Source organism: Schistocerca nitens, chromosome 4, assembly GCF_023898315.1.
Source record: "Schistocerca nitens isolate TAMUIC-IGC-003100 chromosome 4, iqSchNite1.1, whole genome shotgun sequence".
Taxonomy (NCBI): domain Eukaryota; kingdom Metazoa; phylum Arthropoda; class Insecta; order Orthoptera; family Acrididae; genus Schistocerca; species Schistocerca nitens.
Genome location: NC_064617.1, coordinates 243,991,355 through 244,279,712, shown reverse-complemented (window position 1 = coordinate 244,279,712; position 288,358 = coordinate 243,991,355).

Sequence of the window (288,358 nt, the reverse complement as noted above, 5' to 3'; positions counted from 1 at the left end):
AAACAAAGACAGATGTTCCCTGTGACATGCAGCGTTCTGGCTGTGGCCTCTGAGGCAAACACAGATTTAACGGTGTCAGGAGACTGGCGACGCTCAGCAGTTCTCACAAGGGAACCTCCCCATCGCACCCCCCTCAGATTTAGTTATAAGTTGGCACAGTGGATAGGCCTTGAAAAACTGAACACAGATCAATCGAGAAAACAGGAAGAAGTTGTGTGGAACTATGAAAAAAATTAATAAAATATACAAACTGAGTAGTCCATGCGCAAGATAAGCAACAGCAAGGTGAATGTTAGCTTAAGAGCGCCGTGGTCCCGTGGTAAGCGTGAGCAGCTGTAGAACGAGAGGTCCTTGGTTCAAGTCTTCCCTCTAGTGAAAATTTTACTTTCTTTATTTTCGCAAAGTTATGATCTGTTCGTTCGTTCATTGACGTCTCTGTTCACTGTAATAAGTTTAGTGTCTGTGTTTTGCGACCGCACCGCAAAACCGTGCGATTAGTAGACGAAAGGACGTGTCTCTCCAATGGGAACCGAAAACATTTGATCGCAAGGTCATAGGTCAACCGATTCCTCCGCAGGAAAACACGTCTGATATATTCTATACGACACTGGTGACGGCATGTGCGTCACATGACAGGAATATGTTGTCGACTCACCTAACTTGTACACTTAGCGAATGGGTAAAACGATTCTTCTACATTGCCCGATTTAGGTTTTCTTGTGGATGTGATAATCACTCCCAAAAAAGTGATGAAAACATAAGAGTTTGTCACATAAACTGAAAATAAAAAATTAAACTTTTTCAGTCGAGGGAAGACTTGAACCTAGGACCTCTCGTTTCGTAGCTGCTCTCGCTAACCACGGGACCACGGCGCTCCTAAACTTGCGTTCTCCTTGAGGATGCATATCTTCGCATGGACTACTCAGTTTGTATATTTTCCTAATTTTTTTCATAGTTCCACACAACTTCTTCTTGTTTTCTCGATTGATCTATGTTCAGTTTTTCAAGGCCTATCCACTGTGCCAACTTATAACTAAATCTGAGGGGGGTGCGATGGGGAGGTTCCCTTGTCAGCTCAAGATCACTGGCTGCTTGACATTTGGCACGATGCTGGAGGAATGTGTGGCTTACAGAATGCTACAGATGCGTCGGACATTATACCTCCCTGGTTCATTCAGTCGGGTGGCGATACCAGAAAGGCGCTATGCATCGAGGCGTGCATTATTCACCAAAACCCGAGAGCCCACTTTTCAGTTCAATAACATGTCCCTGCTATGTTGCTATTACGAACAGCTAAAAACAATGGAGAAGTACAGTTGTTATTTAGGATGATTTTGTTAAATGGGGACTAACTGCAGGAAATGATCCCCGACATGATAAGGTGCAAAAAATGTGATATGGACATATGGCTGCATTGTGTTTCAATTATTGAAAGCACACATAAAAACACACCAGATAGGTGGGAATGTTCTGTCTGTACTAGTATTTTAGCTCAACACTCATGATGACAGTGAGCTGGACCACCACCACGCAGTAGCCGCGTTATTCTCCGTACCACCAGAGGTATATCTTCCAGCAAGGGAGGCCGGATCATCGGAATGGAATGCAGGTGTGTCTCGCCCTTGAACCGTTGTGGAGGGATAAGTGGTCCTTTGACACCGTCGCCTATAATCTCGATTCACGTATTGAAGTTCAACCGCTGCTGCTGATTCCCTGCCATCATAGAATGGGGATTCTCCGTAGCCCACAGGTGGCTGTTGTGAAGGTTGACAATATCGCCCCACGTAAGCAGTCTCATCTATGAGTCGGATGAGTGACAGAGACCTCAGCAACGTGGTGGCCTGCGGGACGAAGCACTGGATAATTACGAAGCGGCGACAAAACAGTCGCTGATGAGCAAGTCCGTATGTAACAAGGCTTGCACCAGTGATACGGATAGCGTTACGGACAGTGATGGTTGTCATAGGGAATGTTTCACACCGTCGCGTCGGTTATCTCATGTCGGCGGTTGATTTGTCCGGTACAGGAGCCACTGTCAAAGGTCGACGGGGTTTACGTCCGTTGGATCGCATTTCCAGCCATATGTCTCACTGGGTGAATCATAGTTAATGGCGTAAACGTATATAGCTGAAAACAGAACAGTCTGAGTAAACACGGCACCAAAAATTAGTCGTTTGCGAGATAATTGCGACTTTTTGGTTACCTGCCACCACTGACTTGATTCTGTGCATACATCACCCCATTTAATCTTCGTATATCCACAACTGAAACGGATGACTTGGGACGTCAGCTGGTATAATATATGTTAAAAAAATGAAGAAATTCCTCCAGCTGTATTAAGGTGTTGGTTTTATTGGCAACTAGTTTCGATGTCTGAGTAAACTGGAGGAATTTCGTCATTTTTTAACATCATCCCATTTAGGAAAGGTAACAACAATGTCCAACATGAAGAAAAGTTATTAGAGATACTTTGGTAGAAGTGCAGGTGTTCTGAATGAACACGAAAACAGTTAGGTGACTACACTAGCAGTTAAAGGTGTTCAGAGTGTTGTCCTTGTAACCGAATGCTGGCCCGTCGCCACAATGAATTTCGAATTTTTTCAAACATTCCTGGATCATTTCGAAATTGAAGCATTGACAACTCTCTGCTCCAGTTATTCAACCGTGTTAATCTGAGTTGAATACCTGCACCTTTAAGGTGGCTCCAAACACAAAAACCCAGGGGGTTCAGACCACATGATCTTGGAGGGTACAGTACGGGTCCTTCGCACCTAATCGATCTTTGAACATAATGGTGCATTAGACGTCGTCTCATACCAACAGATGCTGCCGGTGCCCCATCATGCATCTACTATACGCTCTGGTGCTGTTCTATGGGAACATCCTAAAGCAATACTGCAAGAAGGTAATTCTGGTCACTTTGTTTGATAACATGTACAATCCAGTAAGGTGGTCACCTAGCACCCCTAACCACACATTCAATGAGATCGCTGATGTGGAGACTTATGCAAAATACGTAGGTTGGGATCTAGATGACAACAAACCTGAGAAGAGTGATAATTGAACACACAATAACTACAGAACCTTAATTCATATCTAAGAAAAATGATGTTGTCGAACGCAGGGTTGCCTACTGTTTGTTGTTGCATACACTGACAGAATGTTAGGATAGGACCAAAGTCCGCCTCACTAAGTCAATGAACTTGTCACATGTGGTACGCGTATATTGCATTGCGATATATTATTCTTCAAACACTACTGTGGCTCATTCCAGGTACTTGTGTGGCCAGTCATCTTCAAGAATACGTGTAATTCTTGCAGTCCTACCCCTCCAGCAGCGTTGCATTAGCTCTGCCACACATGAAATGCATATCCGCGTTCTCCTCGTTACGTCATGTTCCATATTACCACCAATAATATACAACACAACTGACGCCCAGCGAATAACTGACATGACTAGCGCTCTCTGTATTGAACTGACGTATCCATTCTGCTCACAGCTCCACGTCTCTAAAACGTAAACGAAGACCACTTCACGAACTGGTATGCAGTTTGATACACCCTGTGGATGGCCTTTTGTCACCGCCAGACACCACACTTGCTAGGTGGTAGCCTTTAAATCGGCCGCGGTCCGTTAGTATACGTCGGACCCGCGTGTCGCCACTATCAGTGATTGCAGACCGAGCGCCGCCTCACGGCAGGTCTAGAGAGACTTCTTAGCAGTCACCCCAGTTGTACAACCGACTTTGGCTAGCGATAGTTCACTGATAAAATACGCTCTCATTTGCCGAGACGATAGTTTAACATAGCCTTCAGCTACGTCATTTGCTACGACCTAGCAAGGCGCCATTATCCGTTACTATTGATATTGATTCATGTACCGTCAAGACCGACTTTCTTCATTAATGGATTAAAGTTAACTATTCCACCAGCTACGTCCGTTTTTTCTAAATTCTAATTTCCTTGTCCTGTTCCAGACCTCACGCCAGCCTGCGTGAGCTAAAACGCGTGCCTTTCGGCCTCCTCTAGTAACACGGTGTTGGCTCTCCTGCCAACCAAAACACTTTTCTTCTCACTTCTTTATTTATTTGTTGCTAATTTAGCCTGACCTGGTTAGGATCATAATGCCCTCTCTTATCTCTGACAGGCAACAACGCATACCAAAGGTATTTCTAAAACAGTCACAGGAGTAATAATAATAATAATAATAACAATAAAGGGCATTAAGAATTATATACATTAGTTTACCACAGTTGAAAATATGTTTAGTATTACAGAAGCGGGGGGATGAAGAAAGAGGAGAAGGCTGAAATGATGCTGGCAGTGTCTGATAGGAAAGAATAGAAATTAAATAAAGAACTCTGTCAGTATCGGAGAGGGAAAAGGTTTGGAGGCAGGGACATTGATGAGAGTGAGCTGCAGACTACTATGGGGAGAGATGGCTATTGTGACAGGTGGGTCATTAACTGTCTTTTGAAGTTTGGAAAGAATTTAATTTCTCTGCTTTTTTTTATGGAAATTGTTCCAAAATGGGATTCCTGATATAGAAAACGATTTAGGGAATATGGAAATGTTATGTGACAGTACAGGGAGGGTTTTACTTTGTTGAGAACAAGTGTTTCTGCTATGCTGTTCACATAGTAGGGTAAATGTTGAAGATAAATAAAAGGGAGTGCAATAAAGTACGATGGTCTCAACGCTTATTGGCACGCAGTCGTGGTAATTGGTTGTAGGCAGGAGTGATATATGGTCGATACAGCGTACGTCACGAATGTATCACACCCAAGCGTTCATCGCCAGTTCTGGCCAGCCTGACCTTACGTACGAAAGGCCATGGAGAATAGCATCACCATAGTCAAGAATGGGGAGTATTAGTGACTATGCGCTTCTGTGATCCAAAGGGAATACTTTCTTTTATGTTCCTGCAGTGAATGAAGTGCCTCTGACGTCTTTTGACCGGCTATAGCTGTGCGTTCCGTCCAGTCCACGTGATTGTCCGGAATTAACCCCAAGTTTTTACTGAAGAGAAAAAGAGTTATTTTTGTGCCATATAGGATTAAGGGTGGAAAAGATTGTATGAACTGCCTAGTAATAAATGTTTTGTGAGCGAATAAGATAGCTATCGTCTTAGATGGGTTAAGTTTCAAACGTTTGTTCCGCGCCTTCTCAGAGAAGGCAAGTAAATATACATTTACATACTGGATTTCTGTGCACAAGTCTGTTGGACTTGCACTTACACATAACTAAATGTCGTCAGCTTATAGGTGAAGTGGGAGAGAATAGCTGACACGTTATTAACATGTAACGATAAAAGTAATGGGCCCAATGCTGATCCTTTTAGGGCCCTGAGTCTACGTTCCACTATTGTAATCCTTTAGTTCCAATCATTCCCAGTAATTGGCGGGATGTAAGGTATTAACGGAACCACTGTACAGCATTTTAAGAAAAATTTTCAGTTCTGAGTTTATCAAGTAGAATGTCAAAGTCGACAGTGTCAAAATCTTTGATGAAATCCCAAAAGCACCAGTAGTCACCTGCTGTTTGTCCATAGCGCATTTCAGTTCGTCAGTGTCGCGATTTTGCCGGAAACCCGACTGATCCTCATCCAAACCATTATTTGATGTTAAATAGTTGGTAAGCTTTTTGCGGACTGTGTATTCTGAAGCCCTGGATAATGCTAGTCTCGGATATCGTTTACAGCGATCTGTCTTGGTCCAGCAAAATCACACTATATTAACGAGGGAGTACATCATTGTTGTAGAGAGAACTGCACCACACCTGTCTTCGGACTTCAGCGCGTAGCAACTACATCTACATGATTATTGTGCAGTAAACAATTAAGTGCATGGCAGAGGGTTCATCGAACTACCTTCAAGCTATTTTTCTACCATTCTACTCTCGAACGACGTGCGTGAAAAACGAGCACTTCAATCTTTCCGTGCGATCTCCGATTTCTCTTATTTTATCATGATGATCATTTCTCCTTATATAGGTGGGCGAAAACAGACTATTGTCGCAATCAGAGAAGAAAGTTGGTGAGTGCAATTTCACGAGAAGATAGAGCCTGCCAGAACGAAAAACACCTTTGTTTTAATGATTGCCACCCCAATTCACTTATCATGTCCATGACATTCTCTCCCCTGTTTCGTGATAATACATAATGAGCGGTGCCTCTCTGAACTTTTTCGATATCCTCAGTCAGTCCCCTCAGATGCTGTTCCCATACCACACAGCAGTAGTCCAGAAAAGGGCGAATAAGTGTGTTGAAAGCAGCCTCTTTAACAGACCTATTGCATTTTGTAAGTGTTCTGGTAATAAACCACAGTCTTTGGTATGCTTTATCGGCAAAATTATCTACGTGATAGTTCCAGTTTTAGTTATTCATAACAGTAATCCCTAAGTATTTACTTGAATTTACAGCCTTCAGATTTGTGTAACTTATGGTATAATCTATAGCCGATTGGCACTTTTCACATCAAACAGATATCTTGTGTAAATTATTTTGCAACTGGTTTTGATCATCTGATTGCTTTAAAAGACTGTAAGTGACTGTGTCATCTGCAACAGTCTAAAAGACGGCACAGATTTTCTCCTATACCGTTTATGTAGATCAGGAGCAGTATAGGGCCTGTGACACTTCCTTGGGGAACGCTAGATGTGACTTCCGTTTAACTCGATGACTTAGTAAATTTAACCTCTCTGACAGGAAATGGTTGGTTCAAATGGCTCTGAGCACTATGGGACTCAACTGCTGAGGTCATTAGTCCCCTAGAACTTAGAACTAGTTAAACCTACCTAACCTAAGGACATCACACACATCCATGCCCGAGGCAGGATTCGAACCTGCGACCGTAGCGGTCTCGCGGTTCCAGACTGCAGCGCCTCTGACAGGAAATTCCGAAGCTAACCTCTCAGACAGGAAATTCCGAAGCCAGTCACACAAATGACGTGATACTCCATAGGCACGCAGTTTGATTAGAAGTCGCTTGTGAGGAATCGTGTCGAAGGCTTCTGAAAATCTAAAAATATAGAATGAATTTAACATCCTCTGTCGACAGCACTCATTTCTTCGCGAGAAGAACTAGTTGTGTTTTATAAGAACGAAATTTTCTGAATCCGTGTTGCCTATTTAACAATAAATCGTCTCCTTCGAGGTGATTCGTAATGTTCGAGAATACTGGACTGAAGAGCCAAAGAAATGGGTACACTCGCGTAATACCTTGTATAGCCCATGCGCCCACTCAAAAGGGCCGCAACACGACGTTGCATGGACTCGGCTAACGTTTGAAGCAGTGCAGGAGGGAACTGACACAATGAATCCTGCAAGGCTGTCCATAATATCTTAAGAGTACGAGGGGGTGGAGTTCACTTTCGAACAGCACGTTGCAGATATGTTCAATAATCTTCATGCATGGGTAGTTTGATGGCCAGCGGAAGTGTGTAAACTCAGAAGAGTGTTCCTGAAGCCACTTTGTAGCAATGTTGGACGTGTGGGGTGTCGCATTGTCCTGCTGGAATTGCCGAAGTCCGTCGGAATGCACAATGGACATGAATGGGTGCAGGTGATCGGACAGGATGTTTACGTACGTGTCACCTGTCACAGTCGTATCTAGACGTATCAGGGGTCCCATATCACTCCAACTGCACACGCCCCACACCATTACAGAGCCTGCACCAGCTTCAACAGTCCTCTGCCGACATGCAGGATCCGTGGATTCATGAGGTTGTCTCCATACCCCTACACATATATCCGCTCGATACAATTTGAAACGAGACTCGTCCGACCAGGCAATATGTTTCCAGTCTTCAACAGTCCAATGTCAGTGTTGACGGGTACACGCGAGAAATAAAGCTTTGTGTCGTGCAGTCATTAAGGGTACACCAGTGATCCTTCGGTTCCGAAAGCCCATATCGATAAATTTTCGTTGAATGGTTCGCACGCTGGCACTTGTTGATGGCCTAGAATTGAAATCTGCGCAGTTTGCGGAAAGGTTGCACTTACGTCACATTGAAAGATTCTTCTCATTCGTTGTTGGTCCCGATCTTACACGATCTTTTTCCGGCCGCAACGATGTCGGAGATTTGATGTTTTACCGGATTCCTGATATTCACGGTACACGCGTGAAATAGTCGTACGGGAAAATCCCCACTTCATCGTTAGATCGGAGATGCTGTGTCTCATCGCTCGTCCGCCGAATATGACACTACGTTCAGAGTTACTTAAATGTTGATAACCTGCCATTGTAACAGTATTAATCGATATAACAACTGCGCCAGTCACTTGTCTTATAAAGACGTTGCCTACTGCAGCGGCGTGTTCTGCTTTAGATATCTCTCTATTTGAATACGAATGCCTATATAAGTATCTTTGGTGCTTCAGTGCATATGTTCCAGAATTCTATTGCAGATCGGTGTTAGCGATACGGATTTTTAATTCAGCGGATTTCTCTTACTTCCTTTCTTGGGTACTGGTTGTAACTTGTGCAAGTTTCCAGTATTTACGTACGGATATTTCGAAGCGGGTGCTGTTGTATGTGATTGCTGAGTGTGGAGCTATTGTATCAGCTTACCCTGACAGGAAGCTTACTGGTATACGATCTGAACCGGAGACCTAGTCTTTATAAAGAGACTTAAGCTGCTTCGCTACACCGAGGGTACTTCGAAGCAACTGATGTTGTCAGGTATTCTAGTTTCGAACTACAGCATATGGTTTTCACTATACACCGTAGGCTGGTCTGTGGAGTGCAGACGCAGCTGGGGGCTCTGGGGAACTTTTTGACGCTGAAGCGCCGCAGTGCAGGGGACGGTGTGGGCGTGGCGGAGAATGGGTGCCTGGCCGGCCCCTCCAGAGCGTCTTTAGAGCGGCGAGGGCGCATCAATGATGCAGGCCGTCTGCTCCCCGGAAGGCGGCGGAAGAACCGCCGGCGGCTCCAGGCTAGAAGGCGCTGCGTCCTGTTTGCTCGCGCACGTCCTCCTCCGTCCCCGTCTGGAGGGTCAGCACGAAGGTCCAGCGCTGGCAGCTCCCACCCTCCTCACACGAGACACGTCAAAGACGCGGGGAGCGCTCCTGCCTCTCTGAGCCGCACTGCTGTCGATGGTAGCACCCCGTTCCACTTTTACGCCCGGCAGAACTCAAATCGCCAAAACTGGAGTGAGAGTGCGGATGACTAAAGATAGATAGAAGGCAATTTAATACTGAAGTCAAACGACAGTATGGCATTTTGGCCGGGAAATACCGCCTGCGGTTGTTCGGCCACCAGGTGCAAGTGTTGCTTTTTAACGCCACTTTGGCTATTTGTGCGTCGGATCAAGACGAACTGAAATGACTAGGAGACAACAAACAATCAGAAAATCACCGATCCCGGCAGGAATGGATTTCAGGGCCACGAGATCTAGAGAAAGCGACGACATCTACTAGAGTCCGATTAAAATTAGTCGACAGCTGGCGTCTGTCAAGTGGCTTTACAGTGTCGCAACATCCGCAGCCGGCTACCGCTCGGTTATAAAAAAAAAATGGCTCGGAGCACTATGGGACTTAACTTCTGAGGTCATCAGTCCCCCAGAACTTAGAACTAATTAAACCTAACTAACCTAAGGACGTCACACACATCCATGCCCGAGGCAGGATTCGAACCTGCGACCGTACCGGTCGCGCGGTTCCAGACTGTAGCGGCTAGAACCGCTAGGCCGCTCCGGCCGGCCGCTCGGTTATAGGCGACACATCAACATGGCGGGTCACTTCACAGATGATGTTAATGTTTAACTCAAGCATTGTTGAATGCGGCCGCCTAGAAGTAGCACGGAAATAGGGAAACTTAGTCGACAGCTGATTTTAAGCGATCAATGACTGAACTGCGGCAGACGACGCGTTTTGCAGCCCAAAGCTTAACTCGTGACCTAAGCTAACCACAACCTCGCGATGTGCAATGTATCCGAGGAAACGGCAGTCTACAGTCTGCGACAGATCAAAAATAACGATCGTTGTGTTCACGCCGTTAAAGGCTAACCTCTACGAGCAAATTCAAGACAGAAAAAAATCAGCTTCAGCGGTGAAAACAAACAGTAATTTCTCGCTGTCATTGGTTATCCGAAAAAGTTCTCAAACTGGCTACAAAGGCTGCTGCGTTAACAACCGATGAACAGTCCTAGTTGGCATATGGTAGAAGATTATAGACGACACAAGCAGATTCCAAACTAAAATATAATAACACGAAGAAAAGTAAGAGGAAATGAAGATAGTCAATACTATGCTAGAAATAATACGGCCAAGTATTAGAAACAAAAAAATACGTTTCAAACAATTAATTGAATAACGGTAATAATCAAAGTCTTTTTATGAGGTTTAGAAAAATAAGAAATTACTGCTCTTGACGAGATTCGAACTTACGACTTTCCACACAGTAGCTTTGCACGCTTTCCATCGCGCTTTGCCATTCATTACCCGGCAGGAGACTGTTGTGTATATTAACTCTAGTGCCCCATTCATAACGACTGACTGCAGCCTTCAAAAATTCCGTTTCACACAATGTCATGTGAAGTCCGTCTAATGTAAGTCGATCGTTGTGATTATAAAAACTGTGTGTGTGACACTGAATCACGCCTTGTGCGGAAGGATCCAGTAGTGTTTAGTTAATGTGTATGCGGTTAGCGTCGTTGTATGTGTGTGCCCTTTTTGGTGTCGTTATCATGTGTGACGGAATACGATATAAAAGTGTCAAACCCATCATTCGGGCTAAAAACAGATCAAGGAAGAAAGTTGGACAAGAAAATGTAAGTGAATTAATTTTTGTGGCTGTTTGACAACGGCGAAAGGTTCGGACGTGACGTTGAGCGTTCTGATTGGAGGAAATCAGCTACAACACGTGAAGTGTCAACTACAAAGTAATTTTAATCGCACTGTAGACCCAGGCCCGGATATAGGTGGAAGGGGGGGGGGGGGGTCCGTCCGGGGCGGTGATTTCAGGGGGCACCAAATTTATGTGCTTGAAGAAGAAAACCTTGTTTTACAAAGCGCCTAGGATCCACCGACGTTGGTCTATCGATTATTCGTATGATTTTAAAAAGAATCCTTGTTGGTTTTTGAACATTTTTGAACGCATTCTAAGTCGATTTCTGAATGAATCATAAGTTGATTTTTCAATGCTTCCATAGGGTACGTGAGATGATGTCTGTGCCAGGGGAATACCCGTCGCATCTAGAAACAGAGTCCCGCAAACAAAAGGGGACGGGGCTATACGAGCCGAACCGAGTAAACGTGAACGGATGAATTTATGTGGTTGATTGGATGTGTGAATGATAAGCGTTATTACAATTATCAGCGAAATCCATAGATTCACACTACTAGAGTGGTAAGAAACGACTTAACGGGAATAACAGGTAAGAAAGATTACATACCTTATCGGAGTATCCAAGAAAATGAAATTCTGAGACAACATTTTTGGCATGTCACTACACTACTAAGGGTCAGTTGTGCAGTCCCTGGATAGCAGCCGCTGAAGTCCTGTTCTCGGAACATCACGGAAAACGTGCTGTACGAACACGTAATAACGCCTAAACGGAGAATAAAAGCGGGATGACGAAACCGGCGATTCTGGCAGGGTTAGTGTAGTTACACGGAGAATACGTTTTCACAATGGCAGGAATAGATACAGAATTAGTGATGACAAGATTGTTTATTAGAACGAATAAGGAGAAGAAACGGGGATGCCACACAAATTATAAGAGATGTATTCTGCCTTGCTTGTCTCTTGCCTGTACTGGTTTTATGTTTATTGTATGTAATTTAACAGAAGGTTATTAACTAATAGGCAAAAAAAGAGTGCAAATTTTGTGAAGAGTTCTTATTTTCCCGGTCACAAATAATCCCACCCAGTATTAATTGTGAGTTTTTTTTAAGGGGGCTAGGACGCCGAACCAGCCGATTGGCAGTAGGACAGGCACCACAGGACGTTTTAATTTTCACTGTCCTAAGTCTAGATTTGATGGCTTCCATTACAAAATATACACGCTTGAATTCCACAGAGAGAAACATAGTGCCGTACAATAGAAGAATGATGTGTGAAGAAGCACGGCCCTGTAATTTGGCACACTTAAGGGCAAATAAAATGTCTTAAATTTCCTCCAACATGTATGTTTTGCATATCAAGCTCTTCAGAAATATGTGCGCTATAAAATGAACATATTTTTGGAAAATAGTTTTTTGTTAGATATTTGACGTCCTATCTGAAACGTTCGAGGGGAAGGAGGGTGTCGCCTCTAGAAAGTTTTTGCCCTGGTGGAACCAGGGTTGTGTAAATCATCAGCTGCTTGCTAGATTTGAGGCAGTCAGATACGACGAGGAAGTTAACGCAAAGCGGGCAGTAACCAGTAATCGTCTCTATTACATCATATCAGTGACTGAAAGAAATAATCCAGTATTAATGATTCTGACGAAAAACCGTTACAAAACTTCAGCTCATACGCAATTATCTTCTCGTTTACTCTAACAAAGGAAGTGTGTAGCTACAAATGCTCAGAACTGCACGAAAATGTGGTTAGAAAATAAACCGGCCACCCCAAAAACAGTGGTATTAGCCATTCGCATACAAAACTGTTCGTCTTACCATGGCAGACATCTGAACGATCACCTATTCACGGTCTAGAAGACAAACTTTGGTAACTTGAAGAAACAAAATATCGATATGATAGTACCAAAAAATGGTTCAAATGGTTCTGAGCACTATGCGACTTACCTTCTGATGTCATCAGTCGCCTAGAACTTAGAACTAATTAAACCTAACTAACCTAAGGACATCACACACACCCATGCCCGAGGCAGGATTCGAACCTGCGACCGTAGCGGTCGCTCGGCTCTAGACTGTAGCGCCTAGAACCGCACGGCCACTCCGGCCGGCAGCACGTGAAAAAACCACAAGTAAATTTACTTGATCGTCATTTCTTCATCAGACTTCACTGTGTACCGTACAGTGAATTTTCTGCGCCGAAGTGCAAGCTTATGTTACAATCGTCGTCGTCTGCAGGCGAATGAGCTGGAGAAGCATTGTCATCAGCATACTGCAGCTGATACTCGTAACCGAGTTTTCATTTCTCTCCTGAGATTTCCTTTGTCACGGTTCAGGCGTGGAAGTGTCGCTGATGGCTTAGCAATCCAATCCTAGCGTGGAACAGGCGGCCACAGACATTACAGGTGGAGGACGTGGCTAAGCCCGGAGGAGTTTACGTCTCCGGCATTTGTCATTCTCCATTCTTCGACGTTCCAGTTCAAAGTTTTGAAGAGCGTTTGAGGTAACTGAGCGCCAGCGACTTCGATCTTCTGCTATTGTGGACCAGTTACTAGGATCGATATTCAAGTTTTTCAGATTTTTCTTGTACTGATCCTTATCACGTTTGAGAGGGGTACCTCGTGGCCTTTTACCTGTGCTCACTTCGCTGTACAGCATTTGGCGTGGAAGTCTGTCATTTTTCATCTGCTGGACATGTCCGACCCATCTGAGTTGATGCCCAATGATAAGAGCTTCCGTGCTGTACATTTTGTTTTCTCAAGAACAGACGTGTTGGATATGAAGGCATCCCCTTTTAGGTTCATGATATATCTTTGCTTCTGTTGGTTGAAACGTTCTAGTTTCTTCAGATCACAGCAATATAACGTCCAGGTTTCGCAACCATAACGCAGGGTGGAAATGACTACAGCTTTGTACACCATCAGTTTGGTGTACAGTGTTAAATCTTTATTCAGGAAGACACGCTTTGTAAGACTTCCAAATGCTACATGGGCAGCACGTAATCCATTCTCCACATCTTTTCCAGATGAGCAGTTAGATGACAGTATGCTTCCCAGGTAGAGGAAATGGTCCACTTGTTCCAAGGGTGTATCATAAACAGATATGCTGAAATCAGGAACGGAGGAGCCAGGTGTTAGCTGCGCCATCACCTTTGTCTTTGGAATATTGATGGAGAGACCAAATCGTTCGTATGCCCTGAATGAGCTGGAGAAGCATTGTCATCAGCATACTGCAGCTCTGTCACACGAGTGGTACTCGTGAATCTTTTTGAATGCAGTCTGGACTGGTTGAATAATCCCCCGTCGAACCTGTACTTTAGTTCTATTCCTGCACTGTTTACGGATGTCTCGTAAAGCACAGCTCCCAGATACAATGCAAATAATGTTGGTGCAAGAACGCATCCTTGTTTAAGCCCACATGTTATTCGGAATTCACCAGTTGTTTCATTCTGGCAGAGGACCTGTCCAGTCATATCATCGTGGAGAGCTCCAATCAAGTCAATAAAATGTTCAGGGCAGCCGAAGCGCTTTAAGACCATCCACATGGCTTCTCTGGGAAGTGTATCAAAGGCCTTTTCTAGATCGTAGAAAACAAGTAGTAAAGGCTTTTGCGGTTCTCTGCACTTCTCCTGTAGTTGTCGTGCACAGCAAATCATGCCAATTGTCCCTCTTGAAGGTCGAAACCCGCACTGAGACTCAGGTAGTATAGTCTCTGAAAGTGTCTGGAGGCGATTTAAAAGGATCCTTACAAAAATTTTGCCAGTGACAGAGAGTAGAGATATTTCCGGTAGTTACCACAGACGCTTCTGCCGCCCTTCTTGAAGATGGTGACAATTGTGGAGTTCAAGTCAGCTGGTACCTAGCAAGTTTCCCACATTAATAGAATGAGTGAGAAGAGTCTAGCTTTTAGAGGCAAGCCGCCACCCTCAATAAGCTCCAGCGGGATGCTGTCAGGTCCAGGAGCCTTCCCTGGTTCCACACTCTTGAGTGCCTTGCAAAATTCTTGAATTGTTGGAGGATCAGCCATCCAGGGTTGTGGAGGGTGCTGTGGGACATTTTTGAGAAAATCTCCAGCGGGAGTAGAAGGGCGATTTAACAGTGAACTGAAGTGCTCTTCCCAACGATTTAAGATGTCCTCACTTTCAGTAAGAATGGTGGAGTTGTCAGCAGCTTTCAGTGTTCCTGATGAGGAGCGGATAGGTCCATACAGCTTTTTAATACCAGCGTAGAAGCCACGCAGGTTCCTTGCATCGGAAAGATTTTGGAGTTCTGGGGCTTTCTGTTGCCACCATTTGTTCTTGATTGCTCGTATTTCACTTTGACATTTCTGCTTGAATTCTTAAAAGTGTGCTTTCTTTTCTGCGCAGGACAGATCTTGAGCAAGGGATAGGCAAGCATCCCGCTTTGCATTGATGATGGCTTGGATTTCTCCATGGTTGTCATCAAACCAGTCACTTCTTTTCCGTGCACTAAAACCAACAACATTCTCAGCAGTTTCTTTGATGATGTTCTTTACTGTGGTCCATTCTTGTTCGACATCATCTGTGGTTGCTGGAGCTTTGTTAAGTTGTTCAGACAGTATGTCTTGGAAGTGTCAGCGAACGATTTTGTTGTTGAGGCTGCCTATGTTGAATTTTCTGCGTGGTGGGTTTGAAAAGTGGGATCGTGGCTTGCGATACTTTGGTACTCTCAAACGGCTGACTTTAAAGTCTATGGTCAGTCCAACAGTCATCGATGTTTCGTGCTGCTTTTGTCATGAGAATGTCTTTCATGTCACGCTGTCGAGTAATAACGTAGTCTATAAGATGCCAAGATGTTACAACACTGCTCAGAAAAAGGCAGTTTATGACACTGACATACCAAGAACATTGCTTGAAAAAGTAATTAGCGTGGCGTTTGATACTGGACTGCCTGAATGCAAATTGGTGTTAAATCTGAGGAAGCGATTTTAATTACAGGCACGTACTGTTTTGTTCTACTTTGCTTTGACCACTTCTTTGAATCCTACGCCTACACTTTTAAGACTGAGTAGCTGTGCAACGCTACCAGAACCGTAGACAAAATTGTTGTTCAGATAGCTCAGTTATTTTAAGCAGTCGGAAATGTAGCTGTAAGCCATAATATTTAAACATACTTGTGTGGTCCTATTATGTCGATACTGTATTTTGTTTCATCGCATTACCAACGCTCCTCTCTTAGACCGCGAACAGGTGACCATTCAAATATCTCTCATGGTAAGATGCACAGTTTTTCATGCGAATCGTTCACACCACTATTTTGGACGAGTGATTTATATCCTAAGCACATTTAAGGTTAAGCATAGTGAAGTCAGTTTTGTGCTGCACCAGTATCATGCCTTATTAATGCGGTTATTTAAACAAAATATAATTCTCATTGTTTTCAGCTTATCTTATGGAAACTTGAAGTTCGTATCTATCTAATGTACAGCTTCCGTGCCTGTACTTCTACATGTTTACCTTGACCTACTTGACAGCTTACTTGTTTTATCTTGTGCGTATATTTTTAGTTTCGTTTTACTGCTATAGTCTTCCTGCAAAGGTGGTCGCTACAACCGTAATCAGTAGAAAATAAAGAATAAATTGTGTAGCTGATGTCATACAAGCAATTCTTCAACATTTATTTTACTTTAAGCTCGTCACGCACGAATTCCAAGTGATGATTCATATCTACTGCAAACGTTGAGGTACTTGGGAGAACTTTCCTGCATACAACACGCTGAGGATTAGCATTCTGTTTACGAATTCTATTAATATATAACTTTCATCACACTTCTTGACTTCTTTTAGTAACTGTTCTGGGTTGATACTTGTGCAAACACTAAATGGTCAAACATCATCTGAGACAGTATCATTGGTATAAGTTAGCAAAAGAAATAGTTGTTAAATTCGAAGCAGAAGAGTCACGCTTCAGGATGCCATTAATCCAGCACGCCATACTCAAAGAAAATATCAAAAACGAGTTTAAAACAAAAAGTACAGTGGAATCGACGTTTGACTATTTAGTAGTGTTTAAATGTTTACTTAGGTCGACAGTATTATTAACAGTGGAATATAAAACTCAAACTAATTTTCTGCTGATAGACAACAGAGTTTCACGGCCTGCTTAGTATGCTAGTTCAGTATGAAACGGGCGGCGGTGACGATTTGAATGGCGGTCTTCAGTCACAGCTTGTGCAGTAATTCCCTCGTTGTTAAATTGGCTGTCTGGAAGGTTGCTGTCTGGCCTTTGGTAAAAGAGCCTTATTCGCTATCAGTGCCGCAGTAATACTCACTATCCAAATTAGTAAATGGATGAAAGGGTCAGTTGTTATTTCCCCTTTTTAATTTCGCAGAGGCGTTAATTTTTATTGTAGTTTTAGTAAGTTACGTTCTTGAATACCGTGAATAAAAGGCGCGCAAGGTTTCACGTAACCGTTGAACTACCTCCAGCGAACCACAGGATTCCACTTAACACAGTTTAAGAAACACTGACGTAAAAATATGTGACAGTCACTCTTAACACAAGCTTCATGGCCAGTGTGTGGGCACACTATGTGTGATATACTCGGCACGCGAGTTTCTGAATCATCAGTCAGCTAGGACCCTGTCAGGGCAACTGTTATCCATCTGAAGAGTGTCGGCAGATTTACGAAAACTTCCACAAAGTCCAGGAAAAATTGAAACTTTATCGTGTGTCTCCTGGAGGAGTTTTTAACCGTCTCATGATTGGGCATGACGTGTACCATGAGGATCTCCGCTGGACCCAACAAGAGAGAATCTTACATTGTTGTGACATGGATATGATTACCTTCCGGCATTTAATCGAGACTCCACTAGTAGAAGCCCATATCCACGAATTACTTATCTCAAATGTCGTTTCTTCAAGGATTATAAGTCTACAACTTAATTTGGAGTTAGACCAACAAACTGTCTTTTTATGCCAACTTGTTTGTCATCTGCATTCGTCACAAGTAAAAACGTGTTCCAAAATATTTCTGGGGTTAGATGTTTCAACTAACCTTGTTGCACCTGGCCAGAGTATTATGCAGACTATACGCCCAAGAGCTTTAAGATGCCCACAGCAGATGCTTGTAGTTGTTCAAATGCATCAGAATTTCAGGTCAAATTATTTTATCTACGTTCTCCAGAATTTGAGTTTCTGTTCTTCCTACAGAAGAAGGAATTCTACAGATTTTCAGAGGAAGTGACCGACAATAATGCTTTACTGTTTGCAGCGGAGAATGTTGAACATGAAATTCAAACGGTAAATGGGAATAATACACTGAGATGACAGAAGACCTGGGATATCTTCTTACAGAATGTCGGAGCTCATTTTCTCCGACGTAGTCCAGCAACTCGAGATGGCATGGACTCAACAAGTCGCTGGAGTTTCCTTGCAGAAATATTGAGGGATGCTGTCTCTACAGCCGTCCATAATTGACGAAATATGTTCGCGGTGCAGGATTTTCTGCACGAAGTGGCGTTACTATCATGCCCCTTAAATGTTCAGTTGGATTCATCTCGGGCAATCTGGATGGCCTAACCATTCGCTCGAATTGCTCAGAATATTCTTCAAACCAATCGCGAAAAATTGTGGCCCGGAAATATGGGGTATGGACATCCATAAAAATTCCATCGTTGTTTGCGTAGATGTCCATGAATGGCTACAAATGGTCTTCACGTAGCCGAAAATAACAATTTCCAGTCAGTGATCGGTTAAGTTGGACCAGAGGACCCAGTCCATTCCATTCCTTGTAAACACAGCCCACATCACTATCCATTGTTGTCGACTTGGGGCTATTGCTTCATAGGGTTTGCACCACACTCCAACCCTGCCATTAGCTTTTACCAACTGAAATCGGAACTCATCTGACTAGGCTACGGGTTTTCAGTTGTCAAGGGTCCAACCGATTTGGTCACGAGCCCAGGACAGCAGCTGAAGGCGATATCGTGCTTTTAGCAAAGACACTCTTGTCGGCCGCCTGTAGCTATAGCTCGTTAACTTTAAATTTGGTCGCACTGTCCTGACGGACACGTTCGTCGTACGGCCCACATTGATTTCTGAAGTTATTTCACGCAGTGTTGCTTGTCTGTTAGCACTGACAACTCCATGCAAATGCCGCTGCTCTTGGTCGTTAAGTGAAGGGCCGTGGGCCACTGCGCTGTTCGCGATGAGAAGTAATGCCTGAAATGTGGTATCCTCGGCACACTCTTGACCCTATGGATCTCGGAGTATTCGATTCTTGTGGGCTCGACTGGGACATTAATTAAGAGCTCAGTTTTATATGAAGTGTTACAATAGATATATGCGACGAGGATGCAACCAGAATTGGCTGTCTTGTTCAGCATCTTGTGGGGTGTGCCTGATTAGTGAATGTACAACAACACTGTAATTCAAAATAATGATAGTGATTCAGACGCCTTATTTTTCCAACTTCGCTTATTTAATTCATAAGAAATATGTTCATATCTATCTATAACCAAAAAAATGTTTAACGTCAAAAATTTAAAATTATTTCTATGTTATTTAAATAAAATGTATTGTTTGAATATAATTTCTGTGTTACTTAAATATTTACGTTGATACACTCATGCTCATAAATTAAAGAGAATTGCAGAATATGGTGCCACACAATGTGGCACTACACAAAACTGAAGGTAATAGTATAGCCATATAGGGAACACACACGAGACAGATCTGTAAGTCCATGGTATTGGTGATAAGATGAGAAAACCGTCCTGAAGCACGTGTGCTACAAAACGCCACAGTTTCCTGCGGATGTACCCCATCATTAATACGGGATATGATCACCATGCACACTACACAGGCCGCACAACGGGTTGGCATACTCTGGATCAGGCGGTCGAGCAGCTGCTGGGGTATAGCATCCCATTCTTGCACCAGTGCCTGTTGGAGCTCCTAAAGTGTCCTAAGTGTGTGAAGACGTTCAGCAATACGTCAACCGTGAGCATACCAGATGTGCTCGGTGGGTTTAGGTCTGGCGAACAGGCAGGTCACTCCATTCGCCTGATATCTTCTGTTTCCAGGTACTCCTCCACGATGGCAGCTCGGTGGGGCCGTGCATTATTATCCATCAGGAGGAAGGTGGGACCCACTGCACCCCTGAAAGGGCGGACATACTGGTGCAAAATGACGGCCTGATACACCTGACCTGTTCCTCTGTCAAAGACATGCAGGGGTATACGTGCACCAATCATAATCCCACCCCACACCATCAAACCACGACCTCCATACATTTCCCTTTCAAGGTCATTAAGGGGTTGGTATCTGGTTCCTGGTTATAGATGAAAACCCGGCGAGAATCACTGTTCAGGCTATACCTGGACTTGTCTGTGAACACAACCTGGAATCACTGTTCCAATGACCATGTATTGTGTTCTTGACACCAGGCTTTACGGGCTCTCCTGTGACCAGGGGTCAGTGGAATGCACCTTGCAGGTCTGCGGACGTATAAACCAGTCTGTTCAGTCCTCTGTAGACTGTGTGTCAGGAGACAAGCGTTCCAATGACTGCGGTAAGGTCCTGAGCAAGGTTACCTGCTGTACTCCGTGGCAGTCTGCGGGTACTGATGGCAAGGTATCGGTCTTCTTGCGGTGTTGTACACTGTGGACGTCCCGTACTGTAGCGCTTGGACACGTTTCCTGTCTCCTGGAATCGTTGCCATAATCTTGAGATCACACTTTGTGTCACACAGATGGCCCATGCTATGACGTGCTGTGTTTGACCAGCCTCCAGTCGCTCTAGTATTCTACCCCTGTAACGTCATCAATATTTCTTTGACCCATTTTCAACACACAGTCACCATTAGCACGTCTGAAAACGTTTGCACACTTACTCGCTGCACCGTACTCCGACATGCACCAACACACCTCTGCGTATGTGGACTTCTGCCAGCGCCACCGTGCGACGATCGCAGGTCAAATGCACCGCATGGTCATACCCCGAGATGATTTAAATCAGCAAACCACCCACCACAGCATTGTTTCACCATGTATCAGCATTATCCTTAATTTAAGAGCATGATTATATTTAAAGTCTCACTTTTATTAAACTAAATATTACAAAACACTTCAACCTAAGTGATCAACAGTTAGAAAAATAGACGAAATTTTTAATTTTCTTTTTCGGTACATTCGAATGGTTCTATTTTGTCAAAATTTTTAATATGTTAAAAAGCAAATTTTGTTTAGTTTAGTACCATTAGAATCGCGTGTAGAGCAGTTTTGCCCAGGTTTATGTCTTATTTTCCCTAATTTGTCTGGATTAGCATGTTTCTAAAATGATTGAAACAGGCACATCAACGATTTCAAGTTAACTATTTTGTGTATTTAAAAACGAGAAAATGGACGATCGATTTTATAAAAACGGAGTGCTTCGCTTTACTTACGCTACAGAAAATGAGCAGTAGTTGAGGTGGTTTTGTTGGAAGGAGAGTAGTTTCGAAAGGGATTGAAGGGTTCAGGAGGACCCGAACCAAACACTTGGAAGGGGAAAGTATACTGGAGCGGGCGAGGACACGCAAATCGATGAACAGGTCTTACATATTTCGTCCGTATGATACTTGTAGGAAACTACGTGTTTTAAGTCTACAAAAGAAATTACGAGGTACATGATTTTAGAATAAAATTTGCCGTTTCGTCTGTTCACGTGACATTCTAAGAAAGACCTCTTCGTCTATTTTCTTGTAATACGACGTGGTTATTCTCCAGGCCGAGACATTAGCGGCGCCGTCAGGAGCCGGACTACGGGAGCCACAAGCCAGGGACCGCTGCGGCCGTTTCACGCGGCAGCTAACAAGATGGTTGGCTCAGCACTCGTTCCTGCCGCATATTCTCCGCTCCTCTGTTCCTCAGGGGAGACACTTACTGCAGTCCGCGGCCAGGGGCGCGCAAACAATAATGCGGGAATCATCTAGCGAAGCTGAAGGGATTCAAAAAGCGCAGAAAACGAGGAAAGAGAGGAAGGGAGAGGGAGTTCTTGACAGCACTTCCACTGGCTGCTGGAACAATAAGAATGAAATATGCAGAAAGACGTCTTCTTAGCCGCCAAGGGAAAAGAAAAAAAGACTCTGAGAACGTGAGTGCCACAATGTTTTCTTTCACGAACAGCCTTTCTTTGCCCCTCCTATGCGCCGTTTTCGTTTTATCTTTGGGACATTATAAAGGCGTTACCATCTATCTTCCGCGGAGACCGCTTCTATTTTTCTTGTGTACTTGGTGACAAGCAACTGAGCCGTAGCGTTGGCGCCCCTGACGGCACTTGATGTACGGTCGCATCATAGCTGAGGACCGAGAACTGAGGAACGGAGAGCGGTATTCGCTGTCAATGTACCACGATGCGCTGCTTTATGCAAGGTGAAATCGGTTATCGTGGCAAAACGTGTGACACAGCAACTTGTCACTTGAAGGTACCAGGCCTCAGTGATGGAATAAGTAATACCCGAAAAGGTGAGCCGCAGTCGTAGGGACGGAAGGAGTACTGTCGTGTTTACGCTTTGCCAGGGGAACTGTACTTGTAATGAATGAGAGTACAGTACCCTAACCACTATAATACCTGCCTCTAAACCCCGTAGGGGCAACCTTCGTTTGTGTTTCGTATAATCTAAAATTCCCAAAAGGCACCATTCTGCTTAAAGCAGAGCATAATTTGTGTGCAACTGTCATTTACCCCTAGTCGTGAATTGTGCGTGCGAAGAACACTTGTTGGTAACTGTCTGCGGAAACTGTAATGTCTCTAATTTTACCTTCACGGTCTTTTCGTATGATCGCAGGAGCATACTATATGCTGACAGTAACAGCCAGCAAAGTACTTTCGTGGAATTTTGTTAACAAACCACACCGTATTCATTACCACTCTTGTTGTATCTACCACTGGGTTTGAATGGGCATCTCGGCGACACTTTCGTTCTTACAAAACAAACTTGTGAAAAAATGCGATGATATTCTTCAGATTTCTAGTGTGCTAAGAATCCCAGACTGCCAGCCGGTGTGGCCGTGCGGTTCTAAGCGCGTCATTTTGGAACCGCGTGACCGCTACGGTCGCAGGTTCGAATCCTGCCTCGGGCATGGTTGTGTGTGATGTCCTTAGGTTAGTTAGGTTTAAGTAGTTCTAAGTTCTAGGGGACTGATGACCTCAGTAGTTAAGTCCCATAGTGCTCAGAGCCATTTGAACCATTTTTTTGAATCCCAGACTGATGAGCAATATTCAACTATCCGTCGAACGAGTGTTACGTGAGTTACCTACGGCTTCAAGATTCTTTCGATGAATATGAGTCTGCCTCATCTGCGGTTAGTTTTATGTGGTCGTTTCACTTTAAATCGCTAGGTACGCACGTCAGATGTATTTAACGTGTGTCACTGCCTCCAGTGATTGTACATTAACTGGTATTTTCGCATATTAATTCGGTTACTTTGAAGGTTGACAACCAATCCTCTTACCAAGTGTCGATCTTCTATAGGTCTGGCTGCATTTTTCTCGCGATGCGACTGCATTTCGTGACGTCTGCGAAGAGTGTCAAGCAGCTTCTGACGTTCTCCAGTAAATCACTTATACTGTGAACATTAGAGGTTCTTTAACAGTTCTTTCGGTTTCCCCAAAGTTAGTTTTACGTCTGAATATTTCTGCGTGTTATGAATGACATGCTGCGTTCTGTGTTTCAGGGACTCTTCAACCTAGTCACAAAACTGGTCTTATATTCCACATGCTCGTCTTTTATTCATTAGCCGGCAGTGCGAAAATGTATCGAACATCTTTATGAAATCAACGAACATGTAATTAGCCTGCGTGTCGGCATCTACCGCTTTCTGTGCCCCATGGAGGAGAAGAGCGATCTAGATTATTCTTATTGAGAAAATTTTTGATCCTGAGAAATATCATTATAAGCGAACGAGGAACTTATTCCAAAATTCCATACTGGGTGTTGTGTGATGTCCTTAGGTTAGTTAGGTTTAATTAGTTCTAAGTTCTAGGGGACTGATGACCATAGCTGTTAAGTCACATAGTGCTCAGAGCCATTTGAACCATTTTTGAAAATTCCATAATAGACGGACGTCAGCAACGTAGGCCTACAGCCGCGTTTATCTGTTAGAATACTTGTTACGGAAGTGACCTGTGCAATTGTCGTCTCAAAAAAAATGGTTCAAATGGCTCTGAGCACTATGGGACTCAACTTCTGACGTCATTAGTCCCCTAGAACTTAGAACTAGTTAAACCTAACTAACCTAAGGACATCACAAACATCCATGCCCGAGGCAGGATTCGAACCTGCGACCGTAGCGGTCTTGCGGTTCCAGACTGCAGCGCCTTTAACCGCACGGCCACTTCGGCCGGCAATTGTTATCTCATCGAAAGCTTCAATTTACCAGCGACCCACGACAGACTGATGCTAAAAGAAGTGCAAATTTATTCACCTTTTATGTAGAGTCGCACAGGTCGGCTTACCTCTGTTGAGCGATTTCAGCTGATGTTTCTATCTCACAGTCTCTTATTAAGATATCTGTCAAATTGATGTTCGTGTGACGATTGAGAGGAGGAAGTGCAGTGCCACCTTCCTCAGTGAATCAGTTTTAGTGAAAGGGAACATAAGCAAGCTGTCTTAGTAGCTTAGTTCGGGACGTAGTAGCCACAAAATGTTTTGAAAGTTCCCCTGTGAAACATAACAGTGCCTTAACACTATTCTCTCGCACTATAGATTACACAATCGTCTTGAGAGGTTCAGCAACTGTACAGATATTTAAGAAAATTGTCATTTATTGTCCCGTGTAATCTGCACATATTTTAATTAGATTGCATGTTTCGATCACTCTGTATCATCTTCTGATCTAAGTAGTTGTCAGCAACCCGTCTTGTCTACTCAGAACTACATTACTGAGAACCACATATCAGAGTAGTCCGATATGTGGTTCTGAATTGACAAGACGGGCTGCTGACGCAACTACTTGGATCTGGAGATGATCCATACTAATCGAAACATGTAATTTTATTTTTTAAAAATGCCCAACTGAGACGGAACAGTGAGAAATAATTACCTTACAATTATTCCTTCTTTTCAAGAACTTCAATATTGTACTGAAAAGGTACACAGTTATGTTTGCAAAATCCCATTATTCAAAGCTTACTTCCACTCTTGTGTTCATTGTTGGTGGAAAGAAGGAAAATGCATGACATTGTTGGCTATGACATCATGTGGGGTCGTTCAGTTGAGCCGCCTAATCGAAAACTGTTTTCTTTCACTCTTTTCCACGTGCGCGTGTGAGAGTTGTCTTAAGCGCAACTGCTCAACGTAGGTGACTAGTGACTGTGTGTATATTGAGGTCTCATGTTTGTGTTGTATGATGACGATAGAAGAGAGAGGGAGAAACCTCGGTGCCAGCAACAACTTGTTCCTTTTCGAATCGCACAGAAGGGACAGCTGGCTTTAACGTCCACATCCAAAGGATGGGCCACCATCAATAGTGTAATCTGCTCTCACTTCAAAAGACACTTCAGACAGGTTTGTAATTTAATCTAGAACATCGGTGTCAAGTCTGGTATTCAGAACTTGACGCCACTAATTCTCCTCCCCTTGCCGGCCAAAACTTGCCAGTGAAAGTTTCATCCATCACAGGAGCAGTGGCAAGGGAAAGGCTATGGGGGCTACAGCCCCCCCCCCCCCCAATGGAGTATCATATTACACTGGATAAAATGACTTTAGAAATAAGCTACTATACTACTCCAACAGATTCAATCACATTTTTATAATAATGTAGCAATATATGTTGCAATGGATTTCAAACACATTTTAAAAAAGGAATAAGAGTGGCAAATAGCTTACTATCTAAACCAATAAATATAATTTAACTTAAAATGAGCGTCTTATTATTTATTAATATACATTTTATACCCTGAACTCCAAAAGAGTTACCAAAACCTACTTTCAGCAAAACCAAATTGTACCAGTTTGTCGGTGGATGACCATAACTCTCCTTTTGTTAAGCGATATTCCACTTTCCCAGACCCCCTCCCTCCTCCCATTAGCCTCCCCCCCCCCTTTCACCGACTTCTAGAATCACCCCAGATCCATTACAAGGATTCGAATCGTCTGTTTCAAAGTCGACTGTTGCAGCATAGACGTATGGTCCCGACATTATCAATGGAGGCGGATTTTTTGGTAAAACTGTCTTTTTATCTTCAAATATTTGTTAAATATGATGGCTGATGTTCAATTACTTGTCTGAGTAGAGTATTTATTGCTATGATGGTAGGATACACGTTAAAACGCCTTAGCGATGCACTAATCGAACCAGGGTCGGTATCTATTCACGGGCACGTACACTGAACCGCCAAAGAAACTGATGCAGGTATGCGTATTCAAATACAGATATATGTAAACATGCAGAATACGGAACTTCAGTCGGCAACACATATATAAAACAACAAATATCTGGTTCATTTTTAGATCGGTTACTGCTGCTACAGTGGTAGGTTATCAAGATTAAAGTGAGTTTGAACTTGGTGTTATAGTCGGCGTACGAGCGATGGAACACCGCATCACCGAGGTAACAATGAAGTGGGGATTTTTCCGTACGAACATTTCTCGAGTGTACAGTGAATATCAGAAATTCGATAAAACATCAAATCTCCGACATCGCTGCGGCCGGAAAAAGATCCTGCAAGAACAGAATCAACGACGACTGAAGAGAATCGTTCAACCTGACTAAAGTCTGTAAACTGCAGGATATTTACATGTCGGGTCATCATCAAATGTCAGTGTGCGAACCATCTAACTAAACATCATCGATATGCGCTTTGGGAACCGAAGGCCAACTCGTGTACCCTTGAAGAGTGCCCCACACGAAGCTTGACGACTCGCCTGGGTCCGTCAACACCAACATTGGACTGACTTGAAAGATGTTGCCTGATTTGATGAGTCTCGTTTGAAATTGTATCGAGTGGATGGACGTGTACGGGTATGGAGACAACCTCATCGATCCATGGACCCTGCATGTCAGCAGCGCACTGCTTATGCTGGTGGGGGCTCTGTAATGTTGTGGGATAATGGTGTGAGGTATATCCAGTTGGAGTGATAGGAAGCTCCTAATACGTCTAGATACGACTCTAACAGATGGCAAGTATGTAAGCATCCATCCATGTCCATTGTGTATTCCGAAGGACTTGAGGAACCCCACACATCCAGAATAGTTACAGAGTGGCTGCAGGAACACACTTACGAGTTTAATCACTTCCGATGGCCGCCATACTCCCCAGACATGAACATTATTTAGCATATCTGGGATGCTTTTGGAAATTGGAAGTTTGTGGTAACAGCCTATGGGACCAAACTGCTAAGGCCATCGGTCCCTAAGCTTACTTAATTTAACTTAAACTAACTTACGCTAAGGACAATACACACACCCATGCCCGAGGAAGGACTAGAATCTCCGACGGGGGAAGCCGCGCGAACCTTGAAGAGGCGCCTCAGGCCGCACGGCTACCCCGCGCGTTGCTTTGCAACGTACTTTTCAGAAGAGATTTCTACCCCCTCGCTCTGTTTTCAGACATTAGTTGAGTTCACGCCACATCGTGTTGCGGCACTTCTGCGTTTCCACTGGGGCCCCACATGGTATTAGGCAGGTGTACCAGTTTCTTTGGCTCTCCAGTGTACATTTCCATATAGTAATATACGCTACCTGCAGATAGTGAAACGGTGCGGTACGATGTCAATGTAAGTTTGTTCGCCTATACATTATCGGTAAATGATTAGACTTGCAATCCTCTGGAATTTGTGGAGTTGTCACCAGAATGTGTTAATATTGTTCGCGTTCAGTGTTGTTACCGGGCCTGATGGGATATGTAAGAGGCGTGAACGGCGTCACATATTGAGTAATCACTTTGGAGGACACGGAGATGCGGTGTACTCATGCGAGACAGTGTTATCAACAACCGACATAGCTTCAAAGGGGTCTTGTTGTGGGTCTTCAATCTGGCTCGATTTGTGGGGCATTCGGATGTTACCGTGTCCCGATGTTAGGCTACACGGGAAACTAAGAGCTAATGTACTCATCACCAAGGTTCTGGTCGACAAAGTCTGAGTTCCAGAAGTGAAGATCGCTGTATTGTGCATCAAGCACATTATAATCCCTTCACATCTGCGCCTGCTATCTGAGAACAAGGACTGGACTTCCTGCAACATTCTGTGCCATCCCCCACCATTGGTCGGAGATTAGTAGTAGCTGGACTTGGGAATTATCTTCCAATGCTGTAGGTTGTTGTTAATACAATAGAAATACCTGTGTTTGGAGTGGTATCGTTAGCAGGAAGCAAGGACTGCTGTTGAACGACGTCGCATACTGTTAGGGATGAAGCAGGTTCTGTACTGCCCCTGATGACCATCGTCGACGAGTATGGTGGCGAAGTGAGAGGCGTCCTATCTTCTATTCAAATGGCACTGAGCACTATGGGACTCAACCTCTGTGGTCATCAGTCCCCTAGAACTTAGAACTACTTAAACCTAACTAACCTAAGGACATCACACACATCCATGCCCGAGGCAGGATTCGAACCTGCGACCGTAGCGGTCGCGCAGTTCCAGACTGACGCGCCTAGAACCGGCTCAGCCATATTCTTCTATTATTTTAGACTTTTATTCCTTGTATCATAGTGTGGAGCGCCATCGGATATGACTTGAAGTCAAGACTACTAGTGACAGAGAGAACTCCGGCAGCTGAACGATACGTAATCGAGATATTGCGTCCTCACGTGTTACATCTCATTCGGCAGTATCATGTTGACGTCTTTTACAGGACAATGCTCGTGCATACATGGCACTTGTTTTTATGAACTGTATGCACAATGTTGAGGCGCTCCCATGGTCAGCAAGATACCTAGATACGTCCCATATAGAAAATGCACGGAACGAGTTCGAATGTCAACTCCGTCCCGGTGCCACAATCGAGGATATCAAGTGCTATTTACCACACTGTGGGCCGTGTAACTTCAGGAGAGTATGCAACGAATTCACGCTGAAGAGCCAAGTACACCTGAATAATATCGCGTAGGGCTCCAGCAAGCGTGCGTAAATGCCGCAACAAGACGTGGCATGAACTCGATTAAAGTCTGAAGTTGTGCTGCAGGGAACTAGCGCCATCAATCCTGCAGGGCTGTCCATAAATCCGTAAGAGTACGATGGGATGGAGATCTCTTCTGAAGAGCACGTTGCGAAGAGTCCCAGATATGCTCAATAATATTCATCTCTGGGGAGTGTGGTGGACAGGGGAAGTGTTTAAACTCGGAAGAGTGTTCCTGGATCCACTCTGTAGCAATTGTCCTGATGGAATTGCCCAAGTTCGTTGGAATGCACAATGGGCGCGAATGGATGTACGTGATCAGACAGGATGCTTGCGTACGTGTCACCTGTCAAGTGTCGTATCTAGACGTATCAGGGGTCTCATATCACTCCAACTGCACACGTCCCACACCATTAGGCAGCCTCCACCATCTTGGACAGACCCCTGCTGGAATGCAGGGTCCATGGATTCATGAGGTTGTCACCATACCCGTACACGTCCATCCGCTCGATACAATTTGAAACGATACTCGTCCGACCAGGCAATGCCTTTCCAGCCATCAACAGTCCAATGTCGGTATTGACGGGCCCAGGTGAGGCGTAAAGCTTTGTGTTGTGCAGTCATCAAGAGCACACGAGTGAGCGACTCCGAAAGCCCATATCGATGATGTTCCGTTAAATGGTTCGCACGCTGACACTTGTTGATGGCCCTACATTGAAATCTGCAGCAATTTTCGGAAGGGTTGCACTTCTGTCACGTTGAACGATTCTCTTCTGTCGTCGTTGGTCCCGTTCTTGCCGGATGTTTTTCAGGTTGCAGTGATGTCGGTGATTTTATGTTTTACCGGATTTCTGATATTCACGGTACATTAGTGAAATGTTCGTACGGGAAAATCCCCACTTCATCGCTGCCTCGGAAATGCGGTATTCCATCGCTCGTACGCCGACTATAACACCTCTTTCAAACTCACTTAAATCTCACTGTAGCAGCAGTAACAGACCTAACAACTGCGCCAGATATTTGTTGTTTTATATATGCGTTGCCGACCGTAGCGCCGTATTCTGCATGTTTACATATCTCTGTATTTCAATACGCATGCCTATCCCAGCTTGTTTTCGGCTTCAGTGTATGACAACCTTCCCAATCGATTAGGTGCTCGCATCCGTTCCAAACGGGATGGTTCAAATGGTTCAAATGGCTCTGAGCGCTATGCGACTTAACTTCTGAGGTCATCAGTCGCCTGGAACTCAGAACAAATTAAACCTAACTAACCTAAGGACATCACACACATCCATGCCAGAAGCAGGATTCGAACCTGCGACACTAGCGGTCGCTCGGCTCCAGACTGTAGCGCCCAGAACAGCACGGCGACTCCGGCCGGCAAACGGGATGCAAAGTCATAATTTCAAGTAGGCTAATACAACCAACCCATTTTAAAATTTTGACTCGAGTCTGTAATCCTTGAAGTAACATCACATACCCTCAGGATCGGCGACGTTTCATTTCGTTTCCACCTCTCCTCCTTGGTGCTTCATTTTTGTTGTTGTGAGGCAGTGCATTACAAATGTCCAAGTTTTATTCAGGAATGCTGGAGGTAAAAGTATGCTCTTATTACTCATAATACTGAACGGCAAAGACAAGCTACATGATGATGACAGGCCATACTTTTGTTTGAACGTGTTTTTGTGGAAACCGCTCCGGTACGTAGCCAGAATTGTGTACGAGTATTGCCGGCCGGGGTGGCCGAGCGGTTCTAGGCGCTACAGTCTGGTACCGCGCGACCACTACGGTCGCAGGTTCGAATCCTGCCTCGGGCATGGATGTGTGTGTTGTCCGTAGGTTAGTTAGGTTTAAGTAGTTCTAAGTTCTAGGGGACTGTTGACCTCGGAAGTTAAGTCCCATAGTGCTCAGAGCCATTTGAACCATTTTTTTGTACGAGTATTATTCCCGCGAGAGGGCTTCTAGTACTTGCGAGAAGTATCATCGGTAGAATAACAAACTGATCCAATGTACAGATTGATTGCAACCATGAATTGTACCACTGTGTTTCTTCTGAAGAGAGAGAGCCACGGCTCGGTCGGAAATGCCAGGGCTTCGGCGCTAACGGAAAGTTCTGGACAGGAATTACGTGCGGCTACACGGTGGCTCGCGCTGTGTCGTATAACGCATCGTTTGGCGGACGGGCTAGTTAAGCCGTTTACACGCGGTGCATGTAGCGCTTGTAACCAGTTGTTTATAGTTCACAATAACACTGCGCCGTCGCTACTTGATGGCGCGTTGCAACTACACTCCACCACACCGGTAAATGCTACGCTCCATGTAGGACGGGGTTTCGAAGCTGCCGTCTGTAAAACGGACTGAGCTAGGTGATATGGAATGTGTCGGAGTAACCGGAATGACCTAAATTTACATCTGCACATATATATCTGTGTCACTTAAGCTACCTGACGGAATATGGCGAAGGGTACCTCTGAAATCATATCATTTCCTCCTTTGCACCTGCTGACGTGTGAGAGCAACGGCTGTCTAAGGCTCTATACGACCTCTTATTTCCTGTTTATCATCTTGGCCTTTATGCGAGTCGTATGTGGAATGAATTAATATGTTGCCAAACTCTTTTTGGAATATTTCCTTTCGAAATTTTCTACACTTAACTTCTCAGTGATGGCCAGTGCCCCACTTGGAGCCTGTGCCACAGGATTTTGCTAAGCATCTGCTAAATATTCTCGTGCTGAGTAGATGATCCAATGAAGAAGCACTCGTTTTCGTCAAGTCTTGTCTTTCTCCTCTATGAAGCCAATATGATTAGGATTCCAGAGTGAGGAGCAGAGAATCGCTAGAACAAGTGTATTGTAGTCCACGCTCATGTAAATTAGTCCTTGCACAGGACGGTGCTGTAAGAATATCTGGTGTCCATCATCGAACTTCATGTAGGGCAAATAGACATACTAACGACAGCTTCACAATACATTTGCTCTCATAGGAGCACTACTGTTTCTGAAAATAGGTTCAAATGGTTCAAATGGCTCTGAACACTATGAGACTTAACACCTGAGGTCATCAGTCCCCTAGAACTCAGAACTACTTAAACCTAACTAACCTAAGGACATCACACACATCCATGCCAGAAGCAGGATTCGAACCTGCGACACTAGCGGTCGCGCGGTTCCAGACTGAAGCGCCTAGGACCGCTCGGCCACATTGGCCGGCGTGAAAATAGGAAACACCAAGAAGGAGCACTGTGAATAAAATGAAATTTATTCCACAGGTTCGGAACACGGCAGTTTAAGAATAATTAGAATTACGTAACTGTACATGCTCTTTGATCTTGAGAATTCAGTACGGTGTGAATCCACCATGCGCCGTGATCAAAGTCTCTAGCACTCGTTGCATGGAATCAAAGAAGGCCTGGGTATACGTCTGGGGAACACAGAGTCATGCAGTTTATGTGCTCGTCCATAAAACACCCACATGATTGCAGAAGAACCAGAACGAACAAATTTCCGATCGACCGTATACCAGACGTGTTAGATGAGTGACATGACAGGTGAACATGCAGGTCAGAAGATCACTGGTACCTCTCGATCTTCGAATAAAGTTCGCAAAGTCCTCGCCGCATATTACCGGGCATTGTCCTGCTGAAGTATAGCATGCAGAGCTGCCTGTAGGAGGGGTAGTGTCTGGCTCTAAAACTTCCGTGAAGTAGCGGTTGCTGTTCAGACAGTCCTCAGTAATCAGGGGACAAGACTGTACGTCATAGCCAATGGCACCGCAAACGATGCCACTCAACAATATTTACCCAATTACTTTCAGCACGGTAACGTCTAACACGTTCTGATCAAAAATGCTTCAAATGGCTCTGAGCACTATGGGACTTAACATCTGTGGCCATCAGTCCCCTAGAACTTAGAACTACTTAAACCTAACTAACCTGAGGACATCACACACATCCATGCCCGAGGCAGGATTCGAACCTGCGACCGTAGCGGTCACGCGGTTCCAGACTGAAACGCCTAGAGGCGCACGGCCACACCGGCCGGCGCGGCCATCTGTGTAGGGCAAGTTGGCGTGCTGGTGACGGCGTGCATGTGTCCATTGCAGTCTCAAGCGTTGGCGGTTTCTGTCCAGTGAAAGCCGGCAGAATAGCATGCGGGCCACCAGTCCGATCCATAGCGCGTCGAACTATCGACACAGACCAGTTCACATCCCTTGTAGCGTTCTGACTTCGAGCTAACACTTTGGAAGAAGCTCTTCTGTCTATTATGACCGTGCGGACAAGATGGCGGTCATCTCGCGTTGTGGCGGCATAGTGTGTCCCAGCTGCGTACTACTCTTTTGTATCAACTGGTTCCATACACGGATCGCTGTCATAACGGCGTGCCCTGTACGAGTGAACATGTCACCGTACTACAAACCCGTTTCCTGGAGACCCGTTATTCTGCCATTTCGAACTCATTTGTTGATATTATTCCCTTTGATGTCAACGACGCATGCCGGCACTTAGCTGCACATTTCCACTCAGTTTCACGGCTCTACACTGACTGGCGTAACATTGACCAGTCCGGTCACACGCAAGAGAGCGCTGTTGTGCCTACGTGTACGCCATCTCTCTGCAGTCTGGTTCAAATGGTTCAAATGGCTCTGAGCACTATGGGACTCAACTGCTGTGGTCATCAGTCCCCTAGAACTTAGATTTAATTAAACCTAACTAACCTAAGGACATCACACACATCCATGCCCGAGGCAGGATTCGAACCTGCGACCGTAGCAGCAGCGCGGCTCCGGACTGCAGCGCCTAGAACCGCACGACCACCGTGGCCGGCCTCTGCAGTCTGAATCACTTACTATGGTTCTACTGTTCCTCATGTACTCCGATGTTGGAGTGCTTCTGAGCATTCCTTCTGAACGCTGCAATTTTCACAAAAAGTAGTGTAATAGAACACACAGAAATATTTATTCACACAGGGAAAATCGAAGAAATTCGGGCTCACAGCGACGCCTAACGACAGTCGTTCAACTGGCCTTCCTAATAACCATCCTTCTGCATACACATTCTTCCACAATTTGGTTTGTAGTCCATCTCTAATAACTTCGTTGATGACGGACCTTCAAACACAAGTCATCTTTACTTCTTTTGTTGCCATACGTCAAGCTTTCGAAGCTACAGTTCCCCCGTCGTCCCGATTGCCGCCAACAATCCTCTATCGACAGCTCCCGTGCAGAGTGACTATTCCACAGTCGCCCCAGAGCCGCAAAGCTAAGCAAGTTGAAGTAGTTCATCGTAGAGAATATTACCAGACTACCAGACTTCCATTGTGCTGAAGGAAGCAGTCACCTTCACATATCAAGAGATACAGGGTATTTTTAAAATTACTTTTTTTAAATAGCTCGAAATCTTCAAGTCTTATCAACCAGTTTGGGACAGCGTTGTTTGTGGAGGATAGTGCACCTAGGAACACATGATGTTTCCTAGTCCTTGTTTCATTGTAGTGAAGGAATATCCACTAGAAACCACCGTAGGTAGTTTTCGGCATTTTCAAATGTTTTTGTTGTTGTGAGACATGTAGTTGTGTTTTGTGCAGTTTTTGTAAATATTACGAGTTCTACATGATTATGTGCTGTGTAATATACACTGAGGTGACAAAAATCGTAAGGTAGCCGTATGTACATATATAGATTGTGGTAGTATCGCGTACAAAAGGTATAAAAAGGCAGTGCATTGGCGGAGCAGTCATTTGGACTCCGGTGATTCATGTGAAAAGGTTTTCCACGTGCTTGTGTATGCACCACGAAATTAACAGACTTTGTGAGGGCGGAATGGTAGTTGGAGCCAGACGCATGGGACATTCTGTTTCGGAAATCGTTATGGAATTCAGTATTCCGAGATCCACAGTGCCAAGAGTGTGCGGAGAGTAGCAAATTTCAGGCATTACTTCTCACCACGGGCTACACGTCGGCTGAAGGTCTTTACTTAACAACTGAGAACGGCAGCGTATTCGTAGAGTTTTCAGTGCTAATAGACAAGCAACTATGCATGAAGTAACCACAGAAATTAATCTGGGGCGTACGACGAACAAATCCGTTAGGACAGTACGGCGAAATTTGGTTAACGGACTATGGCAGCAGACGACCGACGTGAGTACCTTTGCTAAGAGCACGACGCCTCTCCGCGGCTCGTGACCATATCGGTTGGACCCTAGAGGACTGGAAACTCGTGACCTGGTCAGATGACTCCCGCTTTCAGTTGGTCAGAAGAGCTGACGGTAGGCTTCCTATGTCACGGAGACCCCACAAAGCCATGGATCCAAGTTGTCTACAAGATGCTGTGCAAGCTGGTCGTGCCTCCATAATGGTAGGGCTGTATTTGCATGGAACGGACTGGGACCTCTCGTCCAAGTGAACCGATCACTGACTGAAAACGTTCATGTTCGGCTACCTGGAGACCATTTGCAGCCATTCACTGACTTTATAAGTTCCAAAACAACAATGGAATTTCTATGGGTCACAATGCGCCATGTCTCTGGGCCACAATTTTCCGTGACTGGTTTGAAGAACATTCGGGACAATTCGAGCGAATGATTTATCCACCCAGATCGACCGACATGAGAACCACCGATTATATGTGGGATATAGTCGAGAGATCAGTTCGTGCACAAACTCCTGCACCGGTAACACTTCAGCAATTCTGGAGCGCTGTAGAGGGAGTATGGTTCAATGTACCTGCAAGGATCTTCCAGCGACTTGAGTCCATGCCACGTCGAGTTGCTGCTCTATGCCGGGCGAAAAGAGGTCAGACACGATTTTGGGAGGTATCTCAAGATTTTTGTCGCTTCAGTGTATTGAATTATTTGAAGGATACTGTTAATTCTTCAACAGCAGAGCTCTATGGTGAGCAAAATGCTGTATATTTTTAAAACTAAGTACATAACTTTTGGACTTCGTCGTTCGTGCATGATGTTGTACCTTGAAATGGAAAAATATCTCCTGTCATGGAAAACGTGATATTTGTAAATTAGTTGAGTCCCTTCAATGTCTTAAGAATTTTCCCTCTCTAGTTACCAATAGCTTATATTTCAAAATGTTTTTATCTTCTTCTTAATTTGATTTCACTTATTAATAATGTAACACATAGACTATTCAATACCTTTAAAATTCGAATATAATACTTGTTCCTAGGTGCATGAACATAATGTACCTTGGAACAGTTTTTCCACATTTGGAAATACCTTATATTTTCAGACTAATTTTTGTATTTTCAGCAAAAGACTGCAGTACACATAAGATGAAGGCCGTAATTTCAAAACAGAATAAGCAAATATATTAAACTTTTATTTCAGGGCTCCTCAGAAGCGAAAGTCTCTAAGTGTTCTAAGGTATAACACTGTCCGCATTATATTTTAGTGTTTTTTAAACACACTCCGAGCAGTTACTGTACTTTTCCCTGACGACTCCAAGAAAGGGGACTAACTTGGCTGTTATGTTTGCCTCTCCAAGCTACACAATGGGAAACGCGTCGAAAATAAACTAGTATGATTTCATATTTCACACAATAGAAACATCTTAGAAATTAAACTGAAAGCCATCTGCTATACAAACTTTTCATACTACGTATTCGTCACTGTACCGATAAGCATGTCTCAATATAGTCACTTTCCGTCAGCTGGAGTATCATTATCTTTGGTTGGCCATGAAAACGCTCTGATTTCATAATTGCTACCACATGGACGTGCAGAAGTATTAATTAGAGGTGGTTGCTGGCTTGTGCTGCCTCTTGTTATTATACGCTATGTTGTTTCCAGATTTATTCACGCGAAGTGACTCGCAGCTGTATTTTGTGTGGACAACGCTAGTTCTTTGTACGGATTCACAACTTCTTTGTAACATGTGGAAATCAACATCCATTCACTGGTCAGTTATCCATGGTCCTGTGAAGTCATAAATCCCGTTGAAGGGCACTTCTATGGAAGACTTGAGACTTTGTGTTCATTTTCTGCACACTAAATATATACTTATTCACTACTCATATAACTTGTGACTCTTACAAAGTTATTTTTCTATCTACTGATTTCTATTCAAATCCTCACATGTACTCATATAACTTGTGACTCTTACAAAGTTATTTTTCTATCTACTGATTTCTATTCAAATCCTCACATGTACCACTTAAGAACATCTTTCATGACAGAGTTACGTTCGGTTTCTCCGTTTTTTTAAACAGGAGAGACAATACACTGCTTTTTACGCAGATGATACTTTCTTCTTTTCAAAATGAATTTTCCATCTAAGAAGGTAAGCGCAAATTGCAGCCGTCGATATGTAGCTATCATAAGAGCTCATTTCTCTTTGTTAGGCGTTGTAACATGTAGTGCTTAAGTTTATCTGCGTTGCACCAATCACTTCTGCAAGGAGTGATTCATTAACACAGATAGGGAATAACTACATGAGATCGGCTGTAAAGGTTGCGGTTTCAATTTATTGTGATTTATATTAAATCTCACTTTCATTATGCCGTTACGCTATGACAATGTTCCTGGTCACTACAGACGATGAGGTAAAGTTAGTAGATTGCGTTTTTCTTTTCACACATGGGTAAGATTTTATGTAAACGGATATGTTTTCAGGGATTATAAAGAGACACACACTGATGGAAAAAAATTGCAACATAAAAAAGAAATTCATGTAGGGTGATGAAATCTTGGGAATACATCTGTCTAGGTAGCTTAATTAGGTAACCAACATTACAAGACGAAATTTTGACGTAAGAGCGAGATAAGCCATTGCACGAGTGAAATTATGGTACAGTAATAACCAGTATAACCGCCAGTATGTTGACTGTAAGCATGCAGACGTGGATGCATTGCGTTGTACAAGTGTCGGAAGTAATTATGTGGCATGGGGTTTGTAAGAGGTATGCGCTGCCTGCGATATGCAAGGTATAAGAGAATCGCTGACCAGAGAGCAGTGTTGATTGAGTAGGAACTGTGTAGCTGTAGCAGTTAGTTGTTGCTAGTCGCTAGTCTGAGGTTGTCTGCGGTAGTCGCTAGTATAAGGTAAAAAGCAGCCTCGCGCATATCTAGTAATGTATATGAACTGTCATCCAAATATTTTAAAAATGTCCAAATAATAATTTTTGTAATATAAAGTAATTTTTTTAAAAAAGCATTCATTTCAAAAAAATCAGTTGCTTCCTTTCACAAATCACAAATGTATAGGCCAGCATTGCACGGAGCTGTGCCGGAAAAATGTTAAGTAAGAGCAGATATATTCGCCGTTTTTATTGAGGTAAGAATTTTTGCTTTTTAATTCAGAATGATCTTACAGGGCCATGACGCAGCACTACTGTCGTCCAAAATTTACCAGGTTACTGAATTTATTTTTTTTATTATTACGAGGTTTAGGAATTTTTCTGTTTCGAGCTTATATTCAATGAGAAAATAATTTTGTGGGTACATTAAATGTAAATGCATTTCTGCACGGAGATTATAAATGGGAACCAATTTTGTTCTGAGGTCACACAAAAATTAGAATCATTAACCAAATAAATATTTATTTAAATAAAAAAAATTGTGGGGAGGTTACACTAAATTAGAATCACATTCATTATTCATATTTAAAATTTATTTAATAATTTCGTGTGGGGAGGTTACACTTGCCGACATCCGGCCAGGATCGTATTTCTTTGTGAATCTCTGAGAAGTAGTCATATATCTGCTCTTATTTACTTAAACGTAGTTTGCATCTGTCGCAACGCATTTACTAATTTGTCACTTTTTATTTCACAGATCATCGGCAATTTATTGCTCTTTGTTGTAATTGTGTTCGTTCCATATTTTGCTTTGTCTTTGTTTCATTCGTGCTTAATTTTGATTTGTGAAAAATGCCGCGTAAAACTGTTAACAGTACATCGCGATGTGCAATGAGTGAAATAGCGGATTCGAATAATTTGATCGATAATACTAGCGACACTCAGTGTCTTAATGATAATCCTCCATTTACATACAATCAGTACGTACCGACCACTAGTAATGATTCTAATGCTAATGAGGAGCAAACAAATTCAATTGTGTCCTCTGTTAATTTCACGACAATTGATGACGCGGCACGTTCTGTTACAATGAACGCTGTCCAGTTTAACACACCTGATTTGCAAAATTTACACAGTGAACAGATAATTATTTCTAACGAAGGTCAACAGTGTACTCAAAATATGTCAGTTTTGTTTGATTCCGATTTAGTGACCAATAGCGCACACCTGATTAGCAAACCTTTTCAAGAATCACAGAATGACCAAATGGTTACACAAAACGTGACACATACACATACATCATCACACAGCACAGAGAATACAGCAACTAATTTTGGCATGGATCGAGTTATAGCATTAATGCTACAAATTAATGAAAATGTCAAACAACAAATTAATGAAAGTGTTAAACAGTCGAATGATAAGCAAGACAACAATCAAAACAACTTAGTGAAAATCTCAAACAACAAATTAATGAAATGAATGAAAAACAAAACAGGTCGATCGAACAAATTAATGAGAACTTTAAACAGATTAATGAAGAGATTGCAGCCGTTGCCGTGCAATGTCATGATACTAAAGAACAATTACGTGAGGAAATTAATACTTGTGCTAGGAACAGTAGTGAAGAAATTAGATCTGTGGCACAAGAATTAAATAATACACATGCAGCCACAACTAAGTTACTTAGTGCAGTCGCTAAACAATGCTCTGATAACGCAACACAGTTACGCGACGAGTTTAAATTAATGTCAGCAGAACTTTCACGTACACTGGACGCGAAAGTAGATACGAAATTTGACCAACAGAACAGTCAAATTGACGAACGTTTTAATCAACACCTACAAAACAGTGAAACGCGTTACCGTAAATTTATACAGGAACAGAATAAAGTAAAGCGACAAGTCATGGAAACAATTACTGCACAGAGACAGGAAGATAAGCGTAAATTGTTTACGAGAGCAAAAACATACGTAGACAACAATATTGCTACAGTATCAGACGAAATTAATACTATCAAACAGTTGAACACCGAATTACATGATGAAATCTCTGATCTTAAAACAAAAACAGACACACACATAGTAGACTTTCAGACAGTGACCGACAGACATGAACAATTAGAACTAATACATGATCCCGATGCCATCAAAGCAGACGTTAAGAAATTAAACAAAACCACATGTAAAATACAAGAACAAATTAATGCTTGCGATAGTAAAAACGATGATCAGGTAAAAGCACTGACTGAAAAATATGATGAATTGGCCAGTCGTGTTGACGTTATCGAAAGTAATAATGACACCAAATCAGACGATACGTCACCAGTTTCGTTTAATCAAACACCCGAATTCCAAAATTTACAGCAGACAATCAGTGAGAGAGGTTCGTCCAATAATACATTACGTAGAAAATTGTCAACTTTACAACAAGAAGTAACAGAGATGAAAAATGTTTCAGCCTTTAAACATCTCAGCATACGCCAGTTTGCGAACATTTGTCAGACTTACACAGCCAGTATAATTTAGGTAATTTACAAAGAGTATGTGAGCTAGATTCCGAACAGTCACAGACAAATAGATTCTCATACAATCCTGAACCTGTTCAGACATACAGAGACGATAATTTTGATTACAAGCATTTTCTATCCGTGAGAAAGTTTAAAGTATTTAAAAATGACAGAACACAGATTCACCCATTGGATTGGATACAACAATTTAGCTTTGCCTTTCCACCGACTTGGCCGGTAACACACAAACTTGAATTTATTTGCAGTTTTTTGGAAGGCGAACCGGCAACTCGTATGAGACCGATTGCAAGACAATGCTACTCGGTAGAAGAATTTCAGATTGCTTTTCTGTCAGCGTATTGGTCGAAGACGACACAGCGCGGAATCAAGGATCAATTAATTAGTTTACCGAATTATGAGAACTCAAATTTTCCCACTGTCACGCAATTTTTTAAACACATGGTCCAACAAAACCAGCACTTAAGTGAACCATACATTGAATCTGCACTTATTCAATTATGTATTTCTAAATTACCACGATCGCTAAGAGTATCACTTTTAACAGGACAGCAGAAAGAAAATATTTCGGCATTTAGAGATCTGTTACAGCTTTTGGAAGTTCAGCAATCAGATTATTCCTTCATAAACAAGATTTTTTCATATAATAACCAAGTTCAACAAGCATACAGCAATTACGATCAGCCACGCTATTTCAATAGCAAAGGTAATAGACGCTTCAGGAACGACAACCATCAGAATTTTAATAACAAACAAAATTTTAATCATCAGTATGTACAAAATAATCAACAACAGGCACCACATTTTGGTAACAATAGACGCTTTTCACCGCAACAGCATCAAAGCCAGCCGGTTAGCATACCTAACCAACAATGTAATGTACAAGGTCAACCAAGCTTTAATGTTTCGCCGCCTACACGTATAGCGTCAGCTCCAACAAATAGTAACGCACAGCAACAAGGAAATCAGTACGTACAGAAAACACACTATTTCAGCTTATATCGCAATGCACCGTATAGAAATGACTATTATGACAGACGAAAAAGTAATGAGCACAATTTTCAGCGTACGTTTAATAACAGTCGGTCTTACCAACAACAAAATCTACGCAACAACAAATTATCATGAATGAATCAGACAGTAGATATCATCCCGAACGTAATACATCAGGACGAAATAACAGAACAGTACAAATAGAGGAAATGCCACAGCATCCTCCCGAAAATAATAGCACGTCAGATAGAACTTGACTAGATACAGTACAGGTTGCTTCTTCCAGTAACACAAGCAATGGTTTTGACACACAGAATCTTGTTCACGAAAATGTTATTACTTTTGACGACATCCGAGACGCTTTTTGCATCAAAGACCAGTTATTCAAAAAACCATTTCACACTCTGTCATTGAAGTAAAGATTGGATCATCCAAATTTTCAGCAGTAATCGATTCTGGATCACCTATGTCAGTTATAAATGAGGAAACTTTCAACGAATGTAATAAAGAGAATACCTATCCTACGTTACTATTAGGTAAAACTAAAGTAAAAGGAGCAGTATCTGGTAAAGGAGTAGATGTAAAATTACAGACACATTTACCATTTTGTATTGCAGGTCATACATTTCACTCAAATTTGTGGATTGTTCCCTTATTGACAACAGACGTTATTTTAGGTACGAATTTTCTGGTACAGCACGACGCAATTATTGACTTTCAAAACTGCTATTTAATGTTAAGGGATGACAATGTACAATTGGCTTTAGAATTTGAGCACTGTTTATCTGCAGAAGAACAAACAATTAATCGTACAGAGGTCATTTCCGCATCACGTGACATAGACTGTCATGCCACATTGTTCACAGATACGCACGTACACAACTATAATACTCCAGACGAAGCCGACTATGACGTTATACAGATGATTTCTGATAAAGTTAAACAGAGCAGTGCAAATACAGACGACGAACGCACGCAACTACGCAAAATTCTTTTACAGCAAGCTCCAGTTTTTGACAACGTTCCTGGTACTATGTCCGGTTTTATGTATGAATTTCAAGTTAAACAGCACGACACATTTAAAGCCAAACATTATCCCATTCCGTATATTCACAGAGAACAAGTTAAGAAAGAATTGCAAGTTATGCTTGACCAATGGATTATTGAACCGGCAGTTAGTCGGTACGTAAACCCGCTCCATATTGTTAAGAAAAAGGATGGTTCACTTCGTCTCGTCCTTGATTCGCGTCACATCAACGACATTATTATTAATGAAACAGATCGCCCACAGACACTAGAAGAACTTCTACAGAAATTTCATGGTACTGTTATTTATTCCACATTAGATTTGAAATCGGGATTTTGGCAAATTCAGCTCCATCCGAACTGCAGAAAGTACACGGCTTTTCTCTGTTTTGGTGACTGTTATCAATTTTGTAAATTACCGTTCGGTTTAACTATTTCTTCAGCAGCATTTATTCGCGGTTTGAATACTATACTTCCGACAGAACTTAAAGACAGAATCACAACGCATGTAGACGACATTCTTATTGCAGAAGCTAATTGGTCTGAACACAATCTGATTCTTAAACAACTGTTACGAACTTTACGTGCACAAGGACTCACAGTTAATCTTAGCAAATCGCACTTTGGCAAAACTTCTATAAAATTTCTTGGACATGTAATTTCAGCAGAAGGCATTGCGACTGACCCGGGAAAACTTCAATCTTTACGTGACATTACTGTTCGTACGACGAAGAAACAACTACGCAGCTTTTTGGGCTTAATTAACTTTTTTCGTAAATTTATTCATTACTCTGTTTTAGACACCCCTAGATTATGTCAATTGACAGGTAAAAACACTATTTGGTCCTGGGATAGGCAAGCACATTCTGAATTCGTGATCCTGAAACAAGCTTTGTTGAATGCACTCACCACTTTTATCACATCCAGATCTTACTAGAAATTTTTCCATTGCCACCGACAGTTCTAACACCGCTTTAGGCGTACACAGTTTTCAGGAAATTGAGGAAGATGGCACTACAGTGATTAAAAACATCGCCTTTGCGAGTCGCATTCTGTCACCTGCTGAACGCAATTATTCTGTTACAGAACTTGAAACATTATGTGTTGTATGGGCATTTACGAGATTTCTGCATTTTCTTTATGGAAGACATACGACCGTTTACACAGATCATAGAGCGATACAGTTTTTACTTTCCGCTAAATTTACACACGACAGATTAACCAGATGGAAACTTTATTTACAGGAATTTAATATTACAATTGTTCACATTCGCGGTACACAAAATGTTGTAGCAGACGCACTATCCCGTTCTCTCAGCAACAATCAGCAAGACATCGCAACCAACTTCTGCCAAGCAAATTTCAGCGTCATGTACATTCAACAAGTTGCATTTGAAAATTTCATTTCGTCGTCATTACGAGACATAGCACAAGAGCAGAGTAAAGACAACGTATGGAAAGAAATTAAACACCTTTGGCAAGATAGGAATAATGTTACCATTAGAAACCATTACACTGTACGGAATAATATTCTGTTTCGCCGCTCTCACCCTGACAGCAACAATTGGTTATTATGTATTCCTGACGAGCTTGTTAACAAATTAATTTGGTATACTCATTTAAGTTACGCACATTATGGAGCCAGAAAATGTTTTCTTATACTGAGACAGAACTGTTATTTTGCCAACGTGGAGAAACGTATTCGACGAGTTTTAGCGTCATGTAAAATTTGCCAGAAAGCTAAGTCAGATACGACTTCACATTTCCTTCGTTACATCCCATTGTACCTGTTAAATTGAGACACATGGCTGCTGTAGACATTTTTGGTCCGATTCCCAGAACTAACAGAGGATTTTGCTACATCTTTGTCGCTGTTGAACTCACTTCGAAATTTGTTACCTTCACTCCGTTACGCAAAACTACTGCTAAAACTGTTTCGAAAGCATTTGTAAAACATTTTCTATTCCATGTAGGGCATGTATTGAAAGTAATTTCCGACAATGGATCACAGTTTCGATCAGCTATATGGACACGTATGTTACGAGCTAGAAACATTTCTCCGATCTATATATCCAGATTCCATGCTTCTTCGAACCCTTGTGAACGACTAATGAAAGAAATTGGTAAACTATGTAGAATATACTGCCATAAAAAACATATTGATTGGGACACACACATACTTTCATTCCAGGATGTAATGAATTCCATACCATGTGAATCTACTATGCTATCTCCGACTGTTGTACTGAAAAATGTTGAACCACCTAACAAAATTAAAGAATTAGTATCCTTTCCTACATCTCGTCGACTACGACACCATAAAATAATTGACATTGCGCTGAACAACATCAAGCGTGTCGCAGAGCGCCGGAGAAGACAGCAAAAACAGGTTTGTACACGCCGTGACTTTCACATTGTACAGAAGATATTAGTACGCACACATTGTTTATGTAACAGAAGAAAGAGTAGATGTAGTAAATTTGAGCTTCTATATGCAGGTCCATAACGAATTCGCAGCATTCCTCACCCCAATGTAGTACACGTCGAAACTCCGAGAACCAGAAAAAGGAAAGGCAATCACCATACCTCCAATATTAAAGCCTTTATTGAATGAACATACTTTATGATTTATCGCACTGTAATGCTATTTTCTGATTTTTATATAACCACTTATGCAATTATATTTATATGACTACTTACTGATGATTATCATATTTTTTCTTGGCAAGTGCCCGGCAAGGTAAGGTTAGCAGGTCGCTTTTCTTGTCGTTACACATCAGACCGTGCACATTTTTCCAGATAAACTTACACATGTTATGACCACTTATGCAATTACTGTATATGTATGTGATTACTTACTTATGAATATCATATTTTTTCTTGGGAAGTGCCCGGCAAGGTAAGATTAGCAGGTCGCTTTTCTTGTCGTTACACATCACACCGTGCACATTTTCCATTCTTCATGTATGTATGATTGTTTTCCTGTTATGTTTGTATGCACTATGAAATGTTAAGATGTAACAAACACCAGTTGACTTTGACATTTTTTCTTATAATATCTCAACATCGTGACTATTTTACAATTTTTTTTTGCTACTACATTATGATACTCTGTCTACATTTTTGCACCCGAACACTGTCAATGTTTTTGACATAGTACGTTTTCTGTCATGGTATGCTGTATGCTTAATTATATCACTAGAAACCAGTTTTTATTTAATGGGTATATGATTTAAATGCAAGACATTAATCGTTATTCATCATTTCCAGAAAGCAATGACGTGTAAAAGAAATAAATTAAACAAACCTTAGTGGATTACTATGAAATGGGAATTTCACCTTCGGAATGAACGAAAGAAGATGCAATACCTCGTCACGAAGAGTAAATGGATCAGAATTGACAAGCATTAACAAGAATATACTATACACATCGTATGATAGCAGTCTTAACTAATTATTTTTCTCTCAGAATACGAGGCGATTGATGCAGGCTGTCAATCAGAACTACACATCTTAGTTTTAGTGATGAATTATGCTAGAAATAAGAAACTCTATACTATGAATAGTTGTATGAAGTAAATGGTAACTTGAATAATGAATAATGAAGTGTCCTTTTTTCAGATGATAATGAATGATGATGAATAGTGATGAAGAATATGATACTATGAATAATGAAGTTTTTCTTTGTAGGTGATGATAGTAATGAGGTTATGCTAATATGAATAATGAAGTTTTTCTTTGCAGGTGATGATAGTGATGAATTTTATATGGCCACTTAACGCACTACTTTTAAGTTTTCCTTTGCAGATGAGAATAATGATGAAGTTTATATATTTACTGTTAGTTAAGAAATGCTATGTAGTTATTTAAGTATTTGTTGCAGTTCGTTTTGACAGTATGTCTTATGTCGCATGGTATAATGACTGAATGTTTTGGAAAGGACAGCTAGAGTACATACATGTTGAGTACACGTTTCATTACCTGTTAATTCGAAGTTCACTACTTTTCAGCATAATATGCGTTTCTTCTCTCAGCTTAATAATCCATTTTGCATTTCTTCCAGGAGAAGCTATTCATGAAATTAATGTGCTATAAGCAGTTGGTCATTAAACCTGTTCTAGTACTTGCATTTTTTACCCATTTGTGTGAGTCATTGATGAATCTGATCACATATACTCTACTTGTTTCATAACCTTGCTACAGCTGACTCATGACGAATGACGTTACCTATCCTCATTTGCAGCAATAAGTGAAAACCGAATATTGTTATGCCCCAGCAATTAATTATCGATCCCAACGCAATGCATTGCTAACACAAAAAATGTATTACCAGTCCTAAATAATGCTACCAGTTTAAGAGAGTTCTGAGTAATACTGAATGATGTTTTCTGATCACAGACTTTGAGGAAAAGTTAGAGTGTTACATTTTAAATATGTCATATGTCATATGTCACTTGAATGATGGGTTCTGAGTAATAGTGTAAGATATTTTGTAATAATGCATACATGCTATGCCAATAATTTCTGTAAATAATATTTTTTGTTATACTCTATAAATGCTACGCTAATAATTAACTCTCATTTTGAATGATGACTTCTGATGATTTGTAACTGGCCAATGAGTGCTAATAATTAATTTAAATATGTCGTATGTCACTTGAATGATGAAAAATGTTTTGTAATATTCAGTACTTGCTATATGTTTAGTAACTGGCCAATGAATGCCACTGTTTCCTCTATTTGTATTATGTCACTTACATGCTGTATATATGAATACTAGTAGCTTGATGCTACACTCATTAGCTCCTGTTTTGAAGGATGACTTCTGATGGTTTGTAACTGGCCAATGATTGCCAATGATTACTATAACTAGCTGAATTATGTAAATAGTATGCCATTAATTAACTCTTGTTTTGAATGATCACTTTTGAATAATGCATAAAAATGGTTTGTAACTTGCCGATGAGTGCCAATGTTCACTATAATCAGATGACTTACGAACATTATTCTGTAATACTTCATACATAGTACAGAAATGTTCAGTAACTAGGCGATGAGTCCCACCAATTACTCAAATCAGTTGATAGACTAGTGTAATTCTCAATGATGACTGGCATAATACTTAATGTCCTTCACCTTCTGACCTAATTACCAGAAATTACGGCAATATCCGTTTGTCCTGTCTATCCACATGATCATGGAGCACTATATTTGGTTTTTGCACTAATTCTACGTTGGTGTACCTTACAAGAACGTGGTGTTGACATGACATGCTGTCCTTCACCTTGAACGATGGAGATGTAATTATGGTTCCACTGTTTGGTGTACCTAATGTACTACCAAAATGATAACATTGAATATTCATTCGACATTTCAGTGTCTTGGCTACACTGATTAATACTTCAGGGAAGAGAACTTCAGATTGTCTCACTTGATGTTGTGCTTCTGTAGAAAGATATGGACTTTCAGTGCAGCTACGTATATATATATATATATATATATATATATATATATATATATATATATATATATATATATATATATATTCTGTGATTGTAAACTTAGTTAATTAAGAAAAATTTGTTGCTCATGGCAAGTCCAATCGACTCACCATCGCTGCCAAATTTATGCCCCCCAGTGGAGGGTTATGTAAGAGGTATCCGCTGCCTGACCAGAGAGCAGTGTTGACTGAGTAGGATCTGTGTAGCTGTAGCAGCTAGTGGTTGCTAGTCGCTAGTCTCAGGTTGTCTGCACTTGTCTGGAGTCTGCTCTGGTGGTGAGCCCGAAGCCTGAGTATTATTGTATAAGGTAAAAAGCAGCCTCGCGCATATCTAGTAATGTATCTGAACTGTCATCCAAATGTTTTAAAAATGTCCTAATAATAATTTTTGTAATATAAAGTAATTTTTTTAAAAAAGCATTCATTTCAAAAAAATCAGTTGCTTCCTTTCACAAATCACAAATGTATAGGCCAGCATTGCACGGAGCTGTGCCGGAAAAATGTTAAGTAAGAGCAGATATATTCGCAGTTTTTATTAAGGTAAGAATATTTGCTTTTTTATTCAGAATGATCTTACAGGGCCATGACGCAGCACTGCTGTCGTCCAAAATTTACCAGGTTACTGAATTTTTTTTTATTATTATGATGAGGTTTAGGAATTTTTCTGTTTCGAGCTTACATTAAATGAGAAAAGAATTTTGTGGGTACATTTAATGGGAACCAGTTTTGTTCTCAGGTTACACAAAAATTGGAATCATTAACCAAAATAATATTATTAAATAAATTTTGTGGGGAGGTTATAAGTTTTATGACAGTTGCACTTGATCAGTCTCGGTCAGCACAGATGTAAGATCCAGTAAACTCACGATTATTCTTCTGATTATTTTGCAAATGAGTTTGTGTGTTAAATAATTGGCTTTAAGAATGTACACGAGAAAAGTTTAGGAAAGGTTTGAAATTATGCTTAAAGTTTATTGGTAGTCGCTTAGTCCCTAAGTGTCCCCATTATGAAACACTGGATGTATATAGTGATGATCATTTGCGTTCAGTTTTCAGCAATAGATAGCTTTTCATTTGCGTTGATATTTATGGCGTCATACCTTCTCAGCTATATTTCTTACATCCCGAACAGTGTTAGTAGCAAAGAACAAATAAATTAAAATGTCATGCCTGATACTCATGTTTTATTTCGCTCCATTTTAAGCAAAGGTTTGTCATTCATCTCAAGGTTTACGATATCACAACTCCCCGAACTGTTAGTCGTACGATGATATAATTTTGTAGGTACATTCAGTGGTATATATATGCTGTTGTAAGTAGGCTGTTTATGTGTTTGTATGTTGGCAGCGCTATGTAGCGCTCTGCATTAGTAACTCTCACAGTGCTGTGTGCACTCTGTAAGAAACTCTGTAGATGGTCGGACTAGCAGTTGGAGGTGAACAGTCAGCAGTGATGAAAGTTGGGAGTGAGAGACGTTAGAGGTTAATAATTAGTAGTGTTGGAGGTTTGCAGTATTAGCACGAGCGGTTGGTCTGAATGTGTATCCATCATGGAGATTTATTACTGATGATTATAAGAAGAAATCATAACAATAACCCTTGACCTATCATAAGCCACTCACAGAGAATCTTCATGACATGAAGTACAGCGATACAAGCGCCAATACTGCCAGCTAAATAAGAGATCCTAACTACTGAAGGCTCTAACTACTAATAGGCATGCGTTAGCAAAGGAAACATTTTGTTGCAGAGCAAACAATGTATTTACCAGATTTTACCTTAGTCAAGTGACAACCAGTTCAAAACAATTATATAATCATCAGTAATAAATCTCCATGGCGGAAACACATTCAGACCGTCCGCTCACGCTAATACTGCAAACCTCTAACACTGATAATTATTAACCTCTAACCACCATCACTGCTGACTACTCACTCCCAACTTCCATCACTGCTGGCTCTTCACCTCCAAGTGTGAGTCCAACCAGCCACAGAGTCTCTTACAGAGTGTAAACATCACTGTCAGAGTTATTAATGCAGAGCGCTACATAGCGCTGCCAACATGCAAACACATAAACAGCCTACTTACATACCTCCACTGCTCCTCTCAAAAAAATTTATAAAATAGTTTGGGCAGTGGCCAAGACTAATTTGTTTAAAATGTCAGGCATAATTGTGCACGTCAGAAATGAAATGATAAATACCAGCAAAGTGATGGTGCATTCGGTTTCACTTAGCAGCTTTGGATGGTTCAGTTGCATTAAGCAGTTTCACTCTGCAGTTATAGAAGGTTCAGTTGCATTATGCAATTTAAGTAAAAATATAGAAATTTCACCTCCCCAGTTATTTCAGTTCAAGTGAAAATATAATTAAGAAGTTTCACTGTTTGTAGGTGATGTGGGAGTTATCGTCCAACGATGACTAATATGTGCTTGATTGGGGGACAAATCTGGTGATAGAACAGTCCAAGGTAACATATCGACACCCTGTAGAGAATGTTGGGTTAGGACATAGATATGTGGGCGAGCGTTATCTCGTTGAAAAACACCCCCTGAAATGCTGTCCATGAGTGACGACAGGATAGGGTAGTTCATAATACTGACGTACAAATTTGCAGTCAGGGTGCGTGGGCGAACCTTGAGAGCTCCCCTGCTGCCATACGAAATCGCACACCAGACCATAACTGCAGTCCTAGGCCCAGTGTGTCTAATACGCAGACCGGTCGATTGCATGCCATCAACTTGTCTCCTTCTAACCAACATCGAGGCAGAACCAGCTTTCATCAGGAAACACAACTGACCTTCACCTGCCCTCCAGTGAGTTCTCGATTGACTCCCTTGAAGTCGCAAATGGCGGTAGTTTGGGGTCAGTGAAATGCACTTCACAGGGCCTCTGTCTCGGAGCTGTCCTTGAAGTAAACGTTTTGCAGAAGTTCGTGATGCCACTACGGTACCAACTGCTGGTCAGATGCTTCTGTAGATTCAGTACGATGCGCCAGAACCACACGCCGAGCACGATGGTCTGTCCTCTCGGTAATACACTCCTGGAAATTGAAATAAGAACACTGTGAATTCATTGTCCCAGGAAGGGGTCAGATACATCACATGATCATACTGACAGAACCACAGGCACATAGACACAGGCTACAGAGCATGCACAATGTCGGCACTAGTACAGTGTATATCCACCTTTCGCAGCAATGCAGGCTGCTATTCTCCCATGGAGACGATCGTAGAGATGCTGGATGTAGTCCTGTGGAACGGCTTGCCATGCCATTTTCACCTGGCGCCTCAGTTGGACCAGCGTTCGTGCTGGACGTGCAGACCGCGTGAGACGACGCTTCATCCAGTCCCAAACATGCTCAATGGGGGACATATCCGGAGATCTTGCTGGCCAGGGTGGTTGACTTACACCTTCTAGAGCACGTTGGGTGGCACGGGATCCATGCGGCCCACGCCCGGGTTCCCGGGTTCGATTCCCGGCGGGGTCAGGGATTTTCTCTGCCTCGTGATGGCTGGGTGTTGTGTGCTGTCCTTAGGTTAGTTAGGTTTAAGTAGTTCTAAGTTCTAGGGGACTTATGACCACAGCAGTTGAGTCCCATAGTGCTCAGAGCCATTTGAACCATTTTTTTTTGATACATGCGGACGTGCATTGTCCTGTTGGAACAGCAAGTTCCCTTGCCGGTCTAGGAATGGTAGAACGATGGGTTCGATGACGGTTTGGATGTACCGTGCACTATTCAGTGTCCCCTTGACGATCACCAGTGGTATACGGCCAGTGTAGGAGATCGCTCCCCACACCATGATGCCGGGTGTTGGCCCTGTGTGCCTCGGTCGTATGCAGTCCTGATTGTGGCGCTCACCTGCACGGCGCCAAACACGCATACGACCATCATTGGCACCAAGGCAGAAGCGACTCTCATCGCTGAAGACGACACGTCTCCATTCGTCCCTCCATTCACGCCTGTCGCGACACCACTGGAGGCGGGCTGCACGATGTTGGGGCGTGAGCGGAAGACGGCCTAACGGTGTGCGGGACCTTAGCCCAGCTTCATGGAGACGGTTGCGAATGGTCCTCGCCGATACCCCAGGAGCAACAGTGTCCCTAATTTGCTGGGAAGTGGCGGTGCGGTCCCCTACGGCACTGCGTAGGATCCTACGGTCTTGGCGTGCATCCGTGCGTCGCTGCGGTCCGGTCCCAGGTCGACGGGCACGTGCACCTTCCGCCGACCACTGGCGACAACATCGATGTACTGTGGAGACCTCACGCCCCACGTGTTGAGCAATTCGGCGGTACGTCCACCCGGCCTCCCGCATGCCCACTATATGCCCTCGCTCAAAGTTCGTCAATTGCACATACGGTTCACGTCCACGCTGTCGCGGCATGCTACCAGTGTTAAAGACTGCGATGGAGCTCCGTATGCCACGGCAAACTGGCTGACACTGCCGGCGGCGGTGCACAAATGCTGCGCAGCTAGCGCCATTCGACGGCCAACACCGCGGTTCCTGGTGTGTCCGCTGTGCCGTGCGTGTGATCATTGCTTGTACGGCCCTCTCGCAGTGTCCGGAGCAAGTATGGTGGGTCTGACACACCGGTGTCAATGTGTTCTTTTTTCCATTTCCAGGAGTGTACAACGTGGCCATAGGGAACCTGGTCTTCTTCCGATGGTATGTTCTCGTGATCACGGCTGCCAGCAATCATGCACAGTGGCCAACGCAGAAGGAACCTCCAAATCTCGTAGCCCTATTACACGACCTCCTTCAAACTCTATGACTATTGATAATGATGTCTTTGTCACCTTAGAGGCATTCCTGTCTAACATCAACTCATCACGTCCAGTACGAAAGTAGCTAACGCTTACGATCGTTACGGCCTTTATTTAAGGAGAGTTGGAACGCCCTATCCCGACAATGTCAAATTTAGTTACTTGGCTTCCCTGTATTTCAGGAACCACTGAAGCAATTGACATGAAACTCTTACAGGACATTAAACTGTATGTTCTGAGTCTACTGAACTACAATAATTGCATTTTAGCCATTGCTTTCGGAAATACAATTTTTTAATTACACGGTGAAAATTTTGTGTACTTGTTTGTAAACATGTAAATTTTTATGAACGGTTTCTAAATTTTCGAAAGACTGTATATATATGCTTGATTTTTTTTGTTTTTAGTCACTCAGAAGCGCCCTGAACTATACTGCATATCATCCTCTTGATATTTTCCAAGTCTTTTTCTTCTTTTCTTCTGTCTGGACTCCTTAGTGGACAGCTGTGCTGCATACTGTGCTGTATCAATGCGAACCTCGTCCATCCATTCAAGTTCCCTGAAGCAATTTGCTCCAAGATTAATTCCCATATACTGTGGCACTTTCACCCTAGCAATGTTGCCATCATCAAAAGCAATAATAGCATCACTGACCCCACTTTAGTGTCTTCATTCCAACAAAAACATTTTTTGGTAAGCGAGTCCATATAAGGTTATAGAACGACTCATTGGGATTTTGAATCTCAACATGCAGACACTTCTTCAGTAATTCAGGATTTAAGAGGTCTCTGTAAACAGGTTTTATGATATCCATGACTGCTGCTGGGATGGAATGGTTATGGCTGTATGAATTGTTTGGGTACTGGGCATTGCGGTAATTGCACCATGAATCAGATTCAGGAGGGCAAAGGTGGTGGACTGGTTTTTCACCAGTTGACAGTCTGTGGAAGAAGGTAGCCCATACTGTCTGCTTCATTTTCAGCAAATCCTCAGTATTATTTCTAATGCCCATCCCATAATACTGCTGTAGTTCTTCAATCATTATGTCTGTCAGCCTGGCTCTCATGGCTTTACCATCAGAAAGTTTCTTGTCTCACGAACTTCGTTTCAACTTCCTCAACCTGGTATCCATCCTCTTCTGGACATGACTAACACATTCCACCTTCTTCTCGCCATAAGGCGAGCGGCTACTACACTGTTATATGCTTTTGCCTCTCCATCACCTAAGAACTTAGTGTAACACACTCCCCTTTCGTTCATAGATCGAGTAGAAATTTCAATAGCTGCAGAGGCCTCCATACCACCACTTGATCCTTCATAATTCTTGTCTCAGATATGCCCTTCTTCATTCCCTGATTTACACTTATAACAATTCTCGGTTAAAATCTGGAAATCTATTACCTTTCCAGTATCCACACTGGTCACTGTAGCAACAGAATTCTTAGAAATGTAGCCACGTTTCCGCCAAGTGCCATCAAAAGCTACTGGTATGTCAGTCGTACCATCATTTATTTCAACAGCTTCGTTTGCAGAACCCATCATTGGCTCACATGCAACAGATTCCACAGCAGCTCCAATAAATCCTGGATACTTGTCGATTTTACAAGCTGGGCGTGGCATATTCATTACGGCACACATTGTTTCTGCTGCAGTGGGTCCTTTGCCAATTGCTCTCAATCCATAAAACCACCTAAAATTTACTTCAAAATAATTATCTTTACACTTACCAGAATTCCAGAATGAATGAGTATATTTACAACTGGCACAATTAATGATAAGTTCCCTGGAGAGTTCATTTGATAACTCACTGTCTTCATGCAAACTAATTGGCCCTCCACATATTTCACGACACACACACATTCAACTAAGCCCTTGTCAGGATGTGTAAATCTATCAGCATATAACCTAACATACCATTTACATCATTTGCGTTCTGAGAAAACTTTGTATCACAACGTTTTATTGTAATCTTCGAAGCACTAACGCTTGTATCTCTAGATATTGACGAGTCTGCCTGTATTTCATTGTCTGTAGCTTCACACGTCACATATTGAATACACTGTTTCCCTTTATTCGAAAATCTATTCCTATGAAACCCACGTTTCTTAAAAACACTTCGTTTTGGCGTCATACTTTACTTTTTGGGAGATTTACCAATCCATTCAACACTTTTCCTCGGAAAAACGATAGCACTTCGACAAACAACGCGTGTTTATACCATGAGACGATACGATACTGTTCTTGACAGCGCCACCAATACAAACATGTAATTTAACGTTTCTAACAGCAATCCACAGCTTTCTATATAAAAATTACCGATTTTATTAGATCTTGAAGTAATGCACTTACAAATTTTAACATTTTCAACCGGTGTAGATTATATGTGAGTTTATAAATGATATATGAATGATTTTATTCGGAAAATTGCAAATTATATAATGAGATAAAAATCCGAAATTGTGAAATTTTTTTTCTGTTCTAACTCCCCTTACAGCAAACCGATTTGCATCATCATAGATGCTCAGGTAGCACCTCTGTTATGCGACTGGCTTGAAATCTGAATAGGCATCATCTTCCAGATGTAAAAGCACACCTACCAACTTTCGTTTATGTCGCACATCTCCTTGGCGTTGCAATTTTTTTGTCGTTGATACATATTATAAATTCAGAAGTTAAAATTAAATGCAGAGGCCGGCTTTCAGAATGGAAGAAACTAGTGTGAAGTAAAGAGTTATTGACAACAGTAGGAAGAGAAAGTAATTTCTTTAGAATTTTGTCAATCAGAAAAGATTGGATGATTAAATTTGCTATGTCGTAATAAGGACCAATTAATTTCGCAGTGGAAATAGCAGTAGCAGGGAAGATTCAAAGATGTTCAAATGTGTGTGAAATCTTATGGGACTGAACCGATAAGGTCATCAGACCCTAAGCTTACACACTACTTAACCTAAATTATCCTAAGGACAAACACACACACCCTTGCCTGAGGGAGGACTCGAACCTCCGCCGGGACCAGCCGCACAGTCCATGACTGCAGCGCCCAAGACCGCTCGACTAATCCCGCGCGGCAGCTGGGAAGATTATGAAGACAAACTAAGGTGAGAGTAACGTAAACAAAATGCTTTCATTGTCGTGTAAACTAACTTTACAGTAATGAAAGATTAACAGGAAATTATGACGGCATCAAATCAGTCTACTAGATCACGACTTCTTCATTTAAAAATACCGTTTTTATGGTTAGTGGGAGGAAGCTGCTGTGATCTTGTTGAATGTACCTTCTAGCCCTAACTTAGAACAATTATTTCATCCGTTGTAAGAGGTACGCGCTGCCTGCGATATGCAAGGTATAAGAGAATCGCTGACCAGAGAGCAGTGTTGACTGAGTAGGAACTGTGTAGCTGTAGCAGTAAGTTGTTGCTAGTCGCTAGTCTGAGGTTGTCTGCGGTAGTCGTTAGTCTGCGCTTGTCTGGAGTCTGCTCTGGTCGGGAGTCCGGAGCCTGAGTATTATTGTATAAGGTAAAAAGCAGCCTCGCGCATATCTAGTAATGTATCTGAACTGTCATCCAAATGTTTAAAAAAAAGTCCTAATAATAATTTTTGTAATATAAAGTAATTTTTTTTAAAGCATCCATTTCAATTTAAAGAATTTATGCAATCCATGATCATTCCTTTCACGAATCACAAATGTATAGGCCAGCATTGCACGGAGCTGTGTCGAAAATTTTTTAGGTAAGAGCAGATATATTCGCCGTTTTTATTGAGGTAAGAATTTTTTTGCTTTTTTATTCAGAATGATATTACAGGGCCATGACGCAGCACTGCTGTCGTCCTAAAATTTACCAGGATACTGAATTTTTTTTTGTTGTAATTTCGGGGTTTAGGAATTTTTCAGTTTCGAGCTTACATTAAATGAGAAAAGAATTTTGTGGATACATTAAATGTGAATACATTTCTGCACGGAGATTATAAATGGGAACCAATTTTGTTCTGAGGTCACACAAAAATTAGAATCATTAACCCAAGTAATAGTAATATTTAAATTGTATTTTGTGGTGAGGTTACACTAAATTAGAATCACATTCATTATTCATATTTAATTTATTTAATAATTTCGTGTAGGGAGGTTACACTTGGCAACAACCGGCCAGGATCGTATTTCTTTGTGAATCTCTGAGAAGTAGTCATATATCTGCTCTTATTTACTTAAATGTAGTTTGCATCTGGCGCAACGCATTTACTAATTTGTCACTTTTTCTTTCACAGATCATCGGCAATTTATTGCTCTTTGTTGTAATTGTGTTTGTTCCATTTTTTTTGCTTTGTCGTTGTTTTATTTTTGTGCTTGATTTTGATTTGTGGAAAATTCCGCGAAAAACTGTTAACAGTACATTGCGATGTGTAATGAGTGAAATAGCCGACTCGAATAATTTGACCGATAATATTTGCGACACTCTGTGTAATAATAATGATAATCCTCCATTTACAGACAATCAGTGCGTACCGACCACTAATAATGATTTTAATGCTAATGAGGAGCAAACGAATTCAATTGTGTCCTCTGTTAATTTAACGACAATTGATGAAGCGACACGTTCTGTTGCAATGAACGCTGCCCGGTTTAACACACCTGATTTGCAAAATTTACACAGCGAACAGATAATTGTTTCTAACGAAGGAGAACAATGTACTCAAAATATGTCTGATTTGTTTAATTCCGGTTTAGTGACCAACAGTGCACATCCGATTGGCAAACCTTTTCGAGAATCACAGAATGACCAAATGATTACACAAAACGTGACAATTGCACGTACGCCATCAAACAGCACAGAGAATAGAGTAGGTAATATTGGCTGGGATCAAGTTATGGCATTATTACTACAAATCAATGAAAATCTCGAACAGTAGAATGAAAAACTAGACAATAATTATAAACAACTTAATGAATCGTCAAACAATTTAATGAAAGTTTCAAACAGTCGAACGAAAAACACCACAACCTTAATGAACAGAAGAAACAACTTAGAGAACAGATTACAGCCGTTTCCGTGCAACGTTATGACACTAAAGAACAATTACGTGACGAAATTGAGGCTTGTGCTAGGAACAGTAGTGAAGTAATTGGATCTGTTGTACAAGAATTAAGTAGTACACGTATAGCCACAACGAAATTACTTAGAGATGAAAGTAGTGCAGTCACTGAACAATGTTCAGATAACGCAACACAGATACGCAACGAGTTTAATTTAATGTCAGCAGAACTTTCACACACTCTGGATGCGGAAGTCGATAAGAAATTTGAACAACAGATCAGCAAAATTGACGAACGTATTAAAGTGACAGAAATGAAAAATGTTTCAGTCACTAACACGTCACAGCATAAGCCACGTTCCGAACATTTGTTATACTCACACAGCCAGTATAACTTAAGTAATTTACAGAGACCACGCGACTTAGAATCCGAAGAGACACAGACAAACAGATTCTCATTCAATCCTGAACGTGTTCACACATTCAGAGACGATAACGTTGATTATAAGCAATTTTTATCCGTAAAAAAATCTAAGGAATTTAAAAATGACAGAGCACAGGTACACGCTTTGAACTGGATACGACAATTTATTTTTGTACTTTCACCAGCTTGGCCTGTAACGCAGAAACTAAAATTTATTTGCAGCGCGTAATTGACCTCAGGGGATTCATTACGCTTCGATGAATATGTGCCATAGCGTGCACAGGGCCCTGAGCCGTAGTTGTGCTATTTCGTCTTTAGTTTTCTGCACTGCTGCCTTCTCTTCTACTATCCTTTATATCTATCAAACCAGCTCTTTAACTATTGCTCTACCTAGGATTAAGAAATGAGTAAAGAAAACGCGATATGACAAATTTTACCGAAAGTGACAATTTTCATTAGACACTCCAGATTTATTACCGTAATTTTAATAACAAACAAAATTTTAATCATCAGTATGTAAAAAATGTTTAGCAGTCGCAAACACATTTTGGTAACAATACAGGTTTTTCTCCGCAACAGCAACAAAACCAGCCGGTTAGCATACCTAACCAACAATGTAATGTGCAAGGTCAACCAAGCTTTAATGTTTCGTCGCCTACACATATAGCGTCAGCTCCAACAAATAGTAACGCACAGCAACAAGGAAATCAGTACGTACAGAAAACACACCATTTCAATTCCTATCGCAATGCACCGTATAGAAATGACTATTATGACAGACGTAAAAGTAATGAGCACAATTTTCAACGTACGTTTAATAACAGTCGGTCTTACCAACAACAAAATCTACGCAACAACAAATTATCATTAATGAACCAGACAGTAGATATCATCCCGAACGTAATACGTCAGGACGAAATAAGAGAACAGTTCAAATAGTGGAAATGCCACAGCATCCTCCCGAAAATAATAGCACGTCAGATAGAATTTGACTAGATACAGTACAGGTTGCTTCTTCCAGTAACGCAAGCAATGCTTTTGACACACAGAATCTTGTTCACGAAAATGTTATTACTTTTGACGATATCTGAGACACTCTTTTGCAGGAAAGACCAGTTATTCAAAAAACCATTTCACACCCTGTCATTGAAGTAAAGATTGGATCATCCAAATTTTCAGCAGTAATCGATTCTGGATCACCTATGTCAGTTATAAATAAGGAAACTTTCAACGAATGTAATAAAGAGAATACCTATCCTACGTTACCATTAGGCAAAACTAAAGTAAAAGGAGCAGTATCTGGTAAACGAGTAGATGTTAAATTACGGACACATTTATCATTTTGTATTGCAGGTCATACATTTCACTCAAATTTTTGGATTGTTCCCTTATTGGCGACAGACGTTATTTTAGGTACGAATTTTCTGGTACAACACGACGCAATTATTGACTTTCAGAACTCCTATTTAATGTTAAAGGATGAAAATGTACAACTGGCATTAGAAACTGAGCACTGTTTATCTGCAGAAGAACAAACAATTAATCGTACAGAGGTCATTTCCGCATCACGTGACATAGACTGTCATTCCACATTGTTCACAGATACATACGTACACAACTATAATACTACAGACGAAGCCGACTATGACGTTATACAGATGATTTCTGATAAAGTTAAACAGAGCAGTGCAAATACAGACGACGAACGCACGCAACTACGCAAAATTCTTTTACAGCAAGCTCCAGTTTTTGACAACGTTCCTGGTACTATGTCCGGTTTTATGTATGAATTTCAAGTTAAACAGCACGGCACATTTAAAGCCAAACATTATCCCATTCCGTATATTCACAGAGAACAAGTTAAGAAAGAATTGCAGGCTATGCTTGACCAAGGAATTATTGAAACGGCAGTTAGTCCGTACATAAACCCGCTCCATATTGTTAAGAAAAAGGATGGTTCACTTCGCCTAGTACTTGGTTCGCGTCACATCAACGACATTATTATTAATGAAACAGATCGCCCACAGACACTAGAAGAACTTCTACAGAAATTTCATGGTACTGCTATTTATTCCACATTAGATTTGAAATCGGGATTTTGGCAAATTCAACTCCATCCGGACTGCAGAAAGTACACGGCTTTTCTCTGTTATGGTGACTGTTATCAATTTTGTAAATTACCGTTCGGTTTAACTATTTCTTCAGCAGCATTTATTCGCAGTTTGAATACTATACTTCCGACGGAACTTAAAGACAGAATCATAACGTATCTAGACGACATTCTTATTGCAGAAGCTCACTGGTCTGAGCACAATCTGTTTCTTGAACAACTGTTACGAACTTTTCGTGCACAAGGACTCACAGTTAATCTTAGTAAATCGCACTTTGGCAAAACTTCTATAAAATTTCTTGGACATGTAATTTCAGCAGAAGGCATTGCGACTGACCCGGAAAAACTTCAATCTTTACGTGACATTACTGTTCGTACGACGAAGAAACAACTACGCAGCTTTTTGGGCTTAATTAACTTTTGCGTAAATTTATTCATTACTCTGCTTTAGACACCCCTAGATTATGTCAATTGACAGGTAAAAACACTATTTGGTCCTGGGATAGGCAAGCACATTCTGAATTTGTGATCCTGAAACAAGCTTTGTTGAATGCACTCACCACTTTTATCACATCCAGATCTTACTAGAAATTTTTCCATTGCCACCGACAGTTCTAACACCGTTTTAGGCGTACACATTTTTCAGGAAATTGAAGAAGTTGTCACTACAGTAATTGAAAACATCGCCTTGCGAGTCGCATTCTGTCACCTGCTGAATGCAGTTATTCTGTTACAGAACTTGAAACATTATGTGTTGTTTGGGCATTTACGAGATTTCTGCATTTTCTTTATGGAAGACACACTACAGTTTACACAGATCATAGAGCTATACAGTTTTTACTTTCCGCTCAATTTACACACGGCAGATTAACCAGATGGAAACTTTATTTACAGGAATTTAATATTACAATTGTTCACATTCGCGGTATACAAAATGTTGTAGCAGACGCACTATCCCGTTCTCTCAGCAACAATCAGCAAGACATTGCAACCAACTTCTGCAAAGCAAATTTCAGCGTCATGTACATTCAACAAATTGCATTTGAAAATTTCATTTCGTCGTCATTACGAGACATAGCACAAGAGCAGAGTAAAGACAACGTATGGAAAGAAATTAAACACCTTTGGCAAGACAGGAATAATGTTACCATTAGAAACCATTACACTGTACGGAATAATATTCTGTTTCGCCGCTCTCACCCTGACAGCAACAATTGGTTATTATGTATTCCTGACGAGCTTGTTAACAAATTAATTTGGTATACTCATTTAAGTTACGCACATTATGGAGCCAGAAAATGTTTTCTTATACTGAGACAGAACTGTTATTTTGCCAACATGGAGAAACGTATTCGACGAGTTTTAGCGTCATGTATAATGTGCCAGAATGCTAAGTCAGACATGACTTCACATATTCCTCTGTTACATCCCATTGTACCTGTTAAATTGGGACACATGGCTGCTGTAGACATTTTTGGTCCGATTCCCAGAACTAATAGAGGTTTTTGCTACATCTTTGTCGCTGTTGAACTCACTTCGAAATTTGTTACCTTCACTCCGTTACGCAAAACTACTGCTAAAACTGTTTCGAAAGCATTTGTAAAACATTTTCTGTTTCATGTAGGGCATGTGTTGAAAGTAATTTCCGACAATGGATCACAGTTTCGATCTGCTATATGGACACGTATGTTACGAGCTAGAAACATTTCTCCGATCTGTATATCCAGATACCATGCTTCTTCGAACCCTTGTGAACGACTAATGAAAGAGATTGGTAAACTATGTAGAATATACTGCCATAAATACATATTGATTGGGCCACACCCGTACTCTCATTCCAGGATGTAATTAATTCCATACCATGTGAATCTACTATGCTATCTCCGACTGTTATACTGAAAAATGTTGAAACACCTAACAAAATTAAAGAATTAGTATCCTTTCCTACATCTCGTCGACTACGACACCATGAAATAATTGACATTGCGCTGAACAACATCAAGCGTGCCGCAGAGCGCCGGAGAAGACAGCAAAATCAGGTTTGTACACGCCGTGACTTTCACATTGTACAGAAGATATTAGTACGCACATATTGTTTATATAACAGAAGAAAGAGTAGATGTAGTAAATTTGTGCTTCTATATGCAGGTCCATAACGAATTCGCAGCATTACTCACCCCAATGTAGTACACGTCGAAACTCCGAGAACCAGAAAAAGGAAAGGCAATCACCATGCCTCCAATATTAAAGCCTTTATTGAATGAACATACTTTATGATTTATCACACTGTAATGCTATTTTCTGATTTTATACGACCACTTATGCAATTGTATTTATATGACTACTTACTGATGATTATCATATTTTTTCTTGGCAAGGTAAGGTTAGTAGGTCGCTTTTCTTGTCGTTACACATCAGACCGTGCTCATTTTCCATTCTTCATGTATGTATGATTGTTTTCCTGTAATGTTTATATGCACTATGAAATGTTTAAGATGTAACAAACACCAGTTGTCTTTGACATTTTGCCTTATGATACCTCAATATCGTGACTATTTTACAATTTTTTTTTTGCTACTACATTATGATATTCTGTGTACATTTTTGCACCTGAACACTGTCTATGTTTTTGACATAATATGTTTTCTGTCATGCTATGCTGTATGCTTAATTATATCACTAGAAACCAGTTTTTATTTAATGGGTATATGATTTAAATGCAAGACATTAATCGTTATTCATCATTTCCAGCAAGCAATGACGTGTAAAAGAAATAAATTAAACAAAACTCATTGGATTACTATGAAATGGGAATTTCACCTTCGGAATGAACGAAAGAAGATGCAATACCTCGTCACGAAGAGTAAATGGATCAGAATTGACAAGCATTAACAAGAATATACTATAGACATCGTATGATAGCAGTCTTAACTAATTATTTTTCTTTCAGAATACGAGGCGATTGATGCAGGCTGTCAAACAGAACTACACATTTTAGTTTTAGTGATGAATTATGCTAGAAATAAGAAACTCTATACTATGAATAGTTGTATGAAGTAAATGGTAACTTGAATAATGAAGTGTCCTTTTTTCAGATGATAATGAATGATGATGAACAGTGATGAAGAATATGGTACTATGAATAATGAAGTTTTTCTTTGCGGGTGATGATAGTAATGAAGTTATGCTAATATGAATAATGAAGTTTTTCTTTGCAGGTGATAATAGTGATGAATTTTATATGGCCACTTAACGCAACACTTTTAAGTTTTCCTTTGCAGATGAGAATAATGATGAAATTTATATATTTACTGTTAGTTAAGAAATGCTATGTAGTTATTTAAGTATTTGTTGCAGTTCGTTTTGACAGTATGTCTTATGTCGCATGGTATAATGACTGAAGGTTTTGGAAAGGACAGATAGAGTACATACATGTTGAGTACACGTTTCATTACCTGTTAATTCGAAGTTCACTACTTTTCAGCATAATATGCGTTTCTTCTCTCAGCTTAATAATCCATTTTGTATTTCTTCCAGGAGAAGCTATTCATGAAATTAATGTGCTATAAGCAGTTGGTCATTAAACCTGTTCTAGTACTTGCATTTTTTACCCATTTGTGTGTGTCATTCATGAATGTGATCACATATACTCTACTTGTTTCATAACCTTGCTACAGCTGACTCATAACGAATGACGTTACCTATCCTCATTTGCAGCAATAAGTCAAAACCAAATATTGTTATGCCCCAGCAATTAATTATCGATCCCAACGCAATGCATTGCTAACACAAAAAAATGTATTACCAGTCCTAAATAATGCTACCATTTTAAGAGAGTTCTGAGTAATACTGAAAGATGTTTTCTAATCACAGACTTTGAGGAAAAGTTACAGTATTACATTTTAAATATGTCATATGTCATATGTCACTTGAATGATGGGTTCTGAGTAATAGTGAATGATATTTTGTAATAATGCATACATGCTATGCCAATAATTCTGTAAATAATATTTTTTGTTATACTCTATAAATGCTACGCAAATAATTAACTCTCATTTTGAATGATGACTTCTGATGATTTGTAACTGGCCAGTGAGTGCTAATAATTAATTTAAATATGTCGTATGTCACTTGAATGATGAAAAATGTTTTGTAATATTCAATACCTGCTATGTGTTTAATAACTGGCCAATGAATGCCACTGTTTCTTATATTTTAAATTTGTATTATGTCACTTACATGCTATATATATGAATACTTGTAGCTTGATGCTACACTCATTAGCTCCTGTTTTGAAGGATGACTTCTGATGGTTTGTAACTAGCCAATGAGTGCCAATGATTACTGTAACTAGCTGAATTATGTAAATAATATGCCATTAATTAATTCTTCTTTTTGAATGATCACTTTTGAATAATGCATAAAAATGGTTTGTAACTGGCCAATGAGTGCCAATGTTCACTATAATCAGATGACTTATGAATATTATTCTGTAATACTTCATACATAGTACAGAAATGTTCAGTAACTAGGCGATGAGTGCCACCAATTACTCAAATCAGTTGATAGACTAGTGTAATTCTTAATGATGACTGACATAAGACTTAATGTCCTTCACCTTCTGACCTAATTACCAGAAATTACGGCAATATCCGTTTGTCCTGTCTATCCTCATGATCATGCAGCACTATATTCGTTTTTTTTTGCACTAATTCTACTTTGGTGTACCTTACAAGAGCGTGGTGTTGACACGACATGCTGTCCTTCACCTTGAACGATGGAGATGTTATTATGGCCCCACTGTTTGGTGTACCTAATTTACTACCAACATGACAACATTGAATATTAATACGATATTTCAGTGCTTGGCTACACTGATTAATACTTCAGGGAAGAGAACTTCAGATTGTCTCACTTGGTGTTGTGCTTATGTAGAAAGATATGGACTTTCAGTGCAGCTACGTGCAACCTACTGTGCTACAACCATGATGCAATCCTTCCCTTTCCTATCCTAGTTCTTGTAAAATGGTAAAAAAAAACAGTGTGTGTGCACTTTATGTCATTTGTTAATATGTTTTGTACTCATTGCGTATATATTTTGTCATTGCTTGATATGTTCTGTACTACAGTGCGTGTGCACTTTATGTCATTTGTTAATATGTTTTGTACTCATTGCGTATACATTTTGTCATTGCTTGATATGGTCTGTACTACAGTGTGTGTGCACTTTAAGTTATTTGTTAATGTTTTATACTCATTGCGTATACATTTTGTCATTGCTTGATACGTTCTGTACTCAGTGCATGTGCACTATATTTCATTTCATGTTCTGCACTTATATTTATGTATATATTCTGTGACTGTAAACTTAGTTAATTAAGAAAATTTGTTGCTCATGGCAAGTCCAATTGACTCATCATCGCTGCCAAATTTTTGCCCCCCCTGTGGAGGGTTATGTAAGAGGTATGCGCTGCCTGCGATATGCAAGGTATAAGAGAATCGCTGACCAGAGAGCAGTGTTGACTGAGTAGGAACTGTGTAGCTGTAGCAGTAAGTTGTTGCTAGTCTCTAGTCTGAGGTTGTCTGCGGTAGTCGCTAGTCTGCGCTTGTCTGGAGTCTGCTCTGGTCAGGAGTCCGGAGCCTGAGTATTATTGTATAAGGTAAAAAGCAGCCTCGCGCATATCTAGTAATGCATCTGAACTGTCATCCAAATGTTTAAAAAATGTCCTAATTATAATTTTTGTAATATAAAGTAATTTTTTTTAAAGCATCCATTTCAATTTAAAGAATTTATGCAATCCATGATCATTCCTCTCACGAATCACAAATGTATAGGCCAGCATTGCACGGAGCTGTGTCGAAAATTTTTTAGGTAAGAGCAGATATATTCGCCGTTTTTATTGAGGTAAAAATTTTTTTGCTTTTTTATTCAGAATGATATTACAGGGCCATGACGCAGCACTGCTGTCGTCCTAAAATTTACCAGGTTACTGAATTTTTTTTTTTTGTAATTTCGGGGTTTAGGAATTTTTCTGTTTCGAGCTTACATTAAATGAGAAAAGAATTTTGTGGGTACATTAAATGTGAATGCATTTCTGCACGGAGATTATAAATGGGAACCAATTTTGTTCTGAGGTCACACAAAAATTAGAATCATTAACCCAAATAATAATAATATTTAAATTATATTTTGTGGGGAGGTTACACTAAATTAGAATCACATTCATTATTCATAAATAAAATTATTTAAATAATTTCGTGTGGGGAGGTTACACCATGGATCACTTTTATGCAGATAGTGAGGATGCTAATCACTTAAAATATCGATCAACATTCGCCCCTAGAATATTGTGTTTGTTACGCGATCTATGGTGGTGTCACCTACATTTATCACAAGGGCCATTTTCCTTCTTCAAACTTAATTTCATGTCATTTTTTTGTTCAAGTTTAATGTAACTTGACTGCATATTGACCACTTGTTAGTTTCCTTGGGGGTTTCATTTGATTTCCTTGCGCAAGGTGTTCTATTTCTTCTTTCAATCAGAAAAAAAAAGTTCCCAGTGGTTAACAATATTGGAAGAAATCACTTTTATCAGGAAGTCTATTTGTCATAATGAGTGGACCTTAGGATAACTGATATGAAGAATGTCGACACTTGGCTTATTTTGGAGACGTTTCAAGCGTTGCATTGTTTTGTGATTTGTTCGAACACTGAACTGTCTGAAAAGAATGTAAATACATATTAAAAATTAAATACCTAGTGTTGTTAACCCAGGTTTCGGTGTAGATAACTACACCTTCTTCAGAACGACAATAAAACCCACATGTGCCTAAAAAGACCTTTGTCAATGATTAAAAGAACACCATAGCTATACATTTATAAACGAAAATGAAAAGGAAACACAAACAGTACATATGTACCAAGTCAAAACCACTACTTAACTTAATGGTGTACGCTCCACTTCACACCGGCCTATGTTCGATTGGCCATGCCCCGCCATAAACTGCAGCTACAAACGGTCGCTCACTTACAAACCTGACCCGCTATCTAAGCACATGCGCAAGACAGGGGAAGTTACTTGAATGCGCATGCACATACGAATACGGGAAAGTTTATAGATGGGTCGGGTCTAAATAGCCCATATATTCCCAACCGTGGATCAATGTGTATCAGAAAATGAAATTGGTAGAACAAGAGACGAGCTAAATAGGAGATGAAACATAAAAATAACCGCACACGTTTGCTTATGCTAGTAAAGAAACTGAAGGGACGTAATCTAAAGACATCGTGGTAAGAAAGATGTAGCGATAAAACGTGAGTTGTTCAACGGGCTAAAATCACCTTCATCGTAAAAGGAAAATGAGGATAAAGAGAAAGAAGATGAACAGCTTGACCAACCGCGCTCGCCAATCAGCGCGCGTATGTGATAATCCCCAGATCATCAGATTTACAAGTATGAAGAACAAAGTAAAGGCGCGAAACCTTCAAAAAGTTTTCTATTTTTTAGTAGGTGTTGGTCATTGAGGATATTGTCTTTAAAATGTTTCAGATGCTTGAAGATCTGCATTTCTTCCAAAACGTCCAGTTTCAAGCCCTTAACCTAGGCATGAAGTAACTCGATATTACCTGGAGGGCCCGGCGCATGAGCCTTTTACACAAGGTGTTCCGCATAAGTAGAGCCCTTAGTACCGTCACCGCTTCTAGTAGGAGTATGCTTTTTATACCTGAGACCCACAGCTCGCCCCGTTTGCCCGATGTGAAATTTTGGACAATCCGCGCATGTAAATTTATATACTCCTGATTGGGAAAATTTATCGCTCTTACTGTGCAAGGAGTGAATTAAATTCCTATGTAAACTATTGTTAGTATGTATGTCTGACTCTGAAATTATGGGCTCTGAGTAAACGCCCCAATTTTTAACTTATATTGCCTACGTAAGGGATAGATATCGTTGCCACCTGTTAGTCATCTAACGCATCCCCTAGGGTGGAAGACGTAATATTATTTTTATTTATTTTGTTGTTATACATCTGTCTTACCAACTGAGGCCTATAGCCATTATTTATAGCAATATTCTCAAGTGTGACCAGTTTAGTTTCTACCGCATCTGGTGCAAGAGGGATAGCTGTAACTCGATGAATATTAGAATGAAAAAAGGCCATCTTATGGGCGTACGGATGGGCCGAGTCTGCTGGTATAATATCGTCGGAAAACGTGTTTTTCCGAAAAATATTACTTCAGTGCGGTTGTCAACCACAGTTAAAGTGAGGTCCAAAAAATTTAAGGACCTAGTATCGGATTCTCGTTCAATTGAAAATCTGATATTATGGTGAAGTGACAGAGACAGAGAGGTTCTTAGGAGAATAAAATTTTACAGAAGATATGTTGACGACATTCTATTAATCATTGATGGTTCTCAAAATGATATAGACCATATTTTTTCGATTTTTAATGAGCTTCACCATAATATCAGATTTACAATTGAGCGAGAGTTAAGTAGTGGTTTTCCTTTTCTTTTTCGTTTATAAATGTATAGCTATGGTGTTCTTTTAATCATTGACTAAGGTCTTTTTAGGCACTTGTGGGTTTTATTGTTGTTCTGAAGAAGGTGTAGTTATCTACGCCGAAACCTGGGTTAACACTTAACACTAGGTGCTTTTTTCGCAACCGAGGCGGGTTTTTAGTTTTTTAATATATTAACCAACGATTGCTGACGCGCTGCGATGTTGAAGGTTCTTAATGTACATATACATGGATAACAGGTACTTACACTTAATTCTCTGCCGGGAACTGTCATATGAGAATTTGAAGACCACTACTTTCTCTGTGTCAAACTAGATTTAAATTAGCATGATTATTGATTTAGCAAATGTAGTTACATGAATCTGTTTAATCCATTTTAGTTGTTCCCGATGTATTTAACAAGTATAATAAATACGGTGTAGCGAAAGCAGCAAATATTCAGTGGCGGGGAAATGAAATCTGTTGACGTAATCAGAGCCAGTGTGAAAAAGTACCGTTGCGTAAATATCTAATTTATTACGGGCGGTTATGATGAATTGACAGCGGGAATAAATCTGAGAATATTTCTGCAAACTTAATTACATTTTGTATGGTTAAATAACGGTATGCGTCATCGGATTACGTACCAATAAGCGGATGTAATTCACAGCTTGTCATATTCCTGTGTCATCGCACGTGCCGCAACCCGTCGGTCCAACAGAATTTTGCTTTGCTCGTCAGTCTTCACTCCATCTTATAGAAGGGAAATCTGTGGATACGCAACGCATGTCGGCGCGAATAAACAATATCAGTAATCCAAAAGCACCTTGTGACCTGTGGTCGAAGAAATGAAGATAGTATGCAAGTGAGAGAAACACGTTATTTTTGTCAGTGTTGTTGACCTAAATTTTTGCTACAGGCAAACTGAGGCTCCTTAAATGAGCGATTGTCGTACGTGTAAGGCGGAGTACGCGGATTCGATCCTGCGAAACGCCTGAGATGTTAGCTCGGTGGGAGGACAAGAACAGGGTCTGCTGTGGCTCGTGAGCACAACAGACGAGCTACTCGCAAGAGAAGTGGCGGCTCCAATCTCGGTACTCGGTGCTATGGACTGGGTGAGTAGAGTGCTGATTAAATGTCCTTCCAATACTGCCATCATAGATGTCTCGTCAGAGAGCTGATAGAGTAGTTCCTTAAGTTCCCTCTGGTGAATAAGGAAAAACAGGAAGATCGAATAGGACAATCCTTTGTTAACGCTATTAAATCATAAATTTCACTTGAATTTATGCCTGCCGAAGAGAAAGAAACTATAGCGGAACTAACAAAAACCTTCAAAATATATCGTTGGATAAAATCCTGTAGACTACGAAGAAATAACTCTGAAAGTTGTTGACAGGTGAGTCAGAGGTCACATGCCAGTTTTAGTTAGAAATTTTTTCTAAATTATTGATTTATCAAATTTTTCATAAGTTGACCCGTTGATGCCGATGCTGACTAAAATCACAGATAAAATATCGGCATCATAAATATACCGGGTTTTAAATAAACCAAGAAATACTTATTTTCTCAAAATTTGTTGCCTGCCGTTGGTAAACCGGATAAAAGATTCGACTTCAACGTTTCGGCTTTTGAATTTCTTAACACCGACTGCAGATTTGGTGTTGGTGTAGAATCAGTATCTTATGAGGGCATACAGGCGGTAACTACTGTACATTTCAGACATCCGCTATATTTGATTGACTGTACTTAATTTATGCTTTATATCCAAAATTTTCTTGTAATTCGTTAAGCTTCATGTGGGACTTCATGGTTGAAGTTAAATGTCGTGTGTTGTGATAAGACTCAAAGATTACTCACATAAGTAGTGATAATCAAGTCATGAAACCTTCACGCTAAGCATATGGTATGATTCTAATTCTCCAGGAAAACAATTTGGAAACCCTATCTGACTGTAAAAATGAACAGAAATAGCAACACATACACATGCTTCACAATTTAGCTCATCAGAAAAGAAATATGCTTGCAGAGGTTATACTTCAATATTGCATATTGAGTACTGATTTGGAAAGGACATTGAATTAAATAAAGTAATTGTTAGCTTTCTGCTTATAGCGTCCAGCGTTGCGGTGAGAATGTTTCTTCAGTTTTGTGATTGGTGCCTAATAATATAACGACTGTAAACTATGTGACTCACAAAAGCAATTCGCGAATGTCACTCTCACGCAGCATCAAAATAATGTGCGAAAACTATTCGCGTGATGCAAAACGAACAAAACAGCAAAAGTCAGCGAAGCAGATCCCGCTCGATTTCCTTCATTGGACTTGAAATTTAATAGCATTTAAAGGAAAGTCACTTGCTATCAATCTCTTGCGTGATCGGAATTCAGTAACTGAGTTCCATTATACTTTGGTTGTGAATTGTAAAACGGTGCCACACCATTCAGCAAGCTGACCCATGCAAACAGCGCGTTCTAGTAGCTTAATACATACATACATACATACAAGATTCACATTCACGACAACCATACAGGGTGACAATTATTGAACTATATGAAAAAACCTAAATTAATTGCAAACTCCGGCGTGCACACACTTTATTCAACATGTAAACGTCACTACAGATTTCACATTTAGGTTATGACATGTTCGATAAGCCTGCCATCATTGGCGATAGTGTGGTGCAGACTAATAGCGAAATTCTGCATGACCCGCTGAAGTGTCGGAACATCGATGTGGTAGATGACATCCTGAATGGCTGTTTTCAGCTAGTCAATGGTTTTGGGGTTATTGCTGTACACCTTGTCTTTAACATAGCCCCACAAAAAAGAGTGCCATGTGTTCAGATCCGGAGAACATGGCGGGAAATCGAAGTCCGTGCCAGTGGCCTCTAGGTACCCCAGAGTCAGTATGCGGTCCCCCAAAGTGCTCCTCCAGGACACCAAACACTCTCCTGCTTCGATGGAGTCGAGCTCCGTCTTGCATGAACCACATCTTGTCGAAATCAGGGTCACATTGGGTAATGAGGACGAAATCATTTTCCAAAACCTTCACTTACCGTTCGGTAGTCACCGTGCCGTCAAGGAATATCCGTGACTGAAGGAATATCCGTGACTGGACATTGAACACCACACAGTCGCCCGTCGAGGGTGCTTAGGCTCCTCTTATCGCGAAATGCGGGTTTTCAGTTCCCCAAACTGTACCAGCTTTGCTTATTCACTAACACATCCAAATCAAAGTCTGCTTCGTCGCTAACCCAAACCATGCTAATTCCCATCGTGGCGCGTGGTCAACCATGCATTTAGAACGTCTTAACGCAAACAGTCCATAAGTCATGAAGATGTTATTTCATATTGTTCGATAATTGTCGCCCTCTAAAATTATCATTTCCCATTTATTGAATAAGAAGAAAAACTATTTTCTACTTAAGGGGAATAATGTAAGAAGTTATAGTCATCTTCCAGTCAACTAAGTACGAGCATTTTACTACGCACAAACACACTGCCCGATTACTTCTCGCGAAGTGATCGCAACTAAGCAATGCCTAACTAACCTCGCGGCAATAGCTAATCTTTACCACGGTAAGTAAACTGAAATGGTCTCACCTAATTCTTAATTCATGTAAAATCTCCACGACATCATTGAATTCAAACAGGAAAAGCCATCTCTCCAAACGCGGCTCACCGGCTAGCATTCAGCTGAACCCGTAATGTAATTGTGGATTTTCTTTAAAAAGGACAATGACCTCATGGACTACAACCTGCGAACTAATAGCATTGGTCGAAAGCACACCGACTCCTGAAAGATGTAAAATCGCTTCAGTGGTGAAGATAGAAGGTTGCTACAGTGAGTGTAACGATTAATCAACAAGGATTACGGCAGATAAATATCGCATGCTACTACAAGGGGCGTTCAGCAAGTAATGAAACACATTTGTTTTTCGGCCAATTTTGGTTGAAAAAGTTCCGAATTTGTTGTGTAACTTCGTGGAATATCGCTGCTACAGCACATACAGTTTCAAGAAGTTTCGATATGTGACGGCGCTTTACGTAGCCTTCAACATGTCTTCTGTGACGGAGGTGCGTTCCAAGTAGAGAGCTGTCACTGAGTTTCTGCTGGCGGGAAACCAGAGCATAGCAGATATTCATAGGCGCTTCCAGAATGTCTGCGGATACCTGGCAATGAACAAAAGCACGGTGAGTCGTTGGGCGAGGCGTCTGGCGTCGTCGCAACAAGGACGTGTAAATCTGTCAGATTTCCCGCGTGCCGTCCGGCCGCACACATGTGTGGCTCTTGCAGTGTTGGAACGTGCGGTCACTCTCTTTCGAGGTGATCGACGGATCACGATCAAACACCCCGCTACACAACTGAACATCTCTGTTGGTAGTGCTGACACACTTGCCCACCAGTTGGGGTACTCAAAGGTGTACTGAGCCGGTTCGGTTTATCTAAGTTTATCTTTCCTATTTACGGCTAGTGATCTTTGTCAGATAGGTCAGTGAGCGCAGTGGCAGAGTCTTTTTTTTTTTCTTTTTGGGGGGGGGGGGGTGTCTGGAGTAAAGAGAGTCGCACCTTGGCTGTCAATGCGAACGGTCATGCAGTGAGTTCTGCATTGGCTTGCCACGTGACAGCACGTGAGTTGCACGGTGTGTGCTTTTAGCGGAAACTAGTGGCCTGTAAGAGGAAGTAAACACGCCCGGCCTTGCTGGGAAGGAACGAGCACGCTGTACGCCGGTGCTTGTGGAGGTTTCAGTACGGCCTACTGGCATGGTGCACCGTGCTAGCTGCAACCCTTAAGGAATTATGGACTGACGGCCTCGGTGTTTGTGTGCGACGCACAGGCGGGATTCGTTAGAGGCTATCCATTCCGGTTTTACTAGATCATCATTAAAATCAGCAGCCTGCTGTTACGGTGAGCATAGTTATTATTTGCTTCGGCAGTCTACTACAAAGGTGTGTGCCACCTCCTCTAGATTCTTCCGCTGTTGCCAGCCGTTCTAGTTAACGGTTTGAATTGCCTGACTGTACTTGTCGATTTGATCTGTGTCGGCTCAATCTGCCCCTCCCTACATTAAGATATTTTATTCTCTGTTTCTTTAACGACTTCACCGATAGAGTGTTTGCTGTGTACGATTTGACTGGTGTGTTGGCATCTCACATGTGTTCAGTTGGCGGCTGGGGCTGCGAACTTGTATTCAGTTATAAAATGTTTCCTTGCGGCGCAAACGTATTAACGTGGGACGAGTATAATTCAGTTTAGGTTCTCATTTCTGTTATTATTGTATTTAATTGTCAGTACCGGCTGGTAATTGAAAGTTTTAGTCTGTTGTAGACTTGTGTACATTCCCGCACTAGACTGGTGGTTTGCGAGCCGGCTGTAGTGTACCGGCCAGGAATTGTATGAGTGAAATGTGAAGCAGTTAGCACTAATTTGGAGTTGAGAACCAAGTCTTCAGTTATTTTTTTGCCGATTGTTATTATCACCCGTGGAATCTTTGAAGCCTACCTATTACTGTGATTCTTTTGTTAAACCTTTTGTTTCTGTTTAATGTCTTGTTAATTATTCACTCAAATACCTCGTTGTCAAATAGCGTGTGTATAAGGTCTGTTTCAAAATTAACTTTTCAAGTATCACTGAATTATTGAGTTTTTAACTGCATTTCTTTAATTAGCCCTTCAGACTACATTGTTCGTAGTTCTGTTTCTTAAAATCAGCCCTTCAGGCGTTAAGGGTTGCAGTTTTCTGTTTGTTGTTGGAATCAGTCTGGTTGTAACCAGTGTTGTTAAAATAACTCACAGATTGTTAAAGATCATTAGGTTTTACTGTCTAGGCTAATTTAACGTTAAAATCTGTGTTACCTACCCAGCAACTATGTGAAAATGTACAAAAACCGACACAATCCCTCATTTGGTTATTCGGACGCGTGGCACTGATTTGAATACCCTATCGCGTCTGTCATTTATACCAACTGGGTTCAGTGCCACCTCGGCTGCTTGAGCGCTACGAGGCTGATAGTAATAATTTTTTGTCACAGGCGATGAACCGGAATGAAACTTCGAACCGGAATCAATACTCCAATCCATGGAGTGACACCACATCACCCCTCCACTGAAGAAAAAGTTTAATGACGCAGTCTGAGCCGGTAAAGTAATGGAGAAGGTCTTCTAGGACTCTGAAGGAGTTATTCTGTTTGATGTTCTCCCTCATGGTGCAGCGACTATTTCTGAAGTGTATTGTGCTATCCTCAGGAAATAGGGAGAAACGCCTTTCTGTGTTCGTTGTCACAAAAATACAAATGGACATCTCCGTCTCGATGACAACGAAAGGCCTAACACATGCCTACGCACGAGAGAAGAGCTTACAAAACGTTATTGGACTGTTCTTCCTCTTCTGCCCTGCAGCCCGGATCTCGCTCCTTTCGACTACTATGTGTTACGCCCAGTGAGGGATGGAGTCCCCGGGAAGGAGTATGTCGACGATGGGGAGCTAATTGATGGACAAGGCGTTGGCTCCGGCGTCGACCAGTAGAGAGGATCCATGCGGGGGATACAGGCCATCCCAGTAAGGTGGCTTAAGGGCATCGCATTAGATGGAGATTGCGTTGAAAAATGGTTACAGCCAAAAGAGAGGGGAATAATACTGTTTATTTTAATTTTGAATAAAACCAACCTGCTTTCAGAAAAAAGGTGTTGCTTTACTTGTCGAAAGCCCCGGTTAGAAATTAAATACAACGATAATTCACACCAGTTTTAGAAATTTTACAAGAGTTACAGTTCAGATCAGTTATAACGTTTTCTTTCTTTTATAAAGTGTCTGCTCACATCACTTTTAGGAGCCATGCCTCGCCCTAAATCTCATTATCTTACGTCGCACGAAAAGACAAGAAAATATAGAATGTCACTTTACCAACTACATGCCAACACTTGACGCTGATCACTCCACATGGACTTGATTGAACAGCTGAACTGAGCAGATGAAGATACAAGACTGGATTCTATCATTTAGGAGAGTTATCAACTTGATGGATGAAGACAGATAGTAGATTCACCGACGGTTCGTTTCAAATACATCGGGAACACTGAAATTGTTCAGCCTTTACTGAGTGAGAACGCAGTGAGAACTGATTGAGACACACAAATACGTGTGATATATGTGAAGTGTATACAAGAGTTATTTTCTCAGTGTGCACTTTGTTCTTTGAGTTGGTATGATTTTGACGGAGCCCTAGTTGGCATTATTTTGACGGAGCCCTCGCAGAAGTCTTGCGGGATCTCAGTATTCTGCGGAGCATACTTTGAGTAGCGCTGATCTATACTGTCACGAAGCCAAAATGAATTAATTAGACGTAATTAGCTACTCGCCACATGGATGAACTGAGAGTTGACGTACAATATGAATATGATAGCAGAAATAACTGTTGCATCTTCGTTTCTCCAGAAGATCGCTTTCAGATGTACTGGACATGGTTGGTACCTTAAAGTAGTGACAGACTGTTTCTCGAGGAAACTGATGACTACAATGATCTTGGATGTTGTTTTTTTTAATGTAAAAGTCCCTATCATGTTTCTGAAGAATGATATGTATGTGGAAGTTCCCTTTGGTAACAGTTTGTGATGATGATTGCCAGCTTTTGGAACAATACCAGTTATCGAAGAAAATCTATGGTTATCAAGAATGTAGCCCGTTGCATCCCAGTCAATGAACGCTGTTGCTGATATGAGAACGAGTATAGTTTTCACTTATACGATCAAGGGTCGCTGACCTCATGGGCACGTTTACCTTCTTGGAGCGACGTTTGGTCACGCTTACGAAAAGGACAGTCAGCGTGTCTGATTGTCATGATGAGATCCCGACTTCAGTTCTTAGCAGTAGTCATACAATAAGGGCTGGAAGATCGATGTGCTGACCTCCATACTCTACTGCAGCGCATCGAAATCACGCCATATGTCCGAGAATGTCTCGTCCGCCTGTCGGCATCGCGTGGTGATCCCAGCCTGATTGCAGAGATACTTCTTTCTTATGGACACACCGTGTGACAGTCAGCTCTACATACAACGCTGTTTACATTACCACTCTTCCTGGATCAGCCACTGTACACTATAGACTATCACGTTGTTCGGGGACGTCGACCGGATTTCTTTCTGGATGTGACTCTGCACTCGCCATTCATAATCAGACTACGACATTCTATTTGTTTTAGAACTTGGAAAGTTTATTCTGTGTTATCTGGAACGCCCCAGTTATATATTGCTCTTTCTATGTGTAATTTCCTTACATTTGTTAAATGACGTTTGATAAAAGTGGGTACATCTACCAGCTTACCTAAAGTATTGTACTCTTCTATACGCTAATGAGTCAGAACATTATTATGTCCTGCTTAATATGCTCAATAGTGTGTTGGTCCACCTCCGGAACACAGTACAGCAATTATTCTACGTGGCAGGGATTAGACAAGTCCTTGGTAGGTTTATGGATCCATGTGGCGCCATATACACGATGTGATCAAAAGAATCGAGACACCTGGCTGAAAATGACTATAAAGTTCGTGGCGCCCTCCATCGGTAATGCTAGAATTCAATATGGTGTTGGTCCACCCTTAGCCTTGATGACAGCTTCCACTCTCGCAGGTATGCGTTCAATCGGGTGCTGGAAGGTTTCTTGGGGAATGGTAGTCCTTTCTTCACGGATTGCTGCACTGAGGAGAGGTATCGATGTCGCTCGGTGAAGCGTGGCATGAAGTCGGCGTTCCAAAACATCCCAGAGGTGTTCTATAGGATTCAGGTCAGGACTCTGCGCAGGCCAGACCATTAAAAGGATATTATTGTCGTGTAAGCACTCCGCCACAGGCCGTGCACTATGAACAGGTGCTCGATCGTGTTGAAAGATGCAGTCGCCATCCCCGAATCGGTCTTCAACAGTGGGAACCAAGAAGGTAGCTTAAAGCATCAGTGTAGGCCTGTGCTGTGATAGTGACACTCAATAAGGGGTGCAAGCACTCTCCATGAAAAACACTACCACACCATAACACCATCGCCTCCGAATTTTACTGTTGGCACTACACACGCTGGCAGATGACATTCGCCAAGAATTCGCCATACCCACAACCTGCCATCGAATCGCCACATTGTGTACCGTGATTTGTCACTCCACACAACGCTATTCCACTTTTCAATAGTCCAATGTTTCCATCTCATACACCACGCGAGGCGTCGTTTGGCATTTACCGGCGTGATGTGTGGCTATGAGCTGCCCCTCGACCATGAAATCCAAGTTTTCTCACCTCCCGCCTAAGTGTCATTGTACTTGCAATGTATCATGATGTAGTTTGGAATTCCTGTGTGATGGTCTGGATAGATGTCTGCCTATTACCCATTACGACCCTCTTCAACAGTCGGCGGTCTCTGTCAGTCAACAGACGAGGTCGACCTGTACGCTTTTGTGCTGTACGTGTCCCTTCACGTTTTCACTACACTGTCACATTGGAAACAGTGAACCTAGGCATGTTTAGGAGTTAGGAAATCTTGCGTACAGACGTATGACACAAGTTCGTGAATTTCGCTGAGCGCCCCTTCTGCTCTCTCACGATGTCTAATAACTACTGAGGTCGCTGATATGGAGTACCTGACAGTAGGTGGCAGCACAATGCACCTAATATGAAAAACGTATGTATTGGAACTGTCCGGATACTTTTGGTCACATAGTGTAGCTACGCACAAGTCACGTAATTCCCGTAAATTACGAGCCAGCGATTCATGGTTGCGCGCTGACGCCTCATATCGTCACAGATGTGTACAATCGCGTTGAGATTAGGGGTGTTTTGTGGGCAAGTCCTCAGCGTGAGTTCTCTCTCTCACGGTCCTCATCTGGCCCTGAGAAACGTACAGTTTGCTTGCTAGAAGATGCCACAGCTGCCGAGGAAGATATGAAGGATAACTGGAAACAGGTGGTCCGCAGTAATCTTCACGTGGTCCTGGTGCCTTCGATTTCTACTACAGGACCCGCGAAGGCTCTGCTTACTGTCCTCCACAGCATAATACTGCCCTACCCACCTGAGACTATGGCTCGGTGCATATTTAGCCTGGTTGATGGCGTATCTCTCGACTTGGTGTAAAAAGAAACATAATTCAGCCGACCATGTGGAACTCTTCCATATTCCGACGATACAGTGCCAACTAAAGTGGTGAGTGGTTTAGTCCAGATGAATTTTGTTGTGTACTAATTTGTACACAACAGAAATGAGAGATGAGTTACAGACTGGTGCAGCAGCTGTCGTCGTATGGGAGCTGGACAGTGACATAAATGAGTAGCGAAGACATAAATACAGTAAACAGGAGTTCTACCTAGCTTGTAGCTTTCTCCAAATTCTTCGAAGGAACTTTACAAAAGACCAAACAGCAATAAAGTCCAACTAATACTAGAAGCAAAGTAAAGAGCACCGTGAAATTTGAGGCCTTGCTGCTGACGTACGAGCGAACTGTCGAAGACTGACTGAGACTGACGATTGTCGAAGACTGCAACTGAGACTGGAGCGTGTAGCTGCCGCCGGTCATCCTATATCGTGGCAGCAAAGAGCGGTCGTAGGCGGAGCCATTGAACGCGTTACTCAGTGGGCACGGATCACTGGATCCATTGGATCTCTGTGCGACCACTATTGTCGTCAGTCGGAACCCTGCGTTTCTGTTGCAACTGTGAAACGCCGGTGATAGTGGTATCAATCTGTCATACCCCAATTTTACACTGCTGGCCATTAAAATTGTAAGTAGTCTGTTTATGTTTTCTTATTGGCAACGTTACGTAGCGCTCTATATCAATCCCGCCAGTTCTGATGCAATTCGGCTCTGTCGTTACGATCATATCGTCTGTCGTCATGTCGGTAGATTCCGTAATTTCTTTCTTGTCGGTCACGTGGTGGAGAATTTCTCCCTGAATCGTAACTGCGCGCTGGACCGTTGCGTCTAAAGTTATTCTGTCTCCCTTGATAATAATTATTTTGGTTCCCATATTGTCTGTTTCTCTGATTGTCTCTGTGATAGTCACTACCGCGGAGAGGTGATCTTTCCCTGTAATTATTACTACTCTGCCAACGGTTGTCATACGGGTGGTGTCTGTTTTGGTCACGATTTGTGTTGTGAGAATAGCCTTGTCGTGTCCAGTTATTATTTCTTTCATCGCGGAATTGCGACGGATGTGACCTGTAATTGTTGTGTTCCTGTTTTCGCGTTCCGCGATTGTCAGTGTCAATTTCTAATTTTTGTAAGAGTCCCTGAAAAGCTTCAATGTCGTCTTTGCAACGTCCTGCCAAAATAATATGTCGTAAATGTTCAGGTAATTTGATTAAGCAAATGCGGATGAGTTCTGAGGGGCTGTATGGGTTTGACAGGTACTGATACTTGTGCAACATGTCTTCAAAGTACTTCACAACACTGGAAAATTCAGATTGTTCGAAATGTTTCATCATTATGATGCTATGTTTTACTCGGTCTTGTATAGTTTGAGACCAATTTGCTGAGAGGAAGGCATGGTAAAATTCTCCTTCACTGTGACAATCGTGAATGACCGATCGCATTCTTACAGCTGGTTCATTCTCTAAATAGCCACACACAAATTCTAATCTGTGCTCTAATGACCAGTTGGGAGGAAAACAATGAGAGAATTGATGGAGCCACGCTTGTGGATGAATGTCGTTGCCAGAATTCTTAAATTTTTTAAATTTACGTGTAGTAATGAACAGCTTATAGTCAAAATCATCATGTCGGCGAGTCGCATATCGGTCATTGTTACGTCGTTTCGGCGGTTCCATTTCAAAATTCGTTGCACCTTGCCAATTTCTTTCATAATTTCCGAAATGCGCTGTGTTATTATTTTGTGGCTGTTCCGTATTTCTATGTCCCTCTTCCCGTATTGGAGTGCGAGTGTCCTCTGAAATACGTTATTCTTGTATTACCTGTGTCAGCTGATCTTGTACTTCCCGGATTTCTCTTTGGTGTTGCGTATTAATTTGATTCTGATTTTGTTTGAATTTCCTAATTTGTTCGCCCTCTCGTGTGTCATTAAACACTACCGGTTTTGTGTCATTCAGATTATCATCTACCTTCGTAGATAAATTATTTAGCTGATCCGAAAGTTCAACTACTTTCTCTGATAATGAACTAATTTCCTCCATGTGTCTTTCTGAACCAATTTTCAGAGTATCTACTGTGTCCTTTAAGTTTTCCTGAGTTTTTGCAAGTTGCGTAACCGAATCGGTAGATGCAACTGGGTCAATTTTAGCTTGCAAGGTCTCATGATTTTCAGGAACAATAGTTTGCAGTTCTTTTATGGCTGCTTCGTGATTCTGTAATGCATTTTCATGACGCGAAAAAATAGGTTGGAAATGCTCCCAAATTTGTGTTTTTACGTCATTACAGACTTTTTGACATTTCGATTCAATGTTATGTAACTCAGTAGTTAATCTTCACGTGTTTGTTCAAGTGTGGTGTCTAACTTCCGAAGATTTTGTTCCATTGTGTCTAACTTTGGAAGATTTGGTCCCATTTGTTTCTGATTTTGTTCAAGCGTTGTGTCTAACTTTTGTAGCCTTTGTCCCATTTGTTGCCTTAACTGTAATAACAGTGCACTGGTGTCTGAAACATGTTCCTTAGTGCTATTCGGCAGTGCATTTGAACCGGCAATATTCGCATTTTGAAAAGCAGAAAATGTGTCTTGATTTATTTGAGAAAACGGTGAGGACGCAAAACCTGAATCTACAGTATTTGCAAGATTATGTCCTGTCATTTCAGAATCCTGAGGCGAGCTGTTGCCGACCGATCGATCGATAATGCTTCCCTGTTCAATAATTGTTTCACTGCCTACACCATTATTTGCAGCCCACTCCATTTCCCTATGCACAATTACCAAATTATTATGTTGAATATTAGTTAATTCATTACACGGTAGCACTAACACACTGCTTTCGTCTTCGCTGTCATTTCTCAGTTTACTTTGGAGCCTAGTATTACGTTTTTCACACGCCATAATTGTCACAATATTTCACACGATAACACAGAAAAGCACAATTTGAAGAGCAACAATAAGAAAACACATTAACATAGCACTGAAAATAATGTCTAGTTAATTGCAAGCGCAGCTGCGAAATACTTGGTGCAAATCTACATGCATGTCACAATTGTTTTACTGTACAACAATGAAAAACTACAATTACAAAGGAAATTCTCTCTATGATTACGCGATAGCAATAAACAAAGGCTACACTAATTACACAAACTACAAGAAAAAAATCAGAAGATTCCAGTGAGGTATCCTCGGGTAAGGGTCGCCATATGAAACGTCCCCTTTTGAAAAATTGTACATGACTGTGCTTAAACTGACACACAATATTTTTAGCGCAACGCAATCTGACTCAAAGATCCCTACAAAAGAATGGCCCTGACTAACATTAACCTATACGTTTCACAAATCACTTACCTCACAAAAATCTTCGTTACTCGAATTACTGCAATACAGCGAGCGCCACTACTGCCAGCTAACTAAAAGATTCAAACTACTGAAGGCACCAACTACTGATAGGCATAGTTAGCAAATGAAAGATTTTAATAGAGAACAAACAATGTATTTACCTTAATAGTCATAATATATATAGCAGTTCATGACGTCCAGTCTTACAAATTTCAAAACTCCGCCATCTCTCTCCCCACATCCACCACTGCTTGCGGCTCACCTGCAACTGCGCAACGCTACGCGCTGTTCACATCCAGCTGCCCAACTCTACAATGGCAGACAACAATGCAAACTAGCCACAGACTGCACACCGCACAGCCAGTGATTTTCATACTGAGCGCTACGTATCGTTGCCAATAAGAAAACATAAACAACCTGCTTGCAAAATTTCTACACCAAGAGGAAAAGCAGATGATAAACGGGTATTTAATGGACAAATATATTATACTAGAACTGACATGTGATTACATTTTCACGCAATTTGGGTGCATAGATCCTGAGAAATCAGTACCCAGAACAACCACCTCTGGCCGTAATAACGGCCTTGATACGCCTGGGCATTGAGTCAAATAGAGCTTGGATGGCGTGTACAGGCACAGCTGCCCATGCAGATTCAACACGATACCACAGTTCATCAAGAGTAGTGACTGGCGTATTGTGACGAGCCAGTTGCTCGGCCACCATTGACCAGATGTTATCAATTGGTGAGAGATCTGGAGAATGTGCTGGCCAGGGCAGCAGTCGAACATTTTCTGTATCCAGAATGGCCCTTACAGGACCTGCAAAATGCGGTCGTGCATTATCCTGCTGAAATGTAGGGTTTCGCAGGGATCGAATGAAGGGTAGAGCCACGGGTCGTAACACATCTGAAATGTAGCGTCCACTGTTTAACGTGCAGTTAGTGCCAACAAGAGGTGACAGAGACGTGTAACCAATAGCACCCCATACCATGACGCCGGGTGATACGCCAGTATGGCGATAACGAATACACGCTTCCAATGTGCGTTCACCGCTATGTCGCTAAACACGGATGCGACCATCATGGTGCTGTAAACAGAACCTGACTTCATTCGAAAACGTTACGTTTAGTCATTCGTGCACCCAGGTTCGTTGTTGAGTACACCATCGCAGGCATCTTTGATGCAGCGTCAAGGGTAACCGCAGCCATGGTTTCCGAGATGATAGTCCATGCTGCTGCAAACGTCGTCGAACTGTTCGTGCAGATGGTTGTTCTCTTGCAAACATCCCCATCTGTTGACTCAGGGATCGAGACGTGGCTGCACGATCCGTTACAGCCATGCGGATAAGATGCCTGTCATCTCGACTGCTAGTGATACGAAGCCGTTGGAATCCAGTACGGCGTTCCGTATTATCCTCCTGAACCCACCGATTCCATATTCTGCTAACAGTGAATCTCGACCAACGCGAGCAGCAATGTCGCGATACGATAAACCGCAATCGCGATAGGCTACAATCCGACCTTGATCAAAGTCGGAAACGTGATGGTACGCATTTCTGTACCTTACCCGAGGCATCACAACCACGTTTCACCAGGCAACGCCGGTCAACTGCTGTTTGTGTATGAGAAATCGGTTGGAAACTTTCCTCGTGTCAGCATGTTGTAGGTGTCGCCACCGGCGCCAACCTTGTGTGAATGCTCTGAAAAGCTAATCATTTACATATCACAGCATCTTCTTCCTGTTGGTTAAATTTCGCGTCTGTAGCAAGTCACCTTCGTGGTATAGCAATTTTAATGGCCAGTAGTGTAAATGTTACATTACCTACTCAAAATTTTAATCATTTATCAATTAATGAAACATGATACAATAGCGGAGGTTTCCCGAGGATTGGTCACACTCCATGCTTTTACTTAGTCCGCAACTGTCATGGAGCGTACGATTACTGCCACTGGTCCCATTAAAGCTCAGGCGAATATCTGCCATAGCATTTCCCCCATCGGTCTCCGGCCGTTGCAAGGTGAAGGCTTCTAGCAGCCGTTCGCCTGGTTGTCAGTGTATCCGGAGATGACAAACGAACTGGTGTACCAGGAAACTTGACTCATTCTATCAGGAGACACGTTTCCACTAATCCATTGTCTAATGTATAAGATCCCGTGAGCACTGCCATCACAAATGACGTTGTCGTTTGTCGGCATAGGAACACATAGGGGTCGTCTGATTCGGAGCCGTATGTTCATCAATGTGCGTTGAACAATGTGCTGCGAAATGCTTACACCTGCACCAGCATTACACTCTGTTGTCATATCTGTCACAGAGCGCAGCATATCCTACTTTACGGAGCGGGTAGGCCTCTGACCTCTTACTTCTGTGATGAGGCGTAAACTGTCAACACCTTGCCATAGTCCTTTTAACCATGTTGCATAGATACCCACGAAAGTAGCACGCGTATAGCCGACCAGCTTCGTCGTTGCCGAGATGCTCGTTCGAAGGGCCATAACAATGTGCCCTTTCTGAAAGGCCATTTGCACTGTCCCCGCCCCACTGATGAGTTTTATTATTTGCTTAGTTCGGCTCTGTCTTAATGTTCACTAAATTCGTCGAGTAAAAGAGGGGACGGCGCAGATGATGAAGAAAATGTCGCATGTGGCGATCATTCACCAGTAGCTGACGCTGTCTGACTGCTTCTCGTAATAACTCTTATTCAGAACTCCTTTTTTACAATGGTTACAGTAATTTATTTCTGATACCTATGTACAGTGTGCTCTTCAGGTACCGACTACTGCGTTACCGGCCGTCAAATTGCTTCCTCCTACTTTCGCTGTTATACACCAAGTTCCTAATGATAAATTCATCGTTTTTTTTTTTCCTCCGAAGTCCAACAACCACCTCGGAGTATCCCGCCTCCGCGACTCTGGACCTCCATGGAGCGACGTCATCAGCCTCACTGTGTTTGCTCCATGCCGGCCAGCTGCTTGCCGCGTCAGCGAAAGTCCGCGCCGGTTGCTGGCTCGGTGTTTGAATTACCTGCACATATAAAAACCAAATACTTCTGCAGTATTTATGCACATAACTAACAAATCCTAACCCGCAACTCAATTTTATCATTTAATTAGAATTTGTGCTCGGCCAGGGGCGATAGATGGCGGATGCAACAGACCATTTGCTGTCTGTTACACCACACATTGAGTTAGTAGAGGTTCTCATTTACAGCCCATATTTTTGATAGAATAATTTCCCCGTGGTCTCTGCTCTGGTTATGTACTTTCCTTGCCATGTCACGTGGCTGCAACGCCACAGCATGGCGATGAATCTCGCGGCGGGTAGTCTTACAATGTTTTGGTTCATCAATGTGTAATACTGTGAATAGTTTTTTTGACAGAGTTATTATTCTGTATTCCAGTTTTAAATCTGAAGATGACTTAATTGTCCCTGCCATAACAGTTACAAAAAACCAGATCTAGACTGTTCTCTTCATGAAAAATGAAACACGATCAATAATTTCCGCTGCTCCACAATGCCGCTTTTTTGTCAAATTTTTCGCTTTTTAATTACATCCGGAAGTCTTACACACATCGCAGACATACGTTCGAGTTTTGGAAATACACTGAAGCACCGCAGAAAGAGATATGTAAACAGACAGAATGCGGCGCTGCAGTCGAAAACGCCTCTATCAGACAACAAGTGTCTGGCGCATTTTCTAGATCGGTCACTGTTGCTACAATGGCCAATTATCAAAATGTAAGTGAGTTTGAAATTGGCGTTGCAGTCGGCGCTCGAGCGATGGGACACAGCACCTTAGAGGTAGCGATGAAGTGCGAATTTTCCCGTGCGACTGTTTCACGAGTATACCATGAATATCAGGAATCCGATACAACACCAAATCTCCGACACCGCTGAGGCCGGAAAAATATCCTGCAGGTAAGGGACCAACGACGACTGAAGAGAATCGTTCAGCGTGACAGAGGTGCAACCCTTCCGCAGATTGCTGCAGATTTCAGTGCTGGGTCATCAACAATGGTCAGCGTGGGTCCCATTCAGCTAAACATCATCGATATGGGCTTTCGGAGCCGATGACCCATTCGTGTATCTTTATGACTGCACGACACAAAGCTATACGCCTCACCTGAGCCCGTCAACACCGGCATTGAATTATTGATGACTGGGAACATGTTGCGTGGTCGGACGAGTCTCGTTTCAAATTATATCGAGAGGGTGGACGTGTACCGATATTGAGACAACCTCATGAATCCATGGACCTTGCATAACAGCAGAGGTCTGTTCAAGTTGGTGGAAGCACTGTAGTGGTGTGGGGCGTGTGCAGTTGGAGTGATATGGGACACCTGACCCGTCTAGACACGACTCAGACAGGGCACAGGTACGAAAGCATCCTGCCTGACCACCTGCATCCAGTCACGTCTATTGTGCATTCTGATGGGCAATTCCAGTAGGACAACCCGGCACCCCACACGTCCAGAATTGCTACAGAGTGGCTCCAGGAACATTCTTCGAAGTTTCAACACTTCCACTTGCTACCAAACTCCCCAGTCTTGAACATTATTGAGCGTATTTGGAATGCCTTGCGACGTGCTTTTCGCAAGAGATCTCCACCCCCTCGTACTCTTACGGACTTTTGGACTTTCCTGGAGAATTCATGGTGTCAGTTCCCTCCAACACTACTTCAGGCATTACTGGAGTCCACGCCACGTCTTGTTGCGCCACTTCTGTGTGCTCGTGGGGGCCCTACATGATATTAGGCAGGTGTACCAGTTTCTTTGGCTCTTCAGTGTACAAGAGACACATATAGTAATAACTAGAGTCGCAGTCTACCACAACTGCTGTTCGGTAGTTTTGGTATGCTACATAAATGACATTGTAAATGGTAGGATTGCTGGTAGTATTGGTAGCATTGCTACGGATATAAAGATGAAGGAGTATGTGAGAGAGGAACTGGGAACTGACGTCTCCTCTTTGTTTTTGTTTCCACATACTGAGGACCGCACATCGTTCAGTGTATGTCCATTGTGAATTATATATCCTTTAAATTCATAAATTGCGTTTCATAAGTAATAATAGTTAACTGACGGTGTAACTTCTGCTTTTTTTACATAGTCAAAGCAATTACATTTGATGCAAGTATAGTTTGCATACACAAAGATGAAAAATATGAAATTATTTTTGTTACTTTGTACTCAATAGAAAGTTCTCTTTCATTCTGCCACATACGCCATGTTGTTGGTCACATATCCTCTGCTTCTGGTCGTCCTCTGTCTAGGAATCAATTCCGGCGTCGATGCATCCTATTCGATATTCACTGCACTCACAGTATTCACTTCAACGTTGTTATGCACAATAAGGTTGTCTCTTACAGAGCCTAAATTTTCTATTTTCTCTAACAGTCACTTTATTTCCCACTTCGATCAGCAGTTACCATTTGTATTTGTTTCTAACAGTGTTCCTTAATGTACCGATACTTATTATTTGTGGCCGCAAATCTTATATAAGCGGGGCACTGAAATACGATGTGATCTGTTGTGGCAGTGTCGCCACAAGCACTCACATTTGTTGGACGCTTCTTTATTCTCTACAGGGTGTGCCAGAAGTATGGCGACAAACTTCGAGGAGTTGTAGAGGGTGTCCTGAGGAAGAAATCGACGATAGGAACCAGTGTCCCGAAACGTCACCCAACGACGCAACAGAGTGTCAAAGGTAATGACCTTGATTCGTATGATTGCGATACTCTGTTGCCTTGGTCAATGAAGTATTCGGTCGTGGTTTTCCATCTGCACTTTATTATTATCCTGTATACCTAAAAAAAAGCATTGTACGTTTAGAGGGTGCCAGTGAAAAAATAAAGAGCAGATTGAAATCCATGTCCGTTGTTAATCGAGGCAACAGAACATCGCATTCACGGTCTTTCAACGAAGAAGTTAGCTCCATCTTCTCCACTGACGATCACGGCAATCAGTCTCAGTCGCTGAGTAACAGACGACAAGTTAAGCGTACGGTTCGTCAGCGTACAAAGTCACGTTTGCTGCCGAGCGGGTAACCTAGTGGTAAGGACCAGCACCTATATACAGTGGTCGTCAAACTTCGGCCCGCGGGCTGCATGCGGTCCGAATCAAGTATTCATGCGGCCTGCGGTATTCAGCCACATTTTATCATAATACGTGTCTAGCAATTAACAGCTATATCCAAAAATGTTTTGTGATATTACCAGTCTCTTATGAGTGTACTTTTCCTGCTCAGTAGCAAACAAAAATGCTTAAAGAGATAGAAATATCCTACGACGTGCCAAATTTTAATTGACGTTGGTGAATTTGGCGGTGAGCTCTGTCAAGCTGGCCGCTTACCCCAGGGGCAGAGGTGTAAGTAGTGCGGCTACTGAGGGCTTGGGTGTTTTATTGGCAGGGAGAACGTTTTATTGTTTGTGTTTCAGTATTGACAACTCACGATCGCGCGTGAGTCATACCGGTCAGCTGCTATGGTATAAATTTTAACACGGAAGTAACATGCATTCGTGAAATACAGTCGGTCCTAATTTATAGTTAGGAGCATTAAATTAACTACAGCTGTTGCAACACAACGCAGTGAGTAGAAGATTTAAATCATTTATCAACCTGCTCTAGTTATGTCTCGAATTCAATAGCGCGGTTGAACGCAAGTACAAATACCATAGTTAATCAAATAATTATCCCTTCACACCGACAACGCAACAACACTTCGTCGGGCAGTTATATTGTTACAACTTAAGGGTTGCTAACGCAGGCAGAAATCTGAAGTAGAGGACAGTCGACTCGATGTGTCCCAGAAAGATGCCGACTTTTAATGATCATCACTAGGGGCCCAGGTGTCAACTATTCGCGCCCTTATTACAGCTGTTGTGTTGGGAACTAAGACATACTAAATTATGTAGTTTACCAACTAATAATAAGATCGGTACACATGCGGCCCGAGATGATACCCAATAATGTCAGTATCGGCTCTAGAGCAAAAACATTTGGCGACCACTGACCTATAACTTAAACCCTCTGTAGCGCCGTTAGATGACGTACCCGGACACGGGTTCCTACTGTCTATTTGTTCCTCAAGACACCCTCTAACAGCGTCTCGAAGTGTGTCGCAGCATTTCTGGGACACAGTGTATAAATGCTCCATAGCCTGTCAGGCAGCGAATCATGCATTTGTATGGATTTACATAGCTCATAACCTTCGTCTCCTTTATGTTTGGAAATCAGTCATATACTCTGTGACCTCTTGCGACATTGTCCCAGTCTCTTTGCCATAATTTTAGCTATAGTTAGGTTGCTATTTCCCGACCCGTAATTTCTCTCACTTTTGGGAGATTCCCCTTTGTGAAGCCAGTAAAGAAAACTTCTGTATCTGTAAATAATATCTATTGGGCACACGCCTAGGGTTACTAATATTGCGTCCACCAGAATTTTCACAAACGGTCCTGTAAGCCTCAGAAGCACACTGTTCCGTGTACACCTTAGGATTGCTTTATATCGAATGTATCGCATGTAATTCGTGCTATAGCAGTGAGGATTGCAACATGACAGAGTTTAAGTAGTTGCAAAGAGATCTTAATGTCAAGGGATCCCAGTTTTGTCAGTAGTTGCATAACTTTGACAAATTTATGACTTATCCGGTAAATATGTGTGACAGTTACCTACTCACCACATATTTCACTGGGCTGCGCCGGAGCTCATCCAGTTCTGAGATTAGGATTCCGCGAGCGGAAGAGCCTGGTTTTGGCCAGCAGGTAGGTAGCCTTATTTTCTGCGATTTTTAATTTATTACCTGAGCACTTCTGCGTCAAAGCACACGCATCACACCGCTTCTCTTTCCAGTCTGACCCTTGAGACCTATGCTATTGCACTTGAGCGTTTGCATTTGGAGTTGTTAGCAAAACGCATATAGTTCAACAAGAGTACTTACTCGTCGCTGTGCCGTGGTTGTATCCAAGAATGAATGTTACAAACGCTGTGCACTTCTAAGCCCAGCAGAGTTACTGCCTGCAGAGTCAAAACAGAGGGTGCGCAGACAGGCTTACTGAGGGCTATCTGATTGCCAATGTCCGTGACACTACAGCACCTCAGCATGTACATATTATACCCTGGTGCCACTGGACAAAGTCATTAAGGGTGTTGGACATTTTTCCGGCAGTGCATACACTGAAACTGCTACACATAAGAGCCAAAGAAACTAGTACACCTGCCTAATATCGTGTAGGGTCCCCGCGAGCACGCAGAGTTAAGCAACACGACGTGGCATGGGCTAATGTCTGAAGTAGTGCTGGAGGGAACTGACACTAAGGGTCCGACAGGTTGGAGATCTCATCGTAACAGCACGTTGCATGGCATCCCAGATATGCTCAATAATTTTCATGTCTGGGGAGTTTGGTGGCCAGCGAAACTTCTTAAAGTCAGAGGAGTATTCCTGGGGCCACTCTGTAGCAATTCTGGACATGTGGGGTGACGCACTGTCCTGCTGAAATTGACCAAGTCCGACGGAACCCACAATGGATGTGAATGGATGCAGGTGATAGGGCAGGATGCTTACGAATGTGTCACCTGTCAGAGTTGTATTTAGAAGTATTATGAAACGTCCCCTTAGAACAATTATACATGACTGTGCTTAAACTGACACACAATATTTTTTAGCGCAACGCAATCTGACTTTCAAAAATCCCTACAAAAGAATGGCCCTGACTAACATTAACCTATACCTTTCACAAATCACTTACCTCACCAAAAATCTTCGTTACTCGAACTACTGCAATACAGCGAGCGCCACTACTGCCAGCTAAATAAAAGATTCAAACTACTGAAGGCACTAACTACTGATAGGCATAGTTAGCAAATGAAAGATTTTTATAGAGAACAAACAATGTATTTACCATAATAGTCATAATATATATAGCAGTTCATGACATCCAGTCTTACAAATTTTAAAACTCCGCCATCTCTCTCCCCACATCCACCACTACTGGCGGCTCACCTCCAACTGCGCAACGCTATGCGCTGTTAACATCCAGCTGCCGCTGCCCAACACTACAATGGCAGACAACAATGGAAACTAGCCACAGACTGCACACAGCACAGCCAGTGATTTTCATACAGAGCGCTACGTGGTGTTACCAATATAAGAACCTAAACAGCCTACTTACATAGCCCCCATGCTCCCCAAAAAAAATTTTACAAATTGTTTTGGGCAGTGGCCAAAAATGATTTGAAGAAATTTTTCTTAATTTCAATAACAAAGATATCAAATGCACACACTTATTGATACAGTGTAGGTCAAAAGCTAAAATTTTCTCACAGTCCATAAAGACTGTCCTGATCATTCATTACAGTAAAACTGCCGTTTCTTTTCTCAAAGTCTGAGCAGTAAAAGAAAATGCACATGGAAGTAGTGGATTTCCATGCAGTCTTGAAGAAGTAGTGTTGTCCTTCCAACGGCAAGACAGTGCTGAGTCTTGACATGCAGACAGGTAATGGGCCACAACAGAGGAAACCCACAGCAGAGTCATTCGACGTTTTGAAGAATATTGGTAGGTAGGTCATCACAGAGCAGACCCACTATAGTCTTGGTAGAGAGTATGGGGTTGGTGGGCCATCAAACGTGCAGACCCACTGTAGTCCTTGTAGAAATAATGGTACTGGTGGGCCATCAAAGATGCAGACCCACTGTAGTCCTTGTTGAAATAATGGTACTGGTGGGCCATCAAAGATGCAGACCCACTGTAGTCCTTGTAGAGACGGCCAGCAGCCATCTGTTGCGACTGTGCAGGTGCACAATCACCATCAAAGAGTCTTGCGGAGAATATAGCAAGTCCATAAACCACCACATGTCCACTCACAAAAAATTTGTTTGGAATGTCCTTAGAACCAGCAATGCTGTTATCCAGTCCCTTGCTGAATTATTAACACACGTGCAAACACTATCAGTCCCTACTTCTCACATATTGTCCATATACTATGACCAACAGAAACGTGTACAGTGAAATGTAACTTACAAGTTACTTAATTTGATGAACTGGTGTCAATTACAATTTTATAACATAAGAATACAATAACAATGGTACAAAATACATCATTAAAGAACATAACAATACAGATAACATTTGTAGTAACACAGACTTTACAAAAGAATAGAAATAAACATATACATCAGTGTTACAGGAATTATGACATAAGTAAATACATAAAATATCAGAATAACTTTTGAAAGATCAACTTCACACATGAGCATTAAAACAAAACAGAATAAATAATGTCTAAACATCTTTACAAGGAAAATAATATATTATTAGAAAAATTCCACAACATAACTCATATCAGCTAAACACATAAAGACAGGAAAAACACAAATATACAAGAGTACACAAATACATAGCAGAATAACACAAGAGGAAAGGGCAGGGTTTGTTTTCAGTGTAACATTTGGTACTGCAGTCCAACCTAAAAACTTCATTCCATAGATCTTTCGTCTTATTTCAACATTTGTTTCCACCAAAAAAATCCTATCCAAACATGCTTTCTGTATTTATATGTTCACATATTTCTTACCTCATTATTTATTTTCCATTATCTTACCTCATCATTTATTTCAAAGAAAATCCTACCTAAACCTGTTGTCCCTAAACCCTACTTTTTTGCTCATATCCTCTTTCAAAATACTTTTTTGGCCAAACCATTTTCTTATAGCTTCTCAATGCATTTCTTCCAATTCATCACAACTCGTTCTCTCATATAGCCTACCCCATCTTAAGGTAACTTAAATCTACTGAGCTCAGATGCTAAACTAAGGAACGAGGCAATGCAGCAACACAAAACAATTAACACAAACAGCAATGATAAAAAATACAAATGGCAAAGCAAGCAGCATAAATTAGCAAAGCAAATGCAATATTACAACTAATATAAGGCAATGCGCAGCAAACAAGAAAAATAAATTCGTAGTAAAACTGGCTTAACAGAGTAATGTAAAGTGAAATTTAGTAGCACTATGCCTGGCAAACAGCAGCAGCAAATGCAATAACTTATATCTAAACATGACAAAGCTCAAGCAGAAAAAATAGTACACTAAAATGGCCATGTTTAATACCTACGTCACATCTTAGTGTCTATGTAATTAAAGTGGTGCACCACAACAACTTATTGTATGAAATAAATTACCAAGTACTTGAAAAGAAAATTATGTATGCAGTTCCTTTGAAGGGAAATGTCTTTGTGCTCCCTCATTTTTTTGGGAAGTGTATTACAAAATTAGTATTTACTGGATCTGTAGACAGAAAATATTTATATTAGTACATCTATAAAATTCTATTTTAACCAATGCTGCAGTGCAGCTAGAAACTAGATATTAAACAAAATGAGCAAATCTCTCAACTAGAAAGACAATAGATGTAAAATGTTTCTCATCATTTCATTAGGCATTTTAGTAAATATAAATTAAGAGCTCCACAGTGTAATCATATGTTTTCAAGTTTGAGCGTGTCGTATTTGCGATGCTTTCAACAAAGAAATGTCAATAGCGAGGATAATGGCTTCCCCTTTTTTTTTTTCGACCTGTGCCTCTGAAAAGGCACACACTAATGGCTTTTTCTCCAGGCGTCTGACACAGCTGGCCGCTCAAGACGCATTACGTCAAGGTCACTTGACTTTCTTACCGAAATGTTTACGACACCAGTTTACACTACAGTAACAGTCTCATATACAAAATTTCACGGGTCGAGAATTTGCGTTGTAAATGTGTAGAAACAAAATCTTATGAATATAACAGTGTCCAAAAAATTTTCGCCGGCATTGTGATACATTCACGCATTTAGACACATTTCATAACTCTTAAAGTACGATTCTTGGTTTCAAACATCCTTTTTCACAAGTCAGAGTCCCTAACCACTACTCATTAGTCCTTACCTTATTACACATATACATATTCGTCGACACTTCTACAATATTTCATCATAACCGATACGTAGCATAATCAAATTCCTCATATAGCATCAGCTTATTGATCATAAACATACCTCAACAGCATAATACACATCGTCGTCGGAAAAATAACGTCATAACACCTCAGTCAAATCTCAAAAACGTCGTAGCTTTCTGCAATAATGTCAAAACCTAAAAAAAATTCTCTGCTCATTTCAATAGTGTCATCTACCTCAAACGTACTTTAAAAATCATGATCCCATACCAAATACATCATTCAAAGCTCTCATAGTATCACAGTGGTTCCGAAAAAATATGAACAGTTCACAAAGTACCAACAAAATACAATTTCATAAGTGTGAACTTATCCAACTGTGTAATTGCGTAAACATGTGTCACTGACATAAAAAATTTTTTGTTTCTCTGTTAAATAATCAGATAGCTGTGTAATTCTGTGTTGGAGAAGTATGGTACCGATGTGTAAAGTTGTATAAACAAATACCATATTAGCTAGGGCTCCTTGTGCTTGCCACACACATGGTACACAAAGTAACTGTGTACCCCCCTGAGGATTAATGTAATTATACCCTCAGGTGTTACAGATTACAGCAGTGGAATGAAATGTATCATGGAATACCTTTGTATCATTGTACTTCAAAAATCTTTAAAAATAAATGTTTTAAGTATAAAATTAATCACTCAAATACGTGTACTGTAGCGCTAAACTATGTCTTGTTGCAACATAATCTCTGTGGAAGTGTCGCAGTTATCGTTCTCCGAAAGCTAAGTTCTGCAGAAGTCAATGTACTTACCTCATGATAAACAAAAGTGAAATGCTTTGCTTATAGATATCGTAGATATTATGCTTATTGGCGTGATGTAGAAAGTACTGTAGAGTAACGTATTGTTGTGCCACGAAAAAGGCTGTCTCATTGTTGCTTTACCACAAAAGTTACTACTAAAACATGTTTTACTTTCCAGAATAATGCAGAAAACTGTGCAGATATAAAACAGAAACACCGCAAAAGCAACATTGTGAATTGTCACTCATTAGTAGCGTCGTGATAAAACCGTGTAGTTGTCACATAAATTAACCACTGTGTCGTCTGGTATCTCACAGAAAGTACTTTAAATCCAGAATGTATTTTCAAGTAAACCAAAATGTTGCATTAAAATCTTATTAGCAGTACCAATATATGTTCTAAGTATTTAAGCCTTATAGTCGTTACGTAATCGTGCAACTAACAAGCAAGAATGTACACACACAATAGCACTGTGACGTCTGTTCACTATAACAATGCATTGGTAATTTCTGTTTCAATAAGTTCTCTTGGTTCTTGACTGGATATTTAACTTCAAACATTGTTGCATGTTAACAGATTCTAAGTCTGACAAAGCATACTAGTAATGTAAAGTGAAAAGTTATATGGCAAAGACAAAGTTAAAAAGCAGATTATCTTTCAATAAACAGTTTTACATGTGAAATGTGGTGCAATCCTTTACTCTTCCTAGTACGCAGAATGTCAACTTCAACGCAATTATCATGTGGTATACGTCGGATTCTGTAAGGTCCATTGTAAACTAGAAAGAATTTGTGACTCAAGTGTTTCTTCTTATGTGATAATGAATGAGCTTTAATGAGAACTTTCTGACCAATGTATAATTTCTTTGCATTTGCTTTACCATGTAGTTTTCTCCTTTTGTCTGCTGCAGATTTTATATTTTTAATAGCCAAATCAATTATGTCCTTGTGTCGAAGTTTACGTGTATTCGGGAAAGGTACAAGCTCTCTGATTCTGTTCGGTGGTTCTTCATTCTTCAGTACAAGAGTAGGTGGTAAAGTAGTGGAATCATGAGGCATTTCATTCAGCACATTTTGAAATAAGTGTAAATATCTGTCCCAATGCTGATGCTTTCTGTGACAATAAAGTCTGCAAAGCTTACTGATTTCTTTCATAATCCTTTCAGACGGGTTACAATGTGGTGAGTACAATGAAATAAAAACAGGTTTGATTTTATGATTCTGAAGCGACATATGAAACGTCCCCTTAGAACAATTATACATGACTGTGCTTAAACTGACACACAGTATTTTTTAGCGCAACGCAATCTGACTTTCAAAAATCCCTACAAAAGAATGCCCTTACTAATATTAACCTATACTTTTCACAAATCACTTACCTCACCAAAAATCTTCGTTACTCGAACTACTACAATACAGCGAGCGCCACTACTACCAGCTAAATAGAAGATTCAAACTACAGAAGGCACTAACTACTGATAGGCATAGTTAGCAAATGAAAGATTTTTATAGAGAACAAACAATGTATTTACCTTAATAGTCATAATATATATAGCAGTTCATGACATCCAGTCTTACAAATTTTAAAACTCCGCCATCTCTCTCCCCACATCCACCACTACTGGCGGCTCACCTCCAACTGCGCAACGCTATGCGCTGTTAACATCCAGCTGCCGCTGCCCAACACTACAATGGCAGACAACAACGCAAACCAGCCACAGACTGCACACAGCACAGCCAGTGATTTTCATACAGAGCGCTACGTGGTGTTACCAATATAAGAACCTAAACAGCCTACTTACAGTATCAGGGGTCCCATATCTCTCCAGCTGCACACGTCCCACACCATTACAAAGCCTCCAAGAGCTTGAAAAGTTCCCTGCCATGCAGGGTCCATGGATTCATGTGGTTGTCTCCATATCCTTACACATCGATCTACTCGATACAATTTGAAGCGAGACTCGTCCGACAAGATAACATGTTTTCAGTCATCAAGAGTCCAATGTCAGTGTTGACGTGCCCAGGTGAGGCGTATAGCTTTGTGTCATGCAGTCATCAGAAGTCACGAGTGGGCCTTCGGCTCCGAAAGCCCATATCGATGATGTTTCGTTGAATGATTAGCACGCTGACACATGTTGATGGCCCAGCCCTGAAATCTGCTGCAATTTGCGCAAGGGTTGCACTTCTGTCACGTTGAACGATTCTCTTCAGTCGTCGTTGGTCCCGTTCTTGCAGGATGTTTTTCCGGCAGCAGCGATGTCATCGATTTGATGTTTTACCGGATTTCTGATATTCACAGTACACTCGTGGAATGGTCGTAGGGGAAAATCCCCACTTCATCGCTACCTCGGAGATGTTGTATCCCATCACTCGTGCGCCAACTATAACACCACATTGAAACTCACTTGGTAACGTGCCACTGCAGCAGCAGCAGCTCATCTAACAACTGCGCCAGACACTTGTTGTCTTAGCCGGCCGGAGTCGCCGAGCGGTTCTAGGCGCTTCAGTCTGGAATCGCGCGACCGATACGGTCGCAGGTTCGAATCCTGCCTCGGGCATGGATGTGTGTGATTTTTAGGTTAGTTAGGTTTAAGTAGTTCTAAGTTCTAGGGAACTGATGACCTCATCTACATCTACATGATTACTCTGCAATTCACATTTAAGTGCTTGGCAGAGGGTTCATCGAACCACAATCATACTATCTCTCTACCATTCCACTCCCGACAGCGCGCGGGAAAAACGAACACCAAAACCTTTCTGTTCGAGCTCTGATTTCTCTTATTTTATATTGATGATCATTCCTACCTATGTAGGTTGGGCTCAACAAAATATTTTCGCATTCGGAAGAGAAAGTTGGTGACTGAAATTTTAAAATTCACACTTTCTTTTCTTCTTGTGTTTACTGGCACCACTACGTTTGCTAGCGTGTCTGTCCGCGAGTGGCAGCAGCAGCCTTTATTGATATCTAGTACCGTGGTACTATCTTTGGAAGGACATTAAGTGTTTTCCGGGTCGGGTGTGTCGGTAGTTCGGTTGGGACGGAGCAGCATTGAGGTCCGGCAGCGCGAGGATACGCTGGGACCACTGGCGGCACGCAGGCACTGCCGGATCGAGGGGCTGTAGCTGTGAGGGTCACAACCCCGTTGTCCACCGGACCCAGGACGTTTGAGTTGAGTGAACATTAACCGAGTAGTGAAACCTCCACTATTTTGAGATAACGCCGTTTGTTTGCGCGTTGCTCCTCGCAGGGTCTACATCTACATCTACATGACTACTCTGCAATTCACATTTAAGTGATTGGCAGAGGGTTCGTCGAACCACAATCATACTATCTCTCCACCATTCCACTCCCGACAGCGCGCGGGAAAAACGAACACCTAAACCTTTCTGTCCGAGCTCTGATTTCTCTTATTTTATATTGATGATCATTCCTACCTATGTAGGTTGGGCTCAACAAAATATTTTCGCATTCGGAAGAGGAAGTTGGTGACTGAAATTTCGTAAATAGATCTCGCCGCGACGATAAACGTCTTTGCTGTAATGACTTCCATTCCAATTCGCGTATCATATCTGCCACACTCTCTCCCCTACTACGTGATAATACAAAACGAGCTGCCCTTTTCTGCACCCTTTCGATGTCCTCCGTCAATCCCACCTGGTAAGGATCCCACACCGCGCAGCAATATTCTAACAGAGGACGAACGAGTGTAGTGTAAGCTGTCTCTTTAGTGGACTTGTTGCATCTTCTAAGTGTCCTGCCAATGAAACGCAACCTTTGGCTCACCTTCCCCACAATATTATCTATGTGGTCTTTCCAACTGAAGTTGTTCGTAATTTTAAAACCCACGTACTTAGTTGAATTGACAGCCTTGATAATTGTACTATTTATCGAGTAATCGATTTCCAACGGATCTCTTTTGGAACTCATGTGGATCACCTCACACTTTTCGTTATTTAGCGTCAACTGCTACCTGCCACACCATACAGCAATCTTTTCTAAATCGCTTTGCAACTGATGCTGGTCTTCGGATGACCTTACTAAACGGTAAATTACAGCATCATCTGCGAACAACCTAAGAGAACTGCTCAGATTGTCACCCAGGTCATTTATATATATGTTAAGTCCCATAGTGCTCAGAACCTTTTGAACCATTTGTACTTGTTGTCTTACATAGGCGTTGCCGGCCCCAGCGCCTGCCTGTTTACATGTTTCTGTATTTGAATACGCATGCCTATACCAGGCAGAGAGGAATTTGTCGAAGAGGGTCCACCAGGGACGGCCAGGGTAAATCGTCCACTGTTTCGGCATCACATATCGTGAGTTTTCAGTCTGATGATTCACACGTATAACGCAGAGTTTGTGATACGTCGTCTGTCTCCTCAAGGTGCGACATTAAACGTGCTCAGTGAAGCTTGAGGACATCTGTTGTGTCGCCGGTATGTGGAATGGTGTGGCTGCCGGCACCAGGCGCTCCACAGCTGACGAGTGTCGGTGAATGGCTGCTCACGGGCCGATGGCGCCGAGTCGGGCCGCTCGCAGCTCGCACCTCGTAGCGGAGACTCGTCGCCGTGGTATCGAGCGCGCGCCCGACCCCTGACATTTCGTGTCGCGTGCCTGCGGTTGGGGCTAGGTCCGGGCATTGTTGGACTCGCGCTGGGCTAGATAAAGGCGGGCCGCGGCAGCTCTGCCCGGGCCGCCTTTTGTAATCAACCGCCTCGCATCTGTGCTAGCGCCGGAGGGCGGGCTGCGGTCAGCTGGAGGAAATAAACGAGCTGTTGCTAGGTCCAATGCCCGAGGGAAACTCGGGCGCTTTGAGCTTCTGTCTGCAAGGATACAGGCTAGTTTCCTCACCGACTGACCATTTTGGCTTGTTTACATTGCTCTCTTCCAACTCAGCGCGGTACAGCGAATGTCACTGTTTGCTTCCCAGATGAAGTAATTTCCTGCAAAGTCGATGTAGCACTGGGATATCACGACGAGGCCTAACCAGGCTGTAATGTTTGAAAGATTGTCATTAGTCATAATGTTTTATTACTTCCAAAAAGTAATGTTACGCGATTGATTTTGTTACGGCACTGAATAGTATAGGATAGAAAATTAGAAATTTTCGCTAAAAGTAATTAATATTGCTACAGGCTAAATCAAGTCAAGCCATAGACAGAAGCAGAAGCAGGAAACGAGCCGGTAAGTCATTTATCGGTCAGACCCTCGACGCATTACGACACAGTCCGCCGATTGAAAATACCCATTCAGCAAAAAGAAGACCGTGATAGGAAACCAAAGGAAGTGAGACAAGCATATTCGTTAGCTTGTAACATATGGTGCAAGAAGTTCTATCTCCTACACAAGAGCATATGGCAAGGAACTGTCACAGCTGTTAACAGCCTGTTAAGTGAATATAGCACAATACAGATGCCACATGCAGTTATTACAAATCGAAACTCCCTCATGCTAGCCACCTTTAAATACTCCACCATTCAAGCACTCGTCATGAGCTATAAATGGTTCAAATGGCTCTAAGCACTACGGGACTTAACATCTGAGGTCATCAGTCCCCTAGAACTTAGAACTACTTAAACCTAACTAACCTAAGGACATCACACACATCCATGCCCGAGGCAGGGTTCGAACCTGCGACCGTAGCAGCAGTGCGGTTGCCGACTGAAGCGCCTAGAACCGCTCGGCCACACTGGCCGGCTCAGGAGTTATATATTGTGGCTGATGGCATTCACTGTAATACCACTTGACTCCATGATTAGCATACTGTAGTAAATCTGTGGCCTATATGCCCCAGCACGGTCTTTGAACTAACTGACGATCTACTTGAGGTGGTGGTCTTCACCTGACGACCGTCGTGGTGCTCATCACCTCCAATTTCCTGATGGACAAACTGGCTGTGTTCCAAAAACACCACACTGCAGGGTGCTGCAAGCACTGAAATTCAGTGCTGAAGCCAACAACAGGGCGCCTTGGGCTCCATGTTCCTGTTAAACACTCAGTCGCCTCCAGTGACTGAAAGCTACCGGATAGGAGGGAAGAGATCAACCGACCACACGACTATCAAGACAGGTATATTGCAAATGGGTCATCAAGGGTCATCATAGAATTCATAGTGGGACTGAGTACACTCCGGCAGGCAGTGAGAGATCACTTTACGCTGGGCAACGGCCAACCTTTCTAGCCGACAACCTGTCGCAGCATCAGGATCAGTTACATGTTATCCTTGGTGTGCAACCACTGAGCCGACTGGACAGACGCCAGCTAAAGTTCAACGCGCAGCTGAGTGACCAACAGCCGAGACTTGTGCCGAAGAACGACTACTTGTAAACATTGTGAATAAATGATTGAAATCTAATAATATTCTACTAGCGTCAAAGAAGTTGTGAGCGTGTGGGTGCTATTCTGTCATTCTGCGCGACGGATTAATCTGAGATGTACCCTTTACCCTGTGGCTCCTGCAAGATGCAATTTCCACCCCCACACTACTACAGAAGTCAGACAGACGGTCCTAACGTTCTAAAGAGAAATGCCTGAAAAACTTTCAGCAATAAATATCTTCTGGAGTTGTCCGCTGTAAGGAAATGACACAAAAATTCACAAAATTTCTTACATAACTAGTGGGATACTTGGGTACTGGAGTAGAGCTATTTAGTGTAAGAAAAATATGAAACTCACGGGAATTATTATTTATTTTGCAAAAATTCTGAGAAATCACGATGGCACTTTTAGTTATGTACTTAACAATTTATTTCCGGGTTCTTTTCGGAATGTGAAGTTACCTCTTAAGGATAGGATTCGCTAATGAAATTTCTATACAAAGTTTAAGATTGTTATTGACTTGGCAGAATGGCTGAGAGCCGCGCCTACTAAACTTGAATAATTATCTTTTAGAATGTTGCTAGGTACGGTCGAGGCTGTCGCGTATGAAATGCAGTGAAGTGTACTGTTGTGGAGGAAATATGGAGCTCGCAAGTGCTGTAACGCACAGTACCGTAAGCTGCGATGTCTGCTGTCTGCGCCGCTCGCTGCTCACAAATAATATAACTCTCGTTCTATCTGGATTGACCTTCGCCAATCAAACTCTCCCTACGCCTTGATGAAGTCGAGGACTCCTATTCGCCCCTAGTCTAACTACTGGCGTGGTACACCAGTCAGATAACCAGTCCACCGCGATGCCACTCAAAATTCGTTCGCAGGCGTTTAACTATAACTCTGTCTGTTCACACCGCGCAATAAGTGTGGTGGCCAACACAGTGAACAACGCTTAATCACAAGGACTCAGTATAGAGTCGCACTTCGATTCCCTCTCGACAGAGGTGCTCTCCCAGTGTAGTACAGAGGAGAGTCTTGTTTCTCGCTCTTAGAGTATACGTACGAGTGCACACGCTCTCGTTAAGTGTCCTCGCTCCAAGAGCGACAACGGAACGGCCCCTCTCCATGCCAGACGTGAAGGGGTATATCTTTCGGTCTCTTCCATTACTCCTTTAGCTCAAGGCGTCAGAAATATAGTCTGCCAATCAGCATTGCTCTTCTAAAACGGGACAATGACGTTTCGTTTAAGGCGACCAATCCGGAAATCTGTAGCATCGGCGTTTGGCGTTTACTATCTCCCTGTGAAAATCTCTGAAACTGCGTGCTATATTTGTAAAAAAAGCGTAGGTTGGGCGCTCCCACACAATGTAGCGGAATTTGCTTTTAAGCCGAACACGGGGTCGTTCCCCCTTTCACTCGGGCACACGCTGTCTGCTCTACGGGCGGCCGCCGGCCGACGTAGATAGCTCCCTGTGAAAACCTCTGAAGGGACCGGCATCCTGGCGTGCGGTGTTTGCTACTCCTGAACTAAAAGCTTTTGTGACCATCGTGTCTTGAATGGATGTGTGTATGCCAGCCTCGAGTATTTCAATCACGGTGTGCACTTGCGATTTATTAGTTATTTGCATATCTTTTACATGAATTCATGCAACATTGACTTTATCTTATCGAGTTTGGGTTCGAATGAAGCGTCTTGATGTGCGGAATATGATTGTGAGGGCGGAATATGTAAGCAATGAAGGTCAGGAGACCACGACGTCTTACAACGTTTCACAGGCTCCCAACAGCTATTCTGACTTCACTCAGAAGTGTCTGTGCTTGGCTATTCTGTAACTCTATGTTTGTTTGCAAATGCATACTTACAGACCTGACACACACTGAAATCCCCGCGATACAATACCTTAGGACACTAGTAGGGAAGCCAAAACCAAATGGCATAGCCCATTGATAAAGAGCAGTACCATGCGGTAATTAATTTTCTGTGTTTGATGGAGAACTACGATACCACAATTGGCGCAAAGTTGGTGGAACTGTACGGTAAAAATGAACCAACATATGAAACAGGTGTTGGCGGCGCACACGCTTCTACTCCGCTCAGCAAAGTGTGAATGATGAAGAACAATGTGGTATACCCTCTGTCTGTGAAGAACAGGAAATCGCAGGAGTGGTGGAAGCCCTGGTGCTCTAATATCAGCATGTTGCTATCAAAGCGGTCCTGAAGAAGTTAGTATCAGTCATAAGAAGGTTTTCAACGTACTGGGTTCTGCGATTCATCACACTCATTTCAAACTCTGCCGAACCGAGGCAGCAGAGCAAATATGGCAATGGTTTCAGGCAAATCCAGACGACTTCAGCAGTCGCCTAATCACCATGGCTGAACGATGCACCACTACAGCCCAGAAACAAAGGAGCAAAGCAGGCACTGAAAACCTGTGGATTAGCAGCGTCTGAAAAAGGCGAAGACCCAACCATAATAGGGCAAAATGCTAATGAGTGGTTTTTGGGGTGTGACATCGTCTAGTGCTAACAGATTATGGTGGAAAGGAGCAAACCATCAGAGGTACATACTACTCAATTCTCCCATGACTTCAAAAGACGCTGTGAAGATCGAGTGTCACGGAAAGCAGTCCGCGGGGATATGTTTCCTCCACGACAATGTGCGAGCTCATTGTACACAGGACACAGTCACACACGATGTTTCTTTTGGTTGTGAAATTATGGAATAAGGAAACATTTGTGAGCCCCAAGAAACAGCATATATAACTGTGTCCTGTGCAGAACGAGTAGAGGCCTTGCCGTGCACCAGAAACACTCCCTAGTACAGCTTTCCGCGGCGCTTCGTCTTGACAGCCTCCTGTGAACTCGTCAGAACGTTTCGGCAGTATGCTCCTGTTTCAGATCGCCACTTAAGAGCATAACCAGATAGCATCATGGCAACCCGAAAATAATGTCTTTCCACTTCCTGCTCCGTCATTCAGACCTGTCTGACCACAATGGGGATGTCAGTGCTATCTACCCACTCTGTCAAACGATGCTGCACAGTTGCCGCACAGTTCTGCCAACTCAGCAAGGTCTGCTGCGATGTTCCCCTTCAGGTGTACGACGCTCCACTGTATCACTGGGCTGCGTCATTTCCTTTTAGGTTCCTCCAACGCGCGCTACCGTATGGTGATATGGTGACTGTCCAGGACTGGAGACACGAACCTGAAGAAACACTGAAAAATAATAATTTAATTGTTTTCGAGGTAACAAATAATATTACACGATGGCCCCACGTAACCAGGCCTTGTCCTGACTAAATTAGAAAGCTTTTCGTTTCGTATACAGATTCAGCATATCGATACAGTGATTCAACCGTTATATAATTAGATAATCACATAAATGTTATCAGAAAACGCCTCTGGCATGTGCTATGAAACCCATGTATGTAAAAGATGCGGTGATGATCGATATGTGTGGTCAATACTAGTCTAGCAACAAACAAGGCAAAGTGACATGTTTTGGGCAGCTGGCATCACCTTATACACTGACAGGAAATAAAGAAAACCATCACAATACCAAAAATAATTAACGGGGAGTAATGACATTCCCAGAATGCATTTCTCTAGATAACATATTTAAGTGATTAACACTGCAAGATCACAGGTTAATGCAAGCGTGAAATGAACCATTGCAAAATTAATGTGAAAATGTCTGTACATAGATAAGCGGTGTAACCCAAGAATGTTGGATGCTAGCATGCAAACATTCACACATTGTCCTCTCCAGGTGTCGGGTGTCAGTTTTAGGACATAGTTACATGCCTGTTGCAGTTGGTTTGTCAATAGGGGGACGCTTAAAGCTGTTTGTAGGCGACGTTGAAGTTGCCGTCCGACGATGTCCCCTATGTTTTCGATTTGAGACAGATCTGGTGATCGGTCAGGATGAAGCAGCATATCGACACTCTATACACCACATTGCGCTACGACAGCAGTATGAAGACAAACGTTATCCTTTGCCGGCCGCGGTGGTCTCGCGGTTCTAGGCGCGCAGTCCGGAACCGTGCGACTGCTACGGTCGCAGGTTCGAATCCTGCCTCGGGCATGGATGTGTGTGATGTCCTTAGGTTAGTTAGGTTTAAGTAGTTCTAAGTTCTAGGGGACTAATGACCACAGCAGTTGAGTCCCATAGTGCTCAGAGCCATTTGAACCATTTGAACCAAAGGTTATCCTTTTGAAAAACATCCCCTGAAATGCCGTTTACAAATGGCGACATTGCAGGTCAAATCACCGGACCGACGTATAGACTACCAGAGTATGTGAGATAACTATGAGTGTGCTCTTGCTGTCATACGAAATCTCACTCAGGACCATAACTCCAGATCTAAGTCCAATGTGTCACACAAGCAGACAAATTGGTTGCAGGCCCTCAATTGACCTCCTCCTCCTTATCAACTCTTGCATCGGATCCAGTTTGGATCAGAAAATACAACAGACCTCCACCGTGCTCTCCAATGTCCTCTCGCCTAGTACTAGTGAAGTCAGAAATGTCGTTGGTTTGGGATCAGTGGAATGCAAGCTACGAGGCGTCTGGCTAGGAGCTGTTCATGAAGTAACCGATTTTTAACAGTTCGTTGTGACAGTGCGGCGACAACTGCTGCTCAAATTCTGCTGCAGGTGCACGATGCGCCAGAGCTATACGCTGAACACGATGGTCTTTCCTCTCGGTAGTCGCACGTGACCTTCGAGCGCCCCGTCTTCTTACGACTTTATACTCTAGTGAGCACCGCTACCAGCAGTGTCTAAAGTCTTTCTGCAACATTGCGGGCGGAACATCCAGCTTCTAGTAGCCCTATTACACGACCTCATTCAAACTTAGTCAGGAGTTGATAATGGCCTCTTTGTCTCCTTAAAGGATAAACATGAGATCACCACGTCCAGTTTCAAAGATAAATAATGCTCAAGACCGTTACAATGTGTATTTGAAGTAAACCTGATTTGCAACCGTCTTATGTGACGGGTGCAATATCTGAGTACACATCATCTTTCAGATGTAGTAACAGGCCTATCAGCTTTCGTTTATGTCAAGCAACTCGTTAGTGTTGCGATTCTTCCCCGGCAGGGTATACGCCCTAAGACTGATAAAACGACGCACCATGATGGAATTATACGAACGGGACAGAGATCGATTTGATATGATGTACGTGTACAGACAAAGAAACGATTACAGTTTAAAAAGAATTGGATGGTATATTCGAGAGGAAAAACCTCACAAATTGAGCAATTTAATAACGCGATTGTCCACCTCAAGCAGTTATTCGGCTTTTCACGGATTAATAGAATTGTAGGATGTCCTCTTCAGGGATATCGTGCCAAATCTGTCCAATTGGCCCGTTAGATCGTCAAAATACCTAGCTTATTGCCCGGCACTACTCCAGACGTTGTCAACTGTGGAAAGAGATACGTTGAGATCATCGACCAAAGTAGGGGTTGGCACGAAGCCAAGCAGCAGTAATTCTCTCCGCCCATGGTCGGCCAATATCTTGCTGGAAAGTAACCCAGGATGGCTTGTCACGAAGGGCAACAAAACGGAGGGTTGAATATCGTTCCCGTACCACTGTGCTGAAGGGTGCCACAGACGTCAACCACAGGATCCTGCTATGAAATGAACTGGCCCCAGATCATCATTCCTGGTTTTCGAGCCGCATGGCGGGCGACAGTCAGCGCGCTATCCTCTGTGCCTTCGGTGGCTCAGATGGATAGGGCGTCTGCCATGTAAGCAGGAGATCCCGGGTTCGAGTCCCGGTCGGGCACACATTTTCAGCTGTCCCCATTGAGGTATATGAAAAACAACTGTTGGCAGCTGAGGGTTTCGATTAATTACCATTTTTTACAAAATTTAATTGTTTTGCTAGAAAATACGAGTAGTTCACATGTTTGCGCGTTTAGAACGAGTCGCTCTCTTCCGCGTTGAACTTCACAGTTCAGCTTTGAGTGTAATGGCATTGACTACGGTTTGAGGAACAAAATTAAAAAAAAAAACTAATTTCTTTCTTTCTTCCTACGTAACAAAAATTCATGGTACTTACTATAATGCGTAATAATTCCATAATAATATTAAAATATGGGCATTTATGCAATAAAGTGTGAAATATGTATTATTCCTCAATATATGTAATTTGAAACTATGTAGTGAGGGCCCTTTCTGTGTAATTCGTCGACATTTTAGTTTCTCTTGTAATGACATATAAATGAACAGAATGTGTGATTACATGAAATTCAGTCCGTATTCATTTGCAAAGTAAACATTCATTGCTCAAAGATACACAGTTGTCTTCATTCTCAGGTCTCCTGCAGAGGTGGGGCAGGAAAGGTGTGCATCACGCTAGGAATGTGCTGACGACAGTGTGGGGTGTACAGCTGCACTGGGGACACTACATGGTGTAGTATCGTCTGCTCCAGCCATGGCTGCTAGCAGTTCCAGAGAGTGGGTGACCAGCTGACACTTGAGTGTACCGTAGTCTGCGTACGAAACACTAGCAGCTCTGAGCAAAGTGAATGAAGTCGTATGGACTCACACATTCTGATCAGATGACGGGATAGCGGCAGGCAGCATTGAACTCTGGCGACAGGAGCAGAGCCTGGCGCCAGCAGCTCATGCTCCGGTGATGGCGGATGATGGTCTGCTCCTCAGGTCCACTGGCTTGCCTACCAGAAAACCAACCGGATGATGGTGCCTAGTGCTCCCAATGAGTGCTCACACAGGTGGCAGTGCTGCAACTTGAAGAGGCCATGCCCTCAGATGGGACTCGACGCTACATCAATCACTGAGGTGGCTAGACGAGTAGGGGACATATCGACATAACTCCAACCTTCAGGGTAGGTGGCTGCAATCTGATTCAATCTCTTTGCCAGAACAATTTGGAAATTTGGGGTAAGGTCTTATGGGACAAAACTGCTGAGGTCATCGGTCCCGAAGCTTACACTCTACTTAATCTATCTTAAACTGACTTACGCTAAAGACGACACACACACTAATGCCCGAGGGAGGACTCGAACCTCCGACGGTGGGGGCGGTGGGGGGGGGGGGGCGAACGTTGGTAAGGCGCCCTAGACCGTGCGGCATTGCCAGAACAGGAGTAGTGTTTATACAAGACTGGCCGGTGAGCTATGCTACTGCTAGATGACAATGGCATCACTCTGACTGCTTCCCTTGTTCAGTCAGATCCGCTGGTCGCCTTGGTTGCCGCTAAAAGATGTCTCAAATTCATCTTTTACGAGCAGTGGCGGATAATTTTGCAGAGACAGGGTACTAAATAGCTACTCGGAGTATTTATTCCCTAGCAACTTCTTCAGTGGGATGTTTGTGTGAATTCGATGTACACGACCCCTTCAACGGAACACGGTTAACATAAAGACCGGTGTACACTTACCTTGTGTTTTTCATTTTTTTACAGTCAACTCCAGCATATGGACGCGTTAGGTTACCTCGGTTATATGCACTGTGTGCTAGAGCAGGAGTCAATTTTTTATTACATTTACAACGTCGTTTTTCTAATTGATATTGGAGGTAGGGCATACCTCTAGTCCGTATTTAATTACGTATATAGGTATTTTGTTTAAACTGGTACTGTAAAACGCAGATATCCCAAGAACGATAGCTGAGATCTGTATTTGAAACAAAAACCCTCTGGACATTCAGAGACATGCGGTATTCGTTCGCAAATCAACAACAAAATGTAATTGCACCTCCGTTATTTTTTAAGCGCTTGCTCACTTCTGAATTGTCTTCCGTCTTCTGTGCTACAGAATTGAGTTATGTCGTAAGTATCTGCTCGTGTACATATTTTTTTCCGCTGGCTTTAAACAAGATTAAACTTGTGTGTGTGATCTGTTCTACTGTTATCATTTAGAGAATGCTTTTCTTTATTCTAACTTTGAAATGCATATGTAATCATTCACTACTTTTCGAAATATTTAACGGATGGAGCAGCGAAATTGGTAGCCAATGCGTAATGGCCGAACACATACCGTGCTCAGTCCGTAATTTGTCTCGGAGCAAAACACAAAGCGGCTCTGTGATATATTACCGGTCATTTAAAGTACCTTGTCGTAATTTTTGTACGAGATATTCTAAGAATGATTCACTTATTGGTCTCCAACCAATGAAATTGCCCATCTTCAGTGCCAGTCAGACACAGGCCCGCCTGTACTATTTTTAATCGATGATGGTAAAAATGTCTAGTATTCTGATACAACACTTTGTACTAAACATCTGCAATTACTTTTCGAAGCGCGAACACAGTGCCATAGCAGAATCGGTTACCACCATCAAATGAAGTGTTCTCCTTTAGTGGCGACTATTGTCTGCATCTCTTACACGCATGCCACTTAATTAAATCAATTAAATTGAATCGTCTCTCTGAAGGCTTCTATTATTCCAGAGAAAGCGAAGGGAGGCAAAACAAGAATGGTATACCGTCCTGCCGTTTTGAAGAGCTCTTGAGGAGAGGAAGTAGATAATCGAATAAAAAAAGTCAGAAAATCATCGACAATTTAAAGCATTGCACTCCCATATACGAAAGTTTCAAATGTATGATTACTTCACAAAAGGGCTAACGTATTAATTTTTTGACTTTAAGCATGTAATGGAGGAAAAATTTTGGAGAGATGTGATATATTTTAAGTTCATTGGAAATCGCCTTGTGCTCTCATTATGAAAAACTGGATTCAAATAAAGTTGGCAGATTTCCTCTACACATTAAACAAAAGCAGTTTTTCATGCGTTTCCATGTTTATGACGTCATATCTGCTTAGCTACATGCCATAGAGTGATATAATTTTGCAGATACGTCCGGTGATATTTGTCGATATTGAGTGCAAAGTCTGTAGCGAATGTATTTATTACTAAGAAGTAATAAATAAAAACATCATGCCTGATGTTGAAGACTTACTGCGTTTCATTTTAAGCAAAAGCTAGTTTCTCACCATCTAAATATTTATGACGACATCTTGCTGAACTATGAATCGTACAATGATATATTTTTGAAGGTACAGTTATCGATGTATAGTTACTGTCTGCAAACTGAGTTGCCGATAGAGTTGGTAGTAAAGAAGTAATCGATTAAAACGTCATGCCGATGCTCATGTGTAGATGAGCGAAAATATAATGAGCGATAAGCTATTTTTCTTTCATCTTGAGTTTCGTAAATGTTTGAAACTGGGTGTAAAGTTTGTTGGAAGTCGCCAAGTGCTCTCATTCTCTACCAGAGTTGCTCCACTGAGAATGCCGTTTACATATTCAGTAACTTATTTTTAGAAGCATTAAATAATATAATAGTGTAGTTTTGTGTTTTCTGCGACCTATCTACAGGATTTGCCTGTGTGAATCACAGCAGTCTCCTAGATAAATTAAAGTCTTATGAGACTGATTGTATAACCAACCAATGGATAATATATCCAACCAAAAGAATGCAAAAAGTTGTACTTAGTAATTCAAACGATATCGCCAAGGAACTGACTGGGAACAAATCACGTAGGGGGCTTCCCAAGTCACAGTCTTAGGTCCACTGTTGTGCCTCAAATATATAAAGGATGTGCAATCTAGTATACAACAAGGAAAATTAGTTAGTTTTGCAGATGCAACTAGTATTCTAATCAATCCAAGCATATATACAGAAACAGAGGAAATGGTAAACAATGTTCTTAAAAGTATCATCGACTGATATTTTTTGAAATTTTAAGAGAACACATCATATTCAGTTCTGCACATCTAGGACCCTACGCAAGTATTAAGTGTAAAACATAGTGAGTAAATAATAAATTGGGTGGAAACAACAAAAATTTTAGGTGTTCATATTGATGTGATTTTAACCCGGAAAAAGTACATTTTGGAACTCCTAAAACAACTCAGTTCAGTTACATTTAAGATTACAATTGTTACAAATCTTAGAGAGACAAATCAGTAAGTTGACATATTTTGCATATTTTTAATGTCACACGCAATAATGTTCGGGGGTAACTCATCTTGAAGAAACATGTCTTCTTAGCTGAATAACGTTCTGTAAGAATAATACGTGGAGCTCACCCACTATAATCTTGTAGAAATCTGTTTAAAAAGTTGGGAATTCTGACTACTGCTCCACAGTATCTTCACAGACTCATGAAGTTTGTTGTAAATAATCCGCTACAGTTGAAGAGGAGCAGTGATGTACATAGTTACAACACTAAAATAAAAAATGACAGTCAGTACTGCCCATTAAGGTTGTTTTTAATACAAAAAGGGGTGCACAACGCAGCAACTAAAATTTTTTGTTCACTTAGCTGGCGATACAAAATGCTTGACAGACAAAAAAGTAAAATTTGAAAACAAACTGAAGACGTTTCTCCTTGACAACTCCTTCTATAACGTAGAAGGAATTCAATTATTGCAATGTGTAAAAGGTGGTGGGTAGGAATTACTAACGTTTATCTGTATATTCATAAAGTTAATAAATAAAATAAAAGGTCTTATAAATGCTCAGCACGTAGCCATATTAACAAATCAATTTGCGAATTGAATGCAAAATGACTCGTTTCCCATTATTACAATTTATAGTGCAAAATGATCCATAGAACATGAAACTAACTAATTAACTGACCAACTAACTAAAGCCTGATATTTGCGCGCCATCAGTTACGCTACCTCAGCACAAACACACATTTTCCAACTGGAAGAATTGTATTATTGCGTTAAACTTTTGACATAAGTTAACCCTCTTAAAGAGTAGATTACTATAAGATTTTAATTTCTTAAATTAGTTTAAAAACAATGCGAACCGTTGAAAATCAAATTTTTGTTGGGCCTGAAGGCCGTTAGATAGGAACTTGCAACTGGTTCCATGACAGTTGTTTAGTAATATAGATAGGATGCTACTTAGATAGGACGTACTACTGTTCATGTCTTTGTAACGAATAATATTACAGGAAAGGCAACCATGCTCGTTTATATCCCCCAGGCAGATAAAAACATTTTCTCGATACTTTTTTCTATTGCTTCTGAACAAAATGTTATGAGGGGTGTGTAACATGAAATGAGACACCATTTATATTATTTATGTTGCTACACGAGACAACATAGCGTCGAGGCTACTAACGTGTTGATACTGAAATATATCAGGTGAATCTGGATGTCGACGAAGGATCTACACGCACTCCTTCCGGTCATTTTTGGTTCTTTGTATAAAATTTCATTTTATTTCTGCCACACGAAAGGGTGGAACATCCGTTAAAAAACCGAACGTAACCTCTCTCCCGTAGAAGTATGCTTACCACCAACAGCGGTACTTTTTTCTTAAGCTTGCGCCAACTGTAAGACCTGACACTCCAGTAATGCAGTCCACTCGTACCGTCTGAGCGTTCCGAGTTCGTTTCATCTCCTTAACAAAGGTGTTAAACGCTTCAGCTGCACATATTTTTCTGCTCTCATTGTTTTAAATGGAAATACCACAAAGCAGCGCTGGCGTAAAGTGCGCTTTGTTATCTTTGTGGCGTCGCGAAGTGCCCCTGTAGTAATCGCGTTAAAGTCCTCTGGAAAGAACAAAGGACGCCGCCATTGCATGCTCTGGCGCCCACACCAGCTCGACGGGCGAGTTGCGCTCAGCTTTCAACGGGATTTTCTATTACCGCGTTGTAGCTAGTGCTTTGACATCGACGAAAAAAATATACATCAACAGGACTTACATCTCTTGCAGATTTTAACTAGCACAGATGTTAAAGCGGTTACGGAAATTTCCAGTAAATCGGCTCCTTTATTTAAATTTCCCTAAAATCATAAAGATGCTCGTAGATGTAAAAAAATATTAAACTGGCAAATAAAAAGGCACCGAATGCAGCCAATAATACTATTTATTAGCTCTACGGCACGTTTCCAGGGTTTCTGCAAGTGGGCATTCGTTATTCAAATCACAGAAATGCAGACCATATGGATTTCATGAATGTTTTCGAATTGTTGTGTCTGTGCACCGTACTTTCACCATAAAATATAAATAGACGATAGTTGCTAGCGTTGACAACCGAGGCAGTAGACTGTGTATGACGTACCTCGTTTATGTATAAGCAAATTCAGGAAAAGATATCATCAGGAAATTGTACTCGTTTCACAAGTCGCATTACTGTAATGGTGCTCAAAAATTTAAAACACGATATTTTTAGAATGCACTACTAGTGATCCTAAGTGAAAAGGTCCACGTAGATGTGTGAAAAGTAAAGAAGTCTGAAACATTTTCGTTTAGGAGGTGATAAGTAACTTATCACAAAACATTTACAATGTGCATCTCATAATACTTAGTCTGCTGTAACCACGCGTCATCAAAGGCAAATTCAGTTCGGAACACTTGTTTACATTATGTATCCACTCCTTGGGTCGATAAGAAATCCTAATTTATCGATCTAAATAATTATTATGTATATTAAATAAAATTATTATCAATATTAAAGAAATTAACGTTAATACTAAAAAATATCAAATTTACTAAGAACTTGTAGGTGCAAGGAATGTTTACTTATAACAAGCGGATTGTTTTTTTTTCAGCATATATACTAATGTAAGGCATTGTTTCGTTTATTATTACTATCACCGATGCTGCTACTATTGCTACTACTGCTCTTCTTTCTCCTCATACGACTTTGAATTCAGTCTGATGTTACATTGATTGTATGTGCTGTGAGAGAAAAATATACGAGTCTGAAGATAAAGCTTGTAAGTAGGCTGTTGTGTCTAGACAAGACAGCCTAGACACAATGAGAGGAATCCGAAAGGCACGCGCTTAAACTCACGCAGGCTGGCGTGAGGTCTGAAACAGGATACGTAATGAATGCTATAAAGAAAAGTACGTAGCTTCTGGAATACTTAACTTTAATCCACATTTGTAGAACATCGCTCTTGATGATACATTAATAGAATCTCAACATCAATTGAATACGGCGCCTTGCTAGGTCGTAGCAAATGTAGCTGAAGGCTATGCTAACTATCGTCTCGGCAAATGAGAGCGTAGTTGTCAGTGAACCATTGCTATGAACGTCGGCTGTACAACTGGGGCGAGTGCCAGGACGTCTCTCTAGACCTGCAGTGTGGTGGCGCTCGGTCTGCTATCACTGACAGTGGCGACACGCGGGTCCGACGTATACTAACGGACCGCGGCCGATTTAAAGGCTACCACCTAGCAAGTGTGGTGTCTGGCGGTGAAACCACATAGGCTGTCTAGGATTTTATGTCGGTAACGCCACGTAGCGCTCTGTATGAAAATATGATGACTTTGGAACACTATTAAGGTAAATAAATTGTTTGTTCTCTATCAAAATCTTTCATTTGCTAACTATGCCTATCAGTAGTTAGTGTCTTAAGTAGTTACAATCTTTTATTTAGATGGCAGTAATGGCGCTCGCTGTATTGCGGTAGTTCGAGTTACGAAGATTTTTGTGAGGTAAGTGATTCATGAAAGGTATAGGTTATTGTTAGTCAGGGCCATTCTTTTGTAGGGATTATTGAAAGTGAGACTGCGTTGCGTTAAAAATATTGTGTGTCAGTTTAGTGATGATCAGAATAAGTGAAGAGAAAACTGTTTGAGTACGTTCAGTTTTACTCTGCTGTCGACGTTTCAAGCTATTTTCTTTAAAGGAGCGGAAGTGATACTTTAAAGTGACCACCTTATCTGAAAGTGATTTCAAATGTTATCAAACATTTGCGGGTGTAGGAATTTTAATAGACAATGTTCCAAACATTTACAGTCTGAAAATTAAGTGACTATATTCAAAAGAGACTTTTTCTCGTAATAGTAAACTACATGAAATTTACGCAACCAAGTTGAACGTTCTTCAGTTGTCAGTTGAGTTGCTTCCTCAATAAATAATGAATATCGTTGGATCTCACTCTTGTGCGCTAGTCGGATTTACTTAACTGAAAGTGTAGAAATATATTGCTGGCCCAGCAGGGAAAATGTATTTAATTCAAATCAGAAAACTTTCCAGAGAAAAGCTGCAAATAGAATGTTTTACGTGTTGTAGAGTTTCCGTCTGTAGAACTGTCATTTGTATAAACTCAATAGCAAAAAATTCTAATGGACTACGACATTCTGTCTTCCCTCCCTACAATATTAAATAAAAAAAGGCCTTTGTGGAAGATCGTACATCATTGCACTGTTATCCTGTGCATATAACCAGAATACAGCGTCCCTGAGACAAATAATCGAAAAATGTAATGCTATGTAACAACTTAGCACTCGCTCACGAGAGGAGACAGTACAACCGATCACATTACTGCACTGATCAGGTGCGGATGTCAGAGTCTATACAGGTCTCACGTTACGTTTATTTTTTTTTTTCAGTCAGCACCTTCTGACTGGTCTCATACGGGCCGCCACGAATTCCTCTTCTGTGCCAACCTCTTCATCTCAGAGCAGCACTCGCAACCATGTCCTCAGTTATCTGCTGGACGTATTCCAATCTCTTTTTTCCTCTTCAGTTTTTATCCTCTACAGCTCCCTCTAGTACCATGGAAGTTTTTACGTGATATCTTAGCAGATGCCCTGTCATCCTGTCCCTCCCTCTTGTCAGTGTTTCCCACATATTCCTTTCCTCTCCGATTCTGCGCAAAGCGCCCTCATTCGTTACCTTATGTCCACCTAATTTTCAGCATTCGTCTGTCGCACCACATCTAAAATCCATCAACTCTCTTTTGTACCAGTTTCCTCGCAGTCCATGTTTCACTAACATGCAATGATATGCTCCAAAAGCACATTCTCGGAAATATCTTCCTCAATCTAATACCTATATTTGACTCTAGTAGACTTTTCTTGGCCAGGAATGCTCTTTTTTCCAGTGTTAGTCTGCATTTAATGTCCCCTTGCTCCATCCGTTAAGGGGTTCTTTGCTGCCTATGTACCAGAATTCCTACTTCATCTACTTTTTGACCATCTATCCTGGTTCTAAGTTTCTCACCCTTCACATTTCTGCTTCTTATCATTACTTTCGTCTTCCTTCGATTTACTCTCAATCCTTATGTGGTGTCACCGCCAGACACCACACTTGCTAGGTGGTAGCCTTTAAATCGGCCGCGGTCCGTTAGTATACGTCGGACCCGCGTGTCGCCACTATCAGTGATTGCAGACCGAGCGCCGCCACACGGCAGGTCTAGAGAGACTTCCTAGCACTCGCCCCAGTTGTACAACCGACTTTGCTAGCGATGGTTCACTGACAAAATACGCTCTCAGTTGCCGAGGCGATAGTTTAGCATAGCCTTCAGCTACGCCATTTGCTACGACCTAGCAAGGCGCCATTATCAGTTACTATTGATATTGATTCATGTACCGTCAAGACCGACGTTCTTCATTAATGGATTAAAGTTAAGTATTCCACCAGCTACGTCCGTTTTTCTAAATTCTAATTTCCTTGTCCTGTTCCAGACCTCACGCCAGCCTGCGTGAGCTAAAACGCGTGCCTTTCGGCCTCCTCTAGTAACACGGTGTTGGCTCTCCTGCCAACCAAAACACCTTATTTTGTGCTCATTGGACTGTTCGTTCCAGTCAGCAGATCCTGTAATTCTTCTTCACTTTCAATGAGGATAACAATGTCATCTGAAAGCCTTATCATTGATATCCTTTAACGTAGAATTTTAAATCTACTCTTGAACATTCATTTTATTTTCAGTTTTGCTTCTTCCGTATATAAACTGAACAGTAGGGGCCGAAAGACTACAGCCCTGTCTTACACCCTTTTTATCTGGGGACTTTGTTCTTGGTCTTCCACTCTTATTATATCTTCTTGGCTCTTGTACATCATGTATATTGCATTTCTCTCCCTATAATTTACCCCTATTTTCCTCAGAATTTGGAGCAGCTTGCTTCATTTGACATTGTCGAATGCTTTTTCGGGGTCGACACATCCTATGAACGTGTTTTGATTTTTCTTTAGTCATGTTTCATTTATCAACCACTGCATCAGAACTGTCTCTCTGGTGCTTTTACCTTTTCCTAAAGCCACACTGATCGTCGTCCGACACATCCTAAATTTTCTTTTCTATTCTGTGTATTATTCTTGTCAGCAATTTGGACGCATGAGCTGTTAAGCTGGCTGTGCGATAATTCTTGTACTTGTCAGTTCCTGCAGTCTTCGGATCTTTGATGATATTTTTCTGAAAATCAGATGATGTGTTTCCAGACTCATATATCCTACACACCAACATAAATAGTCGTCTTCTTGCCCATAATGATTTTAGACATTCTGATGGAATCTAATGTATCCCTCCTGCCTTATTTCTTCCTAAGACACCCAAATCTCTTTTAATTTATGATTACAATACTGGATCACCTATCTCTTTTAAATCGACTCTTGTCCCTTCTACCACATCAGACAACTCTTCCCCCTCATAGAGGCCTTCAGTGAAATGTCTCCACCTATGTGCTCTCTCTTCTGCATTCTACAGTGGAATCCCAATTGCAATCATAATGTTACCACCCTTCCTTTTAATTTCACCGAAGATTGTTTTGGCTTTTCTATATGCTGAGCCGGACCTTCCGACTATCATTTCTTTTTCGATTTCTTCACACTTTTCATGCAGCCATTTCGCTCTAGCTTCCCTGCACTTCCTATTTTTTTCATTCCTGAGCAACTTGTATTTCTGTATTCCTGAATTTCCCTGAACATTTTTGTACTTCCTTCTTTCGTCGATCAGCTGAAATATTTCTTGTCAAACATCGTTTCTTCAGCGTTACCTTCTTTGTACCTATGTTTTTCTTTCCAACTTCTATGATTGCCCTGTTTAGAGACGTCCGTTCCTCTTCAGCTGAACTGCCTCTTGAGCCTTTCCTTATCGCAGTACCTATTGCCTAAGTAAACTTCAAGTATATCTTCATTCCTTAGTACTTCCGCGTCCCACTTCTTTACTTATTAATTCTCTCTGGCTATTATCTTAAACTTCTACCTACTCATCATCACTACTAACCTGCGATCTGTGTCTTTATCTGTTTCTGTGTATGCTTCGCAATTTGATATTATCATAAATACATACACGTCAATCGATTTCTCTAAGAAATTCGTCAATGAAGTAAGAGACGGTCACCTCATATTGAATTTAATTAGTAGTTAAACCTTCATAGTTGCTGCCAATTATTGAAAATTTATGTTCCTGAATAATGTGCACCTCTTCGCGGCAAAGAGCATGACTTAAAATTTTTGTGAAGATTACTCTTATTTCCAGTATTGATTAAGTAAACTGAGACGTTGGTTTGTAAAAGAGATATACTATTTGTCTCAAATTTCATTATGAAAATAGTGGCGGGAGGCAGTAGTTCGTATCCCCAGTTCCTTGGACAGGACTTTGCTGGACGTTATTGAGTTCGCACCGTGAGTAATCCGTATTGTATGTTTTTGAACTCGATGAGTTTAGCTTGTTTAGATGATTTATCCCAAGAAATGACCACGTGTGACATTATGGAATGAAAGAAAGCGACGTATACCTCTTTAGGATTTCGCGGCTCAACCTATTAAAGCTGGCCGCTGTGGCAGAGTGGGTCTAGGCGCTTCAGTCCGGAACCGCGCTGCTGCTACGGTCACCGGTTCGAATCCTGCCTCGGGCATGGATGTGTGTGATGTCCTTAGGTTAGTTAGGTTTGAGTAGCTCTAAGTTCTAGGGGACTGATTTTAACCTCCCCGCAGAAATAAAAGAAAATATTTAAATGAGAATGGTCATCGTGCTAAGTGTAACCTCCCCGCAGAAATAAAAGAAAAGTCTATGATAATGAAAACGAGCCAAATGTTAGCTTTCCACAGTAACAAAACTCAATGATAATAAAAATGTGCAAAAATGTTAAGTTCCCACAAAATTAACGTTAAGATCAACCTGATAAATTTTATAAGGGCAGCTGCGCTGACCTTAGGCCCTTTGCAATAATTAACCTGATAAATTGATTCTGGAAGGAAAAGCATAGGAAATATCGTTTCAATTGGAATGATTCTTTTCTTAAAAACAATTGCTTTGAAAACAAAATTATTATTGGGGCATTTCTTGAACAAATTAATTACAATTAACATACATTACATTATCAGATGTGCGCAATGCTGCTTCATTACCTTATTTAACAATATACCTGGTCCCGAACCTTGACCAGAGACCCATGTCGACGCCCGCCGACTCCTCACACACTACTCCGACTGAGTACAACTCGCAACTGTTCCTCGCGACTCCCTACACGCAACTGCACTGTTCCTGCCGACTCGCTACACGCAACTGCAGACAGAGTGCAACTCGCAACTGAACTCTCGCGCAGTCAAGCGCAGACTAGCAACGATAAATAACTCTCTGGTCAGAGATTCTGTCATGCCTCGCCATCGCTGTTAATGAAAACATATGAAACGTACGCGTTTCATGACGACCTCAGAAAGTCCCATAGTGCTCAGAGCCATTTGAACCATTTGTTAGCCTACTCAGAGTTTCCACTTTGAAACTGCTTCTCAAAAGTTTGTCTTCATCAGTGTCTTCTGCATTCCGTAAGAAGTGTCTCTGCACCTTCTAGTGTTGACAATAATTCCTGCATTTCCATCTGATGTCTCAGGTTGTACTGTTAGACGCCTTAGCCAATCATCATCATCATCATCATCATCATCATCATCATCATCATCATTATTACCATTATTAAAATACTATGCATCCGGAACTAACTGCTGTGCAAACAGTGCCCGAACTCCGCTCCCAACCCCAACATAGTGAAGCACTGGATCTGTGCATCGTTGTACCATACCATCCGCATCACTAAACAGATAAAGTGGTCACCAAGAATCAGTTGCAGGTTGTCTGCTAACGAATTCCAGGAGAAACATTAATTTAATTTTCTGTATTTCATATCTTCTCCTTTGGTTTGGCCATCTGATGACCACGTTAATTCATCCGCGTTTCTTAAGGTCTTCCTTCTTGTCCAGTAGCCTTTCATTCTCATATTTCCCAATCTTCTTCGTTCTCCTGTCTATGATGACTTCGTTGTGGCTCTAGTTCTATCCTCTAAGGTGAGAAAGCATGAATTCTTTATTCAGAAATAATTTTGTTGTATATCGCTCGTTCCTGTATTCACTTGTATTGTAGATTCCTTTCTACCTCTTAAATCCAGAGTACTTTGGTTCTCCTGTTCACTAGAAACTGTATTACTTCTGTATTAACCGCCACTGGTCCATTCTATGGATGTCCGCGAAGAACACGCTCCTCCTTTTCCTCATAATGTCCTAAATTCTCTCTGACTTGTTGTTCAGTTCTTTGCTGGCTCGTATTCTAAATTTACCATTTTCTTTTCTTTGAGGTCCCAATATCCTCCTGATAATCTTTCGTTCGGAGACTTCTACTCTCTTAATAACTCCTGTCCTTACTAGGATAATACTTCCTGCTGTGTAGAAGGCTTAAAGATGGGTCACTGTCTGGTACTGTCTCAGTTTTGCATTAATCTAAACATTATTCTTATTGTAGATAGTTATAATTAGATTGTATGCTTGATTCATTTAGTTTATTCGTGCTCCCTATACTTTCTTTTCTGGCAGCCCAGTTCCTATCCATTCTCTCTCGTGCTTAAATCTCTCTACCTTCGGAATTTTCCCACCTTCTATTTTCATCGATCTACGAGCTAACTGGACGTTCGTCATGTACTACGTCTTCCCAATAGTGATCTGTAGGCCTGCTTTAGCCACTTGTCTGTATAGTTACGTGTTTTTTTTTTTACCGCCTGTTCTAATTATTCCGACAATATCACTATATCATTCACGAATGCTAGACGGACTACGCGTATTCCTTTTTTCTTGCACCCGAGTTGTATTCCAACCATTCCTTCCATTTCTCGTCGCCACTCCCTGATCACCTACACAGTTAAAGAGCAAATGGGAGAGTCCGTCTCCCTGTTTCACTTTGGTTTTAATCTGGTATACCTCTGAAAGCTTTCCTCCGAACTTGACCTTATACATTGTGTTACTTCAAGTCTGTTTAGTCAGTTCACTGGATATTTCACCGAAACTCACCTATTCTGCTATTTGGGACATGTTTCGTCTATCCACTCAGTCGTAAGCATAATTGAAAGTCTACAAATGTGAGCACAATTTTTTTTCTCTCTGTTTTTGATACGCGGTTACCAGTTTCAGATCCAAAATTTGTTTTGCGCGTGATGTCCTCTTTCTGAAACCACCTTGGAATTCACAAGCTTGTGTATTTAGTTGTTTTCTCCACTTTGTTCAGCAATGCTTTTTAGAATGCCTTTAGTACGGTATTAGCAACATTCCTCTGTAATTCACAGGCTCCGACGTATCTCCTTTTATTGTGTATAGGAAGTATTAGCGCCGACGTCCATCCTTCTGGAAGCTGCTCTTCTTCCCAAATAGTACTGACAATAGGTGTCAGTTCGCTGATCGTATCCTCGTTCGCATACTACAAAAATTCTACAAATCACATAGTGACTGACGAAATTTTGCCGTATTCAACTCATTAAGAAGTATAATTTCACATTAATGGGTTTAACACGGTAAGTCAAGTATTAAACACAGAAACTGTGTATATCCCCGACATAGCGCAAATCACTGCACGCAAATTACCCGGAGTATATTCATCAACTATTTGAGAACGGAAGCTACTACAACAAACTTGAGACACTACTAAAACTTTTCCGAAATCTTTCTCTCTGTCTTCCCCATGAAATGACGAAAGGAATAAAGGTATATAGTTTTCTGCATTTTCGCTGTTCATGCCGTAAAACTTCAGCGTGGCACATAACAATATAATTTATTATTTCTTTAGTACTAACTCTATTCGAAAGGCGTTTTTCCGATAGTATCCACATACACAGACGATGGACAAAAATATGGACACGCGAAAGCACAACACACTGTCTTAACTAATACGATGTAGGAAAACAGTTAGCATTCAAATCAGCTTCCAGTCGTCTCGGTTTGGATAAATACGGGTCCTTCACGATTTTCAAGGGAATATCATGCCATAATGTATATGAAATTGTGACAAGTTCAGTTGACGACGGTGAAGGTGGGTGATGATCATGCACTCTTCACCCCAAAGTAGATCACAAAAGCACAATAATATTGAGATCTGTTGACTTTGGTAGACAGGGAAGATGCGGAAGTTCATCCTCGTGCTGGTGATACTAATCCTGGACGTTGGGCGTTGTGTGAACAGGCGCCCTGTTTCCTTGGAACACAGCACCGCCAATGACCAACAAACATTGTTCCATGTGATGGAACTGATCGTCCAAACTGGTCACATAATCCTTGACAATAATGCTACGTTGCAGAGCACCTACGGGGCCCATGGAATACCATGATATGGCTGTTCAAATCATCACCGGACCCCCACCATGTTTCACTCTTGGGTCTTAAACTCGGTCAGAAGATGGAAACAGTGTGCAACAAGACTCATAAGACTGAATCGCTTTGTGCATTGCTCCATAGGCCAGGTTTCATGCAGTAGGCACCACATTTTCCTGTTACGGGAATTTGTATCAATGAGTAGTGGTTCTGGAACTCCGTCCCTATCTGCAGTTCCCTGCTTCTTGTTCTCTCTTCGTGATGGTTTGGTGTTGACAGGGTTCGCTAGCACAGCATTCAGTTCTGCATTGACTTCTGCATTTGTCATCGCCTTATATCTTGTCAGTGTCCTCTTCAATGACTGTCTGTCACGATCACTCAGTACATAATTTCTTCCGCATTCTGAATTAGCAGATTACACTACTGGCCATCCTGTGATATGCAAATGATTAGCTTTTCAGAGCACTCACACAAAGTTGGCGCCAGTGGCGACACCTACAACGTGCTGACATGAGGAAAGTTTCCAGCCGATTTCTCATACACAAACAGCAGATGACCGGCGTTACCTGGTGAAACGTTGTTGTGATGCCTCGTGTAAGGAGGAGAAATGCGTACTATCACGTTTCCGACTTTGATAAAGATCGGATTGTAGCCTATTGCGATTGCGGTTTATCGTATCGCGACATTGTTGCTCGCGTTGGTCGAGATCCAATGACTGTTAACAGAATATGGAAGCGGTGGGTTCAGGGGGGTAAGACGGAACGCCGTGCTGGATCCTAACGGCCTCGTATCACCAGCAGTCGAGATGGCAGGCATCTTATCCGCATGGCTGTAACGGATCGTGCAACCACGTATCGATCCCTGAGTCAACAGATGGGGATGTTTGCAAGACAACAACCATCTGCACGAACAGTTCGACGACGTTTGCAGCAGCATCGACTATCATCTCGGATACCATGGCTGCGGTTACCCTTGACGTTGCATCACAGACAGGAGCGCCTGCGATGGTGTACTCAACGACGAACCTGGGTGCACGAATGGCAAAACGTCATTTTTTCGGATGAATCCAGGTTCTGTTTACAGCATCATGATGGTCGCATCTGTGTTTGGCGACATCGCGGTGAACGCACATTGGAAGCGTGTATTCATCATCGCCATACTGGCGTATCACCTTGCGTGATGGTATGTGGTGCCATTGGTTACACGTCTCGGTCACCTCTTGTTCGCATTGACGGCACTTTGAACAGTGGACGTTTCATTTCAGATGTGTTACGACCCGTGGCCTTACCGTTCATTCGATCCCTGCGAAACCCTACATTTCAGCAGGATAATGCACGACCGCATGTTGCAGGTCCTGTACGGGCCTTTCTGGATACAGAAAATGTTCGACTGCTGCCCTGGCCAGCAAATTCTCCAGATCTCTCACCAACTGAAAACGTCTGGTCAATGGTGGCCGAGCAACTGGCTCGTCACAATACGCCAGTCACTACTCTTGATGAACTGTGGTATCGTGTTGAATCTGCATGGGCAGCTGTACCTGCACACGCCATCCAAGCTCTGTTTGACTCAATGCCCAGGCGTATCAAGGCAGTTATTACGGCCAGAGGTGGTTTTTCTGGGTACTGATTTCTCAGGATCTATGCATCCAAATTGCGTGAAAATGTAATCACATGTCAGTTCTAGTATAATATATTTGTGCAATGAATATCCGTTTATCATCTGGATTTCTTCTTGGTGTAGCAATTTTAATGGCCAGCAGTGTACTTTCGTCCGCATTCTGAATTAGCGGATTATGTTTTTCCGCTTTCCCTGTGTGGCATAACAATCTTTGATATGGTGCCTATTGAAACACCAAACAATCGGCTATATTGACTACGGAAGCACCCATCATACAAGGACCAACAATCTGTCCTTGTCCGAAGTCAGGTGGTTGCTGCCTAATGCACTAACAACTACAGAGAGCACTGTTGTGACAACGATTGACACTTGCAACATATTTAGGTCATTGCACAGGTGGCGTTCGTGTTCAAATATAACAGTGAAACGAGCAGGCTTGTCTAACATCTGCATCTACGCTAAAGCACGCATTTCTCATGTCGTTTCCATATTTTTGTCTAACTCCCGTACCCGCCAAATTATATCGCTTTATAGCATATACAGTAGATCAGCAGACATAACGTCATAAGCGTTGAGATGCATGGAAAACTAACTTTCCTTAACACTAAGGGCATATTACGCACACTACAGTGCATCCATAGCCTCATGGTGCAGTTATGAATGCTTGTTGTGGCGAACAGAAGCGAAATGAAAGGTTGAAGCTTGTTCTACGTTGGACAGTATCGCAAAGGGTTCCTGTATAATGATGTTGAATGATGTGCCAGCACAGTCGATGATGTAACACAAAGAACGGTATAGCAGCAATGGATCATGCCACGTCAGTCGAGTTGTGGACTGGTGGAAAGGGAAGTTCTGTGTGTTCCGTTGCTTGGTAAATTCGAACCCGCGACCAATGTTCAACGTGGATATCGTCGCATGTACAGAAAAGAGCGACGACATAGAAATAACATTAATTTTTGGGATAGACAGGATACTAGTTTGTTGGACAAAACCGTTTCTGACAGGTTTTTTCTGTGCGAGGAATCTGTAGAAGTTAAATTGGATAGCTACGTAAGAAACCACAAGCAATCGGTGTGCTTGTGTTGTCGAGAATTAAGCCTAAAATGGACGCAGTTTGTAAGATTTTAAAGAAACATCTCCGTTTTTTGGGTTACAAATTGGAGACGTTTTATGCTATCAAACCGACTGATAGACCCAAGCGATTCGAGTTTGTTACAAATATGCTAAATGAGATCGACTAAGATGAACGATTTATGACGAAGATTGTGTTTGGCGATGAGGTGACATTTCATGTCTGCGTAGTCATGTTCATCAGCCTAGCGTCAGAATATGGGCCTCTGACAATTCTCCTTCCTACAATGAGTACGAAAGTAACAGGCCTAAGGTGAACGTGTGGCCTGCCCTGATGGATGATAAAGTTATAGATCCAGTCTTCTTTGTGGAGCAGACTGGATGTCCAATAACTACCTTGACATATTGCAATAGTATGCAGTGTCAGAAATTGGCCGGCTGCTATGGACTAGCGGTTCTAGGCGCTTCAGTCCGGAACCGCGGTGCTACTACGGTCGCTGGTTCGAATGCTGCCTCGGGCATCGATGTGTGTGATGTCCTTAGGTTAGTTAGATTTAAGTCGTTCTAAGTTCTAGGAGACTGATGACCTCAGATGTTAAGTCCCATAGTGCTTAGAGCCATTTGAACCATTCTGCCAGAAAGTGTCATCTATCAACACGACGGTGCTTCCAACACTACACCAGCAATGTTAGCGAGGTCCAGGATACAAAATTTCCCAAGAGGTGGATAGGAAGGGCTGGTTTAAAGTCATGGCCACCAGATTTCCCGGCCCTAACGCCATTAGACTTTTACTTGTGGGGTTATTGGTAGCAACGTGTATATAGTGAACGTATCAACTACATCAATCATTTAAAGCAGAGAATTACAGATGTTATTCACTCTGGTACATCAGATATCCTTACATATTCTTGGGAGGAACTAAAATATCTCTCAGATGTGTGTAGGGCAACAAGTGGAAGCCACTCTGAACAGTGCTGAACAGATATCCACACTTGGAGAATTTCTCTTTCATTTTCATCTTGTTTTACATTTCTATCTTGTTTCAATACTTTTATGGAGCCGATTAATACAGCACCATGACTATATGGACGCACTGTGTATTCATCCAGTGTTTGAGACTGAAAACTGTTTTTTACTGAACATGGGAGTTCTTAACTGCTTTTGCTGGTTCTAAGCCACGTGACACCATTCGAGGAATAGTTTAAGCTCTGAAAGCACATCTGATAGTAAAGTCTAATTTATGAAACTTCATACGCTATAGACACAGAGAACTCTATTGTTCGTTTACCGTGTGAGTTAAAAGCGAAATTACGAGTAAAAGCGGAGACTTTACAGGTAGCACTCCACAGTTAATGGCATCGACAAAGGGTACACCACTTACCGTGTCCATGTTTAACGCCGCCCACAGCCAACAGTATTTCTGAAATATCCAGCCAGAGGATGAAGCGGGGTGGGGGCAGACGTTTTTCATAAACAGCCGCCAGGCGTCCGGGCTGCTTTATCGCAGGCGGAAATTAAAGTCCTCGCCGGGGCTCTAAATGCAAATCAAGTTATTTCCGATATTCCGGCCGGCACCGACCCATGAAAGCGAATTGCTCCCTGCGATGTACCTCTCTGACCGCGTCTTCTACGGTTTTTTGGTGCTCTGCCACAAGCGGCATCGAAGCAATTAGGCTATTATCCCAGTTTCAGTGGTTAAATCTGCTCTGAAACATAAATCATTTCTTCCTGTTTTATGGTATATTTATTCGTTTAAATGTTTGGTTATTCGCAGCTAGTACGCCTCATAGGAAACATAGTGTAATTTTCGATCTATCTATCTTATTTTTATTCTTTGCAGTGCTGATTTCGGAGTGATATGTACTCTGAAACAACTGTATGTATGTGTGACTGAGTGGCTCAATAATTAATAGAAAGTAGAGTCTAACGAGAAGAAGTCCGCTCCCGGTAGCTGCGTGGTCAGCGCGACAGACTGTCAATCCAAAGGGCCTGGGTTCGATTCCCGGCTGGGTCGGAGATTTTCTCCGCTCAGGGACTGGGTGTTGTGTTGTCCTAATCATCATCATTTCATCCCCATCGACGCGCAAGTCGCCCAAGTGGCGTCAAATCGAAAGACTTGCACCAGGCGAGCGGTCTACCCGACGGGAGGCCCTCGTCACACGCCATTTCCAACGAGAAGAACACGGCAAGTGTCGTAATACGATTTCACAGAAAGTTTGCTCAGTGGAAGAGGGGTCGAAATAGGCGAACACGTATCACGGCTAATCCGTAGATACTCGATCGTTTTCAACGTAGTTTGGACGCCTTTTAGCGGGCGGTAGGCTCAGCCCATCTGGTGGCATAGTGGCTAAAGTCGGGCACCCTACTGCTGCGCCCTGTCTTATTTTTTCTATTTTATTTTATTTTTTGATTTATCTACCCAAGTTCATAGAAGAGCAGCAGCGTTTGTTATTAAGTTAGGGGATACAAGTACGTTATATTAATTGTAAAGTTGCAACATGGTTTCACAGTAAGTGTCGTACGTTTATTATACATTATCAACCTCTAAAACTCAGCGAGATGGAGCTCACACCACTCAGATTAAGCATGAGCTCACAATATTAAAATCTCTCTGCGATGACCAAACGGAATTTTCCTGTCCGTTCTCGGAAGAAGACATAATGAGCGCTCTCAAAGACTTAAAATCGGGAAAAGCACCTGGATTTGATGGAATCCATCCGCAGTTTCTTCTGAAGTGCATAAAATAACTGAAAAGATGGTTAGCAGAATTCTTTACAGATAATATAACACACGGCATAGTCGCTCAGCAAATGAAAGGATCAAAAATCGTAGCTCTCCTAAAGCCAGGAAAGCCGAATAACGAACCAAAGAGCTTCCGCCCAGTCGCATTATTGAGCTCTGTCTATAAACTCCTGGAAAGACTTCTCTATAACCGCATTACCATCAAAATTCCGGACTCCGTTCCCTTGGAGCAAGCCGGGTTCCACCCTGCGCGTAGCTGTACGGGTCAGGATATGTCACTAACTACGTACATAGAGGCTGGGTACCAAACGAAATCAAAAACATGAGCCGTTTTCATAGATCTTGTTGCTGCCTACGACACTGCCTGGAGACATGGCCTATTGTACAAATGTATGCAAACAATCTCTTGCCCGAGAACTACCAGACGTATAGATGCCATCCTTGCTGGCAGAGCATTCCAAGTAGTAACAGGAGAACAGATAAGCGTCCAAAGAACCCTGAAAAATGGCCTACCACAGGACTCAGTGTTGTCTACACTACTGTTCCGCTTGTATATTGCCGCTATGCCATCCATATCTTCCAGGAAGTTTGGGTAAGCAGACGATTTGGTCTTGGCAACAAAAGAACTTTGAGGGCATGGAAACAACCTTGACATCTGACTTGGACTCATTAAGTACATACTTTCGTAAATGGAGATAGCACCCAAATCCTACAAAAACCGAAACTACATGTTACCATCTCAATAATAAATTTAGAAGCAAAGAACTTGACGTTCGTCTTGAGGGAAATCGGCTCCGATCTAATGAGCATCCAAAGTATCTTGGAGTCACTTTGGACAGAGCGCTCACTTATAAACACATATGGAAAATACTGCAACCAAACTAAAGACGAGGAATAATACTCTCCAGAAGCTGTGCGGCACTTCTCGGCCGAGGAATAGTGCGCTCCGGTCTGGATGAAGTGTCCACAAAAAAAAAAAAAAAAAAAAAAAAAAAAAAAAAAAAAAAAAAAATGTTGCCAATTCTGAGCCACATACCACCTGGGGCTTACGTCGGAAGAATGCGCTTAGCCGGGAATAGAGGAAGATAATCGACAACGCTCAGCTCCCTATACACTGCGACATCCCTGACCTGGAAAGAAACAGACTACGGTCTAGACATCCAACAATGATAACAGCCAAGGAATTGCAACGTATAAACTTTAATGCAACAAAAGACCTGGAGGAACAATGGCGAGGGGTGTGCCCTGAGCATTGTCAAGCTCTCCCCTGCATCACTGAGAGACTGCCCAGATGTAAACTACTGCGTGAAATATGGTCATCCCTTAACAGAATACGCACAAAACACGGAAGATGTGCAGATACTCTTTAGAAATGGGGAAAAACACCAACTCCGAACAGCGACAGCAGAGACAACAGACAGACCATCCGCCACATCGTCCAAGAGCGCGACAGAGGAGCATACAGTGGCAAGTTCAGTGATTCTCTGATGGCAACAGACGCCGCAAAAGACTTTATACATAACCTTGATGTTTGTATTTAATTGTATTGAGCAAATATAATCTTAATGTTTGTATTTAATTGTATTGCCCATTAGCTGTATGTTTTATACTCCTTTTATAGCGTATTTTATTGTGCGTTTTATGCATATCCTCGTTTAAACATTTGCATGAAGCATAAAATGATGTGCATTGCCATACGCTGAATAAATATACATGTATATGGTATTTTCTGCGGTTGCAAAAATTCTCATATTCTTATATTCCATTCTTATGTCAGTTCTTACTTCTTATCTTTCATTCTTACGTTTATTCTTCAAGGAGATCGTAGAAATATTCGAAACATAGAAATTCCGAACACCACGAGCATCGTGTGAAGGCAGGCTTGCCACACTGACATTTCGTCGTATGAATCTCACTCAGCAAAGACACTTCGTTAATATTGCTGAAGGTTCCACGCACTGGCAATGACTTCACTGCAAACCCCGCATAACGGATCACTTTTCCGAAATTTGCACCTTGCAGTTGATTATGAATACAGACACAATACAACGACAATTTCAAATAATCTCAAATAATTTTTCCTTTCATTTATTGTCTTCATTTCTTTGTTTCAATTCATTTACCAGTCATACAATTAAACAATTTTATTTCAATATACGCTGGAAATCATTCGTTTAATAATTTTCTATGGACATCGGTACGTAAATGAAAAACAAAAATAAAAATAATTATAATAATCGGGATTCGAACATGGGGCGCAAAAACGTGAAACTGCAACTCTAGCCACTATGCCACCTTTTCGGCAGAACTATTTATTCGCTAAAAGACTCATAAATTAGCTCGAAAACTTCGACTATTTTTTTCTCAGTAACAGTCGAGTATCTAAGAATAACCCGTGACACATGTTTGCCTATTTTGACCTCTCTTTCACGAAGCGAAGTTTCTGGGAAACGAAGTTATAGCATTTGTCGTGTTGTCCTTTGACCTTCAGGCAAATTACTAGTGTTTTCTTTTCTGCAGAGAATCAACTAAACTATTTTCATTTCAAACGCACCGATATTAAGAACTTACAAGGGCATCAATTTCATTCCCGAAATTATCTGCATAACAATGTTACTCAGTTGCTTATCAGTGCGTCGCATTTCATCCCACACAAAACTATTTCAACTGCAGTTGCTACGCTTTACAGACGTAAATTTTTTCGTAATAATTTCCTATGGGACCAAACTGCTGAGGTCATCTGTCCTTAGGCTTACAGACGACTTAATCTAACGTAAATTAACTTACGCTAAGGACAACACACATACCCATATCCGAGAGAGGACTCGAACGTCGGACGGGCGCCGCGCGAACCGTGGCAAGGCGCATACACATCGCGGCTACCCCGCGCGGCTTTTTCAGCGGTAAAAAGACAACTAGTTTTTTACGTCTCTGTTATTATTCTTCCTTCTTCGATTTCGGACATTTATGGGCCATGCGAAATAACTCCATTACGATTTTATTTTCTTCCATGATTTTCGGTCTTTCCAGTGTTTCTTCACTTATTTTACTGTGTTCTTTTCTCCTTTCAGCTGCCCGTATAGTGATGCGCTTTTCGATCTTTTCCTGAAAACCCACGAAATAATCTTGTTTCGGAAAACTGGTCTGCGTAGAATTTCTGTTTCTGTAACGCTAATTTATGTTAAGTCCTTTAACGTTAATTTCTGTTAAGCCCTTTCTCACTTCTCTGGACCAATTGACGTATGTTTTGTCGGAAATCCCATTTTTTTCAGTCTTTCCAGGTTCATTCGACTTAACTGACCGCAAACGAAATTCTCCTTTTCATGAGAGCAGCAGATGGTTTGCCGATTCTTCAGTTTCTCCGTTTCTGTTGAGGACTAAACATTCCGCTGCATAAGGGCATTCCGATTTTATGAAGAATTCTAGTGTTGGAATTTGATTTACTGAGAGCCCTTCTGTTTGGTAAGTATTCTTCATTAACAGATAAGTTGGCAGTTGGCAGCGGCTGCAGTAGGGTGAAGCCAGACGCACCTGGAAGTAGCCAACAGAAGTGGCGTAGCGTTACGAGTTGTATTGAATACAGTGTAGTGTTCACCATAATTTTGGCATTGTGCCTTGTTATAGAGTGTTGTTATAAATATCGTGCTTTCTAGAGTTTTCATTCGATTTTGTTTGTCCCTAATTTAAAACCTACGTCAACTGAAAATCGCTGGTGTGTTTGTAAACTATTGTTAACTTCTGCTCGCTGTATAACAGTTACGTATTTTCTTGGATCCATTACATTGCTGTAAATTGTTTCCTGACAGTGTCGCTTTACGAGTGTTGCTATAAAATGAAGTGTTTTTCTGGTTTTCATTTACTTCGTATCTGGCACTGCCTACATTCAAAGAACTTCAGCCGTGTTATTTTACGGCTGCCTGACGCCTGGAAGTAAGCTGCATAATGCACTGAAAGGTACGTTCCACAGATTATTACAGTTTAAGTGAGTGATAGTGCTTTCGGATTCACTATGAGGCTAAAGTCATGACTGAAAAATACGAATATTGTCCTAGGCTAACGTGTTGGAAAAACATGCTAGGACTATGGTTTGGTGTTTCACTAGGGCGAATGCAGCAGCGAAGTTGAAGAAAGTATATGATGAAGCTCTTCGATGAAGTTGTGGATTATGAAGTCGAGATAAAAAGAATCGTGGAACAGGAAAAAGACATTTGAAATAGATAGGTTGAAAGGGGAGAGAGACAATAGGAGTTGTAAGAATGTGTAAGTAGGCTGTTTAGGTTTTTATATAGGTAACGCCACAAAATCACTGGCTGTGCTGTGTGCAGTCTGTGGCTTGTTGGCATTGTTGAAATATTCATTATTATAGTGTTGGGCAGTTGGATGTGAACAGTGCATAGCGTTGCGCAGTTGGAGGTGAGCCGCCAGCAGTGGTGGATGTGGGGAGAGAGATGGCGGAGTTTTGAGAGCGGATGATCTGGCCGTGTGCCCGCCAGAAAGAGTAAATTTGCAAGACTGGATGTCATGAACTGATATATATATATATATATATATATATATATATATATATATATATATATATATATATATATATATATATATAATGACTTTTGAACACTATTAAGGTAAATACATTGTTTGTTCACTGTCAAAATCTTTCATTTGCTAACTATGCCTATCAGTAGTTAATGCCTTCAGTAGTTAGAATCTTTTATTTAGCTGGCAATAGTGGCGCTCGCTGTATTGCAGTAGTTCGAGTAACGAAGATTGTTGTGAGGTAAGTGATTCGTGAAAGGTATAGGTTATTGTTAGTCAGGGCCATTCTTTTGTAGCGATTATTGAAAGTCAGATTGCGTTGCGCTAAAAATATTGTGTGTCAGTTTAGTGTTGATCAGAATAAGTAAAGAGGGTAATGTCTGAGTACGTTCAGTTTTGCTCAGGTGTTTGAAAATCAAATAACGTAGAGGTTTATCAGCACAGTAATTCACTAACGTTTCTAAGGGGACGTTTCAAATGTGACAAGTAATAGGCAAAAGGAGAAAACCTCAGAAGTCCTATACCAGATTCTGGTTATCAGTCAGTTTGACTTGTTACCTGAAATACGGGAAGAGACCCAACCAGTGCTTTAGCTTCATAGGATGCAGAAGTCTCGCAGGAAATACTTTAAAGCTAGGTAGGCAGAAAAGTTACGTAGAGGGACTGGAGTCTTGGTTACTAGTGAGCAGTCACGGGAGAAGTATATGCCAGTTGCTGCAGAAAAGGTAGGCGTAAAATATCAGGTCACAAACATTGTGAAACTTAGCGCTATGCTTAGCCAGCTGACAGAGAACATAGGGAGCTTGTGTTGACGTTTTGATGGCGAAGATAAGGTGCTTATTCCAGGAGAAACGCGAAACAGCCTGACTAACAACTTGTAATATAGCATTAATGGTGACCTGGACAAAATACGACCAACTACATTACACAGTCGTGTGGAGTTTGTCAAAGTTTTGTTGCGACATGACCAACCTTGGGTTAACACCGCTGTTAGCCTTGTGAACAAAGAGCTGAATGAGTTGCTTTTGACTGAAACAAAGATTCATATCTTAGCTGTGCGTGTTACTGCGACTGCACTTAAACAGGAAGGGGAAGAAAATATTAGATGAGCACCTTGCAGAAAGTACAAGGGGGGCCATAAGCACACAAGATAAAATCCCTCTCATTACGGGAATAAAAACAGTACATTTTTTTAGGTTAGAGTCAAATTACAGATAGAGAGTACTGAAAGAAATTAGAACAGTACACGACCATAACACGTTTATCAGTTTCCAGAAAAATAAAATTAATTTGTTTCATCAGAACATTACAGTATTGAGAAACAAGATATATCAGCTTCTTGTATGCGTAGAAGACGTGGGAAACTCTGAAAGGATAGATCTTCTGTGCCTCTCTGAACACCATTTAACCACAGGGATGGAGAAATTAAATATCACGTATTATACACTTGCATCGCTTTTGTGTAGAGTTAACTTAAAAAAGGAGGAGTTGCAACGTGTTTAAATTTTAGACACAAAATGAAAAATATTTAAACAAATTGTTCTTTTGCTGATTAGAACCTAGAGGCATGTACTTGTAAGTTGTTACTGCAGAATACTTCACTGAGAACTAAACAGCCGCCCGGAACAAGGTTGTAACGCTCATTTCTATAAAAGTTGACTTTTACGTGGAAAAAGGTTGTTAACAGTACTTGGCACAAGATATGGATATTGGAACTGCTCTACACAATATTTTGTTGACGTCAGATTGGCAAAAAGTTTGCGTTACACAGAACGAGGTTGTATTTGTAAGTAACATAGCGGACGCATCAAGTATAGCTTTTACAGTAATTGTTCAAAAACGCATGAGTAGAGGCTAAAAGCGTAAACATCGCGTAAGTGAGTGGTGTGACGTGAAACCGAAACGACTCAGTGATGCTGGAAAACAATATATATCAAAGAGCGGGAAGTTCATAGTGGCAAAGTGTCCATCAGATGAGATACGTGGAACAAAGGTTGTAGCCCAACTTTATACATGGCTATTTTTCATTGTAATATTATGATCCCATAACCTTAAATAAGTAGCCTAGTTTATAACCAGCGAAGAAAATCTTTGTCTTGCCTTTATTGTGAATTATCATCAAGCAGTGCAAACCACATCGCAACATAATGAATTGCTGTACAACGGAAAGGCTATGTAACATAGTGCGTAATAGCATGACAGCTCTTGACTTACAAATTGAGACAGCATTATTCTTTAATCATAGTCTTCGACTTGATAAATAATGAGTCACAGTGAGTTTATGAAAATATTAAATATTTATTCAGATACTGCTTCAAAACGTGATAATCGTTTTTTTTGTGATTTCAGGCATTCGGCTGCATGTGTGCCTATCAATATTAACAAATTACACTGGATACAAAGCACACATTGTTTAAAGACTTCTGTACTTTGAATTACGATCAGCAGTCAGCATTGTTAGAGCAAAATTGTGTAAACCTTGATCACAGTAAGACAAGAGCGATCGAAGAAGATGTTTTCGTAGACATCGAAGTTTCTCTTATTTATGAACAGTACCGTCAGGTGACACCGGGTTTGTCAAAAGATGTTATGTTTGTCATAACTCCTCGTAGAATACAGTAAGTGCAAGAGAAAGCCGGCCGAAGTGGCCGTGCGGTTAAAGGCGCTGCAGTCTGGAACCGCAAGACCGCTACGGTCGCAGGTTCGAATCCTGCCTCGGGCATGGATGTTTGTGATGTCCTTAGGTTAGTTAGGTTTAACTAGTTCTAAGTTCTAGGGGACTAATGACCACAGCAGTTGAGTCCCATAGTGCTCAGAGCCATTTCAACCATTTTTTGCAAGAGAAAATAAAAAATTCGGAGCCCTTCTGTGACAAGAGAGGGAAACATTAATGTCGATCTTATGCTAGACTTGATCATGTAAGGGAAGCTATGCGAAATCATATACGATAATTGCCAAAACAGGAGACTAGTTATAGCTGCCACAAATGCGAAAAGACTTGCTTGTCCGCTGATCAATATTTAAAAAGATGTTTGTTATGTTTAGAGAACAACATCCTGAATACAAATGCAATGAACACACATACAGAGAGATTTTCTACTCAGATTTCAATCTGCAATTTGGCCTCCCTAGAGCAGATACCTGCTCATGCTGTGTCAGGCTGTATTTGAGTATTATACTAGCAGAGACTGATAAAGAGAGACAAGCTACTGAAGTTCAAAGTAGATTACATCATTCCAAAGCTGAAGTAGCTTATCAAGCAATGACAGAAGATGAAAATAAAGACAAAAATGTCCTAAATACATTGTACTTTAGATTGATTTACAGCAAGAGTATTTCTGTGCTGTACTGTCCTATTCCTCAGTATTCTATAAACGGCAGTATTCATACTATAATCAAACCATACATAATACTGGAAATATAAATGCAACAATGTGCTTTTGGCATGAAAGTTTGGGCAGGCGAGGATCAACCAAAATTTCTTCGTGTATATTGAAGTAAATCACCTCTCCCTTGCTCAGGGAGAAGAAAAGACTTCAGTTATTAAGTCTGACAGATCAATAGGGAACAACAATAATTGGTGCATATTTTCACTTTGGCAATACTTAATAACTCTGGATTATTTTATGACTGTCAATCAAAGGTTCTTGGTATTAGGTCATAATTCTCTGCAGTGTGACCGAGACTTTGCCCCGATAGAATTTCAAAGGAGCTATCTTACTGTGAATGTTCCTAAACACTGGATAGCGGTTATCGCCTCAGCAACGCCGATGAAACTTTTCATTGCATATGATATGCAGCCTGTGGGCTTGACAGATATGAGTGATCTGAAACATTTGACGAGAAGGGATCTGACCTTCAAAATAGCATTATCACTTTGGATGCAGATGTTAGCAAATGATCCAGGAACAGTTCGCATGAGAACCAGTCACAATCTATTACAACACTGCCATTCATAATCTATCTGAAAGAAATCACGAGGGGTTCAAAATACATATTGTAGGCCCTATAGTGTGCCACTAACTGAAATTCCTCTTCTCTCTTCTCAGCTGTTGCCAATAAAAGCTGAAAATTTGAAAGATTTAATGGGTATGTGAAAGTGTACTTTTATGAAGAACTGAAGGCTGAGTAACATTTTAGTGTACTAATTTCCTTGTAACGTAAGTCAGCATAATGCATTCTACAAGAAATAACTTCAGTAACATTATTTCCCCTGCACTACACGTAAAACATTGGCAGATCTATAGAAATTTGGTATTAACAGTGTTTCATATGAACATTTTGTTGAATACTGTGGTTAAATACAATCACTTATATACAGTTGTTGGTTACAACCTTGTACTTTGTTACAACTTTGTTCTGTGAAAAGACATTATTTTTTTTCATTATTGCTTTTTTAATTTAGTGTGATCCTTACAAGTGCTTGTTAGTCAAATAATGAAGTTTGTACACTTGTTTCATTGTAGTTTTGGCTTTCAAAGTATAAAACTTTCTGCAATATAATATTTTCCTTCTTCCTGAAAAAAATACTTTTGTCAGTTACAAACTTGTTCTGGGCAGCTGTTCAGTTATAACGGTCTAAAGATCCCCTCTAAGAAACTTTCAGCTAATTATGATAAGTCTAGATGAGCTAACTGTCAGAGAAGAAGGCACAGTTAGTAGCTTGTGTGTATTTAAATTTAGATTTCTTAAAATACATGGACAGGAATAGTGAACTGGAATTATTATTTGGGTCTTTCAATGAAATTTCAATAGTGACTTTTCTAACTCATGTGAACCAAAATAGTGAGATACTAATTGATAACATTTTATAGTCAGTCAGGCTGAAACAATTCATATGCTAATGGACGACGTGATCAAAATGCACAATTAATGGAAGTAAACAATATGGCATCTTATAGCCTATAGGCAGGTCCATGAAAAGCAGTGAGGCTTATTATTGGGAACATGATAGAATGTTGCAAGAGTAAGCTAAGAGGGGTGGTACAGGATGAGGTATATGTAGAAGGAGATGCTGATGTCATAATAAATTTATTCCATAGTAAATTTGTGCCAATTAAAATCTCATGTAAGAGGAGGTGGGAAAGTAATGTAAAGCCCAATGTAAGTCAAGATCCGACGTTACATGCTACAAAAAAATACTGTAGTATTTTTTAAGGAAAGTCATTAAAATGTCGAGAAGTATTCACATACTAACGGAAATGAGTAAAGCCGATAGTATTGAAGCTATAGGGGATGTTGTCTAATGGGAGACATGACAGCTAGTCAGCGTAGAAGATTCCATAACAATCAGACTAAATGACAATGTTATGATTGATAATTACAATTTGGAAGTATTTTTAAAAAAGCACTACGTTCACTTCTGTATAGCAAATATTCATACCAACAAGTGATGTAACACATGATCAGGAGTCAGTAAGAAGGTCTCGCGTCCGTCGGCCGTCGTAATTTAATATATTATTATTGTTATTATTATTTTTTGATTGTTGCCGACTTACGCGATGGGCCTTAATAAAAATGATATTTCATTTAATTTTGATTTTACGATTAAATGCTTTCCTGAAGTTCTCCTTTTTAACAATATTAATCTTAAATTATTTGTTACGTTAATGAATGTTAGACTCGCTGACTCTTAAAACATGAGCATATAAGTTGTACAATGTAATAAACTTTTCATATTAATTTCCTCAGCTAGTCAGTTCACTTTAAAGCAAAAGATCTTTAGTTATTAATTACCATTGCGGCCCACACACGCGCGAGAGTATTTTTCTTACCTCCGTTAACCATTGTATTGTAGTCAGAGTCCTGGCTCTGGGTCTCGGCTATGGTACTGAAAATAAGAGTCTTAAAGCTACGTATTTCTGCAACTTCGTGCGGCTGTGGAGAAAAATTAATATTATGTTAATAGCGGGCGAGTTTTCCGCTTCCGCTAATTTTTCATCAGTTAATATCGCCACGTAATGGCGTCGTTGGCTGCATCGGCCGCTGCGTTTGTTGAGCTGTAAATTACTTGAATGCAGGTTAATTCAAGGAAGGCGGACATGAAATCGGGATCACCTCTTACAAATTAAAAGTGCACAATAATTTTAAATCATTATATTATATGCTTAACTCATACAAATATGCTTACATTTGCCAGCACTCGAAAGATGTCCGTCGATACACAATAAAGACAAGAGAAGAAGTGAAAACGACTAAAAAAATAACAAAAGAGCGTATCTTGCCGTCTCTTTAGATCACTTTGTTATATTTCTTTACATTGCATTTCTTTGCATTTCTCGACAGAGAAATTATTGTTTTACGGCTACATGAAAAAAAAATCTCTTACAAATTATGAATGTCTCTTCTTTATAAATATTGTTTTTTAAGTCTTTTCGTAATATGGCACTGGGGACGCTATAAAGGGTAGAATGTTACAAGTTTTTGGGTGTACATATTGATGCAAATTTCAACTGGAAGAAGCGTTTCATTGAGCTTCTCAAACAGTTAAGTTCAGCTACTTTTGCTCTTCATGTAATTGCTAATCTTGGAAAGAAACGTATCAACCTGCAGACATGTTTTGCATATTTCCACTTATTGACGCCATACAGAATAATTTTGTGGAGTAGCTCATCACATAGAAAGTAAGTACTGACTGCACAAATGTGGTGTTCACTTATGGACGTCCTGTAGATACCTCTTCAAGGAGCTAGGCATTTTAACTGTCCATTTTTTTGTTAGTGAAATTCATCAGAAATAATCCATCACAATTTCAGAAGAACAGTGCTGTTGATATCTACCACACTAGAGGAAAAATGATCTTTCTTATCCATTGTAAAAGCTGTCAGTGGCTCGAAGAGTAGTTCAATACACAGCAATGAAATTTTTTGTTCATTTGCTCAATAACATAAAATGTGTAACAGGTAGCGAAGCTATTTTTAAATCTAATTTAAAATCATTTCACCTGAACAACTTCTTCTATTCCTTTGACGAATTTCTCTTGAAAACTGGAAGCCACTAAAAAAAATAAAAGAACTTTGTTTGTAAGTATAGTTACAACAGTGGGAATAAAACGATAACATGTTCGCAAATGTTAATAGTGACCTTGTATACGTATCCTGTAAACTGAATCGTTCCAATAGAAATAAATAATATTACCATGTTTTTAGTGTAATTACAGGAGTAGGAATAAAAAATTAATATATTCATTAATGTTAACAGTAATCATATACACATATCCTGTAAACTGTCTTGTTCAACTAAAAAAAATAAAAAGGCTTGGTTTTCAGTGTAGTTGCATGAGCAGGAATAAAACGATAATATATTCACTAATATTAACAGTAATTATGTGTACATATTCTGTAACCTGACTCGTTTCACATCATTTACATAAGAAGAATCATTTAAATGATCTATGTAACATGTAACTAAACTTCCATTTTCTCAGCTTTCGTTGTCAAAACATAGCTATTAAGATACAAAATATACACAGTTTTTTGAATAAGATCTTTCTCTAGAACCTATTCTAATGACGTGTGTATCAGTCTGTTGAAAAGGGTTGTGCCGAGACGGAACTGCTTAATTTAACGTTGCAGTGCAAGGCCAACTATTCAGCACGTCGATAGCTGCTCATCTCAGAGGCCGCTTGTTTATCTTGGTGCTTGGACAGACGCATCAGTCATTTATCTCAACGTGTGGTTTAAGTCAAAGAAAGCCTCTTATTTTCTACACTTCTGTAGTTATTTTAATTCTGTATGGACAGAATTAAGAAGCAATAAAGAAAAAAATTCTAAATGGTATATTTGTGTTTCTTTAGGGTCACAATAGACATATATTGACCAAAATATGTTAAGTCATTTTTATATGATATACCATATTTTGTAACGTTGCATATTTGTTACGTAAGGCATCTAAGGATACAGATGAATAAAATTTTTGCTTCTGAATAATCACATATATACTTTTCTGAAATATGAAAATATTTAAGAATTTGAAACTTTTGACCTCCATACTTCTTGTTCTTTATGAAAGCCCAGAAAGTAATTTCATTGCTTCTTGATGCAAAATTAACAATACACTTCCCACAGATAACTGATGGACTTCTTTTGCAGTTGGGCGCCTTGCATCTACCTCTCTTCTTACACACAGCTGACCAGTGTCCAACATTGTCCTGATGAAGGACCTTTTGGTGACTTGGCTTTGATGCATATTCACTATCTGCACTTGAAAAAGGTCTTCTCTTCTTTCTCCCACTTTCGTCCTAGTTCATTTTTTGCACTGGGCATTAGTTCTTTCACCTTTGAACTGACAAAGTGGCCTCATCTTATTTTTAGGTACACCAAGAGAGTCACACTCCCTCCTGTGCAATTGCCATCAATTTTCTAGCATCATATCAACGAAGTGAAAAAATAGCCAATGTACTCCTTTGATGTGATGTTGATTCTGTATAGTTCAGTTAGTGTCTGTAAATATCCACTGTCTCCACAAACTCGATGCACAGAAGAATAATTGATGGATAGTCAACTTCAAGTCATTCTTTGGTCTTCTCATTCTGTCGGTTCACCTTTCTTAACGGTATCACTAATGAGTCGTCGCACTCTATCAACCTTACGAGCGACAACATTCCTCTTATTTCTATAATACATGGCAGGATTCATTAACTACAAACGAGCTGTTTGCTTGAGAATTCCTAACTTGACAAATTTGTAATGTTTGAAAAGCAGGCTTACTAATTCCTGGATTAATGTCTAAAATAATAATTTCTTATCTATATTTACCTCAAAATTAGCTCCATCACGTAATTTTTATTTAAATTTGATACCTTACGTTTTTCAAGATTAATAATAATAAATATCAACAGCTGAAAGAAATGCGTCCATGCTACACAGACCGCCAAAGATTCAAATTTTGAAACAGACGAAGAAATTCCAACAGTGGAGTGTAACTTCCTATACTTTCAGTCTGAAGCGTTACGAATCTGCTGCACACGTCAGTTCGGAGAAAATGCTTCTCACTATGCAGATGGAGCAATGTGTTGTAAGCGATACAAATTTGTCGAACTCGTCCATAGGTGGTTAAGCAATTCTTGTGGTGCCATTATGAGCCATTGTGCTATGTACTTGTCTGTGGTGTCCTTGCCTTGTCCTACATGGGCAAGGTGAGGCGATATGATTGTTTACACTGACTATCTCAAATAAAGTTTTGTGCAGAAACGAAATAAAAAATGAATTAAGGTAATGTTTATCTACCAAAGGGGTATTAATCAGTATGAGTGTCTCTCTCGTAGCTTTGTTCCTTACAAAGATATGTACAGGAGTAATTCTTTTTATTCGTTATTCGTTAATCCAATTTCTCTCCTCAAGAGATGTTCAAAAACGTAACACAGTCTACCATTCACGTAAACGTGACGTTATAAAAAACGTTAACATAAAACTGAATTTGACTCTACTGTACTAGCACAAAGTACGGGTACCAGAGGCAACGTTTCTCGTCCACTTGCTGGAATTGACAGTAAACAAAAGGAAATGCGTGAAACAGGCAAACTGGCCATTCAGTCAACGACTTCCATTTGAGAGTTAGTGTGAGTACAACGTACATTGTACTGAGACAAATCTTCAGTTTATTTTCGGTGACTGAATTTCTAGTGAGGGGACGAGACTGGTCGACCTAATTTTGACTGGGGTGATGACTGTACAATCAAGTCATGACCCAATCTAGTTATATTACACTCACAGAACTTACGTGTATTAGTCAACAATGATTAATTCCACGCATGAGAGTCTGAGCCACGAGAATCAAATTGAATTGGCTGTCCAGCGCTAAATCAATAGAGCTCCATGCATACACTTGTCATGTAGCTTTACTTTCATGCAAGAATCAGTATCAGGAAAATCAGAGCAATGTTATTCTCTGACATTAAATACACTCATACTCATACATTAAGGATAATGCTGATACATGGTGAAACAACGCTCTAGTGGGCTGTTTACGGGTTTAAATTACCTCGGGATATGACCATGCGGTGTATTTGACCTGCAGTCGTCGCACGGTGGCGCTGGCAGCAGTCCACACACGCAGAGGTGCACAGGTGCATGTCAGAGTACGGCGTAACGAGTAAGTGCGCAGACGTTTTCAGACGTGCTAATGGTGACTGTGTGTTGAAAATGGCTCAAAGAACACATATTGATGACGTTACGAGGGGTGGAACACTAGGGAGCCTGGAGGCTGTTCAAACACAGCAGATCGTAGCACGGGCCCTCCGTGTGCCACAAAGCGTTATCTCATGATTATTGCAACGATTCCAGCAGACGTGAAACGTGTCCAGGCGCTACAGTACGGGACGTCCACAGTGGAACACCACAAGAAGATCGATGTCTCACCACCAGTGTCCGCAGACGGACAGGGAGTAATGCAGGCAGCCTTGCTCGTTATCTTACCGCAGCCACTGGAACAGTTGTCTCCAGACACACAGTCTACAGACGACCGAACAGACTGGTTTATTCGCCCGGAGACCTGCGAGGTGCATTCCACTGATCCGTGGTCACAGGAGAGCCCGTAAAGCCTGGTGTCAAGAACACAATACATGGTCATTGGAACAGTGGTCCCAGGTTACGTTCACGGACCAGTCCAGGTATAGTCTTAACAGTGATTCTCGCCGGGTTTTCATCTGGCGTGAACCAGGAACCAGATACCAACCCCTTAATGTCCTTGAAAGGTGTATCGGGACGTCATTTTGCACCAGTATGTCCGCATTTTCAGGGGTACAGTGGATCCCACCTTCTTCCTGATGGATGATAACGCACGGTCCCACCGAGCTGCCATCGTAGAGGAGTACCTTGAAACAGAAGATATCAGGCGAAGGAGTGGCCTGCCTGTTCTCCAGACCTAAACCCCATTGAGGACGTCTGGGATGCTCTCGGTCGACGTATCGCTGCACGTCTTCAAACCCCTACGACACTTCAGGAGCTCCGACAGGCACTGGTGCAAGAATGGGAGACTATACCCCAGCAGCTGCTCGACCACCTAATCCATAGTATGCCAACCTTTTGTGTGATCATGGTGTGAGCATGGTGATCATATCCCATATTGATGTCGGTGTTCATACGCAGGAAACAGTGGTGCTTTGTAGCACATGTATTTTGGGACGGTTTTCTCAACATATCACCGATACCGTGGACTTACAGATGTGTGACATGTGTGTTTCCTATGCCTATGCTATTAGCACCAGTTTTGTGTAGTGCCACGTTGTGTGGCACCACATTCTGCAACTATCCTTAATTTATGAGCATGAGTGTACATTTCCCACAAGTAAATATTAACTCTGTTGTTGAATAATGAGTATGTATGAACCCAGAAAGGCATTAAACTACTGGAAATACTCTGACGCCCCGAACCCATGGTACTCGAGTAGTATTATAAAGAAACCAATCTCAGATACATGAGCATCAGCTGTCAATTTATAATCCCACGCGGGCAGCAGTTCTAGGAAAGAAATGTACATTTATGATAGGTTCTCATCCACGCCGTATTATGGTGATCTTCAAATACGTTCCCTTGAGAAAAATATTTATTTATTGGGTGAGATTTCAGAAACTGCAAAACATACTTATTCACTGAATAAATGTGTGTACGTCTCGAGTATTCTATTACATATGACCAGAAAAGTTGTAGGGAGGGGTATGGAGCAAATACATTTGTATGTTGCTACTGTTGTAGCGACAAAGTTGTCGTAGACCGCCAGTTTACAATTATGCGATTGGAACAACATATTTTAAAGAGAAAATACATGCTACATATGTGACGTAGCTTACAAAACGCTTGTTCGTCCGATTCTTGAGTATTGCTCATCAGTATGGGACCCTTACCAGGTTGGATTAATAGAAGAGATAGACATGATCCAGCGAAAAGCAGCGCGATTCGTCATGGGGACATTTAGTCAGCGCGAGAGCGTTACGGAGATGCTGAACAAGCTCCAGTGGCGGACACTTCAAGAAAGGCGTTACGCAATACGGAGAGGTTTATTATCGAAATTACGAGAGAGCACATTCCGGGAAGAGATGGGCAACATATTACTACCGCCCACATATATCTCGCGTAATGATCACAACGAAAAGATCCGAGAAATTAGAGCAAATACGGAGACTTACAAGCAGTCGTTCTTCCCACGCACAATTCGTGAATGGAACAGGGAAGGGGGGATCAGATAGTGGTACAATAAGTACCCTCCGCCACACACCGTAAGGTGGCTCGCGGAGTATAGATGTAGATGTAGATAACTTTTACAATTGAGAGGCTGAGCGTATTTAGCAGAGTTTAAAAAAAATCTCCGCTTGGGATGTACCTCATGTCGTTGCAGGATTCCGAGATAGTATAGCGACCATGATTAGCTATGCTGGAGTTTGGCGAATCTACGCTGAAAATAACATCTCCAGATGCGTCATACATCTGCTGCAGGTAACGATATGACTCATGGACTGTCGCAGCTGACATAGGGAGCTTGAAGACGTAGGATTACACATCCAGAGTGTGCACAATTTGAAATACGCAGCACAGGCATCTTTAAGGAGTGTATTCGTTTACACAGTGTGCTACTACGTGGGACTCTCGAAACAGTTCCAGCTCAATGATTAATTCGACACAGTTCAAGATTTATTCACATTAAAGTTAGATCTCGAAATGTACAAATATAGTACAAAGTACACCCACTGTTTCACCAATGCGATTCACGTATTAATTTAGAAGTTTATCCTTAATTTCACACACGAAGCCCAGCACACCAATCACACGTGTGGCCGCAACAGTCTGTCATCAGGTTTGCGACACGTCGCCTCCTTTCTGTGATGAAGTAAGGATGTCTAACGTGTTGTCACATAACAGCAGTGTCACTGTACAACCAATTTCTATAGCTGCACACCATGGCAGGATGCAAACAATTGACTAGCTTCGCCATTCCTGATACGTTCCTTTCAAAGTACTGGGTCACAGACACTTGTCACATTCGCTTATGTGAGTGGATTTCCTCATTTGCGGCCCGTATCGTCGCCACCATTTCGTCTCTACTCTTGTTACACCCTTTTCTTAATGTTTTATGTGTCTGCAACACCATCAGGAGGCATTGGCTAAATGGTTCAAATGGCTCTGAGCACTATGCGATTTAACTTCTGAGGTCATCGGCCGCCAGAACTTAGAACTAATTAAACCTAACTAACCTAAGGACATCACATACATCCATGCCCGAGGCAGGATTCGAACCTGCGACCGTAGCGGTCGCTCGGTTCCAGACTGTAGCGCCTAGAACCGCACGGTCACTCCGGCCGGCTCAGGACGCATTCAATCTCACCATGGATAATGGTCGTAATGTTTTGGCTGGCATTTGTTTGTATTGGGACGAAAGTAGAAGTGAAGGATAGTTTAATGAGATGACTAGCTGTTCTGTCAATTTACAGCTATTGCGTTTAATTGGCCTATTGATACTTCACCGATAAATCCTTTTTAATTATTTTCCCTGAATGTATTTGTTATATACCACCTATTCATTCCTCCAATTGACAATACCATACTACACTGTTCTGCAAAAATTAAGGACGAGGTAGATAAAATAATGTAACACATGAACTATTGGGTGGAAATGAATGAAAGTGCGAAGGGATTTAGTCCGACCTCTTCTGTCAGTTGTACACAGCCGGATGTCACTGGCGTGAGGTTAGTGTGCGTGTAGCATAAAATGGGGCTGGCCTCAGAACACGAGTCATTTGAAGGAACAGGAAAAGGGAGTGTGTTTCAATTAGCGAGAAGTTACGGTGCAATCTAGTGGTGTTCTTCATTACAACATGATCCGGAGACAATACCAGGAAGAATCATCGGGAAACTGTAAAAAGGAAAAGAGTGATGAGTGTAGCCCAGGAGTTCAGCATGACTCACAGCATTATTTTACGTGCATAGGGAGCATTCAGAACCACAGACACTGCTGCCTGAAGGAGAGGAGATGGTCGACTTGGTTTCACTGTTACAAACCTCATAAATTCTGAAATACTTCCACTTTAATGGGTGGAAAATGTGCCACAGTTTCTGCTTAATGCGCGAACACAGATGAGACACTTTGCAGCTGCAATCCACTCTTTAAAAATGGATAGAGAAAATGTGCAGATAGACACCCGTGCAAAAGCCAAGAACTGAAATAACAATCGCATGCCGGCCGCAGTGGCAATACATTTGCTTCGGGCGGAGAAACGCCGGCAGCCTGGCGCCCCCTGCGCTTCAGTCGCAGGTTCGAATCCTGCCTCGGGCATGGATGTCTGTGATGTCCTTAGGTTAGTTAGGGTTAAGTAGTTCTAAGTTCTAGGAGACTGATGACCTCAGATGTTAAGTCCAATAGTGCTCAGAGCCATTTGAACAATCGCATAATATGTCACTGCCAATTAACATAGCTCGATGACACTTGATCCTACATAGAAAGAACTACTAAAGTGTTGTACAGAAGGTAACTGAAATAAATACGCAACAAGACGTACGAAACTACATTTTAGTCATGAGCTCGCAGGCCCCCTCCTCATGGGTCCTGTACCTATGCCCCTGATATCATCGCAGACGGTGCTTCCAATGTGGGGGTGTCAACGAAACACAATGTGCTGCTCGTCAGGCGAAGAGACTATCCCCATTGACGTGGGTCGCTTCTCGCCTACTGCACAACGTAGCGGTGATCTGCTGCAGCAGTTGACCGTGGTCGGCCATCATCGCTGACTTCAGCTCTCTGGAAGTAACAACAGACGGGACATCGTTCCTAATAGGAAGTGTGATCAGCACCGGCAGTACCGCATGCTCTGCAACTTGCTCCCATACTAGCCACAAGTTTGGTATGGGATTCTTGTGACAGGGCGTTGCATTCTTCCACCAGCGTGCTTGACAACTGCTAGACGGCCGTTGGTGCACGTGAGCGTGCTGCGTTACGGCTCCCTACTGTATTTCAAGCATGCTCGATGGGTTGTAAGTCGGAGGAACGGACTGACTGGTACATTCGCCGAATATCTTCTCGTTTGAATACCTCCTCCACCTGCGTTGTTCGATGCAGTCTGCATTATTATCCATAAAAATGAAGTCAGGGTTGAATCTATCCGTGAAAAGACGCACATGGGAAAGGAGTACAGTGTCACAATAACGCTGACGGCACAGTGTACTGTATTCAAGAATTTGGAGGTCAGTACGTCCGTGGAACATTATGTCTCCCTGCATCACAACGCCTGGATCACCAAAACTATCATGTTTCACAATGTTTTGCGTACATTACGCGTTCTACCATTTGAGGGTACGTCCAGAATCACTTGTGGTAATGAACCTCCTCTCATCCGAGAAGAGCTCGCAGGCCCCCTTCACATTTTGTTTCATCTTGGAAATGCAAAGTGAGTCACGTAATACGTAACACCACTCTCATTTCGTGAACGGTTACACATATCGAAACGCGGTTTTCAGCAAATGTTAGAGAGTCGAGGTGCACGTATCTTTCTTGTTTGGTTAATGTTTTTAGCGCTGGTACTAACGGAGGTATTAAAGCAAGTACCATGGAGAATTACAGTGATAAAGCGTTTGTTAATGCTGACGTTGAGAACTGTCGTAATAAAAATTCGAGAGATGTCCAAGAATGTGAGAGCACGGTGGCCGGAAACGGCATTTGCGATGAAAACACTGCCAAGCAGGCTTCTCGAACCAGGCTGCATAGTTGTATGCGTTAGGTAGACCTGGATGCCGGAAGTAAAGTTTTGTTTCCCCTTGAACCAACTTACGACCTAGATGCAAGTTCACCTACGAATGTTGTATATAGAAATACGACATAGGCTAGACTCTAGCGTATCACAAAGGGCTTAGAAAAACTGTTTCACGTTTGCGTATCCTCCCAGACTAACGTTAACTGAAACAGAGAAATAAAATGCTCATTCTTCAAAAATAAAGAGGTGTTACGTGCAGCAAAAAGCAACTGTTGTTGTTGTGGTCTTCAGTCGTGAGACTGGTTTGATGCAGCTCTCCATGCTACTCTATCCTGTGCAAGCTTCTTCATCTCACAGTACCTACTGCAACCTACATCCTCCTGAATCTGCTTAGTGTATTGATCTCTTGGTCTACCTGTACGATTTTTACCCTCCACGCTGCCCTCCAATGCTAAATTTGTGATCCTTTGATGCCTCAAAACATGTCCTACCAACCGATCTCTTCTTCTAGTCAAGTTGTGCCACAAACTTCTCTTGTCCCCAATCCTATTCAATACCTCCTCATTAGTTACGTGATCTACCCACCTTATCTTCAGCATTCATCTGTAGCACCACATTTCGAAAGCTTCTATTCTCTTCTTGTCCAAACTGGTTATCGTCAATGTTTCACTTCCATACATGGCTACACTCCATACAAATACTTTCAGAAACGACTTCCTGACACTTAAAACTATACTGGATGTTAACAAATTTCTCTTCTTCAGAAACGATTTCCTTGCCATTGCCAGTCTACATTTTATATGCTCTCTACTTCGACCATCATCAGTTATTTTACTCCCTAAATAGCAAAACTCCTTTACTACTTTAAGTGTCTCATTTCCTAATCTAATCCCCTCAGCATCACCCGATTTAATTTGACTACATTCCATTATCCTCGTTTTGCTTTTGTTGATGTTCATCTTATATCCTCCTGTCAAGACACTGTCCATTCCGTTCAACTGCTCTTCCAAGTCCTTTGCTGTCTCTGACAGAATTACAATGTCATCGGCGAACCTCAAAGTTTTTACTTCTTCTCCATGAATTTTAATACCTACTCCGAATTTTTCTTTTGTTTCCTTTACTGCTTGCTCAATATACAGATTGAATAACATCGGGGAGAGGCTACAACCCTGTCTCACTCCTTTCCCGACCATTGCTTCCCTTTCATGCCCCTCGACTCTTATAACTGCCATCTGGTTTCTGTACAAATTGTAAATAGCCTTTCGCTCCCTGTATTTTACCCCTGCCACCTTCAGAATTTGAAAGAGAGTAATCCAGTTAACGTTGTCAAAAGCTTTCTCTAAGTCTACAAATGCTAGAAACGTAGGTTTGCCTTTTCTTAATCTTTCTTCTAAGATAAGTCGTAAAGTTAGTATTGCCTCACGTGTTCCAACATTTCTACGGAATCCAAACTGATCTTCCCCGAGGTCCGCTTCTACCAGTTTTTCCATTCGTCTCTAAAGAATTCGTGTTAGTAGTTTGCAGCTGTGACTTATTAAACTGATAGTTCCGTAATTTTCACATCTGTCAACACCTGCTTTCTTTGGTATTGGAATTATTATATTCTTCTTGAAGTCTGTGGGTATTTCGCCTGTCTCATACATCTTGCTCACCGGATGGTAGAGTTTTGTCATGACTGGCTCTCCCAAGGCCATCAGTAGTTCTAATGGAATGTTGTCTACACCCGGGGCCTTGTTTCGACTCAGGTCTTTCAGTGCTCTGTCAAACTCTTCACGCAGTATCTTATCTCCCATTCCATCTTCATCTACCTCCTCTTCCATTTCCATAATATTGTCCTCAAGAACATTGCCCCTGTATAAACCCTCTATATACTCCTTCCACCTTTCTGCCTTCCCTTCTTTGCTTAGAACTGGGTTGCCGTCTGAGCTCTTGATATTCATAGAAGTCGTTTTCTTTTCTCCAAAGGTCTCTTTAATTCTCCTGTAGGCAGTATCTATCTTACCCCTAGTGAGACAAGCCTCTACATCCTTACATTTGTCCTCTAGCCATCCCTGCTTAGCCATTTTGCACTTCCTGTCGATCTCATTTTTGAGACGTTTGTATTCCTTTTTGCCTGCTTCATTTACTGCATTTTTATATTTTCTCCTTTCATCAATTAAATTCAATATTTCTTCTGTTACCCAAGGATTTCTATTAGCTCTCGTCTTTTTACCTACTTGATCCTCTGCTGCCTTCACTACTACATTAAATATCAAAATATTAGAAGGAAGATTTGACCTATATTTTCCTGTACGTGGCTGTGTGCTTCTTAGAGGTAAAATACATGCTTTCGCACGACTATCTCTACCTGAAAACTAAAACAAGTGCTCCCGAACAGGCCATGAAGTCCCAACGGTACCGATCGGCCGCCGTCTCATCCTCAGTCCACAGGCGTCACTGGATGCGGATACGGAGGGGCACGTGGTCAGCACACCACTCTCCCGGCCGTATGTCAGTTTCCGAGACCGGAGTCGCTACTTTTCAATCAAGTAGCTCCTCAGTTTGCCTCGCAAGGGCTTAGTGGACCCCGCACTGCGACAGCGCTGGGCAGACTGGATGGTAACCCATCCAACTGCCAGCCCAACCCGACAGCGCTTAACGGTGATCTGACGGGAAACGGTGTTACCACTGCGGCACGGCAGTTGGTGTCTCTACCTACACTGCTTTAAATTATATCATAAACTGCTTTAAATTATGTCATACGTAAGACATTAGTTGAACTTAACATGTTATTAAAAATACTTTGGTGACCACCTGTACACAGCAAAATAAATATTCCTAATCATCTTGTGGTGCAGTTCTTCTTGTTGTCTCCGTGCTTGTTAAGAAAATGGGATGAGAAGTTCCGCCTTATGCAAGACACCTTTCTCCTTTTGTTTCACCCATACATGTTTCAGCACTTTTGTGCTATCATCAGTGGGTTCTATTTTTATTTTTAACTGTAAATTTGTTGTTAACATATTAACATTTTCGTTGTTTACAACATTATGTAAAAGTTTCATTTATAACTTAATTGGCGAAAAGTAACATACCTTACATTATATTATTGTCCTCTTGTTTTCGTAGCTGTTATGCTACACAATATACAACATGTCATCTGCAAACAGCAAAACGTAATTTATTTTCTATTTGTTATGTATTTACGAACGGAAATAAGACTGTATCACGTTTTCTTTCTGTAACTTACAGTTTTGAAGTTGTGGTACGTTTTCCTGTTTTGTTGGCGAAGTAAATGGGCTTACTTCTTTGCCTGTGTTCGTGTGATAATGCAGTTTTTCGATTACTCAAACATAGGCGGAGTTTTCGCTGCCATTACGTGTTGTTGTGGCTGTGTGGCGTTCATTTGTTTCGTAGCGTGTTCTGCTGGCTGAGGCGCGCGAGTTTGAATTGTATTTGGTGTAAGTTGTGTGTGGTTTATGTGGGTTTGCCTGTGTGTGATGAGTACTGGGGCAGAGAGAGAGTGTATGTGTGTGTGTGTGTGTGTGTGTGTGTGTGTGTGTGTGTGTGAGAGAGAGAGAGAGAGAGAGAGAGAGAGAGAGAGAGAGAGAGAGACTGAATGAAAGAAATAAAGAAAGAAAAGAGAGAAGACTTGTGTGGGTGTGTTTTACTTGTAAAGCTCTTCTATTGTGGCGAAGAGAGTTTTGTTGCACAGTGATGTGTATTCATTGAGTACTTTCTTTCCTTGGGCTATTGTTTTTTTGATGTGGTAGTTTTCTTCTATAGTTAATTTTTGATATAGGCTGCTGCTAGTTTTTAGGATGTGAAGGTCAGTTTCAATGTTATAAAGAAAGAAAGAAAAGAGAAGGGATTTGTGTGTGTGTGTGTGTATTACTTGTATAGTTCTTCTATTGTGGCGTAGAGAGTTTTGTTACACAGTGATGTGTATCCATTGAGTACTTTCTTTCCTTGGGCTATTGATTTTTGGATGTGGTAGTTTTCTTCTATAGTTAATTTTTGGTATAGGCTGCTGCTAGTTTTTAGGATGTGAAGGTCAGTTTCAATGTTTGTTGGGTGGTGGTTGTGTGCTACCAGGTGGTCTGCAAATGTTGAGTGTGTGCTATTGCTTTTCAGTGCTCTGAGGTGTTCATTATATCTGGTTCTGAAGGTCCTGCATGTTTGGCCCACATATACAGATTGACAGCAGTTGCAAGTAAGTTGGTAGATGCCAGACTGGCTGTATTTGTCAGTGTTGGTGGTAATTCTTCCAAGTCTGCTCTGTATTGTGTTGTTGGTTCTGTATGCTATGCTGAGTCCTTGTTTCTTTAGTATATTACCCACCCTGTGTGTGACTTTGTTGTTGTAAGTCATTATGTGCCATTTGTTGCTTACTGTCTGCCGATTTGTTGTGTGATGAGTTGTGTTTGTATGTGTGTGTGTTTCATGGTTATGTGCTGTTTGTTTTTGTATTTTGTGGTTTATTTTGTCTACTCTCTTTGCATCATATCCATTCTCCTGTGCAATTTGTTTTATTGTGTTCAGTTCTTGTGTGTAGTCATGCTTATTCATGGGTGTTTTGTTCAGCCTGTGAAGTAAATATCTGAAGCTGGCTTCTTTGTGGGTTATGGGGTGATTGGATTGGTTATGAATAATGGTGCTGGTGAGTGTGGGTTTTCTGTAGATTGTGAATTCATTTTTGTTGTTTCTCTTGTGTATAGTGAGATCTAAGAAATTAAGTTTTTCGTCTGTTTGTGTTTCTATGGTGAATTGTATTTGTGGGTGGATGGAGTTTGCGTTATCATGAAGTTCTTTTATGCGGGACAGTGGTTCATCTATTAAGCAAATTATGTCATCTACGTATCTGTACAAATATATTATTTTGTACTGTTTTGGTATTACTATTTTGTAAAAGATTTGTTTTTCTATCTGGTTGAGGAAAATGTCAGCTAGGAGGCCACTGATTGGGGATCCCATGGGTAGTCCATCTTGTTGAGAGTAAAATCTGTTGTTGAATGTGAAGTAGTTCAGTTCTTTGATGGGCCTGAGTATGGCTAATATTACTTGTATGTTTGTTGTGGGTATGTTTCCTTGCAGTTGGAGGTTTCTTTCTATTATACCAAACACAGCAACATTGGTTTCATTTGATATAATTTCAATGTACATACACATCCCAACACAAGAAACCATCAACATGCTATGGACAACACACACACACACACACACACACACACACACACACACACACACACTCACACACACACACACACACATCCATGCCCGAGGGAGGACTCGAACTTTCAACGTGGGGGAACCACACGGACCGTGACAAGGCGCCTGAGACCGCACGGCGTACCTATTTTAGCATGTTACGAAGTAACTCATCAGCTGTTCTTTGAATATTGTTTCTGAATGTTACAGTTCATTATTTAACGATATAAATTTCGTAAGACGAGAGTTATGGACTTTATACTGTTATATAGTGAACTATAGCCCTTTCCAAACAATCAGATGGTAGAAGTGTTTACAGAAATTAGTTTGGTTTGAAATTTAAGTTCCTAGTGTTTTACTATTCCCCTTTCCTTTCTTTTCCAACAAATCTTGTGGTAACGACTTGAAATTAAGTCCAAACCGGTAATGATACTACCTGTGTGAAATGCGGATGAAATACAAAATTTAAAAGTAAATTACAAGACGGTCGCTGAGTTTCCCTAAGGCAATGTGTGTAGTCTATGTCAGCTGTAAAAACAGAGGGTGTGTGAGAGAGAAGAAGAAGAAGATGAAGAAGTAGAAATAGAAGAGAGAAACGAGAGCATTGTTTTAATACGAAATGTCACAGACGTATTTTACTGTTTCATCGATTTTGTACATGTTACTTCCGTGATATTGTAGTAGAGGAGCTAAGGAATCCGTTGTTTGGTGCCAAAACCAACATAACATCATCTGATCACATTTACATGTAGCGTGTGCCTGTTATAACGAAGTGTATAACGTTTCTTGTAGGTGGAAGAAAACGTTGTTATATGATTGCAACTTTATTTAGATTTGTGTTTAGAGAGGGCTGTGATTTAAAGTTAGTAGCAATAGCAGTGTGAAGATTATTGCAAAGCTCTATATTTAAAGCTAAGACGCGAGGATTACATCGCGCCGCTCGTTGTGGATGAGGGAGGGCAGCCCTTGTCCGCAGTAAGAGGCGGCGAGAACAGCGCGCGGTGTGAGCGCTGATGCAATATTAAAGCCCATTCTGGGCGCCGAGATTGCGGCTAAGAGACGTAATCTGCAATTCATTTGCTTCGGGCGGAGAAACGCCGGCAGCCTGGCGCCCCCTGCGGCGCGAAGAGCCAGCCTGCTTGGACGGGCGCCGCTGGGGTCGGCGTCGGCGTAGCCGCTGCCGCAACGTGGCCCGGTGAGTTGCTGGTGTACTGCGGGAGGCCTAGTTTGGCTCGGGCCCAGGCGCGCGGGGGACCTCGCTGACGTAGCGCCGCAACTCGCTACTGTTCGCAGCGGCTGCATCTCGCGACGGGGGCTTTATGTAGCCGAGTCGGTCGCCTGAATCAATGCGCATTACTTCTTGAAAACATTTTGGGAGGCATCTTGGCTCTTTTTCTACTTGTGCACTTATGTACTGACTTTGGAAAAGTACAGATCTCGCTACAGCAATACCCAATTTTTTCTGTATGTATGAGGGCCTGGGGAAAGATTTCACCTGAAGCTATGCAATCCACGTAACATAACTGTCATGCGGTTCGTTCTACGCGACAGTTCTCGGCCGCTTTCTGCAGGGGCAATGAAGACGCTCCTGCAGCGTTTTCGATGGGAAGTGTTTTATCACACACAATACAACCCGTAATTGGCTACCCCTGAGGTTCATTTCTGCTCAAATGAACCGGTGGCTTTGAAAACAATATTTAGACACAGGCAACGAGCTGCAGTCCAGAGTAGAAAATTGTCGAAAAGCACTGGTGGCTGTCGTCTATAACGAGGAAATTAAAAAGCTGGTACAACGCTACGATAGATGTCTAAGTCTGAGCGACGACGGTGTAGAGAAGTAGCTGGAAGGTGTATCTAACCGTCTGAAATAAAACAGTTTTGATTTTTACTATGGTTTCCATTTCACGACGTATCGTTCCTTACTTTCAGAATAGCCCTCGTATAATGAGGCATTATGTTTTGTGATAATAAAAGAAATACAGCAATAATGTTTTAACTAGTAGAATTTTATTCAACAAAGGTTATCTCTGTTATCTTTTAAATTCTTTGCAACAAAATAACAAGATTAAATTCAAGAAAACTATCTTTCAGTATTGGCTTCTGTTTCTCACACAAACACCATTCTTCGAATTCGGTGTTGTGAAGTTAACTGTAAAACTTGCACATTTGCAGATAGACGGCGCGCTAAGCGGAAGGGGCTGCTCACTAAATTCCAAAATCCGATCTTCGCCGAGGTTGTAGAGCATATATTATTACCACCAACTTTCAAATCGCGCAATGATCACTATTCAAAGATAAGGAAAATTAAAGGTAGTACTGAGGTGTTCAGACAATCGTTTTTCCCTCGCGCGATCCGCGAGTGGAACAGACGGGCGGGGTGGCCGAGCGGTTCTAGGCGCTACAGTCTGGAACCGCGCGACCGCTACGGTCGCAGGTTCGAATCCTGCCGCGGGCATCGATATGTGTGATGTCCTTAGGTTAGTTAGGTTTAAGTAGTTCTAAGTTCTAGGGGACTGATGACCTTAGAAGTTAAGTCCCACAGTCCTCAGAGCCATTTTGAACAGACGGGGGAAATATGGCTTTAGCGCGAAATGTGCCCTCCGCCACACACCTCTTGGTGGCTAGCAGAGTATATATGTAGAATCAGATGTAGAAAACTTAATGTGATGTTGATGAAGAAATGGAAACACCGCCAACAGGTCTCTCTGTTTCCCTACATGGTGGTCTTCCGGTTGAAGTACGGCATAGCATAAATTAATCATTATCTTTGCTTATTTCAGTACATTGACTTCTTTACATTTTTCCGTTTTAGAGAAAAGAATTTTTAATGGTTACTTTAGGTGGATGATCATACTGCATTTGGTTGTCGTACACATCTGCATTGGCAACAATATTTCAGCAGTATTTTTAAAAACAAGAAAGGTAGTTGTATGCACTGGAATTACATGGAATGGGTTCTTACGTAAATATTGCGGAACAAATAATTTGATGCATATCACTTGGAACTGCAGAGAGAGGCACTAATTGGCACAAAGACCACGTGCTGTCTACTAATGAATATTTGAAACGTTTTGTTTTGGTAGTTGCAGCAAGTCTTGCGATGTGCAACAGAACATTGTGAGCACAGTAGCGCTAGAAACGTGTTTTGTGGAACAATGACAGTAAGAACATGAGAATTTATCTTTCCCAGAAGAAAATTATGACTATGTTTGTAAACTGAAACTGCTTTTGGGAAAATATGTTGGTCATTAATCATCGGTTTTCGCCGATACTGTGAGACAAACCTTTTCACTCTTGAGAAATGTAACCAACACTTCATACAACACTCTACATGTACATAAATATCACTGTTGAAACACAGAAACCCGTGACTCAAAATCGGATTCTTAAATTTCCTAATCTCTTACAGTATATTAATGTATTCCACGCAGCTAAATTGTTAACTATGATTTGTAGAACAAGAAATACAGTGTATCCCAGAAGTCTTTCCCTAACTAGAAACATTTATAAGGCATAAAACTTATCACAGAGACAAATACATTTTATCTTGGGCTGCTTGCCACATATTCAGGTTTTTGTGTACATACACATTTAGTGTTACCTTTTCTGTAACAGAGGCCACTCACGTAACAACAGCGGAATCTGATACCATACTTTAATCCATTGATTGAAGGGATTACTCAGTCTGGACTTTTTACTCACGGAAAAGAAGCTGTTTATGTAAAATGCGGTGCACTGGTGTCTTCGGAATCTGCAACTCACGCGTTGCTCTGCTAACTGACGTCTTGTGACTTTTCATAAAGGTGTCTCTCATTTTCTGACTTGTCTATGCAGTAGGTCCAGGAATGCATGTTCTAGGGAGATCACAGCAGCATTCTGTTTCCTTAAGCTTCACATACTACATCTTGATGCTTTTAACATCTGGTAGTTCCATATGGCATGCCGTCTGGAATTTTCTATGGGCTGTTTTTGGTGATTGTGAAGGTAGTTCGTTGAAACCTCTGCTAGGCACTTAGATGTGATTTGCGAAGTACCAATGTAGATGTCGATGTGATAACAGAGAACATAATTGTGCTTTCTCCTGGTCTGAGTACGTGTTGTTTGCAAATGATGTGCGATTTCGCTGCTGTTTCGTCTCTGGGACCCGTAAAAAAGAAAGTAACCGTAAAAACGTAGGTGCATAAAAACTTGAATGCGTCATATGGAACTCAAGACAAAAACTATTTGTCTGTCATATGTTATGACTTGTGAATGTCTGTAGTAAGGGGAAGACTTCTGGGGCACCCTGTATTGCCTGCTTGGTAATCGGCGCAGTTAAAATAGAACAGTTTCCAGAATATTTGTAACCTTATGTGACTTAAGACAGTGTTGCACTTTGTTAGTCCATACCAGTCAATATGTAGAAGTACGTAAATCAATTACAGATTATCAGTGTACCTCGTAACCTGCAGCTGAGATTGCACTGCATCATAAATATAATCCTTAACCGTCCAGGTAGCCAAAGTGCACGCCTTTGGGACCCACGGAGGCCAGCCTACTTCGGATCTGATCCGCTTGGCGGAGTAAACGCGAGGGTCAGCCTGGATGTGGTTTTTAGGCGCTTCCCCACAAATTATTAGGTGCATACCAGGCTGGTACCCACGTCTTGCCTCATTTACACAAATTGCAAATATTTATAAAATGTTCGCATACGTTTACAATGTTATCAATAGACGCCTACAACTGGGATACACAAATTTCGTCCCTAGAGGGAAAAGTCTGGCGACAGGAAGGTCATCTGGCCACCCTCTACCCCTAACATTGCAAAATCCAATAATTAAATGTTCAAATGTGTGTGAAATCTTATGGGACTAAACTGCTGAGGTCGTCAGTCCCTAAGATTACACACTACTTAACCTAAATTATCCTAAGGACAAACACACACACCCATGCCCGAGGGAGGACTCTAATCTCCGCCGGGACCAGCTGCACAGTCCAAGACGGCAGCGCCTAAGACCGCTCGGCTAATCCCGCGTGGCATCCAATAATTACCATGCCAATCCCGTGAAGATATGGGATAAAGTCCAGGACAAAAAAAAAGAAGAAGAAGATGAATACAATTCTTATTCTCTGTTGATTGTAGTTAAATACGTTGTATTTCATGTTTTCGTGTGAATAAACTGAGGTCTCCCGATAATATGAAAACATAGTTCAGATGAGCCACTTGCTCATTTTTGGTCTCTGTCTATTCTCATTGTTCGTTTTGCACAACAGTGCATGCTCCAGTGGCTGATCGAACTCCCCGTTACATTGGTAAATACTTGTGAACGTTCTAGCTTTTCAGCAAGACTCTGTTTGACAGAGAGTGAGCACTGATGATTATTCTGCACGAGCATTCTGTGTGAGAGATCATGAATACTCAGAGATTTGACACAGAGATACTGTGCATGTTCTTTTAAATACACAGGAATCCGTCGTGTGGCGTATGAAAGAGAAGTCTTGCATCGAATGAATTAATGTTTCGGAAATTTTGGTCTTTCCATGTACTCTACTGGGGTAGGCTGGAAACGGGCAAAGTAGTGGAGGCTTACGGGGAGAGAGCATGATGAATCATTGCTTAACTAAGTGCGATGTTGTGCCGCAGTAATTTATAACGGGGAAAAAGCCAACATTTGTTAAAGTGTTCTCCAGGCAGCTCTAAGCCAAGTCAAATGAGTCCAGTGCGTCTTGTAGCAATCAGAGTAACAAGCAGGCAGAGATCTGATACTGCAAATAGTACGGCGCACCCCAGAAGCTGCTGCTTCACCTCGCTAGAGTGAGAACTCTAATTCGTTAATTCAGCAACACGACCTCAGCGAGGAGCACAGCACGATATCGCAAGAACGATTAATTGTTCTCAGGGACACCTATCAGGCCACTGAAGTGGTGAAACAGATCAAGCTGAAGCAGTATTGTGACACAAAGGTGTGGCGAAAAACACAGCCCAGGAAACGAAGACACATGCGATCCTCAACAAGACATAAAATCATTTCTTCACGTGGAAAGCAGTAAATTCTCAAGCTTCCAAACCCACATGCCATTTCGTTACAGTGAATCACCTGTGAAGCAGAACCTATAATATGCTGGCTACCATTCGCCAGATGACTTCTACTTACGAAATCGTTGCCTGTTTGGTCTACCAAATCTGGTCTCTGTTAGGTGCCGAACCTGGACGCTGTGAGTTGCCAACATTCTTCCACTGATGTCTTGGGGACTTCTACTTCGGCTTTGCTGAGAGGCGAACTAATAGTGCTTCAACTTGCATGTGTGAGCAGACACTGCTGTCCATGGTCCACCTCTGATGGAGAGGCCGTGCTGTAACTCTGCACTATCATCTACATTCCATGAGCAGCTGCTGGCGTTTACTGAAGCACACTACTCCAACGTCGACGGGAGTGTCTTAGCAAAAGGCAATCAACGATCTGGTGATCTACGCCACTGTATGACCTGTGCCCGCCGCTTGATGCCCTGCATGGCTCCACTGAGTTAAGTGAGCAACTGCGATGGAGACAGCAGCATCAAGAATCTGCTGAGTTGGACGAGTCAGCCCTTCAATGGCCGCATGCTGTATCCGCTGCTCACGCTATGTCCACACAGGATTCTGTTGTAACACTTAAATCACATATATGTATGTATTGCTAATACTATTTCACTAGCGCAAAGAGTGTCAACAATCCTTCACCAGCACAATACACACTTCACCATCTTGCAACTGCGAGTATCTCAGTTCAGGACCTTACAGGGATTTACTCTTAGACTTGAATGTACAGTACAATAACACAGTTGGGGGGAATCTAGTGTGAAGTAATCCATGGAGTCGAACGTGTGTCTCACACTCACCATGCTAATTGTTAATATGAGACAACTCGAACCCATGTAACTCTGTTTCACACACTCATCTACCTGCTCTACCTCTGGATCCTACTGACGGTTCCGATACGGATTCTGGATCAGAGAGACAGATTCAAGTTGCCGTGACAAGATTCTCTGTTGCTGCAGTGTGGAGGATGGAAGCTATTATTAAATTGTCTGAAGATTTTGCGCTTTGACACATACAATCCCCTATACATACGTATACTGGTCTTACATAACCTTACTGTACAAAATAACAGTCACCTCCTAGAAACACAATGATCGCTTTGGACCACTGTGAACTGGTATCAGGCCATTATGCCACGCTTCACATAAGTGGTGTATGTGTGGCTGTCAGCTGTATGGAACCAGTGCAGTAACATGATTCGCTGTGGAGACGTTACGAAATGCTAGAAGAAGCTACCGTCTTTGGACGTGCACATGACTGCATAATGAACGAAGTTATCCAATACGATGGCATATCAGAGTGGACTGTCCAACATGACTAGGAGAAATGGCGTAAGAACACTGCCTGTAAAATGATTTTAACCGACAGGGATCGGAGATGAGTGTCATCCTTTCAATGACAATTGGTTTGAAACCCGACGAGAATTGCTGCTGTCCCCGAAAACAGGTCCGTCTCAATAACGTACTGAGCGAACATTGCATTCAGAGCTGCATGAAATAGATGTGAGTCGGGTACCTCGTAAAAGATCTACATCTACATCCACATGATTACTCTGCAATACACTATTAAGTGCCTGGCAGAGGGTTCATCGCACCATCTTCAAGGAGCTGTTTCTATACTGTTCCACTCTCGAATACCGCGCGGGAACAATGAACACTTAAAACTTTCTCCAAATGTTGGTGGGCACCAAAAAAATATTTTTTACACTTTGAGGAGATAGTTGGTGATTGTAATTTCGTCAGAAGATACTGCCACATCGAAAACCGCCTTTGTTTAATGTCCGCCATCCCGATTCGCGTATCGTACCCATGCACTGTCTCCTCTATCTCACGATAACACAAAACGAACTGTCCTTCCTTGCACTTTTTCGATACACAGCGTCAGTTGTACCTGATGCTGGTCCCACACCGCACAGCAATGCCCTAGAAGAGGACTCACGGCGGCCCATAATGTTCCATGGCTTCAGTGAGAAAAACGGCGCAGAACACGTACAGTAGACGTCTGGAGGCGTGTCGTGTGGTCAAACGAGTCACGACTGTGCCGCTATTAAAATGATATAACGTGTCGAGTGCCCCAACGACTTAAAGAGGTTTTGTGATGTTTTGGTTCCCTTTCTTCTTATCAAGACTCGGCCCACTCATTCAGGACACTTTGAAAATGAACTAGGATACTTATATCAGTATTCTTGGTGACGAAGTGTTGCCCTTTCTTATACATAGCTATACACACATCACAAAACCTTTTGCATCACCTCCGTTCGGTGAATTTTGGAACCTGTACAGAAAATTGGAATAGTGATCAACATAAGTATCATTTCCACCCTTTTCATTGCTCATGAAAACCACACATTGCATATTGTACCACCATACAGCGAGGCCTTCCAGAATACTGTACACACCGGTACTTCTAATACCCAGTAGGTCTTCTTGCGTTGATGCATGCCTGTATTCGTCGTGGCACACTATCCACAAGTTCATCAACGCACTGTTGGTCCGTATTGTCCTACTTCTCAACGGCGACTCGGCGTAGATCCCTCAGAGTAGTTGGTGGGTCACGTCGTCCATAAACAGCCCTTTTCAGTCAATTCCAGGCATGATCAACAGGGTTCATGTGTGGAGAACATGCTGGCCTCTCTAGTCGAGCTATGTCGTTATCCTGAAGCAAGTCATTCACAAGATGTGCACGATGGAGGCGCGAATTCTCGTCCATGAAGACGAATGCCTCGCCAACATGCTGCCGATATGATCGCACTATCAGTTGGAGGATAGCATCGACGTATCGTACAGCCGTTACGGCGCCTTCCATGACTACCATCAGTGTGCTTCGGCCCCATATAATGTCATTCCAAAAGAGCAGGGAACCTCCACCTTGCTGCACTCGCTGGACAATGTGTCTAAGGCGTTCAGCCTGACTGGGTTGCCTCCAAACACGTCTCCGACGATTGTCTGCTTGAAGGCATATGCGACACTCATCAGTGAAGATAACGTGATTCCAGTCCTGAGCGGTCCGTTCGTCATGTTGTTGAGCCCATCTGTATCGCGCTGCATAGTGTCGTGGTTGCAAAGGTGGACCTCGTCATGGACGTCGGGAGTGAAATTGCGCATTATGCAGCCCAATGCGCACAGTTTGATTTGATTCGTAACACGACGTCCTTTGGCTGCATGAAAAGCATTATTCGACATCGTGGCGTTGCTGTCAGCGTTACTCCGAGCCATAATCCATTGGCAGCGGTCATCCACTGCAGTAGTAGCCCTAGGGCGGTCTGAGCGAGCCATGTCATCGACAGTTCCTGTCTTTCTGTATCTTCTCCGTGTCCGAGCAACATCGCTTTGGTTCACTCCGAGACGCCTGAACAGTTCCCTTGTTCAGAGCCCTTGCTGGTACAAAGTAACAATGCGGATGCGATCGAAACACGGTATTGCCCGTCTATGCATGGTTGAACTACAGAAAAAACGAGCCGTGTACCTCCTTCCTGGTGGAATGACTGGAACTGATCGCCTGTTGGACCCTCACTGTCTAATAGGCGATGCTCATGCGTCGTTGTTTACATCTTTGGAGGTTTTGGTGTCATCTCTGAACAGTCCAAGGGATACAATATACACAGTAAACGTCTATCGTTAGGAGTTCTGGGATCCGGGGTGATGCAAAACTTTTTTGATGTGTGTAATAAGACTGTTTTGGAACCTCAGCTGTCACTTTGGACTCAATATCCCTGCAGTCTGGTGCCTATACTGCATATTATCGTCAGCGGCAGGTTTCAGCTAGATACGACATGCCTGAAGGAGCATTTATGTTCTCCCTTCCTTGCTGGACCGTGACTAATTTTTCGTGTGATATTACGTTTGGGCGACCAAGCTGTAGGGAAGATTTTTCCTAGACATTAAGGAAATACCAGAATGAGAAATGTCGGCCCACATTTCCTCGTGTAGTAAACAAAACAAGTTTTCACAGAGCCATCTTGGCCAAAATAAGTGAAAAATGAAAAAGTATTTATTCAAAAGTTGCGGAGGGATGCTGTCGCAAATTGCGTGTTACTTGAGAGTGCACTCTTTTATTAGTAAGTTAGTTATTTACTTACATGGTTCGTAGATAATTTGAATGATTTTTTTTTCTAAATCGTCTAGAACGAGTCAGTTTACAGGATATGAATAATGATTCGTGTTATCACTAATGAACGGAGGGAGATGGCGAGCCGGGCCGGTGTTGGGGACAGACGCGAGTTCGTGTCGGAAAATGACTTGTCTGGACCTGGAGTGATAACGCGGCTCCGTTGGGGGTGAGGACCGTTTGTTTGAAAAGAGCCACATCTTCTGGTCGCTGGGCGCCCTACACTAGTGTTGCGTGTTACTTGAGAGTGTGCTCTTTTATTAGTAAGCGAACATTGCCTGCGCTACACAGTCACTGCACCCTAGTTACATTTATGGAAGAGTACTTCTACATTCCATGCGAATCTGAGTAGATCTACTACTCAGTGGCTGGTGACCTGTTTATTTTAACTGTTCATGTTGTGAAGGTCGTCATCGGGTCTGCCGTTGTAGGTGCCATTTGTACTGTCTGTACGTATGGTAACGGTGGTAACTTATTTATGTTTCAGGTTTTATCATACCAATTTAATATGTAAAATATTCTCGGTTTTCGTACCGCGTCAGTTCGAGATAAAATTTCGATCTTTCGACGATAGCCTCCATCGTCATCGTCGGAGGACTGACGCGCCAACAAATCTGAGAATGTTTTACATATCAAAGCCGTCGAGAAAAACTTCGTTCTCATATACCAATTTAATGTGTGTAATGTATCTCCAAGGCAACGGCCTATCCGCAGTGGTAACACCGGTTCCCGTAGGATCACGGAAGTTAAACGCTGTCGGGCTGGGGTGACCATCCGGTATGCCGAGCTCTGTTGGCAAGTGGGGTGCACTCACCCTTGTGAGGCAAACCGAGGAGCTACTTGATTGAGAAGGAGCGGCTCCCGTCTCGTAAACTGACATACGGTCGGGAGAGCGGTGTGCTGACCACACGCCCCTCAATATCTGCATCCAGTGACGCCTGTGGGCTGAGGATGACACGACAACCGGTGAGTACCGTTGGGCCTTTGAAGGTTTGTTCGGACGGAGTTTAGTTTAGTTTTAGTGTACGTATCTCCAAGGAATGTGCGTGGGACTGAAGTGTGAAATAAAATACGGTCGCAAGCTTACTGCAATGTAAATCCAACGAAGTATCTGTGGGTAAATGCTAATGCTGCAGATCGGTCTTTGAGCTAAGTAACTTCTGTAAGTGAAAAAGTGGCGTCTTATTATATGGTATTCACCTGAAGGCGCTCGGTTTCTTTCGAAATTGTCTGGTACTTGGGTGGGGTACTTGATTAAGTCTTAAACTGTACCACAAGCGAAACTGGTGTGCGTAAAATTTGTGACTGGGGCTCCCGCTGTAGTTGTTTTGTGTATCTTAAGTTTTGTTACTAAACTTATTTTATCTGAAGATTGTTTTGAAATTTGAATTGATGTCAGTTTATCATTATAAATCTTGTTTAAGATAGGTATGGGGATTTAAATTATAATATCAAGTAGTTATCTAGTTTCAACTCAAACTTTTAATTCATGTCGTTGTAATTGTCTTGAGCTTAAATTTGACACCGTTGTATTGCTGGTATCTGCTATCAGTATTGGACATACGTTAATATTTAATGAAGGGTTTTGTAGTGGTTACCTCAAAAAGGGTTGGGCAGCATGTATTTTTTGTTAACGTTGAGTAGGAGTTTCTTGTTAATAGATTTGTTTTAAAAACATGTCTGAATTAATGTTAATCCGGCACCTTACCACTTCCTACATCTCCTGCTCCTATCATACCACATTCAGTAGGGGGAATAGGCGAGGGGAAATGATTTTCGATTGCATTTAAAACTTGTTTTGCTACTTGTCGAACGTTTTGTGCTGTTGGGGGAATGATCAAAAAATTTGCTCCTCTCTAAGCCACTGGCAGGTTTTATAGTGGGTAATGAAAGTTCTTTTCTATTCTAGTGCTGTAGGTATGGGCACCACTATCTTTCTTAAATTGTGATGATTACATTTGAGTAGTTTCAGTAGCTAGTATATGTACTGTGGTGGTACAGTTGAATGGCTAACTCCTTGATGAGGTAACTACGAGGCGACTGTGGATAACACCTCACATTATCCGTATTGCTTGCTTTTATTCAATCAATACTTTTTTTCATTATTATTGAGCTACCACAGAAAATTACTCAGTGTAAATATCCAAAATATGTCAGGTGACTGATTCGTCTGTTTCAGATACTAGTAATTTGATGAAGAGAAAAAGTTCAAAAAATATTCAAATGTATGTGAAATCTTACGGGACTTAACTGCTAAGGTCATCAGTCCCTAAGCTTACACACAACTTAACCTAAATTATCCTAAGGACAAACACACACACCCCTGCCCGAGGGAGGACTCGAACCTCCGCCGGGACCAGCCGCACAGACCGTGACTGCAGCGCCCAAGACCTCTCGGCTAATCCCGCGCGGCAGAGAAAAAGTAACTGAAGTTAATTGAGATGCTCAGTAACTTGCTCCTTCCAGTTCAAATTTTCATTAATGTGTACACTCGAAAATTTGGAACAGTGCATTTTTGTTTTCGGTGTACGTCGCATCTACCACAAGCAGATGTTAGGGAGCAATGGAGTCCGCCTCAGTTCCGGATAATTGTCGACGTTTGACCTCGTGTCCTTGAACTGGGCCACAGCTCTCACAGACCGTGTGGTAATGTGTCCTGTCATGCCGACGACCGCGGGCTCCTGCGCACGTAAACGGCACACGAGCATGGCGCGGGCCACTAAAGTAGAGCGCTTTATTGTCAATTAGCATGTGGAATCCGGCGATGAAACAATTTCGAAAGGCTGCCCGACCCGGGCTCGGCCGCCCCTGCGTGTCCACCGGCAGTGCTTATCTGATGCGGTCACGCGATGCCGCCGGCGCCACCCACTCAGCCCCCGCTCCGACCTCAGTCCCACCCCTACCTCCACTACCCTCCCCCTCTCTTACACCCCCACAACCACACCCTACAGCCGCTAACATAACGCTCACGGTGCCTCCTTCGGCCCTGCCGCCATAATGACAGAATTTAGGCGGGGTTGCACGCCGTCACGCGAATAGCAAGCTACCATTCGCTGACACGCCAGCAGAGGAGTACAGTTTCTTACCTAACGTTCGTCGCAGTGTAAACGCAAGAGGAACAGAAAAAGAGTGGCCAGGCAAATAGTGCTACTATTCATTACTTGGACGACCTCATTAACAACATTCCTCTTACTACACAAAAGAGAATATCAATTTAAGTTCGTATAAAAAAAAAGTTTCATCTTTCGTAAGTGATACTCTCAGCAAAGGAGGTAATCGTATCTACCTTCTCACTCAGTAACTACATAGAGATACGCCATGAACAATTCACATTATGCCGAAGGACAAGGTTCTAAAAGAAGATCCTATAATATACACTGTTGACCATTGAAACTGCAGTGTGTGGGAGAATTGCCAGGGAAGAAATTTTACTTATTGTGGATATACAGTAACGGAACATGTGGCAGAACTCGGTAGTTATGCAGAAAGAGGTAACGGTGCTTTTTGCATCGTATCTACTGCCCTCTCCCGGATATTGTTATACCAATGTCAATAGTTGGAGGCGAAGTATCTAAAAATGTATCGACTCCATTACGTCCTGTGTTGTTCCTTGTCCTGCGTTTTCTGCAATATTCAGGTCTTAATATCTCACAAGTAACTATATCTTTACCATGTTTTAAAATTTTATCCTCTGCTTCAGTTTTGCGTAGTTCAAATATTAATATTTCATGGCGGTCACTGATTATTACGTAATATGAAAGTGTGGTCTTTTGACAGGATGGGGTGCGACATTTTTTTTTTTTTTTTTGGGCTTCCCATCTCCTCTCACAACCCTTCCTTACCCTCTTCAATGGTAACTTCGTAGGCTCAGAAAAATTTAAAAGTAAATATTATGTTCCTACACAAAGAGTAATTCATAATTTTCTCAGATTTATAGCAAAAAAGAACGAAATAAATGATATGAAATGGAATTGTAGATGTCCCTCAGAGTCCATGTGCTGTGACGAGAGCTCCTTTTTGAGGACTCTCGCATTCGGGAGGACGACGGTTCAATCCCGTCTCCGGCCATCTTGATTTAGGTTTTCCGTGATTTCCCTAAGTCGCTTCAGGCACATGCCGGGATGGTTCCATTGAAAGGGCACGGCCGACTTCCTTCCCACTTCTTCCCTCAGCCGAGCTTGCGCTCCGTATCTAATGACCTCATTGTCGACGGGACGTTAAACACTACTCTCCCCCCTTTTTGAGAACTGAACCTTCAGGCTGTACAGCGAAACAGAATGTGTATTGCTCCATAACGCAAATTTATAAACGAAGATCTTGACGTATTGTTAGTCTTAAAGCAAAATAAAGAATTGAGGCCAAAACACAATAGCAGCAGATGGGCGAATCGATAGTCCCTCATAAGAGTTTAAAGCCTGGGTCGTTACTTGTTTGTCAGACGTAAAAATAAAATGTTCATTGGGCGCTGTAAAAAAATAATACTCGTTATCGAAGCACTTCTGCTTCATTCTACCAACTAGTACCTCGTTATTCTCCTCGTTAATTTTTTATGCGTTTTTTAGGTTTTGTTCATTGATTATTTTTTGTTTTCTGTACAAAACGGTATGAGTCTCAGAAAAAACAGACATTCCAAGTTGGCCTATTATAGCCATCCAAGAGGCTGTAGAAGCTGTAACAGCAGCTAGAATGGACTATAAGAAAGTAGCTTCTCAGTTCAACATCTCTCAGACCACATTAGAGCATCATGTGAACACAAAATCTGAAAACAACGACTAATGTGCTAGAAAAGCACAACAAAAGGCCGAACTCGCCGGATATTTGACTAAAATGAAAGCACAACTACTTGGGATAACAACTAATGCACTCCGACAATTAACCTACAACTGCCTTGAGTACTATGAAGGGGTTTAGATCAGATACACAGTGGCACTCACGTGTTCTCACATTTCATGTGCAGTTTATCCATGTGTGCACTTTGCGTAAAGCATAAACGTTTATAGTTTATATGCCATTTATAGCCAGTTTTTGTATGTGATATGTGTGTAAGCTACTAAGATTTTATGAGTAACTTTCGTATGTGAAATATTAATCGCGATTTTGACCTCCCAATGGGACAAGGGGGGGGGGGGGGAAATTACCATTTCTCAGTTTCTCAATAAAAATACAAAGTTGGCTAGTTAAATGTTAATGCACTGAAGCGCGAAAGGATCTGGTATAGGCACACATATTCAAATACAGAAATATGTAAATAGGCAGAATACGGCGCTGGGGTGAGCAACGCCGAAATAAGGCGACAAGTGTCTAGCGCAGTTGGTAGATCCGTTACTGCTGCTACAATGGCACGTTATATAGATTTAAGTGGGTTTGAACGTGGTGTTATACTCGGCGCACGAGCGATGGAACACAGTGTCTCCGATGAAATGGGGATTTTCCCACACGACCATTTCACGAGTGTACCATGAAAATCAGGAATCAGATAATTCATAAAATCTCCGGAAAAAGATCTTGCAAGAACGGGACCAACGACGAATGAAGAGAATCATTCAACGTGACAGAAGTGCAACACTTCCGCAAATTTCTGCAAATTTGAATGTTGGGCCATCAACAAGTTTCAGCGTGCGAACCATTCAACGGAACGTCATCGATACGCGCTTTCGAAGGCGAAGGCACACTCGTGTACCCTTGATGACTACACGACACAAAGCTTTACGCCTCACCTGGTCACGTCAACACCGACATTGGACTGTTGATGACTGAAAACATGTTGCCTAGTAGGACGAGTCTCGTTTCAAATTATATCGAGCGGATGGACGTGTATTTATATGGAAATGACCTCATGAATACATGGACCTTGCATGTAAGCAGGGGACTGTTGAAGCTGGTGGAGGCTCCGTAATGGTGTGGGGCGTGTGCTGTTGGAGTGCTATGGGACCCCTGATAGCCTACATACGGCTCTCACAGATGACACGTACGTAAGCATCCTGTCTGATCACCTGTATCCATTCATGTCCATTGTGCATTCCAACGGACTTGGGCAATTCCAGCAGGATAATGCAGCACCCCATAAGTCCAGAATTGCTACACTGTGACTCCAGGGAACACTCTTCTGAGATTAAACAATTTCGCTGGCCATCAAGCTCCCCAGACATGAACTTATTGAGCATATCTGGGATGCCTTGCAACGTGCTGTTCAGAAGAGATCTCCACCCCGTCGTACTCTTACTGATTTATGGACAGCCCTGCAGTATTCATAGTGTCAGTCTCCTCCAGCACTACTTCAGACATTGTTTGAGTCCATTGCACGTCGTGTTGCGGCCCTTGTGCATTCTCGCGAGATCCCTATACGATATTAGGCAGGTGTACCAGTTTCGTTAGCTCTTCAGTGTATGATGTAATGTTTTGAATGTGAAGAAACGGCCAGTTGTAATTTTATTCTGCCTCAAAATGACTTTTTAATTCGATTACGCCACGCTTCCACAGGTTCCGCTTTAGTAGAAACAACAAGAATAAATTTGTACCTCATTTGTTATTATACTTTGTTTAGTAAACAGCAGCCGTGGGTCTAATCTGGATGAGCATCGAATAGGACTGAGCTTGGATGGCAGATACGGGCAGGTGATTCCAGGATGGTTCAAGTCTGTGCCAGAGATGATTAATCGAATTGGCCGGAGTGTCATGCCGTGCCGTTCTCTTGGTAACCGATGACCAGGTACTTTGAGTGAGTATGAGACCTGGAGAACATGCTGACCAGGACAACAGTCGTGCACCCTCTGCAGGGCGACGGATCTGAGCAAACAGCACGGGCGAGATATGATCTTGTGTTAGTTTGTTGAAAAATAACGTCGCAAAGAGACTGAAGGTAATTCACGACCATCAGCCTTAACTCGTCAGAAATGTAATGTCTGCTGTCCAATTTACCGGCTAAGCGAACTGGTGCAAATTGTGATGGGTACACAATGACACTCATCACTATTCAATAATTCCTAGTCGAGGCACAAGGTGAAACAGAATTTGGTGCTCTTTTACTCTGAGTAAGTTTGAATTAAACTAATTGAGAGGTTGGTGAATAATAATTGACTTAAAATTTGAAATGCAGTGTTGCAAAATTTCCTCTTTCATTACCATTTAATCAAAAGCAGAGTAGACTTTGTTGTATCAAAGTACATAAATTGATGTATTGAAATTCAAATAATTTATTTTGAGGGGACCCATAAGCAATTAGTTCACATAGTTCGACACTCCTGATTTCCTGTCTGTTATCTGTAACCTAACTCTCCACTCTAACATAGGATTAGTTCTCACTGTGTAATTATCTGTGATCTTTAACAACAAAATGATTAGCGTGTGAAATATGTGCAAGGGTCAACGCCAGATGGCGCTGAAAAATCCCAGGCCGGAAATTTGGGGTAGACTGCATGAAATAATGTCAGGATCTAGATTAAGAATTAATCATCCATTTATTGTTGTTGTTGTTGTGGTCTTCAGTCCTGAGACTGGTTTGATGCAGCTCTCCATGCTACTCTATCCTGTGCAAGCTTCTTCATCTCCCAGTACCTACTGCAACCTACATCCTTCTGAATCTGCTTAGTGTATTGATCTCTTGGTCTCCCTCTACGATTTTTACCCTCCACACTGCCCTCCAATACTAAATTTGAGATCCCTTGAATGCATTTATTATCTGGTTAAAAATAAAAGAATTCAAAAAGATATCACAGTCATAAGGTAATGGTGGTGTGCAATACTTACTATTACACAATACAGGAAGCACTTCGTGTATTTACGCCTTAACACATGAAAATATGTAGGATACGTTACGGAAAGGATTTATCATAGAAAACGCAAGGGTTTATCCGTACCAACTGTCAATACAGAGAGAATAATAGTACTTATAACGATATTTCCATACAGCCTACTTACGAGCATTGCGTCAGACAGTAAGTAGTTTTAACGGTAAACGCAAAATCGATAACTTACGTGGGAACTACCTACCTCGAAAAGACGCCAAATACAGAAAATTTCGAAAGAAAATAATTTAGCGCACGATATAGAATCAACAATTATACGGTTCAGCAGTGAACAAGGTTCTACTTCAATAAAAGCGAGTAAAAAACCAGTAATCTGTCGATGGATCCCACTAGAATGAAGCACATTTACCAAGAAGTCGAATTTAGTACTCATAGAAAAAAAAAAGATGTCACATTGAGAGTGAAAACACCCCGCAGGACGAGAACACAGGTGATCTAACTGAGGCAAGAAAGACAATGCAAAACACCGAAGTCGCGAAAAGTATTACTATTAAATGAAATCAAACTCAGCCGGAAGGCTAAAAAAAAGGCTATAGGAAAAGAAGATGGGTTACCAGAGCTGAAGATTCACCACACCATATGAGAAACACGTGGGTGCGACCACACAATCCCAGAAGCTACAAAGAACACAGACCTCGCAAAACAAATGAAAACGAACTACAAAAGAAGAATTATTTGCACGAACATACAGAAAACACACATAACGCAATAAAAAATACGTGTTTTTATGTTAAAAATCCGAATAAAGTTATATATTTGAAAACTAGTTTTTAACTTTATCGTAAGAATACATTTTTTATTTATTTGGTTCATTTTTTACCGTTACCGTGCATTCAGTTCAGGTAATAAAGCATTGTATGTGCTGCATTTAGCTCGAATTTAAACCATTATATCTCGACAACGGACAAAGGTTATTGAATGAAAAATATTGTTCTGACCTTATACATAAATTCATAGGTCTCATAATCTGTATTCCTGATTTTCTGTCCGATGATTGGTCTCACTATAGTTTTCTAACTATTTCTGTTCTGTTTCTTATTAGTATTTGATCACGTGTAGTGCTATTGCGCTTTGGGATGAACAAAAGTAATTTCTTCGTTGTCGGACAAAATACATTGAATTTAATATATTGAATTTCATTTTATCATTGGAAAACGAATTTTCCATCGTTTTCTTCTTGTAAAATGTGTTATGAACAAATGTTCTCAGAATATTTTGTTAAATTATGACCTTTCTCATCTGTGGTACCACGATATGCGTTTCCTAATGGAACCTGGTTACAAAGTTTTCTTCCTATTTTTACACTAAAATCCCCAATTTCACCTTGTAGTAGGACTTGCTACCATTTGCTAGGATCCGACCTCTTCTTCCAATAGACCCTCAGTTCCCTCTCGGAGTGAGAGCACGTTGTTGATGTAGAGTCAAGAATGATTTCTACATTGCTCTTCTCCTCTGTAATTGAAAACACGTCCGGATTTTAATTATATTTGGTCTTCGGTCTCTCGCTGCACTCATTATATCCTTATTAAATCATTGTTGATGTTATTTAACTCCTATTCCAAATTCAATTACTCATTCTTAGGTCCTAGAGTTCCGTACTTTGTAGTCCATAAATAGAATTTGATGGAGAAAGTTCGTTTCTACGCTACATATTGTTATCTCGGGGCCGGCCGGGGGGGCCAAGTGGTTCTAGGCGCTACAGTCTGGAACCGCGCGACCTTTACGGTCGCAGTTTCTAATCCTGCCTCGGGCATGGATGTGTGTAATGTCCTTAGGTTAGTTAGGTTTAATTAGTTCTAAGTTCTAGGGGAGAGATGACCTCAGACGTTAAGCCCCATAGTGCTCAGAGCCATTTGAACCAATTGTTATCTCGGTCAGTCTTGATAATTTTATGCACAACAATACAGTCGACGATTCAAATGAAAGTTCTATGTGATGCAAGACAAGCATCATGAGGAAATCGCAGAAAGCATGTGAAGAGACGCTAGACGCATGCACTTAGAGTCAAAATGTGGCAAGATTCTACCAGGAATAGTGAGAGGTAATGTTGGACGATATGAAACACAGTACATATTCATACGTAATAGAGGTGTAGTGCTGTATTTATTACGAATAATAGTAAAGATTTCACTCATGGTAAAGCACAATATCAAACAGAAAAAACGATCGTTTTTGGCACAGGGCTCACTCCCAACATAAAGGTCGAAATCGGACATTCAGTAAGGAATATGCCCACCTCGAGCACCAATGCATATTTTGCACCTATTATTCATGCTGGCTACGAAAGTGTTGAGGAGTCCTCGAGGAATATTGTTCCACTCCTCTCTCAAGGCAGTTTTCAGTTCTTGCATGGATCGGGGAGGCAGTGTTCTTCGAGAAACACTTCCGCCAAGAGCATCCGACACATGCTTTGTTGGGTTCAGGTCCGAGGAGAACGCAGGCCTTTCCATACATGAAATATCTTCACTTTCCTATGTGTCCGACATCTGAGCAGTCCTGTATGAGCGGGCATTGTCATCCATAAACAGTGTCGGGACCGACTACACACCTGAACAGACGGACAAGATCCACAATTATCTCCCTGCTGTACCGCTGTGCTGCAAAGGTACTTCGCTCGAAGATATGCAGCTATGTTCTGCCATTGTACATAATGCCTGCCCACACGATAACGAGTAGGCCATAGCGATAACATCCATGAACATTTTTTGATGTATGTTGCCTTCTCCTCTCTCTCTCTCTCTCTCTCTCTCTCTCTCTCTCTCTCTCTCTCTCCATGTTAACTGGTGGTTAGAATTACTTGCCATAGTGAAGCGGTAATCGTTGGAGAACATCACACTCGACCATGGCTACTGACACCAAACAAAGAGGCTCCTCACACCAACGAACTCTTTGTCAACAATGGCGTTGTCCAGGTGGGATGCATTTAACAGGTTTCCGAGTATACAAACCGCCACGAAATGGTTCTGGTATAGACATGTGTGCCGTCAACGATTGCAAGGTCCACAGCTATCTGCCTAGATGTAAGATGTCTCTTCCTTTCCGCCATTAGCGCTACGTATCGATCCTTTTGTGGTGTGTTGGTCCGTCTCCGACTTTCGACAAGCCTTCGCATAGAATTTCCACCTTATTCTGCCTCTTTTTAATCGTGAGCTGACACCTTTGAACACAACCATTGCGGTGGCTACAGTAGTGACACTTTGACAGGCTTCGAGGCGTCCAACTGCTCGTCCGCGATCGTAAGCACTCGAATGATGTCTTGCAGACATGTTGTCGTACCACACAGAATGTCACACTAATAGAGTCCAGAGCAACACTCGCCAGAAACCGTACTGCAAGAACTGCCGAATGCCTGTAGAGCGTTTGAGCACAGGGCGCGGTTAACACATCCCGTCCTCTACACTCCCTTTGACTGTCATTTGTCGGGTGTTCTGTAGCAGTTGTTGCATGTTCCGTAGCAATTGGCGTTTGTTCGTTGGCAAGTGTCCCTTATTCCCTAACAATTGTCAAGCAGTGTAGAATATCAGCGAGCAACAGCTGGATGCGTCCGATCTAAATTATTTGTGTGATTCGAACGATAATATCCTACGATATTGCGAGTCACAGTCAGTAAGTGAAAGAAAAAGACTGTGGTAAAGCAGTTTAATGGCGGGAGGAGAGTAAAGACGACAAAAATAGATTTTAGGTGGAAACTAGCGTCATACAATACCAGAAAAACGAAGAATAGTGGGAAATGCAAATGATTACACTCAGAAAAGGAGAAGAAAACTAAAAGGGGATTGGTATTACATAAGTAATTTCTCAATTACTTAATGAAATCCAAGAATAAGATAAACAAGAGTTTTCAGTTCCTGGTACTATGGAAAAGAATAAAAAATGAGAATATCAGAAAGGCCATTGAATTGAAAAATGGATATAAAGTATGAAGAAGATTCCGAAAGATTAGAGTCATAAAAGAGAAGAGAGAACTGTGAAAACCCAGTAAACGATGATAGAGATCGGTGATATGATTGCGAAACACCTAGTGGAAAGAGAATATATGAAACTGCAAATTAAATCAACAGATATAGAATGTCTGTAAACTAAAGAACAACCAACGCTAGTGGTTAGGGAAGTGGCATTCCCCGGAAGAATACAATTGCCGTATAGGATGACTAAGAATGAGTTTCCGATGTAACAGTGTATTGTGCGGTGGTTTACGTAGGTTCTGTTAATGTGCGTTTCTTGGCTTAATTGTATTAATTACCAATTTCTGTATTCGGTGTAATGTTAATACATCTAGTGGCTAATAAGCAGTTCCACCTGTACCTGAGCCCTGCGTCACCAATGAATTAAAAGGTTAGCTATGGAATGGTTAGTAAACATTCTGAAAGGTCCTTGTGACTAATTTGGTAGAGAATGAGGACTCACCTGCTTGCTCTACAATTTACATACATTTTACAAATTACTATAATTTGGTGTCACTCTAGAGCTGGCGCAAGTCTCTCAACTAGATGCCGCTTTGGCTACTTTCATGTCTCTTAATTACCCCAGTTATTCAACTGGGGAATTAACGTAGAATCCAAACCATTTGTCATTTCTGGTAGATCTCCACATCAAAGAGAAGTGAATGTTAAGCTATAACGCACACTTAAAAAGCTGTGGCCGCATCGGAATTGGGTCCCGTGACCTTACTGTTTCCAGGCATTCGCTTTACCACTATTTTCTTTTTTTAAGAGGAGGCACAGCTATTGTCAGGTTGTCAGGGGTAGGAGGGCAAAGCGCTAAGGTTTGCAACTCGAGTCGTGACCAGGACGTCCCCATCACCCATGGCGACCGCTGTGTCAAAGCATTAAATATATAGAATATTTCTTTATTTTTAATTTTTTTTATTTCTATTTCTACTACAATTCTTTACACACCCAGACACTCACAAGAATATATATATATATATATATATATATATATATATATATATATATATATATATATATATATATATATATATATACACTCCTGGAAATGGAAAAAAGAACACATTGACACCGGAGTGTCAGACCCACCATACTTGCTCCGGACACTGCGAGAGGGCTGTACAAGCAATGATCACACGCACGGCACAGCGGACACACCAGGACCCGCGGTGTTGGCCGTCGAATGGCGCTAGCTGCGCAGCATTTGTGCACCGCCGCCGTCAGTGTCAGCCAGTTTGCCGTGGCATACGGAGCTCCATCGCAGTCTTTAACACTGGTAGCATGCCGCGACAGCGTGGAAGTGAACCGTATGTGCAGTTGACGGACTTTGAGCGAGGGCGTATAGAGGGCATGCGGGAGGCCGGGTGGACGTACCGCCGAATTGCTCAACACGTGGGGCGTGAGGTCTCCACAGTACATCGATGTTGTCGCCAGTGGTCGGCGGAAGGTGCACGTGCCCGTCGACCTGGGACCGGACCGCAGCGACGCACGGATGCACGCCAAGACCGTAGGATCCTACGCAGTGCCGTAGGGGACCGCACCGCCACTTCCCAGCAAATTAGGGACACTGTTGCTCCTGGGGTATCGGCGAGGACCATTCGCAACCGTCTCCATGAAGCTGGGCTACGGTCCCGCACACCGTTAGGCCGTCTTCCGCTCACGCCCCAACATCGTGCAGCCCGCCTCCAGTGGTGTCGCGACAGGCGTGAATGGAGGGACGAATGGAGACGTGTCGTCTTCAGCGATGAGAGTCGCTTCTGCCTTGGTGCCAATGATGGTCGTATGCGTGTTTGGCGCCGTGCAGGTGAGCGCCACAATCAGGACTGCATACTACCGAGGCACACAGGGCCAACACCCGGCATCATGGTGTGGGGAGCGATCTCCTACACTGGCCGTACACCACTGGTGATCGTCGAGGGGACACTGAATAGTGCACGGTACATCCAAACCGTCATCGAACCCATCGTTCTACCATTCCTAGACCGGCAAGGGAACTTGCTGTTCCAACAGGACAAATCACGTCCGCATGTATCCCGTGCCACCCAACGTGCTCTAGAAGGTGTAAGTCAACTACCCTGGCCAGCAAGATCTCCGGATCTGTCCCCCATTGAGCATGTTTGGGACTGGATGAAGCGTCGTCTCACGCGGTCTGCACGTCCAGCACGAACGCTGGTCCAACTGAGGCGCCAGGTGGAAATGGCATGGCAAGCCGTTCCACAGGACTACATCCAGCATCTCTACGATCGTCTCCATGGGAGAATAGCAGCCTGCATTGCTGCGAAAGGTGGATATACACTGTACTAGTGCCGACATTGTGCATGCTCTGTTGCCTGTGTCTATGTGCCTGTGGTTCTGTCAGTGTGATCATGTGATGTATCTGACCCCAGGAATGTGTCAATAAAGTTTCCCCTTCCTGGGACAATGAATTCACGGTGTTCTTATTTCAATTTCCAGGAGTGTATATATATTCTTGTGAGTGTGTGGGTGTGTAAAGAATTGTCCCGGCTGTGCTCAATAAGGGTATACTTTCCTATCTGCTCAACGTCCTCAAACACTGTGGACATGAAGAGAAAATTGAGGAATAAACGATAAAACAAACATAAATTGATAGATGTAGCACGCACCTCTCCCATTCACTGGCCGGGACTAGGTCTCAGGCATGTCGAATGTGTGGTACGCCCAAACTGAGAGGGGGGAGGGGGAAATAGCAAACTGACGTCGTTAGTGCGGCTTTCGTTCAAGTGTGGTGTGAGCAGCTAAAACGTTGTACCAAAAATCGAGCTTGGAGTGCGCTCTGTCGCTGAAGAGGTATATAGTCGTCAGGCCCTTGAACCATGTTATAGCGTCATGCTTGGTGAGTGGAAAACGTGTGTCCCCGAGAAGGAGAAGGAATTGTGGGCTGACAGTTGTTGTCAGGGTATGAAGATAACATGCCAGTATCGGTTGTATGAGCTGCCACACATCATGCATCGATGGATATGCACGGTTAAGTCGCTGGTTTATCGGGTATTTGCCATTAATGACGCAGTACCACAGGGCTCTTGCATAGGTCGTCAGGAAGTGCATATGAACCTACTTCCACACTTTTGTCCAGCAGAGGTTCTCCTACATATTGTGAGGGAGTGTGTTGCGAAAACAACCTGTGAAAGTCTTTCGCTCGTGGTGTGTGCGTGGTCAGAAGGGCATCACATATTTAGCTGAGTGGGCCACATTGACCGACGAGACAGGGGAGGCCAGCATAATAACCTCCAAGAGGCTACGTGTAAGGCTTGTGGAATGCCCGCGCCAATGCCTTGGCTTAGTAGTTAAGTATAAAGCAGATGTGTTGGCTGTAACATGGACGAGGTCAAGTCCTCTTGCTGAAGTGGAGAGGGTGAAGGTGCTGCAGTCGACCTTAAAGATGGATCCTTCTGACATGAAGTACCCAAAGGCCATCTGAAATTGTCGCACTAGGACCATTGGGCAGGGGGAAAATGTGGGCAACGAGTATCAACTTGGGCTCAACATAGGCTAGATTGGATTCATGCTGTGGTGTCGGTTGTGTTGGATGTGGGCTCGTATCGTCCCAAGCAAACAGCGATAGGCATAAGCCACTGTATGGTGGGTACGTCTGGTGAATTTGATACCCAGGAAACGGAGTTTGTCCACTGTGGGATGCAGCAGTGTCCGATTTTCTTGTAGTCCACGGCCGATGTTCATAATTGCTGCTTTGGCCACATTGAGCATGCTTCCAACTAAGGCTCGACCTTACTGTTGGATCCATTGGATGGCGTTATGTATGTCTGTGGGTGTACGTGACAGGATCAGGAGGCCGTCTGCATATGCCCGTGAACGCAAGATACGGCTACATAGCGAGAGTTCTGTAAGGCATAGTTGGAGGCCTCCTGTATGGGGTTCGAGGATGATAGACAACAGCACCGTGGACAGGGGACAGCCCGGTCTGACGGAACAATGTATTGGAATCTGTACTGCGTGTCGTCAACTGACTTGAATACTTGGTATGGCACTGGTAAACAAGTATCTCAGGGTGTTGGTGAATGGCGGAGGGAACCCCATACACATCGTTACTGATAGAAGAAACTGGTGTCGGACGCCATGATAGGCACTATCGAGGTAGATTGATACCAACGCTGCACTGAGGTGGCAGAGCGTGGCACGCGCGACGGGACCCGACTTTCGCCCATAGGGTTAGTTGGCTGGCACCATGGCCATTCGACATCTGCTTCAGTGAAAGAATTGAGGGCAGTGCTGTTTGTGTGCATGCCGCCAATAGGCGCACATAGATCTTATAGTCCACATTGAGAAGAGTAAACAGACGAAAGTTTGTGATCTCTGACCCTTAGGGACGGTTTACGTAACAGAATTAAAATGCCGGCCACAGAGGCCGTTGGCACTTGAAAGTTGGGAGTGAGCAGCTCCTTGAAAATTTTGGTCCATTGCTGGGTCATCGGGTTACGGAGCACTCTTAGAATTCATCCGGAAGGCCTTCTGGACCTGATTATTTCTTCGTTGCGCCTTTGGCGATAGAGTCCGCCACTTCGCCTGCAGTAATTGCCACCGCCAAGGATGTTGCCTCTGTATCGTCGAGAGTGAGGTATAGTATCGGAGAATGTGCTCAGATGACGCATCGTCTGCTGTTCTGTCGCCGTAAAATTGTCGGTAGTGGTCAGTGGAGGTGAAGATAATAGTCGCCTACGTACTGACACGGCTGCCGTCTTGTGTGAGGAGTTTGGTGACAAGTTATTCACGAAGACGACGACGGTCGGACTTGGTATGAAGCATAGATGGTGTTTCTTCGGGTGCGATATGCTATCTGAGTGATCTCTCCGCCATATCCTGTAGCTTATTTGGTGTCAACGAAAGGAATTTGGACTTAATGCGTTGTCGTTCGCTGTGCCTTTCTGGCGATGGATGTTGGCCGTCGAGTTTCTGCAGCACGATGTAGTAATAATTCATGGTGTTGCACTGCTACGCAGCCGATTCTTTCCCGCACTGGATCACTTCCCTCACGATCATTGGTTTGGCGCAGTTGAATCACCACATTGTACGGTTGTGATTATTTCGGCGAGCTAATCGGCCGCCCATTACTGGTACGAGGCAAGTTGAATTTGTTGTACGGCTGCCGTCCGGAGTGAGCGAGCGGTTCTAGGCGCTACAGTCTGGGACCGCGCGACCACTACGGTCGCAAGTTCGAATCCTGCCTCGGGTATGGATGTGTGTGATGCCCTTACGTTAGTTAGGTTTAAGTAGTTCTAAGTTCTAGGGGACTGATGACCTCACAAGTTAAGTTGCATAGGGCTCAGAGCCATTTCCATTTGTTGTACGGCTGAATCCTATAAGGCCTAGGTCTCAGGGCTTGCTGCAGTAGTTCCGGCTTCTAGCTGGGTGACTGATATGAGTGAGTCTAGGTACAAAGACTAGCAGCAAAGGACCGGTTGCGGGTAAATCCCAGTATAGGGAATTGCAAGGGTCTGCTGTGCTCCCAGCACTGGCGGGCTTTCATAAAAACTGAAAGATGACTTCTTAGAAGTCTTCAAGAGTCTACAATAATTTACATCAAGAACTAAAGCAAATATACGTACATCCGCGATATCTGATAAATGAAGCAAATCTTTAGAAAAACCGAAGTTAATAATTTGTAGTGTCCTATGTTTTCACAATGAAACTCTGCATTAACGATTTTAAATGCTCCAAGCGATTTCAACATACGATATCGCAGATGATAGCATTGCACTATAGTTATCATCGCTGAAATCTGTATGTCTGTATCTACTCTGTTTTTTGAGTTATTACGACCTTCATATCTTTTTAACTACACAAATGTTTGCCAGAACATCGTACTCTCAACATTTACACAGCTTGCGAATTCAGCATGAATACCTCACATATTGTCGTCTTTGTGTAGTTATTGGATGAACAGTTTACTATTTTGCCATAACTTTATTCAGATACTAATTGCAAGTGACGTTAAAAAACTACGCTAGTTTAAAAGCGGTCAGTCGCATGTGTTAGCTAGCGGAAATCACCAATGAAAAGGAGAGCCAAGATACACGTCTGTCAAGAAGGCATAAATAATTGTTTAAATATTACACTACTGGACAATATAATTGCTACACCAAGAAGAATTGCAGATGATAAACGGGTATTCATTGGACAAATACATTATACTAGAACTGACATGTGATTACATTTTCACCCAGTTTGGGTGCATAGCTCCTGAGAAATCTGTACCGAGAACAACCACCTCTGGCCGTAATAACGGCCTTGATACGCCTGGGCATTGAGTCAAACAGAGCTTGGATGGAGTGTACAGGTGCAGCTGCCCATGCAGCTTCAACACGATACCACAGTTCATCAAGAGTAGTGACTGGCGTATTGTGGCGAGCCAGTTGCTCGGCCACCATTGACCAGACGTTTTCAGTTGGTGAGAGATCTAGAGAATGTGCTGGCCAGGGCAGCAGCCGAACATTTTCTTTATCCAGAAAGGCCCGCACAGGACCTGCAACATGCGGTCGTGCATTATCCTGCTGAAATGTAGGGTTTCGCAGGGATGGAATGAAGGGTAGAGCCACGGATCGCAACACATCTGAAATGTAACGTCCACTGTTCAAAGTGCCGTCAGTGCCAACAAGAGGTGACCGAGACGTGTAACCAACGGCACCCCATAGCATCACGCCTGTGATACGCCAGTATAGCGATGACGAATACACGCTTCCAATGTGCGTTCACCGCGATGTCGTCAAACACGGATGTGACCATCATGATCCTGTAAACACATCCTGGATTCATCCAAAATAAAGACGTATTGCCTTTCGTGAACCCAGGTTCGTCGTTGTGTACACCATCGCAGGCGCTCCTGTCTGTGATGCAGCGTCAAGGAGCCGGCCAGAGTGGCCGAGCGGTTCTAGGCGCTACAGTCTGGAACCGCGCAACCGCTACGGTCGCAGGTTCGAATCCTGCCTCGGGCATGGATGTGTGTGATGTCCTTAGGTTAGTTAGGTTTAATTAGTTCTTAGTTCTAGGGGACTGATGACCTCAGAAGTTAAGTCCCATAGTGTTCAGAGCCATTTGAACCATTTGAACCAGCGTCAAGGGTAACGCCAGCCATGGTCTCCGAGCTGATAGTCCATACTGCTGCAAACGTCGTCAAACTGTTCGTGCAGATGGTTGTTGTCTCGCAAACGTTCCCATCTGTTGACTCAGGGATCGAGACGTGGCTGCGCGGATAAGATGCCTGTCATCTTGACTGCTAGTGATACGAGGCTGTTGGGATCCAGCACGGTTTTCTGTATTACCCTCCTGAATCCACCGATTCCATATTCTGCTAACAGTCATTGGATATCGACCAACTAGAGCAGCAATGTCGCGATACGATAAACTGCAATCGCGATGGGCTACAATCCGACATTTATCAAAGTCGGAAACGTGATGGTACGCATTTCTCCTCCTTCCCCAAGTATCACAACAACGTTTCACCAGGCAACGCCGGTCAACTGCTGTTTGTGTATGAGAAATCGGTTGGAAACTTTCCTCATGTCAGGACGTTGTAGGTGTCGCCACCGGCGCCAACCTTGTGTGAATGCTCTGAAAAGCCAACCATTTGCATATCACAGCATCTTCTCCTTGTCGGTTAAATTTCATATCTGTAGCACGTCATCTTCGTGGTGTAGCGATTTTAATGGCAAGTAGTGTATACAACGACAAACTACTGTCATTTATCGTGAGCGCACCTGGACAAGAATAATGCCTTATTTATTTATTGACAAACATTTATATGTAAGTTTTGTAAATTATATGAGTGTGACTAAACGTTTATAACAACTCTTTATTTAAATAATGTTGTAATATTTTGGTTTAATGCGGGAAAGTGGTCAAGATGAATCATAACATGTCTGTAGAGGTTAGGGACGATATGTTTTTGGTGCGAACGGCGTCAGACAAAGGAGAATCAGACAGTAGCGGAACACTATGGGAGTCGGGTGGAGACTGGGACTTCTAGAGAGTAGAACTGAAGGGAGCGATCCTGGACACTTCATGTCGAGTGCAGAATGGAGGCACACCTGCGTATGGTAGCGTGCGTGATACAGCCGTTTAGGTGAATGATTCTGAGTGCTGAACGGTCGCTACCATATTTCAGCTTCTGAAAACACTCTATATTTCGAGAGGTCTGAATGTGCTGCATAGTAGGACTTTAACTTATATCGCTTAAATTATCAAATTGAGGACAGACAGAGTGTAAGTAACAATTCTTTGTACCGCGTATGACTGTTTAGTTGAGGTATTTTGCTACCTTTGTCGTAACGTTCTCAACATAACGTGACTGCATTCGATAAGGGTATTTTTGTGTCTGTACTTTAACTGAAAATCGTTGGACCACTTCCCCTTTATTTGAGATGTCCTTTCTTGAATAAACTTCTAGGCGCTTCTGTCTGGAACCCCGCTGCTGCTACGGTCGCAGGTTCGAATCCTGCCGCGTGCATGGATGTGTGTGATGTCCTTAGGTTAGTTAGGTTTAAGTAGTTCTAAGTCTAGGGGACTGATGACCTCAGATGTTAAGTCCCATAGTCCTCAGAGCCATCTGAACCTTTGATTTATTGAATAAACGTCATTGATGTAATTTTCTGTGGTAAGCATGATTTATAGATATTACAATAGAACCATTGTTGTTAAATTATTAACTATTCTTTTGTATTTCTGTGTATTTTATTAACTCGCACCTCTAGCCGATGCACCGACCATTTGACTGCAGGGTCACAGCTACAGGTTATTGTTTGCAGCGAATTAGCTGCAGGGCATGAATCAGATGTGGCGGCACCACCATAACTACATCGAGCTATTCTTTTGAGGCGTGTACAACCCAGGTACTTAAAGTACGAGTAATCCCTGGAAAGACGCAACTGCTTTGCCTGTAAGCGATGCTGTTAAGAAGTGTAACTACTGAATTGTCATCGGTAGGCACCATCACAGTTGGGGTTTTCTTGTCGGGGATATGAGTCCAATCGCTTTAAAACTGCTACTGTACTCTAACAGTTTACGGTATTCGGTGATGCAGATCCCAGATCTATTGCATGGTAGGCAGTGTGCGTGGGAGCTCCAAGAATAATATTTTGCAGTTGCTGCATGAGTGAGAATCGGTAGTAAAAGTTAGGTATGATGAAGTTTGGCACGGAACTCCAAAAAATATGAAGAAGGCTACGCCGAGGGGTGCTGAGGTCGTATCTGCAGCGGCGAGCAGCAGCGGAGACCTCGACGACGGCACAGTGGCAGCGGCGACCACGGCAAAGCAGGCTCCGGCGGTGACTTCGGATTCATCAGCATCGACACTTCGGACAGCAGCACTACAGCAGCAACAGTAAGCATGACCGACAAGTTAAGTACTTGCGCCGATAGTGTTAAAATATTTGAACGCACTGCGTCATAGTCAGTGACGACCTTCCAACGATGAAGCACTCACCCAGCATATGTGGCTCAGGTAATGCAAGTGGGCCAGTTACTACAAAATCTGAATGCGGTAGTGTTGATGTGGACGATATTAGTGGGTCAGATAGTACAGAATCAGAGGAAGGAGATGTAATTGCGAGTGATTAAATGGCGTGATTAAGGGAAATTCTGACAAATTTGAACTCTAAAATGGGGGTACTGAGTTCAGACATAGGAGCAATAAAAACATAGACAAGTTCAGTAGACAAGTATAACAGAAAGCGTAAAAGCTGATTCAAACAAAATTGAATTTGGTGTAGAAGGGGTGATTGATTGAAGATTATGAACTATAAGGAAAGACGTATGCAAAGTTTCTGAGTAGATTGCCCTGGATAACACCAAAGTCGACACAGTGGAAAAAGATTTCGGGGAAAAGTTGGAAGATACATTACGAGCTGTGTGGTGAGGAAAAGATCTGCGTGTAGAGGCAAAATGCGCTTGAGAAAGTGACTGCTAAATCTATTAACAATTTGTCAGAGTAGTAGAATATTAGAAAGAGATGCTTAGGAACAGAGAACATTTTGAAGCCGTGTTAACTAAAGAAACTGTGCAGCATGCACAGCAGTTTAACGGCATGAGGGCAGAATGCAATTCTTTAGCACGAAATTTGGCTACTACAGTAAAAAGTATTGCATGGGGTAATTCAGGAACGACAAAATGTTTTGTAAATGATGGTAAATATCTCCAGCTGATTTTCTTGCTAGAAGTAAAGATGCTTTTGTGAGAGGAAAGTCGGAAGCAACAAAAATTAAGTTCTCTAAAAGATATTTTGATGCGAATGCACAGCCGTGGGGAAATTTAATTAATACTTCATTTATTACCTATGAAGTATTTAAGAGTTGACTCTTCAAATTCTGGAGTGAAGCGAAGCAAATGCGACTTCAGAATGAGTTCCTGAGCGGGACAAGTTCTAAACATGGAAGTGAGTCGATACATAAATTTTGGTAACGTGAACTGGCTAAGTTGACGCTTATACGTCATCCGGTGGCAGTGCTGACAGACCTTACAACTCTCAGGAAAAGCTTGCGGAACATTTAAAATGGGATCTTGTCCACAGTCCGACAAATTCCACCGATGAATTTTTAGATTTCCTTGAGAAACTTGACCAGGCTATGAAATACAAGCCACGTAATGGGATCAGTAGACAGGCAAAATGGGTAACAGTACAGGAACAATGGAATTGAATACAATAATTATAACAATAGTATCAGAAATAATTATCAACGTAATAATAATTTTCAAAGGAGAAATGGAAACTGGAACTTTCGTTACATGAATCAAAACCAGGAAGGATGATTTGAGAAGCAGGAGCCTCACTAAAAGCAACGCCACAATGCGAGGATGGGAAATTAGAGATCCCCACATCTTAGGTGCGAAGTTGACGAAATGAACTGGCTTTGAAAAGGACACGTTACTTTAATAATTTGGTGGGTGCCGAAAATTCGGCAAATAAGCCACAAATTGGGAGATGAAGGTTGTGGAAAAATAGGGAATGAAGGACAGTTTTAAGCAGATCAGTGATATAGAGGGCGCAGTAAATATTGAAAAATGGGTATAGAAATTTGATAATGACGGTATGGGACTGAAAAATGAATTTTCTCAATGGGAAGTGAATGATGGAATGAATGTACGTTAATTGAGAGATTCTGTGATCAGAAAAAGAGGCTGAAGTGGATCTGAATGTGGTAGAATGTATGACGAATTCTAATGAGGCATTAATGGTTCAAATGGCTCTGAGCACTATGGGACTTAACATCTATGGTCATCAGTCCCCTAGAACTTAGAACTACTTAAACCTAACTAACCTAAGGACAGCACACAACACCCAGCCATCACGAGGCAGAGAAAATCCCTGACCCCGCCGGGAATCGAACCCGGGAACCCGGGCGTGGGAAGCGAGAACGCTACCGCACGACCACGAGATGCGGGCTAATGAGGCATTAGTCAGTAGCAACAATAGGGTATTTGACTATTTGTGTATATGGTCTTAAATGGTTAATTACGTTATTTTATGCTCATAGCATGCTTTTTTCCTCTTGCAGTCTTTTTTAAAAACGGAAATGAAAATAAGATAATTTGAAAGCCCGCTAAAACGCTCTATTCGAGTCATGTGAAGCCTGTGACGTCACTGGGAGGCTCGCTGCTCCTAGTGTTGTGAGGCTGATTCACAGCGATGATTTGTTTTGGAATTTTCGTTTAGAAAAATGAGTTACAAAAGGTGTGTACTACCATACTTGACAAATACATCTGCAGAAACTCCTGAAAAAATGTTTCTGAGTGTTCCAAAGAATGAGAAGGTGCGTACAATGTGGTTGCATTGTACCGGCAAAATGCCACCACGATGACGCACAGTTTCCCTTACTTAATTATAATTTCTTACACTCTGAAATTAAAATTACTTTGCATGCGTGGTATGATTTCCCACTGTTACAAGGAGGGATAGCGTCATTCAGTGAAATTAAACTCTCAGTGAATATTGTCGTTTTACCCATTTCACGTACATTGTTCGCTAGCTCAGTTGTTAGAACAACAGATCGTCGAACTATTTAAGATGATATCTATACAACGCTGGTTTGAATCCAGCCACAAAGAATATTTTAAATTATTTTTAAAACAATTCGACAGTCCTCTCATATGAAAATAAAATCGCAATTACAAAACTTAACCACACCGATCACAAACAGAGCATTATTTTGCTTTCCTTGCTATTTACATGCACTTACGTTTGCAATAGCTGTTCACACGTCGCATTCAAATGATATTTTCTAGTTAATGTAACCATACACTTTTTACTTTTTCAGAAACAATGTCTTCTATCTTCGCACTGTCCAGCAAGATTACTTTTTTAAAGTTTCCCCATCTTGCATAAAGATGAAGTAAGTCTGCTTTAGACACTGACTTTAGTTTACACTCATAAACATCACAGCCTTTACGTCTGTATTACCCGCATATTGTACATCCTTCACATCTCTCCGTATACAATACATCAACATCCCACATCTCGTTGTGCTATGGGCGTATGGTGATATCTTCACCACTAGTAATGCTTTCCCAAAAAAGTGAATTGTTTTCACACAAAGTAAATGCATTTGTCCTCAGCTATCCTTTGCTGAGACTAAGATTAAATTTAATCGATATTTAATACATCCCACCATTTAAACAACTGCCGGTATGAGTTCTTGATAACACTATTTTCGTATTTCGTGTAAGATTTTTAAAATATGTGACTCACCTGCAGTAAAATACACTGTCCTTTGCGCCACAGAAAGCCAGCTAGTTGGTGTCTCTCTGATGAGTTTCTTATATAGAGGACGTCAGCACTAAGGTATGACAAGAATAATTTTATCGTGTTTTTGGTCGTGGTTCGTGACCGATAGTCGACAGTCTAGCTAAAGACACCGGATTCACTTTCAAAAGTTCTACAGGTCCTTATTTTGAGCGAGTTTAATGATGTTGCAGGGAGCCGGGAAATAAATGTCCGTCCTTGTATATGTCGTCACTCTAAATGAGTGGAGCATAAACACATTAATGTTCGGAAGGTTTCCGCTATCAGCGTGCACAGAATTCGTTTTTACTGTTACTTAAAAATTCTAATTGTGTTTACTCTCACTAGATATCTAAGCTGTTTGCAGGAAAAGTATGTAAATATCTAGCAACTTCGGTTAACACTTCTATAACACACGAATTACTTCGTCTTGCTCCTAGTCTGTGACGTTACCAGGGCTTCGGCCAATAACAGAGAGTTTTCGATCAACTGACTAATTCTTGATCTCTAATGATTTTTAAGCTTTAATTACAAAAAACAAATATTTTTTGAGAATATTGACTGTAAATGCTACTTGAATGTTATAATCACACAGAACAACAACCCGAACCATGTTTTAACCTTGGAAAATAGCCTTTTATAGTAATGTAGGTGAACGTAATAAAGACGAATTAGCATCGGAGAAATGAGGTGAAGCTATATGTGAAGACGGCGAAGCATTAGTCTCGTCAGATGGAGATTAATTTGTGATATGTAGACGGAAGTATGTAAAGGTGTTTGTGAAGGCAGCGTAGCAATAGTCTCGTCAGTTGGTGACGAATTCTATAACGTATCGGAGGAAGTTGGTGATTTATTGTTAAAGTGAAGCAAAGGTGATGTTCTGGAGGCTGAAGATGCGAAAGTTGAGGCTACTGATTTAGATATGCCAGAGGAAGGGGTTTGTGCATTTATCTTTGTCGATGGAACTGAACCAATGGCTCTTAATGTAAGCATGAATTATGAGTGAATATTGGAGGATGAATATGAAAGTAATGTGTTAGGTAGTGGATCAGAATTCAAAGTATCTGAAAAATCTGAGAGAAGAGAAAATTTTACAGAGGCAAACGTAGTTCCGAATTTGGCGGAATTAGAGTGTACTGTGAACTCTCTTGTGGAGAGATGCAGTATCGGCAATTTGAGTGGTATATCGGTGGAGGATGACAGTGTTATTGGTGGTGATTTCTATAATGCATCGTGTTTTAAGTAATTAATCTTATGAGTTACCGGTTGATGTTAACGGAGTTAATTGTGATAAGGTTTGTAGTGACTCGGGGAAAATAATTGACGTGTTGTGTAAGGGAGACGAAGTTTTAAGTTTTGTGGTTCGTTGTCAGAACGTTGCAGCTACTGATATCTTTAATTAGGAGAAAGCGAACACTATATTTTATGCTTAAGAGTATGGTGAAACGATGGGCTTTCAGAACGACTCAGATTCTACAGATGAGTTGGAAGTAGATCAGTAGAATATAAAGCAGATCTTGGATGGAAGAATCTGTCAATTAAGACCAAACGTATAGCATACAATGCCTTGATGGTGCCAGTATTGTTGTATGGGACAGAAACCCTAAGCCCAACAAAGAAGGATGAAGAAAACCTGTTCGTCTTCGAAAGAAAAATTATGAGAAGGATCTTTGGAACTGTCCATGATGGGGGCTCGTGGAGACGTAGAAAAAAACCAAGAATTGTATGAGCTGATGAGGCAAACGAACATCGTTTAAAAACCGAAAGCGCGGAGAATAAGCTCGGCAGGCCACATTGCTAGGTGATCAGACACCTCTCGGGCAAAAGCCGTACTTACGGGAAGACCTGATGGTACGTGTGCAATCGGAAGACCCAGGTAGCGATGGGAGGATGGGCTACAGAGAGACCTTTGACAGCTAGAAGTGCGTGACAACTCGATCTAAAGTGCACAAGGTCGCCATCTATGGAGGAGCACTGAGAGGTCAGCGCATGATCTACAGCGTCCTCGATCGCCGATTTGATGATGATGATGACTATAAATATGGAAGGAAAATGAAGGGATATCGAAAATGATCTTTTGAGGAAGCAATGTTCAAAGGAGCGTGAAATCAAAGGTGTTTAGCCTGTAAATGAAATAACGATGTTTATGAAGAAAGAAAGTGTGTGTCTCTGGAAACTAAAAATGGTGTTACAGAAGATGTCACAAATTTTTCCTCAAAACGTAAAAGTCCGTTGATGAACGAGGAAAGAGGCCTCGAGTTTAAGCAATTCAAAAAACGAAAAAAGTAAGATTCAATAGATACTCACACTGGCGGGATAAATGTAAGCGGCGTCGGTGGAAGAATTGCATCCTCTAAAAGAAGAATGGCATGTATAAGTGGGTGAATAAATGTAGTTTATGTGTAGTTTTAAGAATTTGGGGGGGTATTTCTGTTAGAGGTAAGTTGGCGAATTTAAGATGTATGTAATAAAGTATGGACGCACACTTTAGTGCAAGAAGGGAGTTAATATTGGTCACACAGATCTTGGTGTGCGGAGGCAGGCAGACAGTAGTTAGTTGTTTAAGGGCGGTGTATAATTTGTACTGTACACAAGATTTGGGGACAAGTTTTCGGGGGCTATTTAAATGTATTACATGCAGTATATTGGATGGGTTCCTCGTGCGATGTATGCAGTTCATCTGTAATTATTGTTCACACAAAATTTTGTGCTTGGAGGGCATTAGACCTCATTAAAATTTTAATAGCTTGTGGGTGTAAAACATGTAGTTATGTGCAAAGCATAAGCTAAGTTTTTGGGGGTGTATTACATGGGTTAATTCTATGACCTATGTGATGCCGGAAGGGTGTTGAATAGGTTTGAATGTAAAAATTTGAGGACAAATTCGTACTATGTTAAACAGAATAGTTCTACGGATACGTGCATTTCTATGCCAATAAAATATTGATGAATCATGATGTAGCTAAGCAAATGAGTTAAAATAAAAACATGGGGGATTTCTGCACAGGATAAAATTAGTGTTAAAGTTTCTAATTAGATACGGTAATATTGTAGTAAATTGACAAAATATTAGTTGATTTATGGAGTGAAATAGATTTCATAGGTCGAAAGACATGTTTTCTAGTGCGATCATGGACGAAGTGTTTGAAACGTCGAGCTGAATCAAGTGTTTAGCGTATGTTATAAATCAGTTTTCGCTTGCTGTCCTGTTTGTGACTATATCGATTCCACAAGGGAGGGTGAAGTGCCTGATTTATGAGGATTCGGAAAGTCATATCAATACTGTTAACTACACCACAGTCGTATTTCGACAGCTATCGTCCTTCAACACTGACGGCGACTGCGGAATGACGCATGTTCGGCGCAGCGCTTGTCCAAGGGCGTCACGAATTTCGGCAGAGGCGGCTGGACAGTGAATCGCATAAACTTCGACACCAGAAAATCGATCGTGTGCTATGTTCGTGTTAATACAATGCCCGGAAGATGTGGTCAAAACAAGAAAGTGCTATCAAATAAGCGCAAAAGTGCTAATAACTTTTGAAGAGATAAGGCTGATTGAAAGTTACCTTAAATTTAGGTGTTTATTCGGGGATTTAATTAATATACCACAGTATTTACTACTTGTGATAGATTTAGTAATTGTATGCTGTTAAGATGTCGAGACACATCCTACAGGTACGTGCTGTCTCACAGGGAACTTTGACGTCGGACAATCACCATGTTCTCGGCAATGGCGGGGTTTGACCCATACTGAAAGATAGCTTCTTACAGCTCTTCAAAAGTCTACAATAATTCACATCAGGTATTAAAGCAATATCAGATAAAAGAGGTGCATACAGTGACACAACAGTAATCTCAATATATTTAAAACAACAAAAGTTAATAATTTACACGCTGAACCTCTCGATCGTGCTATTGAAACATATGATATCACAGATGGAATTGCACAATAGCTATAATCGCTGAAAGCTACGTATCTGTGCGTATTTTATTTCTTGATTTATTACGTCCTTTACATCTTTTTATTACGCAAATATTTGACAGAACATCATATTCTCCACATTTACACGCCTAATGAATACAGCATGAAAAACTCGCATATAGTCATATTTGAGTAGATATTTAATGAACAGTTTACGATTCTGACAGTAACTTAGTTTAAGTGTTGACTGCAAGTGCTATTAAAACTGTGCTAATTTAGAACGGCAATGGCATGTGTTAGTGGACACCACGATTGAAAAGAAGGAAGGAAACAATAAATAACTGTCTAAATAATATGTAACGCGTTTCTGTTATTTATCATGAGCGCACTTGCACAAGAGTACTGCATTATTTATCTATCAAAAATGGCTCTGAGCACTATGGGACTCAACATCTTAGGTCATAAGTCCCCTAGAACTTAGAACTACTTAAACCTAACTAACCTAAGGACATCACACACACCCATGCCCGAGGCAGGATTCGAACCTGCGACCGTAGCAGTCCCGCGGCTCCGGACTGCAGCGCCAGAACCGCTAGACCACCGCGGCCGGCATTTATCTATCGATTAACCTTTATTTAACCTACAATTGTAAATTATATGAGTGTGACGGAATGTTTATAACATTATTTTATTTGAATATAGTTGAAATATATTAGTTTAGTGCGGGAAAGTGCTCAAGATGAATCAAATCGTGACTGTAGAGCTCAAGGACGATGTATTTTTGCGGAGACGGCCTTCAGCCAATGGAGAAGCAGCCAGTAGCGGAATACCGCGGAAGTAAAGTGTAGACAGGGACATCTCACTTGAAGAACTCAAGGGAGAGATTCTGGACAGTTTATGTCGAGTGCTGGAAGGAGGCACACCTGCCTATGGTAACGTGCGTGATTCAGTCGTTTCAGTGATTGATTGTGGGTGGTGAATGGCCGTTACCATATAAAAACTTCTGAAAGGCTTCATATACCGAGATGTCTGAATGTGCTCCATGAATTACGGAACTGAGGACAGATAGAGTTTGAGTAACTATTCTTTGTATCGCGTATGACTGTTTAGTTAGGGTATTTTTCTACCATTCTCGTAACGCTCTCAACATAACTTGACTGCATTTGATAAAGGTAGTATTGTGGCTATAGTTTAACTGTAAATCGTAGGACCACTTTTCCTTAATTTGAGACGTCTTTTCTTGAGTGAACATCATTGATACAATTTTCTGTGGTCTACATGAATTATAGACGTTAGACCAGAACCTTTGTTGTTAAATTGTTCATTTTACTATTATTTTGTATTTCTGTGTATTTTACTAACTGGCAGTTCTAGCCGATGCACAGACCGTTTGACTGCTGGATCACAGCTACAGGTTATTATTTTTTCAGAGAATTAGCTGCAGGGCATGAAATCAAACGTGGCGGCACCACCTACGACTACCATGTGCTATTTTTTTCAGAGCAGTGCACAGCCCAGGTACCTAAAGTACGAGTAACCACAAGAAAGACGCTACTGGTTTGCTTGTATGGGATGCTGTTAAAAAGAGTTAACTACTCAGCAATAACAGTTAGACGCCATCGCAACACCAGTGTGGAAAGCTACCCGGAAAGGCGGCGTTCACAGGAAGTTCACACATCTGCAACGCACTATCGACAAATTGGGTCATGGCTTGCATGAACCACTGCTGCGCCAGATTTACTGCTGTTTAAGTAGGAGGGAGCTGATGAGCGCGCAGAGGTCGTAAAAGGCGAATGGCCATTTTTCCGCCCCGAGCATCCGAACTGGAGGGTGTCAGAGACGTTGAGGCAGTCTTTATGCTTGCAGAATTGCCTGTAAGATGTGTGTGGCCATGGGCGTCGCTGTGGACCTTCTCCCATGCATCATGAAGGCGGAGATTTTTCATCATTGTCCATAGGGCTTGGTACCATGGGTAGCTGGGATGTTGGTCTTTGGGATACAATACGTAGTTAAATTCGCCACCACCTATAATACGGTCAAAACGGCGAACGAATAAGGAGGCGATGTCGTAAGAGTAAAAAACAAAAAGTGATGTCGGTTGGATGTGCCTGACAGAGCATATAGATAGATGATACGCATTTAGAATTGGTAATCGCTATGATCCGCGCCAATGGGAGTGTGTAGCCTCTCTGACGTAGATCGTCGCCTCGCATCCGGTCTGATCACCAACAGAGTGCCACAAGTTGTGCCCGTAAATATCTGGAATCGTTGAAGTATGCAACAGAATAACGTCAACATTTGACCCGTGAATCATGTCTCGGAGTACTTATATCTTCACTGTACAGCGAATCATATTTGTATTTACTGTGGCCAGTCTGTGCGCTTTTCGGGAGATCACTGTAAGTTGGTCAACCACCGCAGAGAGGGTAGGTGGGTGTGGTCAACGGGTAACATTACCACACCACACCTGACAACTGGGGGCACACTTGTAAGTCATGTGTGGGTGGGGCTAACTGGGTTCTTCGACCCCCATTGGGACGTTGACGTGTCTTCACCGTCTACCCATACCGCTGTGGCGCGGCAGTGTTTGGTGTCAATACGGTCTTCCTCTGTGAGGGAGCAGTTGTGCAATGCCGGCGGGAGACAACTGTCTCCATCCACGCGTAGTTCGTTACGCCATTCACAGAGGGGATAAGCGCTGGCGTGATAGTTACGCAAGGATGTCCGCCACTGTCACCGTCACCTGACATCGGGAGGTGGGCGTCGTCCTCACGTGTGATGTCATCATTCTCGTGCGTCGCACTGTCATTGTTTCCTAGTATCGACCTGCGTCTCCGCTTGCCCGCCGCGGCGAACGTTGCTTGCGAATATATCCTTCCGCGTCAGAAGACGGCCACGAGTCCTGCCGCCGAGGTTCGAAGACTTCCGTCGACACCACAAGCGATCCAAGTGAGGACACAGTGACTTCAGCGGTCGTGGTTTTAGGTGGAGGAAGCTGGTGTGTGGCGGTCTCCCTGCCTATTGGTCCCTTTGCGTCGCCCAAACCGTTGCTTTGTGATAATTGGGACTGGGGTGGCTAAGCGACAGGATTCGTAAGAATGTAAGCGCCGCTACATATGTCACCGGCAGAGTAGTCGGGCTGGGTGAGGGCGTCACGTACGTAGGCAGTATAGTGCGATCCGTCGCTGTATAGTTTCCGACTGAAGATGACCCTCTTTTCCGCATCCCGAGCACTTGTGGCATTGCCCGTCGTACATGAAAGCTCTGTAGGCCCCGATGCCGATGTAGGAGAGCACATGGCTACGAAAATCGATACGCACTTGGAAACCACCCAAGAACTGTGCTCTAATCTCGGCTAGGTGGTCAATGACAGTGCCGTAGGGGCGGAGGGTGGTTATCACAGCTTCAGTAGGCAGTTCGGAAGTCAGCTCGAAAACTCTAATTGTTCTGACTCCCATTCCCGTGTGATCGACTGTCATAGTGCCTACATTGCCATCTACGTGGCAGAAGCGGAGTCCTCGACTTGCCACCCTGATGATCTTGTCGCACGTTGCATCGTTAATATTTTTCATACATACTGTGCTGCTGACGATTGAAAAATGTATTCCTATGGTGTCCGATGCCGGTATGTTTACCTCGTTTCTTAAGAAACGTTCCTCTTCGAGTGCTATGGGTCGTGCAAAAGAAGACTCGTAGCGTTGGATTACGATAACCGTTCGCCATGTGGACTTGCTAGTAGAGCCAGCATGCGTGTAACGGCCGGTATAAATAAAAGCCGGCCGCGGTGGCCGAGAGGTTCTAGGCGCTTCAGTCCGGAACCGCGCAACTGCTACGGCCGCAGGTTCGAATCCTGCATCGGGTATGGATGTGTGTGATGTCCTTAGGTTAGTTAGGTTTAAGTAGTTCTAAGTTCTAGGGGACTGATGGCCTCAGATGTTAAGCCCCATAGTGCTCTGAGCCATTTTGTGCTCAGAGCCATTTGAACAGGCAAGAGTCGCTCCGCGGGCGGGACATAGACACGCGTCCGCACAGTAGCCTTGCCGAAGGCAGACAACCTCTAGACCACCAGGATAATAAACGGTGAAAAAAATATATTTAAATGGGTGCAACTGCTAAACTGAATGTACATTGACGTGTCCTGGAAACAAGTTGAGACCGAACAGATAACTTAAATTTTCAGGTGAGAGATAACATCATACATCTTAAATTCTCAATAAGGAACGAAAAATTTAAAATCGGAAGATATCTCTTTCATTACTACAATCGTAGATAACGCTCAATCATAGGCAATCAAGAAATATTCTTCGCCGTGTTCAACATTCTTCTACATTTCAACTTGAAACTTGGGAGACCATATGTTCTTCCCAAATAAGCAATAGGAGATCAAGAGGGCGAGAGGAAAGTATGAAAAATAGGCGTAGAAGTAATTTATTGTGGATCTTTCTCACAAATGTGGCATTTTTTAGGAACAATGTAATCTCCTGCAGCACACAAATAAAGTCTTTGGTCCATATTCCCCCTTGATTTGGCACATGCGCAGTTTTGTGAAACTCTGTATCTAAGAGAAACAAAACATTTTTGTCGAAGTTCTCTATCGACCGCCAAGAGCAGGAAGTCTATAAAAGGAGACTTCTTTTACTATCAGGAGAGGAAGGACTGAATATCTGACAGAAAAATGGATGTGAAAATACATATTGGGGAATACAGGAAAAAGTGTGATCGAGGTAGGCAAGCACGTTCTTTGGCTCTCAGTGTGATCACTACGCCTTCAACGTGTATGTGATGACGTGTACAGTGTGCTGTGACGAGTTTCCCGCTACCGGTTTGAACCCAGCTCACATTTAGCAGCTTGCTAGCCTTGAGTGCGACGTCCTTTTTCACTTACATGGGAACATTTCCAAGCGTCAGTGAACGATCTTGATGAAACCTGGCGAGTGTGTAGAGGCGAAAAACTAATGCAATCTGTATTTTATTTTGTTTCTGTTCAATTTCACTTTTAAGGGGTAAAACACAGGCCGAAAGGTTATTTGGCATATTCGGTTTAAAGGGAATGGCTTGAAAATCATGAAACGTGTTTAAAAATGTGTTATATATATAAAAGTCGCAATGTAACTAATGTTCTTGAAAGCTGCGGAAGCAGCTTTTGGAAAAAACTGAAAATTTGGTAACTACTCCACCACCATTAACGAATTTTAAAAAATTGAAACTTTTGTTACAACATAGATTACAGAAGCTTTCACACCACATAATCCACGTATAATTAAGCTGTTTTCTGTAATATAATTTTTAGAAAGTAAGTCGTACACAATGTGCTGTCGGAGTATGTGCAACATTCACAATTAAAATATCTAACCGTTTATTATTACTCTAATTATTTGTTTTACTTATTTTGGTTAATGTTCCGTTATTTTTTTCTTTTATTAGTTTAACGTGTGACATACATGTATTTTGTTCAGACATTAGCTGACTGATGTCGATGCAGTCACAAAACATTTGAGGCTTCATAAAGAGATTCTTGCATTCTCGGTTCAAACTGTCCATTTCTTTTAAAACTATGAAAAGGAGAGCAACGAGTTTGCCAGCTGCAGAGACTGAATTGTGAAAGTGAAATTGTCTTCGTGGTGCATCTACGTAGGCTGTCGAAAACAAGATCTCACAAATAGTGACACAGCGTACGTACCGTCAGCCGGTCTGTTTGGACGAAGCGAGTACGTACTGCTCAGCGCGCTATCCGCGGAAAACAGTCGCTGGGGCAAGTTCTTCGTGACACGAGGACGGTGATGTTCAAAAGTGTGTGAAATCTTATGGGACTCAACTGCTAAGGTCATCAGTCCCTAAGCTTACACACTACTTAACCTAAAGGACAAACGCACGCACCCATGCCCGAGGGAGGACTCGAACCTCCGCCGAGACCAGCCGCACAGCGCCTTAGACCGCTCGGGAAGCCGGTGATTTCATGACTCGTATCCTACATTAAGAGCTCCTACTGATGACTATTATTAGAAGATTATAGAACGACTGCACCATGCGGTAACACGCCCTGCTACAATCTCCAGTAGCCGGCCATGTTCGGCACCACCTCTCACTAGCCGCAGCCTAGAGAAGCTGCAGCTGGCTCATTGCAGGCTCCCAAGGTTCGCCAACTAGCAGCTCGTAGGAACCAAGGACACAGCTAGCTGGCGATACCACAGATCACGTGACTAGTCTGCAGAGAGCTGCGCGTGCTGTTGTCTCCTCGTTGATGTCTCCTGTCGTATAAGCCGGCACCGACACTCTACAGCTGTCTCGTCTGCTGCTTGCTGCTACACTGAAGCGCCAAAGAAGCTGGTATAGGCTTGCGTATTCAAATACAGAGACATGTAAACAGGTAGAATACGGCGCTGCGGTCGGCAACGCCTATATACAGGGTGTTTCAAAAATGACCGGTATATTTGAAACGGCAATAAAAACTAAACGAGCAGCGATAGAAATACACCGTTTGTTGCAATATGCTTGGGACAACAGTACATTTTCAGGCAGACAAATTTTCGAAATTACAGTAGTTACAATTTTCAACAACAGATGGCGCTGCGGTCTGGGAAAAACTATCTACATCTACATCTACATCTATACTCCGCGAGCCACCTTACGGTGTGTGGCGGAGGGAACTATTGTACCACTATCTGATCCCCCCTTCCCTGTTCCATTCACGAATTGTGCGTGGGAAGAACGACTGCTTGTAAGTCTCCGTATTTGCTCTAATTTCTCGGATCTTTTCGTTGTGATCATTACGCGAGATATATGTGGGCGGTAGTAATATGTTGCCCATCTCTTCCCGGAATGTGCTCTCTCGTAATTTCGATAATAAACCTCTCCGTATTGCGTAACGCCTTTCTTGAGGTGTCCGCCACTGGAGCTTGTTCAGCATCTCCGTAACGCTCTCGCGCTGACTAAATGTCCCCATGACGAATCGCGCTGCTTTTCGCTGGATCATGTCTATCTCTTCTATTAATCCAACCTGGTAAGGGTCCCATACTGATGAGCAATACTCAAGAATCGGACGAACAAGCGTTTTGTAAGCTACTTCTTTCGTCGATGAGTCACATTTTCTTAGAATTCTTCCTATGAATCTCAACCTGGCGCCTGCTTTTCCCACTATTTGTTTTATGTGATCATTCCACTTCAGATCGCTCCGGATAGTGACTCCTAAGTATTTTACGGTCGTTACCGCTTCCAATGATTTACCACCTATGGCATAATCGTACTGGAATGGATTTCTGCCCCTATGTATGCGCATTATATTACATTTATCTACGTTTAGGGAAAGCTGCCAGCTGTCGCACCATTCATTAATCCTCTGCAGGTCTTCCTGGAGTACGTACGAGTCTTCTGATGTTGCTACTTTCTTGTAGACAACCGTGTCATCTGCAAATAGCCTCACGGAGCTACCGATGTTGTCAACTAAGTCATTTATGTATATTGTAAACAATAAAGGTCCTATCACGCTTCCTTGCGGTACTCCCGAAATTACCTCTACATCTGCAGATTTTGAACCGTTAAGAATGACATGTTGTGTTCTTTCTTCTAGGAAATCCTGAATCCAATCACAAACCTGGTCCGATATTCCGTAAGCTCGTATTTTTTTCACTAAACGTAAGTGCGGAACAGTATCAAATGCCCTCCTGAAGTCCAGGAATACGGCATCAATCTGCTCGCCAGTGTCTACGGCACTGTGAATTTCTTGGGCAAATAGGGCGAGCTGAGTTTCACATGATCTCTGTTTGCGGAATCCATGTTGGTTATGATGAAGGAGATTTGTATTATCTAAGAACGTCATAATACGAGAACACAAAACATGTTCCATTATTCTACAACAGATTGACGTAAGCGAAATAGGCCTATAATTATTCGCATCTGATTTATGACCCTTCTTGAAAATGGGAACGATCTGCGCTTTCTTCCAGTCGCTAGGTACTTTACGTTCTTCCAGAGATCTACGATAAATTGCTGATAGAAAGGGGGCAAGTTCTTTAGCATAATCACTGTAGAATCTTAAGGGTATCTCGTCTGGTCCGGATGCTTTTCCGCTACTAAGTAATAGCAGTTGTTTTTCAATTCCGATACCGTTTATTTCAATATTTTCCATTTTGGCGTCCGTGCGACGGCTGAAGTCAGGGACCGTGTTACGATTTTCCGCAGTGAAACAGTTTCGGAACACTGAATTCAGTATTTCTGCCTTTCTTCGGTCGTCCTCTGTTTCGGTGCCATCGTGGTCAACGAGTGACTGAATAGGGGATTTAGATCCGCTTACCGATTTTACATATGACCAAAACTTTTTAGGGTTCTTGTTTAGATTGTTTGCCAATGTTTTATGTTCTAATTCGTTGAATGCTTCTCTCATTGCTCTCTTTACGCTCTTTTTCGCTTCGTTCAGCTTTTCCTTATCAGCTATGATTCGACTACTCCTAAACCTATGATGAAGCTTTCTTTGTTTCCGTAGTACCTTTCGTACATGATTGTTATACCACGGTGGATCTTTCCCCTCGCTTTGGACCTTAGTCGGTACGAACTTATCTAAGGCGTACTGGACGATGTTTCTGAATTTTTGCCATTTTTGTTCCACATCCTCTTCCTCAGAAATGAACGTTTGATGGTGGTCACTCAGATATTCTGCGATTTGTGCCCTATCACTCTTGTTAAGCAAATATATTTTCCTTCCTTTCTTGGCATTTCTTATTACACTTGTAGTCATTGATGCAACCACTGACTTATGATCACTGATACCCTCTTCTACATTCACGGAGTCGAAAAGTTCCGGTCTATTTGTTGCTATGAGGTCTAAAACGTTAGCTTCACGAGTTGGTTCTCTAACTATCTGCTCGAAGTAATTCTCGGACAAGGCAGTCAGGATAATGTCACAAGAGTCTCTGTCCCTGGCTCCAGTTCTGATTGTGTGACTATCCCATTCTATACCTGGTAGATTGAAGTCTCCCCCTATTACAATAGTATGATCACGAAACTTCTTCACGACGTTCTGCAGGTTCTCTCTGAGGCGCTCAACTACTACGGTTGCTGATGCAGGTGGTCTATAGAAGCATCCGACTATCATATCTGACCCACCTTTGATACTTAACTTAACCCAGATTATTTCACATTCGCATTCGCTAATAACTTCACTGGATATTATTGAATTCTTTACTGCTATAAATACTCCTCCACCATTGGCGTTTATCCTATCCTTGCGGTATATATTCCATTCTGTGTCTAGGATTTCGTTACTGTTCATTTCCGGTTTTAACCAACTTTCCGTTCCTAATACTATATGCGCACTATTTCCTTCAATAAGAGATACTAATTCAGGAACCTTGCCCTGGATACTCCTGCAGTTTACCAATATTACGTTAACTTTTCCTGTTTTTGGTCTCTGAGGACGGACGATCTTTATCAACGATGATAATGTTCTCTCTGGTAAGCCGTCAGGTATTTTATCGTTTCGCCCAAGGGGGGGTCCCTCTAACCTAAAAAACCCCCGTGTGCACGCCACACGTACTCTGCTACCCTAGTAGCTGCTTCCGGTGTGTAGTGCACGCCTGACCTGTCTAGGGGGGCCCTACAGTTCTCCACCCAATAACGGAGGTCGATGAATTTGCAACCATTATAGTCGCAGAGTCGTCTGAGCCTCTGGTTTAGACCCTCCACACGGCTCCAAACCAGAGGACCGCGATCGACTCTGGGCACTATGCTGCAGATATTAAGCTCAGCTTGCACTCCGCGTGCGATGCTGGTTGTCTTCACCAAATCAGCCAGCCGCCGGAAGGAACCAAGGATGGCCTCAGAACCCAAGTGGCAGGCGTCATTCGTTCCGACATGTGCTACTATCTGCAGCCGGTCACACCCAGTGCGTTCAATAGCTGCCGGAAGGGCCTCCTCCACATTACGGACGAGACCCCCCGGCAAGCACACCGAGTGCACACTGGCATTCTTCCCCGACCTACCCGCTATTTTCCTGAGGGGCTCCATAACCCGCCTAACGTTGGAGCTCCCTATAACTAATAGGCCCGCCCTCTGTGACTGTCGGGACCTTGCCGGAGAATCGGCCACTGGCCCAACAGGCGAGGCATCCTGTGGTGGCTCGGAAACGATGTCATCACCACTAGGAAGCACCCCGTACCTGTTGGAAAGGGGTAAGGCAGCTGCCACGCGGCCAGATCCCACCTTCGCCTTTCGGCCAGGCACGCGCGAGCCCACCACTGTCCGCCATTCACCCTGGAGTGATGGCTGACCGGTAAGATGCTCACTGCCGGAAGACGCAGCGACATCAGGGGTTCCATGTGATTCCAAGGCCACCGAAGTAGGCATAGGTCTCACCACAGTTGCCCCAACGCCACTACGAGCCGACGCCTGCGCCTCGAGCTCGATGAGCCTAACAGACAAAGCTTCCACCTGCCCCCGAAGAGTGGCCAATTCTCCTTGCGTCCGCTCACAACAACCACAGTCCCTACACATGACTATGTTTACCCTACTCTATACGGTGACAAATTCCCAAGATAATCTTCTGATGAGCTACTCTGATAATCAAGAAACACTCACTGAAATACGAGACGCGAAAACTACGCTAGGTTTTCCCAGAAAAACTATTTAAAGGCTAAGCGCAGCAAATAAGTACAAAAACGCTTTATACAAACAGTACTCGCTGCTGCTGGTGCTCTCGCTCTGGCTGTCACAAGACAACTGCTGATTCAAGTGACTAGTGGCTAACGGCCGCGAAACAAACAAAAGACGGTTTTAGGGCGCTTTCTGTTCTAAACGATCAAGAAAACACTAAGAAATCTAACACGAAAACTACGTAAAGTTTTATCAAGAACTGTTAGTTACTATGCAGAGCAGATAAACACAAATAGAATCCCTTCCTTAGTGGAAGGTCGTAAACAAAATGCAAAATAAACGCTTTATACAAACAGTACTCGCTGCTGCTGGTGCTCTCGCTCTGGCTGTCACAAGGCAACTGCTGATTCAAGTGACTAGTGGCTAACGGCCGCGAAACAAACAAAGGACGGTTTTAGGGCGCTTTCTGTTCTAAACGATCAAGAAAACACTAAGAAATCTAACACGAAAACTACGTAAAGTTTTATCAAGAACTGTTAGTTACTATGCAGAGCAGATAAACACAAATAGAATCCCTTCCTTAGTGGAAGGTCGTAAACAAAATGCAAAATAAACGCTTTATACAAACAGTACTCGCTGCTGCTGGTGCTCTCGCTCTGGCTGTCACAAGACAACTCAACTATAGTACGATATTTTCCACATATCCACCATGCGTAGCAATAATATGGCGTAGTCTCTGAATGAAATTACCCGAAACCTCTGACAACGTGTCTGGCGGAATGGCTTCACATGCAGATGAGATGTACTGCTTCAGCTGTTCAATTGTTTCTGGATTATGGCGGTACACCTGGTCTTTCAAGTGTCCCCACAGAAAGAAGTCACAGGGGTTCATGTCTGGAGAATAGGGAGGCCAATCCACGCCGCCTTCTGTATGTTTCGGATATCCCAAAGCAATCACACGATCATCGAAATATTCATTCAGGAAATTAAAGACGTCGGCCGTGCTATGTGGCCGGGTGCCATCTTGCATAAACCACGAGGTGTTCGCAGTGTCGTCTAAGGCAGTTTGTACGGCCACAAATTCACGAAGAATGTCCAGATAGCGTGATGCAGTAATCGTTTCGGATCTGAAAAATGGGCCAATGATTCCTTTGGAAGACATGGTGGCCCAGACCAGTACTTTTTGAGGATGCAGGGACGATGGGACTGCAACATGGGGCTTTTCGGTTCCCCATATGCGCCAGTTCTGTTTATTGACGAAGCCGTCCAGGTAAAAATAAGCTTCGTCAGTAAACCAAATGCTGCCCACATGCATATCGCCGTCATCAATCCTGTGCACTATATCGTTAGCGAATGTCTTTCGTGCAGCAATGGTAGCGGCGCTGAGGGGTTGCCGCGTTTGAATTTTGTATGGATAGAGGTGTAAACTCTGGCGCATGAGACGATACGTGGACGTTGGCGTCATTTGGACCGCAGCTGCAACACGGCGAACGGAAACCCGAGGCCGCTTTTGGATCACCTGCTGCACTAGCTGCGCGTTGCCCTCTGTGTTTGCCGTACGCAGTCGCCCTACCTTTCCAGCACGTTCATCCGTCACGTTCCCAGTCCGTTGAAATTTTTCAAACACATCCTCCATTGTATCGCTTTTCGGTCCTTTGGTTACATTAAACCTCCGTTGAAAACTTCGTCTTGTTGCAACAACACTGTGTTCTAGGCGGTGGAATTCCAACACCAGAAAAATCCTCTGTTCTAAGGAATAAACCATGTTGTCTACAGCACACTTGCACGTTGTGAACAGCACACGCTTACAGCAGAAAGACGACGTACAGAATGGCGCACCCAAAGACTACATTGTCTTCTATATCTTTCACATCACTTGCAGCGCCATCTGTTGTTGAAAATTGTAACTACTGTAATTTCGAAAGTTTGTCCGCCTGAAAATGTACTGTTGTCCAAAGAATATTGCAACAAACGGTGTATTTCTATCGCTGCTCGTTTAGTTTTTATTGCCGTTTCAAATATACCGGTCATTTTTGAAACACCCTGTAAGACAACACGTGTCTGGCGCAGTTGTTAGATGGGATACTACCGCTACAACGCCACGGTATCAAGTTGAAGCGAGTTTGAACGTGGCGTACAGGATCTAAAAATGGTTCAAATGGCTCTTGAGCACTATGGCACTTAACTTCTGAGGTCATCAGTCCCCTAGAACTTAGAACTACTTAAACCTAACTAACCTAAGGACATCACACACATCCATGCCCGAGTCAGGATTCGAACCTGCGACCGTAGTGGTCTCGCGGTTCCAGACTGTAGCGCCTAGAACCGCTCAGCCACCCCGGCCGGCTGAGAAACAATGTAATCAATCTGCAGTCTCTAGTTTAGTGAATTCTCTTTGCGAGGTTTTCAAATGTACTGAAATATGCCTGGAACAAATTAGGATAGTTAGAGGATCGCTCGCCATTTTTACGACACCTGATGATTTTTGATTTTTATTGCCTTGTCTATCGAGAGTATTTTGTGAAGAAATGTCGTTCATTTTGTGTTCTACGTGTACAGAAGCATTATGTTTTCAGCATTTCTTTACAGATTATCGTTATTGTAACGATTTTTTTATGATGACAGTGAGTTACTTACAGTTTTCAATTAACAGAATACACTTATGCTTAGCAGTGAACGGAAAAAAAACGAAAACCTAAAATAACAATTTACATAATACAACAACAGTATGCACAACAAATAATTAGAATAATAATGAAAATTTAGATATTTTAACTAGGAATCTTGAATATACTCCGACACCAATTTGTGTATAACTTATTTCCCATAAATGATATCACAGAAACAGCTTTATTTCACATAGATGTACGTGGTGTGAAAGCTTCTTTTATTTGTATTGTAAAAAAAGTATCCATTTGGCAAAATTCGTTTATGGTCGTGGGGTAATTTGCAAATTATCAGAATTTTCCACAGGTGTTTAAAGAGGTTTCACGAACGTTAGTTAAGATTCAACATTTATATAAAACAAACTCTTTTATGTTTCATTATTTCGATCGTACTCCCTCTAAACTTAGTATCCCAAATTACATTTCAGGAACGTATTTTACCCCTGTATTGTTAAATGATGATGGCGTCCTCTTGGGTAAAACATTCCGGAGGTAAAATAGTCGCCCATTCGGATCTCCGGGCTGGGACTACTCAAGAGGATGTCGTTATCAGGAGAAAGAAAACTGGCGTTCTACGGATCGGAGCGTGGAATGTCAGATCCCTTAATCGAGCAGGTAGGTTAGAAAATTTAAAAAGGGAAATGGATAGGTTAAAGTTAGATATAGTGGGAATTAGTGAAGTTCGGTGGCAGAAGGAACAAGACTTCTGGTCAGGTGACTGCAGGGTTATAAACACAAAATCAATTAGGGGTAATGCAGGAGTAGGTTTAATAATGAATAAAAAAATAGTAGTGCGGGTAAGCTACTACAACACAGCATAGTGAACGCATTACTGTGGCCAAGATAGATACGAAGCCCACGCCTACCACAGTAGTACAAGTTTATATGCCTACTAGCTCTGCAGATGACGAAGAAATTGAAGAAATGTATGATGAAATAAAAGAAATTATTCAGATAGTGAAGGGAGACGATAATTTAATAGTCATGGATGACTGGAATTCGTCAGTAGGAAAAGGGAGAGAAGGAAACATAGTAGGTGAATATGGATTGGGGATAAGAAATGAAAGAGGAAGCCACCTGGTAGAATTTTGCACAGAGCACAACTTAATAATAGCTAACACTTGGTTCAAGAAACATAAAAGAAGGTTGTATACATGGAAGAACCCTGGAGATACTAGAAGATATCAGATAGATTATATAATGGTAAGACAGAGATTTAGGAACCAGGTTTTAAATTGTAAGACATTTCCAGGGGCAGATGTGGACTCTGAGCACAATCTATTGGTTATGAACTGTAGATTAAAACTGAAGAAACTGCAGAAAGGTGGGAATTTAAGGAGATAGGACGTGGATAAGCTGAAAGAACCAGAGGTTGTACAGGGTTTCAGGGAGAGCATAAGGGAACAATTGACAGGAATGGGGGATAGAAATACAGTAGAAGAGGAATGGGTCGCTTTGAGGGATGAAATAGTGAAGGCAGGAGAGGATCAAATAGGTAAAAAGACGAGGGCTACTAGAAACCCTTGGGTAACAGAAGGAATATTGAATTTAATTGATGAAAGGAGAAAATATGAAAATGCAGTACATGAAGCAGGCAAAAAGGAATACAAACATCTCAAAAATGAGATCGACAGGAAGTGCAAAATGGTCAAGCAGGGATGGCTAGAGAACATATGTAACGATGTAGAGGATTATCTCACTAGGGTTAAGATAGATACTGCCTACAGGAAAATTAAAGAGACCTTTGCAGAAAGGAGGACCACTTGCATGAATATCAAGAGCTTTGATGAAAACCCAGTTCTAAGCAAAGAAGGGAAAGCAGAAAGATGGAAGGAGTATATAGAGGGTCTATACAAGGGCGATGTAGTTGAAGACAATATTATGGAAATGGAAGAGGATGTAGATGAAGATGAAATGGGAGATACGATACTGCGTGAAGAGTTTGACAGAGTACTGAAAGACCTGAGTCGAAACAAGGCCCCCGGAGTAGACAACATTCCATTAGGACTACTGACAGCCTTGGGAGAGCCAGTCCTGACAAAACTCTACCATCTGGTGAGCAAGATGTATGAGATAGGCGAAATACCCTCCGACTTCAAGAAAAATGTAATAATTCCAATCCCAAAGAAAGCAGGTGCTGACAGATGTGAAAATTACCGAACTATCAGTTTAACAAGTCATAGCTGCAAAATACTAACGCGAATTCTTTACAGACGAATGGAAAAACTGATAGAAGCCGACCTTGGGGAAGATCAGTTTGGATTCCGTGGAAATGTTGGAACACGTGAGGTAATACTGACCCTACGACTTATATTAGAAGAAAGATTAAGAAAAGGCAAACCTACGTTTCTAGCATTTGTAGACTTAGAGAAAGCTTTTGACAATGTTGATTGGAATATTCTCTTTCAAATTCTGAAGGTGGCGGGGGTAAAATACAGGGCGCGAAAGGCTATTTACAATTTGTACAGAAACCAGATGGCAGTTATAAGAGTGGAGGGGTGTGAAAGGGAAGCAGCGGTTGGGAAGGGAGTAAGACAGGGTTGTAGCCTATCCCCGATGTTATTCAATCTGTATATTGAGCAAGCAGTAAAGGAAACAAAAGAAAAGTTCGGAGTAGGTATTAAAATCCATGGAGAAGAAATAAAAACTTTGAGGTTCGCCGATGACATTGTAATTCTGTCAGAGACAGCAAAGGACTTGGAAGAGCAGTTGAACGGAATGGACAGTGTCTTGAAAGGAGGGTATAAGATGAACATCAACAAAAGCAAAACGAGGATCATGGAATGTTGTCGAATCAAGTCGTGTGATGCTGAGGGTATTAGATTAGGAAATGAGACACTTAAAGTAGTAAAGGAGTTTTGCTATTTGGGGAGCAAAATAACTGTTGATGGTCGAAGTAGAGAGGATATAAAATGTAGACTGGCAATGGCAAGGAAAGCATTACTGAAGAAGAGACATTTGTTAATATCGAGTATAGATTTAAATGTCAGGAAGCCGTTTCTGAAAGTATTTCTATGGAGTGTAGCCATGTACGGAAGTGAAACATGGACGACAAACAGTTTAGACAGGAAGAGAATTGAAGCTTTCGAAATGTGGTGCTACAGAAGAATGCTGAAGATTACATGGGTAGATCACGTAACTAATGAGGAGGTATTGAATAGAATTGGGGGGAAGTGGAGCTTGTGGCACAACTTGACTAGAAGAAGGGATCGGTTAGTAGGACATGTTATGAGACATCGAGGGATCACCAATTTAGTATTGGAGGGCAGCGTGGAGGTTAAAAATCGAAGAGGGAGACCAAGAGATGAATACACTAAGCAGATTCAGAAGGATGTAGGCTGCAGTAGGCACTGGGAGATGAAGAAGCTTGCACAGGATAGAGTAGCGTGGAGAGCTGCATCAAACCAGTCTCTGGCTGAAGACCACAACAACAACAATAACAACATTTTACCCCTTAGAGGTGAATCTGGGCACTAACAAAAAATAATATATTGTCCTGTTTTGCCCCCTCTACACACCCGACAAGTTTCACCAAGATCGTTTATTGATAGTTTGGAGCCGGCCGGAGTGGCAGTGCGGTTTTAGGCGCTACAGTCTGGAACCGAGCGACCGCTACGGTCGCAGGTTCGAATCCTGCCTCGGACATGGATGTGTGGGATGTCCTTAGGTTAGTTAAGTTTAATTAGTTCTAAGTTCTAGGCGACTGATGACCTCAGAAGTTAAGTCGCATAGTGCTCAGAGCCATTTGAACCATTTTTGACAGTTTGGAATGTTCCCAAGTTAGCTGCGTTGGGTTTCTGGCAGCAGAAAGGTTTTATTCAATAGTGAAGGCATTAGCCAAAAGTGTTTTCAGTTTTCTAATTCTGCCATGGATTTTTTAAAATTGTGTCGTTGTCTCATTTTGCTTTATCGACAAATTTTTATCAAGATCCTTTAAAAATCAAATCAAATTCATGCAGTAGCCGGCACGACTGACATTTTTAACCTCATGTGGGCAGCATGCATAAAATGTCAAATTGGCATGGAGTGTAGTGCATGCGTATAAATGCAAATAATTATCATTTAAGTGCAATCGCACAAAATATTCAGTAGTTAACGCATCTACGTTCCGAAAGCATGGAAAGATTACGAAGTGAGTTTCTCATTCACAAGTCGTATTTGAATGTCGGTTTGTTGGTTGTTTGTGAGAAGACTGTATTATACCTCGTGCAAGAATAAGGAACGTCCACCAGAAAGTGAGGGTACCCAACAGCAGCAGAATCGTAGTCTATCGAGTCTACAGTTTACCATTCCGCGATACTGTTCCTTGCGTGGTTTGAAATCCTACGACTGTCAGGCGAAAATGGTGTCAGTGAGTTCCGAAGGGCCGTAGTCAACACCATGTAGAATCTCACGGCTCCTTGAGACTAGCGTCCGAGATGACAGACACATTTTTTGCTCGGCGACGCACCATCGTACACCCACGTAATACACCTTGAACTACGAAATGGAATTGGTTGTATCAAGACATGTGTTCCTGTGCTGACAGAACGACGATGACTAGAACACGGCTGACTCCCACCACGGTGACCATTGCTAAGGCTCCCCTTGGCGCTGCAGCACAGAGAGGCGTTCCCAAACGGCTATGCTGGACAGAGAAGTGAGACCACGGTGCTTTTCAAGCGAGTCCCGTACAGTACCACGATGGGCTTATCCATCTGATCTAGATGATGCGTTTCTGCCATATTTTTCATCCACATTGTTTTTATTTTACTTCTCCTTGCCATCAGTTGGACAAGAACATTCAGCGGCAGCAAGGTAGGGAGAGTGTACCGTGCCAGGTAAGAGGCTGATAACGGTGACTGTACTATGCTGGAGCATTGTATAGACTGTCGGAAATCAGATACTGAGCGTGGCGCGGAACAGTATAGTGATGTTACTTAATATTTATTATTTCAACACCCCTATGCTCCGCGAGCCATGCTGTCAGCATTAGTTGCACTGATAGAATGATGCTTACCAAGAAACGAAGAGAAAAACTGAATTTTTTCGTAAGAAAAGTGATGAAAATATCTGGGGAATGGTGTTGGAGAATGACATCTCGAGAGTTCGAAAGACCAATGAAATTTATCATGAAGGATCCTACTATTGTCTAGATATTAAAAGGTAGGAGACTACAATACGCTGGGAAACCAACAGAATTCCTCAGAAGGCATTTGAGGCCTCTCCGAGCAACAAGACGTGTCACAGCATTAGGAATCCCAGCAAAGTGGAGAGAGACAGCGAGAGTTACCATTAATGATTTGTCATGTTGATCAATGCCTTGGTGCACGGTGGCGTGAAGTTTTAAACGTATTGTCATTATGTGAATCATTAGATTGTGTCCTGTTGCGATTCTCTGAGCATAGTTAGCTTAAGCTGATTTGATTTAATGAATGAACATAATCTGGCTCTTACTCGCGTTTCTTGGTTACCAGTAAACGTTAATAAATAAAAATCAAGTGGAATCCTATGTTTTGATAACTTTATTTCGTAACACTGTATTTTCCCAATTAAGGTACTTCAATTTCCAAGTTTATTGTTTGCACGTCGAAACGTCAGCCTATAAGGGGAAGAAGCCAATCGTGATGAGATCTGTGAGACAACTTCAGAAGACGCGAGGTAAGCAAATCAAAGACAGTGATGCTGGACAATGAGAAGATATGCTTTCATAAGCTGTAGCACTGATAGTACATGGAATATCTGCAAGGTGGGTAGCGCGTTCTATTAAACTAGCCGAGTAATAAATAGGTAGGCGAACATTACAATAGTAAACCACCGTCGCCATTTCCTTTCTTAAAATGTACAAATGGTTGCTGAGAAACTGGTACCTCACCACTCCTCACCCACTAAGATTAAGTACAGGTAATGGGGAATCATAGTCAATGTTGAAAAATAAAAAATATCATCATTGCTTTTTACAAAATTTAAGAAGCAGCTTCTTCCGAGATTTACATTCAGATACCATTCTAACCTCTTAATATGATTGTACGTAACACCAAAATTAGTGACCATCCGAATACTACTATGAGATTGTCGGAACACTGGTTACACGCACATCACTTGGTCATACCATCTGAAAAACGAGAGAATCATAAATCCGTATTTTGTTGGCCGGTGCTTGGGTGGCAGAGCACTACCGCTAAAATCACGCATCCGCACATTGAGCATGATCTTTGATAACAGACGTATTTACGTCAACACTTGAATGGCTTCGTGTAATAAGGCACCGAACGTCATGCAGTATCTCACTAGGGTTTGGTGAGGAGCTCATCTCGCAACGTTATTGATTCTGTGCAGATCTATAATTAGATCGGGGCTAGATTACGGCTGCTGTTTATGCGGTAATGCCGGTGTGAGATACCTTGACAAGACAGACGGGCTATACATTACCGCGCCCTCAGGATGTGGTCGTGTTCAATGTGAACAACGCCAGACAGTGCCCTCTCGATGAAATCTCACTAGTTGCCCTGCATATTAGAAGAAAAAGTCCTAACAATGCGTTATGTTAAAGGAAAAGTAGCATTCAGAAAAAAAAAACAAATTTTACATGTATTACATACGCTACGAAACAACATGATCCGTAAGAATACAAGTCAACATTTGTTAGTATGAGGAAAACCGCAGACCATACAGCAAAACGTCCGAGTCACTACTCATGTCAGCATCCCACTGTAACTATTTTGTTCTGTTGGGAAATATTCAAAGGTATTTTGTTGAATCTGATTACGGGAACGTAGTAGGATGTAGCTGTCTCAAAGACTACTTACAGCCACTATTCCATTCATTTGAACACAGATGTATCCAAATTAATGGATGTGCATTACCCAGAATGTGCGTATTTCTGTCCACAGTTACGAACTAATAGAGATTCTGTCTGATAGAAAATGCGTCTCTTTTCCTTAGGAATAATATTGCTATCTTGAGCGTCATTAAATGATGCCTAGAAGCTGTATTCCAACACTACAGCATTCATCGACACTAAAAAAGGTCTGGGATATGTAATTAATGCCGAATGGAGCTGGAGAAAAGAGAAATATACCCAACAAATGTGTGCTGTTTATATGGAAGTCAAATCATTGAGTTGCTTAGCACAAAATCACACACTGTTATCAAAGCCAATAAGCGCGCTGATAAACTCTCCATCGAAGTTACTCGCCAAAAAGGTATTGAACAAACTGGTGATCACTCCTCGGAGGCTACTTGCAAAAATCTGATATTGAGGATTTAACTCTGGTTTACAGCATTTCATCGCGTTATCAGGAAGAGAGTCGTGTCAGAGTGGCAAGAATAAATAGTACCTCACATTTTGCTTCAGGGAAAGACATTACGGAGACATCCCGCCTATAGCCCTATCTTACACGTTTCGCTTTCTTTCATTGTCATTGAGCAAAACATGGGAGCTTTTATTATGTTGAGGTTTAACTAAGACGGTTTCTCGACACATCTCTACTAATTCCTTTGTTACGTTCCCCTATTTGCGACTGCAACAGCATTTCACAGGGAGATATTAACAATATTATTTTCGCTTACTGTGCACACAAAGAAAGTTTCCTACGTATGCTGACAAAGGCTGACGTCCCTGAACCGACTTACATGAAGTTTTTCCTGTGTAGCAACAATAATCAAATATGACGAGAACTTTTTGATTGTTTTTGCTATGAACGTTATATTATGACTATGCGGCTTTAATGTGTTTTATTAAAATCTCTTTTTTACGGGCTGCGTGTGTAGTTTTGCGAATTTTTTGTTCCAAGTGATACTTTAACTCATCTTTAAGTTACTTTTATAATTCTGTTATGTTACTGGAAAAAAACATTACGTATATCGTTTGTGAGTTAATGATTGGGTAAATAAATTATATTATGTTACTGGAAAAACATTACGTACATCGTTTGTGATTTAATGATTCGGTAAATAAAGCCCAAAAAATAAAATAAAAATTAAAGCTGCTGATCCACGAGTATTTCTTAATATTTTTTTTTTTCGTCTTATACCTTGAAGTCGGTTTTCACTTTCTTTTTGTGTCACTTGTTTCTACTTTAACGATAATCGATCTCTGAAATAGTCGATCTTTGGGTTTGTGTATATTACGTCTTTGAAATTCTTGCTGTACTAAAGATAAAGTTTTCATTTGTTGTTGGCAGATCGTCGTACATTGCTAAGTGCTTTATTAATTAACTGGACACACGTTTACCGGGCAGCAACAATGCAACTGTTTGAACGTTTCGGTTGCCAGTTGCTGAAGGCATGACGTCATAGTCATGAAGACTACCAACTTCTACCGACGTGTATCGAGCAGAACTAGGAAGCAAAGTAACGCTGCCAGGGGTACAGACAGGGGACCATATTAAATCATGTGGTTTTATTGTTTTGATTATAAGAAATGTAGTTTTTAAAGATTTGAATTTCAAAACAGTATTTTGTAAAAAATGAATTCACGTTGTATGTTACGTAACATGTTTCGATTTCAAAATTGGGGGGGGGGGGGGGGGATGTTCAAGGGATGTTCCTTGAATGGCTGAAGAGGTGCGTTCCACAACCTGCATTCGTGTATTCATTGGCCAAAATTCCAGCATCCCTTGCTCCTCAGCAGGATAGCATCTTCTTCCCTAGGTGTTCTGATCCATAGAAGCCGTCATGGATGTTTTAATGTTTTGGAATGCTTAAAGTGGACGGTCTGTAGTGTTGTCAGTTTTCTGGCGTAAAGTTGTCTCGTCTGCTCCAGCACCCTCAAGGCCACACATATCTCTGCGTCGCAGTCGGAGAATTCGTTTGGTGAGGGGATCCTGAGGCGAAGCACAAGGTAGCTGACATTGTCCTCTAGCGAAGACCCAGAAGCAAAAATTGGTTTTTAAGTGGGGTACTAGTACAGGATGTCCTAGGAAGATAAATTAAAAGTGAAATCTGTGGTAGTATCCCTCTTGTGTTACAGGAGACTCAAAATGGTTCCGAGCATATCGAGGGTAAACTAAAGTCACCACCAACTATAGTCGTATGAGTCGGGTACGTGTTTGGAATAAAACTCAAGTTTTCTTTGAACCTTTCAGCAGCTGTATCATCTGAATTGGGAGGTCGGTACGAGAATCCAATTATTATTTTATTCCGGTTGAAGATTTATAGATATTTGTGCCCTCATCAACCAAAAATCATACCATATTGTTGCTTCAGAGAAGAATTTATCAATATCATAATATTTATGAACCACTTTGGCTCTGGAAACACTTAGCTTTGCCGAGCTGTAAAATATTATGTAGATATGTCACAGCACACTAAATTTCTTGTGAGTAGTTTCGACAAGAGAAATACTGGTACCTATCCAGTGCACATCCAGATGCCACGTAAATGAAGAAAATTGCAGAGCGTACCTAAATAGCATAATGATTTGAGAAATCAAATTAAACTGAGCAGTGTTGGTAGCTACCTATACGACCTTCATCCCACGAATTCCAGCTGAGAATGTTGGAAGAAGTGTGTCGGAAGAGAATACTTTTACAAAAGAGACAAGACTGCAAGAAAACTCTCCAGATAGCATAAGGCTGACCGCCCTGTTGCCTTCCGTCCCAGGAGTATACGTCCTTCTCATACGAGTTATTTAGAAATGGGTTCTGCTGACGACTTGTGAAGAACTGTTTACTACTTGCAACCGCATTCGGTGACACCTGTCAAGCCACGTTAACCCTGAGAAATCTGAATGACCGCTGTTTGCGGCATTAGCCTACTGAAGTCTACGGGACTATCTTCATGTCGACTTGGAATGTCCAAGCCTGGCAGCAGTGGTCCTTTTTCGTCAAATAAACGTAATACACTAAACTAACTCCAAGTTGCCTTAAGTAGGCTCCATTTCATTCCAGCAATATGAAACGTCGAAATCTGGAATATCCCAAATGTGTACGAAAAGCGATTTTTCACTTCTTATAGTGTCAGCAGTAGGATTTTTATAGCATACTACCTCTATGTATTCTGTGTTCCATCTTCGTCTGGTTTACTCACTTCTTTAGCGTACTTTGAATATAAAATTTTATTCAGGAAGGAGCTGCTGTGACATGCAAGTGATTAGCTTTTCAGAGCATTCACACAAGGTTGACGCCGGTGGCGTCACCTACAACGTACTCACATGAGGAAAAAAAAAGTGTGTGAAATCGTATGGGACTTAACTGCTAAGGTCATCAGTCCGTACGCTTACACACTACTTAACCTAAATTATACTAAGGACAAACACACACACACACACACACATACACACACACACACACACAAGCCCGAGGGAGGACTCGAACCTCCGCCGGGATAAGCCGCACAGTCCATGACTGCAGCGCCTTAGACCGCTCGGCTAATCCTGACATGAGGAAAGTTTCCAACCGATTTCCTATACACAAACAGCAGTTGACCGGCGTTACCTGCTGAAACGTTGTTGTGATGTCTCGTGTAAGGAGGAAATGTGTACCATCACGTTTCCGATTTTGGTAAAGGTCGGATTGTAGCCTATCGCGATTGCAGTTTATCGTATCGCGACATTGCTGCTCGCGTTGGTCGAGATCCAATGACTGTTAGCAGAATATGGAATCGTTGGGAGGGTAATACGAAACGCTGTGCTGGATCCCAACGGCCTCGTATCACTAGCAGTCGAGATGACAGACATTTTATCCGCATGTCTGTAAGGCATCGTGCAGCCACGTCTCGATCCCTGAGTCAACAGATGGGGACGTTTGCAAGACAACAACCATCTGCACGAACAGTTCGACGACGTTTGCAGCAGCATGGACTATCAGCTCGGAGACCATGGCTGCGGTTACCCTTGACGCTGTATCAGAGACAGGAGCGCCTGCGATGGTGTACTCAATGACGTACCTGGGTGCACGAATGGTAAAACTTAATTTATTCGGATGAATCCAGGTTCTGTTTACAGCATCATTACGGTAGCAACCGTGTTTGACGACATCGCGGTGAACGCACATTGGAAGCGTGCATTCGTCATCGCCATACTGGCGTATCACCCGGCGTGATGGTATGGTGTGCCACTGGTTACACGTCTCGTTCACCTCTTGTTCGCATTGACGGCACTTTGAACAGTGGACGTTACATTTCAGATGTGTTATTACCCGTGGCTCTACCCTTCATTCGATCCCCGCGAAACCCTACATTTCAGCAGGATAATGCACGACCGCATGTTGCAGGTGCTGTACAGGCCTTTCAGGATACAATAAATGTTTGACTGCTGCCCTGACCAGCACATTCTCCAGATCTCTCCCCAATTGAAAATGTCTGGTCAATGGTGGTCGAGCAACTGGCTCGTCACAATACGGCAGTCACTACTCTTGATGAACTGTGGTATCGTTCTGAAGCTGCATGGGCAGCTGTACCTGTACACGCCATCCAAGCTGTGTTTGACTCAATGCCCAGGCGTATCAAGGCAGTTATTACGGCCAGAGGTGGTTGTTCTAGGTACTGATTTCTCAGGATCTATGTACCCTAATTGCGTGAAAACGTAAGCACATGTCAGTTCTAGTATAATATATTTGTCCAATGAATACCTGTTTATCATCTGCATTTCTTCTTGGTGTAGAAGTTTTAATGGCCAGTAGTGTAGTTTTAATTAATATGTACTCTCAATTGTCAAAACACGCTGTAGTAAAACATTTCCAGTGTTGAGATAGCTGCATGGGCATGCTTCAAAAGCCAATAAAATTATTAAAAGTGGAGAAACGTGCTCTTGGGTGTTTTGTATTGACGTAGACAAAGCTGCCGTAAAAGCAATCTCTGGGTGAGTACAGAAAGAAGCTGCGTACCTGCGCATGAGCGCCCATCGCGAGGTGACTTGACCCAGCGCGGGAAATACCCCCTTTTTATTTAGGGAGGCAGCAAACAATGGCAGCCGGGTGGTGGCACCGACAGGCGCGGCCCGCGCTGGCGAGCCAGAGTGAACGAAACGTCCTTTGCCTGCTTTCGGCGCGGCGGTTGTCGACGCGCTGTGCTGACAGAATTTAGGCACACACCCTGCAATATTTCTCAAAGTATTGTACAAAAACTAATCTGTAAAAAAATGGGTTTCGCGTCACTTGTAACTTTATATATTAGCTGCCTCGTGAAGTTACCATTATCTCGCGCGTGGTCATACTTATTATGATATTCGCAGTTAAGTAATTTCGAAAAAAATTTTAATGAAAATCTGGGTCGCCATGATTTTGCTTTTTGTTGGTACTACACCATATGTTGCAGCGAAAGAGATTTAGCTAAGCTATTAAATTTTCCTTTAGACTTGCGAGGAGGCCTGTATCTGTCTCCAATCTATGGCCACACGTGCGTGAGAATGAAATATTCATAACTTACCTCGTATCTCCTAAAACCCTCGATACATAGAAAGGAGATTTTGCCGAATGATACCATACAACGAGGAGAGAATTTTTCCAACGGTTAACGTACGGAACTTTCTTATCTACGTCGATACAGCCGACACTACATGTTTTAGTCAGTTTTCTTTCCTTAGTCCAGTACTGTAATTTAAAAGTCTTGGACAGCTATTGGAAAGAGAATTTTCTAGTATGAAAGATGGAATTCCTTCTCTTATATTACTGCAAACCGAAACACTAAGAGTTTCTGAAAGGTACTGATCTCTCTGGTCACCTTGTTTCAAGATTCTGATACAACATATACCGCAAGGTCATTTTGTGCGATTTGTACTACGATTTGGTAAAAACAAGCAAAATTTTACTTGTCAATAAGAGAAACACAGCCGTTACTCATACCTGATGATGCTTCTTCAAATGAGGAAATGTTAATAATTGAGACAATATTGCAAATCTGGTAGAATAGTGACGAATGGAATGGAAACTCACCAAGGGATTTTCTCTCAGTTCTTCCTATGACAAATACGAAAAAATTAGCAGCAAAATGCGTACCATCTTTTTTTTCCCCCTTTCCCTATTCAGAGTGAAGTGGTGATCTTCTTCACCTTAATTGGCTTTACATGTGTTAAGAGCGATTCTACGTATTTTTAATCCAATCCATTTTAACCTTAATGAGTAGTTTCAAGTTGTTCGTAAAGTAATTACTATCATGTTTTCGTAACCTTGTTACCCGAAGATACACAGACACTCCTTTCTGACTCTGAAGCTGTGGACACACACATGACTTGCAGAACCTTGCCAACTATTTGGCAAAGTCAGTATCTCTTATGAACTAAAAGATATTTATAATAAGACGATTGACTCCCTCTCGATGTACTGGGATAGAGACGGAAAGATGGTGCGATATTTTCTATATTTCTCCATATGTCAAATATAATTGAGTTCTAGAAAGAAAATCCAATGGTAAGTTTCAGTCCCAGTTATTCATTATTAAAGACAGACGGGGTTACAAGATTCACCTGATATTGGAGATTTATTTTCACTCCAGTTGTCACGCTTTCTTCTTAAGTGAAGCGTCATCAGTGACGAGTTTTGAGATACATTCATTTAATTACTAGGTTTTGTCAGAACACCACAGAAATTGAAACATCTTCATTATTTTAGCCACAAATGGAAAGATTGTTTATTATCAAGCTTCACAATGAGGCCATAAATACTTTTTTACCAAATCGTTACTTCAAAATCACACGAACAATGTTGCCATTCACGCAGTAATCGGATAGTGTATTCCTGGCAGGGTTCGGATGCTTCAGCTGTGACAACAGTGGGTTGACGACATTGTTTTGGCAGTAATCACTGTTTTTGCAGCTTATATTTGTCATAAGATTATTGACACTGAATTAATCGAATTTTCGGGAAAAAAAGTTAACAAGTCACACCAAAATACAGAGCTCCTTTTGTTGCAATGTCAGTGTAAGGCCGACCACAGTGGCCGAGCGGTTCTAGGCGCTACAGTCTGGAACCGCAAGACCGCTACGGTCGCAGGTTCGAATCCTGCCTCGGGCATGGATGTGTGTGATGTCCTTAGTTAGGTTTAAGTAGTTCTAAGTTCTAGGGGACTGATGACCTTAGCAGTTAAGCCCCATAGTGCTCAGAACCATTTGAACCATTTTTTTGTCAGCGTAACATTGTAACCCAATGTCTTTCTAATAAAAAAACAGGTGGTACTGAAACTTAGCAAATGATTTTCTTTCTACACTTTCGGCCTCCTGAAACAGTGGTTTAAGAGAGAAACTGAGGACAGTTCAGGTCAATAGTTTATCACGAAATTCATCATAATTATGAACACAAACTTTTAATTTCTTCACTTCCGTTGTTGCAAAAACACACAGCAAACTTCGTTTCTTCAGCTATAGATGGCTCTTAAAAATAACATTGTTACAGTACTTTAACAACCTGCCGGGATGGTTCCTTCGAAAGGGCACGGCCGACTTCCTTCCCCGTACTTTCCTAGTCCGATGAGAGCGATGACCTCGCTGTCTGGTCTCCTCCCCCAGAAACAACCATACCCAACTTTATCAACCGCTTGAAACTACTCATTAAGATTAAAAAAGATTATAAATACATCTATTATTTCTTTGATACCTTAAAAGGTAATTATGATGGCGAAATTCACCACTTCACTCTCAAAGCGGATAGGAACAGAAAAGCAGTATACCCTTCGCTGCTAATTATTTTCGTATTTCTCAAATGAAGAACATGGAGAAAATCCTTTAGTTTTCATTTCAGCCGTTCACTATTAAAAATACGATGAGACATGGGATTCTGCCCAAATTGCGACAGAATTAGCGACTTATTTTTGTCTCAATTGTTAACCTTTTCTCATATGAAGATTTTTCGTCAGTTATGAGCAACGGCTGCGTTTCTCTTGTTGACAGTATTATTTTTGCTTTTTCTGCCAAAGCACAGCATAAGTTCCACAGGATCGCCTTGCAGTAGCTACTGCGACAGAATCTTGAAACAGAGTGCCTTATTAAACAAGCAATAGGGGACCAGAGAGGGGCCGGCCACGGTGGTCTAGCGGTTCTGGCGCTGCAGTCCGGAACCGCCGGACTGCTACGGTCGCAGGTTCGAATCCTGCCTCGGGCATGGGTGTGTGTGGTGTCCTTAGGTTAGTTAGGTTTAAGTAGTTCTAAGTTCTAGGGGACTTATGACCTAAGATGTTGAGTCCCATAGTGCTCAGAGCCATTTGAACCAGAGAGGTAAATACCTTAAGGAATACCTCATTGTTTCGGTTTGCAGTTACGAAAGAGAATAAATTTCATGTTTATTTTCATAATAGAGCATTGTCTTTTCAATAGCTGTCGAAAACTCTTAATGAAGTTATAGTACTGGACTAAAAAAAAAATTAAATAAAAACGGTTTTGTCCGTTATATCGATGTACAGGGTGATTACAATTACAGTTAAGTTTCAGAACGCTGTCGAAATGACACCACTGGTCAGAATGACGTCACATTGCAACGGAATATTATCGGAGAAGGGGGAAAACGTATAGAAGAAGAAAAAAAGTAGTGTGCAAATTGATCGCTATATGGCGCTGTACGTGTCAGCACACGTAAATGAAAACACCTCTCATGCGCACGACCCGTTGAAGCTGGTATAAACACTCCGGGTACACGGCTTTTCCTCCTTTCACGTCTGCGGCGTTCGCCATGACTGTCTCTATGCAGGACGCGCGCTCTGCTTGTAAAGCTGTATTTCACGAATGGTGATTGTGCACACTCGCTCTGCAGAAGTTCCGGATACTGAGGGGTTTGAAATAGGCGTCGGTCCGATGCCTGACGTCGGCCTGCAGAAAATTATTCGGAAATTCGAGAAGACAGGTTCTCTTGGTGTGCAACCTGTTAAGAGGGAGGAAACGAATTGATTCGATGTCAGTGGAAGCAATCGCCACAGCAATGCAGGAGGAGACGAGTGGTGGTATGCAAACGTGTATTGCACGGAGAACTGCCCGAACATTGGGCAAACCCTGAGCATGGTGCGTAAAATCCTACGAAACATCCTTCTTTGCTATCCATTCAAAATTACCCATGTACACGAATTGCCTCTTGTTGACCTGTCAGAAAGAGAGTCCTTTGCTTCTGAATTTCTTGCATGGAAGTGGATAATGATTATCCGTAGAAGATTTTGTGGACAGACGAAGCCTACTTCCATGTGACAGGATATGTCAATACACAGAGTTGTCGAATATGGGCGACGGAAAATCCACACGTAAATCTACCAGTACCACTTCATTCTGGAACGGGCACTGTGAGGTGCGCGTTTACGGCGTCATTTATCATAGGGCCATATTTTTTTGAAGAGACAGGTGCTTCCGGTTCTGTTACCTATACCGTCACTGGTAAGCGCTACGAATGTCTTTCGCGCAACAATGTCATTCCAGCTCTTCAACTTCGTAAATGTGCGGATGGGATCATTTTTATGCAAGATGGCGCACCTCCGCACATTGACAATCCAGTTAACCAGCTGCAGAAGCGCCATTTGGGAAATTCAAGAATTATCAACCGTCTTTTGCCTACAACCTGGCCGTCCCGATCACCTCATGTTAATCCGAGTGAGTTCTTACTGTGGGGCTATCTGAAAGATATTGTTTTCAGTGTTACGATTGCAAACATAGCTGCATTGAAAGCACGCATTGCGCAACATATCCTGAACGTGAGCCGGACATACTTCTATCAGTTGTGGAACATGCTGTTTCTCGATTTCAACTTGTTACAGAAAACATTGGAAAGCGTATTAAACATGTTTTGCGCCAATCACATGGAAATTAATAATACGATTTGGTTCTGATTCGTGCTTTTATGCGGCTTTTGGCTCAGGAAAATTAAAAACTGATGTGTTTGATGCTTTTTATGCGGGTTTTGGCCTCAGGACAATTAAAAAATGATGTGAGTGATGGTTTTTATGTGGGGTTTGGCCTCAGGACAATTAAAAACCGATTTTTCCCACCCCATGTGATGTGACCTTGCTCTGGTGGATGGGCTCGCGCAACTAACAGTATCATGCCTGCACAGGCATGCACACTAGTGATACAGTTTGTTTAACGTCAAACGTACACGTTAGGCATTGTTGAGTGATTCATTTGTCGTTTGTAGTCGACCACGATTAAATTATGATGCTTGCATCGCCATTTATTGCTACATTTTGCAACTATTTATTGTTCTTCTGCTGTACGTGTTCCCCCTTCTCCGATAATATTCCATTGCACTTTGATGTCCTTCTGACCAGTGGTGTTATTTCTACAGTGGTTTGAAAGTATAACTTTAATTATAATCAACCTGTAGAAAAGAAAGTTCTGTATGTTAACCGTATGAAAAATTACTCTCCTCACTGTGTGCTCTCATTTGTCAAAATCTCGTTTCTATATGTGGAGCGGTTTGGCAAATATGAGGTATGTTACGAACATTTCATTCTGGCCGGAAATGAACATGTTATATAAATTCAATTTTCTCGAGATTGGAGACAGATAGAGATCCCCTCCAAAGTCTAAAGAAAAATTCAATATCTCAGCTAAATTTCCTGAATTTCCCAGCAAAATGTGGTGGAATATGCACCAAACGTAAAATCATAGCGAACCATATTTTTCATTGCAAACTTTTGTGAATTTCGCACAGCGTCTTACTTCACTGCAGATATCAATAAGTGTGACCATTAGCGAGATGATGGTCATTTCACCACGAAGGTGGCACATAAAGCTATATGTAACGTAAAAATCATTTTCTTTTGTTGAATAGTTTATGTAAAATCGCGTGAGAAAAACTACAGAGATAACGGACCCTGCATGACCTACAACCCCTAATGGCACTGCTGCGACCTGCGTAGCAGGCTAACCGCCGTTGTCTGTGTGTAATGTGGACCAGTGGGCGCGTACGATTGCGCTAGACAGCGCGCTGAGTAGGCAGGCAGAGTATTGGCTTTCCTTCTGTTCTTACACTTAAGGCATAGCGCAGTGCACACGGTGGTGCACGTGGCTTTTTGTGTAACAAAAAGGTGTACGAATCTCTGTGTGTAGCAAGGACGTAGACAAAGAGGAAATAGGGGGGTTGAGACCAACGACCACCATCCCCTCCCTCCCCCCCTCCCCCCATCGCTTAAAAATAAATTGCTCCCGACCAAGTTGTCGTGTGGAAGGTATTTTGATCATAGAAACAATTAAAGGAATACTCATAAACGAGAATCAACATTCAGACAAGATGCTTACGAGAATCAACATTCAGACAAGATGCTTACGTACGTGTCACTATCAGAATCGTATCTAGACGTATCAGGGGGTCCCATATCACTCCAACTGCACACGCCCCACACTATTACAGAGCCTCCAGCAGCTTGGACGGTCCCCTGCTGACATGCTGGGTACATGGATTCATGAGGTTGTCTCCATATATGTACACAACCATCCACTCGATGCAATTTGAAACGAGAATCGTCCGACCAGGCAACTTGTTTCCAGTCACCAACAGTCCAATGTCCGTGTTGACGGGCCCAGGCGAGGTGTAGAGCTTTGTGTCGTGCGGTCATCAAGGGTACACGATTGGGTCTTCGGCTCGGAAAGCCCATATCAAGGTTTCGTTGACTGGTTCGAACGCTGACACTTGTTGATGGCCCAGCATTGAAATCTGCTGCAGTTTGCCGAAGGGTTGCACTTCTGTCACGTTGAACGATTCTCTTCAGTCGTCATTGGTCCCGTTCTTAGAGGATCTTTTTCCAGCCACAGCGGTGTCAGAGATTTGATGTTTTGCAGAGTTCCTGATATTCACATTACACTCGTGATATCATCGTACGGGAAAATCCCAACTTCATCGCTACCTCGGAGATGCTGTGTCCCATCGCTCGTGTGCCGACTCTAACACCACGGTCAAACTAATTTAAATCTTGATAACGTGGTATGTTGCAGCAGTAATCTACCTAACAACTGCGCCAGACACTTGTAGTCTTATATAGGGGTTGCGGACCGCAGCACCGTATTCTGCCTCTTTACATATCTCTGTCTTTGAATACGCATGCGTGTAACCAGTTTCTTTGGCTGTTCAGTGTAGTTGCTAATTACGGATAAGCTTATAACAAGAAAGAGGAGGGTAACCGATTTTGAGTCTTTCAGTAGCATTGTGGTAAATATGTACACACTACTATAACAGCCTAATTACCTATCGATAGCAGCTTAATTTTGACACTGAGTCGTTATTTGGAGTCCGGTAGAACTTTTGGGTTGCAATATTTTAGTAGTTCGTGTGGCAGCGGAGCGGTAAACCGAATTACAAATAACATTAGATTGGAACAGTGCATAAGAATAGCATCGGATTAGCTTGTGTCGCCCAGAAATCGCGTTTATCAACAAAAATATCGCCCAAACGATGATTATTGCATTTGTTTGCAAAATGTATCCAGATGTCTTCAACTTTTGTGGTCCTGTCCTCCTCAGTTGCGCGTAATACTACGGTATATTGATAATTTTCACTTATAGACCGTCTGACAGCAACTGAATAAAACACAATTTTAGTGCCATACGCGTTTCGCCTTTATTTTCTGCAAGGCATCATCAGTGGCAGGTTGCGTAGACAGTTTCTTACATATTACGCTCCTGTTGCATTTTTGGTGTTGTTCTTCTTCCTATGAGCGCCAATTTGCTGTTTTTTCCGCATTCCACAGCACTATGCACTGAGCGCTTGTTTTAATGCAATGTTTTGGTTTCTGTTGCCGACTGTCAAAATTTGACCAAAACATTGCATTAAAACAAGCGCTCAGTGCATAGTGCTGTGGAATGCGGAAAAAACAGCAAATTGGCGCTCATAGGAAGAAGAACAACACCAAAAATGCAACAGGAGCGTAATATGTAAGAAACTGTCTACGCAACCTGCCACTGATGATGCCTTGCAGAAAATAAAGGCGAAACGCGTATGGCACTAAAATTGTGTTTTATTCAGTTGCTGTCAGACGGTCCATAAGTGAAAATTATCAATATACCGTAGTATCCAGATGTGTATCATTACTAGCACAAATTGCAAAATATCACATTTTGTGTTCTCCCGGTCGGTATCCAATAATGGAAATCAGTTCCGATACGGAATTATGGGGTTGAGGGGTTGTGGAGAGCCGTGGGAGTATGTGATGACAGTACATTCTGTAGTTCGTTTCTAAAAGTTTGTTTCAGTGGGTTCTTGAATTCCTCCAAGCCGACTGAGCCTGTATCGCCACACTCCACCACCCCCCAACCCCGCTCTCAACTGTCGTATAAAATCTTTTCACTGTCTAGTAATGATATAATAACTGAAATACTTGATCACTTAAGGAAACGGAAGAAATTAATGAAATAATAGCTACTGTAATAAAATTTGAGATTGAACAAAGGAATTTGGAATGCTTTGTGCTGCTGGAGGAACCCTGACCTCGTTTCAGGAAAGCCATGAATTTATGGCTTTATTTATGTACGGGAAACATATCGTCAAAAGAGATCTGAATTCGTTTAACTTTATAAGCAGTCCAGCACAACGTAAAGATTTTTTGCACTGCGACAGTGAACATGAAGACTGAGCTGTGTTTTTGTCGACAAACAGGAAATATTACATAGTAGAATTTTAATTCATTTGGCAATAGACTGATGTTGTCATATTGCCAAAAAAAGGAATGTTTAATTTGCATATATACTGTTGTAAATATATGTGATACTTTTTTAAGAGAAGCTTTTCTTGCTTAATTTTATAGACGAAATGTTATTTGTATGATGGCCTCAAAAATCAAATAATGTACACGAAATGTAAAAATAAAGAAATGTGTTTTCAGAATAAATGAGAAACTTAAGCCTTTTTAAAGTTCTCTTTAACCGGTTGGATCCCCACTTTGGCAAAATCCTGGCTATGCCCTAGTGTGTAGCTATTGTTGAAGGTTGCGAAAGGGTATTTGCTTTTGCGACAGTTGGGGTATGTCTCGTAGGAAACTTGACGCCAATACTTAGAAGACGACCATAAAGAAGTCGGCATGGCACACAAGATCGGCTTTTTTCTGCTTTCGTTTGATCCGCATTACAGCAGTGTGCTCATTACTATGCAATGAAGAACGATTCACAATCGAATCGAGTTACATATTCTAAAGACAGGACTGCTAAACTATTGTCTCACTGCGATCGGCCACATAGGGATAAAATTACCTGGAAGAGAGGTTTTGTGGAATAACTCGAAATCACTTTTAGAAGTATGTGAGAATTCTGTAATGAATAAAAACTCTGCTTATTCCACGGCGGAAGTGGGGAACAAGTGCGTCCTCTTACCCTTCCGCTTCCGGACAAATATGAAGGGGAGGATGCTTACATATCGTCTCGAAAGGCTACCAAACTTAAGCCATGCGATCGCCGTGTGCTCAGTTTATCAGCAGATATGACACCATTTACAGGATGGAAGAAACAAGATTTCGTGAAAGCGCGTTATATAGACGCTCATGTTCAGACACTCCTTATATTATTTATTTCTCATTGATACACGTGACACAAGACGTCGCCATGCTGCAAGATCGCTGACGTTGCTGGCAGTCGTAAACAGAAGGCGGGATGTGCCGATCGCAGCTTCGGAACGAAGCTATACAGTACTCTTCTTCTTTATACTGTAGATCTCTGAGGTTGCTGGCAGTCGTAAACAAAAGATAATCGACAGATATGTGACGATCACAGCTTGGGACGGCCAATAATAGTTACGTTGGGATTTGATACACGTATGCTATTTTAAATTTTCAGTGGCGAGTAGTTCAAGTGAGTTTAAATAAAATTCACTGAGAAGTAGCGGAACGCGGTTCCGACCGAAATCAAGGCCTTTTAAAATCCCCATACATGGATGGAAATGCGTTGTTGGGAGAAAGAATGGCTAAAAGTCCTTATTTGTTTGTGGTTAAACCAGCAATTCACCTGTGGTGTACTCCTTAAAGCTACTAAGTCGAAATAAAGTCCCACAAGCACACATCCGTACTGGAAACAAACGCCTCTTCTGCCGTAGAGGACCCGTCCTTATGCAGTGCTTGTGGCATATCATTGTCGGATACTTTTTCCCCTTACTACTTACGGGGCAGGTCTACAATTATGTATGGACTTCTCTATTTCTGATCAGGATTTGAAGAACGTAGCACCGATTTAAAATTATTAGAAGCTCTCACGTCTCTTCCCTAAGTTATTATAGATTTCACTAGAACTGCGTGTCGAACTCTTTCCTATTTTTATATAACTAAGGAATTTTGACAAAATGTTATAACGTCGGCGGTTTTCGGTTTTTGCAAAAATTAATAGCTGCAATAATTAATTAAAAAGGGACAGCCTTGCAACAACAAAAATTTTGTGTTAATACCCAAATATATTTCACCACAACTGTGGCATTCCAAGTGGGTTTTTTCCTTTTATTGCTTATGGTACACAATTTTTGGGTAGGTTACGAATATGTTGACTTTCGATTTTGTTATTGTTTGGACTACATACGCACTTTACATTTTTTTAAATTGTGTTTGTCCTTTGGCTCCAAACAGAAATCGGTCACAAGTCTAAATTAACACACCGTGTCATCTAAAACACAGACATGTTAGGACACCATCCAAATTGCATTTTGTTTAGGTGATAATCTTTGGCTATAATTTAAATGTTGTATTCAAAACAAAACAAAATTAAAGAATCGCTACTACTACACGACCATCCCAGAACCCGGAACTGAGTATGAGTTGCAGGTTTATCATGTAATGACTTTCAGCATCGACGAAAATTTGGTTTCCAATATTTTGCATAATTATTAAGCAAATTTAAAAATTTAAAATGATACCGTAATTTACTAATTACGAGGTGTAATCCTACGTCAAAAGTTTAAGAAAATAAGACAAGTTTTACAGTTAGAAATTGTGAGTTTCTTTTGAGAAATTGTGACAGACAGTGCTGGAAAACCTGGACTTAATACACGCAGTATTTGAGAATGAGAGCACTTAGCGACTTCCAAAAATCTTTACACACAGTTTACAACCTTTTCTAAACTTTTTTCCGCTTATATGCTAAAAATGAAACATTTAACACATTAACTCATTTGTATAATGATCAGACGTTTGAAGCTATTTTCATATGATAGTTCGAGTCTTCTAAAGGCAACGTATGAGAAATAGGAATACTTTCAAAAAACCTTATAAATTCCGAAGTTTTCAGAGAATGTAACTGAAATTGGCACAGTTGTTAACAAATGTTGTTTGTTATATACATACACACAGAAGTTTGCATACTTATTGACGTTATAGGTTTTAAATTATAAACAACTGAAATTTTTTCATCAATATGAGTACAAATATTCTTTTTTTGAAAAATCGATCAAAACGAAATTAATGCAATTCTGTACCAATTTAGTTATACCATTGCTACAAATATCTCTGGAACACAATTTTTGTATCTTCTGTAGTTGGATTTTTACAAATCTCCAATTATCTATGGAAAAATTCACCAATGTTTGGGGCTTTTGTCTTACATCAATGCCTTACTATCGTATTACATGAATATTCCCTCCTTAGAATATTTCACTACACTATTGACTAACTGGACATCAAATTTAAGCGCTCTAACATGAGTGGTTTATGGGGAAATGGTACATAAAGTTTCCAAAGTGTAAGTTATGGGAAACCTGATTCAAAGATTTGTCAGTGTTTGTGAAAGACCTGACCTTCCGTGAGCGAACTAGTGCAAACCATATGCAAGCTCCTCTTCATCATCAAGCACTCTTTTCTTTGTTTGTGTTCTTTGGTTAATCTGATTTTGAAACTGAGTAGCAATAACTCCTGCTGCAGCAGTTGTCCTTTTATCCATTTCATTCAATATCCACAGTGTGAAAGCTCTTCGACCAAATCCTAGCGTCTGTAGAGTTCGTAGACTATCGCAAACACTGCTCCTATGCAACCACTTGTAAACAAGCACCATAAAGCAAAGAATACGAAATAGTCGCGGTGATACTATTTCATAGCCTTCGTAATGTACTACACTAACTTTCCCAGCATGGTAACTGATAAAAGTGTAAGGAAACTCAACAGAAATAAATAATATGAGGAAATACAGGAAAAATGGGCATGGCTCCGTGCAAGATTTTGGCAGTTATTATTGTCATCATAATTAGAAGTGGAACTGGAACGTAATATTCAGGAATTTAGATTTCAGTACTATGGAGTAAATGATGAACCAATAAAACTTGTTTCAGAATTTTGGCCGCTTTCATCTACGTCCTCCGTTAAGAATCGAAGGGACATTGGTATATTCTAAGGAAAATTCAATTCTGACGTTGCTCTGACATCCCTGTGTTGCTGATGACGTGTTGTATTTATTTACGCTTGTGGCTAATTTGTACTGACAACCACAGGACAAACACAATGTAAAAAAAATTAAAAATTAAAAAGAAAAACGTTGGAGCATATACAGAAAATCTAAACAACAAAAAATATAATGTCGACATATAACTAATTTACATAAAAACTGTATGTATGTCTTTCAGAAACAATGAAAGGGAAAAAGAACACGCTGAGCATGGCGCAACAGAGTTGAATCGCGTTTGGGTGTTTGAGAAAATAAAATTGTGTTCTTGTCGGAAGGCAGTGCTTCTTTAATTTATTATTATTTTCTGCAAGCATGGAGACAAAGCTTAATATTCCATTGTGATGACTGATAGCAGCAGTCTAAATCGCATTTTCTTTCATGCAGTTGGCTGTGGCCGGATTCGGTTATCAAACGATCAGACCTAAATTAAACTGGAGCCAAACAACTCAATAACAACGATAACAGCCACATCTCCGACGACGTGAATGTTTTGTTTATGAAGAAGAGAAATCACACTCAAAGTATGTAATCTATAGTAAACAGTAGTATTACTGTTGCTATCACTAATACAGGGTATTACACATAAGACTCGTAGTTTGAAAAAGCAACACTGTTTGGTGAATTACCATTCGCAGATGAGTGTCGACAGAAATACCCTTTCTCACTAACGATATTTCAATTGGACGAATAATATTGAAAATACTAAAACGTCTACAGAAGTAATATAGAACTTCGTTGTTGCTAACTATTATTCACCCAACCGGAGGTTTTGTTCTTAATGTGTATGAAAAACGTATAGTAAGTATTTCTTAGATAATTTTTGAATGGTGTCTGAGCTTTCGCGGAACAAGTTTCTGATCTCCATTCCTGAGAATCCACAACAGAAAGGCAACAGCCAGTGTTTCTATCGACGAGTCGTTTCATATATCAAAGGTAGAGGGCGTTAGTCTCTAATACGTTCCTTCCAGACGTAACTTGAACGAGTGTCAGATATCTGTATTGATTACGTACGATTAAAGCAGACGCATGAAAATTTACGTAGGCAAGCTTATGTGATACGCTTACCTAACAGATAGCAGATGGTACGTGGAGTTAACATAAGCTGTCGGCCGCAACTTTGCCACGACGAACAAAAGGTAGGTTAATTTTAGAAGTTGATACCGTATACCTGTTTGTTTTCTAAGTTAATTACCACGACAGGCGTGACGTTATGTAACAAAACTTTGTTTGCGAAGACTCAAAGGTCACGTTACTCGGTCTGTGGAGGCGGATGAACTAAAACATTTTACATAGTGACGTTAGAGTACTTCAAATCAGCGGATAAAGAAGACGAAGATAATGAATACAATTAAGAAGTTCGGTGCTTTAATGCCACAGCAGGTAGAACATAAAACGATCAGGACATTACTCAATAGGAAACTCGTGAAGTATTAGAACCTGTAAAGCCCAAAAAGATATAAGGAGAAAATGAAATTCATAGTACAATTCACCATATTCCGTCCATATGTTACAACAGTCTACATACTTTTCAAAACCATGCAATGGAGCTAAATTAATACTGACAGTTAAGCGTGGAAAAGAGCACAGTATAGAAATTACCAAGTTCCACCCAATAAGTATTTTAAACATAGAAACGAAAATATTAGTACAACTTTTAATAAATCGAACAATGCATTTCATCTGCACCAAAGACCGTCTACATAGAAATCAATACGGTTTCATAGATACGACTGATGTGTTAATGGTAATCAGTAAATTGTAAACAGTAGTCGTGCAACCATAATGTGTGTAATCATGGTGAGTCTCGATGGCAAAGGAGCTTCGACGCAACTTGGTGGCCTAATATTTTAAAAACGTTGCGTGAATTTGACTATCGTGGGAATCTGTACAACTTGACATCTAGCTATTTAAGTCAGAGAGCCGCAACACTAACTTCTTTAACTGTCAAAACATTGAGGAGAGGACAACAAACGGAACGATGTCCATAAGAGCCCTGTTACGACCCAGGATAGTGGAATCTATGTACACACATCGAAAAAAGTTTTGCGTCACCGCGGTTCCCAGAACTCCTGAAGATATATGTTGACTGTGGATATTGTATTACAGACACAGTCCCTTTGACTGTTCAGAGATGTCACTAAACCCACTTAAAGATGTAAACAACCATGAATGAGCAGCGCCTATTTGACGTAGGGGGTCCGACAGCCGACCATTTCCAGTTATTCCACCAGGAAGGAGGTACACGGCTCGTGTTGTCTGTTGTACAACCAAGCCTAGACGGTCAGTACCGTGGTTCGAACGCGTCCGCATTGTTACTTTGTGCCAGGAAGGGTTCTCAGCAAGGGAAGTGTCCAGGCGTCTCGGAGTGAACCAAAGCGATGTTGTTCGGACATGGAGGAGATACAGAGAGACAGAAACTGTCTATGACATGCCTCGCTCAGGCCATCCAAGGGCTACTACTGCAGTGGATGACCACTACATACAGATTATGGATCGGAGAAACCTGACAGCAAGGCCACCATGTTGAATAATGCTTTTGGTGCAACCAAAGGGCGGAAATTATGTTCATGTTGATCTCTATTCCAATTTTCTGTACAGCTTCCGGAACTCTCGGAACCGATGTGATACAATACATTTTTTGATGTGTGTATACAAAAGGCAATGCCTTGATTGACCGCCTCGTCATCGCCCAAACTGCCACGAATAGGAATCTGAAATTTGGAGAGGGTGTTGATCTTATACTGCAGGCATCGCTTAAGAAGAGTTTTTCGAAATTTCGCACCTAAAGGGTTGAAGTAGGGGACTAAATTTCTTTTAAAAAAAAAATCAATATTAACGTGGTTTTGAAGGTAGAACTACGAAAATTGGTATCTGGTTTCTCGGTCAGAAATTAAGACACGCGTGTTTCACAATTTTTGAAAATTCAGCCACTAATGGGGTAAAATAGTGACTGAAATTTTTTCTTGATTCAATAATTATTAAAGTACCATTAAAGCATATTTAAGGGTACAGCTATGAAAATACCTATAGGTACTTGAAAATAAGAAAACATACGTGTTTCAGTGTTTTTCGAAATTCAACCCCCTTGGAGATGGAATAGGGCCTGGCTGGTTCACTGACTTATCATCGCCAAGGCTAAACAGCTGAGGATAGAAACTTGAAATTTTGAAGAAGATGTGGATCTTATACTTCAGGCACCGTGTAAAGGGCTATTGTTCACAATTCCACTCCTAAGGGGGGTGAAATAGTGGTTGAAAACCTTTTTTGAACATCATTATTTAGGCAATTTTGAACCTAGTATTACGAAAATTCGTATTTTGTTGCTAAGTCAGAAGTAGAACAAACGTGTTTCAGCGTTTTTGAAAATTCAACTACAAAGGGGGGTAAAATCCGGAGCGAAAGTGTTTTTAAAAATAAATCATTAGTACAGAACTATTAAAGTATTTTTAAGCTACAGCTGTGAAAACTGTATTTGTTCTCTCAGTTAGAAATGATAAGTGTTTCCTTGTTTTTGGAAATTCTCTGAGGCATAAAATAGGAGATGAAAAGCAATTATTTCATTATAAAAGCATTTTCAAAAAGTAAATCTATAATAAATTGTATTTGGTTCCTCTTTTGGAAATTTTTACGAAACAAGTATTTTACTGTTTTTGGAAATTCAACCGCTATGAGTTTGAAATAGGACATGAACGTATTTATGAAAATATTTCATATTGAGACCATTTTTGAGCTAAATCTATGAAAATTTCCATTTTCCTTCTGAGTTAGAAATAAAAGAATACTTATTTCACTGTTTTTAGAATTTCCACCCCTAAGACGGTGAAATCTGCGATGAAAGTTTTTAATAAAATGTCTCGCTATATTAAAAACGTTTATAACGAAATCTAGGAAAATTAGTATTCCACTTCTTAGATATAAAGAAATATGTGTTATGGGATGTAAGTTTTTCTATGGGAATATCGACACAAGAAGACAAAAGGCATGATTAACAAAAAACGTGGACTCTAGCTAGCGGTCTCGCTTTTTGATAAGAAGTTCACTTGGAAAAGACCATGCTTCTATGGTCTTAATTGACGTAAGAAGTTTAGAACGTGTTCAATTTGTGAACAACATAGAATTTTGATTAATGAAAAATATAAATAAAATATCTTTGCAGGCCGTACAGACTACAAGACCGAAACAGCGGGTGCTAAGCTAGCATGCCTTTTCATTGATTAATTTACTTGCCTTCCTCAGTACTTGCTGTCGTAATTGCTTTTGCGGAACGTCTAATTCTACTAACTAAAGGAAGCAACGTTCTTAAAACTGAGAACATTTGTAACAGAGAAATGCAACAAATTGCTTCCTGAGCCGATAACAACCAACTCAGATTCAATGATCAGAAGTCGAAAGGCATGCTCATAACAAGGAAAAGACATGTCACTGACCAAAAATTTTCTTTTACTTGAAGAACAAAGAACTTGAGTGGGTAGACCTTTTTAAATATTTCGGCGTCATAACTGACAGAAAGTTTACGTTCCACGAACACATTTAATACACGACAAATAGAAGTATGGCTTTAATTAATCCTCTCTCAAGATTAGCTGGACTCATCTGCACAGAGGCAACAAGAACTATTTATAATGGAATGGTGTGACCAATATTATTGCACACCTCGCTGGTATGGATACATGCCCTGGAAAGACTATACAATCACACTAAGGCTAGTAGATCACAAAGATTAATTAGCTGAATGACGGCGAAAACTTACACAACAATATTAAATGTAGCGCTATGTATTTTAGCACGCTCCCCGCTCATAACTATTAAGATATAAAAAACGGCCAAATACTATTACGAGTCAAATCTAAAGGCGCCTAAAAACTTACCATAGTCAGCAAACTTTCGAAGAATAACCAAAAAGGAAGAAAATAAGTACCATTCAGTTGAAGTATACACAGATGGAAACAAATCAGACGATGGAGTAGGTTCGCGGATAGCGTTATTTTTCAACTAGATGCTTGCCCGTCAACTACAGCGCAGATTGGATAGTGAAAGCTCAAATAACGAAGCAGAACTATTTGCCATTATAAATACACGACGGTTCAATCCCGCGTCCGGCCATCCTGATTTAGGTTTTCCGTGATTTCCCTAAATCACTCCAGGCAAACGTCGGGATGGATCCTTTGAAAGGGCACGGCTGACTTCCTTCCCCGTCCTTCCGTAGCCTGATGAGACCGATGACCTCGCTGTTTGGTCTCTTCCCCCCAAACAATCCAATCTAAATACACATGAGGCAATGAACACTCTAACGAATATTGACAGTGTTTCGATAACCCTCACTGACAGCTGGGCAACACTCGATTCGTTACGAAAACCGAAGAATCATAACATCTTGACTGAAGAGATGCAATGTAAAATCAGAAGATCGCAGATGCACAACTGGAAGGAAGAGTTCAGATGGATTAAAGCTCGTACAGGGAGGTGGGCAATGAAATACCTTATAATCTAGCTAAGAGAGGAATCCGCTCACGGAAAATAGTAAGTTACAGAAAAACACGTATACGTGCAATAAATACAAACTAAAAGAAAGAGATGAATTAAGATACCAGTGTGGGATTGAGTGGCAGCGAAGTAAAAATGGGTGAAACACAAAACGTTTATCGATTCAGCTACGACTATCAACGAACCTTACAGCCATGTAAAAAGACCATAAAAAAACTGAAAGCCTATTACAAACGGTACAAAATAACTGATGTTGCCTGTGGACATAGTAGTTATATTTAGTAATCCAATAAGATTCTCAGTTGTATAACAATCCTTTGGTATCAACTACGCACCCACACATTCCATGACGTAGCTAGTTTGAGGTAGATGGGTAATAGTTCTGTAGTCATAACTGAGGATAAAGATCTGTATATGTAGATATAAATGTAATATTTCGGTAAAAATCTTGAAATATTCTTATTTTGTATTTGGAAAGAAATGTACCTCATGTAATTCGATGAGTTGTATTATCTTCGTTGATCTGCAGTTTTACAGATAGCATTTAAGTTAATGCTCCCATTTGTAGTATTACAATGTAATTTAGCGTGTTAAATAAAATAATTGTGAAGGAAGAGAATATTGAAACAGACGCCACAGTTAACTATTGAGGTGGATATGGCCATGTACACTGTCCAGTAACATTAATGTGACCACCTGTCAAATCCGTTTTTTGCAGCGCGGACCGCTGCGAAATGTCCTGCAAGAAAATGGCTCTAAGCACTATGCGACTTAACTTCTGAGGTCATCAGTTCCTTAGAACTTAGAACTACTTAAACCTAACTAACCTAAGGATATCACACACATCCATGCTCGAGGCAGGATTCGAACCTGCGACCGTAGCGGTCACACGGTTCCAGACTGTAGCACCTAGAACCACTTGGCCACCACGGCCGGCTGTCCTGGAAGAGAGTCAGTGAGGTGGTGAAAGATACCATGAGAGATGTGGAGCCATACCGTCTCCACTGCCGTTGCCTAGCTGCGCTATGTTTCTCGGTTGAGGGCATGCATGCAGCGTAAAGCCCGATCGATGTGGCCCCATAGATACTCGATTGGTTTAGATCTGGCCAGTCTGGTGGCCAGGGGAGTACGCTAAACTCATCCTGGTGCTTCTCGAAATACTCAGGTAGACTGTGAACTGTGTGTTATGATGTATTGGCCTGCTAGTAGATGCCATCGTGACGACGAAAAACAAACCGCATGTAGCGGCTGACATGTTTCCCAAGAATAGATGTGTTGATCTATTCCGCCTTCCAGAATGAGAAGAACACCGATGAAAAGCTACGATATCATCCTCCGACCAGCGACGTTCCGACGATTGTTACAAAGGCCAGACGTTTCACGCCGCACTCTCCAACATCCATCAGTCCGATGGGACATAAAACGTGATTCATCTGTAAAGGTCACCTGTCACCACTCTGTGGATGTCCCTTTGCGTTTCTGTGTGCAAATTCTAGGTTTCGTCGTCGATTAACAGCAGTGAGCATAGGCGAATAAACCAGGAGGCTGTTGCGGAAGCCCATAAGCAAAGACGTACGCTGAACCGTCGTTGAGGAGATACTGTTGGTAGACCATTGGTTCATTCGGGTTGCCAATTGCTCAACAGTTGCACGTCTAGGGGCCATGACACATCTTCACAACCGACGTTCGCTCCTGTCATCTACGGCCCGCGGTGCACCACGGTTGTCTCAGCGCCAGTTGTGGATAGCGCCATTTGGCCTTGAACGGCATACTGTAACCTCGGCGGCACGTGAACAGTTTACGGACTTAGGTCGTCGGCACACGGACCCTGCTGTCGAACGTCAACGTTGAGCGTGCTAAGTTCAACGTGCTGCTGAACGCTCAGAAATGATGCGACTTGTGCCTGCGGTACGTGGGCCTCAACGTGGTATACACGATTACAGCGCACTCCACCGCCAGTTGCGGGATGTTTCTAGTTCGTACATCACACTGTTTACTAAACGGGCGCGCGCAAAATTCCCACGTTAGCTCAATTACAACGCACATTTCCTCCACCGTCCACGAAAAGGAAAGTACCATGCAGAAGCAATAAGGACACGGGCTTATAAAAGTTCCACTGCAAACAGTGCGATACAAATTTGCAATACTTCTCCACATAAGATACACATTATTTCATCATTCCCACATTTTAGTAAAACCCCAAGGTCAGCCTTATTTGATCACTGTTCCTCCCCAGTAGCAGAATCTTTGCAGCATGTGAATTACGAAGCGTAAAAGAAAAAGGAGCAAAATATCTTTATACAAGTAGCGCAAGCTGTCCTGTAGATTAAGCCAATCGAACAAACTCACCCCTCGAAAAAAGGTGAATTTATATTTACATAACATCAAATATCATAGTGTATACTTATCTTAAACTAATAAGAAAGTATCAGAACCTAATACAAACTTACATGTTAGAAAAAAAAAAAAAGATTTGTAAGTTCCAAGGCCAGAACCACCGCCGTAGCTTACAATCTTTATATGAATCATTGACGCTATTCATTACGCTAATCCAACAACACGATACGTGCACCGATTCATAGTATGTTACCACTTGCTGAAAACTTTAATCGTCGATATGTTACTAATTGAAATTTAATTATAACAAATTGTACCACGAACAATGGGTTCAATCTTTAACTGAATCTATGACGCTATTCATTACGCTAATCCAACAACACAATAGTTGCAACGATTCAAAGTATGTTACCACTTGCTAAAAACTTTAATCGTCGATATGTTACTGATTGAAATTTAATTATAACAAATTGTACCAAGAACAATGGGTTTTGGGTGGCTCTTCAGTGTGTCGCTGCCTTCAAATAGCACACTCTCATAATACGCAAGTTACAATAATTCTTTTGCCAAGAATAAGATGTTTCTCATTATTTTATTGAAACGAATCACACATTTACCGACGGGTTCTCCAGTGATTCCCAATTTGATGGTGCTCAGAAACGTCATATATACGTATAGTCTTGAATTGAATGCCAATATGGCGCCTCACAACTCTGTGCTGAAGGGAGATGGCGTGCATGTGACATAGGTATGTGACGTTGTGGCATCTCATTGGTGCGGACGCTCAGAATATTTGACATACGAGATATTGCTCTGCACAGTCGGAAAGACTCCCAAACGTGCTATTCCACGCTATGACGTCAGAAACTCGGCACGCTTAACGCTCAGCGTTCTGATGTACAGTCCGTGTACCGACGGCTTTAGCCGTTTCGAAAATGCTTCCTCACTTGGCCCGAAAACCTACGATCATAGGCTTTTGGACGGCAGATATGTCCTTCCATTTCCCAATAATGACAGTTACTGCACTGTTGGCGTCGTCCCCCAAAAACGCTTTATATAGCCTCCACTGCTCGTGATGCCATCTGCTATCTGTGTTACTTCAAAAAATGTTCAAATGTGTGTGAAATCTTATGGGACTTAACTGCGAAGGTCATCAGTCCCTAAGCTTACACACTACGTAACCTAAATTATCCTAAAGACAAACACACACACCCATGCCCGAGGGAGGACTCGAACCTCCACCGGGACCAGCCGCACAGTCCATGACTGCAGCGCCTAAGACCGCTCGTCTAATCCCGCTCGGCTATCTGTGTTACTGCAAGTTGCCGTTGGATATAGGTGTGGTCACATTAACATGGGTGGACCGTGTCTAAAAATGTACCTGTCTGATGTCGGAGATTTTGGAATGGGGTTCAACATAGGTATGTAAAACACATGAAATACTTTTGACAAAATCTGGAAAACAGCAAGTTCAAGCCCCATGTTTGCCGATGTAGGTAGATGAAGTAGTGTTTCTTACTGAGTAATGTGGAGAAAATATCGGTGGAAATTAACAAGGAAGTATCACAGAATCATAGAAGTAAATTGTGACACTAATGCTGGAGCTGTAAACGACGATTATGTGTATACAGAAAACTACATTGAAACAGAAACACATACCGCTGGGGTTCTTAACTTCATAATTCCAGGTTAAATAGCCCATCCTGTGTCACAATGTTTTTATAGTAACATATTTTGTCTTAGCCCAACACAACTACAAGGTTGGCACAGAAGATAAATGGTACTTTATTGGAACGCTCCATAATGTATTGTACGATTCACCTTCGTGAACCTACTCCATTCTCTTGTCTTGATGTCTAGCACAGCTGCTTCTCCTGTAATAAATAGCTTGTTGCTGGGCGGTGAATTTGAAACAAGGTGTTCTACATCGTGGTAGTTGCGGTAAGTTTGAAGAACGTTTGCCTATCGGAGCCGCGGGATCCAAACGATAGATATCGAACATGCGATTCTGAGTAGATCGATCATGCGACTGTGGTGGCGGGCGTTATGAGCATCTTTATGGTGGTCGCTACAGCAACGACAAAAGAAGAGCGTTACTACAATATTTGTAATTACTAGGGAAACGACTTACCTCAGTCTTCGTTGACATTGTCGTCATGAGAAAGTCCATTTGATGTGTATGCCACTGAAAGTGTTCCCTTTTTCCCGTAACTTGAGTAGGCTCTGTCAGTGTCATGCAAAAATATAGATAGAGTGTCACATTTTCGACAAAAATTCGAATTTCTGCATTGCATAACCATGGAATTACATTCATCCACGTCAGGCAATCGGCCGATGAAGCTTCTGCAGTACCAGACATCCCACTCACTACCGTCATAAATAGTTCGGGTTTTCCTAGAATCTCACAAATATTGTATCATAACGCCCCCCACTACAGTCGCGTGATCGATTTAGAATCGTACGTTCGATATCTATCGTCTGCAGCCCGCGGCTTCAATAGGCAAACATTCTTGAAAATTACCGTAGTTGCCGTCACAGTACAAGTTGTTGCACGAAAACCAATGGTACAAATCCACTACTCACCTAAAGGTCATCCCACGAAGAAGATAGATAGAACGACGTCACAGGCTGGTGTGCCACGTATCACACTTATTATTTCTGCAGCGCACTAACACTTGGTGCTCCCTTCCCCTTACTCATCACGGTAGAAAGCGAAACGCTGCTTTGTCCCGACTAGCTAACTGCTGTCTCCTCACACGTTCATATTCCATAACGTTTCCATGGAAATCACAGCATCCTGCTACAATGACCTCCAGGGCTGACGTCACACTGGGCAACGAATTTATTATTTCCACAAAATTTAATATGTTGTGGAGGAAATCGAAGAAAGCCGCCCCCCGTTCGCGTAACGAATAGCTAACAATGTTAGATCTATAGACGTGTAATGGAAAAGTCAACTCCGATAAGTAAACTGCTCAAGGTAAGTTAGCATTTTCCATTCTTTATTTTTTATATCTTAAGGAAAATAGGGTCTAGTGAAGCAGGGGATACAACCTGTCGGCTTTGGCCAATGACGTCAGAATTGGCCAGAGAGCACTTATTACAAAAATGAAAGAACTGACAAGACTGTTCAGAGACAAAGGAATACGAGAGAAGAAAAATATAGCTGACATATATCAAGGCAAGCAGTATTTTCACGTTAACGATATCGTGTGTTTGTATAGTATTATTTTTGTGGAAAATGAAGGGGAAAAATGGATGGAAATATTGGCACCATAGAATACCTCACGTCACATATATATGGGTTGTATCTCGAACCTCATTCGAACTGTATTGGTTAACTGCAGTATGGGATACAAGTTGAGCGTATGTCGATTTCTTCATTTCCGTTAGCATTAATATCCTGTTTGTTCAGTTGAACTATATAGGTCAACTGAAGCACGGGATGCAAATTTTACGTGTTGTTTGTTTCGCCTCCTCTACCACTAATAGTCTGTTCTTACGTAGACAGTAGTATTACCGATGGCAAAGGAGCTACGTACATAATATTTGTATCCCATACTTCCATTGATATATATATATATATATATATATATATATATATATATATATATATATATATACTGCTAACAAAAATGTGGAAAGGGACTTACGTTACATTTGCAACCTTTACCTCAGTTGAACTACGCGAAGAGGCTATAAGACGACACTATACAATTTGTACCCTGTACTTCACTATAGGGTACAGTTTTTTTTCCTTTTTTCGCCCTCTATGCGAATAGTATCAACTGAAAGTTATAGTTTTTATCACAGCATTCTATTGTGGAGCTATATAGCTATACATATTTGTATATTACATATGTCGTTCTTTTCGAATAGGTAGTGTCAGTGTCAACTGAAGGACGGGATACAAATTTTAGTTGTGTCAGGCGTTTCGCCTTTAATATTGCTAGAACAGATTCGAAAAATCGTACTGATACGGAAAACGTTAGAAGAACGACAGCTGCGAAGTTTCTATTGCCTAATAGAATACACGAAAAAATACGTAGTGGTGTAATACAACAATGAAATACGTCAAAATAGTTAAATATAGTGAAAGAAAAAAATGGAACACTGAACTTATCACACGTTAACTTCTTAAAAGAACCGATGCTCGCCTAGAAAGACATCAACAAAAGTCACATACCCACATACACAACAAACAAAACATTACGAAAACAATCACAGACACACACACACACACACACACACACACACACACACACACACACACACACAGGCACAGACACACATACACGCACAGACACACACATTCACCCATCCCCTCCCCCCATCCCCTATCCTAATGTGAAATTAGCTAACATATTTCGCACAGTACATTTGCGCAAGACGTTTAACAAACCATTTAAATGGGCAATATCTTTGGGGAATACTGCGCCTCCATGAATATTCGTCGAAGTGACTTTGAAGTGTGGAAACCCAGCGTTTCTCCTTCCCTACAAGAGATTTCACAACTGACCAGTAACCCTCTATGCTATTTGTGCAAGCCCCTGTGGATAATGATCTGAACTAAATATTGTGGTTAACTACGAGATGCTGATAACCCCTTTCCCCTAAATCCCTGTATGAAGGAAAACCATCTGAAATTATTCGGAACACAGAACTGTTTTACTATCTATGGCTGAAAGTGAAGACATTATTATCTATGAGTAATGTATGATGTCATTGGTCAAAGCTGTCGGGTTGTATCCCCTGCCTCACTAGACCCGGAAAACTAATACGTAGTTTAATTTTTCTTAAAGTGCATGATTTTATCAAAACTACGCATTAAATTTAAGTTCGACTACCACACATCGTCCTCCTTGGCGTGAGTAGATGTATATAGTATGGTTACGATATTATCATATGAATGTAAAGTTGATAAAGCGTTTTAATAAATAATCACGATAACTACTTTCATAATCATTAACTTATCGATTTGTGTATGCGTGAGTGCAAATGGTTCAGGTGTTTAGTAAAGTTACATGAACGACCTGCCTACCACTCTGATGAACGACAGAATCAGCATTAGACTGTAGTAAAGGTGCGATTCGTCTTGAAATGGATGCATCCGTTTCGTGACTTGTTTATAGACAAATTATGTGGTTTCACCAGTGCAATACATCACTTTGATCTGACTTAAGGGATGGGAGAGCCAGACTGCATCGTTTCCTTTTCATTAAAATATACCACAGCTGTCCATCAATGGTAACATTGTTGATTAGAAAGGCAGGAAAGAAGATTAATACAATCGACATGATTGACACATAGTGGCACAATTAGCAGTGTGAAATAACATTATATCAATTTGGGGTAAGAGGTTTACTTCAGGGAATACCTGTGTGGGGTACGCACCAAGTCCCTTGAATCTGCCATTATTCCTTCGTTTTAAATCATCCATGTTTATTCGCGAGAGTTGGCAATGAATACAGAAACTGAATGAAATCACTTTTCGACGAATATGTCCTTTTAAATCTAACTGTAAATGAATAGGCATGGACCATAGACCATGCCAATACATAAACAGCAAGTATTAGTAAAACAATCCCTCCAGAATTTAATACTTTGATGTGTTACATTAATGCCGATGAAATATTCAAAATGAATTGATGTTTCTGTTACCAAAAAATGTCAGTTTTACAAGAAAATTTCAAAATGGATAGGATTAACAGAACACTTCGTATCAAGCCCCTGAAAATGCTTACATTCTATTGGATAAAGAAATATGTCTTCAGTCCGCCTTATAGTGTTCATATTACTTGCCAAACGTTCATGTATTCCCCTTTTTGCTGATCTGTTGTCGAATAAACTTGTGGAGTATATTCCGTTAGTCATATCTGAACAGAGGGAATACGGAGATCGGTCATCGAAAGGCAAATATAAATTGCGACAAGAGTTATAGACTTACCACATTGCGGAAAGCGGCATAGATTTACTAGGAAATGCATCTGTAAAGCATTTAACAAACCACAAAGCTTTTAGAGACTTTTTATTAGGTAGGTAGAAGCCTTTGGATGTAACCGTTTATTTATTCTTTTATTATCACCAAATTCATTTAAAAATAGTGTTCAAATTGAGTCTCCTGATCACTTTTCTTTATTTCAATACGACCGACTTCGGGCCAGCTGTCCATCTCAGGTGTATTATAAAAACTTGTTTTATAATTACAGTTGGTTCAAATTACAAATTGTTGATAATTTAAGTTCGTAAAGCTTCAGATTCTTAAGATATTGGTCATAATACATACCTGTGCATCGTATCATTTGTTACAGTTACTGAGTAACCGGTTGGATATGGAACTCAAGGTCCACTTTCATAACTTGCCATACACCAGCCTTCTGTGGTTTCATAAATAAATTTAGTGTGAAACCTGATTGATGCAACGCCTGCACCCTTGAAAAGCGCCTCGTATTTGTAGAGAATGGATTCATAAAATTCATAAGAAATGCTCCTAAGCAAACCAAAAAATTTAATAGCATTAAAATCTTTTAAAACGACGTCATAAAACAATTATCCAAAAAATTTTAAACTATTTATGTAAGGATCCTAAATGGTGCAAAGTTTGTAGCGCTCGAAAGCGCCCTCTGTGGACTCATGTAATATATAGAAGATTTTGCTAAATGTAAGAAATGAGACATTAATGAGCACATTTTTATTATTAAAAACTTAAAAGTTTTAAAACATTCAAATATACCTTCCCCTCCTTTCATCTGGCGATAGCAGAGCCAGTAGTGCCAATGGTGCCCTCTATGGACTGAAATAACTGATACATAAAAACGTTCCTAAGCATAGTACATAAAAACTCAGGGCTTTGATGTTATTAAACACTTAATTTGTTACATTTAGGAATATATTTCATGTATTACGAGCACATCAGTCCACAGAGGGCACTTTCGAACACTACAATCTTTGCAATAGTTAGAATCCTTATATAAAAAAACTGAAACATTTTTGTATAATTGTTTTATGAAATCCTCTTAAAAGATTTTAATGCAATTAAATTTCACATCAGTGTTTCTTCCTATACTTAGTATTATTTCTTATGAATTACGTGAGTCCACTCTTTTAAAAAAATATGGCTATAGGTTTTGCACCAATCAGGTTTCTTAAAAAAAAGTTATTTACAAAGCCGCAGGAAGCTGCCGAATGGTTAGTTATGACAGTGGACCTTCAGTTCCATATTCGACAGGCTACTCTGTGATTGTAAAAAACGGTATAGCCCACAAATTTATATTATAACTAATTTCTCAAGAATACAGAAGCTTTAAAACTTACATTATACACAGTTTATAATTTGAACCAATTGAAATTATAAAATAATTTTCTGTAAGAGATCTGGAGATTGGCAGCTGATCCGAATTCTGTCATATTTCAATAAGGGCAAGCTATCTGGAAACTGAATCTCGACAATTTTTCCAAGTAGCAATCGCGGTAACTCCATTAGAAGGAATACGTCTAGTTTACATAAACGCATTTCAATTCTTGTGTCAAAGATTAGTCTGTGGTGCTTCACTGCGAAATTTGTGAAGGGTGAATAAGTAATGCATGTTGACACCTGTCTATGCATTTGTTCTGGTGAATTTCTATACCTGCGTAATTGTTTTTTTCTTGTATTTATGTGTCCACTTGCACGTATATTCCATGATTGTATGGGATGAGGTTTGTGAGGTTTTCTTGTTGTATTTTTGTGAATCCTGTCGGTGTTTAGAAAATAGTAGTGGAGTGACATCTTTGTTTTACTGCCTCAGTCGTCAGCAAGTCTCTTTTCAATCTAAATGCAGTAAGACTTCCTGTGTTTATCTAACTGTTACGTTTGGGTCACTGTTCGGTCATTGTTCGACACATGTGGAAGTTTTCTTGATGAGTGATCGATGTATGTTGTGTCACATGTGCCGGCTGGTGTGGTCGAGCGGTTCTAGGCGCTTCAGTTTGGAGCCGCGCGACTGCTACGGTCGCAGGTTCGAATCCTGTCTCGGGCATGGATGTGTATGACGTCCTTAGGTTGGTTGGGTTTAAGTAGTTCTAAGTTCTAGGGGACTGATGACCTCAGATGTTAAGTCCCATAGTGCTCAGAGCCATTTTTTGTGTTACACGTATCGTAACCGACCTTTTGTCCTTGTCCGAAGGGCTTAGTCAGCTTTGTTCCTTGGGACATATGTATCTTAATATGATAATTGAATATATCGGCGGAAGTAAGTGCCAATCGACGGGAGAGTGTTACTGTACGTTATATGTTGGTTAAACTCATAGACCAGAATGTAACTGCAGTTACATATACTACACTTGTCTCGCATTCGAAAATACAATTACTATGAAGAGACAAGTCTTTGCGACATTTAGAGTTAGCACTTCCTTTCCGCAACACCTTCAATTGTCTTGTACACCCTGAAGAAACATTCTCATATATTGTGTGTCTGTTCGTGCTCCCTTATTAGTGTTGTAAAGTTTATGTAACTTCTTGTTCTTCCCTTCCCATTTGTCTTAGCTGACTGTGATTTGTGAGTGTATCTGTCTGTGTTTACTATTGATTATCTGACGTAGAGAATGCTGCTCTGAGTGATTTCTTCAGTTTCTGGTTCCTTAAAGTTTTGTTCAATTCTTTTAATACAGTACCTGCATATCTTTTGTTTACTGTTCTTTTTATTATTGTCTGCTATTCCTCATGGTTATATCAACGTTTGTTCTTAATACGATACAGCAGTGTATGGCTTATATAGAATTCAATAAACAGACACCTGTTTTATTTCCGCTTGGTACGTAAACAAAGCTGTACTTCATTTAAAATGAATGTTACAGGCCAAATGAAAGAGCACAACTGAGCGAATACACTCATGCAGATATAACTAAACGGTGTCTACGTCTACGTCTTCATAGATCCTCCGCAGTTCCCTGTACGAGACGTGGCGGAGGGTACTCCGCACCACTACTACCCATATCCTGTCTGCATGCCTCCGTATGAACCCTAATTTCTCATATCTTATCTTCGTGGTACTTACGTGCAATGGATGTTGGGGGCAGTAGAATCGTTCGGCAGTCAGCTTCAAATGACGGTTCTCTAAATTTTCTTAATACTCTTCCTCGAAATGAACGTCATCTTCCATCCGGGATTCCCATTTAAGTTCCCAAAGCATATCCGTAACACCTGCGCGTTGTTCAAACCTACCTGTAACAAAAGTAGAAGACCGCCATTGGACTGCTTCGATATCGTACCTTAATCTAACCTGGTACAGATCCTAAACAGTCGGACTAGCGTCCTATGCGCGTTCTCCTTTACTGATGAACCACACTTTCCGAAAATTGTCCCAATAAACTGAAGTCCACTATTCACCTTCCCGACCACAATCCTCACATGCACGTTCCTATTCATATCGCAATGCAACGTTACCAACACTGATTCCACCAGGAAACGTTGTGTACTCTTAACTTACTTTTTTTTTTTTACATTTAGCGCTTGCTGCCATTCATCAAAGTAACTACACTCCTGGAAATTGAAATAAGAACACCGTGAATTCATTGTCCCAGGAAGGGGAAACTTTATTGACACATTCCTGGGGTCAGATACATCACATGATCACACTGACACAACCACAGGCACATAGACACAGGCAACAGAGCATGCACAATGTCGGCACTAGTACAGTGTATATCCACCTTTCGCAGCAATGCAGGCTGCTATTCTCCCATGGAGACGATCGTAGAGATGCTGGATGTAATCCTGTGGAACGGCTTGCCATGCCATTTCCACCTGGCGCCTCAGTTGGACCAGCGTTCGTGCTGGACGTGCAGACCGCGTGAGACGACGCTTCATCCAGTCCCAAACATGCTCAATGGGGGACAGATCCGGAGATCTTGCTGGCCAGGGTAGTTGACTTACACCTTCTAGAGCACGTTGGGTGGCACGGGATACATGCGGACGTGCATTGTCCTGTTGGAACAGCAAGTTCCCTTGCCGGTCTAGGAATGGTAGAACGATGGGTTCGATGACGGTTTGGATGTACCGTGCACTATTCAGTGTCCCCTCGACGATCACCAGTGGTGTACGGCCAGTGTAGGAGATCGCTCCCCACACCATGATGCCGGGTGTTGGCCCTGTGTGCCTCGGTCGTATGCAGTCCTGATTGTGGCGCTCACCTGCACGGCGCCAAACACGCATACGATCATCATTGGCACCAAGGCAGAAGCGACTCTCATCGCTGAAGACGACACGTCTCCATTCGTCCCTCCATTCACGGCTGTCGCGACACCACTGGAGGCGGGCTGCACGATGTTGGGGCGTGAGCGGAAGACGGCCTAACGGTGTGCGGGACCGTAGCCCAGCTTCATGGAGACGGTTGCGAATGGTCCTCGCCGATACCCCAGGAGCAACAGTGTCCCTAATTTGCTGGGAAGTGGCGGTGCGGTCCCCTACGGCACTGCGTAGGATCCTACGGTCTTGGCGTGCATCCGTGCGTCGCTGCGGTCCGGTCCCAGGTCGACGGGTACGTGCACCTTCCGCCGACCACTGGCGACAACATCGATGTACTGTGGAGACCTCACGCCCCACGTGTTGAGCAATTCGGCGGTACGTCCACCCGGCCTCCCGCATGCCCACTATACGCCCTCGCTCAAAGTCCGTCAACTGCACATACGGTTGACGTCCACGCTGTCGCGGCATGGTACCAGTGTTAAAGACTGCGATGGAGGTCCGTATGCCACGGCAAACTGGCTGACACTGACGGCGGCGGTGCACAAATGCTGCGCAGCTAGCGCCATTCGACGGCCAACACCGCGGTTCCTGGTGTGTCCGCTGTGCCGTGCGTGTGATCATTGCTTGTACAGCCCTCTCGCAGTGTCCGGAGCAAGAATGGTGGGTCTGACACACCGGTGTCAATGTGTTCTTTTTTCCATTTCCAGGAGTGTAGATATTTGGTCTAAGGCATCTTGTATCCTCCTACAGTCACTCAACCTCGACACCTTACCGTACACCATCGCATAAGCGGCAAACAACTGCAGATTGCTGCCTGCTTTTTCCGCAAATCATTTACGTTTATAGAGAGTAACATCGGTCCTGTCACATTTCCTTGGGGCACTCCTGACTATACCATAGACGCTGATGAACACTCGCTGTCGAGGACAATATACTTGGTCCTGTTACTTAAGAAGTCAACGAGCTACTCGCAGATATGTGAACCTATTCCAAATGGTAGTACTTTCTTTGATAGCTTGCAATGGGGCACCGTGTCAAACGCTTTCCGGAAATCAAGGGAACGGGAATCTGCCTCTTGCCCTTCATCTATAGTTGGCAGTATATAATGTGTGGAAAGCGCAGCTGAGTTTTACACGAGCGATGCTTTCTAAAACCATGCTGATTCATGGACAAAAGATTCGTAGCATCAAGGAAATTTATTATATTCGCACTGAGATTGTGTTCAAGGATTCTGTAGCAAACCGAAGTTAGGGATATTGGGCTGTAATTTTGCGGGACGCTACTATTGTCCTTATCTACAGGAGTCTCCTGCGTTTTTTTTCCAGCTGCTTATGGCTTGGCGCTGGTCGAGAGATTCGTAATAAAAGCAAGCTAGGTAGGGGGCCAATGCTGTAGAGTATTCTTTGAAAGATCGAATTGGGATTCCGTTGGGACCTGGTGGCTTATTGGTTTTCAACTCTTTCAATTGTTTATCTACGCCAGGGATGCTTATTGCTTTGTCGTCCATACAGGAATCTGTTCGATGGTCAAACGACGGTATGTTTGTATGATTCGCCTGCGGAAACGGTTTCCTGAATGTGAAATTTAATACTTCGTCTTTCGTTTTGCTATCTTCAGCTGCCGCACCAGACTGGTCCACAAGTAACTGTTTGGAAGCCTTAGACCCACTTAGCGATTTTACATCCGACCAGAATTTTGTCGAGTTCTCTGTCAGATCTTTTGCTAAGGTATGATGGTGGTAGTAGTTGTATACTTCGCGCATAGATCTTTTCACAGACGCACAAATCTCGACCAATATTTGCTTGCAGTCATCTGCGCGTTCGCTCTTGGAACCGACAGTGCAGCAGTCTCGTTTTCCTCAGCGTTTTCCGAATCTCGTTATTAAACCATGGTGGGTCCTTTCCGTTCTCAAAACACTTAGTAGACACATTCTCCAGACCACGATTTTCAATCTGCTTAAGCTTTTCCCATAATTCGTCTACGCCCATCCTACTGGAACTAAGTGATGCCAGTTCTCAGGATAAGTGAAATGCTAACTACTGCTTATCTGCTTTATCCGGCAAAACGTTCTTCTAGCCTTCTTAACTGATTTATCGAGCCCACTTGCTATAATGACATCATGATCGCTAATCCCTGTTTCTGTGTTGACGTTGTCGACAAGGTGCAAGGGATCTGTAGCTGCAAGGTCTAAGATATTTCCATTGCGTGTAGGCTGCCGAACTATCTACTCAAGACGGTTTTCAGAGAACTTGATCAAAAGCACACGATTCTCTGTCTTTGCCCCCTGGAATCAATCTGTAGACATTCCACTCTATATCCACGCACTACTGATCGTAGACTTTCTTTGAAGGACTCTGAAACTGTCACAACAGAAGGAGGTGGTCGGTAAAACCATCCAACAATTTCGTTTCATCTAGGCCTGTTATGCATGACTAGATAACTTCAGTGTCTCGCTCAGCTTGAAACGTCCCCTTTGAAAAATTATTAATGACTTGGCTAGTGTTCAATACACATTTGCTAAATTTCTTATTTATTAGCGCTAATAAATATATCAAATGCAAAAAATGGTTCAAATGGCTCTGAGCACTATGGGACTTAACATCTGAGGTCATCAGTCCCCTAGTACCTAGAACTACTTAAACCTAACTAACCTAAGGACACCACACACATCCATGCCCGAGGCAGGATTCGAACCTGCGACCGTAGCGGTCGCGCGGTTCCAGACTGAAGCGTCTAGAACCGTTCGGCCACACCAGCCGGCTATATCAAATGCACACACTTATAGATACACAGTTGGTCAAAAGCAAAATTTGTCCTTACAGTCCGTAAAGACAGTCCTGATCATTCATCACAGTAGTTTTTTTTTTCACAAAGTCTGAGCAGTAAAGGAAAATGCACACAGAAGTAGTGGATTGCCATGCAGTCTAGAAGAAGTAGTGTTGTCCTCCCAGCGGAAAAACAGTGCTAACTCTTGACATGCAGACAGGTAATGGGCCACAACAGAGCAAACCCACAGAACAGTCAGTTGATGTTTTGAATAATATTCGTAGGTAGGTCATCACAGAGCAAACCCACAGTATTTCTTGTAGAGATGATGGTATTAGTGGGCCACCAAAGGTGCAGACCCACTATAATCCTTGTAGAGACGGATAGCATCCATCTGTTGCGACTGTGCGGGTGCACAATCACCATTGAAGAGTCTTGCGGATAATATAGCAAGTCCATGGACCACCACTTGTGCACTCACAAACATTTTGGAGCGTCCTTAGAACCAGCAGTGCTGTTAACCAGTCCCTTGCTGAATTATCAATACACGTGCGAATACTAACTGTCCCTTTTTTTAACTTCTCACAGGAACGTGTGCAGTGAAATAAAACTTAATTTGAAGAACTGGTGTCTATACAATTGCAAATGTATGGCATAAGAATACAATTATAAAGATTCAGAAAACATCATTAAAGAACATAATAATACAGGCCACATTTGTCGTAATAGAGGCTTTACGAACGAATAGAAATAAATGTATACATCAGTGTCACAGGAATTATGACATAAGTAAATAAATAAAAAATGATAATAGCTTTCAAAACATTAACTTCACACATGAGCACAAAACAGAACAGAATAAATAATGTCTAACCATCTTTACAAAGCAAGTAACATATTAGTAATGCAAATTATATTTGAGGATAACAGTATTCCTCATGGTAGGCAATGTAGCTTAGTATTAGAAAAAGTCTATAACATAACTTTTATCAGATAAACATATAAAGACAGGAAGAGCACAAATACACAAGGGTACACAAACACATAGCAGAATAACACAAAAGGAAGGGACAGGGTTTGTTTTCAGTGTGACATTTGGTACTGCAGTCCAACCCAAAACTTCATTCCACAGATCTTTTCTCTTATTTCAACATTTGTTCCAGCAACAAAAATACTATATAAGCATGCTTTCTGTATTTACATGTTCACATATTTCTTACCTCATTATTTATTTTCCATTATCTTACCTCATCATTTGTTTCCAAGAAATCCTTCCTAAACCTGTTGTCCCTAGACCCTACTTTCTTGTTCATATCCTTTTTCAAAATAATTATTCTTCATTGTACACTACTTTTTTGGCCATACCTTTCTCTTATAGCTTCTCAGTACATTTCTTCCAATTCATCACAAGTCATTCCCTTATATAGCCTACCCCCTCTTAAGCTAACTTAAATCTACTGAGCTCAGATATATATACTAGAGAATGAGGCAATGCAGCAGCACAAAACAATTAACACAAACAGCAATGACAGAAAAAATGCAAATTGGCAAAACAGTCAGCAGTATACATAAATTAGAAAAGCAGTTGCAACATTATAATCACTATGAGCCAATGTGCAGCACAAAGAAAAATAAATCAGCAGTAAAACTAGCTTAATACAACGTAACATTCAGTAGGACAATGCCTGGCAAACAGCACAGCAAATGCAATAACTTATACCTAAACATGACAAAGCTCAAGCAGAAAAAATATTACAGTAAAGTCAGGAAATGTCTAATACCTATGTCACATCATAACACTAGAGTGATACATCATGATAACTTACTCTACCAAACCAGTTGTCAAGTCATTGAAATGATTATGTATGAAATTTCTGTGAAGGGAAATATCTATTTGTTATCCTTTTTTAAGAAAGTAGATCATAAAATTATTATTTAATGCATCTGTATGCAGAAAACAATTCTATTACTACATCTATTAAATTTTATTTTAACCAATGCTGCAGTGCAGGTAGAAACTAGACATTAAACAAAATAGACAAATATATACATAAAGCAAGGCATGAAACGTCATTCACTATCCATATGGCTTCTCCTAAGGCAGTAAAAAAATCTCTCAACTAGACAGACAGTCATAATCAGGTATATGGATATAAAATATTTCTCATCATTTCATTAGGCATTTCAGTAAATATCAGAAATTACGAGCTCCAAAGTGTAATCATATGTCTTCAAGTATGAGCATGTTGTATTTGTGATGCTTTCTACAAAGAAATGTCAGTTGTGAGGTTAATAGCCTCTCTTCTTCTCCACCTGTGCCTCTGAAGGGCACACACTAATGGCTTTTTTCCAGGAGACTGTCATGCAGCTGGTCGCCCACAGTGCGTTATATCAAGGTCACCTACCTTCCTTACTGAAATATTTACGACAGCAGTATCCGCTACAGTGACAGTCTCATATAATAATTTCACACATTGAAAAATTTACGTTTGAAGTATGCAGAAACAAAATCTCATATATAATAGTGTGCAAAATTTCTGTTAGCATAGTGGTACTCACATTCACGCATACACACACATTTCATAACTCTTAAGGTACGATTATTGGTTTCCAACATCCTTTTCACAAACCAGACTCCCTAATCTCTTCTCATTATTCATTTACATATAAACACATAATCCATTCCTCATATAGCAACATCTTATTGATCATAAACATACCTCAACAGCAGAATACACATCGTCGTCACAATAATAACATGGTAACACCTGAGTCAAATCTCAAAAACGTCGTAGCTTTCTTCCATGATCTCAAAACCTTTAAAAAATGCTCTCTGCTCGTTTCAATAAAGTAATCCACCAAAAGCTTACTTCAAAAATCGTGCTCCCTTACCAAATACATCATTCAAAGCTCTCATAGTATCAGAATTCTTGCAAAAAAATATGAACAGCTCACAAAGTACAGACAAATCACAATTTCATAAGTGTGAATTAATTTAACTGTGTAATTACGTAACGTAGAAAAAAATGTTTGTCTCTCTTAAATGATCAGATAGCTGTGTAATTCTGTGTTAGAGAAATATGGTCCTGATGTGTAAAGTTGTATAAGCAAATACCATATTAGCTAAGGCTCCTTGCATTTGCCACATACATGGTACACAAAGTAGGTGTATACCGCCTGAGGATTAATGTAATTATACCCTCAGGTGTTACAAACTACAGCAATGGAATGAAATGTATCACCGAAAACCTTCTTTGTATCTTTGTAATTCAAGAATCTTTCTAAAAATGTTCCAAGCACAAAAATGAATCACTGAAATGCGTTTCCTGTAGCGCAAATTTGTGCCTATTGCTGTAAGATAATTTCTGTCATTGCTTAACGGTAAAAGTGTTTCAAGTGTCGTAGTTATCGTCTTCCATAAGCAAAACTCTGCAGAAGTCAATGTACTTACCTCGTCATGAACAAAAGTGAAGTGCTATGGGTATAGATATCATATTTATTACACTCATTGCCGTGATCAAGATAGTACTGTACTGTAACATATTGTTGTGTTACGAAAAATACCTATTTCATCGTAGCTATACCACAAAAGTTACTACTATAGCATGTTTTACTTTTCATAAGAATATAGAAAAACTGTGCAGATATAAAACAGATGCAGCGCAAAAGCAACAATGTAAATTGTGTCACTCATTAATAGCGTCGTGATAAAATCGTGTAACTGTCAAACAAACCAAATACTAAGTCATTTGTAATCTCACAGAAAGTACTTCAAACAAAGAAAATCTTTTCAAATCAACCAAAATGTTGCATTAAAGTCTCATTAGCAGTATATGTTCTAAGTATGTAAGCCTTATAGTCGTTACGTAATTATGCAACCAACAAGCAAGAATGTACACACAATAACATTGTGTCGTCTGTTCACTATAACAATGCATTCGTCCCCTTGGTTCTTGCCTGGATAGTTAATTTCAAAGCATTTTTGCATGTTAATAGTTTATAAGTGTGACAAAGCATAATGTGAAGTAAAAATGTTATAGCAACGACTAATTCAGAAAGCAAATTATCTCTCAATAAAGAGTTTTACATGTGAAATGTGGTGCAATCCTTTACTCTTCCTAGTACGCAGAGTTTAAACTTCAACGCAATTATCATGTCGTATATGTCGGATCTGTAAGGTCCATTGTAAATAAGAAAGAACTTTCGAGTCAAGTGTTTCTTCTTATGTGACAATGAATGAGCTTTAACGAGAGCTTCCTGACCGATATATAGTTTCTTTGCATTTGCTTTGCCGTGTAATTTTCTCCTTTTGTCTGCAGCAGAATTTATATTTTTAATAGCCTAATCAATTATATCTTTGTGTCGAAGTTACGTGTATTCGGAAAAGGTACAAGCTCTCTGATTCTCTTTAATCTGTGCTCCAATGGCCAGTTGGGAGGAAAACAATGAGGGAATTCATGGAGCCATGCTTGTGTTCTGATTGTCGTTGCCAGAATTTTTAAGCCTTTTGAATTTCACGTGTAGTAATGAACAGCTTATAGTCAAAATCATCATGACAGCGCGTCGTATATCGGCCATTGTTACGTTCCATCTGAAAATTCGGTGCACCTTGCCAATTTCTTTCATAATTTCCGAAATGCCCTGTGTTATTATTTTGTGGCTTTTCCATATTTCTGAGTCCCTGTTTCCGTATTGGAGCGCGAGCGTCCTCTGAAATATGCAATTCTTCTATTACTTGTGCCAATCGATCTTGTACTTCCCCCATTTCTCTTTTGTACTGTGTATTGATTTGATTCTGATTTTGTTTAAATTTCTTAATTTGTTCATACTCTTCTGTGTCAGGGAAGGCTACCGGTCTTGTGTCATTCTGATCATCATCTACCTTGTAGATAAGTTAGTGAACTGATCCGAAAGTTCGGCTACTTTCTCCGATAATGAACTGATTTCCTCAGTGTGTTTTCCGGAACCAAGTTTTAGAGCATCTACTGTATCTTTTAAGTTTCCCTGAGTTTTTGCAAGTTGCGTAACCGAATCGGTAGATGCAACTGAGTTAATTTTAGCCCAAAGGTGTCGTGATTTTCATGAACAATGGTTTGCAGTTCCTTTATGGCTGTTTCGTGATTCTAATGCATTTCCATGCCGTGAAAAAATAGGTTGAAAATCCTCCCAAATTTGTGTTTTTACGTCATTACAGACTTATTGACATTTCGATTCGATGTTATGGTACTCAGTAGTTAAATTTTCACGTGTTTCTTTAATTTGTTTCTGATTTTGTTCCATTTGTGGCTGTGATTGTTTTCGATTTTGTTCCATTGCCTCTAACTTTTGAAGCTGTTGTCCCATTTGTAGCATTAATTGTAATAACAATGCACTGGTGTCTGAAACATGTTCCTTCGTGCTTTTCGGCAGTGCATTTGCACCGACAACATTCGCAGTTTCAAAAGCAGAAAATGTGTCTTGCACTCCATAAGTACTCTATTGCCTGAGTAGCTGCTTCCTTTGTGTAATGCACCCCTGACTTAACGAAGGGAGTCCTTCAAGCCACCAACCGATAACGTAGGTCTAGAAATATGCAGCCAAGATCATCACAGAGTCGACGGATCTTTTGTTTAAGATCCTTCCCGCGGCTCCAAATAAAAATACCCCTATGAATTCTGGGAACAACGCTGCAAATTGCGAACTCTGCTCGCAGCGCTCTCGTGGGGCCTGCAGCCTTCACCGTTTCCGCTAACCGCCGGTATGAACTGAGGATGGTGCCCACGTGAGCCTCAAGTTGCAGATGACTGCACCCTGCACAGTCGATAGTTCCACACAAGGCCGACTCCACATCTCAGATGAGGTCCCCCCAGCAGACATGCCGAGTGCACACTGGCTTTCCTTCTAGCCCTGAACGCTTCTTGTCTATGTCCGTGTGTCTCCTCGGATCCCGATGAAGGAGCGACCAGCTGTTCACTCACAGGATGAATGGTCGAAGCCAGGTGGCCAGTCTCAGCATTGGCCCTCCGTCTCAAGTGACGCGGACCCGTTAGCACTCGCCACTCACACTGCTGTGTGGACGCATTCACCAAGTCGGGTACACGAGAAGGTGCCTCGGCAGCAGGACCGGTCGGTGAAACAAGCAACACCTGAGGTGTCCCATGCAACGCGCCAGATTCTCCGCCACTCCTACGCCCCAAGGCAGCAGCCTGAAGGTGACTGACCGTAGCCAAAATCGCATGCGGCTGTTAGCGAACTGCGGCCAGCTCCTCCTGCGCCAGCGTACAGAAAGCATAAATCCTACCAGTCCTAGCAAGCCTAACTGAAGAAGTGAAGTATGAAAGCAGACAGAATGCCGGATATGCAACTTGCTGCCCTCCTGACGTGTCACCAATTGTCGCTGATGCCTCAATGAACTATGTAGCTGGCTGTTCAGAAGAAATGAAAATTTCGCTAAAGACTACGTGAATCTACACTTGCAAAACGCGAGATTTAAGGGGCTCAGGAACGCCCTATACTTGCAATGTTAAAATAACGCTTATAAATTACATCTTTGCTCACAAAGTATTTGAGGTAGGAAGTTGAACTTTTTACAGATTATTTATTGGAATATGGGCTACAACTTAACACAGGGATTTTAGTTCAGTTATTAAAGATGATTTTTTTTCAATTGTAATGAAAATTCACAACATTTTTTGCAATTTTTTATTTATATATTCAAAAATATACAGTTTTTTGGGAAAAGGCTGTGTTAAATTATGCAGAAGGTACTGTGTAACATTTACTGAAAGTTTGAAACAAATATGTTTGGAAGATCCTTAGAAAACATGTAATTTGTATGAGAAAATAAAAGTTTTGGCAATCGAGCGACAAAGATTGGATTAACTTTTTAGTGCATTCCAGGTCCATAGGATGGATTATCTTCATCCTCTGCAAACTCCTCCTCCAGCTTCCTCTTGTTCCTCCTCCTGTTTACTCTTGCTTGTATTTCTAGACTCTTTACAGCCCTGTCTGCAGCCCGAAGGCGTTCCTTGTCTAAAGCAAGCATCGCTCGTACCATGTTAGAACCTATCTTCATTCCCATATTTCTAAATACCTTGCACCTTACAATGTTGCCATCATTGAAAGTCGCAACGGCATCATACACACCAAAGTGAAGTGTTTCTATTCCAACAAATACAGTCTTGGGGATTCTCGACCATATAACACTATTTACACTTTCATTGGGGTTTTGAGTTTTTCCGTGAATACACTTTTTCAACAGTTCAGGTGCTGCTAAGTCTCTGAAAATAGGTTTTATCACCTCCATTATTGCATGAGGCAGACTATGCTTATGAGTGTACACTTCACCAGTTAGCAATCCTTTGTTATATTTACACCAACAGTCTTCTTCTTTGGGACACAAGCTATGTTGGGGATTTTCATCGTCTTTATTGTTTACAGTAATAACACATACCTTTGGCTTTCCAACATTTCTCCTTTTCTTAAAAGCCTTCAGAGGATTTCTAATAACTTTACTTTTACTCATTATTATACTTCAACAAAACAGAGACTCAAGAAACAGAATTAATTACGAATATTTTCGAGATAACGACAGAGTAAATAAACATGAAACAATCGATAATCACACCAGCGATATATATTGAACCATCACAGGTTAGCCACAACACATACTTTATCTCACATCACTAAAATGTACCTGATGAACACGGACGTTAATAATAACACCATTTGACAGCAGCTTAACAGCGCCACAGTGGGTCACGCCCATGTAGAACACATTTCAAAAAAAATTTAAAAATAGTTGTAGTCTTCGGAATTGAATAAATTATATATCTATTAAAAGGTAATAGTCTGCAGATTCAGAAAACGCAAAAAAGTAAAAATTGAACTTTTCATGATTTTGAGCCTTTCCGGAGCCCGTTAAGCTCTTAAACAGAAAAACAAGTCGAAATTTAAGAAATATACCAAGAGGAAATCAAAGGAAAAATTAAACATTTAGCTTGCCGCCGGCCGGAGTGAGCGAGCGGTTCTAGGCGCTACAGTCTGGAACCGCACGACCGCTACGGCCGCAGGTTCGAATCCTGCCTCCGGAATGGATGTGTGTGATGTCCTTCGGTTAGTTAGGTTTTAGTAGTTCTCAGTTCTAGGGGACCGATGACCTCAGAAGTCCCATAGTGCTCAGAGCCATTTGAACCATTTAGCTTGCCGCTTCGTTGATATGTATCACCCGAGATCGGGGGCCTGACTGTCTTGCTAAACGAACGGACACTTGTCTGGAAACAAAACAAATGAGCAACTACTACTCTACATTGTGAATGAATTTACATTAAAAATGCGCGATTACACTCTTAAAGAGAAAAATACCCTCGAAATTAAAGAAATATAATACGAGGAAATCACAGGAAGAGAAACACTTAACTTGCCACTATGTAGATGTGTATCAGCCGAGAGCTGGTACGTACGTCAGTGTCTATATTCGTACTCTGCAAGCCACCGTATGGTGAATAGCGGAGGATACCTTGTACCCAATCTATTGATTTCCTTTCCTGTTTCACTCGCGAGCAGAGGGAAGGAAAAACGACTGTCTATATCATTCCGCACGAGCCCTAATTTTTCTCATCTTATCTTCGTGGTCATTACGCTAAATGTACTTTGGCGGCTGTAACATTATTCTGCAGTCAGCTTAAAGTTCCAGTCCTCTAATTTTTTTCAATAGAGTTTCGCTAAAAGAACGTCGTATTCCTTCGATGGATATCAATTTCAGTTCACGAAACATTTCCATGATTCTACCGTGTTGACCGAACTTACCAGTAACAAATCTAGCGGTACGACCCTGACTTGCTTTGATGTCTTCCTTTATTCAGGCCTGGCAGGGATCTCAAACACTCGAGCAATATTCATGAATTGGTCACACTAGTGTTCCACGTATACACTATTTCCTGTATAGATGAGCAACGCTTTCCTTAAATTCTCCCAATACACAGAAGTCGTTAGACTTCCCTAATACCGTCATTACATGTTCACTCCGTTTCATATCTCTTTACAACATTACGCCTAGGTATTTAATCAACGTAACTGTGTGAAGCGCACACTAGTAATGCTGCATTCGAACGTTACGAAATTGTTTTTCCTACTCGTCCGTACTAACCTACATTTTTTTCTACATTTAGAGCAAGCTGCCATTCATCACACCAACTAAATACTGTCTAAGTCACCCTGTATCATTCTACAATCAATCAACGAACACACGTTCCCGTACATCACAGCGCTGTCAACAAACAGCCGTAAATTGCTGCTCACCCTATTCGTCATATCATTTACGTATATAGAGAAAAAGAACGGACCTATCACACTGCCCTGGGACACTTCTGGCACCCTTGTCTGTGATGAGCACTCGTTGTCGAGGACAATATACTGGGTTCTATTACTTAAAAGGTCTTCCAGCCACACATATGTCTGGGAACCTAACCAGTATGCTCGGACCTTCGTCAAGTGTCAGCAGTACAGCATCTTGCCCAGCGCTTCCCGGAAATCAAGGAATATGGAAGCTGCCTGTTGCCCTCCTATCCATGGATTGTGGGATATGATGTGAGAAAAGGGCAAGTTGAGATTCGCACGAGGAATGCTTTTTATATCCGTGCTGATTTGCAGACAGAGGATTTACTGTCTCAATTAACTTCCTTATGATCGAACTCAGAACGCGTTCATGAATTCTGCAGCAAATCAATGTTAAGGATATATTTAAAACTGCTTTCTATTGCTGTTCGTTATTAGATTATACTGCTGCCGTAAAGGTTAGCCTTGGAAAGATTTCGAAAATAGTCACCGATCTCAAAAGACATACATGGACAAAGCCGACGGTGCATTTTAAGGGTGTGAAAAATGTAAACCCGATTGGCCTAATAATGCAACCACCTATGAGATATTCGATCGGAAAATCAACTGACTGCCAGTCTCAACACAACAGAGGCGAACTGTGCGCAAAACAAAACTAATGACGCTATTACAATGCTGTTGTGGTATCGTCTTCATATAGGAGATTTACGAGTTTGCATAGCTGTTTAAACAGTTGACTACTGCAATTTCCTATCGAAAGGACACATGTAAGAAATTCAGTAAAACCGTAATTTACTGCAAATACTGCATTTCTGTTCTATTTTACGTATATCCTCTGCCACAGAGCGGTGTTAACAACGTTAATTCAATGCTCTGAATATTCACGAGCAAAGCACACACGATATTTGCTTCTGGACTAGCGTTTACGTCAGAGACTGTTTTTCTCGTACATCATCGCGCTTAGTGTCAGACCTTCCGAATCAATGGATTATGAAGATAAGCGCAGTTGGTCGGTTATCACTCCCTTCTATATGACCAAGAGTAGCTATAGTGTAAAAAAAAGTTATTTTATGTTCGTGTTTTTGAAGTCATTAATACGGTATACAAATAATTAAACAGCAGATTTTTCATGGATTCGCCGAATATAAAATTAACAAATAAACTTGTTACAAACTATATTTTCTACACCAGCAGCAAGAAAACATAAATTCATATTTGAACAAAAGTGGATATTTGAGTGCGTGTGTGTGTACCAGCGAAGGCTTGAATCACCAGTAGCAGCTAACTACGCCATCTGTTTGTAACCTTCCAACCTTTGTTGCCGGGGTTTCTGGAAGAATAGCAAATATTTTAAGACGGTTTTGTATAGACTAATTCGAATCAATCATTCCGTATAACACGTGTCCAAGTTTTACCGCTTAAAGACATGGAGCTGAGGTCATCGCTCAAGCACATGACTATTTCGCAGACCTTCCGGCTTAAGGAAGCTGGAGCAACTCTTGGAAAGGTGTATAGAGTTAAACTGGGATTATGTTGAAAAATGAAAAGATGTTTCCGGAAATAGTTGAACGACCATCGCAGATTTTCATTTTACTGATTGGTACTCCAATTGCAATTGGTTTATTTGACAACTGGATTTTGGTTTGAAATTCAAGTTTTTTTCAGTTTATTGATTTTCTGGCCGTGACAATTCAACAATCTCAGTAGTAATGTTAATTATGACAGTATGAAGTAAGAACAGCACAACATCCAGTCGCTGGGTGGAGAAACTCACCGATCCCGGCTAGGAATGTAACTCGTGCCCCTTTGCCTAGCAATCCACCGTGCTATTGCGCAGCTGCGGAGGCGGACAAAGTTCAAGTTTTGAAACTGTGTTTCAGTCTACGTAATTGAATTTCATTTGTTGCCAGTTCTATTGTATCGTTTAATCATGCCGCACTTATTTTCAAATACAGAGTATTCCGGTGTGCCGATTGGCGGAGGTTCCATTATAAAGATGGCTCCTGCACATTCTAGTCGTTAGATGACAAAGCGTATATACGTAAATTCTCTGGAAGACTGATCGGCCGAAATGGTTTCGTTTCTTGGGCGTAAATGTCTGCGGCAATATACCTACAGGCTTTTGTCTGTATTGATGGTTGACAAGCGCAGTTTGGAAAGAAAAGCACAAGAGGTGAACTGACCGTTCGGACTATGAACACTGCTGCCCTTATAAAAGAAGTCCAAGTAACAGATAAAAACTGGACGAACTTTACACCGTTTTATTCGAATTACTCTGTATTACGACCTCATAAAGTATTTACTATTTGTCCTCAAACATGCTGTAAATAATTATGGTGCATGTATATATGCACGGAACTTTAGCGGAAGATGAATGATTCCTCAGAATTTAAATCAATGGGAAATTATGTTTAAAATTTTCGTAAACATTCTGTGGAGATGCATTAGACTAAACTTCGAATTATGTGTTCGGACCAGTGACGGATACAGAGAAACCTCAAGGACAGCGCGCTAAAGATATCTTGAGCCACATTTACTTTTACCGTAATAAAAAATAATCAAGTCACGTGCAAAGATTAAGACAGTTTTATTTAAACTAATTATACACATATACAAGACAATGCCATCTTCTGATGTAAAAAAGTTACAATTTTTGTTCTCTTCCTTAATTGATGAATTCTATGCACCTATTCTTCCTGGAAAAATTAGTTAATGACATCGTCAATAGTTTTGTTTGTTTTTTAAGTCAGCACCTATGAATGACAGGAGTGTCTAGCCTCCTTTGTGTCTTTCTCCAGGTAATATGTCGTAAGGGTGTTATCTTCGATGAAAATTCCTTCAAGCGTTTCGAACTTACGTTATTAATTTATTTCTTTATGTTCGTACTGACTAGCTAGGATCCCGTAAAAACTTCAGTTCCTCTATTTTCCTTGTTGTTTCCTGTTTTCCCAGTATTCCTTCATCTTCTACCCACGTCGTCTTTTCCTTTCTTCTTTCCGTCCATGTTGTTCCCAATTTCTTATTTCTTATTGACTCCGAATTTACTATTTTATTCTTAAAAAGGAATTTTCTAATTCTTTGATGTCATTTAGTTCTAGATCTTTCCTTATTTCTGTAAATCATGCTGCTGTCGATTTCTTTCTATTTTATTTTATTTCATTTTAATGCCTTTCATTCACTGTACTGGAGGGTCGTGCGACCTATAGTAAATCTGATACCTCTTAGAGACACTTCCCCACATGGCAGGCTGAAATCTCAGACGAGCGGTTTTAGCGGAGAGTATTTTAAAACGCTTGATGTATAACAATAAATCTTCTCGCTGACTGTACACTGTAAACCGAGGTGAGCATGTATTAAAACAGGCAATAAATGCATATGTGTGAAACTCGTAATAAATGACAGGAATATTTGGTGAGGCACATTTATACATTTCCTGACACAGATTTTTTTTCTATTCCTTTTGGTTTCCTATGGATCACGAGAACAACTACTTCTGTTTTAACTTCTGGTTTTCTCAATAATTTTTCACTGGTACCGACAGCTGTTGTTCTCGAACTTCTGATCACATTGCTCCATGTTTATATCTTGGTTTCCTCTGGAGATGGGAATCTAAAACCTTCTTCGGAAATGTATCTCTGTTCAGAATTCAAAGTTCTCCTGTCTTCATATCGTATCATATCTGGCATATCACTTGTGATTACTTCCGAACATTTGCACCATGGAGGTTTTTTTTTCCACAGACATGTTCAAAAGTTATCTTGTGCGATATCGACGATTGGTTTGTCGAATGTACCTGACGCGCTATTCGCTCCATACAACTACGTGGGAGACGACACACTAGACCGTTAGCAAGTGCGCTCTTCCATTATTCGCTGTCTCCTATGGGTCGCGCCACGCACACACAAGACCAGAGGACTCTAAATTCACATGAGGTCACTGCCTTCGACTCTGATTGGCCGGAGCATCTTTTTAAGCAGTCGCACTCAGAGCTTCATCCCAGATTTAGTGTACCTACAGATTTTACAGCCTTAGCACGAAAGATTACATTGGGGAAAAATAAAGACATAGCGCGATGCTATTGAGCATTATTGGTTGCTAGTGACTTATATGACTGTCAAGACACAAAGGAAATAAAGACATTAGCTACCAGTGGGCACTGATGTGTACTAATAGGCCAAGGTGGAAATTTGTGCAGAACTGGGATTCGAACCGACGTCTCTTGCTTGCTAAGCAGTTTCGCCGACCACTGTGCCGTCTGGACATAGTAGTTAGCACAACTGGAGGTAATACCCTAGCATATCTCCCGTCAGACTCAAAATCTTAACTTATACCACACTACTGAAGTAGTGCCCCTGCTCATTAGCCTCATTACTCACGGCATCTCGCCGATTCCCGATAGAGTTCCCTAGTAAGCAGGGGACCCGGGTTGGAATCCTGATCCGGTACAAATTTTCATCTTCCCTCATTGATATAAAGCAATGCCTACTGGCAGGTATTATGGTTAATTCCTTTGTATCTTGATTCATAATACCTACAGGATCAAAATTGTGTTGTTCATTCAGATATGGCGGAAAGAAAAGTCACCACATATATTATCTGGTTATGTCAGTAACAAGGCTATTAGTTTCTGTCAAGGACATTACTCTCATTCTATATAGGTCAGCACCACAAAAGGACCTACAGCGCTTTAGAGGTATGTATTCTCTATTACTGACAAATCATGTTGCATATCCTCTTTCCATTCGAGCAGACCAAAAGATGATTATAAGTTTTATCGTAATTGCATGCAGTTGTTCAGTTTTCTTCTGCAGATTTTCATTACTCTTGTTTCAGTATTCATCATTGTGTTTTACTGGTTCCATTCTTTTTCTCAGGCTCTTCCTTTCTTTTCTTTACATGTTTTCTATTTCTCCTGTCTTGTCCAAGTCAAGCCTTAGCGTTCGGTGCACACATTCTGCTCAATAACATCACGATGTCCCCCCCACCCCAAAAAAAAGTCGAATTTTTTTCAACCGAACCTGGCCGAGAAAAGAAAAGTGTTGCAGCAGTTATTGGCGGTCATCGTACATATCTTATTGTACATATCTTTAGTCACTTAAGGCCATTTCCATCTTCGTTGCTGTGAGCCCATTACGGCTGTTGGTGTGTATTACCTCACCAACATAGGGAAATAAATCAACACGATTTATTTATTGGGTGTAGTCGGTCTCTACTACATTCCTTTCTTCTTTTGTGGGCGTCCTATATTCTCCTTTGTTTCTGATTCTGGAATTTCAGCAATCAATTATAAAGTTAGGAACTCTAACACTAGCTAGTGGTTTGTCGTGAAAGAATAAAACTGTAGTTGGATACGTCGTAACGGCTCTCTATCACGTATGCGACGATTTAGTGCTTCGGATGTCATATAATCAATTTGTCACTTCATATTATCTCTGTCTAAAATTAGCAGGCACATTATGAGCAAGGTGAGAAATAACAACACAAAGAAGAAGTAAGTCTATGGTGTTGTTGCAGTACTTCGTCAGCCTTTCGTCTCGTATCCACTCTGTCCTTCTTTCTTTGTCCCTTAATGTTTTATTCTCCCCCGTTTTGCTGCGTTACCTGTGCTAGTAACAACGGTACGTGTAATGTTCCAATTATAAAGACAAACATTAATTTTAATCAAACTCAATTATGCTCTGGCGGCTGCACGTGCTATAGTTTATCTTGCACACCTGCCGTTTCACAGCAGTAATTGCGGAAAGTAACGCGCATACTACAAGACAACATTCGAATCAGCAGGTAATTAATTTAACGATTGGCCATATTGCCACACGCACCACATTCTCGCAGAATGTACGTGGAAGGTGTTACAAAGATCTCTGTTGTTACGCTACCGAAAAAAAGGTCCGTTCATTGTTCCTAGACTGCTGTCCAAATTGACAACATATTACTTAAATTTTAAACACGATAGCAGCACAATAAAATCGTTTTCTAAAGTACGATTCTGTTGTCTATGATTTTCATTGAACTCACTTAGAATTATTGTAGGCAAACTAGAAGGAAGCTCAGTACACGGTTTATAAAGTACACGACGATATGTCCCTGTAATGCCTCCACCTTAGCTGCAGCTTTAAAGGTCACAAAGTGCAAAGTACTTAGTAACAGTGAATAGTAGCAGGTTATGCGTAAGTTAATCAAAGGTAAAGTAATGGACATGATGGGCCAGACAGAAATCTATCCCCATCCAAGGCGCCAGTGTACTGGAGTTCTGAATCAACAAAGAGACTCGAAAAAATTGAAAAGTTTTGGGCAGTTTTGCGCCTATTCCATGAAAAAGCGTGGCAAGGTCACAGGACACACATTGTCGCTATGGTGACAGACAAAAGGGACCGCAGTGCGATGGGACCATAAAACCATATAATCATAAGTTGTTGTCGTTTTATTTTGTTATATGCCTGTAAGAACAACGATTTGTTGTATTTTATTTTGCTCAGCTGGTAAATTACACACCTTCACCATTTTATTTAACCTGTACCTAACTTTACATGGAGGATGTTGATAGACATAGACTGTTCATGACACCTGTGTATGTCAGGTCTTTGTAACAGTATTTCCTGTAGTGCTATCAAACATTAACCACTGACTGTGTGTAACAGGTAAGTCGAGTGCAATGTTACGTGGAAATACAAGTAATTTTAAACCTTTGGCACGCACCCGTGTTTACAGTTCTAGTGATGCTGGTTTTATGACAACGAATGGCTGATTTTTTGTGCAGTAAGTTTTCACTAACCACATAACATTTTATGGTCTGCTTTGTTATTGTATTTTGTTTTTAACGCGTTGTTAATGCACTGAATTAGTTCCGCTTATCAGGATACTTGAAAATGATCGAAGGTCGAAACTAGGCAACAGTATAACAGATAAAGAAAAAATGACAGCTGCATGTGACACCAAAGCATTTGAAGCATTCTGCAGTATCTACTGAAGGCCTTGCCATCTAATTGAAAATAAAAGTGTTCATTATTACTTAAAAATTTAATTCCAGCACCTCACGTACGTGACACTATGTAAATAATTGATGTAAGTTGTTTGTCATTCTACAGTAGTATTCAGAGTTAATCGTGAACGAGAAAATAGTAAATGTAAAGAGAGAAGATAAGGAGGCATAAACGGTCGGCAAGATTATCCTATAAACCACAAAGAAACTCTTTTGTATATTGCAAAGACCCTGCTTTGAGAAATCACGTAACTAAAATTTAATTTATGAAAGTAGTGCATTTGACCCATAATGCGGCAACAGTGTATGCTCATCCAGTGTGAGGAGAGTCATGTAATCCAAAATCCATCTGGACCATGCTTTATGGGATAGGATCTTTGCATGCTCTCGAGTAGCAGAACGAAAAAGATGAAATGAGCCAGAAAATGTAATTTCACAGCTTCTGAAACAATTTCGAGGAAAAGTTCATTTACGGATGAGAAGACGTTCACTTTAAATGGAGGCTCATAAATGCACAACTAAATCCAACGATGTCTGCAGTATAACTGTCTACAGAAGTTACATCTGCCTCAGCAGTTGGAGTTTGCCGACAAGATGGTCTGTGTGTCAAGTAGCCAACGAGTGTGAGTGTATGCTGTGCTCGTGACATTGCGTGAATGGAGGTATTTAATGTCGAATCAGCAACTGAACAAAAAATGAATGGAACTACGTGTTATTCAGACATGAATTCTGCTTCATTTTAGGAAATGATTATTGTTATACAGTCATACGGTGGAGATGTGATAACCTATATAAACACGGGAGAGTCACGGAAACAAACCTGTGATGGGACTTGAGTCATGTTTTAATAAGACACTATTCTGAGTGAGTGTTAGAATTTTCTCATCGTAGGCGGTGATCAGAGTATAGTGCAACACTGGTAGACGTGAACATGAGATCCAGAAGTCCGTGTTACAATTTTCAGAGAAAAGAAATGGGGCCTGAATTGTACCTCGTACACGATAATGTTCGTGCAGTTGAGGTGTACTTGTGGACGACTTCACCGACATCCACGATATACTGTGTCAAGGCCGTCTGAGGATCTGAACCTTACATAAAATGTGCGGAATGCGAATTCCAAGCCATTGAACCCCCCAAGAGCTCTTTCAGATTCCCCTACAGCTCTTTCCGAAGAATGGGAACGGTTGCTACAGAGTTCTTGACCAACTTGAAAGAGAACATGCCAGTTCACTGCAAGAATGTAAGGCAACTAAAAACAATCCTATCTCCTATCGGCCCTAGTGTTGTGGAAGCGATTTCATACGTTTTGAATCTTTCTCGATAAGTGTTTTTCGTTTCAGTACTATTTAATTACCATATTTGAACACTGTTGCACGCCAAATTGTGATTCTATTTCTAATTTCAAGGAAGAGCTCTGTACTCACACAGACGTTCTAAATTCAAAAACAAAATCTAAAACGCATAACAAAAAACAGAAAACTTCATAGATAGTCAATGAAATACGAACACCTTTCATCGTTACTTACCCAAGAACCCTCAAATCTAAGTATATACTTAATACATTAACATTCTTGGCTTAACCAGATACAATAAATTTTTAACATTATCTGTGATATGCTGCAAGCATTTGAAACGACTGAGATGTTTGCCATCGAAGCGGACAGACTGCAATAACTACTGTATATGTGGCAGACTGCAAACATGCAGCTTAGTCGTCCTATCAGTTCTATTATTTTGCGTAGGTTTAAACCAGTTTCTCACAGTAATTAAAATATGATTTTTTTTAAATGTCAAATACAGCCAAACACAGAAGTGTCTCATGTACACAAACGACACGAGTTCTGTTCTTCACAGTTATCCGTGTACTATCCATGTGGTACCTCATTTGTCAGCGCTGCACTGCGAGCATTACTTAATGGTAGATTGCAATAATATTCTACAGACAGATTAATCCGAAAATTAGGTCATGAAAAGAAAATAAGAGATCAAACACAGTTCTATGGAAATGTATTAGTAATGAGTTACCTGAAAGGAAAAAATAAAACCAAACAAAGGACGCCAGGTTTCGAATACTGCAATATGACACCAAGTTGATGAAAGTCATGGTATAGCGATATGCTGATATACATAGTCGGTATTAAACAGTATACAAGGTATAAAAGGGAAGTGTCTTATGTAATATTGGTAATTTTCGGGTCAGAAACATTAGTATACGGTCAACAGTAAACGCCTGATGGCCTCAAGTTATCAAACAATTGGAATGTAAAAGAACTGAACCGTCGCATAGCAGCGACAGAATCTATTATTCTTTATCGTTTCCGCTCCTGCGCGGCGCTTGTAAATCTCTATGTACATGTATCGATTAATGATATAAAAAGAATTCTGTTGTTTCAAGACAAATGAGGCCTTGAGCACTACACCTTTTACTGTTTATATTCCATGAACGCGGACTTGCCGCGTTCCGCAATCTGTATTTTATAATTTGCGGAAAATATTCTGTAAATGTGTTAACTGTCTTCTCAATCAGAGAACAAATATGTTTATGTAATTAATTACGAGCAGGCACCTTCAAGAGGACATTAATCTCAAGTACTGCCTGTTATGTTGAAAGGTTTTGTTAATATGGCCAGCTATTGTAACTGTGATATAAAAAGGTTGTTGTTATTGTTGTGGTCTTCAGTCCTGAGACTGGTTTGATGCAGCTCTCCATGCTACTCTATCCCGTGCAAGCTTCTTCATCTCCCAGTACCTACTGCAACCTACATCCTTCTCAATATGCTTAGTGTATTGATCTCTTGGTCTCCCTCTACGATTTTTACCCTCCACGCTGCCCTCCAATGCTAAATTTGTGATCCCTTGATACCTCAAAACATATCCTACCAACCGATCCCTTCTTCTAGTCAAGTTGTGCCACAAAGTTCTCTTCTCCCCAATCCTATTCAATACCTCCTCATTAGTTACGTGATCTACCCACCTTATCTTCAGCATTCTTCTGTAGCACCACATTTCGAAAGCTTCTATTCTCTTCTTGTCGAAACTGGTTATCGTCGATGTTTCACTTCCATACATGGCTACACTCCATACAAATACTTTCAGAAACGACTTCCTGACACTTAAATCTATACTCGATGTTAAAAAATTTCTCCTCTTCAGAAACGGTTTGCTTGCCATTGCCAGTCTACATTTTATATCCTCTCTACTTCGACCATCATCAGTTATTTTACTCGCTAAATAGCAAAACTCCTTTACTACTTTAAGTGTCTCATTTCCTAATCTAATCCCCTCAGCATCACCCGATTTAATTTGACTACATTCCATTATCCTCGTTTTGCTTTTGTTGATGTTCATCTTATATCCTCCTTTCAAGACACTGTCCATTCCGTTCAGCAGCTCTTCCAAGTCCTTTGCTGTCTCTGACAGAATTACAATGTCATCGGCGAACCTCAAAGTTATTACTTCTTCTCCATGAATTTCAATACCTACTCCGAATTTTTCTTTTGTTTCCTTTACTGCTTGCTCAATATACTGACTGAATAACATCGGGGAGAGGCTACAACCCTGTCTCACTCCTTTCCCAACCACTGCTCCCCTTTCATGCCCCTCGACTCTTATAACTGCCATCTGGTTTCTGTACAAATTGTAAATAGCCTTTCGCTCCCTGTATTTTACCCCTGCCACCTTCAGAATTTGAAAGAGGGTATTCCAGTTAACGTTGTCAAAAGCTTTCTCTAAGTCTACAAATGCTAGAAACGTAGGCTTGCCTTTTCTTAATCTTTCTTCTAAGATAAGTCGTAAGGTTAGTATTGCCTCACGTGTTCCAACATTTCTACGGAATCCAAACTGATCTTCCCCGAGGTCCGCTTCTACCAGTTTTTCCATTCGTCTGTAAAGAATTCGCGTTAGTATTTTGCAACTGTGACTTCTTATACTGATAGTTCGGTAATTTTCACATCTGTCAACACCTGCTTTCTTTGGTATTGGAATTATTATATTCTTCTTGAAGTCTGTGGGTATTTCGCCTGTCTCATACATCTTGCTCACCAGATGGTAGAGTTTTGTCATGACTGGCTCTCCCAAGGCCATCAGTAGTTCTAATGGAATGTTGTCTACTCCCGGGGCCTTGTTTCGACTCAGGTCTTTCAGTGCTCTGTCAAACTCTTCACGCAGTATCTTATCTCCCATTTCATCTTCATCTACATCCTCTTCCATTTCCATAATATTGTCCTCAAGTACATCGCCCTTGTATAAACCCTCTATATACTCCTTCCACCTAACTGCCTTCCCTTCTTTGCTTAGAACTGGGTTGCCATCTGAGCTCTTGATATTCATACAAGTGGTTCTCTTCTCTCCAAAGGTCTCTTTAATTTTCCTGTAGGCAGTATCTATCTTACCCCTAGTGAGACAAGCCTCTACATCCTTACATTTGTCCTCTAGCCATCCCTGCTTAGCCATTTTGCACTTTCTGTCGATCTCATTTTTGAGACGTTTGTAATCCATTTTGCCTGCTTCATTTACTGCAATTTTATATTTTCTCCTTTCATCAATTAAATTCAACATTTCTTCTGTTACCCAAAGATTTCTATTAGCCCTCGTCTTTTTACCTACTTGATCCTCTGCTGCCTTCACTATTTCATCCCTCAAAGCTACCCATTCTTCTTCTACTACATTTCTTTCCCCCATTCCTGTCAATTGTTCCCTTATGCTCTCCCTGAAAATCTCTACAACCTCTGGTTCTTTCAGTTTATCCAGGTCCCATCTCCTTAAATTCCCACCATTTTGCAGTTTCTTGAGTTTCAATCTGCAGTTCATAACCAATAGATTGTGGTTAGAATCCATATCTGCCCCTGGAAATGTGTTACAATTTAAAACCTGGTTGGTTCAAATGGCTCTGAGCACTATGGGACTCAACTGCTGTGGTCATAAGTTCCCTAGAACTTAGTACTACTTAAACCTAACTAATCTAAGGACAGCACACAACACCCAGCCATCACGAGGCAGAGAAAATCCCTGACCCCGCCGGGAATCGAACCCGGGAACCCGGGCGTGGGAAGCGAGAACGCTACCGCACGACCACGAGATGCGGGCATTAAAACCTGGTTCCTAAATCTCTGTCTTACCATTATATAATATATCTGATACCTATTAGTATCTCCAGGATTCTTCCAGGTATACAACCTTCTTTTATGATTCTTGAACGAAGTGTTAGCTATGATTAAGTTATGTTCTGTGCAAAATTCTACAAGGCGGCTTCCTCTTTCATTTCTTCCCTCCAATCCATATTCACCTACTATGTTTCCTTCTCTCCCTTTTCCTACTGACGAATTCCAGTCACCCATGACTATTAAATTTTCGTCTCCCTTCACTACCTGAATATTTTCTTTTATCTCGTCATACATTTCATCAATTTCTTCACCATCTGCAGAGCTAGTTGGCATATAATCTTGTACTACTGTAGTAGGCATGGGCTTTGTGTCTATCTTGGCCACAATAATGCGTTCACTATGCTGTTTGTAGTAGCTTACCCGCACTCCTATTTTTTTATTCATTATTAAACCTACTCCTGCATTACCCCTATTTGATTTTGTATTTATAACCCTGTAATCACCTGACCAAAAGTCTTGTTCCTCCTGCCACCGAACTTCACTAATTCCCACTATATCTAACTTTAACCTATCCATTTCCCTTTTTAAATTTTCTAACCTACCTGCCCGATTAAGGGATCTGACATTCCACGCTCCGATCCGTAGAATGCCAGTTTTCTTTCTCCTGATAACGACGTCCTCTTGAGTAGTCCCCGCCCGGAGATCCGAATGGGGGACTATTTTACCTCCGGAATATTTTACCCAAGAGGACGCCATCATCATTTAATCATACAGTAAAGCTGCATGTCCTCGGGAAAAATTACGGCTGTAGTTTCCCCTTCCTCTCAGCCATAAAAAGGTATGTAGCATTAAAAATCGTGTATTAAATATGAAGTGTGCTTATTTAGACAAATTATCCTTAAGTATCTTCATCTCCTCATTACTTGAATGTTAATCATTTTGTACCAGTTTATCTCCAGAATGATCACGCTGATAGACCGCACGCAGCATTGAGGCAGGAGGAACACTATCGTTTTTTGATCATTTCTGAATCAACCCTTTTTTATTTGTGTAGTATTGTTTTTCTTTTAAAGTTAGTAATTCTTTTGGTCCCTTAGTGTGGATCCGGGTATGACTGCATCGCGATCATGAAAACGCGCGGAAATTATAATGTTGTTTCCTACCAATCTGAAATAAATGAATCTGCTGCCCTATGTCCGAGGAATGTCAGGTATTTAAAAATATTTCTCAGGTTAAATAATCATTACAGTGACTTGTTATGATAAGACAATACAATCAATCTCTGATTATGTTGCCAAGTTACACACAAAATTTCATTGTATCTTCATCACTACATTTTTATAACACTACAATTAGTGGAGATGTCATTTGTACTCAGATAATTCTGTAAATGGATTTCTGACTTGATTATGGCCGCACGAGGCGAATTAACAGATTTTGAAGGTAGAATGGTTGTTGGAGATAAACGCACGGGACATTGCATTTCTGAAATCGTTAGGGAATTCAGTATCCCGAGATCGACAGTGTCAGGAATGTGGCGAAAATACCAAATGCCCGGCGTTAGCTCTCACCAGCGACAACGCAGTGGCCGACGACCTTCACTTAACGACCGAGAGTAGCGGCATTTGCGTAGAGTTCTCAGTGCTAACAGAAAAGCACCACTGCATGAAATAACAGCAGAAAGCAATCTAGGACGAACGACGGACGTGTCCGGAAGGACCAAAATTTGGCATTAACGGGCTACGACAGTAGATGACCGACGCGAATGCCTTTGCTAACAACCGACATCAGCTGCTGCGCCTCTACTTGGCTCGTGACAATGTCGGCTGGAAACCGTGGCCTGGTCAGATGAGTCACGATTTCAGCTGATAAGAGCTAATGTATGGTTCCTGTGTGGTGGAGATCCCAGAAGGTCATGGACCCAAGTTTGTCAACAAGACACTGTGCAATCTGGTGGTGGCTCCATAATGGTGTTGGCTGTGTTTTCATGGAACGGAATGGGTCCTCTGTTCCACTTGAACCGATCATTGACTGGAGAGGTTTATTCATGGACTTCGTATTCACAAACAACGATGGAATTTTTATGATGACAACATGCCTTGTCACGGGGCCACAACTGATCGCGATTGGTTTGAAGGACATTCAGGACGAGCCGAATTATTTGGACACATATATCGCCAGATTTCATCCTCATCGATCATTTATGGTACGTATACGAGAGGTTAATTCGTGCAAAAAGTCCTGCATGGAAATACTTTCCCAGTAATGGACAGCAACAGAGGTAGCATGGCTCAATATTGCTGCAATGGACTTCCAGAAATTCGTTGAGTACCTGCCACGTCGAACTGTTGTACAACTCCGGCAAAAGGAGGACAGACAGGATATTAGGAGGCATGACATTGTTTTTGTCAGCTCAGTCTATAACTAAGCTAAAATTACGTTAGCCTAAACAAATGCTAGTAAACTGACAGAAGCGGAAAGTGGTAAGCTATGAATCATCAGTCCGATACTTATCAAACTTTGTGGAGATTTTCATCATATAATGGGTATTAAAAGCTCGAACGTTCATTCCGTTCGACTTCTTGTTAATCAACGTCAATATGAAGTTTGATACCCACAAGCTCGAGTACACTCTTTTATTCATTGTGGTAAGGAAGCAAACGACCCTAAACTGTCAGGTTGAATAGTTTATGAGACATAGGCTGATCCCGTTCAAGAAGATTACTGATTCTAGACTGGAATGAAAATATACGTCGTATGTTTTCCCATCAAATAAACACATGGTCTGCAAGTGAGGAAACGGGGAACGAGCAGCCAGTCAGTGTTATGTATGTTCCTTAAGGTGCTTGTGATGTGAAAATCAGAGAGGCTTAGCGTTATCCTGTTGGAATACGCAAGTTGATAACCTGTTTATGAAGAGCTTTTTTTTTATCTCGACATGCTGAGCTTTCAATAGGTTTGGACACACACACGTCGGCAAGTTGGCAACGATCTGACTACTACATACAACACCGACATAATCACTGAACACCAAAAGGTTGGCACTCATTGTCCCTGCTGACTCTGGCTCTACACCATACAATTCTCAGTTGTCTGTTGTATGCTATCAACGCCTGTTATCATGTATTTCTTCGGCAGAGCCACTGGAAGAAGTGTACGACCTTCTCGTGGCGTGGTCCTCCTGCAATCTTCCTTGCTTCTGTTGTATGTCTCACTAGGAGCGTGATTTCCCTTCTTATTTCACGATTCCTGAATATGGATAATGTGAGTATGTGTCCTCTTGAAAGAACCTCTGTAGGATCTTCTTGCAGCACTACTTTCTTAGTGTATCTCGTCACCACTTATTCCTCCGTCATTGCACTAAAGGTGGCTGCTGTGCAGTCTGTCCATAATTCCAGTGATTCAATCTTTCTCAGTGCCACAAAGACGACAACATTCTGCACGTTCACATCCTCTAGACATTCTATGTTGCGCTCTCAACCTGAGAAGTTCCAGTATCGCTATACACAACAAATAGTCATCACTTACTCATGACTCCGAGGACACATACATTATCTATATGCAGGACTCGTGAAATAAGAATCCAAATCATGCTCCAGGTGAAACACATAATAGAAGCAAGGAAGGTTGCAGGCTAGTAATTGTGCATTAAACACATGAAAGCTATCAGAGATAATCGAAAATTCCTTTTCTTTTTTGTGTGGTCCCATAATCTTAATTCTAATATGCGTCAAGAGCGAGATTTATTTAAAGCTCCTCAAATTATCTACACTGCAGTTTCATCTGGGTCCAGATCTCTTGTTACAGATTTTTATCTAGACTCTGTCACTTGAGACATTACTACAGATTACTATCTCTGTCACACCCTGGCCGGCCGTTGTGGCCGATCGGTTCTAGGCGATACAGTCTGGAACCGAGCGACCGCTAAGGTCGCAGGTTCGAATCCTGCCTCGGGCATGGATGTGTGTGCTGTCCTTAGGTTAGTTAGGTTTAATTAGTTCTAAGTTCTAGGCGACTGATGACCTCAGAAGTTAAGTCGCATAGTGCTCAGAGCTATTCGAACCATTTTGTCACGCAATGGTATTGCAAAAAAAAAATGGTTCAAATGGTTCTGAGCACTATGGGACTTAACATCTGTGGTCATCAGTCCCCTAGAGCTTAGAACTACTCAAACCTAACTAACCTAAGGACATCACACACATCCATGCCCGAGGCAGGATTCGAACCTGCGACCGTAGCAGTCGCGCGGTTCCGGACTGCGCGCCTAGAACCGCTAGACCACCGCGGCCGGCAATGGTATTGCAATTTTATATTTTTTACTTTTCGAAAATGTAAAACATTTAGCATAGGTTTTTGTCCAAGATTAAAAAAAATATGAAGTTTTAAAGATTACGAAATATTAACTTGTTATGCTTCAGAATAGTCACTGCCATGTTGATTACTGTTAAAAAAAGTATGGTTATCTGGTTATTAATTTCCGTTTGTAAATTGAGCTTTCTAATAAGTTAAATAATTAGGTAACAGTAAGCAACTATTTAAAATATTCCATTATTTCTATTCACGTGTAGTCAGTGAACGAAATACTAAAAACTAAAAATATATAAGGGAAGAAGTTGATGGCCGGTGAATTTATTCTCTTGTGTTAACCACCACGTGGTAAGGAAAATTTAGACGATATGTGCAGTTAGATGACACCAGTAAACTATTTTATTCTCTGAACGCCATGAAATGGATAAAATTATTCCCATTTATCTTTATGAAACAATTACAGTTTAAGTAATAACTGAGATCTCGTAATTGCAGATATCTCTGATTGATGCATGGTGATTTGCCCCATTAGTTAGCCGCGTTTTATTTTAGACTGTGGTCCATTAGATGCTATTTAAGCTGAGAACATGAGCATTCCGAAGTCAATTTTTTTTTATTTTTGCAGGTATCAGCATATCTTTCGATATCTATCTGCTCTGATATGACACTCAAAATATTCTTAGCGGACATTGATCGTTTCTAACAAGCTTTAGAGTACATCATTCCCCAGTTTGGTCGCCCTTTTAACTACAGGAAAACACCATAGGCTGTAAAATCTTTCGCCGCGCGGGATTAGCCGAGCGGTCAGAGGCGCTGCAGTCATAGACTGTGCGGCTGGTCCCGGCGGAGGTTCGAGTCTTTCCTCGGGCATCGGTGTGTGTGTTTTTCCTTAGGATAATTTAGGTTAAGTAGTGTGTAAGCTTAGGGACTAATGACAGTAGCAGTTTAGGCCCATAAGATTTCACACACATTTGAACATTTTTTTGTAAAATATTTCAAAGCAGAACATTACGTACCACTATGTATACAAGTCTTTCGTGACCGTTAGCATTTATGATAAAATCTTCTGAGTTGTTAGGCCACGTCATATTCCTGTACAGCCTTCTCCCACGCTCGACGTTTCGATTCCCTTACCCTTCTTCAGGATTCCACTGGGGTCCCTGCATCGCTGGACAGTGTTGCGTTCGTTTAACAAAAGCTATTTTCTCGCTCCTTTTTCTTTCGAGAAATGAAGCTGTGAGATAAAAATCTGGGAAGCCGCGAATGGCATGCCTTGTCACTGAATAAATACTGAAGGCAGATACTGAAAGAGAGAAGAAATCCAAAAATGTTGTTGTTGTTCTGCCTCCTTGGCAGTTACCTGATAGCTCTTTCTGTTCCCTGATTGCCGTGGATGGGTGTTTTTTTCAGTGATAGCAGGTAGGCACGAAGATGGAAGCCTGTAGCCGCCGTATGTATCGAAACAGTATTTCCTCTTCGATATTTCGACTGCTACGTGGTCATTCCTTTCGTAATTATTACTTTACTTCGAAATTAAGATACTTTGTCTTCGTGAGCGTTCTGCGTCATTGACAATACGATCTTGCAATCAGAGCTATATTTCCTTGCGGATACTGTGCTGACCAACGGCTATAATGACCTATCGATAAATACGGCTTCAGACGAAGCGATTAATGATTGTAATGCAAGGAAGAAGAAGGAAGAACCTCCTGCACATTCTGTAAAGTTACTTTTTGTGTGTAGACTAGGGGGATCGCATAGGCAAAATCCTCCAGAAGAGAGGTATAAGGATTCCATTTTTCAGTCAACTTAAGATAAAAGATTTCTTCCGACTTACACGAACTTGCGAGGCCACCTCTACACGGCGGCATTGGGCCTATATGAAGTGTTGTGTGCTTGTGGTGCAGTAAATATCGACGAAACTGGAAGATCAATAAAGGAACGATTAAAGAACTTTAACGCCACTTACATTTAAGATCAAATGCGAAACAGTTGGCAGAAGAGCATTAACATGAGTGTGACCAGGACGTGAATTTTAAGAACATACATGTGCTAGCCAGATGAAGTAAGATTCATAGCATGAAAGTCCTAGAACCTGTCGAAAAATTGAAGAATTACAATTACAATAAATGTAACGGCTACACGTTTCGCCTTCGTGACTGCTCGTTATTACGGAACTAATCAGTCAGCCATGACAGGACATGAACAGCTACCAGGAAACAATAGCGGGGAAACAGCAATAATATTTGGTTTCTCCCACTGTTTATGTACATGCTTTCAATATTTATACAGTTCTGACGGATGGCCAAAGAAAGCTGAAGACTCTTCTACCTACTGACTCTTTTCCTATGGGAAAAGCACTGAAACTAGCCTTTTACAGGTGAACGTGCCATCTAGGGTCGCCAATGGAATCCTGATGAAGATCCCAGCGGAGGGATCAATACGTCGAGCACTGATAAAGTGTGAAGAGGAGTATGACGTGGTCCCACGATTCAGAAGATTATCATTGAAAGTTACAGGTGTTTGGAGGAAGTATTCAATACCATGAATGAAGTGGATATGGAAAATTTAACATTGACGACAATGGTCATTCGACGTCTCCTCCGACAAACAGCGCAGCAAACAGTACCGCTTCATTCTCTTCCCCAGTGAATCACGCCAGTTTTTTTCCCTATCCTCATTACGTGTGTTCTGTCTCGTTTCTCTTTCTGTCCGTCTCCCGCCACTTTTATCATGTTCATCGTTACCAGTGCTCTTCTTTGAAATCTATTTGCCAGTTGAGCCGTGGTAAAAATTGCTGTTTTGAAGAGCGCGCCGCAGCGCGTAGTGTAAAGCAGTTGCCCTCCGTTTCTGGCGGTGGCGCCGCTGTGGCTATCGCAGCTTTGGTGTCTCCCTCTGGTGAGAAAAGGGAAAGGTAGCATGTTCACGTGCATTTAGGCGAGGTAGGTGCCTCTCCTGCTCCAAGTCGGCCCGTTTGACGTCCTCCCCCCCTTAAGGGGCGCTATGAGCTCGCTAGGCGGCGAGTCTGGTCAGTTGGTCAGCCGGATCAGTGTGGGGTAGTCAGTGTCTGTCTGTCATCCGGAGTGCTAGCATGTGTTAGGCCCCCACTCTGCTCGAGTTTGTTCAGACAATGGGCATTGGCGGTTGGATCGATAGGTTGGTCGGTCGCGCGCTGTGACACAAGATGACTTGTCCGTCTTGAGCGTTGGCGCATGTGAGGTCGCCACGTCAATCCTGTGGCCCGCGCCGTATAGCGAGGGGTAGAGGCTTCGTGGCCGACACGAGAGCAACAGGACGCAACCCACGACATCGGTCTGGCCGGCGCGAGCTGCGACGCCGTGAGACGGGAGATCGGCGCGCCTTTCTGCGTCCGTTGAAGCGGCTGGCAGCGGACGGTTCGGGAGAGCGTTTTGGGGGTGCTGCGCCAGGTCTTCGCCAGGCATCGCAGTTTATTAGAAGTTAAGTGATTCGTGATATGTTGTTTTATTTACTTGTTAAATTCTACTTGTTTTCTTGGTCAGTCTCTCGTCCCCAGCTTGCTCGTCTGTCTGCCGTCCGCATTTGTTAGGCGGTTAGTGTCTGTCTGTCTGTGTCTGTCGTACGTTGATAGCTGACTCTTTCATGTTTGTCGGATTCGGTGTTTACGAATTTATTGCTTAAGGTGTAAAGCCCGAATTCCTGAAATATGTTTTTATCTTGCCTATCATCTTGAGAGGCGGTATATGCGTAATGTAGAACATGCACATTTTATGTAAGACTGCATTTCATGGGTTTTTATTTAAATGGTATTTTAGTATGTAAAGTTGCCACCCTTCCACCGTAAGAGTTTTCTTTTACAAACAAGTTGCACTTTCGGTAGCAAGTAATATTTTTTAACGTGAGTGTTTTGTACCGTTTCCATCCCCCTTACGGGGTCCATAGTTTATGTGTTTGTGTAGGTTGTTAAAAAAATTATTTTAAAGTAATCTGGAGCGGCAGCCCGAAAAAGTTATTTCTGGCTCTGAATAAATTGTAACTTGATATTTAGAGGGTGCTTTCTGATTATAATTTTTAAATCTGTTTTTTAAAAAAGGAAGGGATTTTAAGAATAAAATTTCCATCTGTTGAAAGAAATGTGTTTTCATCAGTTACCCACTGGCAACTACTTCCACGCTCACATAGTGTGATTAAATGTGTTAATGTTCTTGATGAATCACTAGTAAATAAAGTACATTCTTTAAGAAAAGATTTTCAAAGTAAATCCACGGTTCACCTGTATTTTGCCTTTGTTGCACTTTTCGTGAACGAATCTAAACTGTGGTTTTCTGCTGCTTTTGCTACAACTGTTTTCACATTTTGTCTCAAAGTTATGTGGGGGGGGGCTTTTGTTGAGACCCCTACTGTTGTTGAGAGGACGGAGAGTGGAGTAAGGTGGGGCTGGTCGATCATTGACCTGGACGCTAATGATACAACACTAGCGTCACAAGAATTTGTCACGTAAAAGTATACAGTCGTGTATTGATCTCTATGTCTGCTTTCTTCTCTGAGTCTGCTCCAAGGCCAGCAGCAGTGCAGCGCACGACCTCTGGACGTGCTCAAGCTGTCTCAACAATTTTTTTGAAGGCGCTGCTGCCCGATGGCGTCCAATCACGTAAACACGGTATCACGTGGCGGCAGGTCTCGCAGGCGGCCGGAGTAGACCATACAGCAGGCGTTGCTGCCGGAGATAGCGACTGCATATTACGAGGGCAGTTCAACAAGTAATACAACATACTTTTTTCTCGGCCAATGTGAGTTGAAAAAATATGTAACTTATTGCGCCACATCGTGGAATATTCCCGTTTCAGCTCCTACAGTTAGAGTTCCGTTAATTGGGGGCGCTATACGTATCCTTGCAAATGTCTCCTGTAAAGGGGGGCGAATTCCAAGCAAAGGAGAATGTCACTGAGGTACTTTCCGTGGGAAACCAGAGCATCGCAGATACTCACAGGAGACACGGGCACCCAGAATGGGCGAGGTGTCACCAAAGCAACATGGTCACACGAACCTGTCCGATCTCCGGCGTTCAAGCCCGCCGCAGAAGTTGTGACTCCTGCGACGTTGGAACATGCAGACACTCTCATTCGAGGTGATGGACGGATCGCAATCAAACGCCTTGCTGCACAAATGGACGTCTCTGTTGGTAGCGCTGACACACTCTTCCATCAGTTGGGGTACTCAAAGGTGAACAGCCAGGATCTGGCACCTTTAGACTTCCATCTGTGTGTAAAGGATGCAGTGCGGGAAGCAGTACGTGGTTGATGGGGACGAGAAGCAGCGAGATGTTGGCTCCGACGTAGCCACTAGAGCGGTACCATGCGGGCAAACAGGAACTCCCAGTAATGTGATGTACGGCAGTCAGATACTACGTCGAAAATTAGAATATTGTAGCCAAAAATGTGTGGAATAATATGTTGTGTTGGAATCCTGAATAGAACCAACCTGCTTTCAGAATAAAATGTTTTGCGCTACTCATTGAACGCCCCTCGTACCAGACCATTCTCGTAGATATCGAAGGAATATGGTCGGCTAACCGCTCAGCAGCCCTGCACGGTTTTCAAATGGACAACAGGTTAGTCATGCAACCGAGGAAGGCCAGGGATGTCGAAGACTGCTTACAGGTGCTAGCTAGGGACAGAAGCCGTTAGCGCGCCTTCCGAATACTGTCACAGGCGGACGGTGCACCAAACACCATCGGTTATGTTCAGAAAGATCGTGGTAGAAGTCTCCAAGTCTTCTCATCAGTGGTTGAGAGGTCGGCAGCTTACAGCAACGGAGTACAACAGGACAGATTTGAGTTTTGAAGGCGGAAGTCATCTTGGTGCGCGATAGCAGAAAATCACAGGTTTGGCCTCACAACTGTACTGCTACGTAATTAATGGGAGGGATCGGAAGCCTGAGTACTTATTACTGTTAGCTTGAGGCAATAACGTTACGCCTGGCCGGCGATGACCGAATGTTGTCTACTTTCCTGCGCTCATCAGCTGTCTTCATCATCCCTCTGTTCCACAAGAATAGGTTTCTGGGCTTCAGGTTGTTGCCGTTCCGCCATATCAGCCGACTACTAGGTCTTATTGTCAAAATTTTGCTCTCTTTTGCCAAAGCAAACTATGATGTTAGAATGAGGTTATGTCTTCTTTTCGCTGAGAACACGTTGCGAAGTATTCAGGCCCCTCGCTCGCATGAGCAGTAACTTCGGCGTTTGCTCTGCTGTTCATAACGTCGCGTTTCTGCCTCTTTGTCATTCTAATTACGACATGGGGAGGTAGTCTTGCTTGCCCTAGCTTGATGCTGGCCGGGGAGGCCTCTGAGAAATTTTTGCATTTGCCAAGAACACATTTCTAACGCGTAACAGTTATTTCCAAATAATTTAACCTTTATTAGGCAGAACTCTTATAGCACGCTTGTCGCGATGTATTTGTTGTTAAATACGCTGGTGTGCAAAGAATTAAAAAAAAAGTAACTTCCACGTGATGTGCCACTGCTAAGTAACACAGCTCGATGAAACTTACATGGGGAGGCCACGACGTTTGGAACACGGATTTACTGCAGACTTCGTACACTCGTAGCACTCCATGAGGACAGCAAAATGTGTAAGCAGTAGTGCGTACTTCTTAAGCGTCATTGAGAGAATTGCAAGCGTGGCCATTTTTAACATGAAGCGGCGGCAGCCGAGCCGGCATGGTAGCTCAGCGTGATCGGTCAGAGAACTGGGTGGCCTCTAATAAAAAACTGAGTGAAATGATCGACAACGAACTTGAACGGATATCATGTGACGTCTGCAACGACCAAACTCTACGATCAACAATGAACAAAAATGCAAAAAAAAAGACAAGTGGTTAGCGTTCAAGCCCCGTGATCGCTGCATCGAGCCCCGTTCGTCAGTTTCTTTTCTTTTTTTTTAATTTTCATCATAATTTTCTTCACTACTTACATAATGGAAAAAATACGTGTAATCGGATGGACTTTTATTAAATTTACAATGCTATTTGGCAGTCTACAAATATATATTACGACAAATAATATAATATTCATAACTATCGACTAGTAAACGACCAAACGCATAAAGTGATACTGAAAATGTATGCTTGTCCGTGTCTTCAAAATTGTTCGTATTTAATCGAAAGAGAAAGAGAAATTGCCTTTCGTGAAGACACTATCAAAATACACTCCATACTGCATGACCAATTATCAGCGCCGACATTTAAGGAAAATACTGCGTTATGCATGGTTTGATTCCAAATTATCGGCTGAGAGCTGAAAGAGAGGTTTTTGAAAATGTTTCCAAGGTTTGTTTATCCACTGAAAACCTCAAAAGACCTTGCGTATGCGTAAACATAGCATTTATTCAATGGAGCTGGTGCCGTTTTCTTTTTCCATGTTTTTACGAAAAATGTCATCCTGCAATTTGCACTCGTAATGTCGCAAGTGACGATTAACTGTACATGTTTCGAACGCCGTCTGTGGAGGTCAAAACTTGCAGGTAACAAGTCGTTTCGGGCCCCTTCCAGGTATAAGGGATTTCTCAAATTACGGACAAGCATACATTTTCAGCACCACTATGTGCGTTTGGTCGTTTACTAGTCGATAGTTATGAATATTATATTATTTGTGATAATATAAATTTGTAGACTGCCACATAACATTGTAAATTTAATAAAAGTCGATCCGATTACACGTATTTTTATCCATTATATCAGTTGTCCCCCCCCCCCCCCCATCAACCATGGACCTTGCCTTTGGTGGGGAGACTTGCGTGCCTCAACGATACAGATAGCCGTACCGTAGGTGCAACCACAACGGAGGGGTATCTGTTGAGAGGCCAGACAAATGTGTGGTTCCTGAAGAGGGGCAGCAGCCTTTTCAGTAGTTGCAGGGGCAACAGTCTGGATGATTGACTGATCTGGCCTTGTAACACTAACCAAAACGGCATTGCCGTGGTGGTACTGAAAGCAAAGGGAAACTACAGCTGTAATTTTTCCCGAGGGCATGCCGCTTTATTTTATGATTATAATGATGATGGCGTCCTCTTGGGTAAAATAGTCCGGAGGTAAAATAGTCCCCCATTCGGATCTCCGGGCGGGGACTACTCACGAGGTTGTCTTTATCAGGAGAAAGAAAACTGGCGGTCTACGGATCGGAGCGTGGAATGTCAGATCCCTTAATCGGGCAGGTAGGTTAGAAAATTTAAAAAGGGAAATGGATAGGTTAAAGTTAGATATAGTGGGATTTAGTGAAATTCGGTGGCAGGAGGAACAATAATTTTGGTTAGGTGAATACAGGGTTATAAATACAAAATCAAATACGGGTAATGCAGGAGTAGGTTTAATAAAGAATAAAAAAAATAGGAGTGCGGGTAAGCTACTACAAACAGCATAGTGAACGCATTATTGTGGCCAAGATAGACACGAAGCCCACGCCTACTACAGTAGTACAAGTTTATATGCCAACTAGCTCTGCAGATGATGAAGAAATTGATGAAATGTATGATGAGATAAAAGAAATTATTCAGGTAGTGAAGGGAGACGAAAATTTAATAGTCATGGGTGACTGGAATTCGAGAGTAGGAAAAGGAAGAGAAGGAAACGTAGTAGGAGAATATGGATTAGGACTAAGAAATGAAAGAGGAAGCCGCCTGGTAGAATTTTGCACAGAGCATAACTTAATCATAGGTAACACTTGGTTCAAGAATCATGAAAGAAGGTTGTATACATGGAAGAACCCTGGAGATACTAGAAGGTTTCAGATAGATTGTATAATTGTAAGACTGTGATTTAGGAACCAGGCTTTAAATTGTAAGACATTTCCAGGGGCAGAAATGGACTCTGACCACAATCTATTGATTATTAACTGTACATTGAAACTGAAGAAACTGAAAAAAGGTGGTAATTTAAGGAGATGGGACCTGGATAAACTGAAAGAACCATCGGTTGTACAGGGTTTCAGGGAGAGCATAGGGGATCAATTGATAGGAATGGGGGAAAGAAATACAGTAGAAGAAGAATGGGTAGCTTTGAGGGATGAAATAGTGAAGGCAGCAGAGGATCAAGTAGGTAAAAAGACGAGGGCTAGTTGAAATCCTTGGGTAACAGAAGAGATACTGAATTGATGAAAGGAGAAAATACAAAAATGCAGTAAGTGAAGCAGGCAAAAGGAATACAAACGTCTCAAAAATGAAATCGACAGGAAGTGCAAAATGGCTAAAAAGGGATGGCTAGAGGACAAATGTAAGGATGTAGTGGCTTCTCACTAGGGGTAAGATAGATACTGCCTACAGGAAAATTAAAGAGACCTTTGGAGAAAAGAGAACCGCTTGTATGAATATCAAGAGCTCAGATGGAAACCCAGTTCTAAGCAAAGAAGGGAAAGCAGAAAGGTGGAAGGAGTATATAGAGGGTCTAAACAAGGGCGATGTACTTGAGGACAATATTATGGAAATGGAACAAGATGTAGATGAAGATGAAATGGGAGATATGACACTGCGTGAAGAGTTTGACAGAGTACTGAAAGACCTAAGTCGAAAAAAGGCCCTGGGAGTAGACAACAATCCGTTATAACTACTAACAGCCTTGGGAGAGCCAGTCCTGACAAAACTCTACCATCTGGTGAGCAAGATGTATGAGATAGGCGACATTCCCTCAGACTTCAAAAAGAATATAATAAAACCAATCCCATCTGGTGAGCAAGATGTATGAGATAGGCGACATTCCCTCAGACTTCAAAAAGAATATAATAAAACCAATCCCAAAGAAAGCAGTTTAATAAATCACAGCTGCAAAATACTAACACGAATTCTTTCCAGACGAATGGAAAAAATGGTAGAAACCGACCTCGGGGTAGATCAGTTTGGATTCCGTAGAAATGTTGGAACACGCGAGGCAATACCGACCCTACGACTTATCTTGAAAGAAAGACTGAGGAAAGGCAAACCTATGTTTCTAGCATTTGTAGGCTTAGAGAACGCTTTTGACAATGTTGACTGGAATACTCTCTTTCAAATATTGAAGGTGGCAGGGGTAAAATACAGGGAGCGAAAGGCTATTTAAAATTTGTACAGAAAGCAGATGGCACTTATAAGAGTCGAGGGACATGAAAGGGAAGCAGTGGTTGGGAAGGGAGTGAGACAGGGTTGTAGCCTGTCCCCGATGTTATTCAATCTGTATATTGCGCAAGCAGTAAAGGAAACAAAGGAAAAGTTCGGAGTTGGAATTAAAATCCATGGAGAAGAAATAAAAACTTTGAGGTTCGCCAATGACACTGTAATTCTGTCAGAGACAGCTAAGGACCCGGAAGAGCTGCTGAACGGAATGGACAGTGTCTTGAAAGGAGGGTATAAGATGAACATCAACAAAAGCAAAACGAGGATAATGGAGTGTAGTCGAATTAAATCAGGTGATGCTGAGGGTATTAGATTAGGAATTGAGACGCTTAAAGTTGTAAAAGAGTTTTGATATTTTGGGAGCAATGGCAAGGAAAGCATTTCTGACGAAGAGAAATTTCTTAACATCGAGTATAGATTTAAATGTCAGGAAGTCGTTTCTGAAAGTATTTGTATGGAGTGTAGCCATGTATGGAAGTGAAACATGGACGATAAATATTTTAGACAAGAAGAGAATAGAATCTTTCGAAATGTGGTGCTACAGAGGAATGCTGAAGATTAGATGGGTAGGTATTGAATAGAACTGGGGAGAAGAAGAGTTTGTGGCACAACGTGACTAGAAGGGATCGGTTGGTAGGACATGTTCTGAGGCATCAAGGGATCACCAATTTAGTAGTGCAGGGCAGCGTGGAGGGTAAAAATCAGAGAGGGAGACCAAGAGATGAATACGCTAAGCAGATTCAGAAAGATGAAGGCTGCAGTAGCTACTGGGAGATGAAGAAGCTTGCACAGGATAGAGTAGCATGGAGAGCTGCATCAAACCAGTCTCAGGACTGAAGACCATAACAACAACATCATATCAGTTGTAATATAAATAATAAAGAAAATGACTGTGTTGAAAATTAAAAAAAAAAAAAAAGAAAGTTACGAACGGGACTCGATCCAGCGATGCAGCGATTACGGGGCTTTAACGTTAACCACTTTTCTTTTGTTTTCGTTTGGTCATTTCGGACGCCACATGACATCCGGCCAAGTTCGGTTGTTGTTCCTTCCACTCAGTATTTTTATTACACAGACCAACCCGCTCTCTGACCGAACACGCTGAGCTACCGCGCCGGCGCCACTCGGCTGCCGCCGCTTCCTGGTAAAAATGGCCACACACAGGTATATATTTAACGACCGAAAGTATCATGCGATTTTCTCAATAACGCTTGAGAAGTAGGCGCTACTCCTTACACATTCAGTTGTCCTCATGAAGTACTACGAGTGTACAAAGTTTGCAGTAAATCCGCGTTTTAAACGTCGTGGCCTCCCCTTATTAGACCATACACAGAAAGAAGCTATCTGAAAGAAATACGCAGTGGCACGAACAGAAATGATTTATTCAAAGACAATAGTTACACTGAAGTTACTGCGGTTCATGGCGGTTACCGGCACATTACAAACGGCCGGCCATGGTTCTTGCAGGATACATGATCATCGTGGAGGGCAATGCTCGCATGCTGGCCATAAACTTGGTAAGGAGATCTTGTAGTTAGGCCTCACATTCCTCCATCAGCACACCTGACTACTCCTAAATGGTCGTCGGTGCATGTGTACGTGCTGCGATGCGTCCCGTCAACGTACCACACACTTGGTTGTTGGGATTTAAGTCAGGAGAACGTGTAGGCCAGTCCATTCGCCGAATATCCTCCAGTTGCAAGGGCCCCTCCATCTGCGCTATTCAACGTGGCAGCGCATTGTCAGTTATAAAAATGAAGTCATGGCTGAGTGCAGCCTTTCAAAGACGCACATGGGAAAGAGCACAGAGTTACAGTAACGTTAACCAGTGAGTGTAGCGTCTTCAATAATCTGCAGGTCAGTTCTCCCATACAACTTCACGACTTGCCACTCCATGATAGTTCGACCACCAAAACGATCGTGTTCGACAGCGTTCCTGGGTGCATTACATGATCTTACCACGCGCCATATGAGGATACGTACATTGTTGGGAAAGATCGAGCTGCTGGTGTATGTGTTGTGGTGTTGGGTGGCATAATTATGCATGTGCGTACTGATTTGCAAATCATTGAGCACGAACACTCACCGGTAAACAATATTGCGCCACAGTACACCTTTCCCATATGCGTCTTTTAAGGGTGACTTCGGCTCTGACTTCACTTTTATAGATGGCAATGTGTGACCACATAGAACAGAGCTAGAGGAGAAGCGCTTGGAAAGAGACGACATTCGGCGAATACAGTAGTCTGCTCGTTCCTCAGACTTACATGCTATCGTGCAAATGTGGGA